The 230,521-nt window shown below is 25.7% G+C and overlaps 22 protein-coding genes across 38 annotated transcripts; 16 read left to right on the top strand and 6 right to left on the bottom strand.

The window, feature by feature from the left end:
* Positions 1 to 8,834: 8,834 nt before the first annotated feature.
* On the bottom strand, positions 8,835 to 15,652 carry LOC122503828. 4 transcript variants are annotated; one of them, XM_043614546.1, is made up of 7 exons: positions 15,516 to 15,652; positions 12,561 to 12,878; positions 11,389 to 11,938; positions 11,192 to 11,251; positions 10,975 to 11,102; positions 9,168 to 9,364; positions 8,835 to 8,942 (listed from the first exon to the last, which is right to left on the bottom strand). In XM_043614546.1, exons 2-7 carry the CDS (start codon positions 12,801 to 12,803, stop codon positions 8,861 to 8,863), a joined length of 1,260 nt encoding a protein of 419 aa, XP_043470481.1. In that variant the 5' UTR covers positions 12,804 to 12,878; positions 15,516 to 15,652; the 3' UTR covers positions 8,835 to 8,860. The 4 variants fall into 4 exon arrangements, with proteins under 4 accessions (XP_043470481.1, XP_043470482.1, XP_043470483.1 ...); XM_043614547.1 differs by having other exon boundaries at positions 11,195 to 11,251; XM_043614548.1 differs by having other exon boundaries at positions 11,449 to 11,938.
* Positions 15,629 to 40,638, top strand: LOC122503826 (MATH and LRR domain-containing protein PFE0570w-like). Its single transcript, XM_043614544.1, has 7 exons — positions 15,629 to 15,764; positions 25,984 to 26,373; positions 29,133 to 29,526; positions 33,446 to 34,092; positions 34,259 to 34,487; positions 35,942 to 36,304; positions 39,977 to 40,638. Exons 3-7 carry the CDS (start codon positions 29,143 to 29,145, stop codon positions 40,181 to 40,183), a joined length of 1,830 nt encoding a protein of 609 aa, XP_043470479.1. The 5' UTR covers positions 15,629 to 15,764; positions 25,984 to 26,373; positions 29,133 to 29,142; the 3' UTR covers positions 40,184 to 40,638.
* A 67-nt stretch (positions 40,639 to 40,705) lies between these two features.
* LOC122503732 (armadillo repeat-containing protein 3) lies at positions 40,706 to 49,195 on the bottom strand. Its single transcript, XM_043614393.1, has 14 exons — positions 49,175 to 49,195; positions 48,796 to 49,052; positions 47,930 to 48,254; positions 46,885 to 47,052; positions 46,496 to 46,699; positions 46,247 to 46,412; positions 45,040 to 45,158; positions 44,796 to 44,937; positions 44,422 to 44,665; positions 43,864 to 44,028; positions 43,484 to 43,640; positions 42,741 to 42,959; positions 42,303 to 42,627; positions 40,706 to 41,278 (listed from the first exon to the last, which is right to left on the bottom strand). The coding sequence occupies exons 1-14, from the start codon at positions 49,193 to 49,195 to the stop codon at positions 41,136 to 41,138; spliced, it is 2,655 nt and encodes an 884-aa protein (XP_043470328.1). The 3' UTR covers positions 40,706 to 41,135.
* Positions 49,196 to 52,660: 3,465 nt separating this feature from the next.
* LOC122503737 (neuroligin-4, Y-linked) lies at positions 52,661 to 187,343 on the bottom strand. Of its 6 annotated transcripts, XM_043614401.1 has the most exons (16): positions 187,300 to 187,343; positions 186,303 to 186,396; positions 185,377 to 185,465; positions 184,851 to 185,196; positions 72,384 to 72,920; positions 63,892 to 64,181; positions 60,428 to 60,557; positions 60,177 to 60,330; positions 58,903 to 59,080; positions 58,269 to 58,675; positions 57,791 to 57,981; positions 56,330 to 56,516; positions 56,077 to 56,182; positions 55,760 to 55,955; positions 55,432 to 55,547; positions 52,661 to 53,250 (listed from the first exon to the last, which is right to left on the bottom strand). In XM_043614401.1, the coding sequence occupies exons 5-16, from the start codon at positions 72,678 to 72,680 to the stop codon at positions 52,869 to 52,871; spliced, it is 2,634 nt and encodes an 877-aa protein (XP_043470336.1). In that variant the 5' UTR covers positions 72,681 to 72,920; positions 184,851 to 185,196; positions 185,377 to 185,465; positions 186,303 to 186,396; positions 187,300 to 187,343; the 3' UTR covers positions 52,661 to 52,868. The 6 variants fall into 6 exon arrangements, with proteins under 6 accessions (XP_043470336.1, XP_043470335.1, XP_043470337.1 ...); XM_043614403.1 differs by lacking the exons at positions 184,851 to 185,196; positions 185,377 to 185,465; positions 186,303 to 186,396; positions 187,300 to 187,343 and adding exons at positions 55,196 to 55,227; positions 73,074 to 73,771 and having other exon boundaries at positions 53,078 to 53,250; XM_043614400.1 differs by lacking the exons at positions 184,851 to 185,196; positions 185,377 to 185,465; positions 186,303 to 186,396; positions 187,300 to 187,343 and adding an exon at positions 109,568 to 109,709.
* Positions 78,955 to 107,070, top strand: LOC122503739 (neurogenic protein big brain). 3 transcript variants are annotated; one of them, XM_043614406.1, is made up of 4 exons: positions 78,955 to 79,692; positions 83,328 to 83,454; positions 102,566 to 102,761; positions 104,688 to 107,069. In XM_043614406.1, the coding sequence occupies exons 1-4, from the start codon at positions 79,383 to 79,385 to the stop codon at positions 105,837 to 105,839; spliced, it is 1,785 nt and encodes a 594-aa protein (XP_043470341.1). In that variant the 5' UTR covers positions 78,955 to 79,382; the 3' UTR covers positions 105,840 to 107,069. The 3 variants fall into 3 exon arrangements, with proteins under 3 accessions (XP_043470341.1, XP_043470342.1, XP_043470343.1); XM_043614407.1 differs by lacking the exon at positions 78,955 to 79,692 and adding an exon at positions 81,003 to 81,147 and having other exon boundaries at positions 104,688 to 107,070; XM_043614408.1 differs by lacking the exon at positions 78,955 to 79,692 and adding an exon at positions 81,142 to 81,278 and having other exon boundaries at positions 104,688 to 107,070.
* Positions 111,343 to 118,696, top strand: LOC122503748 (protein krasavietz). Its single transcript, XM_043614417.1, has 8 exons — positions 111,343 to 111,497; positions 112,034 to 112,105; positions 112,204 to 112,484; positions 116,543 to 116,847; positions 116,953 to 117,196; positions 117,315 to 117,534; positions 117,631 to 117,795; positions 118,161 to 118,696. Exons 1-7 carry the CDS (start codon positions 111,356 to 111,358, stop codon positions 117,780 to 117,782), a joined length of 1,416 nt encoding a protein of 471 aa, XP_043470352.1. The 5' UTR covers positions 111,343 to 111,355; the 3' UTR covers positions 117,783 to 117,795; positions 118,161 to 118,696.
* On the bottom strand, positions 118,494 to 122,142 carry LOC122503750 (major royal jelly protein 2-like). The gene is made up of 5 exons (XM_043614420.1): positions 121,680 to 122,142; positions 120,083 to 120,252; positions 119,725 to 119,940; positions 119,014 to 119,442; positions 118,494 to 118,944 (listed from the first exon to the last, which is right to left on the bottom strand). Exons 1-5 carry the CDS (start codon positions 121,870 to 121,872, stop codon positions 118,729 to 118,731), a joined length of 1,224 nt encoding a protein of 407 aa, XP_043470355.1. The 5' UTR covers positions 121,873 to 122,142; the 3' UTR covers positions 118,494 to 118,728.
* LOC122503749 (serine--tRNA ligase, mitochondrial) lies at positions 122,236 to 127,099 on the bottom strand. The gene is made up of 4 exons (XM_043614418.1): positions 126,763 to 127,099; positions 125,012 to 125,748; positions 124,722 to 124,889; positions 122,236 to 122,871 (listed from the first exon to the last, which is right to left on the bottom strand). Exons 1-4 carry the CDS (start codon positions 126,823 to 126,825, stop codon positions 122,547 to 122,549), a joined length of 1,293 nt encoding a protein of 430 aa, XP_043470353.1. The 5' UTR covers positions 126,826 to 127,099; the 3' UTR covers positions 122,236 to 122,546.
* Positions 127,424 to 144,368, top strand: LOC122503735 (adhesion G protein-coupled receptor A3). 2 transcript variants are annotated; one of them, XM_043614397.1, is made up of 15 exons: positions 127,424 to 127,592; positions 128,356 to 128,563; positions 130,561 to 130,704; positions 130,778 to 130,849; positions 130,932 to 131,003; positions 131,749 to 131,820; positions 131,927 to 132,010; positions 132,102 to 132,428; positions 133,691 to 133,827; positions 133,920 to 134,762; positions 136,392 to 136,635; positions 137,008 to 137,301; positions 137,493 to 138,285; positions 139,866 to 140,436; positions 142,230 to 144,368. In XM_043614397.1, the coding sequence occupies exons 2-15, from the start codon at positions 128,379 to 128,381 to the stop codon at positions 143,126 to 143,128; spliced, it is 4,737 nt and encodes a 1,578-aa protein (XP_043470332.1). In that variant the 5' UTR covers positions 127,424 to 127,592; positions 128,356 to 128,378; the 3' UTR covers positions 143,129 to 144,368. The 2 variants fall into 2 exon arrangements, with proteins under 2 accessions (XP_043470332.1, XP_043470330.1); XM_043614395.1 differs by having other exon boundaries at positions 127,425 to 127,592; positions 142,227 to 144,368.
* On the top strand, positions 146,224 to 149,656 carry LOC122503745 (protein anon-37Cs-like). Its single transcript, XM_043614415.1, has 8 exons — positions 146,224 to 146,591; positions 146,729 to 146,990; positions 147,105 to 147,315; positions 147,625 to 147,861; positions 148,105 to 148,233; positions 148,678 to 148,880; positions 148,959 to 149,076; positions 149,356 to 149,656. The coding sequence occupies exons 1-8, from the start codon at positions 146,375 to 146,377 to the stop codon at positions 149,467 to 149,469; spliced, it is 1,491 nt and encodes a 496-aa protein (XP_043470350.1). The 5' UTR covers positions 146,224 to 146,374; the 3' UTR covers positions 149,470 to 149,656.
* LOC122503740 (spermine oxidase-like) lies at positions 149,802 to 153,150 on the top strand. The gene is made up of 7 exons (XM_043614409.1): positions 149,802 to 150,253; positions 150,398 to 150,668; positions 151,010 to 151,457; positions 151,907 to 152,026; positions 152,104 to 152,306; positions 152,745 to 152,862; positions 152,947 to 153,150. Exons 1-7 carry the CDS (start codon positions 149,953 to 149,955, stop codon positions 153,070 to 153,072), a joined length of 1,587 nt encoding a protein of 528 aa, XP_043470344.1. The 5' UTR covers positions 149,802 to 149,952; the 3' UTR covers positions 153,073 to 153,150.
* Positions 155,088 to 162,894, top strand: LOC122503747 (possible lysine-specific histone demethylase 1-like). Its single transcript, XM_043614416.1, has 7 exons — positions 155,088 to 155,667; positions 155,882 to 156,140; positions 156,762 to 157,209; positions 161,507 to 161,626; positions 161,720 to 161,922; positions 162,499 to 162,616; positions 162,704 to 162,894. The coding sequence occupies exons 1-7, from the start codon at positions 155,460 to 155,462 to the stop codon at positions 162,827 to 162,829; spliced, it is 1,482 nt and encodes a 493-aa protein (XP_043470351.1). The 5' UTR covers positions 155,088 to 155,459; the 3' UTR covers positions 162,830 to 162,894.
* Positions 163,809 to 171,236, top strand: LOC122503742 (lysine-specific histone demethylase 1A-like). The gene is made up of 8 exons (XM_043614411.1): positions 163,809 to 164,112; positions 164,231 to 164,501; positions 165,065 to 165,275; positions 165,562 to 165,798; positions 166,020 to 166,145; positions 170,471 to 170,676; positions 170,809 to 170,926; positions 171,035 to 171,236. Exons 1-8 carry the CDS (start codon positions 163,893 to 163,895, stop codon positions 171,155 to 171,157), a joined length of 1,512 nt encoding a protein of 503 aa, XP_043470346.1. The 5' UTR covers positions 163,809 to 163,892; the 3' UTR covers positions 171,158 to 171,236.
* On the top strand, positions 171,866 to 174,362 carry LOC122503741 (peroxisomal N(1)-acetyl-spermine/spermidine oxidase-like). The gene is made up of 8 exons (XM_043614410.1): positions 171,866 to 172,158; positions 172,233 to 172,500; positions 172,613 to 172,823; positions 172,942 to 173,178; positions 173,277 to 173,402; positions 173,553 to 173,758; positions 173,915 to 174,035; positions 174,164 to 174,362. Exons 1-8 carry the CDS (start codon positions 171,939 to 171,941, stop codon positions 174,284 to 174,286), a joined length of 1,512 nt encoding a protein of 503 aa, XP_043470345.1. The 5' UTR covers positions 171,866 to 171,938; the 3' UTR covers positions 174,287 to 174,362.
* LOC122503751 (spermine oxidase-like) lies at positions 174,704 to 177,308 on the top strand. Of its 3 annotated transcripts, none has more exons than XM_043614421.1 (8): positions 174,704 to 175,074; positions 175,181 to 175,442; positions 175,508 to 175,718; positions 175,865 to 176,101; positions 176,202 to 176,336; positions 176,464 to 176,666; positions 176,812 to 176,929; positions 177,037 to 177,308. In XM_043614421.1, exons 3-8 carry the CDS (start codon positions 175,587 to 175,589, stop codon positions 177,175 to 177,177), a joined length of 966 nt encoding a protein of 321 aa, XP_043470356.1. In that variant the 5' UTR covers positions 174,704 to 175,074; positions 175,181 to 175,442; positions 175,508 to 175,586; the 3' UTR covers positions 177,178 to 177,308. The 3 variants fall into 3 exon arrangements, with proteins under 3 accessions (XP_043470356.1, XP_043470358.1, XP_043470357.1); XM_043614423.1 differs by having other exon boundaries at positions 177,033 to 177,308; XM_043614422.1 differs by having other exon boundaries at positions 175,181 to 175,718.
* LOC122503743 (spermine oxidase-like) lies at positions 177,714 to 180,461 on the top strand. The gene is made up of 8 exons (XM_043614412.1): positions 177,714 to 178,033; positions 178,140 to 178,401; positions 178,476 to 178,686; positions 179,047 to 179,283; positions 179,390 to 179,521; positions 179,617 to 179,819; positions 179,967 to 180,084; positions 180,179 to 180,461. The coding sequence occupies exons 1-8, from the start codon at positions 177,817 to 177,819 to the stop codon at positions 180,299 to 180,301; spliced, it is 1,503 nt and encodes a 500-aa protein (XP_043470347.1). The 5' UTR covers positions 177,714 to 177,816; the 3' UTR covers positions 180,302 to 180,461.
* On the top strand, positions 180,799 to 183,682 carry LOC122503744 (spermine oxidase-like). 2 transcript variants are annotated; one of them, XM_043614414.1, is made up of 8 exons: positions 180,799 to 181,585; positions 181,770 to 182,025; positions 182,112 to 182,322; positions 182,425 to 182,661; positions 182,727 to 182,840; positions 182,925 to 183,127; positions 183,297 to 183,414; positions 183,485 to 183,682. In XM_043614414.1, the coding sequence occupies exons 1-8, from the start codon at positions 181,366 to 181,368 to the stop codon at positions 183,608 to 183,610; spliced, it is 1,485 nt and encodes a 494-aa protein (XP_043470349.1). In that variant the 5' UTR covers positions 180,799 to 181,365; the 3' UTR covers positions 183,611 to 183,682. The 2 variants fall into 2 exon arrangements, with proteins under 2 accessions (XP_043470349.1, XP_043470348.1); XM_043614413.1 differs by having other exon boundaries at positions 182,727 to 182,849.
* A 316-nt stretch (positions 187,344 to 187,659) lies between the features above and the next one.
* LOC122503738 (PMS1 protein homolog 1-like) lies at positions 187,660 to 193,972 on the top strand. The gene is made up of 13 exons (XM_043614405.1): positions 187,660 to 187,904; positions 188,253 to 188,373; positions 188,492 to 188,656; positions 188,735 to 189,009; positions 189,116 to 189,235; positions 189,346 to 189,492; positions 189,734 to 189,974; positions 190,063 to 190,192; positions 190,298 to 190,703; positions 192,764 to 192,860; positions 192,989 to 193,304; positions 193,400 to 193,541; positions 193,628 to 193,972. The coding sequence occupies exons 1-13, from the start codon at positions 187,767 to 187,769 to the stop codon at positions 193,718 to 193,720; spliced, it is 2,391 nt and encodes a 796-aa protein (XP_043470340.1). The 5' UTR covers positions 187,660 to 187,766; the 3' UTR covers positions 193,721 to 193,972.
* Positions 193,942 to 202,702, top strand: LOC122503736 (AP2/ERF domain-containing protein PFD0985w-like). The gene is made up of 7 exons (XM_043614398.1): positions 193,942 to 194,081; positions 195,417 to 195,578; positions 197,039 to 197,277; positions 197,366 to 198,875; positions 199,838 to 199,942; positions 200,527 to 200,585; positions 201,394 to 202,702. The coding sequence occupies exons 1-7, from the start codon at positions 194,002 to 194,004 to the stop codon at positions 202,215 to 202,217; spliced, it is 2,979 nt and encodes a 992-aa protein (XP_043470333.1). The 5' UTR covers positions 193,942 to 194,001; the 3' UTR covers positions 202,218 to 202,702.
* A 2,313-nt stretch (positions 202,703 to 205,015) lies between these two features.
* LOC122503752 (39S ribosomal protein L42, mitochondrial) lies at positions 205,016 to 206,387 on the bottom strand. Its single transcript, XM_043614424.1, has 2 exons — positions 206,230 to 206,387; positions 205,016 to 205,473 (listed from the first exon to the last, which is right to left on the bottom strand). Exon 2 carries the CDS (start codon positions 205,471 to 205,473, stop codon positions 205,120 to 205,122), a length of 354 nt encoding a protein of 117 aa, XP_043470359.1. The 5' UTR covers positions 206,230 to 206,387; the 3' UTR covers positions 205,016 to 205,119.
* Positions 206,388 to 208,753: 2,366 nt separating this feature from the next.
* On the top strand, positions 208,754 to 217,330 carry LOC122503802 (transmembrane protein 209). Its single transcript, XM_043614501.1, has 8 exons — positions 208,754 to 209,124; positions 209,217 to 209,342; positions 209,571 to 209,872; positions 212,786 to 213,112; positions 213,500 to 213,630; positions 213,723 to 214,046; positions 216,434 to 216,655; positions 216,999 to 217,330. Exons 1-8 carry the CDS (start codon positions 209,078 to 209,080, stop codon positions 217,125 to 217,127), a joined length of 1,608 nt encoding a protein of 535 aa, XP_043470436.1. The 5' UTR covers positions 208,754 to 209,077; the 3' UTR covers positions 217,128 to 217,330.
* Positions 217,331 to 218,546: 1,216 nt separating this feature from the next.
* On the top strand, positions 218,547 to 225,816 carry LOC122503775 (RNA-binding protein spenito). 3 transcript variants are annotated; one of them, XM_043614456.1, is made up of 2 exons: positions 218,547 to 218,851; positions 223,259 to 225,816. In XM_043614456.1, exons 1-2 carry the CDS (start codon positions 218,727 to 218,729, stop codon positions 225,447 to 225,449), a joined length of 2,316 nt encoding a protein of 771 aa, XP_043470391.1. In that variant the 5' UTR covers positions 218,547 to 218,726; the 3' UTR covers positions 225,450 to 225,816. The 3 variants fall into 3 exon arrangements, with proteins under 3 accessions (XP_043470391.1, XP_043470389.1, XP_043470392.1); XM_043614454.1 differs by having other exon boundaries at positions 223,244 to 225,816; XM_043614457.1 differs by lacking the exon at positions 218,547 to 218,851 and adding an exon at positions 219,262 to 219,584 and having other exon boundaries at positions 223,244 to 225,816.
* Positions 225,817 to 230,521: the final 4,705 nt, after the last annotated feature.

Raw genomic sequence — 230,521 nt, 5'->3', positions numbered from 1 at the left:
TTCTTATAATTCAACATTTTTTCTTCTCTTTTATGGGATTTAGCTTCATTATTTTTGTGCTTTTGGAAAATACTTTACTTATTTAATAGTCTCGACTGTTTGGTAAAAAATCTAAAATTATCAAAAATTCGAAAAAATTCAAAAATCCGATTTTCTTAAAATTCAACATTTTTTCTTCTCTTTTATGGGATTTAGCTTCATTATTTTTGTGCTTTTGGAAAATACTTTACTTATTTAATAGTCTCGACTCTTTGGTAAAAAATCTAAAATTATCAAAAATTCGAAAAAATTCAAAAATCCGATTTTCTTAAAATTCAACTTTTTTTCTTCTCTTTTATGGGATTTAGCTTCGTTATTTTTGTGCTTTTGGAAAATACTTTACTTATTTAATAGTCTCGACTCTTTGGTAAAAAATCTAAAATTATCAAAAATTCGAAAAAATTCAAAAATCCGATTTTCTTAAAATTCAACATTTTTTCTTTTTTTTTATGGGATTTAGCTTCATTATTTTTGTGCTTTTGGAAAATACTTTACTTATTTAATAGTCTCGACTCTTTGGAAAAAAATAAAAAATTATTAAAAATTATCAAAAATCCGAAAAATTGAATTTCTTAAAATTCAACATTTTTTTTCTCTTTTATACTATTTAGCTTTATTATTATTTGAATTTTTATTCAAGAGAAAAAATGGAAAACTGAAAAATTTTAGAATTTTTTAAAAATTACAGGCCTTTTTCATGATTTCCCTGATTTCCAGAAGCCTTTTAAAAATTCCATACCATTTCCATGATTTTCATGATTTCCAGATTCTGTAGGAACCCTGCTTTTGTCTGACTTTCTTCTAAATTATCGAATTCAGTGATTTCTGGGGTGAATTTGGTTAAGTTGTAAAATGATTAATTTCTATTTGAATTCGTTTTTTTTGAATGTAGAAAATCTGATGTTAATTTAATTCTTTTTTCGTTATGCACGGCAAAAAATATTTAGCTGGATGAACTACAGATTTCACTTTAGTAGCGAAATTATTTAGTACTTCAATTAATACTTTCGTTATTCTAGAGAAACTTATCGCTATTTCAAGTAAAACTTTTTTCAGTGTGTAATAATTATTATTTCTTTAAAAAGTATTTAATTTAAAATGGCTTTATAAAATAAGCAATGCAAAAGATGACCCAGATACTAATTGTAATTGTTCTAGCCATAGTTTAAGTCTAGTAATGTAAATTCTATTTAAATTGAGACCATTGAGTGAAATTATTTGAATTTTAGTTAGTTAAATCTCTTTGTTAGGTTATAATAATTATTTCTTTGAAATTTTTTAAATTGTTTAAAATAAGCAGCCCCATACAACATTCCCGCGCGCTTGCGCGCGGATAGTTTGGCTAGTTTTCATTTAAATTTCAAAAAGAAATTTTTTGTAACTAACAAGAGGTTCTAAAATTTCACGCGCGCGTCTATAGTTATGCTAATATACATAATAATAATTTGCTATTCCGTGAACAGAAAGTTTCGTCTTTTGTTTTTCTATAATAATTAATGTTTTGATAGATTATCTTGGTTATGAGTATTCCCATATGTGTGATAATAACCACTTGATGCAAAGAAATTTTTTACAAATTAAAGAAAAATGATCAAGACGTGCCTCTATTCAACTGATGTTAAAAATGGTAAATAGTAATTTTTTCAAGAAATCTCTATCATTTTGTAAATTCTTATAAATTTAATGAAATTGTCAAACTTAATATTGATAAAAAGTCTAAATTCTATATATCGATCAATTTTTTTACAATATTATTCAATTAGTAAACTGAATTTTATTTGACACTTTTGTTTGACAAAAATAAATTGATTAAAGACAATTAAATTTTGAAGTTTAAATATTTTGTATGTTTTTTATGATTCAAATGGTATTTTTTGATTAAATCTTTAGAATTTTTATTTCTTTTGGTAAATTCAGTCTCTTATAAAATGATAATTCAATAAACTTAAAAAAAAATTCCGCATTTTTTTTACATTTTTTGATACTCTTGCCATTCCGGTTACGGAGAATCGGGTACTTTATTTATTTCAGAAAAAATAATACTTATAAATTCTATTAAACATTTCTTTCCTTCAATTATCAACATTTCAATGTATTCAATATATTTTTCGGATGAATACTAACAATTATTAGGGTAGGCGAACACTATTTTAAAAAAAAGTATTTTCTACACCTTTTTGTCTAAAAAGGCGATTTCTAATTAAATCTGTTTTCTGAAAAAAGTTTTTATAAAAAGTTATAATTTCTAATGTTTATTTTCCTAAAATTTCTAAAATTCCATAATTTTGATAAAAATTAGAAAATTGTTTAAAAACCATTATTAGAAACATAAGAATGAAAATTAAAATATTTGCAGAAATTATAATTTAAATCTTTTGAGTTTGAATTTTATTACATTTATATGAGCTTAAAAAATGTTTGAGGGATTTCATGAGAAAATTACATGTATAAAAATTACATTTGGAACTTGAGTTGAGTAGAGGCATGTTTTTTCACTTGGTAATTATATTTATTTTAATAACGGAAGCCATTAAAAAATCGCAAAAGGATCCAAGGCAAGAAAAGTAGTAATTTTGATTTTTCGAGGATTTTCTAAAAATCTCGGTATTTAAACTAAATTATAATTTCCACCCCTTGGAACCATTTTTTTTTTGTTTGCTAATTATTTATTTTAATGTTAGAAGTCATTAAAAAATTTTTCAAGAAGATCGAAGGCGGGGAAAGCAGTGATTTTGATTTATTTTATATTTTAGGATTTCTGAAAAATCTGTGACAAAAAATAAAAATCACTGCTTTCCCCGCCTTCGATCTTCTTGCAATTTTTTTAAATGTATAACAGATCTTTTATTAGTAACAACTAACTTGTATCGACCGTTTAATGATACACAAAAAACCTTAAAATACCTGAGAGGAGATTCCGCTTCGGACTTATAAACCGACGGATACAAACGACGGCGAAACAAGACACGATGAAACCTGGACACAACGATTTACCAACGGCGACTCTTACAAACACAAGTCCGACGACACAAACAATAAATAAATAAACTCATAAAAGAATAAAACACAAAAGATTCACTTAAACAATTGACAATTTATTGAAACCGAAACTCAAATACAAACTGACTCTAAAACCCTGAGGTTTCCAAAAGTGGAAACCCCGAGTAAAACGCAACCTAATAATTTACATGGCCCACGAGCTACTGAAGAATGAATTTCACGTTGACCGGCTTCTTCCTTCATTTTTCCGTCCTTTTCTAATTTTGATAAGGGCCCACATATGACCCTCTCACTCACTCGAATGGACAGCGACAACCTGTAAAGAAAACTCGGGAGGGACCGCAGAGATTCGGGACTTTTCGCAACCTCGCATGCGCAATTCATTTTCACAGAGATTTCCACAGAGAAAATATCCCTTGACCAAATGAAATTTAGATAATCCCAATGATAGGAACCACACAAGATTTATGTAACGAAATGCTTCGTTACAATCCCCTCTCCTAGGCCAACAATATCCCTGATGTTGTTGCCGATCCAATAACAACAATCGAAAACCAAAAATCCTCAATGGTCGCAACAGCTGTTTGTCATTGATTCCTTTTTGTAAACCTTAGGACCAAATTTGCATTGGAGTTCATGACTGGACCCAAACCAGAAAGGTTACTCACAATCATGTTCCAACTTTGTTCCCTAACCCACAAATAACCAACAACAACAACCAATTCTTTGTTGCAAAGACCAATTTAGCAAACAATAAATAAGTAAGAAACCAGACATTTAAGATGGCCTAACGCGAGAAATCATAAACCGTTTGAGATCGGATCCATAAAGTTTTTTCACACGACAATTATTTACCGAACCCAATTCGTAAACCAATAAAGACAAATACATAATACATAATATTCGACATCTTATGAATGTGCCAAAACACATAGTCTCCTACATAAAAAAGAATGTCTACTTTAACTCGTTTACTTCGGTTATAATAATGAAAAATTATTTTCGCGTTTCCCACTTATGAACGTGACAACTAAATCTTGAAACACATCTTATTTACACATATCAACACAATAACAAACAATATTACACAATAACAAACAACCTCTAACACTCAAAATAATTTTCCCAAAACAAAATTATTTTTCCTCTCTGACCCTTGATTACTGGAGGCAGATTGTAATTTGACTCTACAAATTATTCCACCTGTCTTGTGTCCTTATATGACTCAAAAGTCAATTCGACAACTGACCAAGGGGAAATCACACACTTATTGAGTTGGTAACTTCACTCAATTTTCCTCTCATCCACGATGATAATAGAGTGAGTTCCCACAACTCGAAATTACCTCCACAAATCAAATAAATATGACTTGATTATCACCCTCGCTGAGTTCTCCTCATTGGTGACTGGAACACTCCATAAAAAATCAAGCCAAAATTTTTAACCCTTACTCACAACAGTTATCCCAACACAACCACTAGTGGACACCCACTTTCAACCAAAACAAACATTCCTTGATAAGCTAAACTTTCAGGGGGGAGGTATCAATTTTCCTTTCCTTATAAATTCTTTCAGAACCGCTAATTAAAAATCACATTTTCACATAGCAAAGAACTGGAAATTGAAATACCACTCTTCACAAATCTCCTGATTTAGAATCGTCAACAAATAAAATTTCTCACAAGAGCCAAACACAAAGTACGTGAGATTCCCATGATATAAAAATTTAAATTTCAAAGGACCACATATCCTAAAAATTTCAATACCAAAAAGAAACTGACCTCCAAATACCAATTGCTTATGGGGTACCAACTGCATCTCATGCACTTTCCCCCTCTCCAGGACTAAACATGTTGATCCCAAAATCAACACCATTAGTCCAAATTATCTTCGCAGAGAACGGACCATTTTCTCAGACTTACAAGAATAATTTTTAAAAACCAGGGTCAAACCACAAAAACTCCCGAATTAAAGAGTAAGTTCTCCTCACTCACAACACAAACAACTCCTCAAATTAGGAGAGTGAGTTCTCCTCACTCGCCACACAAAATACCTCTCAAATTAAAGAGAGTGAGTTCTCCTCACTCGCCACACAAATACCTCTCAAATTAAAGAGTGAGTTCTCCTCACTCAAAACCCAAATCTCTCTCAATAGGGAGTGAGTACTCCTCACTCAAACACTATTTTTTTTCTCAAAGAGTGAGTACTCCTCACTCGTAGAAACACGAATTACCACAATTGACAACACAATAATAATTTATACAAAAGAGACAATTTCCAACATCTCTACAATTTGGACTGGGGAAAGAGATTGTCTCAACCCTCTTTTGCGCGCTTCCAAAAATCCCAAACACCATTGCCTAGAATGGCACTAGTCAGAAACTAGTTCCAGCCTCGTTACCCATGCGTTAACTCGAACCTTCAACGAAAATATTCAGCTGAATTTTAATTCAACCATTTCCGCTCTAGTGTTAAAAGTTTCCAACCTGGCCCACTATTGGCCGGTTAACCGTCCACTTGTTTAGAAAATTCCGGGCCCTATAATTTACCCGAAATTTCTCTAAACTAGGAAAGCCTTTCTTTCCACCACAGACTCACGCACTGTTGGGCAACCAAACTTACTAGAAAATTTATTAATCAAATTTCTTATTTATATTTAGGGCAAAAATAACAAGTAAATCCGGATAATGCGTTCTGGCATCAACTTGGGTAAACCTCCGACTACCCGATGAAATCATCGGAGAAATAACACCTTCTGATGCCGAACTCCACACTACGTTCGTTGTGGCCATTCCACACGAATTTGCTGAGGTGGTTATTACCGAATTCGACACAAATGTTTCACAAGCCGATACTGCTCTAATGCAAGTAGGGACTGACAATAATTTGTCATTTTGAAACCGCTGTAAAGGTCCTATAAAATCCAAATCATTTCCTGTCAAAACTTGGGAACTTTTTTTCCCTGTCAGGTTACCGACACAAGAATTAAATTCTGTGACCCCTTCCTGATCTATTTTGCAATCAAATGACCCTCGGATTTTCTTAGTTAGGCCTTTCATTGTCTCACACAACAATATACCTCGAATGTCACTCGCCCCACACATTTCAAACCAAGACCCAAAACCAATCAGCCCAAAATAAACCAAAAATTCAACAAAATGTTTATGTTACGGATATATTAATAACGCGCTTTGTCCAAATAAATAAAATAGACAAAATACAAACAACTTCACAATTTTGTACACTCAAACAAAATCAAAATCTCACAAATAAAAACTCAAATATTTTTCATAAATAAATTTTCCACAAAATAATATTCAAGAAAATTTTCCAGCTGTCAATTTTTAACCGATTTAAAAATTAACCAATACTTTTCAACCTTAATTTGACCCTTCGGCCCAAAATGCCGCGTCAAATTTCTCTTTGAAAAATATCCATCAATTTTCCCAAGAAGGAGAAAAGGTTCATTAACCGCTGAGAATTATGAAAAATGTCACATTTAGCGAACCAAAAATAGAAACTGTTTTCCACCCAAAGAAATGAAAAACGTAAATTCCCAACAAATTTATCCGCTAAAATTTCCACTAAAATCCACAAATTATAAATGAATTTTACCACAAAAAATCTTTACCAAAACTAAAAAACCTTTGTAAACCGTAAAATTCAAAATGGTCGTGACAGACGCTATCCAAAATTTTCTGGCGGCAAACTTTTCCCGCGCTCTAAAAATTATCGCGTCTCTCTGTACAACCGCGTCCTTTAATTAAAATTCCAAAATTATTCCAACAGAAAATTTAAAAGACGTTATCAAAAAGGACAAACAACACTAAAATATTCCAAATCACTCACAAAAAACAAAATCAAAATTAAATATGGCCAGAAATAATAAATAAAATTATAGTTTCCAATAGACGCAAAAGTATTGACCTATCAATACTTCCCCGCGTCACTGGCCATGTCCTGTGATGAGTACACTCATTGCCCAAAACACAATTCCCAAAAAATTGTAATAAAGCCGTTTTAATATTCAAAATTTCGATTTTTCCTTTTACCCGATCAAACACGAATTTCCCAAGAAAAATAATACTGGCTGTAAATTTCTTCCAGAATGTTCACAACAAATAAACCCAAAATTCAATTCGAAAATTGAAATTATTATAGACGCGACATTTCTCCGCACGCCTTCACTTTCGCGCCAATTCAAAAATGCCGGTATTACGTGAACCAAGCACATGTTTAACCCAAAAATTTTAATTTTGAATTTAACACTGAAAAAATTACACACAGCCAAACCTCAATATTTTTCCTATGAGCCCAAAATTCCTGCGTCCGATCCCAACCAAGAAACCACAGCCAATTATTTAGGCCAAACTATCACCAATTTCACAAATTCAAAGTCACATGGTGATGTGCCCAAAGAAAATCCTCATCGCCTCTGTCCCAAAGTCCAACGCTTAGCCTGCCCCACGTTGGGCGCCAAAATTATAACAGATCTTTTATTAGTAACAACTAACTTGTATCGACCGTTTAATGATACACAAAAAACCTTAAAATACCTGAGAGGAGATTCCGCTTCGGACTTATAAACCGACGGATACAAACGACGGCGAAACAAGACACGATGAAACCTGGACACAACGATTTACCAACGGCGACTCTTACAAACACAAATCCGACGACACAAACAATAAATAAATAAACTCATAAAAGAATAAAACACAAAAGATTCACTTAAACAATTGACAATTTATTGAAACCGAAACTCAAATACAAACTGACTCTAAAACCCTGAGGTTTCCAAAAGTGGAAACCCCGAGTAAAACGCAACCTAATAATTTACATGGCCCACGAGCTACTGAAGAATGAATTTCACGTTGACCGGCTTCTTCCTTCATTTTTCCGTCCTTTTCTAATTTTGATAAGGGCCCACATATGACCCTCTCACTCACTCGAATGGACAGCGACAACCTGTAAAGAAAACTCGGGAGGGACCGCAGAGATTCGGGACTTTTCGCAACCTCGCATGCGCAATTCATTTTCACAGAGATTTCCACAGAGAAAATATCCCTTGACCAAATGAAATTTAGATAATCCCAATGATAGGAACCACACAAGATTTATGTAACGAAATGCTTCGTTACAAATGGCTTCTGAGGCGTGGAAATGATAATATAGTTGAAATACCGAGATTTTTTTAAAAATCATAACTATTGTAAACATGCAAGAATATAAATTGAAATTATTAAATTTTTTCTGTGGAAAGCAGGTAGGTAGATTGCAACCGTGATAATTCTTTAAATCATTCACGCGCGCATCGCGCGCGTAGGACTTTGCTAGTTAAATATATTCGTAAATAAATTTAACAGAATTTTTGTTTTCTTGCAAAGAAAGAAAAAAAATGAATTGCACTCAATTTTTCATTATTTTACAACCTTATATTTTTTTTACTTATAAAAAATATAATACAATAGAAATTACAAGAATGTAACTTCTAATTTCTTTTTACAAATATAATAAAAATAACTTTTTTGCCTTATTAGAATTTAAATTCTTAAACAATTGATCTTCTCCTGAAGTAGAAAAATTATTGTTTTGGCAGTTTAAATCACTTTGTCATTATGATGAGAAGAAATAAATTGTAACGTGAAAAAAACAATAATTCGAGAATTCAATATTTTCTATATATATAGAAAACAAAAAAATAAACTATCACAATATTTTATCGACGACGAAACTTAAAAAATATGATCATTGGAAGTGCACAATGATATATAATACAAATGAATTTTTTTTTCTTCTCCTTTTTCAGAAATTAAACGTTTCATGTTAATCTTCTTTTTTGAATATCATTCGATAAAAGGGCTATTTGAATATAACTGTGACCCTCACGAAGATTTATTAATCTGAAACAAAAATTTTTTATTAGTTAAATAATTATTTTAAAATTATAATTTAATCAAATCATCTCATAATAATCTATTTAAATTTTATTGAAAATAATAATTGAATTCCTACGAGGTATTTTGAATTCGAATTCTTTCGAGAAAAATTAAAATCGAGTGGAAAATTATAATTGAATTTGGAAATTGCTTTTCTTTGAAAAAAATTTTGTTTATTTATTTTATTACCTATTACGTTCTTGTTGCTGTAATCGCACTCGATCTCCTCTTTTTAGTGGAATTATTATACTCGTGTGACACGAAACTTCTGTAACTGTCTCTGCCGAAACTGTCGCACATTTCGCGAGTCTTTGCGGTATCGATGAACCCTCGGAACTCAATAGAATCCAATATGAATAATTCGTCGATTCTCCGAAGTAAAATATCTGAAAATTTATTTTTGTTTCTTTGTAGAAAAATATTGATATTTTTTACTTTACCAAAAGTAAAGAAAGAAATAAATGAAAATTAATTTAGAAGATTAACAGGGTTGATACAGGTCAGGGAAATCAGGAAAAAGTTAGGGATTTTCATTAAAAGTACTGGGAAAAATTAAATGTTTAGAATTTATAAGAAAATTCTGAATTTTTGTCTTTTTCTTTGCCTCATAAACTATGAAAATACCATGAATTCTAAAAAAAAACCTTTAATTTTTTCTATATTTCTGACAATAAATTATTTTAAAAATTGTTGTGATGTTGATGGGTTTCAATAGAAGTTTTTGAGAACTGCCATAAATTATAAATCATTTAATGAAGAATTTTTTTCTAATTTTAATTTCAATTTTGTTGAACTTAGTTTTAAATTTTTAAAGTTTTAAAGCAATTCTTTCAAAAAATTCAACTATCTTAGTAAATATCAAAATTTTTTCCAGAAATTCAATTATTTTCAAAATTTTTTTTAAAATTCTCCTCAACATTTCAATTATCTTTATAAAGATAATTCGCCGAAATTCAATTATATTCAGGAATTTTAATAAAATTATTTTCAAAATTTAATTATTTTCATAAATAATAATATTCATCACAAGAATTCAATTATTTTCAAAATTAATAAAATTCTTCGCAGAAATTCAATTATTTTTAAAAAATCTAAAAAAAAAATTGTCGTCAACATATCAATTATCTTTATAAATGAATAGCAAAATTCTTCGACAAAATTAAATTATTTTCAGGAATTTTAATAAAATTCATTGCAAAATTCAATTATTCTCAAAAGTAATAAAATTCTATTATTTTCAAAAAATTCAATTATTTAAAAACTATTTTGACAAAATTCTACAGGAATATGTAAATATTTTCTAAAATAATTAAAATTTGCATAAATTTTTTCGAAAAAAATCAAATCTTTGAAACTTTTATAAAAAGTTCTAAAGGTTTCAAATTAAAATCTTGAAAATTTGAGTTTTTCATACTTTTAATTTAAAATTCTATGGAAATTATTTTGTTTAAAAAGCTTAATCGAAATTTTTGAAAATTATTTCAAGTTTTTATTTTCTAATGTATACCTATTTAATTGCAGAATTTCAGAATAATCAAAATTTCGTAAAATTGAATTGAAATGATGAAAATTATTTTGAAGAAGTTACAATAAGAATATTCTTATGATATAAAATAATGATTTTATCACTCGGTCATCTTAAATTGTTATAAAATGTTTTTTATAATATTCTTGAAAAGTTATTGAATTTTAAAAGCTTTGAATTTGAAATTTTGAAAATCTTAATTCCCATGGAAAAATAATAAAGATTAAATATTTATTTAAAAATGCAGTTATTGATGTTTTCGAATCATTTTACAATTAAATGAAATAAATGTAATAGAATATTTTTTTGAGTATTTAATCATTTTTAGAGGAAATCAGAATATTCTTTAGGATCAGGGAAAAAGCCAAAATTTTATATGAAAATCAGGGAAAACAAAATTAAATGTTTGTGGTAACCCTGATTAATTAACGAATTAATTTCAGATTTTGAATTAATATTTTCTTTAATTACCTGCGTTGAGATCATGTAAAGGCCGTTAGTGGTAACTTCAATGGACTTTTCATTCTCGACTAGATGAAACTTGTTGAAATTATAGCGCGATTCGTTTCTCGAACTTTTCACCCAAGGCCCGATGAAAACTGCAGTAAGATAGGAGTTTTCATATTTAAAAAAAAAATTTACAGGCAGAAAACACCAAATAGTGCAAGAACTGACGACTTATACTAACTACCTGAGTCAGTCACGAATTGCTCGGGTTGGGCTCCAACAAAAGTTGCTATCCAGGGACCTGAAAAATATTTTCCCCTCATTTAAATTGTATCCATTTTTTTTTTCGTTTTTTAAAAAAGCATTAAATTCGGAAGAGAATTAATTTCAAGAGGAAAAAGAAAGATAAATAAAAATTAAAAATCACGACAAATGTACCCAATCGCCTGCGACTGCGTTTGGGCCTCCCTTTGTTTTTGTTCTTTCTCGCCTCTTTACCTCTTCCTTCATCTCTGCGTGCTCGAGAACTTCTATATTCACTGCTCTCCGATTCAGTAAATTTATCATTTACATCTTCTTCCTCCTCCTCCGTCTCTTCTTCATCTTCATAGTAATCACTTTTATCATTTTCAAGCAAAAAATCAACATCTGTTGAATTTTTTTTCGCTATTAATAAAGATCTTCGAGTTCGTAATATTTTTTTCCCCCTCATAAACTTTGAATTTTCTTGCTCGAGACTTTGAAAATTATTATCATTTCTGGAATTTAGATTTTTTTCCATTTCTTTTTCATTTTGTTTTAGGCTCTCAACTATTGTTGTTGTTGGCCGTAATGGAATTTGATGATTGAAATCTCTTCTCGAGAACCTCTTCAAATCCCTTGTGTTCATTTGAAATCTCTCGTACGATCGTTGAAGGAAATTACAATTTTTCTCTAATTTCTCATATTTCAACATTAATATCACAAAGTTTGCATTCATGTCGTTTATCTGGAAAAGTAGCAGAAAAAAATATTAAAAATAACATAATTCAAAGAAAAGGAAGAGATAATAAAATTTTTTCATTTTCTTTTGTCTTTTCCGAACTTTTTTTGCAAAAAACTTAATTTTGAACTTGAAAACAAAAAGAAACAAAGAAAGAAAATTCCGATTAGAGTGAATGCGTAATGAAAATGTTCTGAGTCAGATAAAATATTCTTTTACACATAATTTACTGTGTAAATTGTTTCCTTTTAGATTAGCAAAAGTTCCGTCACACGGACATGACTTTGGCAAGTTCAAAAAGGAATGGAAAAGGAAAAAAAATACTAGAACGATTTCCCTTGCCTTATGGAGATAAGTCCATTAAGTATTATTTTTTTTCCGAAGAAAGAAAAATAATAGCGAGATCACCTTGTCTTTTTTATCTTCGTTATTGGTTTTATTTTGCAAAAAAAAATCAATAATTAATATCAATTTTTGGTAATTAATTTTAGAGTTTTATTTTTTTAGTATTTTGTAAATATTTTCTATTCTTAAGTAATTGACTTAATAGATAAATTTTGATAATTAATTTAATAACTTAAATTTGGTTTTTTTGATGAAAAAATTAGGAATTAGTGAACAAAAATACCTGAACTTGTAAGGCACGAATTTCTCCTTTCAAATGAGAGAACACGACTGCAAATGCAACCACTAAAATGAAAATCAGGAGATTTTTTATCCTCTGAATAAATTGTAATTTCTTTGATCCAGAGAGAATAACATTCATATCAACATTCCACTCAATGAGGTTCGTTTTATTTTCTAATAAGGGATCCTTGACGAAAACTTTGATATCATTTTTTGGAGGTTCCATTTTCAAATTTGCGTCCATCCCCTCGTTTTTGAGAATTTTTTTTAAATCTTTTACACTTTCGAGTCATGCGTTTCTAATTAATTGCCTCTTAACCTGAAATGTATTTTTAAAAAATTAATTAAATTTATTTTTATTAATAACAATTTTGTTATTATTTATTTTTCAATAATTTCAGATTCAAAATTTAAAAAATATTAATTATTAACTGTTTTACAAGAATTCAATTATTTTCAGTACAATTTTTATCTTTCTCGAAAGTATTCAATTATTTTTAAAAGTTTCAATAAAATTCTGTGTAGAATTCAATTATTGCGAAAAAATTTTTTAATAAAATTAAATAATAAAATTTTTAACTAAAATTATTAACAAACACGATTATTTTAAAAACATGAAAAAAATTCTTTACAAATTTAAATTACTTTCAAAATTTCCAATTAAAATTGTTTACAAAACTCCAATATTTTCAAAAAATTCAATGAAATTCTTCAAAATATTTATTTTTAAAAGTTTTAATAAAATTCTTTATAGGAATTAAATTATTTTAAAAAAAAATTCTAATAAAATTCTAGATTACAAATATTAACAAACACGATTCTTTTAAAAAAATGAAAAAAATTCTTTATAAAATTCAATTACTCTCATACTTTTTATTTACAATTCAATTATTTGAAAAAAAACTCTAATATTTTCAAAAAATTCAAAGAATTTCTTCAAAATATTTATTTTTAAAAATTTTGATAAAATTCTTCACAGGAATTTAATTATTTTCAATAAGAATTTTAATAAAAATCTCGAAAAAATTAAATTATTTAAAAAAATTTTTATAAAATTTCTGGAAAGAATTTAATTATTTTTAAAAATTTTTCGAAAGAATTAAATTATTTTCGAAATTTTTGAATAAAATTCTGTGTAGTATTCAATTATTTCCAAAAAAATTTGAATAAAATTTTTAATTAAAATTATTTAAAATATTTCAATATTTTCAAAATTTTTTAAAAAATTTCTCGAAAGAATTCAATTATTTTCGAAAATTTGAATAAAATTCTTTGCCAGAATTTAATTCAATTTGAATAAAAATCTCAAAAAAATTCAATTATTTTTAAAAATTATAATAAAATTCTCTGAATAAATGCAATTATTTTCATAAATTTTAATAAAATTCTTCGGAAGAATTCAATGATTTTGAATAAATTAATTTGAATTTAATAAATAAATAAATTTAATAAATTCGGAATTTATTTATTTACTTTTTAATAAGAATTGAAAATTTAATAGAAAATATATTTTTTTGCTTCTGATATGAAATAAGAAAATTCTCGATAATTAATTAATTAACATGAGTAATAACTTGGCAATTAAAATAATAGATAATTATCGGACCATATTTGATATATGTGTAAAATATCATTTATCTCGATAATGTTATCAAAATGCTTATCATATTATGAGAACCTATGGAACGTTGGGGAATGTAAACAAATCGAGCAAAGTAATTCAACCAGAAGCGTTTTTATTAAAAAATTATTAATATTATTATTATTTAGAAAAATTATTAGAAATTAAAAATATTCGATATTTTTAGCAAAACTTTTTTTAAAAAAATTAATTCAACTTTCGTTGATTATAACATTTATTTTTAATTTCTTCGAGTAAATATTACGCTATGTGACGAATGTTTTTCAACAAAATTCATTCGTTACTACATTTTCTGCAATCGTGTTTAAATTATTTCATTCATAATGCAATTCAATTCGTGTCGAAAAAGAAATTTGGCAAAATTCAGAGGCGAAATTAATTTTCAAAAAAAATATAAGGAAAATATTTAAAAATTAAATTTAATATTAAAATTGTTTTATAAAATTCTCAAATTGTTCTGCTAAAATATTTTTTCTACTTTGTAGAATTATTTATTTATTATAATAAAAATAAACAAAATAGCCTTCTTCAATTGCTTTTAATTAAATTACCGAGTCACATTCTAATTGAACGATAAATTGTATCAATTTTTCTTATCAAAACCATTAATAAATTTATTGTTTCCGGATGTGACGCGTGTTTTGCAAACAAATTTTTAAGATATTCTTCTTTCACTGGCAACTTGAAGGAACAAAACGAAAGTTGTGATAACTTTTCCGGACCAACTGAAGTGTTCTAAAAATAATTCAATTTGAATTCATTTTAAGAAACAACAGTTACACACGCGCGCGCGGTAAATAAAACTGTTTCAAAACCGGTTCAAAGAAAAGGAAAAAATTAAATTTTTCAAATTGATTTCAATTTTTTTTCTCAAAGAAAACAAATCGAGATTATTTTCTATTCTTAGTTCACGTTCACTCGGAATCCGTAACAATACTGACTTGAAATCCTCATTTTTCTATGTGTCACACTTTGGAATCTTTGCTCCAGAAAAAGCAAAAGTGCGAAAGTATCACATATCATTTTCCCGAATATTTAAAATAACTTATCTTTTGAACCATTATTCATAATAGAGAGAGAGAGAGTGAGAAAAAGAAATTTTGTAAGCGTTTGCATTCTGAGAAGGACGCAGTTCAGAATAGCGGTACCAATATGCACCGGGTTTTAAAATTATTTTATTTTGAATGTAATTATTGAAACTTGAGAAAAAAACAAATTTCATTTCTTTTTTATTTTTCCAGATTTTTATTTTTCGAGAGTGAAAAAAAAGAAGGAGGATGAAAATAAAGAAGAGAATATTTGAAAATTACTCACACGCATTTCTGATGTTTTTTCTCTCGTCTCTGTATATTAAAAAAAACGGAAATCCTCGGTCCACGATATATGGCGTGGACGCCGTGAATTCGCCTCACGAGAAACTCTTGGTAACATAAGCTTCGCCTTCAAGTCCCATCTTTTGTTTACTATGCTGAGCCTGCCTCCTCCACACACAACGCGGAGTATATTCCGACCGGTTCGTCGGGAGGCAAACGGTGTTCGACTGCCAACTCTGAAAATCCCTAGGTCAGTGGTTGCCAGTCTTACGCGACCGTAGGAGGGTACCGTACGTGTTGGAATTTCAACCTGAGATCAGATTTTCATTTCTATATAATACATAAGATCCAGAACCCCCGGGGATATCTTGTTGCCCTTTGCAAAGAATCGAGAAATTATTTTTTTTTCCGAATCCCATTTTAAAGCACGAGGGTATATAGACATTTTTTTTCTATTATACAATTCTGTCAATTTTGAACGAAGAATATTTATTTATTTACATTATTTTATTCACAAAATAATTATTTAAAGAAAAAATATTCGGTATTATTAGAAGAAATTTTGATTAGGTACTAGGAAAAAAATATCATTTATCTTTCAAATGTTATTTTTTTGTTAATCGAAAATTTGAATAAAATATTCAATGTCTTTTTAAAAGAAATTTTTATATATCAACTTCAATTTTTGAATAATTTCGGATTCAAAATTTAAAGAGATTAACTTGATAACTAATTAATTATCATTATTTATTATTTTCAAAACTTTTAATAAAATTCTTGGCAGAATTAAATTATTTTTATAAATAATAAAATCCTTTGCCGGAATTTAATTATTTTTAATATAATTTTAACACTTCGCAAATAAATTTACCGAATTCAATTATTTTTGAAAATATTAATAAAATTCTTCAAAGGAATTCAATTATTTGAAAAGATTTTAATAAAATCTTTGTAAAATATTCATATAAATTCAAAATTTGTATAAAATTCTTTGTAAGAATTCAATTATTTTTAATTTAATTTTAATTGAATTTCTTGGATGTATTTGATGAATTCAATTATTTTCGTAATTAATAAAATTCTTCCCTTTGCAAAGAATAGAGAAATTATTTTTTTTCAAATCCCATTTTAAAGTACGAGGGTATATTGAATTTTCTTTCTATTATACAAATCTGTCAATTTTGAACGGAGAATATTTATTTATTTAGATTATTTTATTCACAAAATAATTATTTAAATATAAAGAATTCTATATTATTAGACGAATTTTTGATTAAGTTCTATTTTTTTAACTTAAACGGTTTACGAAATCAAATATTTAGACAAAAAATGTTTAGTCAATTAAATTTTATTTATAAGAATTTTTTCATAACGCGGTGCAAAAAAGGGCACTTTTTTTGCACCTTTTTTGGAACAAACTGTAGGCACTCGTTACGAAATATACTATTTCAAATTTCATTTCAATTTAAAAAAAATATTTTCAATATTTTTTTGTTGGTTCTATTTTTTTTTAACTTAAACGGATCACGAATTCAAATATTTAGACAAAAAAGTGTTAGTCAATTCAATTTTATTTTTAAAAATTTATTTCGAATTTCATTGCAATTTGAAAAAATATTTTCTATGTTTTTAATATTTCTAAAGATTCGAACATTTGAATGAAGAATTTTTTTAGTTGTTTAGCCAATTCAATTTTATTTTTAAAAATAATTTATTTCAAATTTAATTACATTTTTTAAAAACATTTTCAATCGTTAATGTCCCTAAAGTTTCGAACGTTTGAATAGGCGATTTTTTTAAATTTATTTTTAATATTATTTAATTCTAATTACTTTTAAAAAATTAGGATTCATTTCAAATTTAATAACACTGCCGTTCATTTAAACGTTCGAAACAATAAATAATAAAAAATGATATAAATATTGCAATTAAATTTTTCTTTGCAGATTGCAATTATTTTCGAAAATAACAACATTTCTAGAATAAATTCACAGAATTCAATTTTTTTTTGAAAATAGTAATAAAATTCTTCCCAAAATTTTAATTATTTAGAAAGATTTAAATGAAATTCTTCGTGAAAATTCAATTATTTTTGTAAATTTTGATAAATTTCTTAATAAGAATTCAATTATTTTTATTATTAAATATTGGAAATATTATTTAAAAATTGCAATTAAATTTGTCATAAAAAACTTAGAAATAAAATTAGACTGTATCGACTACGAAATTGAAAAAAATCGATAATTTTTAAAAATTTGCAATTACATTTCAAATGATTTTTTTTATAGAAATAAAATTGAATTGAATCGAACAAAAAATTAAAAAAGTCTTTACTAAAATTTTTCGGTCATTTAATTCAATTTTATTTTGAAAAATAATTAATATCTCTTATTGAATTCCAATTATAAAAAATATTTTTAATATTTAATGTTGCTAAGTTTTGAACGTTTAAATTTAAACATTAACAATTTTTTAGTCTACTCCATTTTATTCCATTTTTTTCATAGAAATTTATATTACCGTTTCTTTATAGTAATCTTTATATCTTTGGGGTTGATTTTGCATAAAAAGATTAGAGTTAAAAAAATTAGACAAAAAATGAAAGCAATATCATTAACCAAATGAAAAAATCGACTAAAATCTTTTGAAATAGACAAATCTATAATTTTTGCTTCTTAATAAGAAACGATTGATCCATTTTCAGAATTTTATATACTGCAAAACTGACTTGTAAAACCTTGAAAGTTTAGTTTAGTTCCATTCACTCAACTCAGACACTTCATCCATGAAAAAATAATATAAATATTATTAACAAAAGTGAATTAACATCTAAAACAAGTTTTCACATTATAATAATTATAATCAAACTTTAAAGAAGAATTTTCACTTTTTAATTACCTAAAAAAATTTATTATTGAAATATTATTGGGGAAATTTATAATCATATTAGAACATTTATTATTCTATTCGAAATTGACAATATTCTTTATGAAATTTTCAATTTTTCACTCTCAATTTCAGTGTGTTTTTATCTCGTTCCAACACCTTTCACGTAACGATAAGTGTTCATTAACTTAACTGTTAAGTGAGATTGAAAATTTCACAATGTTTACAATCACATTATTTTTTCTTTTTTTCTTTTTAGTGAACAGAATAGATACATTCGTTTTCTATTTTTTCCTTGCTTCCTGAATATAAGAATTGAACTTTTCGATAAAATAAAATCATTAAAACTAGTTTTATCGTTATTTGTGAATTTTTACAAAAGCCATTAAAAAACTGAGATTTTATTTAAAAGAAACTGAAGCCATTAATACAAAAGTCGTATTTCAAACTCGTTTCCAAGGCTCTTGCAATCTTTTTATGTAAAATCGACCCGTTTCCCCAAAAAAAAAAGTCTTGGAGATTTCAGGTTCCTAATTTCTAAACGAAATTGGCAGTTCAACATCCTATACCTGATTTCTAATAATTTTCTAATAAGATAATAAAATTTTAGTGAACTTTTTTAATTTGTCGTTTTGAAAATTTGTTAATAGAACTTTCATCTTCTTTATTAGCTGAGATTTTGCGTCTATCGTATTTTGCGCATTCTCTCAATTGTAAATCTCTTAAGCACAACACTTGACTCACAGCAAAAGGTCGATTAGCAAGTGCAATTTTCAATTGAAATCTCACATTGTAATATCGGTCATTCGCATTAATTTACATTTAATAGACTCACGATCTAGATAAACATATTAAATGAAAAAAAAATTATTTAAAAAACAATCTATTTCTCTCTCAAATGAAACAAATTTCATTGTATATTTTCATTCACAATTTATTTGACCGTACAATTTAGTAATCGATTATGTGCAATAATAGCAATTGTCAAATTAAATGTGTAAAAGATACGTAATTGTTAATTTCTACTAGTGAATTGATTTCAATTTAACTTTTATTTAATTTAACTTTTTTTTTGTTTATATTTTTTTCTATCAGGGGAACAAAATATTTAATGTCTTTTTAAAAGAAATTTTTATATATCAACTTCAATTTTTGAATAATTTCGGATTCAAAATTTAAAAAGATTAACTTGATAACAAATTAATTAGCATTATATTATTATTTTCAAAACTTTTCATAAAATTATTTGCAGCATTCAATTAGTTTCATAAATAATAAAATTCTTTGGAATTAAATTTTTTTTAATATCAACATTTCTCGAATAAATTTACCGAATTCAATTATTTTTTTATTCAATTATTTGAAAATACAATAAATAAAATTCTTCACAGATTTTCAATTATTTAGAAAGATTTTAATAAAATCTTTGTAGAAAATTGAATTATATTCAAAATTTGTATAAAATACTTTGTAAGAATTCAATTATTTCCAATACAACTTTAATTGAATTTCTTTGATGAATTTGACGAATTCAATTATTTTCGTATTTTATAAAATTCTTCGGCGGAATTCAATTATTTTTAATACAATTTTAACAACATTTTCAGCACAATTTAATTATTTTTGATAATTTTAATAAAATTCTAAGCAGAATTTCAATCCAATTTATATTAAATTTGTCAAAAGAATTTATTAAAAATTATTTAAATTTTCTTTTTTTAATTTCAATAAATTTTGCAGAAATCAATTATTTTCATGAATAATAAAATTCTTCGCTATGGAATTCAATTATTTCTAATACAATTTTAACAAAAATTTCTCGAATAAACTTACAAAATTCAATTATTTAATAATAACGTTCTGAGTAGAATTCAATTATTTTTAAAAATTTTATTAAAATTGTAAGCAGAATTTCAATTATTTCAAAAAAATTTAATAACATGGTTTAAAAAAATTAAATTACTTTCAATACAATTAAAATTGAATTTCTCAAAAGAATTTATCGAATTCAATTTTTTTTTGTAAAAGTTTTAATAGAATTTTTTGCAGAAATAAATTATTTTCATAAATAAAATTCTTCGCTGAAATTAATTATTTGTAATATAATTTTAACAAGATTTCTCCAATAAATTTACAAAAATTAAATTAATTTTGAAAATTTTAATAAAACTCTTCGTAGAATTTCAATTATTTCAAAAAAATTTAAGAAAATTCTTCGAAAGAATTCAATTAATTTCAATATAATTTTAATTGAAATTTCTTGAAAGAATTAACCAAATTCAATTATTGTTAATAATTTTAGCAAAATTCATCGTAGGATTTCAGTTATTTAAAAAGATTTAATAAAATTATTCAAAACAATTCATTTACTTTATATAATTTTTCGAAAGAATTTAATTATTTTTTTGTTTTTTTTGTTTTCATACTCCTGCCCTATTGGCCTTACGCACTACGACAAGAGTCCCCGAGAAATACTTTTTTGGATTAAGCATAACCATTTTACATATGCAAATTCTATATATTAACCTAATTTTGCGTCTACAGCCGACTTTATTAGGAGTACTCGCATTCGCCTGGACCACCCGTCAATGGGTTTTCTCGACAGAGAAGAGGGAAACTGTAGAAAACCTATCCTGGGTACAACCGGTTTATCGACAGTCGAGTTCTAATGGTGTGTACCCGACAATAATCGACGGTGCACATCCAAAATTTTTTAAAACTTTATCAAAAGTTTAGTTATTTTCAAAGATTTTAATAAATTTTATTGTAGGAATAAAATTATTTCATATTAAAAGTTATAAACGTTTCAAAAATTATAACAATTTTTTTTAATGTTATCTTTTAAAATTAAAAAAAGTTAGATTTGGCAAAATAAAAAAAAATTCTAAATTTTTATTTAAAAAATATCAAAAAACTTATTGTTTGAATGAGAATTATTATTTAAACAGTGATATGAAATTTATAAAAAGTAATTTTATAATTCCACTTAGAACAGGATATTAAAATGAAAAAAGGTCCAGTTTTTCTTATAAAATAAATGACATTAACCTAATTAATAAATTCTTAATTAATTACTTAACAAAAATTAGTTTTTCTACAGTAATTTATAGGTAACAATTTTTATATTTTAGAATGTTAAATTAAATTTATAAATTAAGTTATAATTCTTATTTCAAAGAAAATTTGATTAATTAATTTTCGTGGTTATTAAATCTTCAAAACATTAAATTTAAATTTAATTAATTCAAAAAGTCAAAATATTTAATTTCAGGAAAATGGAGAAAAATATCAGAAAACAAGAAAGCAAATAAAAACAACTAAATTCAAACTGCGAACAGACATCCGGAATGTAACGATTATTGATACAGAAAATTTGAACGATTCTGGTAAGAGAAATATGTAGGAATTTCTTTTTTATTTCCCACACTGAAGTGTATTTTTAGTTTAAAAAAAAAATGTTACTCTCTATTGTAATAAAACTGCACAGACCACGAAATAATCATAACAGATAAAACGTGACGAATTAATAGCAGCAGACAAAAGAAAGTATTTTTTCTTTCAGAAAATAATTCTCATTTTGCTGATGGTCTACATATTTCTCTAACTCTGACCCATTTATTTCAATTATGATATCACTTTTAAGTATGTTCACATCAAGTTATATAAAAATTATTTAAAACTATGATCGTTAATTCATAAAAGAAAATGCGAACAACTTTTTCTGGGAAAAAATTGATGACTTGAATTTTATCAAGGTGATGTCAGCAATGAAGTTCTTCCACTTATTGTCCTCGCTTTTACTCTTAAAAAGAAAAGAAAACATTACCGACATTTATCTCATTTTTATTTGTGAGAAAAAAAATGGAAAATTTCACATAAAATTGAAAATTCTTATCTCTAACCAGAATTAAATATCAACTTTAATTATATTTTATTTCTTACTAAAATCATATCAATTCTGAATATATTGAAGAAAAGGAAAATAATTGCACGTGTATCGAAAACAAAAAAAAGCATTACATAATCAAAGGGTTCGAATGTGAATTTCTTGAATTTTTTTTCCGCATTTCGAAAGATCGAAGGTAGAGAAATCTGGCCCACCGTAAATTTGAACGTCCCTTGTTTTGTATTTCTAGGAAAAAAATATCGGTATCTCTTCTAAATCACATTTTGATTACTGTCGAAACTTTAATATTGTGCAATTAACACATAATCGTTTATCAATGAATGGAGAAAAAAACTTTTATTTTGTATAGTTTAAAATATCGTCCGTGGCAAATTTTACCACTATTAAAATCTAATTTACATATTTTATTCCTTTTATATTAGAGAAAAACGACTATTTATATGTTTTTTGCTACTGTTAGAGGGCAATAAACACAACAGGGATCAGAAACTGCTACCATTTCATCTTTTTTTAACCTTTTTTTTAATTTTGTTATTTTGACACGTTCTTTATCAAAAAATTCAGTGGAATTTAAGTTTATCTTATTTTTATAAAAGCTCACTTTCAGTTGCTCTACATTTCAATTTATTCGAATTTTGAACAATATGAATTTCGAGAAACACTCTTATACTAAATAAATAAATAAATTTCAAATTCTAATCGTACCCTAAAAAAATTTATTTGGTTCAAATAAACCAATTACTTGTTTGTTATCAAATAAATATTTGCTTGAATCAAACAAATATTTACTCAAATCAAACAATTTTTATTCAGATCAAATATAAATAATTTACATTTTCACCTATTTATTAATTTACATACTAATTTATTTTAATTAATTATTTTATTTTTTTATTCATATTAATAATCGTTGTATTCTGTTAGTAGATTGAAGTCAGATTTTTCTACTTGCTTTTATTTCCCACCTTTTTAATAATTTCTCTTTTTTTTCTTTTTTTTCTTTCTTTTGAATTTCAAAATTAAGTATTAAAAATTTATGCAATTCTAATATAATATTTCGGTGATTAATAACAAAAATAAACTAAACGAAATTTTTTTGAATTAACAATCATAATTTAATTCGACATTCTAAAACATAAAGAAAAATTAAATTTTTGAAAATTATTGAATTCAATTGAGAAATGTTTATTAAAATTGTATTCAAAATAATTGAATTCTTTTGAAAAATTTAATTTAAATTGTGTATTAAACATAATTGAATTCTTATAGAGAATATAATATTAAAATTTTTTAAATAAATGATTTCTTTTCAAGAATTTAATTGAATTCTTTCTAGAAATTATATTAAAATTGTAATGATAATAAATAACATTTCTGCGAAGAATTTGATTAAAGTTTTAAAAAATAATTTAAACTCTTTCGAGAAATTTGATAATTGAGAAATAATTGAATTGTTTCATGAAAATATTATTAAAAATTGAGTTGTAAGCAATTGAATTTCTGCAAAGAATTTTATTGTCTATGAAAAGAATTGGATTATTTCGAAAAATGTTATTGAAATTAAAATTATTGAATTTCTACAAAAGAAAGTTTTTTAAAATAATTGAATTTTTTTAGAAATTCTATTAAAATTATTGTAATGGAAATAATTGAATTCTTTTAACAAAATTTTATCAAAAATTTAGTTCCAAGCAAATGAATTTCTGCAAAGAATTTTATTGTTTATAAAAAGTATCGAATTATTTCGAAAAATTTTATTGAAATTGGAATTAAAATGATTGAATTTCTACAAAAGAAAGTTTTTTAAAGTAATTGAATTTTTTTTAGAAATTCAATTAAAATTATTATAATGGAAATAGTTCAATTCTTTTAACAAAATTTTATTAAAAATTGAGTTGCAAGCAAATGAATTTCTGCAAAGAATTTTATTGTTTACGAAAAGTATCGAATTTTTTCAAAAAATTTTATTAAAATTGAAATTAAAACTTTTAATTCAATTAAAATTATTGTAATGGAAATAATTAAATTTCTGCAAAGAATTTTACTTAAATTTTTTTAAATTTTTGACAAGAATTTAATTAAAATTTTATGTAATAATTGAAATTCTACAAAGAATTTTATTCAAATTTTCATTTATTTCGAAAGATATTATTAAACGTGAAATTAAAAAACCTGAATTCCTGGGAAGAATGTTATTAAATTTTGTAAATATAGTTAAATTATTTAGAAAATTTTTATTAAAATCGAAATATAGATAATTGGATTCTTTCATTGAATTTTATTATCATTTTTGAAAAAAATTGAATTTTTACTAAATAAAATTTTTGAAAATAATGAATATTTTATAACGAAAGGGAAATAATTGAATTCCTGTAAAGAATTTAATTATTTATGAAAATATTGGAAAAGTTTTAAAAGTGTTATTAAAATTTTATTGGAAATATTTGAATTTTTTCGAGAAATGTTATTAAAATAAAGTTGAAAATAATCGAATTCCTTTGAAAAATTTTATTGCTTATGAAAAATTGAAAGAATTCCATTCATGCGGAGAATTCTGTTTATAAAAATAATTGAATTCTTGCAAGAAATTTTATTAAAAATGAAGTTGAAAATAATTTAATTCCTGTGATGAATTTTATTGTTTATGAAAATAATTGAATTAATTCGAAAAATTTATTGAAATTGAAATTATTGAAAAGTATTTTAAAATAATTGAATTGTTTTTACCAATTCTATTAAAATTGTAATGAAAATAATTGAATTCTTCAGAGAAATTTTATTCAAATTGAAAGAAAGCAATGGACAATTAGTTATAAGGGAAGTGTTTTTCATTTCGAATCTGAATTTATTTAAAAATTGTAGTTGATAATTATTTCAAATGAAAAAAATTTGCGTAAAATTTGCTAGTTCAAAAAAAAAGATACTGTGATCTCTATAAACACTAAAAAAGAATCTAATTCTATAAATTAATTCCCCAAAAATATTTATTCCAATTTTTGTCCCCTTGTGAGAGAAATTAATTTTGTAATTTTTGTAAAATAGTAATTGGTATTTTTGATAAATTACTCTCTTCTTTTTTATATATTTATCGTAAAGAGTAGAGTACATACTGTCATTAAATTTTATGACACAGAGAAGAATTTCTACGAAATGACAATGATGCAGTTGGGGACAGATAATTCTACGTTGCTGATTTTTATCTCACTAGAGTAAAGAAGCTTTTCTAAGGTCGGCAGAACACCATGTTTCTCAGAAATTTATGATTAATATCCATTTTTTCTTTAAATTCAAATTTTCCATCCATTATTTTATTCTATTTTCTCGCAGGAATGTAAAATTTTTATCACGAACGGTAAAAGAAAAACAAAATTTCAAATTTCCTCCAAGTTAATAAATGAAAAAAAGGACCAATTAAAAAATTAAATAAGTAAAAAGTATATTTTACCTTTAATAAACTAAATTACTTTTTCTGAATATTAAATAATTAGATATTTGGAAAATTAAAACTATGCGAATAATTAGATAATGACATTAATAACTAATGACTTTACATGAATAAATTTATAAATTATATATCTGGAAAATTATTTCCAGCTACTGATGAATGTTTACATTTACAGAAAAAAAAGAATTGACACGATTTTAATGAGTGTACGATTTTTTTTTTTTTTTGCAGATCTTTGACACGAGCCAATAATTAGCAGCACGCGCCTCATCATCAATTTTTCCTGGATCATTAATATCAATCATCATATTTTTATTCTTCAACATCCAATCATGCATTCACTCTATAGTGGCGCCGTTTCTGATAAACATAACGAACGTGTGTCAGGGCTCATCCTAGTCTCAGTTTGCTTGAAACTCCCGAGAGTGTTGGTTCAACGTGTACAATATCAAAAGTGAAATTATTATTTTTCTACAAATATTTTATTTTTGAGAAGAACATCGACGCAGGAGATGAGGAACATTCGTATTCATAATTTTTTACCACATCGCTGAATGATCCTAAATAAATCGCAAGATTTTTGGATTCACGCGCGCGAAAAAGAAATAAGGAGGAAAAAAGGTTTGTTTGAGAAATAAACAAAATGTTGTACATAAGAAGAACGAAACTCAAAGAGAGATAAAAGAGAGAGAGAGAGAGAGAGAGAGATGAAAGAAAGCGAGAAAGAAGAAAATAAAAAGCGAATGTCAAAAAAAATGAGTGAGAAAGAGAGAAGAGCGATGACTGAAAGGAGTAAAGAGGAAGCTGTGGCCTCTTCGCAAACTCGAGGAAAGAGTTACCTAACAGGTTTTTAAAGGGGTCGCTCTTTATATTTGTCTTTGTCAATTTGTTTTCATTTTTAACGTTTGACGAAAATTAATTGAGAAGAGTTTCCACTTCGTTCTTTCTTATTTTCTTTTCATTTATCCTTTGTTTTCGACTGTTTTTTTTCGAAATCTTACCCTTTTGTTTATCTCTTCTTTAATCTTCTTTTTTAATTCTAGTGAAAAAGGAATTGTTTTTTTTAATTTTACTGAAAAACAAGGCCTCGAAAATTATGACATTTTCAACCTTTTTCCACAGTTTTAAAAAAATTCCACTTTTTTCGACTTATTTTCAAAAATTGCGACTCAAATATTGCAACAAACTACCACATTTTTAGCATAAAATGCAACTTATTTCAATTTTTACAGTATGAAAAATAACTACAAACAAATCTTTCAAAAATTATTTTCCAATAATGTTTCTAATTGAATTTTCGAAGTATACAAAATACAATTAAAAAGATTTTGAATAATTGAAATTTTGTCAAATTAAATTGAAAATAATTGATTTTTTAAGTGTTTTATTAAAATTTTTGAAAATCAACTTTTGAAGAATTTTAATTGCAAATTTTGAAAATAATTGAATTCTGAAAAGTTTTAATAAAAAATCTTCAAGTGTAAATTCAAAAATGAAAATTAATGAAATTTATTAGTTTCCAAAAATTATATTCAAAATATTTTTGAAAAAAGTATTTGTTAGAATTTTTTTCATTCTAATATTCTAAAATTCAATTATTTTCAGAATTTTCAATATTACATATTTCTGAAAATTAAAATACATATGAAAAATAATAACATTAAATTTTTTTAAAAATTATTTTTAATATTTTGGAGAAAACAATCATGTTCATATTTATAATTAACATTCTTCAAAGATTTCAGTATCTTTTTTATATTTTTAAAAAATTCAATTATTTTTAAAAAATTTTATAAAATTTCAATTATTTTTGAAAGATTTTATAAAATTTCAATTATTTTTAAAAGATTTTCTAAATTTCAATTGTTTGGGAATTTTTCAATTCTATAAATATAATTGAAAACTATTATCTTTCAAAAATTATTTAGATACAAATATTTTTAAAAAATTAATGTTAAGAATTTCTTTATATTATAATTTTTTGAAAATATTATACCTTTTAATAACTTTTACAGTTACAATAATTATAAAAAATTGAATTTTTGTATCTAAATAATTGAGCTATCGAAGAACTTACGGAAAATTATTAAAAATAATTGATTTAGAGATGAACTTTAGTTAAAAATTGTAGAAAATAATAAATTGAATTTTGGAAGAGTTATTGTTGTGATTTTTAGAAATTATTAAATTTCAGGTTTAAAATTGGAATTTTTTAAATTTTATTTCCCTTGGAAAAACATTTGTTTTTCATTTTCAAACATTTTTTAAAAATATTTATTTAACAAAATTATTCAAGTTTTGAAGGATTGAATCTAGAAATCAGTGAAAGGTCAGGGAAATAAAAAATTAAATTTTTGTGACAACACTGAATTAAATAAACAACTTTTTCGACTTTTTTTGTATTTTTAATAGACTAAAGCGAATTTTTTTGCGCCTTAAAATTGATCCGAGGCCTAAAAATCGAAACCTTTCTTATTTAATTCCACTAAATAATTTATTAAAAAAGATTAAGAATACAAATTTTGATTATTATTATTATTACTTAAATGCAGTAAAACAAGTAAACATTAAATGATTTCTGGATTTTTTTCAAACTTACTACTAAACTTTTTAAGTCACGATTTTGATAAGTTTCACTTCTTTATTTCTTCTTTTAATTTACTGCGTATTTCATTTTACTTTATTCTTTGTTGATAATTTTTAAAATATGCTCATAAATTTTCAAAATATTCTATTTGTACATTTCCAGTTACGTTTAATTTTAATTCTTGATTAAATTCTTTTTTTTTATTTAATTCTTGATTAAAAAAAATTATTAAAAATAAATAAGTTCCTGAAAAGGAGGAATTTCAATAATACTTTTTATTCCCAAAAAAACTTTTCCGTAACCAGTGTATGAAAATTAAATTAATTATTTTTTAAGGTAATTAAAAAACATTTTTTTTCATCTTGAAAATCTTTTTTAAATATTGAAATTGTTTTCCTCGAGAAAATAAGAAAGAACAAGAAAAGTACAAAGAATCGAATGTTTGATGAACGATGACTATCGGGAACTGATTGACAGGATAAAAAGTCATAAAAAACTGAAGATAAAAACAGTGTTTGCAAAGGCATCTGATTTTTTCAAATTTAGAATCTAAAATGTCTTTTCGAGAACTTTTAAAATCTTTTTGGATATTATTTCTTATCTATAATAATTGTGAAAAAAACTCAATTTTTCGTTTTCCTTCTCGTTGGTAAAAAATTTCTTGAGTTTCGTTCTTAATTAAAAATTTGTTCTTTTTAATTAAAATTATAAATCTTTTTTTCCACCAAGAATCGACGTGATAATTATGAAAATACCACTAAACAAAGGATATTTTTTCAATTATTAATTTCAGCTCTCAAAAAATGACTTCCGTTCTTCCCGATCAACATCAGAGAAATGTCGTTCGAATAATGAAGCAGAAATCACAAAATCAAAAGACATCAAATCATTCAGGAAGAGAGGAAACTCGATCATTTCTAAAATTTTCACGTGAAAATTTAAGTCTATCAAATTCGGATCTTGAGCAGGGTTTTAATAAAACAAAATTCCGCATTGACAAACATACAATAATCAGTGTGACGGCTTTGATTTTGGCATTGTCCTGCGTTGCCGTTGAAATTTGCCGATTAAAATGGATTGTGGACAATTCGAGGGAAATGGAAATTCTCAAACGTGATGTTGACACTTTGAAGCATAGACTTTTGGAGGAGGATCTTCTTGATGAATTGAAAGCATTCGAAGAAAAGGTACAGAAAATCGCAAATTTAGATGTTTTAAAAATTATACGAAAGATTAGATAAATTTCAAATAATTTATTTATAAATGCTAGACAAAATTGCAAATTTGCAACAAAAAAAAATTTAATTTAAAAATGATGCATAATTTAAGATAAATTTAGATAAATTTATTTACTAATATTTATTTACTTATTTATTTATAAATATTAGAGTCGTTAAAGAAATCTAAATATTCGACTTGAATAGAAATTTTCACAATAATCAACAAGTAATTAGCTATACAATTAGTCGGAAAGATTACTCTTTCAATGATTTTTTGTTAAACCATAAAAATAAGATAGCCGAAAATAGTATATTTTAAAATTAAGCGATAATAGTTTTTATTTTCAAAATTAAACCAGGTCAATTTATTGAGAACAAAAATAAACTATTTTTCTGTATTTTTATAATAATTTAATTACTCATATGACAAACTTTTCATTTTTTCTTGAAAAATTTATTTTTGGTATAAAGAAACAAAAGAAATTAACTTCTTTATCAAATAATTTGTTTGTAAATAATTTTTTTAAAAATGTTTTTGTAAACAAATTAATGACCTGCATGACTGCAATAATCCATGAGAGTAAAATCTGTAGGAAATAAATATATAAAAAGATGAAGATGATTTAAGAAATAAATGGTGGATGAAATTAATAAAAATGATTTCTAAATTATAGAAAATAATTAATTTTATTAATAATTTAATAAACAATAAACAGAAAGATTTTCTCAAGCTAGGTTCAATGACTTTTCGTTTATGAGAAGTGTGCAAATGAGCTTGAGTATGAATAAAGATATCATGCTAGTAGAGCAACTATAGGGTCGTAAGCTCGATTAGTGTTTTAACGCAGAAATCGCTGTGGGCGAGGTAATACAGCGAGTTTCAATTTACGCGGATATTATAAACTCACAGAGGTTCTCAATGTATATATCTATATATTTCTCTCGAGCCCTCGAGAAACAAACCTTATAATTATTAATTAACATTAAGTGTATGTTCCTGACAACGTTTATCTGATGATTCACCAGAAAGTGTAACATCCTCATTCACATTAGTCACCAGATTGCCTCAAAATCTAATGGCTTTTCGTAATATTCAATTCACATCCCAAATTTATTTGGTCTTCTTCATCAATTTAAATTCTAAAGCTATTTTTAATTATCTTTTTCTTGAAAATACTATTTTTCTTTTTTTTCACCTTTGTCACTACTGAACAAATATTTTTTGTGTTTGTATTTATCTCAATCTTTGTTCCATTTTAATGACCTTTCTTCCTTTTTCTTCTTCTTTTTATTATTGTTATTATTATTACTGTTATTATTTATTTCTTCCTTTTTTTTCTTCTTATTTTTATTATTAATATTATTATTGTTACTACTACTACTACAGGGTGCCATAGGTCAGAAAATTCAAGGAAAAGTCAAGGAAATCAAAGAAAAGTCAGAGATTTTTATTAAAAGTACTGACAAAAATTTAATTTTTAGAATTCATACAAAAATTCTGAATTTTGGTGTCTTTTTTGTTTGCCTCATAAACTATAAAATTATCACAAATTCTAAAATGAAACCTTCAATTTTTTCTATTTCCGACAATAAGTAATTTCTTTTTAAATAACTTAATTTTCGAAGGACTATCCGCTAAATCGGTGTCCGCTAAACCGGCGTTCCAGTGTATTAGATTTTTGAAAAATTTTAATAATTAAAATTCTTCTGAAATTAGTTAATTTTTTTAATTATTTAATTAATTACTAAAAATAATGGATTTCAAGAAGAATTTTTGTTAAAATCCCTAAAAAATTAAATGTTGGGGAAGTTACAATAAATGATTGCAGAAATTCAATTATGTTCAAAATTAATTATGTACCTAATTATAATAAACTTCGTCAAAATTTCAATTTTTTTATAAATAATAAAATTCTTCTGTCAACTTCAATTATTTTTAAAAAATTGAATAAGATTCTTTGCTAAATTTCAATTATTTTCAAAAATTTTCCTCAATTTAATGATTTTCAGTATTTTCTATTTTAATAAAATTTTCGAAAAGAATTCAATTATTTAAAAAAAAATCTAATAAAATTCTACGCAAACTTTCAATTACTTTCAAAATTTTTTTTTTAAATTCTTAGCTAAATTTCAATTATTTAAAAAAAATTTAATAAAATTCTTCGCAAACGTTTAATGACATTCTCGTAAATAATAAAAATTTCACAGAAATTCAATTATTTACACCTTTTATACAAAATTCGCAATGATTCAATTATTTTCATAAATAATAAAACTCATCCCATAATTTCAATTATTTTTAATAATTCTTAAAACTTTTAATTAAATTCGTCGAAAGAATTCCCTTATTTAAAAATTTTTTTTAATTCTTGTCAAAATTTCAGTTACGTTTATAAATAATAAAATTCTCCTCCAAAATTCAATTATTTTCAAAAATTTTAATAAAATTTTTAAAAATTTTTTAAAAGAATTAAATTACTTTTAAAAAAAATTCATTAAAATTCTACGAAAACATTTGATTATTTTCATAATTAATGAAAATTTCACAGTAATTAAATTATTTGAAAATTTTTTCGCAATATTTCAATTATTTTCATAAAAAATAACATTTTTTACAGGGATTCAATTATTATCATAAATAATTAAATTCTTTTTAGAATTTCAATTATTTTCATAAATAATGAAACTCATCGCAGAATTCCAATTATTTTAATTGTCAATTTTAATCAAATTTCTCGAAAAATGTAATTTTTCTTAAAAATTTTACTATAAATTTGTCAAAAAATTCAATTACTTAAAAATTTGTTGTTATAATTCTTTGTGAGAATTTAATTATAAGAAACATTAAATTATTTATTTTTGTATTTGAATAATTTAATTCTCGTAGAAATTTCTAATAAAAATAGATTTAAAATTGAATTTTATTTAAAATTTCAGATAATAATTCAATATTAAAAGCATTATAGCGTTAATTCTTAGAAATAATTGAATTTTCAAGTGGTTTCAAATTAAAATCTTTGAAAATCTGAATTTTTCATATTTTTAACTAACAATTCTGTAGAATAAATTTTTCTTAAAAAGTTTAATTGAATTCCTTTTTGAAATTATTTCAATTTTTTATTTTCTAATATAAATTTAATTGAAGAATTTCCTAATAATCGAAATTTCGTAAAATCGAATTGTAAACGAGTGTGATTTAAAAATGTTCAAAGAACTTTTTCAAAAATTATTAAAAATAATTGATTTAAAGAAAAATTTTAGTTGAAAATTCTAGAAAATAATAATTGAATTGAAATGATGAAAATAATTTTTAAGAAGTTACAGTACAATATTCTTATAATATAAAATAATGATTTAATCACTTGGTCATCTTTAGTTATTAGAACTTTAAGATATGGAGCACTTCGAGTCGAAGACTCGGAGTTATCCATATCTTCATGTTTTCTAATAATATTCTTGCAAGTTGTTGAATTTCAATAAGGTTTGAATGTGAAATTTTTGAAAATCTTAATTCATGTGGAAAAATAATAATGATTAAATATTTATTTGAAATAAGACTATTGATATTTTCGAATAATTTTACAATTAAAAGAATTCGTAAATAAATATAATAGAAATTTTTTTGATTATCTAATAATTTTTAGAGTGAATCAGAATATTCTTTAGGGTCAGGGAAAACATCAAAATTTCGTCTGAAAATCAGGGAAAAACAAAATTAAATTTTTTTGGCACCCTTTACTATTATTTTTATTACTATTTTATTTATTTACTCGTTTATTTATTTGTTTTTTATTTGTTTATTTATTTACTTATTTACCTATTTAGTTTCGAGACCGAGATAAACTAAAATAAAAAACTTGTTTCATTTTTATTTTCCCATCTATAGCTTTACTCAGAGGGCAGTGATGACGATGATCTCGATATGGAAAATATCGATTATGATTATAATTACGATGACGAGTCTCACGATTACACTGATTATCAAGCTCTGGGACTTGCCACTCAAGCGACAAATCTTTCTCAAGGAGCTAAAGCGTCAAATATTTCCGATCACGATCTCGATGAAATTTTAGTGGCTCTTCGTCGAATGGAAGTGAAACGAAGTCGTGATCTCGAAAGATGTTTACGGGAGAAGATCAAAAGTGTCGAACGTGATAAAGTGTCAAAAGAGAGGAAAGAGGAAAAACAAATCGAAAACGAGGAGAGCGAAAATGAAAAAGTAGACAACGATAAGAAGAAAGGCTTGAAAGAAAATGCAGAAGTAGAAGAAGAAGAAGAACCGGAAAATATTCAAACTTTCACAAAAGTCACGAAATTAAATATAACCGATATGAAAATCTCAGCGGAAATGAAACAAAAGAGATCGATTTTAGGAGCTGAGGACATTGATAATTATCAGAGTGATCCAATTTACGAGATACCGAAAGAATTGTCAATTAATAATAATAATAATAATCGAACCCGAAAGCAGAGGAATCGAAATATAGAGTCGAGTACTAATAGAAATGAAACCAAAGTCAAAAATGATTCAATGTGAGTGTAACATTTCTTTTTAATATTCAAAATTGCATGAGAGTTTTTTTTAGTAAACCTGGAAAAAAAAGTTGATCAGTATTAAAAAGAGATAATTAACGAGAATTTTTTATTTTTGTAATTTATCGGCAGTCATTTTATTGTGAGTGGCCCCAACGTTTTTCAGAGGTCAGACGATGACGACGAGGCAGAAATCATTGTCGAAAAAGTTTTTTACCAAATCAAGATCTGAAGAAATTGAGGAAGAGACGAAAGAACACAATGAGAATTCTCGGGACGATGTCGATTCATTGACTTTAAAGAAAGAAGAGGGGCTTGGAATTAAAAAGAATCGCAAGAAGCTACTTTGGGATCGTGTCAAACACGATAATGCAAAAATCAAAAAACTCAAAGAGGTGAATTCATTATTTTTATTGAGAATAAAAAAAGAAATAATTAAATCAAAAATAATAATTTTTCCATATCAGATGATTAAAAATTTGAATTCAATTATTAAATTTCAAAAAGTTTTGAATTTTAAATTAAATTATTGAATTTCAAAAGATTTTAAATTTAAGATTTTCAAAAATCTAATTCCTGTGGAAAAATAATAATAATTAAATATTTATTTTAAAAAAAGTTGTTACGAATAATTTTACAATTGGAAATAATCACAAATAAAATATTCTTGCGTATCTAATAATTTTTAGAGTGAATCGAAATATTCTTTAAAGTCAGGAAAAAAGTGAGCAGAGAAAGACAAAGTCAAATTTTTTCAGCTTCCCTTGTTTAACAAAACAGAATAAAATTCCTATACAAGTTTCGTAAAATATTTTCAACTCGAAACCCGGATTTTGTAATTAACTCAGAATCCTGGTTGCAGTATTTTATGAGCTCTTTTGCTCGTAGGTAAACTCGTAAACTCAAAGAAATAAAAATTCATTCTTTTATACAATTTTGTTCTAAAGAGAAAAAAAATGAAAATAAAACAATGGTTTCAGAAAATAAATATTTCTCCTCAGATAGAAATTCTTCCACTCTCGGATGTGAGAGGAAAGAATAGAATTTTTAATTTTACGATAGAATAATAACATTAATAATAATATTAGAGAAAAGTTATCGAATTAATAATAATAATAATAATAATAATAATAATAATAATAATAATAATAATAATAATAATAATTTAAGGTAAAAGTCGACAACTTCTCTGAATTGTTATAATTAATAATAATTTAATAATAGTGTCTAATTAATTTTAACAGCAACGTTTTCCAACAGCTACTAAATTTCCGTCTAATTAATATAATTTTATCAATCGTCAGTTAAAAAACATAAATTTGCTGAGGTTTTCTTTTCATATAGTTGTTGGCTAGATTGCAATAAATCATTTTACAAATCGATATCGATTTACTGCAAGTGGTATCGTTAACATTTTACGTAATTTCATAAAGGAAGAACGTCAAACGAGTTCAGTAATAGTGGTTTTTATTGTCCTTGTAAAAATTTCTCGATCCAACGTTCAATTACATTCCTGCATAAAACAAAAAATCGAAAATAATTTTATCAATTTTTAATTAATATCTCTCTTCATTTAAACTTTGTAATTTTTTCAAAGAATTGAAAATATTCTGCGTTAGAAGAAGTATTTTTCCAATCAAATTTTTTAAATTTACAAATTATTTTAAATGGAAAATTTTTATTCCTTTAGCCCGAATTATATAAAATACACAATAATAATAAATAATACTAATAGAAATAAATTTACTTAAATAAAAAATAAAGGCAAAATTTAATAAAAAAAGAAAAAAATAAAAATATTGAGAGTTAAAATTGTTAACTAATTATTATTATTATTATTATTTGATAGAATCTAAAAGAAGCTATTGCTTCGCGATCGCATGGTCGAGGAATATCGAAGCGTCATCTGAAGGTTCCAAGGCAGGTATTTGCGGTGCATTACGGAGGCGACAGCAGTCTCTTTTCTGATGAAGATGAACATACGGGAAACGGAAGAGCAAAACACAGTGAAGGTGTCTTCAAGGCTTGGCAAGCAAGCGATTGGGTAACGGAACTAGGAATGAACAGACATTTCTTCTTGGGCGAAAATGGAAAGCTTTTTGTTCAAGAACCAGGTTTATATCTCGTCTATGCACAAATTCATTATCTCGATGAGCACGATGAAAATGGATTTCACATGTTGGTCAATGGTAGACCAGTTCTCCAGTGTATGGTGAGTTCTTCTCAATTTTCCATTAATTTGTATTTGTGGAATTTTATTTTTTAATTTTAATTAATGAATAATATTAATTATTTATTATTATATAAAATTAAATAATAATTATTCATATTATTAATAATAGCGTAACTACACGTGCATGTAATTTTAAAGCCCCTTGTTAGTTACAAATTCTTTCTTATTGAAATAAGAAATATTGTTATTTAATAGAAATTTATTATTTTTTAGAAAATATAATTTTTCTAAATATAATTCTTATATTTCAAAACAATATTTAATAATATATATAATATATTTAATAATATAATTATAAAATTGTTCATCGAAATTCAATTATTTTTAAAAATTTTAATAAAATTCTTTGCAAAATTTCACAGGAATTAAATTATTTACAAAATTATTAATAAATTTCCTCGAAATAATTCAATTATTTTCATAAATAATAAAATTCTTCATTGCAATTTAATTATTTTTATAAACTTGAATAAAATTCGTTGCAAGAATACAATTATTAAAAAAAATTTAACAAAGTTCTTTTCAAGAATTCAATTATTTTTATAAACTTGAATAAAATTCGATAGAAGAATTAAATTATTTTCAAAAGTAATAAAATTCTTCGCAGAAATTCAATTATGTTAAAAAATTTAAAAAGAAAATTCTTATCAAAATTTCAAGTATCTTTATAAATAATAAAATTCTTCTCCGAAATTCAATTATTTTAGAAAAATTTTAATAAAATTCTTGGGAAAATTTGAATTATTTTCATAAATATAATAAAACTCATCGCAGGATTTTAATTATTTTTGATACAATATTTTAATCAAATTCCTCGAAAAATGCAATTATTCTTAAAAATTTTATTCAAATTTGTCAAAAAGAATTCAATTACTTAAAAATTTGTTGATAAAATTCTTTATGAGAATTCAATTTTAACAAACATTCAATTATTCAATAAATTATTTATTTTTTAATTTAAATAATTGAATTCTTCTAGAGTTTTCTTATAAAAAATGACTTAAAAATGAATTACCGAATAATTGATTTATTATTTATGAAAATAATTGAATTATTGCAACGAATTTTATTACATTTTTTTAAATAATTGAATTTTTTGAGTAATTTTACTACTTGTAAAAATAATTGAATTGAAAAATTTTATGCTAATTTAAATTATTACAAAACATGAAGAATGTTTCATGTTTTTCATGTTTTGTAATAATATTCTTATAAGTTGTTGAATTTCAAAAAGGTTTGAATTTGAAGAATTTTAATTCCTACAGAAAAATAATAATGATTAAATATTTATTTAAAAAATATGTTATTGATATTTTTGAATAATTTTACAATTAAAGCAATTTGTAAGTAAATGTAATAGAAAATTTTTTTGAGTATATCTAATAATTTTTAGAGTGAATCAGAATATTCTTTTGGGTCCGAGAAAAAGAGGAAATTTTGTCTGGAAACAGGGGAAAGTCAGGGAAAAATAAAATTAAATATTTGTGACAACCCTGTAAATATTTTCCAAATTGTTAGTTACAATTCGTCAAAAAATACAATATTTAAAAATAATTTTTGAAAGTGAGAAAATAAAATTCTTTGAAATAGAAAATTTTTTTGAATAAAATTTGAGAAAATTTACTATTTTTTCAAATTTTTTTTCTGGAATTCAACTACATATTTTCAAAGAATTTTAATTACTCGATTTTTTAAAAAACTCATTTTTTTCTAAATAAAATGTTTTAAATTTCATTAATTTTTTTTAAATAAATATTTAAATAACTATTGTTTTTGATTTGCCCACCAGAAATTAAAATTTCAAAATTCTTTCAATATAAATGCTTTTGAAATTGAATTATTTCTAAAAATTGGAACTACAATAAATTATTCCAATTCTTGAAATTTTTTCTAAAATTTGAACTGAATTTCTTTTTCAAATGAATTCTTATCAAAAAGTAATTCGAGAATCCAATTATTTAAAAATACAAAAATAATTGATTATTTCTAAAAGTTGCAGCTGTCATTTTTTAATTTGAAAAAGAAAATTCGTAGATTTATTAAAAAATTTTCAATAATTTGATATTTTCTTAATATTTTGGATAACATTTTTCTTACCATACTTATTTCTCTGTCCTGTGAAATATCTGTTATTTTAAAAATTTTATGGCAATTGTTTCGCTACAGTCCCAAAGGTCTCACAGTGTAAAAAAGAAAAAAAAAAAAAATTACATGACAAAAAAAAAATTTTTTTTTTAAGAGAGATATATAAAAAAAAAAAAATTTTTTTCCAGAGAAGACAAAAAATTTTTTTTTTAAAAATAAAAAAAAAATTTTGAATTAAAAAAAAAAAAAAAAAAAAAATGTGTATAAATGATACTTACTCAATTAATTTCACTAAAACACTAATCGCTCTATTTACAAATGATTTGTCAAACTTTTGCCATGAGAATTTGAGCTGTGAAACTAAAATTTCTTCCTATTTTTTAATTAATTTTATTGTCTTTCATAGTTTTTCTTTTTTCCATAACTTCTTCTATTTTTGATTAATTTTATTCTCTCTACTATAATTTTTTCTTTCGCATACCTAATTTCTTCTTTTTTTTATTGAGTTTATTCTCTCTTTCATAATTATCCACTATATTTCTTATTATGTTTCATATCGTTTGCTTACTACCTCTTTCATAATTTTCCATAATTTATACATAGATTTTTTTTTATTTTTGCTCTCAAGCATTGAACATTATCATTCATAGTCCTCGATATAATTTTATATAGACAATTGTGGTCGAATTCTTTGATTAATTAACCCCTATCTGAAGCGCGAAGTACATCAACAGATTGTTTTATAATTTCTTTAGTGTCAATTATGATTGACGTTGAAATATTTCAATCATGAGAGCGGAATCTTTGATGTAGTTTAAATAGACTAGATATTTTATATGTATGTTCAAATCCGCATTCGGAAAATATCTCCTTTCTCTTATTGAACATTTTATTAACAATTTGAATTAAATTTAAATTTCATTTTCAATTTCATTTTCTTGAATTCAAATTATCGATTTTTTCTTAAACTTGAATTTTCAATTTTTTTCTCTAATTGAAATGTTTCTTCGGAAAAAGGAACGAAAGCAACGCTAATTTCAATTGATGTCGATTAAAGAAATTGTTTATGTTGAATTATGAAGAATTCTAGTTGAAGTTTTTTTGAGATGTAATTGAATTAATGAACTTTGTATAGCGAAAGGAGAGAAAATAGCTGCGGACAATATAAAACAATTTAGCATACTGGTCACAGAATTGAGCCGTTATGTCGAGAGAGATCATTATACATCTGGCAAAAGCATTCAATTCTTTTTAAAATGTTCAATGATAAAATACGAATACCAACACTCTTTATGTATTATTCATTCTGTTACTATAAAGAGTTTTCCAGTTAATCGTTTTTAAGACATTGACCCGTTAATATTGTATATTTATCCATCTGAATCATAATCATAAATTTCTTCATAATTCATCTCTCATTTTATTCTATATCTTTTCAATTATTCAACTAATTTTTTGGAAAGAAGACTTTTTGATAATCTTCATTTTCACTTCTTTTTATTTTAAAAATGAATTTACGAAATTTTTTTGCTTTTATTCTTTATTTATATGCTGCATTTTTTTTAGGTTTACAGTCCGGGAACGGGACACAAAAGTCGTTCCTGTTTTTCGGCACAAATCACAGTTTTACAATCAGGGGATCATATAGTTTTAAAAGATGTGGCCTCGGCTAGATACACACTTTTCCAAGAGGATAAAAGTTTCTTCGGTCTCGTCAAACTTGGAGACTGGAGACAACAACAAAAGCATCAGCAACACACTGTTTCACCCTAAAAGTATTTTTTTTCTCTAAAAAATGGTGAGTTTCTGAAATTATTTCCGCGAGCTGCAATTAATTAGAAACTAAATTAGAAAAAACAATGTTCATTTCTATTTTATTTTTTGATTATTTGTAGGTAATAATAACAAATTATAAATTTGTTTAAAATTAAATTAATTTTGACTAATTTTAAAATCCGACAATTCGAATCGTTCGAAACGATTATTTATTATAATCTTGATATAATTTTTGAAAAATAAGAAAATAACGGAAGACATTTTAAAAAAAATGAATTCCTAAATTATTTATAAAAAATGAGCTTCTAAATGTAATAATTCGATTATTTGATATTAGAGTAATTATTACAAAAAAAATGTTATTAGCCAGATCTCATACAATTTACGTGATTTTTATACCGAAGCCAATGTAAATAAATTTTTAAGCTTTAATAAAGCGTTTGTAATTTTCAGATTTTTAGTATAGAATTATTTTCCACTTGAATGATTAAAGTTTTATTGTCGATTTTCCTTTAGTAATTTTAGATTTTCTTATTTCTTCAATTTATTTTTTGACGTTTTCGATAAATATTGGATTTTATACTATTACTACTATTTCTACTATACTCATTTTACGATTCTACTCGAGATTTTACGTTCACGAGGTCACAAAGGACCCACAAAAAGAAAATATAAAAGGGTTGGCGAATTCTGACCTCATTCTCACGATTTTATTCGGTTACCTTTTTCGTTTCAAGGACACATTCAACTTAAAAATATAACAGATTGTTCTCTATGAATTTAGAGAATCCTAAAGTCGAGATTTTTATGCTCCATCTATTTTTTTTAAATTCATAAACAAAAAGGTGAAATAATTTTTACTATATGCAAGAATTTTATTTCACTTTTTCGAAATTTATTGAAAATTATTAAAGTGGAAATATTTTTACTTGCAACAGTTTGTGATTTTCTATTCCTTTTCGCAATAATTCATCGCTCTTTTACTACCAATTGGTAGTAGATCGCCAGGGATTTTCATTAAATCAACAATGTAATTTGTTCGCAGAAGTTTTGTGGGAAAAATATGGTTTTTTCTATTTAATTTCAAAACTGAATTTTTTAAGAATTTCGAATTATTCTTTGATATTTTTGGATCGTTTCCCATTTCGTATGTTGTGGTCGATTCCTCTTCTTCTTCTTCTTCTTTTTCTTTCACGTCAGTTGAGATCTAAAAATTTTTAAAAATAATTTTTTTTTCTAATTTCTAAATTTTACAGGGATCACAGTTCCCTTTTTTTATTCCCTGTTGGAAAAATTTGTATTTATGTTGAAGAAAAAAAGTTGAAGAAAAAAAGAAAAAAAAATAAATAAAAATTATTTGATACAAATAAATATTTATTTCATAATAGATAAGTAATCGTTTATTTGAATCAAATAAATTCTTTTGTAATGTCAAATTTTACTATTTCCAAAGTTAATTTTTGTATAACAATTATTAAAATTTAGTTCAAACATAGTAAAATTATTTTTTAAAAATTGTGTTTTTCAGAGTAAATTTTTCTATTTCTGATGTAAATTTTTGTAATTTTTGTAAATCAATTTTTTTTGGAGGAAATTTTACCAAGTTCGAAGTAAATTTGACTAATTTTTACCACAATTTACTTCAAGTTTTGTAAAATTGAGTACTCGTAAAATTCGTAAAATTTAAAGACAAAAGTAGCGTTGTAACAAAAATTTTAATTCAAAATTCAACAAAGTTGCAGACTACAGAAAAAAGATAAAAAAAATTAATAATGAACTTCTGTTCAAAAACTAAACAAAAACATCTGATTTAAAAATGCTTTGTAATTAAAAGAAAAGTAAAAAATTTTTAAATAAATCATATACCGTCTAGTACAATAATTTTTTACTTAATTTGAAATATTTTTTTTAAACTGATAAGAATTTAATCTGGTTTTCTTAGAACCTTTTTTTTTAACTGAACCCCCTTCTCATGAATTAAAATTAAATATTTTAAATTAAATATGAATTCAAAAATTAAAATTACCTAATATTACATGAAAAAATCACTGTGATCCCTGATTTTAGAAAAGAAATTAGAAGAAAATTTGCGTAAAATAAAAAAATTATGCCTTTGGAATAGAAATTTCCACCCAAGTTTTTCCATATTCTCCGCGAATAAGAGCAGTCGGCAAACCAATTCTATCGGCTAAAACTTTAAAAAGTAGCGATCTCTCCAAATAAGATCCTAGTCGAAGTTGCCCCAAGGGAATTACACTTGTTTTAATGTCACATTTGATTTCACACAGATGTAAATTCATTAGATGATCGATACATCCGTTTGATGGTGAAGGACCCGATAACTGACGATCGACAAATTCGGCGAGTAATTTTGCCCTCGACGCTATTAAACTAATGTCCACGAGATTGGGCTCATTATTGCTATTCATTTGTTGGAGAAAAATTCAAATTATCTCATTCAATTTTTATTATTCTTAAATTTGGAAACTTAATGGCTTAGTGTCAATTCATACTGATATTAAATTATATTAGTATTAATTGATACTTATTATTCAATATTCAAACAGTACAAATTTAAAATATTTTTCTCTTGCCTTTCGTAGGATTCGGATGTTTTAATTCTAGATTTTAGTAGTTCCAAATATTCATAAAGAAAAGGATCCGTTTGTATTCTGCCAAATTTTAATTCTAACCAGGCACTTAATGTGACTGATGTTAATTTTATTCCCCTGCAGTTGCTTTCTCTTTTTAATTGTTCCGAAGCTTCTGTAAATAATATTCTTTCAGTGTAATTTATTCATAAATATATTTAGAATTATCTATAATTTTATTGCATTAGCTTTAGTTAAATTATTATTTATACAAATTATTATTTATACTTTTATACAAACAGTATTTGACAAAAATTAAGGTCCTGGAAAAAATACCGAAGTTAAATTATTATTATTATAAAAAATAAATTTTTCTATTTACGAGATTTAAGATCGTTTAACGGAGTCAGTGTTCCTACTGATATGCGAGATGTTTCAGAAGGATCCCTAAGATATTTTGTTAAAATTTTTCGTCCTTTTTCTTCTGTAAACAATTTTATAGAAGTTTGATTCAAAGTTAATAATTTATATCAAAAAGCAAACAAAAATTATTATCAATATACTTTAGGATCGTAATTTAAGTTTTAAAACACTTTTTTAATACTTAATTAAAAATTTCCAATTTCTTTTTAAAGAATTTAATAATATTATTAATTTAATTAAATTTAAGAAAGTTTTCTTAAGTTTCAAAATTGTAAATATTTACATCATTTTTAATTAAAATACCTGTTCTAGATTTCTCTTCAATTTCAACCTTTTCGTATGAATCGGATTCTATTTGTATTGGCTGACTAAAATTTACCACATAAATCGATTCTAAGGGACAAGCTTTCAAACTGAATAGATCTTCCAAAATAGGAAATCTATATTCACAAGAATTTAATTTGAAAAATATGGAAAAAACGAATTGTATTTGAAAAAAATTACCGTCATTATTAATAATAATAATAATAATTATTAAAAAATACGATAATTATTTTTTAACACAATTATTTTTTTTGTATTCGATTTTTTCTAAATTTAAATTTCCTTTCAAAATAGGTTTAAAAAAAAAAATTTCCTGCTATTTTAATAAAGTACACTGACGGACAAGTATTGCGACGAAGAACGTAAAATCCATCTTGAGTAATATCGTGCAAAGAGAGTCTTCCGGTGTAAGCAAATTTAATTGGTAAATGTCCATTCATTAGCGATTCAATACAACTGTCCCAAGTGGGAATAATTTTCGCAGCACTTCGATGTTGAAGCATACTAAAAATATTAAATCCAAATTTTACCCTTTTTTGCTCGTCTAAGTAGAAAAAGAATTAAAAAACTCTTTTGAGTTAAAAAAAAACTTTAAAGTCACTGTTCAGAAAAGAAGAAAAAAAATTTGCCTGTCTATAATAAACAAATTTTAATATTTTTAAATATTAATCATTAATTTAATTAATTAATTAATGAGAATAATATTTTTAATATTTGTAAAATTAGAAAATATTTTTCAAATTTAATATTTACATATTCTCGTCAAAAATAAGAAGGCCTTGTTTTAAAAATATTTTAAATATTTTAAAAATTAAAAATAAAGAAAACAAAAATAAAAATGTAGCCCAAGAGTAAAAATTAGATAAATAAGAAATTTGCAAAATATCCATGACCTACTATAATAAATATTCGGCCCGAATAAATAATTCAACGAGTATTGGATCAGAACACAATTGTTGAACAAGTTTTACAGCAGAATCTCTAACTGGAATTGACTGGGTCTCGAGAATCATGGGATACAAACTAATAGTTCCATTGACATTGGCGAAAATTCTTCTTCCCATTTCTTCTATACAAAATGTTGACAATGTATCGCAACATGTCATTTTTAGCCGATCGCTTTCAATTTTCAACTGTGTAAATTATTCAAAATTAGAAATTAAAAATTTAAAAATTTAAATTTTAAACCAAAATGAAATTTTAACAGAAAATAAAATTCAAAACAAAATTGAGTTTTCAAATTTAAAGAAAAACTACATTAAAAGGTGTACATAGAACTTCCATCAATTCGATACTAATTATAGTCTCTCTAATTTTCGGATACTCAGCAATTGATTTTAAAATTTGTAACACTGTTATTTGAATTTCCTCGATCACTTTTTCCGTCTGTTTAATCATCCGATAAAGAAAGTCCTGAAAAATAGCATTTTTCAATTAAATTTAAATTAAACGATTTTGTAATTACATTTTGTAATTTTGTTCATTTATTACAATAAAAATTAAACCAAACTTCACCTGTCCATTAATATTTAAAAAGTTTTGACAATTTTTGAAATCACACTGCATTAATTCATTTAATGCAAATGCGGCCGCTAATCTTGAACGCCAGTCAAAATTCTCGTTTTTTAGAAAATCTGATGAAAAATTACAAATTTATGTTTCATTGCCCGATATTTTTAAGTATAATCAAGAAAATATTTTAAATGCTCCATAAAATTAATTTTATGGGAATTCAATGGTCAGAAAATATTTTGATCCCTTTTGATTTTTTATTTTTTCTGAAAAAGTATAAACTAATAGATATTGAAATCCACACCTACGTAATTTTGTAGTAAACATATTTTTGTATCCACAAAAAAAATTGCCGAATAAAAAGTTTGATTTTTACTATTTTTGAAGCATCTTTAATAAACAAAAATTGTTTTTAAGCTCAAAATGTTAAAAATTCTAAAAAATTCTATCGTTATACAATTTTTTAAATTGAAAATTCAATTCTTTATTATTTTTATTTATTTAGACATAAAATATTGATTTTAAATTACATAGTTAGAAAAATAAACAAATGGATTTCCAAATAGAAAAATTGAATAACAATAGTGTTTCTCAGCATTTTTAGCCCAAAAACAATTTTTTTCAAAAAAAAAATGTTTCAAAAATAGAAAAAATAAATTTTTTTACTCTGTAATTTTTTGTGAAGCCAAAAAAATATTTTCTACAAAATTTGGCACGGATTTCAAAATCATTCAGTTTTTTGAAAAAATAAAAATTCACAAGGAGTCCAAATATTTTTTGACCTCTTTTATTTTATGGCCATTAAATTCCTTACAAACAATTCCCATAAAAATAATTTTACAAAATATATAAAATATTTTCTTGATATAGTTAAAACTATCAAATAATTAATTTATAATTGAATTAAGATATAAATATTAATTATATAAAATGTTTTTGTTTGTTTGGCCTAATGACTAATAATTTATAAATATTAATTGAATTGATAAATAAAAAAAAATTCATTTGTACTGCGAGATCTTGAGTTGTAAAATAAATAAAAAAAAAAAGAAAGAAAATTCTGAAAATTTAATAAATAATATGAAGAATTCAATAATTTAAATAAAATGAATGTGAGACAATTTTGAAAAGTACCATTAATTTTTCTTAGTAAAGAAACAAAAGAAAAAGTTGATTATGGATCTTAATTAGTAAATTAAGGTTCACTTACTCAATAAATTGTTAATTGGATTCTCCTCTGTTAATTCAGCAGCAGCCGGTCCATATTGTGACATTTTTCCAATTCCATAGCAAATTAAACCAGAAACATTAGGTTCAGTATTAGTGTCTCGTAAAATTTTTAATAAATAATTAACAAAGTCGTGAGAAAATAATACCTATATAATAATAATTCAAAATTTTATTCGTAATTTCCAAAAAGAAGAAATAATTTTTAATCAAAATAACTATTAAACTTGACCTTTTTTCCAGAAATTGTATCAGCAATGTTTACCATAACTCTCAATACGTCGAGGGGGATTTTTTCATCTGATTGTTGTTCGAAATATTTAAATAATTTTTTCATTCCACCTACTCTAATCAGCGTATCGACAGTTTTTGAATTATTACAGGCAAGGGATAAAATTTTCAAAACATCAGAATGAATATTTATGTACTCCACATTCTATAATGAAAGAGATGAAACAATATGATCAGCCGTTGGTGAATTTTAATAGTTACCGTAATTCATTGTCATAAACAATTGATTAATTAAAGAAATTATCTACAAGTAAATGAATTAAATTCAAATGAAATAAAAACAAAACATTTGAATTAGATTTTCTGTATTAAAAAAAAATTAATTTTTACTTCGAGAATATTCAGTACTTCCTGCAAACCACCCGATTTTCTAAATATTTCTTGTAAATTTTCATCCTTGCTCTTCGTGACTAATTTTTCAATAAATTCACAAGATAATTTGTTAATAACTAAATCGGGTATTTGTAATAATTCGTAAATTGGTTGCAAAGAGAATTCCTAAGTTTTAGAAAAATTAATTAAAAAGGTTTTTAAAAGTGAATTCAAAATTAATTATTATAATAATTAATAAATATTTGTTAATATTAACTATTATTAGTAATTTTAATTCTTATTAATTTAATTAATTTAGGGTAGGGTGGGGCATTACTATTCTTTTTTGGATTTTTGAATCTAGAAAATGTATTTAAAAAAAAATGAGTAGAACCGTTTGAAAGCTTGACTTCTAAAAATATAAATTAATTTGTTAATTGGAGGATTTTTTCTGGTTTTTTTTCTTCCAATTTCTTACCATTCTAACCTAAAAACAAGCACATACAAAAAAATACACTGTTTTGTAGTTTTCGCTGTCATCAGTGGAAGAATAGTTACGCCCCATCCGCTCATTTTTTGAAAAAACACTTGTGAAATTTTTTAACAGTAGAATATCAAAAATCCATTATGATATTCGTGTTCAGCACTAAATTTGACTTTAGAAATAATTTTTCCGATAATTTTTCCGACTGTTTAGTAATGCCCCACCCTACCCTAAAATAATTAAACAATTTTTTCTAAATGAATTAAAAATGAATTATTAAATTTATTAATTAGAATAATTATTATAGATAAAAATTAATTAGTAGAATAAGTTGTTTATTAAATAGATAAATAAAATTAATTGAAATTGTACAGTAAAAGCTGTCGGAATACAACTCGACTTTTAAAATTTTATTACAGTAAAAAATACTTAAAAAATGTTTTATAATTTAATTTTTGTAATATTTTCACAATATTCTAGAACTAGGCGAAAATAATTTTTGTTGAACATTTTTAAAGGGAAAAAATTTTTTAAAAAAATTGCATTCCGACAGATTTGACTGTAATTGAATTACTATACAGGGGAAAAAATAATTGACTTTGCTCCCAAAGGATCATTCATTAAATTATTCAAAATCTCAATAGAATTCTTCTTTACGCCAACATCCGAAGACTGCATTAATTTCAATAAATAATTATATTCTGAATTTTCCTTCAAAAATCGAGCAACCCCATAAAGATTATTAGTAAGTTCGACGAAAATTAATAATGTTGATTCTTCTAATAATGTGTCTGAATCATTAATCAAGACATTTCTTAGAAACTGCAAATTTTCATCATCCTGTAAGAAATAATTTCTCACGCAAGGAATCTTCACCATTCGTGATACAAGTTTTGCAGCACATCTAAAATAACAAAATATCGTTAATAAACTAAACTTTATAAAAGTTAAAAACAAATTCAGTTTCAATAAATTTAGATTTAATTAATAATTAATTAATTTAATTATTTTTAATAAAATGTCACAAAAGAAATCAATTTTTTTCTTAATTCATTATAAAATTTTTCAAAAGAATTCAATTATTTTCCAAATGTTTTCTAAAATTCTTCGAAATCAATTCAATTAATTCAAAGGTTTATTAATTAATTCCTTGTATGAATTCAATTATGTAAAGAAAATAATGCAATAAAATTCTAGGAAAATTTAATTATTTTCTAAAAATTTTTGTAAAATTCAATTATTTTTAAAATTTTTAATTAAAATTATTATTTAAAGAAATTTTTCAAAAAAATTTAATTAGGATTTTCAAAAATTTTAATAAAATTCTTCGCCAGAATTCAATTTTATTTATTAAGTTTTTATTAAATTTATTTATTATTCTATTTATTTAGTAAATTATTTATTATAAAGTACATAATTAGAAAAAAATACGCCTTTATAAAAACCTTCGGGAAAAAATATCTTCATGGCTGAGTAGAGGGATGATTTTTTCAATAATTTCAAGATTAAACAGAACATCTCGATTTCCTGGTGATTTTTCGGCAAAATTCAATAATGCCTCGCAAGCTGTTGCAAGAATTGATTTTTCTTGACAATCTAAAAGTAAAATCGCTGTCTCCGGCTGTGTTATTTCCAATTTTAGTGGTTCAAAATTTTCATTTCCATTTTCTTGTTTTCCTCGACTTTCTATAGAAATTCGTTTCTAAAATTTAAAAAGAAAAACAAAATTTACAAAAATCTCTAAAGAAAAGAAGCAAACAATTTTTCCTCGAACAAAACAAAACGAAAAAAAACCAAATTGACAGAAATTTAACAAAATCTTACTTCTGACGATTTCTTTGACATTTTTAAAATTGATAAAAAAAATATTTAATTTTAATTTAATTTATCTTTATTGAAATAAATCCATAATTTTGAAAATATTATGTAAAATAATATCGTCAATCACTTTTACAAGAAAAAAATTGAACTCCAAAAAATTAAACAAAAGACAAATAAGTTTTTTGTATATTTAATTGCAAGACAAATTTTTTAATTAGGTATTTTATTTTTTATAACTTGTGTTAAGAAAGTGAATTTTGTTTTAATTTAAAAACTAATTATTAAACTAGGTATTATTTATTATTAAATTTATTAATAATTAATTATTAAATTAATTTTATTATTAAATTTAAATTGAATTAAATTTTTATTAAATTATTACTATAACAAAATTTTAATTTTTCAGAAATTGAATAAACTTACAATTTTGTTTACTATTAGACTTTATTACTTAGTTTTGCGAGTTACGTGACTCAGTATGAAATGATGTGTACAGTATTATCTCTTTTACATATACATTTCTTTTTTTATAAAACCTACTTATTCACAGTGGATTATAAAAATTTAATTTAAAAAAAAGTAAGTAAATTATTTTGTAATTGATATTTCTAAAGTACTGTATATTTGTTCTTAAAACGTTAATCTCTTAAAAATGTTACATAAAAAAAACTTTGAGATCGCTATTGCTAGAAGTCGTATATTGCGTGAATATTTTTATTCTATAAATATTTAATGAACATCAGAATTTACTTTTACACACAACGATTTATAATCTCAAAGATTCAAATTTCACTAAAATTTCTTAAAATTTTCTCTCTAATAATTAAATATTGTCAATTTTATCTGTAATTGAATCTCAAATTCATGAATATTTCATTCTAGAATTGATTTAATTTAGTCGTTTATAATTAATGAAATAATTTTTTAATCATCGATTGTATAAAAGTAAATTCACACATTATTTGAGCTTCGTGAATGACAGTGCAAACTTATCTACTGGAAATATTTCATTTCCGATAATATAAAGACGTATAATATAAAATTTCCAAAATTCTCCTGAATAACCATTATTATACACAAAGTAGAATTTTTTCTTTTTCGTTTTAAAAACTTTAAAAATCTTTGTGTTATAAATAAACATATTTAATTTCTATTCTAGCAATTTTAATACTCTATTTTTCTTAAAAATGAAAATATTCCCCCTTTTTTTTTGTTAAACACTAAGAATATATTTGGCGTGATTCACAAGAGACTATTTTGTCCCTCGAATAGAGACAGTTAAAAATTTTTATTTGTGAATCATTGTCGAAAGTGGGTAACAATATTCGCAAAATTAAAAAAAAAATAATAATAGTTTGTGCTAATTAAATTATAACTAAGATACATTCCTTTTTTTCATTCAATCGACGACGAGCTTTTGAATATAAACGTAATAATTATTATTATATTTATATTTACAATACACAATAAATTCCAAAAATATATATTCATTTACACTCGGTATTTTTTTTTATTTCTTTTATACCTTAATGAATATAACAGACAATAATAATTAGTTTCATAAAACTAAATAATCTACTCTATAAATCTATAACGTTCACATTTTCGATGGACGGATAGGTTTACTTATTAAATCTATTGAAGAACGGACAAGACGGTGGTATGCATCGATTCATTTTCATACAATGAATGTTGCGACTTACTTAATTAAATGATTAAAGCCCATAATTCTAGGCTCGTAATGGCTAGTGCAATGGCTATATTATCAAAATTTATACTTTAAAAGTTATCTTACACTAAAGAACCATTTCGGAAGTTTATTGTAAATCTTTTTTTTTCATTTTTAATATACACGAACGAGTTCAATTTGAACTCAATTGTAATTAATTGTTTAACATTAAAGAAATCGAAACTAAGTAGAAAAAAATTTTTAAATTAAAAAATAACTTAAAAATTTCTAAATACTTTTTTTTCTAATTTTTAATACAGTTTTTATTTCTTATTTTCTTTTTCTTTTATAAATTTTATTCTTCAATAAATTTTATTTTCGATCGACAGCATTGAAATAAAATGTTTCAATGTTTTAAAAATTTGTGTTTAAATATTAGAATATTAAGTGAAAAATAATTATTTAAAACAAAATAAATACTTTTCTTACATTTTAAGAACTTATGTTCTTAAAATTCCAACAAATAAAGTATAATTTGAAACAAATTCAAAAACACGATTTGTGAGGTCCTAAGGTAGAAAAACATCGAAATCGAATAAAAAATCACAATTAGAAATTTCCACAAAAACAAAGCTTCCTATGAAGAAGCAATACAGTTTAAAAAATTACAACTGATTTAAAAAATCCTGATTCGTGCGTATTTTAAGAAATGAAAATTAAAAATATTTAATGTATTGAAATATTTGTAATATTGGAATATTGTGAATATTAAAATATTTGACATATTATAATTATTAAAATATTATACTATAAATTTTTCAAAGTAATTGAATTTCAAAGTAATTTGAATTATTAAAATTCTATAACCTAAATAAATTCCTGCTAAAATTTTATAAATTATGAAAATAATTGAAATCTTGACAAGAATTTAATTAAAATTTTCGAAAATAATTGAATTTTTTCCATTAATTGAATTAAAATTGTATGGAAAATACTTCAATTCTCATAATGAATTTAATCAACATTTTTCAAAATAATTGAATTTTTTCAAGGAATTTAATTAAAATTGTATTGAAAATATTTAAAAAATAAATAAACATAATAAACATTCAATAATATTGATTTTTTGAGAAGAATTTTATCAAACTTTTAAAAATAATTGAATTCTTTTTGAGAAATTACATTGAAATTGTATTGAAAATAATTGAATTCCTGCGAAGAATTTTATAAAAGTTTTTACTGTGAATATTAAAATTTTTAAATAAAAATTTTAATTTTATTACATCTAAATATTGAAATATTAAAATATTTAAAATGTTAAGGATATTGAAAATATTTAAATATTTAAAATACAGTAAACATTAAAATAGTCCAAACATTGTAAATACTAAAATATTCATAATCTGCAAATATTTTAATACTCAACATACATTAAAAATTTTAAATACTATAAATATTTAAATATTTATTTATCATATATGAAGCTTAATACTTAAAATTATTACGGACTTGGTGCAAAAATAATTTGATCATGGGCTTAACATAAATTAAAAAAATTGGATAGAAAAATTACCTAAATCTTGCTTTCGACAGAAAAAATAATTAATCTACATACTTCGAAAATCTATCAATTCGAAAAGAAATTGTAAAAAAAAAATTTAAACAACTTTTAATAACAGTCATTTCAGTTAAAATGTTAAATTTCTAAACATTTAGTTTTTTAAAAACTAAAAAAAAATTCTAAAATAAAAAAAATAAACAATTAATGTAATCAAATGAAACTAAAAAATAAAATCAAATGACAATTTCAGTCAAACTGAAAATAGACAAACACAAGTAAAATTAGTTTGAAGTAAAAAAAGAAGTACATAAAAAACAAACTAAAACGAAAATACTCGTTCAAGTGAAATTTAGAATCACAAAATGCATTATTTCAGACTAAAAAAAATTCGCCACTGGAATGAAATTAAATTTAAAAGTAAAAAAAAAAAGTTCTAAGTTTCTTTTTTCCTCTGCGGAAAAAAGTAATCAAACGGCAGTTTGAGGCACACCTTGAACAAGCAAAGTTTTGCTTTTAATTTTAGTAGCCAATGTTGTTTGACTATTGGCCTTTCCAATTTTCGATTGACCATTGGGCGAACTCGTAACAAAACCCTCGGAGCGCATATCTTTTAATGATATATTTGAATTACTTCTCAACGATGGTGTTGAGCTAAATTTTCGATTTTGAGCCAATCTCTCTTGAAGTTTACTATCAGTTTGCCTTGGAAGTCGTGGTCTTACCGGCGGTGTATCACGATATTCATAAACATTTTCTTTAGAAGCCCTCGTCGTCATATTTTCGATTCCCTCCGAAGGCTCTTCGTCTCGTACCATCAAGATGTCTCCGCTATAGTAGTGATCGCACTTTCTACAAAAATAAACAACACAGAGAAATAAAAACGAGCGCTCTTTTCTTTTTTAAATTAAAACCAATTGAATTTAATTGCCGGGCTATTAATTCTTGTTAAAGTGTAAAAAGCCTTGCACAATGGTGCGAAACTAAAATCAAAAGGGTGAATAAAACATTCAGTTTATTGAATGAATAATCGAGTTTATAATACAATAAACTTTTCATTAAAAAATTTAATAAAAAAAACTAATTTTCATTTGAGAACTTTGAATTTTTAATTATAGAGTAGGATTACTTTACAGGCCTCAAATAGTATGACTTTTTGAACTTTTTTCGATTATTTTCAAAAAATGCGACTCTTCTTTCAAATCTTGCAACAAAATGCAATTTTTAATTGAATTAAATCGAATTGAATATATAAACTTCTTAACCGTTAATTAAAAAATGCTTCTAAAAATTTTGATTATCAAAAGAAAAATTTATTTAATATAAAATGCAAATAAATTTCGATTTTTATAGTGAAATCATACGGAAATTATTTTTGAACAATTTTTAAAACATTATAATTCAATTTTTGTAAGATTTAATTAAATTAATCATTTTTTTGTATTTCATTAAAATTATTGAAAATTAATTTGGAGAATTTCAATTTTCCATAATAATTGAATTCTTAAAAAATTCTCAATAATTTTAATGAAAAATCTTCAAATAAAAATTTGAATATAAAAATTATCTTTAAAAAATTAGATAAAAATATTTTTCAAAAAAGTTAAAAATGTTAAATAAAAAATAAATATATTTTTAAAATCTAATATAATAAAATTATTATTAAAGTTTGTAAGAAAACAAACATTTTCACAATTTGGCATTAAATTAATCAAAAAATTGATTATATTTTTTAAATTGTCCAAAAGTTCTTTAAAGAATTCAATTTTTTTCCAAAATTTTTACTAAATTTCAACTATTTAGAAATATTTCTATTATTTGAAATTTTGAAAAATGCACTTCTTCAACAATTATTCCAAAATATTTTTTAAAAAACCTTAATATTTAAAAAAAAACAAGTAAGATATAATTTTATAAATTTCTCAATCATTTTCCATATTTTTAATAACATTTTTCCATAGATTTAAATATCTACAAAAATCTACATTAAAATTTTTTTTAAATTAAATTTCTTAGAATTATTAAAATTTTGAAAAAAAATCATTTTCATAATTTTAAATTAAAATTCATGAAAAAGCCAAAATATTCTTTTAAGAAATTCAATTATTTTCGAACCATTAAATTGCAATATTTTTAAAAAACCTATTCTTCGAATTTTTAAATTTGTTATTTTATTTTAATTAAAATTATTTTTAAGAAACTAATTTTAGGAATTTTTATTATAATTTGTTAAAAATCAATTACTTTCAATATTCGTCGTTACATATTTTTAATAATTCATCTCAATTACTTTTAAAACTTAACCAAAAAAAAGCTACAGTTACAATTATTATAAAAAATTGAATTTTTATATTTAAATAATTAATTTCTCGAAGAAATTTCGAAAAATTATAAAAAATAATAATTGATTTAGAGAAAAAGTTTAGTTTGAAATTCTAGAAAATAATTGAATTTTAAAGAAGTTGCAGTAGCAATTATTAGAAATAATTAAATTTCAGAAGATTTGAAATTTAAATAGTTTTAATTCTTGTGGAAAAATAAATAACTATTTAAATATTTAACTTGTGACTTTTTCATGTCACGAAAAAAATTTTTTTTTTAAATAAACGACTTTTTTCTATTTTTAATTAGATTAAAGCGACATTTCTGCTCCTTAAAGGCGATTCAAGTTCTGATTTTACTTCAGAAAGTATTTTCAGTTTGCTCGAGTATTCATTTTTTTTTAAAAATCAATCAAGTGCAAAATTAAAAAAAATATATAATGAAAAGTGTGATAATGATGATTTAGAAAAATTACCTGAGAAACTCTCTCTTGCTGCCATTGCTTGACTAAGAATAATAATGAAAATGGCAAAAATTACTTCAAAACTGTTAGTAAATGAAGCGAATGAAAACAAATTGAAATTCAGTTTTTCTTTAAATCTTGTTAACAGAAAACCAGAACCACGTGCACTACTTTATTTCCCAATTTGGTGAGTAACACCTACTTAAAAAGAGTAGTGACGACTTGGTTCTGTTTACCTTTTCCCTTACCTCTTGGAGTTTCGCCACAGCATACAACAGACCACCGATATGACAATCAACACCAAACAGGCCGTTGACATTGACCAAAATGCGATTTGCAGTGGTTGCTTCGGTTCCCACCAGTACTTAAGAAAAAAAGAACAATTTTAATTAAAAAACTGAAACTTTTTTTCTATATTTAAAAATCGTAGACATTTTTTCAAAATTCCGAACCAAAATCAAATAGAAGCATAAAATTATTTTTTGTATAAAATAAAAATCTCTTTCTCTTCCAAATTGTTTATAGGAAATAAAAATTTGATTCTTGATTTTAAGGAAGAATTATTGATATTTGTACCTCTGTTACGGGAGGATAAATTGGGGCCAATCGTCCAATTACTGTTGGTAAGTACATGGACCAAAATGCACTTTCAGTTTGTCGATAATTAAAAAGAATGGAACTATTATAGGTTGTATTGATATTCAAATAACGCAGCCAGCCTTGTTTCGCTTCGTCGAAATGAAGTCCAAGAATTTGCGAAGGCGTCGGATTTCTAAAATAACAATAAGTTACAAATATTTACAAAAAAGTGTATTTCGTTTTCGTAAGTTTTCGATTTTATCAAACGAAAAAGAATATATAAGAATTGTATTTTTAATAAATTTTCAACTTACCCATAATGTGCAAAGTTGGCGTAAGCTTTCATGAAAAAGTAACTCATATTCCGATCATTGTCTGTCCACATCTCTTTCTTTAATTTCAAAGAACTGGGAAATAATTCTGCAAACATTTTTAATTCAAATATATAAACTTATGTAAAGTTTAATTTTCTAATTATATTATTATATTATATTTGAGTATATTTATTTGGTTCAACACTACAACTGTAAAATTATAATTACAAAAAAAAGTGAAATCTTTTCTTACCAGTATCCATGAAGGGGGCACCGGTTAACAGTAAATATTCAATATCATGGGGAACACGCTGCCAGTGTTCTAATTTCAAAGCTTCAATTGTTGTATTCAAAACGTATAAATATACGGGAACATTTTGCTCCACCAGTAATTTTGCAATTTTATCATTTGGTGCAACATAAAGGAAGTCTGACAATAGCTGCAAAAGAGGAAAATTAAATTACTAATTATGCAGTTGCTAAGAAATTAAATTCGAATAGAATTAAATAATTTAACTCTACTCTAACATACAGTTGGATCAAAAAAATGAATTTCTAATAAAGTAATTTTTTAATAAAGTAGGGAGAAATTTTATGCTAGTGAATACAAAAAAACTGTCTTAATCGATTTTATAATTAAAAATTTGTATTATATATTCTTTAATTTGGTTCAGAAATATTTTTTATTTAACTAGGAAACATTTTTTTAAAGTATTTGAAAATTTTTATTTCCTTTTAAATTTCGTTTCGTGAAAAATTCCGGGAAAATACAAAAATTATTTCCTTCATTCCTTATTTAATTTTATTCAAACCACACTTTTCTTATTCTTTTTTAATTAAATTTCATTAAAATATTTTTTTTATCTATATTTTTAAAATTTTATTTCTTTTCTTTTCTATTTTATTCAAAAAATACTTTTATTTTTTTTAAATCGAATTTCATCATATTGGTCGTTTACTTTTATAAATATTAAGTTTTAGTTGCAATTTTTTTAAATAATCAATTAATTTCGTATTTAACTAATTCAATTCTCGTACAACTTTTTGATAAGAAGTGATGTCATAAGGAATTTCAGTTCAAATTTTAGAAAATATTTTAAGAATTGAAGGAATTGCAGTTCTAATTTTTAGAAATAATTCTTAGGTAGATTTCAAAAGGTTTTATACTGAAAGTATTTTGAAATTTTAATTCTTAGTGGATAAATAAATAGCAATAGGCATTGAAATATTTATTAAACAAAAAAATTTATGAAATTTAAAAAATTTTATTTAGAAAATCTGAAAAAATGAGTCTTTTACAAAATTGTAATTAAAATTTTTTGAAAATAGTTAATTTCCCGAAAAAAATTTGAAAAATAGGAAATTTTCTCAAATTTTATTAAAATAAATTTTATTTTTTCACTTTAAAAAAATATTTTAAAATAATACTGTATTTTCTGAAGAATTGTAACTAAAAATTTGGAAAATTCAAAAAAATAAAAAAAATTTACAAAAATTATGGAATTTTTGAATAATTTAATGTAGAAACTCTAAAAAAATTAGTTTTAAAAAATTGCATTTAAAATTTTTTTTTCGAGATAATTAAATTCCCGAAAAGAGTTTTAATAATTAAAACACTTAAAAGTTTTGTCAAATTTTCTTGAAATAAATATTATATTTAACTGAATGTTTAAGTAATTGTTCTCTTGTATAAAAATATATTTTAAATACTTACGTTAATATACTGGTCTCTAATGTGTGTGATATTTTTCGGGTCAGGCCAGTACGTGTACATATATTTAATCGCTTCATAAACACCCTGTGGATTTAACGTGTAATTATATTGCAGAACGAGTTCCCATATTTTTTGATCAAACATTTCTGGCGTTATGGTGAACTGATTTCTTGACAATGTAATATTTTTAGCTAAAAAAGAATAATTTAAACATAATTATTTTCAATTACATTCACTAACTTTACTTATTTACCTCTTTTTCAATTTTTGCTACTATACTTTTCATTTATAATTTTTAAAAACACATTTCAATTAACTGTAATAGTTTTATTTTTTCTATTCTTTTGCATTATTTTGAAAAATTTAATATTTTTTAAATTAAATTAAAATTAAATTAAAATTAAATTTAATAAAAAATAGTTTAATAAGAAAAAAAAGAGAGTGATTATTTTATTCTTTGAAAAATTCGAATACTCACAAACAATGTAAGAAGCTTCTTGCGTTGTGACGCCGGCCATGTAAGCGATATCGTGTCTAAATCTATGAGCTTTAATACTGTCCTCGGGAGTTTCGATAAAGAAATGCCAATCGGCTGCTCGCCAATTTTCATACCAACTGTCACCAGGCACAGTGAAATTTGTATCTAAAACGGGAGCCCAGGGAAACATTCCCACCTGGGGTTTTATATTTGCTTTTCCAAAATCGAGAAATCCACGACTATCTTTTAAACATTGAACAAGTTTCCAGCTGCTTTCAATTCCACAGCCAACATGCTGTGCGAAAACTCTCGATGTATTTTGCGCTCTATATTTGTCCATTATCACTGCCCAATCCGATAATGCTGAACCCGACTGAGCAATTACTTTTGAAACCATATACTGCGTTCTGTAAATGATAAATTTATTATTATAATCTTTATTTCATTGGCCTTTTTTAAAAACTTTTTTAAAAATTAAATTTTAATAATATCCAATAAATAATAGAAAAAAAATAAATTTTTGCCTGAAATATATGACTAAACTAAATTAAACAAATAACTATAAACTTAAATACCAAAATTGTAAACTAAGATAAATATAAACTAAAAGAAGAATAAATAAATTTGTTCTAACCGAGGTGCCGCCATAAGAATTCCAGCGCTTGCAGCGCCTGCCCCTGGACCAAAAAGTGTTATTGCCTTCGGATCACCATTAAAATTGACAATATTTTCATAAACCCATCTCAACGCCATTGCCTGATCGAAAATTCCATAATTTCCGGGACTGTTTTCATCTCCCGTACAGAGAAATCCTGAAAAATTGTATAATATAAAAAAATTATTTAATTCATAAAATTTAAACTGAAGCAAAAAAGCAGAAAAAACTAAAATCAAAAATTTTATTTCTAATTAAATAAAAAAGAAGTAGAAACAAAATTGCCTAAAGAAGCAAATAAAATAAAAAATTAATATTCCAAACATCTATAAAATGTTTGTCTTTGGTTTAAAAAAAATTCTTAGACACAGGCATCACAGTACCTTTTTTCCTCAAAAAGGTGAAAAGGGGACTTTTTTTCCTCAAAAATGGTACAAAAAGGGGACAAAAATTTATTTGTTTATAAAACTTGTGTACATAGTTAAAATTATTTATCATACAGCTTCTATAAAATTTTTTTTTCCTGATTTCTAGCCAAATTTTGACTTTTTCCCTGACCTTAAAGAATATTCTGATTCACTCTAAAAATAATTAGATACTCATTATTTTGTACCTATACTATAAGAAATATTTTTACTGTAACTTCTTTAAAATTATTTTCATTATTTCAATTCAATTATTATTTTCTAGAATAATAGAATAGAATAATAATTTTTAAAAAAATTTTGAGAATTGAATTTCTGCGAAGAATTTTATTATTTTTGAAAATTTGAAAATACATATGAAAATATGAAAATAATTGTAAACGCAAATCTTTTAAAATTCAATTAATTTTGGAATATTTAAGTAAAATTATTCATTAAATAATTTCTAAGTAATAATTTTATGATAGTTCTTCAAGAATTAAGTTATTTAAAAAGAAATTATTATCAGAAATGGAAAAAATTGAAGGTTTCGTATTAGAATTTTTGTTTTTCTAGAGAAAACTATTAATAATAATATTTTAATTATTTGAATGTTAATTAATTATTTTTCCTTATTTTTTGATTAGAAAAAGGTGAAAAAGGGTACAAATCACCAAAAAAGGGGAAAAAGGTGACAAATCGTCAAAAAAGGTGAAAAAGGTGATAAAATTGAAATAAGGGGACAAAAGGGGACCAACTGTGATGCCTGTAAGACATAATAAAAGTCAAATAATGATAATAGTCAAACGTTATTAAAAAAAGTAAGTATTTGATAAAATATTTTTGTACCTAAAACACCGAGTCGATAATTTATCGTAACGACGACAACGTCATAAAAAGCAGCCAACATGTGACCTGGAAACGAATTGCTAGCTCCATGAACAAATTCCCCGCCATGAATATAAAACATTACCGGGTACTTTCTTGCTAAACCGGAGCCAATCTGAAAATGAAAAAAAAAGCTCGTCAATCTTTTGATGTGTACATTATTTTCTTTCTCAAAAAAAGAAAAAAAATAATCAAACAAAAAGAAAGCTTACATTAGGACTATAAATGTTGAGGTACAAACAGTCTTCATCGACTGCTCGAATACCATTCGAAATTCCCGTATATTCCTCAGGTTGAGGGCACGCTGGTCCCCAATCAACGGCTTGTAAAAGTTGCCATCCTCTATTAAATCGAAAATTTGTCCATTAAATTACAAAAACCGTGAGCAATTAAGAAATAAATAACTTAAATTACTTTTTCTTCCATATATTAATAATAACTAGCATTTCGTGAAATTTGACTGCCCATTGCTAACTGCAAAACAATTCTTTTACAAAATTTAACAAAAATATATTATTCTTTAGAAAATATAATCTTTCGAAATATAATTCGTAAAAAATACGACTATACTTCAAAACTAAATTAAAACAATTTTTAAAAGTAATAGAATTAAATTAGTTCAAATATAAAATTTATTTCAATGAAATTTAACAAAACTTTTAATTGTTTCAATTTTTAAAATTATTTTTGGGAATTCAATTATCTTAAAAAAAAATTTAAAGTAAAATTTTTCAAAAACCTAATTTTTTTTTAGAATTTCATCATTAAATTTTTATTCAAAAATTCAATAATTTTTGTTAAACAAATATTTAAAAACTTGTTATTTATTTTAAATAAAAATTCAAATAATTTCAAAACCTTTTGACATTTCATTCGTTCTAAAAATTACAACTGCAATTTTTCCAAAAGTCAATTATTATTATACTTCTACGACGATTAAGTGTTAAAAAAGTTTCAATTTAAAAACCTCTTAAAATTTAATTATTTCTTAAAATTATTAAAATTCTATAACATTTCTAATATTCAATAATTTTTTTTAAAATTGTAACTAAACTTATCTTTCTAAATCAATTCTTATCAGAATTTAATAATAATTGAATTATTTAAATACAACATTTTTCTAAATTTTTAATTTAATTATTTTCCAAATTTTAAGTTACAGTTCTTCAAAAAATACAATAATATTCAAAAATAGTTTTTTAAAGTGAGAAAATAAAATTTATTTTAATGAAATATGAAAAAGTTTTGATTACGATTTTTTAAAAATCTCATTTTTTCAGAATTTCTAAATAAAAGTTTTTAAATTTCAATTTAATTTTTGTTTATTAAATAATTGAATACTCATTGTTATTTATTTGTCCACCCGGAATTAAAATTTTGAGAAAATTTCCTATTTTTTTAAATTATTTTCAGGAATTCAACTATCTAAAAAAAAATTTAATTACGGTTTTTTAGAAATCTCATTTTTCAATAGGGTCAAAATAAGTGAAACCGGCCACTTGAAAAATTTTTATCTCCAATTTTCAAGTTATCTATGATTTTTAGTAGATATATGAGTACACTTTTTCCCCCTAAAACATTTTTCAAAAAAAAAATTTTATTTTTGAAGTAATTAGGTATTGAAGTTTTAGGTCATTTTATTTTCATTTTATTATCACTTTGAAACAAATAAAGATAATTAAGTAATTTTTTTTTTAAATTAAAGCTTAAAGTCTATACTTTAAAGATGAAATAAAGCGATTGCTAAAAAATGAAAATTTATAATTGTTATTAACAATTCTTTTAAACAATTGCAAATTGAAGAATGTTCTCAATGTTTTTGAAAGATTAAATTACGATATATTGATGCGCAAAACTATAAGGATTCATTTAAAAAAAAGAAAAATGAGTAACTTCCAATATTATAGAAATTATGTAAATTTTGCTGACAAAATGCAAGCAAAAATTGACTTAAGTTCCTGGAAAAAGATAAAATTGCAAACGAATAAATAAGATCTTCTTTTGTTTTGTTAGAAACTTCACGCTTTCAAGCGGATTTTTAAGATTAAAAATCGATTTTGGCCTGCATTTTGGCAGAAAAATCTACACAATTTCTATAATATTGGAGGTTACTCATTTTTCTTTTTTTTAAATGAATCCTTATAGTTTTGCGCATCAATATATCGTAATTTAATCTTTCAAAAACATTGAGAACATTCTTCAATTTGCAATTGTTTAAAAGAATTGTTAATAACAATTATAAATTTTCATTTTTTAGCAATCGCTTTATTTCATCTTTAAAGTATAGACTTTAAGCTTTAATTTAAAAAAAAAATTACTTAATTATCTTTATTTGTTTCAAAGTAATAATAAAATGAAAATAAAATGACCTAAAACTTCAATACCTAATTACTTCAAAAATAAAATTTTTTTTTGAAAAATATTTTAGGGGGAAAAAGTGTACTCATATATCTACTAAAAATCATAGATAACTTGAAAATTGGAGATAAAAATTTTTCAAGTGGCCGGTTTCACTTATTTTGACCCAATAGTATTTTTAAAACAAATATTATTTAATCATTGTTATTTTTCCATATGATTTAAAGTTTTCAAAAATATCAAATTTAAACCTTTTTGAAATTCAACAACTTATAATAATTAATAAAGATGATTGAGTTATAAAATCATTATTTTATATTATAAAAAATATTGATAGTGTAACTTCTTTAAAATTGTTTTCATCATTTTAATTCAATTATTATATTCTAGAATTTTGAACTAAAATTCTTCTATAAAATCAATTATTTTTAATTATATTTGAAAAATTATTTTGAGAATTTCCAAATTTATTTGATTATAATTTAATATTTTAAGAAATTTCGATTATTCAGAAATTCTTCAATTAAATATATATTATAAAATAAAAACTTCAAATAATTTCAAAAGAAATTCAATTAAACTTTTTTTAAAAAAATTAATTCTTCAGAATTGTTAGTTAAAAGTATGAAAAATTCAGACTTTCAAAGATTTTAATGCGAAACCCTTTCAACATTCAATTATTTCTAAAAATTCATGCTATAATGCATTTAATATTCAATTATCTAAAATTTTAATTGAAATTAATTTTTAAACCAATTTTTATTAGAAAATTCTACGAATTTAATTATTTAAATAAAAAAATAAATAATTTATTGAATAATTCAATGTTTCTTAAAATTGAATTCTCATAAAGATTTTTATCAACAAGTTTTTAAATAATTGAATTCTTTTGACTAATTTTAGTAAAACTTTAAGAATAATTACATTTTTCGAGAAATTCGATTAAAATTGTATTAAAAATAATTGAAATTCTGCGATGAGTTTTATTATTTATGAAAATAAATGAAATCCTAAAAAGAATTTTATTGTTTATGAAAATAATTGGACCCATATAGAAAATTTGATTATTTGTATGAAAATAATTGAATTATTGTGAAGAAATTTATAAAAATTTTGTAAATATGTAAATTGAATTCCTGTGAAATTTTTATTATTTTTGAAAATAATTAATTGTTTGCGTAGAATTTTATAAAAATTTTTTTTAAATAATAGAATTTTTTGGAAAATGTTATTTTTATTTTTTCTGTAAAATCGTGAAATGTGCGCTCGACCCCTTTTGTCATGCCATCCAACAAATACATTTTTCAAAAATACGCACCGATGAGGTCTCGGGGGTTTAAATCTTCCCTCGCCAGTTGGAGGCAATGCATAGGGTATACCAAGGAAAACATTAACATCACGAGTGACTCTTTCAACAGTTTGACTCCATGGTCTATGTCTTGATTCAGGTGTGTCGTACAGATAAGTTTTGAATCCTTGAATTTGTCCATAATTCGTTTGAACAAATATATCACGATCTAAATTCTTCGAATCAGATCTTTCCTTTCCCTGAAGATCCGATCTCCAACCTGCCAAAACGCCCGGCAATGGAAATCGTGGCGTAGTGTCCTTTAAAGAGAAAAAAAATATTTACATTTTATAATTCACCATAAACATTAAATTCACATTAATAGTTTAGTTTCACCGTTCTAGTAATTTTTTTTTCAACAATTGTCAATGGAATACTTCTAGTTCACAATAAGCAAGGCTTAACGATAATTAAGTAATTATCGCATTGCATGAAGTCACTGTAGCAGTCAGTTTAAAATACTCATCATAGGAATAGAATTTTTTTGTTCATGATTACAAGGGAAATTCGTCATTATAGATTGTGGGATTTTAGTAAAGTAGGGAGAAATATTAATTTAATGCCAGAGAAAAAAAACTATCTTAATCGATTTAACAATTAAAAATTTTTACTTATTATTTATTCTTTAACTTATTTCCCCTATTTATTATTTTATTATTATTTTATTCAAAAACCACTTTTATTATTTTCTTTTAATGAAATTTCATCAAAATATTTCTTTTTATGTATTTCTTAAATTTTATTCCTTTTATTTTTTATTCTATTTTTATTTTTATTTTATTCAAAACACACTTTTATTATTCTTTTTTAATTAAATTTCATTAAAATATTTTATTTCTTATATTTTTTATTTCATTCAAAGTAAACAAAACTTTTATTAGAATTTCAATTCAAATTTCACAAAATTATTTCAAGAATTGAAAGAATTACAGTTTTAATTTTTAGAAATAATAAATAAATAAATAATTGAATTCCAAAAGGTTTTATATTAAAAGTATTTTGAAAATTTTTAATTCCTGGTGGACAAATAAATAACAATAAGTATTTAAATATTTGTTAAACAAAACTTAATGAAATTTGACAAATTTTATTTAGAAAATCTGAAAAAATTAGTTTTTTAAAAAATAGTAATTAAAATTCTTTGAAAATAGTTGAATTCCCGAAAATAATTTCCAAAAAATTGAAAAACATGGAAATTTTCTTAAATTTCATTAAAATAAATTTTACATTTCAAAGAATTATATTTTCTCACTTTAAAAAATTATTTTCAAATTTTATTGTATTTTTTGAAGAATTGTAAGTAAATATTTATAAAATAATGAAATTTTACAAAAAATGTTGTATTTAAATAATTCAATTATCGTTGAATTCTAATAAGAATTTATTTAAAAAAGAATTATAATTAAAACCTTGAAAAATAATTGAATATTACAAGCGTTATAACAGGAATTTTAAGGAATAATTAAATTTTTATCTCAAGGTTTTTAAAATTTTAAAAGGTTTTAAAATTTTTAATCTTTTGAACATTTTGATCGACGTAAAAATATAATAATATATAAATTATTATTTAAAAAAATTGACTTTTGTAAAAATTGCAGTTGTAATTTTTAGAACTAATTAAATTTCAAAAGTCTTTACATTGAAGTTATTTGAAAATTCACTTAAAATAAATATCAATAAGATTTTAAACATTTGTTTAACTAAAATTAAGGAATTTTTGAATAATTTAATTTAAGAATTCTAAAAAATTAGGTTTTTGAAAAATTGTAATTATACATTTTTTTTAAGATAATTGAATTTTAGAAAACAATATTAAAAGTTTTGTTAAATTTTATTGAAATAAATTTTATATTTGAAAGAATTTAACTTTATTACTTTTAAAAATTGTTTTGTCTTGTATTTTTGAAGCATTATAATATTTCAAAAAATTATATTTTTTGAAAAATAATAAATTTTGCGCCTAAATTTTTTTAAAAAAGAAAGTTTTTGTAACTAAGAATGGGCCTCAAAATTCCACGCGCGAGTATAGGTATTCTAGTATTAAGTAATTAAAATTTTTTAAAAATTTAAAAACTGTTGGATTCAGAGGTTAAGGTCGATATTGAAATACTACGGGATTGAGAATTAGACAATTTATTGGAGATCGATGTGAACGAGTTGGATAACAAGATTGTACTGAGCAAGAGTGGTAGAGCGTAGCTCTCGATCATGCGCGGTATAAATGCATAGACAGGGGCGTAGCTTGTGTAATTTTATTGTGTATATTTAATACTTCCCCTCAAGCAAGATCATGTCTTAAAGTCATTATTTAAAGTTTGTTCTATTTTGTTTTTCACTTCACATCACACTTTATTTTATTTATTCAAATTTTATATTGACATATATTTTTTTGTTCACGTATATAGTTTTCTTTTTTTTATAACTATTTACTTTAGGTTTTTTATTTGCGTTGAATTTAAACACTTATTGCCCTTTTATAAAGAACTCATTCCAAACTTAGACAAACACTTTTGATGTTTCGGGGCAGAAAGTCCTTTCGTAAAAACGTCTGCCATCATGTCATTCGTCGGAACGTAACTCACGGATATTTTGCCTTCCTTCAAAGCTTGTCTCACATAGTGATGGCGAATCTCGATGTGTTTGCTTCTCGAATGAAATATCGGGTTCATGGCCAATTTTTGTGCTCCTTGGTTGTCGTTGTATATCGGGATGGTGTTTTGATTTCCCATTCCAATTTCGACTAGAAATCTTAAGAGAGAGGCAGCTTCCTTCGCAGCTTCCGTCAGCCCCATGTATTCGGCTTCTGTGCTCGACTGTGCCACCGTACGCTGTTTCCTGGCTTCCCAGGTCACGGCACCTTTTGCCATTATGAAGACGAATCCGGTGTAGGATCTTCGGTCGACAGGACACCCTGCCCAATCTGAATCTACAAAGCCTTCGATTAATTTAGTACTCTTTTCATACCTTAATCCAAGTTTCGTCGAACCCCTCAGGTATCTCAAAATCCGCTTGGCAGCCATCCAGTGATCCTTGCCATTGGAGTTGTTAAATTGACTCAGGTGATTCACCGCGTAGGCTATGTCTGGTCTCGTTCCGATGGCGAGGTACATCAGGCACCCTATGAGCTCTCTGAAGGGGAAGATTTCGGTTCCTTCGGTTTCAGATTCGTCGATTTTCCTCAGCTTCAATCCTGGATCTAGTGGAGTGGATACTGGCCTTGAATTCTCCATTCCGAATCTCTTCAGCACGGTTTCGATATATCCTGATTGGGACATTTCCAAAAATCCATCACCTTGGTGGAATTCCATTCCTAAACAATTTTTAATTTTCCCCAGGTCCTTGGTTTCGAATTTTTGTCCAAAAGATTCCTTGAATTCCGATATGCAGGTGAGATCGTTTGACATTATAAAAAAGTCATCCACGTAAATTGCTACAATTAAAATGTTCTGATTAATTTTCTTGATGTAAACACAAACGTCAGCATCCAATGGTGTCAATCCTAGGATTCGTAGTTCAGCGTCGAGTCTTCTGTACCACTGTCGTCCAGCCTGCTTCAGACCGTAGATGGATTTTCTTAATAAACAAACTTGATTACCTTTGTGTATTTTCTCCAACATTATTCGGGCTGTTCCTGCAGCATCTTCTCGACTTGATCGCAATTTTTCCTTTCTGATGATCACGGGTAGCATCTCTTCCAGCAGTCTTGGCACTTCCATGTAGACGTTCTCCTCCAGGTGACCATTCAGAAACGCTGTGGTAACGTCCAATTGATGTATGACTAGGTCATGTTCAACAGCAAGAGCCATCAATATTCTCACTGATCCAAGTCTGACCACTGGGGCAAACGTTTCATTGAAATCGATTCCGGGACGTTGGGAGTAACCTTGACCTACAAGGCGAGCTTTACGTTTTTCCAGATTACCTTCAGCGTTAAATTTGTTTCTAAGCACGAGTCTGTTGCCGACGGTGGAGCAGTTGTCAGGACGATTCACTAGATCCCAGGTGCGATTCTTGATCAAAGATTCGAACTCTTCTTGAATAGCACAATTCCAGTCGTCAGCGTCACTACCACTTAAGGCATCCTTCATTGAAATTTCCTCGGCTATATTTACAAATTCAGGATAATTTTCCGATGATCCCTCGATATGGAAAGTTCTGTGTACTTTTCTCGGTCGACCTCGAAGTCCAGTTCTGACAAGGCGTGGTCTTCCAGGTAATCGTCTCTCTCCTTCGATTGGTACGTATTCCTCGATGTGTTCCTCTTGTGGAAATTCGAATCCAAGAAAATACTCGTCGTCGTCGTCGTCGGAATTATCAATATCACGAGGGTTCACGATGTCGTCTGCTCTCGACTTTGTTGCTGAATATTCAATCTCTACCCAGTTCTTTGCTTTGATGGGATCTTCATCTTCTTTTGTTTCCAGAGATTTTATCGAGATGAAATCGTCGAACTTTTGTTTTGGAAGAAATTCATTCATTAACTTAATGTCCCTTGAAATTTCGATTTTCTTTTCTTCGCTTAGCCAAACTCTGTATCCCTTCGTTTCAGTCGAGTAGCCAAGAAAAATGCATTTACGAGCTCGAGGTTGCAGTTTTCCTTTCCCAGGTGATTTGTCCAGTGCATATCCTTTGCACCCGAAGGTTTTCAAGTGAGATAAATCGAGGCGCGTTCCTGTCAACAATTCCAGGGGGATTTTTCCATTCAGGCTTCTGGAGGGACATCTGTTTCTTATATGATTAGCTGTGGATACAGCTTCCGCCCAGAATGCTGGTGGCAAATTCGAGTCGATTAGGAAGCATCTCGCCATTTCGATAAGGGTTCGATTTCGTCGTTCAGCTACCCCGTTTTGTTGTGGAGTATGAGGCACTGTATATCTTCTCGAAATTCCGCATTCGTCCAGGTAATGATCCATTTCCGCGTTTCGATATTCCCTGCCATTGTCCGATTGTAGACATTTTATTTTCTTCCCGGTTTTATTCTCGATCATGGACTTATAACTTTTGAATGCTTCTAGAAGATCACTTTTTCTTTTTAGAAACTTCACATCACAAATTCGAGTGGAATCCTCGATAAAAGTCACAAAATACTTGGCCTTGCCTATGGATTCCGTACGCATAGGCCCGCATAAATCCGTATGCATTAATTCGAGTAGGTTTGTTTCACGTGATGAACTTTTCGGAAAGGGTTTCTGTGTGAGTTTTCCTAGGGCACATGTTTCACAAAAACCGAGTTTCTCACTATCACTGATTTTGATGCCTTGATTTTTCATCACACTTTTCACGTCTCTTTCGTTAAGATGGCCTAATCTGTGATGCCACAATTTTAATTTCTGATCACTGTCACTTTCGGGTAAAACAACACTCGCGAGTTCCGAAGGTTCGTTCAGGTAATATAGTCCGTCGATTCGTTGGGCAAACAATTTTTCCGAACCATTTTTGTCACTAATCACAGCTGAATTTCTTCTAAAAGTCACTTCGTAACCATTGTCCGTAATTTTTCCCACGGATATCAGGTTGGTTCTTAGATCGGGAACTAGGAGGGTATTGTCCAAGTTAAGAGTTTTCCTTTTGTTGTTATCGTTCACTGATATCTTCACTGTACCTTTGGCCTCTACTGTTGTTGTTGCACTATTGGCCAAATTCAGTTTGTCGGTTATGCACTTTTCACTGTTGATGAATTTCTCTTCCTCATAACACATGTGAGAAGTGCATCCGCTGTCAAGACACCACTTTGTTCCGGATCTGATTCCTTCTGTTTTCAATGCGGATTCTGAGTTCGACGTTATCAGAAATCCCATCTCTTCTGCTTTGCTCGCGTTCTCGGTTTTCTTGTTTACTTTTGAGTGACAGTCGATCGCCTTGTGACCCGGTTTCCTACATTTGTGACACTTGTATGGAAAAGGTTTGGGATCTTCTTTATCGACATTCGGTTTCTTTCCTTTCCATCCTTGCTTTTTAAAGTGACCGCGGTTGGCGCTGCTCGCCAACATGGCTTCCGCTGAATTCTCTCGTTCACGATGCGAAGATTTTCTGGCGTCACTCTCTTCAATAATTTTTATTTTCAGAGATTCCGGCTTGGGTAGATCGTCGCGCGTTTCAATAGCGCAACGAAAGTTCTCGTAGCTAGGAGGAAGGCTATATAACAGCATGATGGTTAACAAGTCCTCGTTAATTTCTACCTCCATCTCCTGAAGTTTGTCAACGGCGTCAAAGAAATTTCGAATGTGCTCGCGCACGCATTCCTTTTCGGCCATTTTGTGAAGCATCAACTGTTTAAGCAATGTGGCTTTTCGAGCGGGTCCTTTGCTTTGGTATATGCTGTGCAGTTTTTCCCATACATCGTTTGCGGTGTCACACACTTTAATTTGCTTCAGCTCGGATGGGCTGATAGCTAGAATTAAATCCGAGTGTGCTTTCATGTCCGCAGCGTCCCAAGCACGTGCGGCCACCGCCGACGCTTCGTTTCCTTCTACGATTTCCGGTTTCTTTTTTGTTCCATTTACGTACTCCCAAGTGTCGTTTTTCACGAGCAGTGCTCGTACTTGGAGTTTCCATGTATCGAAATTGTCCTTCCCTAGCGCTTCGATACGTACCGAGTGCGTGGAGCTCATGATTCCGAATTTCACACAGAGTCACGCTTCCCCTCGAACGAAAAACTACCGTATTTTCCGCGAATTATTTTACTTTCGATTATGTTAATAGTACGCGTTATTCTGGGCCCATAACCTGTTGGATTCAGAGGTTAAGGTCGATATTGAAATACTACGGGATTGAGAATTAGACAATTTATTGGAGATCGATGTGAACGAGTTGGATAACAAGATTGTACTGAGCAAGAGTGGTAGAGCGTAGCTCTCGATCATGCGCGGTATAAATGCATAGACAGGGGCGTAGCTTGTGTAATTTTATTGTGTATATTTAATAAAAACTAAAAATTAGGTAATTTAATTATTAAAACTCAGAAAGTAAAGAAAGAATTATTTTGTATTGACATTAAAATACTACAATGAAAAATAAATATAAATTAAATTTTCAACAAAATTGTACAATAAAATTATAGGTAACATTAAAAAAAATTAAATTCTTTTAAAGAATTTCTTTAAATTTTTTTTAAACTAATTGATTTTTTTTTTAATAATTTTAATTGAAAATTTTGAAAGCAATTGAATTTTATTAAAATTGTATTGAAAATAATTGAATTCTTGCGAAGAATTTTACTATTTATAAAAATAATTGAAATGTTTCGAAGAATTTTATAAAAATATTCAAAAATAATGAAATTTTTTCGAGAAATTAAATTAAAGTTGTTTCGAAAATAATTGAATAAATTTCTTTATAGAATTTTATTATTTTTTGAAAATAATAGAATTCTTTCAATTTTTTTGACGAATATATTGAAAAATTGCATTGAAAGTAATTTAATTTTCACATAGAATTCTTTAAAAATGTTTTGAGAATAATTGAATTATTTTTAGAGAATTTAAAAAATGTTGTTGAAATTGAATTTTATGGAAATTTTTGAAAATAATTAAATTTTTTCGTGTAATTTTATTTCAATTGGATTAAAAATAATTTAATTCCTGCAAAGAATTTTAGTATCAATAAAAATAGTTGAATTGTTTCTAAGAATTTATTAAAATTTTAGGAAATAATTGAATTTTATGAAAATATTTAAAAATATTTGAATTCATCCGAGAAATTCAATTAAAATTGGTTTGAAAATAATTGAATTCCTGCAAAGAATTTAATATTTATAAACTTAATTGAATTCTTGAGAAGAATTTAACTATTTATAAAAATAATTGAATTTTTTCGAAATGTGTTAAACATTTTTTAAAAAAATAAATTCTTCCGAGGAATTCAATTAAAATTGTTTTGAAAATAATTGAGTTTTTGTAAATATTTTACTGTTTAAAAAAATAATTGAATTCTTTCTTGAAATTTTATTAAAATTTTTGAAAATACGTACAGTAATAATTAATTGTGTACTTAATAAGTGAATTTTTGAAATTTTGATTATGAAATTATTTAAAAAATTTATATTTGGAAATAAAAATTAATTATTTATTAATTGTTGACGAGTAGAAAAAATATTCCCAAGATAAAAAGTTTTCATATTTAAAATTTTTTAAAGTATAAAGTTAGTTAGATTTTTATTTTTTATATTTTTCTATAAAAAATAGAAAAATAATACAAAAAATAAAAATCTAAAGAACAAATTTGGAAAAAACTCTTAAATAGAAGAATAAAAATTAGTTTTCTCTGTCCGGAATTTAAAACCCGTCTCATCAGAGGCATTATCAAGCAATTATGCAAGCCCTTTGAAAATCTAGGGCAAACAAACGAAGAGGCAGTCAACAAAGAAGCACTTGTCAAAAATTCCTCCACTCTCGTTTAATTATATCACTGAATTTCTAGACAAAACTAATGCACATTTAAATTAAAATTAAAACACTACTCACTCCAGCTTTATAACGATCTTCAGGTAGACGTTGATTTCCCTGATAATAAGGATTTTGAAAATCAGGTTGAATTGGATATCGTCTGTCCTTATAAATGTAGGTTTGATAATCGGGAATATTTTTCGATGGAACATAGACGCCCTCACGATTATAATATCCACCGCTTTGGGGATCACGATAACGGGGAAATTGATATTGTTGATAAGTGTCCTGTTGTGCGTAAACAATCGTCGTCACCATGAAATAAAGAGAAAAAACAATGTGCCCCGTCAAGGCGTGTTCCTGACGAGCAGCCATCTTGCTGCCGCGGTGCGGTCACAACACCGCTGAGCTATCTCCTCGCCGCGAGTCATCCACAAGTATACTGTATACTGTATACTCACTCGCACTTATTGAAAGTCCAAGAACCACCTTCGAACGAAAGGGAAAGGCATTTTGTTGTATAAAAGTCAAACAAGTAAAAGTTACACACGCCGCTGCAACACGTAATCAGGGCCAACTTTAAAAAAGCTTGTACACGTTTCACTGCGAGTTTTGCTGCAACAAAGAAAAAAATAAATTCAACTAATATTCATTTTTCAAAAATATTCTACCGATTCTATATTTTTTATTTATAATAATTTCAAAGATTTAAAATAATTAATTTACAATTTTCCTAAAAAAAGGTAATAATTTTGAAACGAATTTTACCGTTTCGAACAAGTGGAAATAAAAAAAAATGTGCTAAAAGTTCCTTGTCCTTATCATCACATAAAACTGATATTATAAGCAATTTATGAAGCTTTCTCGAGTATAACACTTATTAAATACTCATTAGTCACTCCAGATACATCAATTTCGACGTATAAATGAGTAATGCACTTGTGAATCACATTCTTGTTACGTATAAAATGAAGAAGGCACTGTATGTTTTATTGTTATTTTATTGACAAACGTCGTTGTAAACTTTGTAAACAAAAGTCTGTGAGACTATTTTTTATAGGTTATGTTATCAGGGTTGTTTTGAAATTTTGACAGATGACAGTTCTCGACTCTTACAAAGAGGGGAAGTTTTCAAGAGGGCGCGGCGGCGGAAATGTCAAATATTTAGGTCACTGTCCTATTTGAATTGAACCAATAATAATGTCACTATTACAAGGAAATGTAACGAGAGATATGATTGGCCGTCCACGCCTATATTTAATGAATGAATGAGCGTACGTCGTAGAGTAGTATAGTAAAGAAAAATAGTACACGCACACTTTCAAAATATTATTGTTAATGAATTTCCTTGTTTGATTGAAAATCTTAAAAATACACGAGAAAAGAAGTAGGTAATTAAAAGGCACATTTTTAACAGCAAATCTCATTGATTCTTTCGATTCTTTAAAAGAAGAGAAAGAAGACTGAATATAACAGTAATTTTGATCAATATAATAATAACAATACAAAGGTGATAATAAATGCGAAGTATAATAATAATAATAATGATAATAATACAAAGTTGATAAAAATGAATACGAAATAATTAATAATAAATTGATAGTAAATCGTAAATGAAAAAAGCAGGTAATTTTTTAATTAATTATTAAGATTAAAACTATTTTATTTACTACGGGAGAAAATCAACCTCAAAACTGCATTACCGACAGGGGTAATAGACAAGCAACCCTTCATACACCGTTGTATGTTTAGAGAAACTTTGCTTTTTTTGTACATAAAAATGAAATGCAATAAAACTAAAAATAAATAACAATATATTAAAGAAATGTTACTATTTATTAAAATAATTGAAATCTTGGTATTTAATTTAATTAAAATTGTATAATTCTCATAAAGAATATTCTAATCAAAATTTTTCAAAATAATTTAATTTTTGAGAAGAATTTTATTATTTAGGAAAAAATTACATTTTTTCAAAATATTAAATTAATTTTTCTTCTTATAAAGAAATTTACTGAAATTTTTCAAAATAATAAAATTTTTGTGAGAAATGTTAATAAAATTCTTTAAAATAATTAAATTCCTACAAAGAATTTTAGTAATTATGAAAATAATTCAATTCTCATAAAGAATCTTATCAAAAATTTTTAAATTAATTAAATTTCTGAGAAGAATTCTATGAAAATAATTAAAATCTTGCTAAAAATTATATTAAAAATTTTCGAAAATAATTGTCGTTTTGCAAGGAATTTAATTAAAATTGTTTCGAAAAATATTTCAATTCTCATAAAAAATTTTTATCAAAATGTTTTACAATATAATTGAATTTTTGCGAAGAATTTTATTAAAGTTTTAAAAATAATAATTACTTTTAAAACTTTGATAAAATTTAAAGCAAAAAATCAATTATTGTGAAAAATTTTCATTAAATTGTGTTTGAAAAAATTTTCAAAAACAATTTCAATTATTTTCAAAAATTTGGTAAATTCTACGCAAAAATTCAATTATTGTGAGAAATAGTGATTAAATTGTATTAAAAAATATTTTCAAAAACAATTTCAATTATTTTCAAAAATTTGATAAAATTCTTTGCAAAAATTCAATTATTGTGAAAAATTGTGATTAAATTGTATCAGAAAATATTTTGATTTTAAAATTTCATGAAATTCTACGCAAAAATTCAATTATTGTGAAAAATAGTGATTAAATTGTATTAAAAAATATTTTCAAAAACAATTTCAATTATTTTCAAAAATTTGATAAAATTCTTTGCAAAAATTCAATTATTGTGAAAAATTGTGATTAAATTGTATCAGAAAATATTTTGATTTTAAAATTTCATGAAATTCTATACGCAAAAATTCAATTATTGTAAAAAATAGTGATTAAATTGTATTAAAAAATATTTTCAAAAACAATTTCAATTATTTTCAAAAATTTGATAAAATTCTTTGCAAAAATTCAATTATTGTGAAAAATTGTGATTAAATTGTATCAGAAAATATTTTGATTTTAAAATTTCATGAAATTCTACGCAAAAATTCAATTATTGTGAAAAATAGTGATTAAATTGTATTAAAAAATATTTTCAAAAACAATTTTAATTATTTTCAAAAATTTGGTAAAATTCTTTGCAAAAATTCAATTATTGTGAAGAATTGTTATTAAATTGTATCAGAAAATATTTTGAAATACAATTTCAATTATTTTTTAAAATTTCATGAAATTCATCGCAAAAATTCAATTATTGTGAAAAATTTTGATTAAATTGTATTTAAAAATATTTTCAAATTACAATTTCAATTATTTTTAAAAAATTGATAAAATTCTTCGCAAAAATTAAATTATTGTGAAAAATTTTGATTAAATTTTTTATGAGAATTGAAATATTTTCAATACAATAATTTCAATGTAATTCCTCGAGAAACGAGGAAAACAATAAATAATTATAACTAATTAATAAAATTGTTAATAATTGAATTTTTTTAAATTTTGAATCGAAAACTATTCGAAAATTGAAATTAAAATTTGAAAATAGAAAATTTTTTTAATTTGCAAAATAATAATAAATAAGTAATAAACTTATGAAAATGAGTAAATTGTAGTTAAACAAATTTTGTAAGAATGTAAATAACAATTAAATAAAAATATTACAAATACAAACAAAAAAAGTAAATAAAATAAAATTGTAGAAAAAGGGCAATATATAAATCAAATTAAGTATGCAAAATCGTTAATATATAAATACAAAGAAAGCAAGAAAGAATAAATACAAAAAAAATTCCCGTATTTTCATTTTTGAAAATTTAAATTAGGAACCCCCGCGTCTTTTTGATAATTTGAATTTAAATCATCAAAATAAAAGTAAAATACCTTTTTCTTTGAATGAGAAAATGAGCATACAATTTGAATAATTAAGTATATTAGCGTAAATAATAATATTAAAGAAAAAAAGAATAAAAGAAAGAAAGAAGATAATATTCAAAATTAAATGACAATGCATATACAATTTTATTGAAGCTTTTGAATCGACGAGTGAATTATTTTTTCCACATGTTGGTTCATGCATAATCAACAACAGCATCAGAAAAAGGTTTCATTATACTCGAGTCTTTATCTTAACAGCTTTACATACTCGTGTACATATACATATAACATCCTCTTAAAATCGTCACGCTTCAAACATCAGGGTCCTCTGGGGTCACTTTCTCAGAATCGGAGCCAAGTCAGTTGAATAAAAAATTACACACAGAAAAAAACGAATTTAAAAGAAAAAAAAATAAGTGAAAAATTCAAACACCCACGGAAAGTACATCAATTTATATGTATATTTAAGAAACTCAATTTTCCATATTTAGGAAGCATTTTGTATTTTCTTCTCTCTTTTTCAATGTAAGTAAAAACAATATAAAAATCAAAGAAATAGAGGAATAAAAATGTAAATAACAACAGTAACAATAAATTATACAAATTGTTCACTTTATAAAAGCCTTTAATAAATCATCTTAAATTAAGGTGAATTTAAAATAATTTATTTTCATTTCTTTTTCGGAGATAATTTTAAGTAACTATATACATAAAAAATGCAAAAGACAATCTGAGATAATTTTTAAGTAGCTAAAATGTGACAAAAAAGACAATTTACCCGCATTTATTTTTGTAATAATTTATTGAGAGAAGGAAAGAAATTTGTGTAAAAAAATAAAAAAATATAAAATTAAAAATAAAAAGACCAAATGAGAGAAACTACATGTAAATAACAAATAATAAATAAATAATAAAAGTGAATTTTAAATCAACCATAAATTATGTTTGAATTAAATATATTATTTTTATAAGTGAACCAAAAAATATGTTTGAATTAAACTTAAATTTGTTTGACTATATAGCAAAGATATTTTAAGTTTGATTTAAACAAACTTTGTTTGAATTAAATATAAATCGTTTTCTCAGTGAACAGATAATTTTTTGAGCCAAATTTTCTTCTATTTCTAAAAAAATTTTTGTTTAAAAATTCTAATTTCAATGGTTTAAAAATAGTTCAAATAATCGGTAATTCAGAATTTCCAAATTAACTTGTTTATAATTCAATTTTACAAAATTTCGATTATTCAGAAATTCTTCAATTAAATATTATAGGGTCAAACCTGCTCAACTGTGTTAACACAATTTCATTGATTTTCTAAAATGTTAAAACTTTTATGAATTAATGAATTAATGAAACTTACACTGATTACACAAAATTGTTCATTCTTTTAAAAGAAAATAATTGAGTACCTGAAAAGAATTTTATTATTTATAGAAATAATTGAATCCCTTTAAAAAAATTTACTATTTATGAAAATAATGAAATTATTGCGAAGAAATTTATAAAAAATTCGTAAATAATTGGATTCCTGTGAAAATTTTGTTATTTGTGAAAATAATTAAATTTTTGCATATAGAATTTTATCAAAAAAATTTTTTTTAATAATCGAATTCTTTTAGAGAATTTTGTTGAAATAGTATGTAGATACATATTTGAAATTCATTGAATTGAGGAAAATTTTTGAAAATAATTGAATTTCGGAGAACAATTTCATTATTTTATTACTTTTTTAAAATAATTGAATTTCTGCAATCATATTTTGTAACTTCTCAAAAATTCAATTTTTTAGGGTTTTTAACTAAAATTCTTCTATAAATCCGTTATTTTTAATGATTAATTAAATATATTTATATATTAAAAAATTTAACTAATTTCAGAAAAATTTGAATTATTTATTAAAAAAATATCAAAAATCTAAGTTCTTTAAAATTTCTTATCAAATTCATTCAAAATAATTGAAATTTTATAAAATTTCAAATTGAAACCTTTTGAAGTTCATTGATTTATAAAAATTGTAAACGCATCTCTTTTAAAATTCAATTAATTTTGAAACATTTAAATAAAATTTTTCAATAAATAATTTCTAAGTAATAATTTTATGATATAGTATTTGAAGAATTAAATTATTTAAATAAAGAAATTATTGTCAGAAATAGAAGAAATTGAAGGTTTTGTACATATTAGATTTCGTGATAATTTCACAGTTTATGAGGCAAACAAAAAAGACACCAAACTTCAGAATTTTCTTAAGAATTCTCAAAAAATTTTTTTCAGTACTTTTAGTAAAAATCCCTGACTTTTCCCTGATTTCCAATTTTCTATATAAAGAAAACTAAAAGAACTAACAAGTATAAGAAAAATATGTTAAACTGTATTTATTCTTTCAAAGTCATTAAACTCCCATCAAACTTATCAATTCGATTCGATATCTCTGCCTTTTTTCGGAAGTTATAATTTCAGAAAATTTTCATCTCGAGACAGATGCACCGAGAATATAAACGACCTATAGAGGGTGGGGGTGGATCGGTGGGGGTGCCATGCACTCCATCGAGGTCCACTTGTTTCGTGTTCGGATTTCATTCCCACTCGAGAGCGCGTTGCCGAACTGGCAACATCGACACACCTCGTTTCTTCAATTAGTATTTTTAAATAAATAAACAAACATTATTTATTTATAAATTAAAATACCACTAAATCATTAATTTATCAATAAAAAAAAAATTATTTCATTTTTTCAAGTGAAAAATTTGAATGAATTCTTTAAATTAATAGATTTCTTCTTTCATTTTTCTTGTCTTTTTTCCGTTACTTAATTTTTAAGAAACTTTTTCTATGAAAGAAATTCTTTTACAATAAAAGAAGAAAAATTGTGCAAAGTATCATAATCGAAATTAGTAAAATTTGTCAACGGAAAACGTGAGTGATCGGTAAAGAACTTTTTACGAATGATCAAAATTGGCAATTTTGGAAAAAAAATTTCTATAGTGAAGGGACAATAGTTGAATGTTATTTTTAATTAATTTTTTTTAAATTCGAATAAACGAATTATTTATTTGTAATAACAAGTTGAGAATTTTAAGTGATGTTCGTTGTTAAAAAAGACGTTGATAGTGAAGTGTGAGTAAAAGAAGAGAAAAATATTGTGAAGTGCAACATTTTTTGTTTTTGCTAAAGAAAAAGAAGAAGGAGAAGAATTTTTTTGCGAAAAAATGACGGAGCCGTTACCGAGGGATATGGATGCACACATTGTGACACTTTTAAGTAAAATTTCAGCTTTGAGGGATAATAATAATGAACTTGTGGTGCAAAGAAGACCGTCGATGTCGATTGAAGTGTGGAGTCTAGAACTTTGGAGGGCCGTTGCTGTCGAGTGTTTTGCAACTTTTCTCTTCAGTTTCGTGGTTTCCGGTGCAACAAACGCCTCAAATGTTTATGGCAGTGGATTATCTGTCCTGTCCACTGCTGTAGCCGCTGGGCTTGGCATTGCAGCCATAGCCCTTATTTTTGGGCCCATTAGTGGTGAGATTCTTTTATCCAAACATTTTTCCTCCAATCTGACTACTTTTGTTTTTTTTTAAACTTAAACTATTTTTTTCAATATTGTAATTTAGTGTTTTTATTTTTTATTTTAAATAAGATTTTTGTAATATAATCTCTAAATTTGAATTAGCAAAAATATTTAGGTACTGATTTAAATTACTGACTGACTTTTTGCTTTTGAATTAGTAATTTTTACTAATAAATTAGTACTTTAAGTATTTTAATTTTTTTTATATTTATTATATATTTAATTAATTATACATTAATTTTATATTTACTTAAAGTTTTATATTTTATTATTTTATTTTATTTAATTAAAATTAATTAGTATTGTAATTTACTAAGTATTAAATTTACTGATTCAAAAGCAAAAATTCAGAAAATAAATTAAATTAGTAAACATTTTTACTAATTCAAATTTAAAGAGTAGAAAATTAGTTCGTTAGTTAGCAAGATCACAGTTAGTCCCCTTTTTTACCTATTCCCCCAACCTTTTTTTAAAAAAAATTCTTTTTCTTCTAATTATCCCCTAAAATCATGCATTTTGACCCCTCCCCCCCTTTTTTTATAAAAAAACTTATAAAATAAAATTCATTAATTAATAGACAAAATATAAAATCTATTAACATAAATAAATAATAAATAAAATTAACTTAGATAAAAACTGTTTGTATTTGATATTAATAGGCATGAAATCATTAATTTGAATTAAATAAATTTTCTTTTCAACTGCAATAGTAGAATTTATTTACTTTTAGGGAATACTGAATAGTCCAAAATTGAGTGCAATTTCAGACAATTTTGATTTTATTGCAAAAATAGTAGAAATTATTTTACTTTCTTTGCATAGGAAAAGCGTCCCCCTCCCTCCTCACTGAGCGTAGTGTATGGTGGGAAACCGCTTCACTTTCCACTTTTGCTCGGCTATCTTTCTCCAGGAATTATTTAGTAAATTCTTCAGTAATTAAATTAAAATTAATCTAAAATATTTAATTGAAACAATGGAAGATTTCTGAATGACAATTAATGCAATGGAAAAAAAATTTTTAATTCAAATAACCGATTACTTGTCTATTATCAAACAAATATTTATTTGAGTCGAATGGAATAAATAAAGAACAAAGAATAAGAAAACAAGCATAACAATCTTGGAATTTTAAATTATCAAAATTGACTTTTAATTACCTATTATACCAAATTTCTTTTAATATGATTTTAATGTCCCTTCCTTTCTATAAATAATAAACTAGGAATTTAATTTTCCCTAAAAGAGGAAAGCATTGAAAGAAACTTGTTTAAATTTATTTCAGTAATTGAAATTGAAAAAAAAAGAGGAGAAAAACTAATTTTCTCCTTAGGGGGGCAATATACTGAGGTGCCTTGAATTTTCAATACAATTTAAAATTGTATTCTTTGAGACGAGATAGTGTTTAAGTAAGATAAGATCCTTCAAACGAGGATATATCGTATATATTTCTATTGTAGAATCGTTTGTGGTGAGCCCTCATGGTTTCTCCTCTCGATTGGCTCGTTAAGTGATCGTTACGTATTAAGTATATTTGTATGTACGTATATGACAATTTGAGCCGTTGGTTTTTTTGTTGTTGTTGTTACACTGTCTTTCACAGTATTCTCTTATTTGTCTATTTAAAACTGTTTCTCTCTTTTTCTCTTTCTCCTTTTTTCTTTCTTTCTCTCTCACTTTGACTCTATTTCTCTCTTTCTTTTTTTCTCTTTTTCTCTCCTTTCTGTCTTTCTCTCTGTACTTTTGATCCTATGAAATTTTAAATTAGTCTTCCGAGAGCTATCTAGAAATGCGTTTCAAACACTAATTGACTAAATTATTGTAGTAATTCGTAGTTATCCATTTTATTCTTTCCTTTCCCTTTTCACATGAAAAATATTTCCCGCATGTGTTTCTATTATTCATAATTATATTGTATTAACTAAATTTATAGACATGAAAAAAATTTATTTTAATCAAATATTTGATAAGGTACTTGACAACTTAAATTAAAATAAAATCTAAAATTAATTTATTTGATTCAAATAAACGATTATTTGCGTCTATTATCAAATATAAATATTTATTTAAATCTAATAATGTTTATTAATAAATCAATTAAATAGTATTTGCATTCAAATCACTAAAATTATTATTGAATTGCTATAGAAATACAATTTTTCTGTTTCAAAAAAAAAAATGATTTGAGTCAAATAAAAATTATTTGATTCGAGTAAATATTTATTTGATAATTGGCAAGTAATTCCTCATTTGAATGAAATAATTTTTTTTCAATGAAACCGCATTGAAATTTTTAAAAAGCTTATTATTGTGCAAAATGTGGATATTTGATTAAAAGAAAAAATTTTTTAATGAGTCTTTCTCTAATCAAATATCCATATTTGAAAAATAATAAACTTTATAAAAAATTTAACTCGGTAAAGATGTAGAGAACCTGTTTCTTAATAAATTAATTATTAATTACGAAATTGTAGCAATTTAAAACGTATTTCAAAAATAGCATTAATTTCCAGCAGCTAACAGGCAAATAAAAAATCAAAACTTGAAAAAATAACTTTTATTATCAAGTCAAATAAATTTTATTCGACCAAATAATTGTCTATATCCAAAACAAATATTATTTAATTTTTATAATGGAAAAAACTTTACCTGCATTGAAAAAAATATTTGATTCAAATATAATTGATTACTTGTTTAATTATAAAATAAATATTTACTTGAATCAAATAATTTTTATTTAAGCCAACTAAATGGTATGTCTTTCAAATACTGAAATTATATTGGTTCAAATACCATTTAATTAACTCAAACAAAAATTATTTGATCCAAATAAATATTTAATTAATAATAGTCAAGTTAATCAGTTATTTGAATCAAATAATTTTTTCAGTAATAAACAATATAATTTTTCCGTGATAGCATTAAATAAAAATTAAAAATTAATTAATTTCTTTTCTGAGATATATAAATAGAATCTATTCTTCTCTTTTATAGATATTTCCCTTTTTGTTAATTTATTATTTTATTTAAAAAATGAAATAATAATAAAATATTAATATACCTATTATTTTTAATTTTGATTTCATTTTTACTATTAAATTTTTTATGTTCGTTTTCGTTAATAAATAAAATATAAATAAATTTTTATTCAATTTTAATTATCCCTCCAATTATAATAATTATTTTCATACAACAAAATCCGTTATAACAATTTTCGAGATACAACAAAATCTTTCGGCGGTAATAATAATATTCGAGAATATATATAACAAATTTTGTTAATAATATTAATTTTCGAGAATCATATAACAAAATTTCGCGTAATGATTTTCGAGAATGTTGCATATACAAATTTAATGCAATTAGTTTGTTTCATAATAATGATTATGTGTTATATAGTATAATATAATAAATTACGTAATAAAAAAAACTGTATACAAGTATATTTATTAAAAAAATATTCAAGAAAATAAAAAGAAAAAAAAATACTCAATATTTATTTATTCCTCTTCTTTTTTGATTTAATAATAATTAATTAAATTTTAAAAAAGCAACAGGTTTCTTTAAAGTAAGTTTTTATTTATTATAGGGGGACATGTAAATCCTGCGGTATCCGTGTCCTTTGCTTTGGCCAACAGAATATCACCACTTCGAGCTGCCCTGTATATTGCAGCTCAATGTGGTGGCGGAATAGCAGGAGCTGCCATGATGTATGGGTAAGTAATTAAAAACAACATTTTTTCACAATCCCATTATAGAAATAGTTATCAAAATTTTTCCAAATTTAAAAAAATTATGAAAGTATTAACGATTTGTTTAGTTTTCTTTATAAAAATTATGTTAATCATAATTTTTATTTGCAATTCACGTGAATTATTGAAATTAAACGAAATTTAACTAAAAATAGTTCATTGTTGGTAATTATTATTAATTATAATTATTAATGAATTTTTTTGTTAAAACTGTTTTCTGTTTTTTGATTATTTTGTAACAAAAAGGGTTTAAATTTTTATTGAAAAATAATTAAAATAATTGATTAATAGGTATTACTACTATTCATTATTATTATTATTATTATTATTATTATTATTATTATATCTGTCTATTAAAAAAAAAGAAAAAAAATCTACTTATTTATTAGTATTATTTAATAAATAAAAATAATCGAATTATTAACATTTTTCTTTTCATTCTTATTATTGTTTATTAATTAACAATGTTTAATCAAAAATGTGATTTTAATAAAATTTATAAAAATTTAATTAATTTTATTTTTAAACCGGATTAATTATAATGATTAATTATACACGCGTTAATGCCATAAAAAATTGAATATTTATTACTTCCCGAACTCGACTGTTTGACAGTTTGAAAAAAGAACGATTCCCTTCTTCTTTTTTTTTGCAATTGATTTTTGGAATAATTAATAAAATGTTAAAAAGAAAACGAAATAAGGCACTGGTCATTTAAAAAGAGCAGCTGCGAGATATGGAATTTGAGAGTTGAGCTGAGGCATTTGGTCAAACTTTATATAAAAAAAAAAATGAAAAAAAGTCGAGTGCTTTTTTTCTTTACAAGCGCTTATTCGAACGTGCGACATAAACGCGAAAGCAGGTTTTTTGACGTTCTATACGCTGTATATTATATGTGTTCCTTATTATACTTTTCTTTCACTCTGACACTTAAAAATAAAAGTTGCTTCTCTCGAATTGTCCGAAATACCGAAAGTTGATCTGAATCTTCAGAAAAAAAAAATTAAAAAATTTCTTTGAATGGGGCCAATTTTTATTATTTAACTTTCTTTGTGAATGAGGAAAAAAAGAACCACGTTGATCAAAAATGCTAATTTTCTTTTATATACAAAAATTACGTTTTCAAAATGGAAGTCGACCAAATATTCAAGAGTATATTCAATATATAATGTGGTGTTAAATTTATATATTGAGAAAAAGAGTGTCAAGTTACCCTCGTGGGAAGATGGAATTTCTTTAATTTAGAAATAATTTTTTTAAATTTTATTCAATTCTAAATTAAAAGAAAAAAATTATGAAAGTTTTTCACTGAATTAATAACTTCCGCAGATAAAATAAATCTTTTATTCTAAATTAAATCTAATAAAATTTCTAAAAGAAAATAAAATTTAAAAAAAAGACAAAAAAAAATTTCTTTTATAAATTCAAACTATAAAAAGAAAAATAAAGCAAAATTTTGAATGGATTTAAAAAATGATTTGAGGTTTAAAATTGTAAATGTTTAATTCAAATATTGAATCTAATAAAATTTCCAGTATTTCAAGAAAAGAAACTTAAAGAAAAATTTAGAGAGAGATTTTTAATTCAAAATTGAAAAGGAAAAATTAAAAATAAAATGAATTTGTCCTACAAACCTAAATATTTGATAAAAAATAATAAAATTTACAAGAAAAAAAAACTTTTGAAAAAATAGAGACAAAAATTTGTTTAATTTAAAAATGAAAAAGAAATATAAAAAAAATAATCTGCGTGGCCTGATTTAAAGAATTTTCCCGACAAAAATATAAGTTCCTCTCCATCAAAACAATAAGAGTTTAATTTAAAATTGAATCTCATAAAACTTCTGGTATTTAAAAAACAGAAAAAAATTTAGAGCCAAAAGAATTTTTTTTATTTTAAAATTGAGAGCAAAAATTAAAAAATTTATCTTGATTCCCAATTTAATGAATTTTTCCCACAAACAAAAATATTTAGATTTCAAAATTTAACAGGTTTTCTTCGATTCAAAATTCAAATGTTTGATTTTTTAAATAAATCTCTATAAAAATAGTTTTTGATCAAAGACCATATTAAATATTGAATTAAAAAATTCTATCTTTAATAAAATTTATTTATGTGAAGAAAAGTAAACGAAAGAAAATAAATTAAGGGCCTTTTTTCACCTGAAACCCAAAAAAAAAAAGGTTTTATACTTTTCATTTTTGTGAAAAAAACTTTTGTGACGCTGAACGTCGACTCTAACTTCAGGAACCTAATTTTCGATTTTAAAATTAAAAAAATCTCGAGAAAAATATTTTTTTCTTTTAAACCACAAAAATAAAGACTGTATCCCCTAAAATTGGAACAAATCATGAAGAAATATGCCAAAAAAATGTGCCCAATCATCGCACATTATATTTTCACGCACTCAAAACATTTTTTTCCCCGTTTAAAACTGATTGCCTTAAATTACTATTTAAGGCAATCAGTTTCAAACAAGAAAAAAAATGTTCAAGACCTGTTTCATTTTCCTCGTTTCCCCAAAAAACCCATCGACATACACAAGACATATGCGCATAATTTTAAAAAGTTATTAGCAAAAATTACACTCCGCATCATTCCAAGAATTTATCTCCGAAAATTTCCGACACACCGATTAAGGATGATCTTCAAGATTTATTAAATACACGGCTCGTGTTATTTCCTGCGAGTGCACGTGCCTTTATAATTCCTTTAAGAAAAAAAAGAAAAAAAAGAAACACAGTTTTAAGATAGGTGGTTTTGAAGATGTGCCCATCAGGAGAGATAGAGAGAAAAGAAACAGGAGAGAAGATTTTTGATGCTGTAAAAGAACCTGAACTCTCAAAAAGAGTAACAAGGACGGAGTGAAATGGACTTAATATGTTAAAAGAAAAGAAGAAAAAAGAGGGAGGAGAGGGAGGATGGAAAGAAAGAGGCAGAAAGAGGCACGCGTAATTGGCAGGCGAGGGAGAGAGGCAGCCTGGAGCACCTGCCTTTCGAGTCCTGCGGCGGCCACCGCCTCGCAGCTGCCGCAGATGTTTCGTGGACCAAAAAAGATGGAGAGGAAAGGATCGTAAGACGAAGATAATAAATACCTATGCATGCGAGGTGGGACAAGTTTCACGAGGAGTAGATATCGTTCAACAAGGGCATCAAGAAGAAGAGTATAGACCAAAACTTGAACAGATGGTGAATCCTATACTCACTTGCTGTCTTTATCTCCTTTTTATTTTTTTTCCCTCTTTTTTTCTACATCCCTTCACTCTTTCTCTATATATATGCACCTTTTCGATTTTTATCAAAAGTTCACTTCGAAAATATGGTGCTGTGCGAGTTCGTTTTTACCGGATCTCTGATGCCTTATTTCACTCTCTAATCTGTATAAAATTAATTTTTAATTTCCATTTAGTCGAAAAGGTTAAATATCAAGTTTATAAATATCTAATCTACGTTATTTTAACAAAAGAATCGTATTTAATTGGCTTTTTCGAAAAAGAATTTTGTACTGTATGCGAGGTCTGGAAACATAGAGCAAGCGGAGGAGTGGGGATAATGAGAGCAAGAGAGAACAAACTAAACTTCTCTCTCACTCTCGTTGTTTCTTTCGGCGCAAGCGCGAGAGTGAGGGCAATGAGCGTGAGAGAGAAAAACTGCAATCTCTCTCTCACTCTCACTGTTCTTTCTCGGGCGCTTATCCTTCGCTTTTTCAGAGCTCGGATTGTGTGACTTTTTCGACTTTTTTGTAAAAAACTGTGATAAATCGACTTTTTCGAGTTTAAAAGTTTTTTAAAAATAAACGAAAAAAAAAGTTTATAAATTCTATTTTTCAATTAAAAATTTTAATTGAGAATGAAATTGAAACTTTTAAAATTTTTAGAAAATAAAGGAAAAAATTTTAGTCAAAAAAATGTTCTGTTACATTTATTTACAAATTTCGTTCAAATTTTTCGAAAACATCAAAAATTTCTTTTTTAAATAAATATTTAATTATAATTATTTTTACATAGGAATTAAGATTTTTTAAAACATGCAAATTCAAACCTTTTTGAAATTAAACAACTTATAAAAAATTGTTATAAAACATGAAGAAATCGATCACTCCGAGTCTTCGACTCGGAGCAATCCATATCTTCATGTTTTATAATAATTAAAGACTCGATTAAAGATGACCGAGTGATAAAATCTTAAAATCATTATTTTATATTATAAGACTTTATAAAAAAAAATTTTTAATTATTTTTTATGAAAATAATTGAATTATTGCGAAGAAATTTATAAAAAATTAGTAAATAATTGAATTCCTGTGAAATTTTTATTATTTATGAAAATAATTAAATGTTTGCGTACAATTTTATTAAATTTTTTTCAAATAATTGAATTTTAGAAATGAATTTTATTATTTATAAAGGTAATTGAAATTTTGAACAGATTTTAAAAAAAAAATTTTTAAACTAATTGAATTTTGCAGAAGAATTTTGATACTTATAAAGATAATTGAAATTTTGACAAAAATTTAAAAAAAATTTTGATAATAATTGAATTTCTGCGAAGAATTTTATTACTTTTGAAGATAATTGAATTTTGCAAAGAAGTTTATCAGAACTTTTGAAAATAATTAAATTTCCAGGATTAATTTTATTATTTACGAAGATAATTAAAATTGTGACGAGAAATTTAAACAATTTTTTTGAAAATAATTGAATTTCTGCAAAGAATTTTATTACTTTTAAAAATAATTGAATTTCTAGGATGAATTTTATTATTTATAAAGATAATTGAAATTTTTACAAGAATTTTATTTAAATTTTTTAAAATAATTGAATTTCTTTGAGAAGAATTTTATTACTTTGAAGATAATTGAATTTTGCAAAGAATTTTATCAGAACTTTTGAAAATAATTAAATTTCCAGGATTAATTTTATTATTTACGAAGATAATTAAAATTGTGACGAGAAATTTAAACAATTTTTTTTTAAATTAATTGAATTTCTACAAAGAATTCCATTACTTTTAAAATTAATTGAATTTATAGGATGAATTTTATTATATATTTATAAAGATAATTGAAATTTTGACAAGAATTTTAATAAAATTTTTTTAAAATAATTGAATTTCGGAGAAGAATTTTATTATTTATAAAAATAATTGAAATTTTTAAGAGAATTTTTAATAAAATGTTTAAAATACTTAATTAGTAGTTTGCTAAGAATTTTATTAAAATTGTATTCCGGATTGTTTGAAATTAAAGTATGTGTTATCGAGAAATGTTAAAAAAGTTCTCTAAACATGTCTAATTATTTGAGAAAAAATTATACATAAACCTCTTCGATTTTTATAAAAAGTTTTCTTTGAAACTGCGACTTTGCCTTTACCAGATCTCTGCCTCATTTCTCTCTTTAATCCGCATAAATTTAATTTTTAATTTCCATTTGACAATTCAACGAATTTCAAAACTGATTTATTGAAATTTCATTTAATATATGTACATCCAGGTTTATTATGCATTAAAAGAACGAAGGAATAACCAATTTTCGATTATTTTGCAGAAATATTTTTTTCAAACGAAGAAAAAAATATTATAATATAATAATAAATTTCACGAAATGAGCATAATAGTGAGAGAAGTAATAACTTGCTCTAAATAACACTAGAGTTTAAAAATAAATAAATTAGTTTAATTTCAATTTAGAAGAAGTCGAAGTAAATTGTCGTTTATTTTACAAAAAATCGTAGTGTAATACATTGAGAAGAGACGTAAAACTTATATTTTAATGAAAGAAGTCGAAAAATTTTGTCAAAATCACAGGCATTGAATGTAAAAGCAAGGGAAGGAGTGGGAGTAATGAGAGTGAGAGAAAAAAAGTCAAACATCTCTATCGCTCTCATGGCCCCTTTTGGCGCATGCGCTCCGATTTCCCTCAGGCGCCGAGTGGGGTCAATGAGAGCAAAAGAGAAAAACTCGAACTTCTCTCTTACTCGCACGGTCTACCCTTCTTCTCTATTTCTAGTCAGGAATCACTGTTTTTACTCCCACCAAAATTTGATATTTAAACGAATCGACATGAATTTCTCTACTACAAGTATGACAAGAAAACAAAATCAATTAATTAATTCACAAGCAGAACAATTTAGAAAAGACATAAATCATTCTCAGTGCTGAAAAGAAATGCTCAAAACACAATTCTTCTTCCCTCAAATACACCTCTAGAAATCTTGTTCTCAACAGCATTAAACGAAAATATTGACCAATTCTTTAAAGAAAAATTGTCTTCCTCCCTTATTATATATATCATCCATAATTCCAGACTAAGTAAATAAATAACAATGTGTCCGCGAATTTCAAAAGCCAACACAAGAAACATTGACAAGAGCGTAAAATTTAAGAAATAAAAGTGTGAATTGAGTGTCATCATGTCAAAAGTTAAGCGGCTTTTCTAATTTAGTGGAAAAAGGAGGAAACTAAGAAAGAGATTTAATAAAAAGATATATAGTTTGTTTTGGGAAGTAAGTCACCCATGATTTCCAAAAGGGGGAGAGAGAGAGACATTGATTTCCCCCTTAAAATATATATCCGTATGCTCGCGATTAAGTTTTTCAGGGGGAAAAATTTATACCGACTATAAATTTTTTGTTCCCTTTTTGAAAAACGTGAGGAAAGCATTGCTCGGTATATAAAGTAGTTAGTGAAGTAAAACATGTTGAATATATTTGTCAAAGGGGGTTATTTTGTTGGTAGAGTAGCAGCAGCACCACCACACGAATATTGAGGAAACAGCTGTGAGGAAGCAGGTGGGTTATAATACTGACGTCAGGGAGGACACACGCGGCTCGCGTGGCTAACCGGATGTTCATGAAGATCCGCTTCTCGCTTCACTTCTTGCCCCGAAGCTATTTTCACAAAAGGAACGTTTTATAGATCTTCCAGTCTTTATTGTTGTCTGTCTCATATTGAAAGGCACACATAAACTTGTCCTCCATTATCGACAGGATGTTGAACCAATTTCAACCTCCGTTTTTATTATCTTCATTTTACTTTTATCCTCATCATCAACCTCTTATATTTTAGACTACTCAAATTTTGTTTATTTCAATACAATTTATTAATACAATATTAATACAGTAGTGCGGTTAATGAAAAATTAAGAATCAGCTACTTTTGGAAAAATACTAACCGAATATGAAGCATATTTTTCACGGATAGTTTGATCCTTTTGGGAACATTAGATTGGAATTTATCGATGGGTTATTCTGCGGTTTCTATTATTGGCTTGGAATGGGGAGAGAAATAAAACTATCCACAGGAAGGAGAGCGAAGAACAATAGGCAATTCTCACACCCCCTGGAAAAAATTCGGGCGGTGTGCGGTTTTTACATACACATATAGTTAGTGTATATGCGTACTTGGAGTTGTATAACAGATGCAGATCTTTTTTTTTATGGGACTGGGTTCAAATGGGTGGATGCTGTCATCCCAGGAGACTCTTCTTCAAGGGGCGATGCTCCGCGGTCACCCAGTTAACTACAGCATTGTTCGATTATTATTTCGGTACATATCGCGCACTTGTTACCTCTTTATGCGATCATCTGCTATATCAATAATACGTGTCAGATGCACCACAAGTAATAAATTTTTCGGTTGTATAAAATATTACATACAAACCCTCTGTGCTCACTACAAAACCCTCTTTCACCCAGACATAAAAATCTTAAGGAGAATAAATACAAAAAAAAATGTTAAAAATATCCAAAGTAGAATATTTTTTTCACTGACTCTAATATAGACCAGAAGATTGAAATTTAAATATATGGAACACTCTTCGAATTCAAATGTTATGCAGACTCCTTCTAAAAGTGTCTTTGGAAAAATCGATAGTTCTTCTTGAATTTTTCCGAATTAAACGATAAGCAAACGAAGCTCCACGATAAGTTCCTTTCATTTTTAATAAACCGTAGCATTTTAAATTAGCTCATTTTCATAAAACTTTTCGTTCGTTTTTAATAATGCTTTAACATATAACGATAATGATGATGATGAAATAAAATAAATTTTGCGAGTGCTCTCTCTGACTTGAAATTTTCTTTGATGTTAAAAGGAGTCAGAAAAAAATATCAGGAAAGGTTTATATATATGTATAAAATCACAGAGATAAGCAATATCTTGCCGTCAAAGCTCTTGAATATGAAGTCTTAAGCCGAGCATTCAGGTTTCGCACCGTTGACCTGCTTGGATGCAAATATACATCGGTTATTTTCCCTCAACTTTGTCGGAATTCATGTCAAGTGAATGCACTCCAAAAAAAAGTAACACTTTTTTTCCTCCCCCCATAAATCCGCGAAGCTTAGATCGATTTGAAAATATCGTTTATCATACTACATTCTATATTTGGAATATATCTACTAAAAAAAGAAAATTTAAAAGTCAAAAAAATATCCATAATTTTCCGCATAGATTTCTTTTTTAGAAAAAAAATCGATATAATATACCTTTTCTGATTTTCGGAAATGAGTATAAGCAAAATCAGAAAAAAAAGTGAAGCGTCATTCTAAAAACCGTTCCAGGAAATTTGATTTTACCCTCCTACAAATATATATACGTGTCGAAGAAACTTTGTCAGAAATAAAAATGAGAATAAGCCAGGTGGGTCAGGTAGAAAAATTTTACCTGCAACGAACACCTTTTATCCAATGTTCCAGGGCTTTTTGGTACAGCTATTGGGGACAATATATATATTTCTCTCTGCTTTGCGATTTAGTCCCTTATTTAATATATTTTCCATCTATAAACGTTATTTTAGTGGCGTTTGAGAAAAAAAAAATTCAAAGTTTCTCCAGAGCTTAAAAATAAAATCTCTTTTCTCTTTATGCCGGGAGGCAGGCATACAAAAAAAAATATATATAAAACATTAAACATATGACTGTCGTTTCTATATATGTATCCGTTCTCTCTCTCCCCTAATTAGTGCCAGATTTCCTCTCTCAGCCAGAATGGGAAATTAACATTTCATAACACGATTTTAGTTCCTCTAAAAATACTTGCAGCGTTAATTATCTTCCAGCTTAATTACACGGCAAATTAGTTTATTTATATTAAAAAAAATATTCATATAACCGTTTTTGTATACATTTATTTGAAAAAAGTTTCGTTTTTCAAAAATACCACTAATTATAATAGTTTAATATTTCGGTAATTTTACATTTTTTAATTGAGAATCGTAAAACGATTCTCAATTAAAAATGTAAATTACCGAAATATTAAACTATTATTTTTGATTATATTCTAGAAAGGATGTTCCTAAAAGTTCTGAGCGAGATTTATTTACTTCTTCAAAATTTATTCTGATAAAAGTGCGTCATTTAAAAGAAAAATTATTTTTTAAACATTAAATTTATGTTTAATTAAAGAAAGGTTTAATTCACGATTTTGCTTTAATAAAAGAATCGTATTTAATTGGGTTTTTCGAAAAAAAAGTTGTACTTTATCCTAGGCCTAAAAACGGAGTAGGGATAATGAGAGAAAAAGAGAACAACTTAAACTTCTCTCTCACTCTCGTTGTTTCTTTCGGCGCATGCGCGAGAGTGAGGGCAATGAGCGTGAGAGAGAAAAACTGCAACCTTTCTCTCACTCTCACTGTTCTTTCTCGGGCGCTTATCCTTCGCTTTTTTACAGTCAAAAATCATCTAAAAGTTCTGAACGAGGTTTATTTATTTCTTCAAATTTTATTCTAATAAATAGCGTCTCGTTTTTGAAAGATAAATTATCAATTGAAATAAAAAAAAAAATATTGCTTTTCTCTTCTTAAAAGTTACGCTCGTAATTTTTGTTTTAAATATTTAAAAAGCAAATAATGATTATTAATTGAATCAATACACAAATAATCTGTTTAAAAATTAAAGTTACAAACCAAATATTTATTAATAATTAAATGTAAACTTTGTCAGTCAAATATTTTTCTAAAACATTTCCCGTACACAATTATGTCTCAACTATGTTCGCTATTGTGCACTGTACATCAAAATAAAGATTCTTTCTTCTGGTGAAAATTGAAAAACTGCAAATAACAAAAAATCTTCTGCATTTGAACGTTGAGAACTTTTACCATATTATTTTAGACAGAATTAAGTCATATCTTATTATTTTAGACAAAATTGAGCAGACCTAAGACTTTCCCCTTATCATTTTGTTATTTCAGTGACTTGCCAATTTCGCAACAATATTTTTTCGAGTATGTACTTTCAATGTAGGAAAAAAAGAGTCCCTCGTTTAAATTTTACGAAAATAAAAACCAAGAAAACTGAGGATATTTTTTTCCCCTCAAACAAGTCCCCAAAAAGAAATGATTTCCTAGACTGGAATAGGATGATTATGTCCTAACAAAAATAGGGCCAATGGCGATCCAAAAACCGATAACTATTGACCCTAAGAAGGAAGAAAAAAAATCGTATATGCAGCTGGCCAAAGATCGTCCTGATTCTCTGCATGTATATATATGCTCCGTCCACATATATGCATGTATAGAAATCCTATAAATCGTAGAATATTCCTTACCCCAAGGAAACACGTGCCAGCCACATGTTGCACAAAAGGAATCTTACTCGTCCTTTCGACCCACGAAAGTCGCCTTCACAAAAGACTTTCGGGGAGCCCATAAATGATTTCTTTTCGAACCTCTCTCTCTCTCTTTCTTTCTCCAAGGGGTCTGGCGTATACACACAGATCAGAGCAGATGTTTTACGTTAGACAGTAAAATAGAAGACATCATATAGCATAGGAACAGGCTCAACAGAATACACAATACTATCTTATCCATATATAAGAAGACGATAAAAAAAAATTTCCAATACACGATAAAAATTGTGTCTTTAAATCACATGTACATTTAAAATCGATCTCAATTTTTTTTCCTCAACTGTTGACACATTACTTTTTCAATTTTTATTATACTCTCTCTCTCCCTAACATATTCGATGGCTCTGCGTATCTAAATTAGTCGTATCGTTGCGTAAGGTCGGGGAAAGAAAGAAGAAATTTCCTCCGATATACGAAAAATCGATTAGATGACGTAATTATTCCCCTATTGCGAAAGGTAAAGAATTCTTTTTTTATCCTACTGCAAATATCTCTGTTTTTATTTTACTTTCACAAATAATAATCTACGAACAATTCAATTATTTCTCGTATTTTTAATTTTTTGACTAAAATTCTTCTTTGATTCAATTATTTTTAATAATTTTGAAAAATTTCCTTATTAAATAAACTGTAAGAGCTATTAAAAAGCGTTGCTTAAATTAGCACCAAAAAATGATGACAATCAATTTTTAAATGAAGTTTTTCCATGAAAAAAATAAGTCTAAATCAAAGCCAAATCATTTTTAAAACATTTTCAAAAAAATAATCTTTCGATGGATTATTTTAATCCCTACATGATGGTTTAAAGCGTTGCAGATTATTTTAATCCATTTTGGTATTAAAATAATACCCCACAATTTTCTGTGATTATGATTATAGGAAAAACATATTCTTCTCTCAAATAATAATCGACCCATAGTAAAAAATAAGGCAGACGAAATAGAAAAGAAGCGAAATGTAATATAATTAAAATATAGGTTAATTAATGTTTTCCTATCGCAAAAGAATGCATGTTCTCGTCTTCATAATCTTTTTTTAACTCTAATTATTTCTGTCTAGCCAGTGTTTTATAAAATTAGTTAAATTTTCATCAAACAATAATTAAATATACAATCAATTATGTAATGTCATTTCAATAAAGATCACCCCCCACACATATATACACGATATAAAGTATGATAAAAAAAACATTTTCTCATACATTACTTTTTTTCTAATTAAAAATTCTTCCTAATTATTTTATTCGCATTTCCCCTTTTTTCAAAATGAAAATTTTTCTCATTCCACAAAATGTCTATACATATTTTTTCTTCCAAATTGGAGCACAAATCTCGTGTCGCAAAGGCTTAAAAAAGAGAAGAAGAAAAAAAAATTACTAGATGAAAAGGTTAAAAAATATGTGTAGCAAAATGCTTTGAATTATATTGAGAAGGTTTATAAGAGGCGCACACTGATCGCATTAGTCATTTTAGAAGAGAAAAAAGGGGAAAAGAAATCTTTTCGCATGTGGATTTGCATTCGGCCGGGTGTTAAGGGTGAGCAAACCTCTGGGACAAAAGGAAGGCATTATTTTGAGAACTGAAAAAGTGGTGCGTGTGTGTCCAATCAGGCCACTCTCTATATACGTATATCTATGTATACATACGTGTATAATAATATGGAGAATTGAGACCGGGTGGAAAAGGTTCTTAAGAACGAACACGTGGTTACGACCATCTGTTAGTATCCTCGCATGACTATATCTAAAAAAAACCTAACTCAACCCTGCAGGGCCTTTTTCAAGAGACGCTTCTTCTTTTTCCTCGATCCTTCGATCATTCCACTACATCAATAGATATATTTTATTTCTATTCGAAAAAAAATCCCATACATCTGAAATTTTCAATCGAAGCAAATGCATTTTCTACATGAGTACCACATTCGTAATTCCTATCAGAGAAAAGCATTTCACTGATTTCACATTTCTTTGGAAATTCTTTATTAGGGGAGAGTGGGGCAAAATGGGGTAGGCGGGTCAAATGGGGTACCTCTGTTTTTCCATGATAGGTACTTTTAATTTTTTTTTCCTCGACATATATCATTAATGTTGATAAGAAACTGTTATTTATTATGAAGACACTCCAAAGAAAATTTTTTTTTGAAAGTTATACAACTTTTAAGTTTTAAGCAAAAAAAATATGAATGTTTATCGAAATTAAAGTACTTACCAAACTTTTTGGGATAATGCATTTAATTTGGCAAGTGTGGGATCTTTTTCAGTACTTATTCTAGAGTAATTTCCAATAGAATAGATTGTTTAATTGTTTACAATAACTTGTAAACATTGCATTTTGTTTTAATATGCAGTGTGGGGCAGAATGGGGTACCTAAGTGTGGGGCATGCCGGAAGCTACGCCGTTTCATTAAAACTATTTAAAAACATTATATTATGCATATTTAAAGGTTTCCTGCAGAAGAATCGATATTTTTGCTTCGAGGCATTTATACTATCGATGTTTCATTATCGATATATCGATATTTTGCAATATCCATGTTTTTTTTGTTAAATTCCAATAAATATTACTTGTTTTGTCATAGTAATAAAGAATCCTACTTTTTGTTTGTATTTATAATCTCATACAACAAGAATTTAATGAATTTTGAAAAAATACTCAATGTTTTGTATAGTTATTTGATGCCACCCCATTTTGCCCCACGGGTGGGGCAAAATGGGATTTTAGCACTTTCTTAGAAAATACGATATAAGTTCTTTCAAAAATTTTTTTCTCCGCTATTATCATAATTTCCTCAAAGCTAAGTGTACAAAGAAGAATTCTGAAGTTTAGCTGAATCGATTTATTCGTTTGGTTCTCTGTAAACAGCCAATTTCAAAAAGGTACCCCATTTTGCCCCACTCTCCCCTACATACACACAAAAGTCTTGGTTTCACTTTGTATTTTTTATGTATATTTTGATACTCGATTCTGATACCCGATTTTGACAAAGCTGTTAAAAATCATACATAAGAATAATCATAAATAAGAAAGAATTGTTCTATGATTATCACAGTTTTTCAATCAAAACGTTGCTTCGCAACACTTTTGATACATTTTTTTGTCTAAATTTGATATACTCAGAAAAACTGTGACTAAAAATAATTTCAAGTTTGAATTTACAACGGTATTGATGCTTAAAATGAAGAAAAAGCCTATACAGGATTAAATTATGGAAACTATTTGAATTTGTTCAATTAACAAGCAGAATTGTTGTACTAGAAGTTGTAATATAGCAGACCAAGATTGACACTCCAGCAATGACATTCCTATCGTAGGTTTGTCAATACAACGATGTGATTGCTTTACCAACTAATGCAACTTGTTTCACTAACAAAGCGTTGGACCTACTTTTAATTAAATCATCCTCATCTTAAGAGCACAATTCCATTGCCTTTTTTCCAATAAATAATTACACGACATCTTGTTTGTTAACTGTATACAATGCAACAGAGTTCTTTTGAGTCAAACAAAATGTTACGAGGATGTTCATCACACTTTTTTTACACCTAGTACCGAAGTTTCATTATCAAAACCAGCTCTTTTCTCATCTATAGTATTTGTTTTGTTATCAAAAGCTGATTACTTCTCATATAGTATTAAAAATTTGACATAAAAAAATTTGTGTAAACAAAGAAAATTAGTAAATACTTCTGAAAATATGTATATTCTCTAATTATTATTTCTTGACCTAAGAAATCTAAACTCCAATGTTCAAACATTTAAAACCAGAGTGTTTTGTTTTATCCAGAGGTATCGACGTATAAAAAGAGAAGAGAATAAAACCAAAAACACAGAAGGAACTTAAAGAACAAGAATTATATGGATTCATATATATATATATATATATATCGGACATCAGAGACGTTTTTATTATTGCGCGTTTCCTGCCTGATGTCTTTTTTACTTTCTTCTTCTTCTTCCTCCAGCAAGTCTGATTCTTATATACATATATATATTGTATAGAAAGGGGATTTGATGCCGGGATTCTGATGTAGTCTCTCCCACAATTCGAGAGCGGGGTAGCAATAGAATTCCTGTGTATTGTGAGACTTGGGGGCCATGCCCGGATCGACCTTAAAGCCATAACCTTATACACAGGAAATTGCTCGGTTCTGGTTCCCTTGATCCATCAAGTTCTCGGGCACTCTTCGAAAGAGATGCACATGAGTGAAAGAGAGAAAGAAAACGAATTTAAAAAAAGAAACGATCAAGAAAAGGGAATAGAAAAGATGCAGAATTAAGAAGATGAAGAAGAAAAAGAAGAAGAAGAATGAGGAGGGTGGGAGTATTTCTGAATTGCCATAAGATTGGAAGGGTCTCGAGTAACATGCAAGCGTTCCCACAATGCTATTCGGACGCGCTTGTATAGCTTGACCCCAAATTTCCCAGAGCAAAGTTTATAATGGCTCGCATATTAGTTCGACTTTGTCGATTAAGCAGCATCCTACGATTTTACACGCGTGTCACATGTGCACACTTTTCTCTCTTATGTATAAAACGGGGTTCGGACCTCGTCTGATGGACCTTAATGTTTCACTATATGCAAGAGTTGATGTGCTACTGGACGTTTTTATGTGGTAGGCGAGGGAGGAGGAAACTACATGGGGGGATGTATCGCATCAGTTTGTAAGAAGGGGGTATCAATAGCTCGTTAAACACGATCGAGGGGCGACTCTATACCTCTCGAATCGAAATTTATTTAAAATGTATCGTTCCATTCTCTATGCACCGAAGGGTCGCCCCCTCGCGTGTGAAACGCGAAAATAGAGCACAGGTTGCACAAGGCTCTCGAGTCAAGTGCATCGGGAAAGATTAAATTTTTCATTCATCATTCTTTTTATCTATAGACAGTGTTTCGAGTTTGGCATGGAGATCTATTACGATCAGGTGCCATTGGCGAATAATAGTCAGCAGACCTCAGGAGACCACGATTCTCTTGATCCATCAAGTTTTCGAGCACGACATTGGTCGACTTGTGGCAGACTCTTTGAAAATCCTGTTTGTTGTAATCTTCCGTTCGAGATCCAGATTTGGGTTCAGAGATACAGCAATGCTAATGAAAAAATACTTCTTCAAGAGACTGTTGCACCTGCCCAAATGTACTCCCGATTAGCCTTCGTGCTACCGAATTCGCGTCTGTGTACTCCCTGGAACTCTGCCTTATTTTAAAAAAAGAATACACCTCCACTTTAAGAGAAGATATGCACACTTCGTCGAAATTTGTTTGTAATTTTATTTTTTCTATATCTAAGCCAAATCAGGTGCCCCTGGCGAATAACAGTCAGATAGTACCAAACACTATTATTTTAGATTAAGTCCTAATCCAACAAAAATATTTCCGCCAATTCCAAAAAAAAGCAAATTTCCAAACTTTAGACTTTACTCACAAAAAACCAAAATCCCCCTAAAAAGTAATCATCTGACACAAAACGAGGTTAGAGTGAGATTGATTAGATGTGATCAGCATCAGATATAAATTTTTTACCTCCGCTTTTTTCTCTCCTCTAGAGGAAGAATCACCTGAGCGAGAAGACATCAAGCGTAACAATCTATCGTATATAATAGCCGATGACGTGCATGCAAAACCAAACACGCTTAATCTCACTTTAAACGCTACTTTAGGGTTCGGAACAATGCCCCCACTCAGTTTTACACACCAAGCATCTCTTCTCTATCCCTATTACTATATACTTATATTACGGTTCATGCAAATGAAGATCCTCTCTTCAAAAGCTTCTCTTTAAAATCGATCGTCATCAGAGACGGGAATTGATGAAATCAGAAATTCAGATCATGATAAACGCACTCTAATTAAATCAACAAAAATTCTTTCCACCCTCTATATATATATTTAAAAAAAGAAAGAAATCCTATAGGGATGATGATAAGCGGATTTTCTTTTTTCCGGAAAAAAGGGACCTGAATATATCCTTCACATAATTCTTCTCCCATGTGACGACCGCAGTAAACTTCCGAGCCACATTTCTCCTGTGAAAAAAAAGAGAAGAGGGATTTTTTTCGATTCTGGAGCAAAAGTATAAATAGAGAATATGTATATAGATATACACAAGGGAGAGTGAAATTTTACGATCGCGTAACATCCCTATGTGTACGTGATACTTAAGAAAAATCAACTTGCCCTTGGTGCAGATGATGCAGTCACGAGGTCAATAAACGGGGCTTTTTCGTTTCAAGTTCATACTACTGATATTATCCCACGGTCTGCTTTTTAGTGCGTTGTTTTTTTTCTCTACACCCAATGTTTTCACTAACTTTAACTTTGAGAGAATTTTGTTTCGATGGGTGTTAGCTTTACATATATACAGTACGGTATTTATTCTCAAACAAGTGCGGAGGGGAATTTAATTTCCTCCCACTTCGACCACCTGAAACCCATGGGACACAGTCGTTAAAAGACCCTCACTATGTAATCCTTTCGGAGATGTTGCGGTTGGAAGACTCTCTATAATTACATTTTAACTGATTCATTTCTCTTTGATTATTAAATAGATTCGACATTCATGGCGCAAAGTGTTCACTCGAATTAACTCATCTTTTAGCTCTCATTTTTATCTCTCTTCTTTTTTTAGCTGCAGAATTTTTTTTAAAGCTATTTCTATTTTATTTTTCCCCTGAGTTGTAAATGGTAAAAATTATGTATAAATTTTTCAATAGCAAAAATGGCTTTACGATGCAAAAAAGTTTCTAAATATTGCAACCGTAACTTCTTATAATCTTTAAAAATTTAATTATTTCCAAAGAATGTTTGCTCTAACTTTTGCAGTATTTTATTTTCTAGAATTTTTAACTGAAATTCCTTTGAAAATAAATTATTCCTTAATAATCTTCAGAAAGTTCTTATCGAGAATTCAATTATTTAAATACAAAAATTCTTTTTTTTTATAAAAATTTCAACTGTAAATTTAATTAAAAGTTTTGAATATTTGTACCATTTCTAGAAATTTAATATTTTTTCACCACTTTTGATATAAAATTCCCCGACTTCCTTAATTTCCCTGACCTGTGTCAAACTCAATTATTGTCGAAATTTACAAAAAGTTTTATTTTATTAAAATAAGTTCAAAAAAAAAATTGAAAAATTCATACTATCCGAGTCCTGCGAATAGCAAATAAAGAAAACACATAAAAAAATATACATATTCTCTAATTATTACTTGACCCAAGAAACTTTAATTGGTAACTTTGTATACAATTCCTTTACATATTTAATGAGTCAAAACGTTTAAATTGAAAACAAAACAACAACAAATATAATTGAAAATAACAGACGAAAAATTCTCTTAAAAGAATCAAACAAATGAAACGAGCAACAATACGAACAGAAACAATAAATTAGAAATCCAACATACACGATATTGATTTGTTTATTAATTGGTTTATTATTCCAATAAATGTGGATTTCGATGCCAAAAAAAAGAATGAGGTTATAAATAAACTGGAACTTTTCTCGAATCATAAAATATGAGTACTGCAAGGATTTATGAAGAGTTCACTAACTCTCTATGACCCCGTATGATTATTATGAACTGCGAGAAAATTGACGTATTTCTTTTTTTTCATCGTGGGGACTGTCGATGCACCGGCTAATATAAACATTACACCATTGGGATTGAAACTTACCCCAAGGGGTTCAGTTCATTTTTATATCCACTCTCATTTTCTCACTCTTTGAATGGAAAAATCATCGTTATATTATTGTGGTCTTGTAACTCATACATTTTTCTCTCCTCTCCTGACTATGTATACCATTCCATAAGGTCAACCATATGCGAGCGAATTTTTAAAGCAGGTCGATATAATTTTTTCTTCTTTTTTTCGGTATGAAGAGAGAAGGGAGGGGGAGCTGTGCTCTCGTCAACCCACAAAAATATACAAGGGGTGCTCGATTGGGCGGTCTCTTTAATCTTATATTATAATCTCACAATTGCTATGCTTTGCTTTTTTTTTATTCCTTTCTTGTTATAAGCACTTGTTTTATTGGCCTAACAGAAGCTTTTTGTAGAGAGTTCCTTTCTTGTTTAAAAGTTGAGCAAAAGATCTTGAAATTAAGGGGAGATAATAATCGTCGAAAATTGAAACTTTTGCGCCAACTTGGCAAAATTTTGAAATTAGCATTTCTTTGTGTATTCACTTTGAATGAGGAAACAGATTAATTTTCAAGTTTTGAAAAGTTGTTTTCAGAGTTTGAAATTGTAAATTAAGTCAATTAATAGAGTAAATCATATTTAATGATAAGACTATACAATTTGACATAAAATAAAGTGGATTATTTGTAAAGAGGAAAAAAGTGTAAAGAAAAGAAAAAAGTTTATAAGAAATGAAATGAAACTCTCTGTATCAGATAAATAGAATTCTTTTGTAAACGAAATAATTTTTTTCTCTCTTGTTTCAGAGTGACGATGCCCACTGCATCGCAATCCGGAAGATTGGCGGGTCCAGTTGAAAGACTTCTAGTCGAATTATCTCTTTCGGTTTTAATTGTTCTGGCCCATTTTACGGCCGACTCGAGAAGAAATCTGCCCGCATTTTTGACAACAAAACCTGCTGCTGTCTTAGCCGCGGCCTATGCATCTGCAACTCTTGTTCATGTAAGTAAAGAATTCCCATAAACATTTAATTTCTATTTCGAATTTAGAAGAAAGAATTCGAAATTTTCGATAAAATGAATAATAATAGATAACAAAGAGAAAAAAAAGGATTTAATGAAAAGCCTGAAACGAATTTATAATCACCCGCATCAATAGAAAAAGGGCGAAAAAGAAATTGTTGATTATGAATGAAAATTTAATAATAATAACAAAAATAAATGTATACAACACGGGATGCCACGACAGTGAATCAAAGGATTTTATTCTCTTTCGATTTTAGTATGCAATCCTACAAGTGTGAGTATGTGTAAGGAATACACAAACACAAAATTAATTCATGCGTGTTTGAAAAGAGCACCTGCCACTGAACAGGACTCGGCCCTTTGGCCCCACCTGCTTTGGCCGAAAGCGTACAATGGCCTCCGAAAAAGTAAAAAAAGAAATCTAATAAAAAGAAACTAACCAGAAGACCCAACAAAATACCTTCTTTATTGCACTGCATTGGAATTTTCAAATTTAAAATTGCCTCCCTACCGAAAACTAACAACTCGATAAAATATCCGATAAAATAGTTATCCACAGTTATCCATGACCATAAATACGAAATTCATAAGAATTTCAGATAATCTATTATTTCAAGTTTTCTCGCGTGTGTTGAAATTATAATCTACAAAAATTTTTTGGCAACCCTCTGAAACTTGTCACACTATTTGCTTTACTGAGTAGAGAAATTTATTGAGCGAGAATTTGCAGAATATAGAAGAAAATATTGCGTACAAATTTAGTCTAAGTATTTTGGCACTTTGACAACAAAGAGACTGAAAATTTTGTAGCTTCTCGCTAGCCGGAAACTGTCCTCAACTTTGCCAGAAATAGAATACATTCTCTGGTTATAACAACTTCTCAGCTTTCACGAGTAAAGCTGTTGTCATCCTTTGTGTTTCCTTTTCTAAACATTCGCCCATTTGTACTGCACTCTATTTCTTACTGTTCTCTCCTCGATCAAGCTGATCATGTCAGCTAAAAACTACTGATATTTATTTGGTAATTTATTCTTATGCTGAATAGAACATTTAGTTGTACACATTGTTGCATGAACTCTCTTCTAAATATGCTATTCGGCATATTTTTTAAAGGGACACTACAGAACCGAATCTGTACCTGCAGGTACGGTTAACCAGCACAATCCGAATTTGTACCTGCAGATTTGGGTAAACTGCATAAATCGAATTTTACCTGCAACTTTAAATACTAGCAGAAATACCAACAGTTGACATTTAGCAGTGTAGAGTTATATGTAAAAAGAACTCGTGAATTTTTAGAAGCAAACATGTATATTTATTAAGTACGAATTTAGTTTCGACAATTGTCGACAACAGACTACTTAACCCATCAAAAAGGGCCTAAGTGCGCTGTACTTCTACCTGAATTACTTGAACAAGTTCGAGCCTGAAAATCAGCCAAGAAACGAATCTTCCAGAAGACATTAAGTTTTATAACATAGTATAATTTTGGAGGTAATCCCTTTCTGCTTTTGACAAAAAGAAGGGAAAGTTTCAGACTTAATCCCTCACCATTACTTTATTGCACTCTCGCACTCAACATATTAAATACAATTGTTGAGTTTTCACTACTTCTACAAGAAGCAAAATGTTCATCAGTATAATTATTATATGACACATGTTGTATAGCTCTTATATCACGATGCAGGGGAAAAAATAATTCAACGAATTATGAATGGCTATCAACTAATCCAGAAGGTTCTGTAAAATTCACCAAATCCTTTTTTTCTTTGCAGTTATTTTACACAGTTATTTTAAGGATATCAAATTGAGACAAAAAACTGTGTTATTGAGCCTGACAGAATGAATAAATAAATAATTATCACCCAACCGATCACTAATCTATGAATTATTATCATTGCAGAATCCAAATTTGAATCCGGCACGAGCACTGGGACCGGCATTTGTCATGAACAAATGGGATGCACATTGGGTGTATTGGGTTGGACCAATAGCCGGTGGTGCAATAGCAGTTCTCCTCCACGAATACGTACTGAATCCAAGAAGATCACGAGACTCGCGTGAGATGGACGACGGTGATAATTCATCGATTCGATCGGACGAGGACACCTACGACGACTTGGATAAACAAACAGGACCAAAATTCCCCGGATCTTATGCGACCTATCGACCCGTTGCTGGTGCATCGTCCTCAATCTACAGTCCTCCACCGTCAGCCCTCGAACGTGTCGAGTCCATTTACGGTGGCACCAAGTCCCTCTACTGCAAATCCCCACCTCTGACCAGGGCTAATTTGAACCGGTCTCAAAGCGTCTACGCTAAATCTACATCAGGAACCAGGGACGGACTCATGTTCCCAAAACCAGGACCACTTGTTCCAGCACAAAGTCTCTATCCCATAAGAATTGGAACACACACATCGCAGAATTTCATCAATCGCGACACAACAACAGCAACAACAACAATAACAACTCCTCATCATCATCAAAATTCCCAAAGTTCACAAACAAATACTCAGAGTCAATCGCAAAATCACAACAGTACCAATCAGAATATGCAAAATCAATTACAACAGTGTACACAAAGTATCTATGGTGTCAGAGGAATTTCCACAAGTCTAAGTAATAGGGACAATGGTGTTTATGGTGTTTCAACAGGAACGAATATTTATGGACGAGCGCCAGCTCCACCACCTGAGAGGCAGAGTTCGCAGCAGAGTACACCGAGTCAATCGTCAACACCGCAAAATCCAAATCAGAATCATCAGAATCAAGCGATTGGACCTCTTAATACTAGTGACAATGGCAGTAGTTCGAGACGACCGGAAAGTATGTATGGTCATACCGCGAGACGTAGTGATGATTCGGCTTATGGTAGCTATCAGAGTTCAAACAGGGGAAACTATGGTAAAGCACCAGGACCACCTCCCCTACTTAATGGACCACCATGTCCTCCTCAGTACAGGGATGGAAGACCAAGTCCTGCTGGACCTATTCAACAAAATCAGAATCAGCACAGCAATTTCCAGAGGAATTCACCTAATCCACAGTACTGATGTCATCAGAGTCATCGCAAAAAATCGCGATCTAATCGAGCCAACAGGGCCGAATTGTTTTTCTAAATGGACTTGTTTTTTTCGAAATCCGTTCTCCTCTTTTGTATCATAAGACTGGATTTTAGGAGAGAAAAAAATTGTCGAGATGTTCAGATCGATACAAGTCAGACGTTTTTTCTCGGGATTTACTTTTAAAAAAAGGATGAGAAAGCATTTAACATTATTTATAATGCGTCATAAGTAAACAAATTTTTCTTTGAGCTATTTTCAAAAAAAAGGGAGAAAAATAAAAGGTAACTTTTACTACTTTGAAAAGTAAACAATATACTGTGATTCCTTCGCATTTCTGTTGGTAATTCCAACTGGTAGCGGAGTAAATTTTATTAACCAAGTTTTATTTAAAATTAATAGTTTATTCGAACAGCAATTCGAAAAGTGGAATTTGCTCCGAAAGAATAGTAAAATTGGCTAAAAATACACAAAAAATTCAGACACAGTTAAAGTTTCAATTTGTACAAATACACGGAAAAAGTAAATGGTAAATTTTGCTATTATATAAAAAAAACCTAAATTATTTGAAAATTTTTGCGCATTTCTATGACAACTTTTACTATTTCCGGAGTAAATACTATTATGTCATCAGTAAATTTTAGCAAAAAATAAAATTTACTTTGAACATAGCAAAATTTGCTTTAAAATTAGTAAAAATTGCTAGAAATACGCAAAAAATTTTAGTACTAAAAATTTCAATTTTTGAAAACACAAAGAAAATTATAGGCAACCTTTATTATTTATCAAAGTAAAAATTAAACTACCTGAAATTTTTTTAATGAAATTCTTTCTGGTAATTTTTACTTTTTTCTGAGTAAATTTTATCACGTAGCAAAATTTGTTCCGGAATCATAGTTAAAAATTGTAAGAAATACACAAAGATTTCAGACATTTTAACTTTTAATTTGTAAATTACAGGAAAAAATTTAAAAAAGTAATTTCTACTATTTTCATTGTAAAATCAAATGTTTCCACAATTTCTAATCATGTCTAAAAATTTTTACTATTCCAAAAAAAAAGTTTACTATCTCTAAAGTAAATTTCAGTGAAAATTAGTAAAATTTACTCCGGGATTAATAAAAATTACCAAAAATTCCACATTTTAGATTTTTTACTATTCAAATAATAAAAATTACTCTGAATTTGTCGTCATTCTAAAAAAAAGCACTCTTTTACAAATATACTCAAATAATTATATTAAAATAATTTTAAACTCATTTTAAAAATATTATTAATTCAATAATTATTTAACATAGAAATATCACAATAATAAAAATCAAGAAAATAAATTTCTTACATTCGCATAGAATTCTTAATTTCAGGGTTTAATTTTTCGACAAAGATATTAATTATCTCGTAAAGATTTGGAGAATTACGAAAAAGTTTTATTTTACAAAAAAAAATTAAAATTTATTTATTAAATTAAATAATTTATTTAATTAAAACCAATTAATCTAAATTTTGAGAGATGTTTTCTTTATTCACGGCATTTTTTCTCCTTCAAAAATATATTTTTGTATTTATTATATTAAAATTAGACAAAAAATAATAAAAGTCTGACTGTGTGATAAGAATATTCTTGAAAACTTAAAAACGTCTCAAAATTGGGATCACTAAAAACTTATAATATAGTGAATTTTTATTCACATGATAAATTTTGTTGAAAATTTTTTTTTCAATTTCTTGGCAAAATTTATCAAAAATTATCAAAAGCTGCGCATTTATTCGCTTTTCTTGAAAATTACATTTTTTAAGAACTTCATTACTATTTTTTTTATTAATACAAAAAAGCGAACTTTTACATTTTAATTTCGATAAAATGGAAAAAAATGCTAATAAAATAGTAAGGAAGTTTTTAAAAAAATGCTTTTTTGATTTTGTGATCTTTAAAATAAGACTACGACTAATTTTTGTAACTTAAAGACAAAAGTTTTCTTTTTGAAATATTTTGTACCTTCGTTCAATGGTTGTACACCAAAACACTGCCATAATCGACAATGAAAATTAACTCTTTTTGTTAATTGATTTTTTTTCCCGATATTAATTGCAAAAAAAAAATTTTTTTTATTGTCGATGTTAGTGCATTATTTAGAGATTATGATTGCTCTCAATTAAAATGAGAACTATCGATAATTTAATATATGGCTGTATAGTAAAATGATAAAATTAGATAATTGTTTATAAGCTTACTTATAATTATTTTTATCTTAATTTTATTCTTAGTTTTTGTAATTAAATTTTATACAATTATTTTTATTTAAGTCTATTAATCATTGTTTGTTAGATTTTTGACTAGAGTCATCATTTTTTTTTTTTAGTAGAGAGGTCTCAATAAAAATAGTATTTTTTTGTAAAAGGAAAATGTGAAAAATTTTTCCTTTAGTTTTAGCGAGTAGTATTAAAGAATACTCATGTTAAAATAAAATTTGAGACTTTTTCTATTATTATATATAAACATAATAATCTAACGACTCTATAACGATTTTTGTACATATTAATTTTATTTATTATTTTTTATCTAGGCTTAGAAACATTATTGTTACTTAGATGTACTTGAAAATGATCCAAATATGGACAATAAATATAATATTAATTTAAATGAGTTTTTGTGTTTGATAATTTATTCTTATTTATAGAAATAATTATAGTAAAATTTATATTTCATAAATGAACTTTCAAAATGAACGAATATTTTTTTAATGTAAAAATATATTCAACTCAAGTAAAATAAAAACAAAAATATAAATTAACTGAATTTAATAATAATATAATTATTTATAGTTTTTATATTTATATAAAATTATTATAGTTAATATATAATTAACTTTAAATAAATAAATAAACTTTAAAAATAATATTTTAATGTTATTTTTTCACTATAATTACTATAACTATTATTATTATATCACTAATAATAACAATAATATTAACATTAATAATAATAAAATAATAATAATATAATATTAGTTTTTTATTAATATTCACAAATAAAATTTGAAAAAGAAAGATTAATTTTGCTTATTTGAACGTTTATAATTTAGAATTTAGAAAATTAGAACTTTAGAGAGATTAAAATTGTTATTTATCTAGGGTTAGAAAATTTATAAATGATCTTTAATTTTTAAAGAAATGATCGTATTTATCAAGAACAACAAATAATAAGAATAATAAATTTCTCTTTCCGACTTGCTCTTTTGTAGAAATGATAAGCTACTATCAGGGGCGAAGTAGGTAATGAATCGATTTAACATTTAAAAGTACTCCAACCTATTTAGAACAACCGTAAATATAAATATACACATAATAAAAATTCATACCTTGAAAATTTTTCCAGAAAATACTTCTTTTTTATGTGTTTTATTTCACAATTTTTTGTTTTGAATCGTATCGATTACGCTTATTGTTTTAGAGGTTATGTTGCAACCACAAACACCACAAAAATATCTAATATTTATCAATTGATTTAAATATAACATTTAAAAAATAGAAACTATTGAGAAAATTAAAATTCTCAAGCTAATAAAGAACACGAAATAATCATATAATATCATAATAATCAAAATCAACATTTAAATAAAGGTCAATAACCTTAACAGTAAAATAGTCGAATAGTATCCACTTTTTTTAATAAAAAAAACATCGCAATATAATACCAATTTTATGGAAAATAGACTTACTTCTTTTTTGAAATTCCAAAATACAAGAAGACACATTTGTCAATTACCGTAATATTTTCAATAATACGAAAAATACTTATAGAAACTTATCAAAAATTCACTAAACTTTTGAAAACATTTTTATCACTTGACATTCATCAACTTTGAAGTTGCCTGAAAGTACACATTTTCGATTAATCGATTCTAATGGAGAATGGCGCCAAAATTTAAATGGTTTTTAATTTGAATTCTTCAGAAAAATGTATATTTATTTTCTAAGTTTTATTTTTATTCATTTCGGACGTTTTGTTACTAGTTAAATTTGACATTATTCATTAGGTTTGTTCTCGCTAGCTACACCGCTACACTCGAGTGTAACAAGAGTGTAAAACGGAGCATGCGCACTTAAACAAAGTACAAAATCTAGCGAGAACGCAAAAGTGTAGAGAAAGTGCACGAAAAAATGAAAAAAAAATTAACGCTATCTGAATTGTAAACTGCATACAATCTGTAATATAGTTAGGTTTTATAAATAAATATATGGGTCATTTTATTTAAAACAAACCACCTTATAAACAATTGCCATTGTGAAGCAATTTTTTAAATAATTATTTCTCACATTTATTAAAGCCAAAATTTATTTACTATTAGTGATTTTAAGAGAAAAATTTATCAGTTTTATGATGTTAAATTTTTTTTTTAAATAATAGGATTTATTCCTATTATTCCCTGTAAACTTTATAAAGGGCAATTCATGGAAATTTGAGATATTAATTAAATTTTATAAGAATTTCGAAGGTTAAATGTATGTACCGAGCAGAATTTAATTTTTTCAAATTTTTACACAGTTTAAACTCTGACATCTTTGTAAAATTTAATTAATTTCTTAATTTCAAGCGATTTGCTCATTAGAATTTTTAAGCTTCATTTTCACATAAGTTTCACGAAAAACGGAAGCGACATGTTTTGAAATATTCTAAAGGTTATCTTTCAAACTTAAGTTTTTTCATAAATTCTATTATTTTTTATAAAATATGTTTACCATCATAAAATTAAGAATTTTTTTTTTAAATTCTACGTATAAATAAAGTTTGGTTTTAATAAATGGGAAAATAATTATTTACAAATTGCTTTACAATGTTAATTGTTTATAATGTGGTACTTTATATAAATATTAACAAAATAAGAATTGCTTACTAATAATTTTACAAATTAAAAGTCACTAAGAAATATATTATAATTTTATTTTCATAAAATAATTAATGCATTTTAAATAAAATGTCCATTTACCGCCATTTTAATCAGAACACTCAATTACACTCGCTCGCAATCGGGTGTAATAAAATAGGGAAAAGTGCACGGGCTTCTAGGGAGTTAGGTGTACACTATTGCGTCACTTCTGGTAACGAGAACGCCGTAGTGTACACTTTTGTACAAAGTGTAGAAAGTGTAGCTAGCGAGAACAAACCTATTGTGTCTACATCTTTTTATAAATTGCACTAATCTAAATAGCGATTCAAATTTGACGCCAAAGCGTAAAAATGATATTAATTGGTTTTTGATGACTTCCTTCAGTGTAGCCAACATTTAAATTTTGTGAAACGTGTACTTTTGTTAATAAATAAATAATTAATTCCCTTCTATGTACAGAGGGAAATTTTTGTTGAAAAATTATCGCAATGCTTAGTGTGGTATTTAAAAGTATCGATAGTATTAAATAAAGTGATATTTATTATTTTTGATTTAAAAGAAATATTAAAAGCATTTGGTAATTCTGAGTACCTACAGCGCATGCGTAGGGGAACATGAATGGTTGTCGTCTTCCTCTTCCATTTTTATTTCTTCATTTCGGTGACCCCAAGTTCCTATTGCCCTCAGTCCTCCTTTAAATACTTCGCATCACTTACAAACGTTAGGGAGGGAGTGGTTATATTATCATACTTGTATTTAAGTGAGTTTTTTCTCAAACATTATCCTTTATCATAAAGTTTTTTGTTTAATATTATGAATTTCCTGTAAATATCTAAATCAAGTTTCAGCCATCGTGCCTGGCTTTAAGGTCGACCTTAACCTCAGCGTACAAGTCCGCTCTAATTATATTTCTCGTTGTGTATAGTTATATGGAAAAGAAAATTTTATTCTTTTAAATTGAGAAAAAATTGTTTTTTTGTTCATATTAATCTCTTAACTTTAACCAGTGTTTTGTTTATCAAATAAATTTTATACAATTTACTCAAATTCACGCATGTTTCATTTCATTACAAGTTTCACTTTAAAGCGTGCTTTTTTTTCTTTAAAAATTGTTATGTGTTCATTTAAAAACTTACTATTTTGACATTTACATCTGTCAAAAAAAGAAAATAGAGATAAAAATTTGATATTGTATTCAAAATTAGATAAATGTGAATGTGTACTAAATTTACAAACTGACATTTTGTGGTGAAAAAAAATTTTTTTTTAATTTATATTCATTATTTGTAATTTCAGAAGGGTGTTGTATGAGTCAGAAAATAGAAAAGCCAGTACTATCAGGTCAGCGTATAAAGACCAGAAAAAGAGGTATGTAAGCTAAAAAGAAATGAGAGAGAGAGGGAGGTATTTGAAATAAAGCGTCCTTGTCGCCAAGCAGAAATTTAACGCGTCATCATTTTTGACAGATGAAAAGGAAAAGTATGATCCAACTGGATTTCGAGATGCAATTTTACTTGGTCTCGAGAAGGCTGGTAACGACTTAGAAGCAATTTCAAAATATTTGGACACGGCTGGATCCAAATTGGACTATCGTCGATACGGAGAGGCTTTATTTGATATTTTAATAGCGGGTGGTCTCTTGGTACCTGGTGGCTCTATTGCTCAAGATGGTGATAAACCGGTTAAAACGACAGCATGTGTCTTCGAACAAGCAGAGGACATGGAATCAATGCGGAATTTCGAACAGGTTTCAATTTACTTTCAATTATTTTCTTCATTTCTAATTAGAATTTCAATGTATTTCTATTTTTCACATTTTTCACCCTATAGGAAATAAATGTTTAATTTGAGAATTTTTAAGAAAGTTTTTAAACTAAATTTTTCTTTTCATTTATTATTTAATTACTGGGTTGCCACACGTCAGGAAAATCAGGGAAAAGTCAGAGATTTTTATTAAAAGTACTGACAAAAATTAAATTTCTGGAATTCATAAGAAAATTCTGAATTTTGGTGTCTTTTTTGTTTGCCTCATAAACTATGAAATTTGCCAGGAATTCTAATATAAAACCTTCAATTTTTTTCTATTTCTGACAATCATTTCCGTTAAATAACTTAATTCTTGAAAAACTATCAGCAAATTATTACTTATAAATTATTTAATGAATAATTTTACTTAAATGTTTCAAAATTATTTGATTTTTAAGAGTTGCCATTACAATTTTCATAAATAGATGAACTTCAAAAGTTTATTAAATTCAGGCATTACAGTTGGTCCCCTTTTGTCCCCTTATTTCAATTTTATCATCTTTTTCCCCTTTTTTGGTAATTTGTCCCCTTTTTCTAATAAAAAATAAAGTTTTTCTTTTTTTGAAATCTTTTTCAAAGTGTAATCATAAAATTTAGACTCAGTGTTATAGAATTCAGTGCGTTTTATTTTGGATTTAGATTATTAACACCACAACATAATATAAATATGTTTTTTTATGTTAATGATTTAAATAATATAGATAACGTAAAGAATTTTATAAATTATAAGGTGGTTCATTCAACGGAATGCAAATCTCTAGAAAAATAATTAATTAACATTCAAATATTATTATTAATCATTTTTTCTAGAAAAACAAAAATTCTAAAACAAAACCTTCAATTTTTTCCATTTCTAACAATAAGTTCTTTTTAAATAACTTAATTCGTGAAGAACTATCATAAAATTATTACTTTGAAATTATTTAATGAATAATTTTATTTATACATTTCAAAATTAATTGCATTTTAAAAGAGTTGCGTTTACAATTTTCATAAACAGATGAACTTCAAATTTAATTTAACATTTTATAAAATTTCAATTTTGAATGAATTTTATTAGAAATTCTAAATAACTTAAATTTTTGCAAAAATTTTCAAAATTATATATTAAAAATAATGAATTTATCGAGGAATTTTAGTTAAAAATACTTAAAAAAAATTAAATTTCGGAGAAGTTTCAAATGATTGAAAATTCAATTATTTTCAAAAGTAGATTAGATTAGATTTATTCCTCATTGTACACTTTTTAGTTTTTTCAATTTATTCCCCGCATAACTAGTATATTTTTAAAAGTAATAAAATTCTTCGCAGAAATTCAAAAATTTCAAGAAATTCTCGTCAAGATTTCAATTTTCTTTATAAATAATAAAATTCTTTTTCAAAATTCAATTATTTCAAAAATTTTAATAAAATTCTTAACAAAATTTCAATTATTTGCAAAAAAATTTCTAAATTAAATGATTTTCAATATACTATTTTAATAAAATTTTCCAAAAGAATTCAATTATTTAAAAAAATTATATTGAAATTCTACGCAAACGTTTAATTATTTTCATAAATATAATAAAAAAATTTTGAAAAAGTTTCAAATTGAAATCTTTGAAAATCTAAATTTTTCATATTTTTAACAAACAATTTTGTAGAATTAGTTTTTTCAAAAAGTTTAATTGAAATTATATCCAAGTTTTTATTTTCAAACAAATATTTAATTGAAGAATTTCTGAATAATCGATGAAATTTCGTAAAATTGAATTGTAAACAAATACATTTAAAAATTCTCAGAATTTTTTAAAAAATTATTGTAAATAATTGATTTAAAGAAGAATTTTAGTTAAAAAATCTAGAAAATAATAATTAAATTGAAATTATGAAAATAATTTTGAAGAAGTTACACTAAATATATTTCTTGTAGTACAAAATAATGATCTTATCACTCGGTCTATGGAAAAATAATAATGATTAAATATTTTTTTAAAAAAGAAGTTATATTGCTGTTTTCGAATAATTTTACAATTAAGGAGAGCAAGTTGTAGAAACAAATAAATTATTGTTCCCTTTTTGTTCCCTTTTTGAGTAAAAAAATTCCCCTTTTCACCTTTTTTGAGGAAAGAAAGTACTGTGATGCCTGGAAATTTCAATCTTCAGTGAATTTATTTAGAAATTTTAAAGAACTTAGATTTTTGAAGAATTTTAGTTAAAAACACTAAAAAAAAATTGAATTTTGGAGAAGTAACAAATGATTGCATAAATTCAATTATTTTCAAAAGTAATAAAATTCTTCGCAGAAATTCAATTCCTAAGTTCAAAAATTTATTTAAAATTTTAATTATCTTTATAAATAATAAAATTCTTCTCCGAAATTCAATTATTTTCAAAAATTATAATCAAATTCTTTGCAAAAGTTTTTCTAAATTCAATCATTTTCAATATCTACTATGCATATTAATAAAATTTTCTAAAAGAATTTCATTTATTTTCATAAATAATAAAACTCATCATAGAATTTCAATTATTTTTAAAAAATTTTAATTAAATTGCTAGAAAAATGTAATCATTCTTAAAAAATTTATAAAAATTCTTCGCAAGAATTAAATTATTTAAAAAAATGTTGATAAAATTCTTTATAAGAATTCAATTTTAAGAAATATTCAATTATTTAATAAATTATTTATTTTTGTATTTAAATAATTGAATTCTCGTAAAAATTTCAATAATTTTCAAACGTAATAAAATTCTTCTCTAAAATTCAATTATTTTCAAAGATTTTAAGAAAATTCTTAACAAAATTTCAATTATTTTAAAAAAAATTGTAATAATATTCTTAGCAAAATTCCATTTATTTTCAAAAAACATTTTCCTCAATTCAATGATTTCCAATACCTACTATTTTCATAAAATTTTCCAAAAGAATTTAAACATTTTTTTTTTAATTCTAGGTACGCAAACATTTAATTATTTTAATAAATAATAAAAATTTCACAGAAATCCAATTTTTTACAAATTTCTTCGCAATAATTCAATAATTTTCATAAATAATAAAACTTGTCGCAAAATTTCAATTATTTTTAATACAATTTTAATTGAATTCCTCGAAAAATTCTTAAAAATTTTATTAAAATTCGTCGAAAGAATTCAATTATTTAAAAATTTGTTAATAGAATTCTTTATGAGAATTAAATTTTAAAAAATATTCAATTATTCAATAAATTATTTATTTTTGTATTTAAATAATTGAATTCTCGTAGAATTTTCTAATAAAAAAATGACTTAAAAATGAATTTCAGTTAAAATTTTAGATAATGATTGAATATTAAAAGCATTATAGCATGAATTTTTAGAAACAATTGAATTTTGAAAAGGTTTCAAATTAAAATCTCTTAAAATCTGAATTTTTCATACTTTTAACTAACAATTCTGTAGAAATTATTTTTTTTTAAATAACTTAATTGAATTTTTGTTAAAGCTATTTAAAGTTTTTATTTTCTAATATTTTAAAAATTATTAAAAATAATTGATTTTAAGAAGAATGTTAGTTAGAAATTGTAGAAAATAATAATTGAATTGAAATGATGAAAATAATTTTGAAGAATTTACAGGAACAATGTTCTTTTAATATAAAATAATTATTTTATCACTCGGTCATATTTAAGTATTAGAAAACATGAAGAAATTGTCATAAATTGTTGAATTTCAAAATGATTTAAATTTGAATGTTTTGAAAATCTTAATTCCTATGGAAAAATGAAAATGATTAAATATTTATTGAAAAAAGAAGTTATTGATGTTTTCGAATAATTTTAAAATTAAAGAAATTCGTAAATAAATGTAATACAACATTTTTTTGAGTCTGAGAAAAAGTCCGAATTTTGTCTGAAAATCAGGGAAAAGTCAGAGAAACCAAAATAAAAATTTTTCGACCACTCTGATAGTTAATAAGAAAAGTTAAAAATTATTTTAATCATTTAAATTGTATTCTTAATAAAAATAAAAATTGTTTAGGTATTTATTAAGCTCATGCGGCGATATAAATATCTGGAGAAAATGTTCGACGAGGAAATGAAGAAAGTTCTGGTATTCATGAAAGGATTTACTCCGAAGGAAAGAATCAAGCTGGCTCGAATGACGGCATTATGGATCTCAAATGGTTCTGTTCCACCAACTGTGCTCTCTGTTCTGATTAACGAACATCTTGTTAAAGATAATCTAGCCCTAGACTTCTTACTTGAGGTATTTGTTACGTGGAAACAGGAAAAAGGACTTCCAAGTCTGATGACTGCTCTAAAACGTGGCGGAATCGAAGGAAGGTGGGTTACATTGTTTTTTTAACAATAAGAAAAATTTTAAGTATATTAAGCACAAATTTATGGGATTTAATTGTCAAATTTAATAATCGTATTTTAATTTGCCAGGTTAATGGAATTTGTACCACCAAATAAGAGAACTGAGGAATACTTTAGATCTGTATTCGAGACAGTTGACTTAGCAGACATAGTGAAATTGCATAAAGCTCAAGCCAGTCAGGAAGCGAAACGCGATCTTCAACAGCTTCTTCTTGAGAATTTGGCCGATAAGCGTGCTATCAAGGATATTGTGGTCGATCTTAAAGAAATGGCCCAAAAGTGTCATATCTCAGAGCACGAAGTTATTGGCTTGGTAGGAATTCTTTAAAATCTTTTCTAGAGTTATCGAATTTCTATAAATTTTAATAAAAACCAAAAAAAAAAGTGTTGAATTAAAAATTCAATGCACTAACACATGAAAAAATTTTCAGATTTGGGGTGGAGTTATGGCTCAGGCAGAATGGAACAAGAAAGAAGAACTTGTCGCTGAACAAGCTTTAAAACATTTGAAGCTCTATACTCAATTATTCGGTGCTTTTACAACCACTGCCAGATCTGAACTTGCACTTATTTTGAAAGTTCAAGAATTCTGTTACGAGAATATGAATTTCATGAAAGTCTTCCAGAAAATCGTTTTACTATTCTATAAAAGTGCGTATAATATAATGTTTAAATATTTAATACTTAATAAAAAAAAATTGGTCGGTTGAAAAACATTTTTATAATATTAAATTTTTTTTCTTGCAGCTGAAGTAATTAGCGAGGAAGTGATACTGAAGTGGTACAAGGAGGGACACTCTGTAAAGGGCAAAATGCTGTTTTTAGATCAAATGAAAAAATTTATCGAGTGGTTACAAAACGCAGAAGAGGAATCTGAATCTGGAGAAGACGACGACTAAAACTAATATAGCAGTCAGTATTCATTCAAAATTACCCTTTAAATGGCAGTTCATTCGTGACAATTTTTTTCTAACTAAACATTATTTAACAAGGCTGTTATGATTTAAATCAAAGACAGAATTCCATTTTAATCAAATTTTTACTTAAAAGTAGGTTTTTTAATCGTCTTTAACTAAATTTGATTTAAATTTAAAAAATCATGATTTTTAACAGCTCTGTTAATTAATTCATTACTTATTATTAACTCAATTAAATTTTTAAAAAATTAAATTAATTTAATCAGTTGAATTTGTTATATTCAAATTGTTGCCGATGAAGTGCCTTAAATTAAAAAAAAGTAAACAAATAAAATAAAATCGCTATTTTTTCATATCTAGACACATTCAAACAACATTGCCAGAACTCAATACGTCAGTATTCTGTCCAGAGAAATCTCGAGCAGAACTGTTAACTTACAGACAGTGATATAATTAAGGAAGGGGACACTTAAATAGGAAAACAGTGACACTCCAATTTTATAATGAATTGGTTTTTTTTTGGAAACATTCAGTCCAATAATCGCGGGAACGAAATAAAGTCTAAACTGAATATTTCATATAGAAGACAATGGAATAAAAATGAAAAAAAAAATAATGAAAAATTAAATTCTTATATTAAGAGATAAATTGTCAATTTTTGCAATATCTCTAAATCATATATTGCTTTGTGAAAACATATTTTGTGTTATACATTTTTATATATCTCCACTATCAAATGTACACAAGAGTTATAAATCGGAAAAAAGAACTCAAAATAGAAAATCATGATCGAATTTTATCCCCATGTACGTACAATTTTTTGGAATCCAATATTACTTTGTATAATAACTGTATTAGTTTATAAAAAAAAATATACTGTCAGGTGGTGTTTGATATTTCCTGTTCTTTTTATTCATTCTTTCCTCTCTTATAAACGATAGTTGTTACATTTTGTATTCGAAATAAGTGACTTGACGGATCTCGACAAAATTCGATAATTAATTTCATTGAAATTCATTTTATCAAGATAAAACTTTTGAAAACGATTTGTTGCTATTAACAATTTTTCATCTTCACCCCATCTATTAATAATTTTCATTCCACTTGTAAATTGTAGTGTTTTATCGTCTTGAGCAGCTGTGTCCTATGAGAAAAGTTGTTAATTAAAAAAACTATCTAAAACTGTTTTATTTTTAATTTAAAAATCAATTACCAAATTTTGGGGAATTAATTTTTTGTGACTATTCCAGCATCCAATAGCAATTTCGGTAGTTTGTCCAAAGAATAGAACACCTTTTGAACTAAAAGCCATGGTGGTTATTTCACTTGGAAAGATATTTTCGAATTTTTCGAATCTCAAATTTCTTGTATAATAGGAATTAAGAACCTCCGAAGTTTGAGCGATATATAAATTTCTCGAAGAGAGTTTTGAGAGTGCAAGATATTGCGATCGACGATTATAAGTTGGAGGCGATAGTGCCATTCCAAATAGAGCATCAGGCAAATGAAAAGTATCTCCTGCGATAGTGTGATTGCTAAACTTTGGTTCTGCTTCAAATTCTTTACCTTCTATTCGCCACATTGTTCTTTGATAATTATTATAAACGACTAATGCACCAACTTCAACTTCAGCCATAAAAACCTGCATTTAAAATTAACAAAAAATTATTATCCTTTCAATTATTTAATTTCATTTTCTTGACTATTTCAAAAAATTGTTTTAATCGATAATATAATAATTAGTTAATTTCTTTACTAAATAAATTAAATTATTAAATATTATTATCTATCATTAATATTATTTAATAAATTAAACTAGAAAATTTTTTTTCTAATCTAAAATAAAATTTTTAGTCGATTATTTTTCTTGTGATAAATAAATAATTTCTAAGTATAAATGCGGAAATTATTTCTTTTCACTTGCATTTGATTTCCAAGGTTCACACAACATTCCCATTGTTTGCACAATTGGAGTAATTAGAAGTCCTACCCCTTGACTGTTAGCAGCAAAATTATCCGGAATCATGACTTTTTTTACAAGATGATCATCTGCTAAATTAAATATTAACAATTGTGCAGGACAAACTTGTTTTGCTCCAAATTTTCCATTATCCAGGATCCATAAACGATTGCATTTAATCTCAAAAAGAAATGTATACATTTATTAAATTTTTCTAACATCAAAAATAAACGATAGTGAATGAAAAATTACTTTTTAATATTATTATCAGTCAAACTAAAAAAATTGCCAATAAGTTTCAATAAATTATTTAGATACTAACTGCAACTCTAAAAACGCTGGTAATTCCTGAACAATTTTGATTATTTTCATACCAAGACCAATCGGGATAAGGTTTTAATAAAGGACCAGCTTCACTTTTTTGATTTGAAATCGTATTCACACTTGCTGGTACTGTATCAGTTCCAATGACAGTAACAAACATTCGTCCATCTAAAAAGTTTATTTAATTTAAGGACAGCATTTTTTTCCTTTACTAAATTAATAATTTTTTTCTTTTCAACTAATAATTTCCTTTAAATTACGAAAAATATTAACTAAGAAATAAATAAATGTATTGCCAATATTCAGGCTTCGCACTCGTTAATTAATTTTAAAAAAAGGTAATTAATTCATTAATCAATTAAAAGTAGCTATAAGACTGGAAAAAGCAGATGACGAAAAATTACATTTATCAAGTAAAAAAAAACTCGTTTTAGTCAATTCGATGTAGGTACAAAAAAGTATTTAGTTACTTTTTTGTAAATAAAATTAATTATTTATAGGAATATAATAAAAATTCGATATTATGTATTTTTCCTGATTTCGAAAAATAATATTAACTTCTTTACTTTAACAGATTCAAAACTTTTGTAAAATTCAATTATTTTCTCAATTTTCAGTTACAATTCTTAAAAAATAAGACTATTTTTAAAAATAAAAATTAAATTGTTTTAGAATATAAAATTTATAATTCGATGAAATTTGACAAAATTTTTAATTGCTCTAATTTATGCAAATTATTCTTGTGAATTTAATTATCTTTAAAAAATGTTAATATTAATCTTTCAAAAATTTAATTTTCTTCTAAATTTCTATATTAAATTATTCAAAAATTCAACAGGTTTATCACAGATCAGGGAAAAATTACGGGAAGTAAAATAGCATAGGAAAATCAGGGAAAAGTAAACAAATTTTATCAAAAAGTACTGGGAAAATATTCAATTTCTAGAATTCATAAGAAATTTCTGAATTTCGTTGTTCATCAGCCTTTGAAAATATTGAAAAGTTTTAACTTTAAATTTTTTCTATTTATAACAATAATTAAACTTTATAGAATTGAAATTGAATTTATTTTAAATTATTTAATTCTTGGAGAACTATTATAAAATTATTATTTATAAATTATTTTTAGCGAATAATATTAAATAAAAATTTCCAAAGCAATTGAATTTTATAAGAGTTTTTCATTTACAATTCTATAAATATTTGAATTTTAGAAGGTTTAAAATATTCAAGTTTTAGAAAATTTTAGAAAAATTTTCAAATAATTGAAATTTTAGAAATATTTTAGGTGAAATTTTTGTTCTTTGAATAATTGATTTCTGAAAAATCATTAAAAATAATTGATATAAAGCAGAATTTTAGTTAAACACATTTTTTAGTTAAAAAGCTAAAGCGGGTTTAAAGAAATTTCAAATTCTCAAAAAAAGTACCTTTTTAGTGGCACAAAACTAAAAAAAATTTATAAATAGTATACAAATCGTAAAAATGGTCGTAAATAGTAAGTTTTAGCAAATGAGTGCGAAGCCCGCAATATTTGACATAATTACATTACAAAAATTACATATTTTCAAACAAAAAAGTGATTAATTAACTACCTGACGCTTGGTCAACATCAATAATAATTGACTTATTCCGATAGCCGGAATTAATTGCCCTTTCCCTCTGTTCCGAATTTTTCCAAAGATAATCAACATATTTCCATTCATAGAGAATATCCATTTTCGATGCACAATTTTCCGATATTAAAATAAAAAAAAATAGCAAACAACAAATTTTGCTAAAAAACATTTTTGAATTTGAGAAAAAAAATTCCTAAATAAAAGTGAATTCGTTACAATGTCATAAAAAGAACTGAAGGAGAAAAAACTTTGTTTAACACTTTAATGAGACTGTTATTTCAAGTGTCTGTTACTAACATTTATAAAAAAAACTCTTATCTTAGACGTACAGCAATTATAATATAAATTATATTGTAAATATTTTGTGTCAGAAATGCGGGTATATGTATATAAGTAAGGAACCAGGAAAAAACATTTTTTTATCTCTAAATACGCATATTTAATTATTACGTTTAAAGTCAATGTCAGGTAATTTAATCTAATTGCAAAAATTAAGAAAAAAAAGTTTAAAAAATTAAAAAATTTGTAGTTGTAATTAAAAAAAATCCTAATTTTTATTTGCGAAAATATCAATTCAAAACAAAAGTACAATTTCAAAGTTTAAAAACTAAGTTTACTTAAGTAATTACAAACGAATGTAACTAACAATTAAAAATTTTTTTCTTAATTTAAAATATTAAACACTGAGTTGAACAATTTTCTTAATTTACTTTTCTCTATTTACAAAATTTATTTTTCGTAATCTTTGGACAATAAATTTACTGACTCTATTTTTATCATTAATAATTTCATTTCTAGAAGGAGAAAATTTTTTCTAAAAAAATGACTAATGATAAATTATATTTAATCAAATTTCTGTTTGTGTTTATTAAGCTTCATATTTGGAATCGGTTGCTTATAAATAACAGTTTTTCCCTTCATAAATGGTTGCAATTTTTCTGGAATTGCAATGGTTCCATTTCTCAATTGATTGGTTTCACAAAGTGCTATAAGCATTCGTGGTAATGCACAAGCTGTTCCATTCAATGTGTGAACATAATGTAATTTTCCATCTTTAGTTTTATATTTAATATTCAATCGTCGCGATTGAAAATCTGTACAATTACTGCAACTTGACAATTCGCCGAATAATTGTCGTGCTGCCATCCATCCTTCTATATCAATTTTTCTGTAATAAATTACAACAAATATTACTCAAGTAGTAATAATAATTATAATACCAATAATAATAATTCAGGGTTGCCACGAGGAAAAAACAGGAAATTTTATCAAAACTACTGAAAAAATATTAAATTTCTAGAATTGATAAGAACATTCCGAATTTTTGTGAACAGCAACTTTTGAAAAAATTAAAAAGATTTCATTCTTCTTGAATTTCTTTCTGTTTGCCTTATAAACTTCAAAAACACCACAAATTTTAATACAAATCTTAATTACTTTTTTTATTTATGACAATAATTGAACTTTACCGAATATGAAATAAATTTATTTTAAATTTACTTAAAAATTCAAATCAGACCGATGGTATAGCTCGGTTGGCGGAATCTCGTGGCTTGCGATCACGGAGGTTTAAGCACATTTGAGTGCGGTTAGTGCTTGGATGGGTGACCCTCTGTGAATCGCTACAGTCTCGGTTTTTTCGCTGATCGAAATGTATCAAACGGGAGGTTTGACGCCCGAGGCTATGTTTGTGCATTTGTGATGGCTATCCAAATGTACATTCATGACTCGACGTCAATAAACCGGTGTTTTGTACTCGGGAAGTGGGTTTTCTGCAGTTTTCCTCTCCCCTGGCCAAATGCCCAGGCGAATGCGAGTACTCCTAACATAAGTCGGCTGCAGCCGCAAAAGTAGGGACCCCAAAGAGTTTGTGAGTTAGAAAGGTTTAGTAGTGATGTTGAGGAGATTGTAAAGGCCCGAAAGGGCATACAATGAAATCATACTTTTTTTTACTTAAAAATTCAAAAAATAATTGAATTTTATTAGAGTTGTGTTTACAATTTTTATAAATAATTGAATTTGAATTTTAAAAGGTTTCAAATACAATTTTTATAAATAATTCAATATCAAAAGTTCTAAAATTCAAATTCTGTAAATAATTAATTTCAAAAGTTTTCAAATTCAATTTTCAGGTATTAATATGTAATTGAATTTCAAAAGGTCTTAAATTAAATTTCTATACATATTTAAATTTCGAATTCAATTTTTATAAATAATTGAATTTCAAAAGGTCTTAAATTCAATTTCTATAAATAATTACATTTCAAAAGATTTCAAATTAAACTAAAAAAATTTCAAAATTTAGCTTATTTTTAATTTTAAAAATTCAGAAGTTAGTTTTTAAAAAATATTAATGAAATACTCTTGAAATTAATTGAATTTTTAAATAAATTTATATTTAATCGAAAATTTTTTCGAATAATCAAAATTTCATAAAATTGAATTTTAAACAAGTAGATTTCAGAATTTTTTTTCTTTGAAGAATTAAATTCTCAGAGAACTTTGTGAAAAATGGTTATAAATAATAATTGATTTAAAGAAGAATCTTAAGCTAAAAATCCTAGAGAATAATTGAATTAAAATCATGAAAATAATTTTGGAACAGTTAAAGTAGCAATTTTTATAAATTATTAAATTTATAAAGGTTTTAAATTTGAAATTTTTGAAAACCTAAATTTCTATGAAAAAATAATAAAATAAAAAAAAACTATTGATGTTTCGGATAATTTTAAAGTTAAAGATATTCAAAAATTAAAATGCATTAAAAAGCATTTTTGTTGTATTTAATTATTTTTAGAGTGAATTAAAATATTCTTTAGCGTAAGGGAAAAATTCAAAAGTTTTTCTGGAAATCAGGTAAAAACAAAATCAAATTTTTATGGCAACCCTGTAACTATAAATAAAAAGGAGAGTAGATGATATTTTGGTAATAAACTGATTACAATAACAAGAGAAAATTAAAAGAGAAACAAACCTAAAATGATTAAATTAGTAAAAAGTTTCTAAACGAAATTTTACCTATATGCGGGAGCGCCTAATTCATGAGGTGGCATGTCAAGGACTTTATAGTGTAAACCTAAATCCGAAAATAAATCTTCTTGAATAGCACGTAAGTTATCAAAGATTTCCTCAGAATTATTTTGCTCCGAACAAATGAACATTTCTACTTTCGTAAAGTAATGAACTCTGAAAACAAAATTTTTGCAAGATAAGATAAAAATCGAGATAAAAATTTAAAGAAATTATAGCTGAATATAAAAAAATCTTCAGCCATAACAAAAAAAGAAATTTCTACAAAAATTATAAACCTGTAAATTCCTCTTTCTTGCGCCAAACTAGAACTTTCAGCCCTGTAACATCGACTAACTGCCGCCAATTTCAACGGTAATTTATCAACATCCAACGTTGTGTTCATCATTTTAAATGCTAACGACATTTCCGCTGTACCAGAAAGACTGTAATCATCTCCATAACAAGGATCCAATTCATAAACAAGAGTTCTATTACCATCCACAATTAATCCACATCTCTCAATAACTTTCGTTGGTAAAATATCAGGCACTGTCACTAAATTAAATCCATGTTTTCTCAGTTTAACCAACGAATAATTCACCAAAGCATCCTCCAATTCTGCCAAATCGCCTAGAAATACATAACTTTTCTGCCCGGAAACTGGCCCTAAACCATCGGTTTTTAAAAGTTTCATTTTCACGGCAAAATTTTCAAATTCCATTGGAGTAAAATTAAATGTGGGTGCCTCTCCCGACACTTTTAATATATTCGGCTCTTTATCAAGTTTCAAAACATCAGGATGTGTACAATTTGGAATACGACTTAATTCGTGCGTCAGTAAATGTTCCGAGCCAGGTTTATCTTTTAATTCGAGCACTCTATCAATGTCTCCTTTACTTCTTCTTTTTTTTATATTTTCAAAAATTGCATCTCGATTAGCTGGATTGCATAGAAAATCCACATTGTGATCTGGTTCCGGAATGCAAGTTCTGTTATCAATTAATCCATCGGTTTGTAATATTTTTCTCTGAACCTGCAGTTTAGAAAATTTCTATAATTATTCGAGAATTCTTTAGCATTAAAACTAATGTTCTGCTTTTTTATTTTAATTGTTACTCTTTTGTTATGCTTGTTTTTTTTCGTTACTTTTAACTATATCTTTCTCTTTATTAAGAGAAAAACACAACATTTTTAACTATAATAAGAAAATGATTTAAATCTTCCATAAAATTATTTTTATAGTAATTTTTAGAGAGGAAATCAATGGTCAGAAAATCCCTTTTTGGATTTTTATTTTTCTTAAAAATTGATAGATTCTAAAATCCATCAGTAATCTTGTAGAGAATGTTTTTGTATTCACAAAAAAAATTGCCGAATGAAAAAAAAGATTTTTATTATTTTTGAAGTATTTTTTTCAAAAAATAACATTGTTTTTAGGTTGAAAATACTAAAAAAAAACCCCATTGTTATTCAATTTTTTTGATATGAAAATTCACTTGTTTATTTTTCTAACTAATTTTTTCAAATCATAATTTTCTAAAATAAAAAGTATAACATATTGGAATAGTAAATAAAAAATTTTTTACACGAATACGTATAAAATACAAAAAAAATTAGGATAAAATTATGATTTGAAATTAATTTGAAAAATAAACAAGTAAATTTCTATATAAAAAAAATTGAATATTAATGGTTTTTTAGCATTTTCAACCTAAGAACACTGTCTTAAAAAAATGCTTCTAAAATAATAAAAATCATTTTTTTTCATTCGGCAATTTTTTTGTGAATACAAAAACACATTTTCTACAAAATTACGAATGGATTTTACAATCTATCAATTTTTAAGAAAAATAAAAATCTAAAAAGGGTCAGAATATTTTCTGATCGATTTTATTTTTTACCATTGATTTTCTCTCTAAAAATTACTATAAAAATAATTTTATGGAAAATTTAAATCATTTTCTTGATTATAGTTAAAAATATATACTCGAAGTCTCCCCTTAATTTGTAATACTGATGAAAGAATTTAAAGGAATAAAATACTTACTTCTTGATGAGTACAATATCTTCTAAATTTAACAAAATTTAAAATTCCTTTGCTGAATTTCATTGTAAAGTTAAATTTCACTTAAAACTAACTCTATTTTCACTGTAAATATAAATATTCTCCCTCAAATGAAAGCATGGAAAATTAATTCATTTCCATGAACAATAACAATTAATTTACTGTAAAACTACAATTTTTAACTTTTAACCCACATAACAAGTGGTCTCTATATTTATTGTTTATCTATTTAAATAGTTTAACAATTTAACAATTAAAATAATTAACATTCAGAAATTTCAATAAATTGGTAGGTTATGTTTGTTTTGAAAAGTATGCTCGGAAGTCAGCAGAACATAAGCATTTAAATTTTCATTGGAGGACAAGTTCGAGCGGGAATTTGAAAAATTATTTCGAAAAACTCTTTTTGTTATAAATAATTCACAATATCAACTAAATATTTAGTAAATAAATAAAAAAAATGATGAAATCTATCATTCAGATTGATATTCTAGAGTAAATTGAATAAAAACAGTAAGTAAAAATGGTATTCAATTGAAAAGTGTGAAGTCGTCTTTATATCGAAAAGCAATCGATTAAAGGGTTGAGAAGAGTGAGAAATAAAATGAAAGATAACAAGAAGAAGAGAGAGGATGAAAACCGAAAGAGAGAAAGAGAGAATATGGAAGTAGAGAAAGATAGACGTAAAATGTAAATGCTGGTGGTGTCGGAATTAGTAATGCCATAGTAGTGTAATTTTCCCTTTTTTAAAGCATTTTTACATTATTTTTCATCAAAAAAATGTGAAAATAAACGTTCTACTAAACTTGGCCGTAAGTAAATTGTATCATTTCATCTGAAATTTGTCATTTTAAATGATTTTTGACAGTTGAAATATTCAACTCCCAGAAATATATAGGATTCCCGCAAGCATCAATAATACTGTAAATTTATCTTTGTTTATTTTTCACTAATACATATTTATAGATTTTTCACTTCCAATCATGTTTCCTCATTCATAAATAATTCACTGAATAAAATTAATCTTTAATTACCATTACCATTTGCTTAAAATCTGTTTTGTCGAGATTTATTATACATATATAATATGTAGATGATATATATGTATATATTGAAATCTAATTTAAATGTAAAGTAACGGAATTAAAATAATCGTTTTAAAGCAATTTTTAATTCCTTTTTATTAATTACACGCCTATTTAGTTACTTTTAATCTCAAAATTTGCTTTCTTTTGTTTTTGTTAATTGTAAATACTTTTATTGTTGCCTAAATTGTTATAATAGTATTTTGTGTATGAGCAATAATAGAAAGTAATAAATTTATTTTCGTTAATAATAAAAAAAAGTCTGGAAAATAATGCAATAATTAATGGTTGGATAATATTAAATTAAACTGTCAAATTTAATAATCATGATAAAAACTTCTTTTAGTCGTTTACTTTTTAAAACAGTTATTAAATTTTTCGCTTATTTAGATTAGATTAGATTTTTTTTCATTGTACGATTTTTTCAAAATAATTCGTTTAATGTAACTGATTGTGCATTTATCCCTATTAATGAGAATTTATTTTTAAGGTAAGGGGCCACAGCTATCAATCATGATTACTGCCATTGTAATCCTAATACTGATGCAAGGTTTTGTTTCAAGTCAACCATGTCCTCATCGTTGTGAATGCAAACGTATAGGACCACAAGCAGAATTGTTGAAAGTAATTTGCAACGATCACATACAACAAATCAAAGAAATTGCCCTCGACACCATCGGTGTTGAAATTTTTCAAATGTAAGTTTTCGTTTTAATAATTCGTCCATTTTTTAAATTATTAAATCGCAGCCTTCAAAATATTCAGAATAATTGAGAATTAATTCATAAATATTGGAAATAATTATGAATTAATTCGTAAATCTTAAAAATAATTAAGAATTAATTCATAAATAACTTATAATAATAGAGACATTCTGTCCTCACTTAAATGAAAAAAATTCCAATTATTCCAATTCCAATTATTCCTGATGGAGAAATAAATAACAATAAGTAGATATTCCAATATTTCTTAAACACAAATTAATGAAATTTGACACATTTTATTTAGAAATACTGAGAATATGAGATTTTAAAAAAATCGTAATTAAAATTTTTTGATAATAATTCAGTTCAAATAATTTTTAAAAATTGAAAAAATAAGAAATTTTATCCAATTTTATTAAAATAAATTCTATGTTTCAAAGAATTTTATTCCCTCACTTTAAACAAGTTGTTCATTTCATGACCATTTAGCTTCCTCAATGTATAAAAATTGCGGTTTTGCAAACTTTTGAAAAACTATGTACAAAAAGGTTCGTCCAGAAGATTTGTTAAAAATAAAATTATATAAATCATTTATAATTTATAAGTTGTTATATAAATATTTGGTGAAATTTACACTTTCATTTGCCAATTGCTTCTTTTTTCTGATTGAATACTCATTTCAAAATATTAATATTAATATTAAATAAATTATAAAAAAAATACAAAATTTGAATTTTTTTTTTAAAAGAAAAATATTTATTAATTTGATAAATTTTGATAAAATATATACTTTGTATACATCAATCGATTCGTTTTCTTGTCAGGAATGTAATTTTGAGAATAATTAATGAAAATATTAACAAATAAAAAAATTATTTCAAAAAATACAAAAAAAAATTTTTTTTTGAATTTTAAAAAAATTGTATAAAAAAAATTTTTGTAGATATTTTCGAAAATCCTTGTGTCAGATTTTAGGTATTAATGACTGCAATAATCCTGCAAAATTTCAGGACAATCCATCAAAATTTGTCTGAGATAATTTGTACACAATTTTTGTGACACACACACACACATACATCTGGACATTTGCTCATAATTGAATATACATATATGTTTTAGATGAAAATGAGTCCATATAACCTTCTTTTGAAAAATTGAAAATCGTCACCAATGCAAAGCTTCCTCATGAGGAAGCAAAAATGATTTTTTTGTATCTTTTAAAGAATTGTAACTAAAAATTTGGAAAACAATTATATTTGACAAACATTTTTGTATTTAAATAATTCAATTGTCGTAGTTGAATTTTAATAACAATTGATTTGAAAAAGAATTTCAGTTAAAATTTTGAAAAATATTGAATATTAGAAGCGTTATAACAGGAATTTTAAGAAATAATTAAATTTTAACAGGTTTTTAAATTGAAATTTGTTTAACATTTCGATCGCCGTAAAAGTATGAAAATATTTAAATATTGATTTAAAAAAATTATTAATACATTATTTTCCTTTAAAAATTATTAAAGATTTAAATAATTTTATTCAAAAATTCTAATAAATAATTGACTTTTGGAAAAATTGCAGTTGTAATTTTTAGAAATAATTAAATTTCAAAAGGTTTTACACTAAAATTATTAAAAATTTTAATTATTATGAATAACAATAAGTTTCTAAACATTTGTTTGACAAAAATGATTAAAGTTTTGAATAATTTAATGTAGAAATTCTAAGAAAGTTGTATTTTTGAAAATTTGTAATTAAAATTTTTTTGAAGTTGATTGAAATCCCGCAAATAATTTTAAAAATTGAAACAATTAAAAGTTTTGTCAAATTTCATTGAATTTTATATTTGAAAGAATTTATTTTTATTTAAAAAAAGTTAATTACTTATATACTATTTGTAATAAATAGCATTATCAGTGACTTGTAAACAAAAATTAACAATTAGAATAGAATAAAACATGAACTATTAATTAAATCTACAATTTTTTTCAGTGATTTAAATAAAAATGATATTTACATTATTGAACCGAATATATTTATTAATTTGACGTACTTAAAACGATTGAGCATTTCCTACAATAAAATTACAACTTTGGCGGAAGGATCATTCAACGGTCTGGAAAACTTAGAAAGACTGTAAGAATTATTTAATATGATTTAAGTTTTTAACAATTGAATATAATTAATATTAATTTAACATTATTTTTAGTGATTTGAATCATAATCAAATTTCAACAATAGACACGTATGCCTTTAAGCAACTGATAAATCTCAAACGACTGTAAGTAACACAATGAAAATGAAAAATAATTTTTAAAAACACAATTTTTTTGCTGACACTCATTTTTTCTGCTTTTTGCTAGTGATTTGTCTTTCAATCGAATAAGCAAGTTGGGTCCAACATTATTTCATAGTATGGTGGTATTAGATCGCTTGTAAGTGTATTTTTTATTTGAAATATTATTTGTAAACAAAAAATTAGAGGCAGTAATTTATTATTCATTAAATTATTTGCAAATAGCACTTTATTTAATTGAAATATTTATCTTTAATTTTTGCACTTTTCTTGTAATTTAAAATTTTCTCTAAAATGAATGAAAATTGTCATAAATAAAAAAAAAATATCGCATTGAAAAGTAAAATTTATTTAATTCAAATAATTAATTGTTTATTATCAAATAAATATTTATTTCAATCAAGTAATTTTTATTTAAATAAAATAAATTGTATTTGAACCAATAATTTTATTCAGTATTTGAAGCAAATATGAATTGAACTATTTAATTGATTCAAATAAAAATTATTTAATTCAAGTAAATATTTATTTGATAATAAACAATTAATCGTTTATTTGAATTAAATAAATTTCTTCTTCAGTGTACATTTAATAATTTTTTAAAAACATTTGTGAAAAATTATTAAATAAATATATAAATACGATTATAACTTGAATATTTTCTAATAAACGAAGAAGGAAAAAAATTACAATTATCAATTATTATTTACCATAATTTAAGGAAGTGACATTGAATTTTTGCGATAAAAGTAAATGTTTATGTTAAAAAGACATATTTTCCTTCTTCGATTGCGAACTATTGATATAAATGTTATTTAATATTTTACAATTTAAATTTTATTTTTTTCCACGAGAAATATAAATTAATAAAAATAAAATTACAGAAAACTGAATGATAATTACTTGACAACACTAAAGGAGGGGACTTTTCACAGACTTAAATCTTTAAAACAATTGTAAGTTAATAAATAAAATCGAAAATTAAGTCAATTATTTATAGAAATTAATTACAATTTTTTTTCAATTTAATCTAATCGTTTATATCATATTTGCAATTTTCAGAGACGTGTCTAATAATCCATGGAACTGTAATTGTGATCTTTATTGGTTTAGCAGTTGGATTAATAATAGCACCTTAAAATTGAAGTAATTAAAGTTTCATTTTCCATTCAATATGATTATGATTAATTATAATTGTAATAAAAAATTGTAATAATTGTAAAAACAATTTTTTCAGTTCTCCAAAATGTGCCACACCGTTGAATCTAAAGGATCAAGCAATCAGAAAATTGAAACTAACCGATGGGATAAATTGCGAGTGGAGTATTCCTGCCTTGGAGGTATTGCCGCATCAAAATCAAATTGTTTTTGCCGGCGATTCGTTAACATTAAGATGTCGTGCGCCCACCATTACTGACACTGAACGCACTAAAATATTGTGGTTTTGGAATCCAAATATCACTACAAATACTCAAAACTCGACTGTGCAATTGAATCCAAATGATAATTTGTCGAATGTGAAAATAGAGAATCGACGATTGACAGAAAGTGGTCTTGTTGACAGGTAATTATGTAACTTTTATGTTTGTTTCTGATTTTGGGAAATTTTGAAAATACTGAAAACTTTTAATTATCCTTGAATTTTTTTCACCTTAAAGACTTAAAAAAATTATGAATTGTTACAGTTTGCAATTTAAAAAAAAAATTTAATTTTTGGATTTAAATAATTTGAAATTAGTTGAATTCTTAAATATATATTTAATTGAAAAAATGTAAGTAAACTTTCTTTTTTTTCTTTGAATAATTAAATTCTCAGAGAACTTTCTCAAAAACTATTGAAAATAATTGATTTAGAGAAGAATCTTATTTAAAAATTGTAGAAAATAATTGAATTAAAATCTTCTAAAAAATTTGAATTGAAAATTCTGACGAAATTTATTTTTAAAAAATTTTGATTTAAATTTTATTGAATTTTTGAATATTTAATTGACAAATTTTTAAATAATCGAAATTTCATACCATTGATTTGAAAACAAATAACTGAATTTTAGATGAATTTTAAGTAAATTTTCTTTCTTTAAAATTGGTATTTAAATTCTCAAAAATCTTTTTGAAATTTATTTAAAATAATTTATTTAGAAATGAATTTTGTTTCAAAGTTTTAAAAAATAATTGATTTTTGGAAAAGTTCTTTTATAAAAATAATTAAATTTCAAAAACATTTGAATTACAATTTTTGAAAATTTGAATTTTAAGTAACTTTAATTAAAAATTTTACAGAACTTGGTGTTTTGAAAATTTTGAGTTCAAATTTTTTTGAAATAAGTTGAATTTAAACTACTTTTGAATAATTGAAATTTCGTAACATAGAATTAAAAACTATTGAATTTTAGATGAATTTCAACTAATCTTTTAACTAATCAACAATTCTCGGAAAGTTCTTCGAGAATTTAATTACTTAAAAGAAAGAAAGAAAGTTCAGCTATTGAATTTATAAGAAGTTACTGAGGCAATTTTCAGAAATAATTAAATTTCAGAAGGTTTCAAATGAAAAGTATTTAAAAATTTCAATTGATAAATATTTAATAATAATATTTAAATACTTATTTTACAAAAATTATTAAACATTCGAATGTTAAAGTCGATCCGAGGCCTGTTAATATTTAAACTATTATTATTACTTTTATCTGTTTTTGGTTTTTTCTTCTAATAGAAAGCAAATATTGAAATCCTTTTAAAATTATTTGAAATCCTTTTTTTTATTTCCATTTAGCGAAAAAATTCCATTTGGTGAAAAAAAAAATTAAAAATACTCTTCCATTTTAGCTCCCTGATTATAAATCCCGTGAGAGAAGAACACACTGGACAGTGGAATTGTTTACTAGCCTCAGTGTACGGGAACAAATCAAAAACTATAAATGTCATAGTAATATCAAATTCAACACGATATTGTCCACAAATAGGTAATTATTCAATTATTTTTTGTACTCAACTCGATCAATAAAAGTAACTTTTTTCCAATTTTAATTCCAAAAATATTCAATCTAATTTACAGTTACTAGAAATAATAAAGGGACCTACATGTGGCCGAGAACAGTATTAGGCTGGAAAGTTGAATTGCCATGCGAAGGCAGTGTTTTATCCAGCCTCTTACAAAATCCACTTTTGGCAACTTATCATTGCAATACAACTGGAAATTGGGAGAATCTAAATACCGAACAATGTCCTTATGTATCGCCAACAACGAAAATTCTCGAGCAATTCTCAAAAGTTAATCTTTCACTCACAAAAACAAGTCTAATGGAAACTGTGAAAAAATTTAAAAACTACACCGGTGACAGTGTCACACTGACAGATCCAGTTGAAATTAAATTTATAACCCAAACGATAGAAAATTATCTGAGTTTTTTAATTGAAGAAAAAGAATTGGGAACAATGCTTATCGATATTATAAATGTTGTATTAAATTTACCAAAACGCTTATTGAAAATGGCCGAAATTTCTTACAAGTCATGTACAAAATTAATAAAATCAGTGGAGAAAATAACTGAACTCACGCCGGCAATTCAGTCGCATAAAAATAATATGGCACTCGAGGAGATACGAATAAAACCGGAAAGTTTTGTTGGACTAATGTGCAGTTGGTACAAGAGTATCAATCCCGATGAGAAACGTGAACTTTATTGCACGATTAATAATAAAACGGCAATGATTAGTATGAAGGAGCAAACAATTGAGGCATCTGTGCAATTACCAGCTTCTTTGTTTAGCCATTTTGAAGATAAGGAAGCGGCCTATCAACTAATGATCTCCATGTATAGTAATAGTAGACTTTTTCCAAAAATAATCGACGAAGATAATATGGATATTTCATCTTGTATTATTGGCAGCAAAATACGTACGTATAAATCCAATTATTTAAAAAAATACAATATTTCTTTTTTTTCTGCAGTTTTTCGAAGTATTTAGTTTACGTTCGTTAGGAAGCGGAATTAAGAAAAAGAACTGAGAAATGTTCTAATTATTTATTGACATTTATCCATTTTCACTGAAATTTAACATTTAAAAATAAATATTTTAGGTAATCTAGAAACAAAAATCTGATTTTATTTGAATTAGGTAAAATGAAAAGTACAGAGATCACAGTGATTCTTTCATTTAATATTAGGTAAAAAAAGGAATTTATTTTTTAAAACAGAGCTTGATTTTTCAAATTAAGGGAGAAAGTATTTTATTATACGTTTCACTTCAAAGAATTTTTACTTTTTTAAATCAAGCTTTTTTGTTCAACTTTTTCAGTTAATTATTAGGCTTTTTAAAATTTGTTTCCATAGTCTGCAGCTATTTTTATGTTTACAACATAAACATATATTTAATTAAGGCAAATTAAACGAAAACATTCGGACAAAAAACATTCGTTTAATTTGCCTTAATTTATAAAGGATCTCGGACGTTAAAGATTATAAACTAATTATAAACATATTTATAATATATTAATATAATATATATAATATATACATATTTATTAATATTTTATTATATTTTAACATATTTTTTTAAATTTAAATTTACGTTTTATTAAAATTAAAATGAGTTAAAATTTAGATAATTTAAAATCCTTTCTAAATTTCAATGAGTAAATTTATTTTCACCAATAAAATTTATGATTTATTTAAAACTGAATTAAAATTTGAATAAAATTGAAATTTTGATCGATTGAAATTCGAATCGAATAAAATTTGATTACATTGAAATTGTATAAATTGGAAATCTTAAAGAATTGAAATTGTAAAAACTGAAATTCGTAAATAATTGAAATTTTTTTAATTTGCAATTTGAAAAAGAATTGAAATTGTAAAAATTGAAATTTGTATAACTTGGAATTCGAAAACGAATTTAAATTATATAAATTGCAATTCGTAAAGTATTTGAATTATACAAATTGCAATTCGTAAAGAATTGAAATTTGTTTAAATTATAATTTTGGGCAGAATTGAAAATTGGATAAATTATAATTTGGATGTAATTTAAATTTGAATAATTTAAAATAAAGATATATTGAATTTTAGATTAATGAAAGGGGAAATTAACTAGAATTAAGATGAATTTAAATATTGATCGATTATAATGTTAGTAAAAAATAATTCAAGTAATTTTAATTAAGATTCATTGAAATTTTGATCATTTATAAAAACAAAAGAGGCGAAAATCTATAATTCTGTAATTCTTAAATTAATATAAACTCATGAATATTAAAAAAAATCTTCTTAAACTAAAGAAATTTTGTTTAATCATTTCTGAGCTTTTTTTATTCTTTTTATCCTTTTTACATTGTAAGTCCAATCATTTTTGAAATGCATTTATTTATTATTTTAAAATAAGTGAAAAAGAATGAATAAGTGATAACCTGTGAAAGAATTGAAAAAAGAAAAGAAAAATTGTCAAAAAATACTTTCAACAAAAATAAAATATGCTTGCTCTAATTATTTAAAAGTCGAAAATGAATATTTTTTCTTTTTCATTTTAGTGGGAAGAACAGTGAACAATTTAACAGACCCAGTTTACGTGATGTTGAAAACACCTCTACATCATTACAATAGTAAATTAATTCCTGTTATTTGGGATTCAACGACAAATGGAACTGGAAAATGGTCCAGCGATGGTTGTGAATTATTAAACTTAATAAATAATTTGATTGTTTTTCATTGCAACAGACTTGGATATTATGGTCTTTTGCAGGATGTTAGCTACCTCGACAAAGAAGGTGGAAGGTACTGTATTTATAATTAATTTTTCACTATTCGAACCAATTTTTTAAGAATTATTTCCAATTATTAATAATAATTATATAATAGAATAGAATACTTTGGAAAAAAATTTATTTGATCCGAATAACCGAGATTACTTTTTTATTGTCAAACAAATATTTACTTGAATCAAATAATTTTAAATCGAACAAATTTTTAAATCGAATGAATATTGTATTTGAACCAATAATTCCAGTATTTGAACATATTTGAAGTAAATATTAATGATATTGATAGTGGACAAGTAATCGGTTATTTGAATCAATTCTTATCAGTGAAGAATAAATAGGTAATAAATAGAATAAATAAAAAGTGGTATAAATTTTTGATTTTCAGTTTAACTGGTGCCATGTTTAAATATTCGAATCCTGCGGTTTATGTTGGAAGTTTTATTACAATAATCTGTCTCGTTATAATAACCGTAACGTACGTCTGTTGTTATCCATCGATAGCAATGCCAAAAAAAGCGAAGCACTGTGTTATCAACACTTGGATAGCGTTGACATTGCTCTGTATTTTATACATTGCTGGAATTCAACAAACGGAAAATATAGAAATTTGCCAAGGTGTTGGATTAGTTTTACATTATTTGTCTCTTTCGAGTTTACTTTGGATGGCTGCCACTGCAAGGTATTGGAATACTCTTTGATTCTTTTTTGTTTTCTGTTATTTTCATTTCCTTTTTTTCTTTACTTTAATTTTTGATTATTAATTATTAAATAATAAGATTTATTATTAATTTAACAGCAGTAAAAGAAATTAGAATTATTCGAACCAATTTATTATACTTTGCTTAACATTTTTTTTCTTTAAAATTGTAGCAATATGTATAAACGTATCTCGAAGTCCGACATGGAAAATCTGCCAGACGATGAAATTCCCGAGCCGCCTATTCGCAAACCATTGCTGGGACTTTATCTCGTCGGTTGGGGTATTTCGTTAATAATTTGCGGCCTATCTGGAGCAATTAATCTCCGAGAATACGCTTCCTATTCGCATTGTTTTCTATCATCAAGACCGTCTCTCGCAGCCATTTTCATGCCAGCAGCTATTCTCTTCGTTTATTTGGTAATTCTTCATCTGCTAATTAGATGTACAATTAGAAATACTGATCTCAATGGTCAACTCTCGGAGGGGACGCAAGCGACTGAAAATATGGATTTAGAATTATTGGAACCAAATGCAAATCCAATTATTGATCGAGCAAGTTTACACAGTAGTCAGACAGTCTCGTCGGAAGTGGAGGATTCCGAACATTCACAAATAACACAACTCAAGGGTCAAATTATCATAATGTTTCTTTATCTAATTACTTGGACTTTTGCTGCTCTGACATCGGCAAATTTATTTGCTTCACACATTTCATACGAGGAGACACTTTTTGCAGTTTTGTACGCAATTTCAGCGAGTTCATTGGGAATTTTTATTCTCTTCTTTTACGGTATTGCCAGAAATGATGTAAGATCCCAATGGTCAGTAATGAGATGTTGGCTGAAGAAACGAAAGCACAGATGTTGCAGACCTCGTGGTGTTTCTGATGCTGTGTCGCCAGTTCCAACTCAGCCGCTCGCTACAAGTATTCCTGCACCATTCTCCAATACACAAGCTACCCAGGTATAAAAAATTCAAAATAATTTGAATAATCAAAGCTGATATAAATTAGGGAAATCAGGGAAAAAATATCAAATTTTCGTGACAATCCTGATAATTGTTCTTTTTCAATGTTTTTAATTTTAAAATTAATACACTGAAATTCATTGAATTCTTGCAAAGTATTATTTATCAAAAATTTTGAAAATAATTCTATTCTTTAGAGAAATTTAATTAAAATTGTATTGCAGATAATTGAATTCCAGCAAAGAATTTTATTATTTATGAAAAGAATCGAATTCTTCCAAAGAATGTTATTAAAATTGTACTGAAAATAATTTAATTCTTGGCAAGAATTTTATTAATAATTTTTATTGAAAATTTTGAAAGTAATTGAATTTTATGAAGAATTTCTTTAAATTTCGTAAAAATAATGTAATTTTTTTTAGATAATTTTCATAGAAAGCTTTGAAAAATAATTGAAATTTACAAAGAATTTTATAAAAAACTTTTGTATAAACTTTTTTTTATTTTATAAAAAATTTTATTACAATTTATAAAAATAATTCAACTGTTTCGAAGAATTTTTGAAAATAATTCAAAGTTTTGAAAGAATTTTATTACAAATTTTGAAAATAATTGAATTCAATCGAAAAATGTTATTAAAACGTATAAAAATAATTAATTTTTCTTAAGAATTTTATAAAAACTGTTGAAAATAATTGTCATATTTTTAAACATAATTGCTAAAATTCTGGAAAATAATTAAATTCTGTCAAGAAATTCAATTAAAATTGTATTGAAAATAATGAATTCTTTCGAACAGTTTCATTAAAATTTTTAAACATAATTGAATCTTGTCCAGAAGGTTTATTAAAATTATATTGAAAACAATTGAATTCCTGTCAAGAATTTTGTTATTTAAAAAAATAATTGAATTTTTGAGAAAAATTTGATTAAAATTTTTTTAAAAAAACTGAATTTCTGCGAAGCTTTTGTTATTTATAAAGATAATTGAATTTTTGACAAGAATTTTACATAAATTTTTGAAAATAATTGAATTTCTAGGAAGAATTTTTTTAATTATAAAGATAATTGAATTCCAGCCAAGAATATTATTAAAAATTTTTTAAATAATCGAATTTCTGCCGAGAATTTTGTTATTTATAAAAATAATCAAATTCCTACGAAGAATTTTTTTATTTTTTAAAATAATTGAATTTTTGGGAAGAATTTTACTAAAATTTTTGAAAATAATTGAATTTAATCGAATAATTCTATTTAAAACGTTTAGAAATAATTAATGTTAAAAGAATTTTATCAAAATTGTTGAAAATAATCGAATTCAATTAATATTTTTAAAAATAATTGTATTTTTTCTAGAAATGTTATTAAAATTGTTTTTTAAATAATTGAATTCCTTCGAGGAGGAATAATTGATGCTTATATTTTAAAATATAAAATTTTTAATTTGTAAAATAATAATAAATAAAATATCGCGTTTCGCGCACTGGAGCGCGTATCATTTGCTAGTAATAATAATAATTTTTACATTTTACCATAGGTAATTGAAATTTTAACCAAATCGATTTCTGAAATTCCAGGTGACGTCTGATACGAATTCATTGAGTTCATCGAGAAATACAAATAAATCACAAACCAGTTACAATATGTCGAAACTTGTTGACGCAACGGCGGTAAATCCACCGGAAATGGCTAATGTGAAATTAATAATGATGCATCGACAGCAATACAGATCAAATAATTCAGTAACAACTTACAATACAGAATGTCAACCGGCTTGTGTGGAAATGTTTTATAATCCACATCAAAGTGGTGTGGCGAGAAAATTTTTTAAAAGACAACGCAAACATACGAAAAATAATAATTTAGGACCAAGAAAACAAGGCGATGGGGGAGTAACAAGCGACGGCGGCAGTTGTATTTCTCTTCGAAGAACAATGAAATTAGACAACGATATTGGCAGAAGTATTCTCAGCGGTGGAACTAAAGTTAATAATACAAATATTCACGTTGAAATGAATCCAATCAATGATTTAAAAAATGTCAATATTCTATCGGACAGTGGACAAAGTAGTATTGTAACGACGAAGAAAATTAACAGGGATTCTGCTCAGCGTGACAGTTTGGATTATCGAATGTCACCATCGAGAGGTTTGTCTTTCTTATATTTAATTAGTTTAATTCAATTTTTTCCCTTTTGCTAAAAATACTATTATTCAAGCAAACATTTTGATATCTCCACAAAGTTAAAATTAAACCTATTTTTAGATAAATTTTTTGAATATAAATTCTAATTTTTTCTCTCGGTTGTTTTTTATAATCAAACACAAAGATCACCACAAAGAATCATAATTATTAATAAAAGTAATAAAATTAATTTACCTACAAAAGAAGATAGAGGATTACATTTCAAATGGACGATTATTTCAAAAGAACGTCTTTGCCGAAACAAGTACAATCAGACACTAATCAAATAAAAGCAATTTAGAATTAATAGAAGTACCGAATCGACTTTGATGATGTCAATGACTCAACGGTAAACAAAAAACGTAGAAAGAGTTCTATCAAGTTGTAATTAAAACTGACAAAAAAAATTTAATTTCATTAATTTAGTTTTTTTGCGAATTAAAATGAATCATTTCGGATATTCAGGCCTCGGATCGATTTTAAGGCGCGAAAAAAGTCAAAACAGTAGTTTATTTTATTCTGAATTTTTCAAAGAAATTACTATTATCAAAATTTTAATTTCATTTCTTCTGAAAATTAAATATTTCTAAAAATTACAACTGTAACCCTACTAAAATATAATTATTTTCTACAATTTTTAATTAAAATTCTTTTCTAAATCAATTATTTTTAATAATTTTCCGACAGTTTTTCGATAATTCAATTATCTAAATACAAAAAACCAAATTTTTATAATAATTGTAACTGTAAATCTTTAAGGTTCTTTTTAAAAATGATTAAAGTGATTTATTTTTTAATATTCAATTATATATAAATGAAAAATTTCCAAATAATTATTGAAATTTAGTAACATTTTTTAAAAGTAATTCATATTTTTGAAAGAATTTTTAGAAAATATTTTACAAAATCAAGAATTTGAAGAATTACAAAAATGAAAATTCATGATTTGTCCAATATTTCAATAATAAATCTAAAAAAAGTAAATTTTAAAAAATTTATTGACTTTTTTAGAAGATAGATAATTAAAATTTTTTAAAATTATGACAAACTTTTGGAAATAATTGAATTTTTTAAAAGAATTTTTCATCAATTTAAAAAGTTAATCAATTTTTTAAAGAATTTTAGACAAAAAATTTTGAAAATTGTTTGTTTTCTCAAAACTTCTATTAATAATTCTAAAAAGTTAGATTTTTAAAAACATGTTACAGTAATTAACTTTTGTGAATATTCGAACTTTTGGAAATCTATAACTAAATTATTTTCAAAATTTGCAATTAAAATTTTTCAAAAGTCTTAATGAATTAGGTACTTAAAAAAATCAATTCAACAGTTGAATTAATATTTTACAAAATTTCAATTATTTAAAAACTTTTTGATTTTGTATTTCAAAAATTTAATTATCATTCAAAAATTATTCATTATCGAATGATTTGACTATAATTATTTTTTACACAGTGAAAATCGAAATAAGTTGCATTTTATACAAAAAAAGGGTATTTTGTTACAATATTATTTGGAAAAAAGTCGCATTTTTCAAAAATAAGTAAAAAAGCAGTCTTTTTTGAAAATTGTCGAGAAAAGTCCAAAAACTTATTCTGTTCGAGGTCTGGATATTAAATGTTTTTCTGTACAATTTAATTTTTTTTATAAAATCTGATCAATTCAATAAAAAATTTTCTTATATCTTTATTTAACTCATATCTTGATTGTTCTATTAATAAAACTCTTTCTAATTTAATTTAATAAATTTTCAGCAGACTTCCAACACTTGCATCAAGAACATCAGAGCACTGTCTCCACAAGTCCCTACGAGTCAGACACAGGATCAAAAACCGAGGAGAAAAAGCAATTACGCAACGCCTCACAACAATGCAGTTTAGAATGCAGCTCGGACATGGATTCAATAGTACAAATGACAAGTGAAAAGAGTGAGCAAAATTTTTCCGAAATCGACGACATGCTAGAGAGACCAATTAAACGAAAAACCCGTTGTTCGAGTTTCATCGAGCCAATTAATATAAACGATGAAAAATTCAGATCCGATCTCAAAAAATCAAGTTACTCATGCAGCATGTATACATTACCCACTGACTGTACAAATTCATCGAAAAGTCGAAGCCATCGTAATTCAACGCGCGATGCAATGTCATTAGCAAGCTCAAAAAATTGTGAATACTCAAAATCATCCTACGTCGATTCATTTTCATCGAATTCACATCTTCAGGAGAAAATGACAACGGACGATTCACGTGAATCATTAGACTCGCCATTCATACAGGAAACATATAAATCAATTAGTGACAATGATTTGGTACGACGAGGACCAATAAGCGATTTATTAAATAGTCAAAATTGTCCATCAAATTCGTGCGCCGATCCACGGCAATTGGAGGAAATGCAATTGACGAATTTCGAGAGAAAAGACGATCATCATTCAAGGAAAATTGGCAAACATTTTTATTCCCTCAGCGATCTTGAACAAACAAGAGGTCCAATTGGCATTGTTCAACGATATCAAGATATTAATGCCAGTATAGGGATTGATTATCAAAAAGAAAATTATTCTGACGACGATGTGGCAACTTTAGATGACGATTGTCTTACGCCAGATTCATTGTTTGATCTGTCAAATGTGAAAAAGGAGACGAGCGTTTAAAAGTGACCATAACGAGATAAAACTTGATTGTTTTTACAACAATCTACTCCTAGTCGAATTCATAAGTATCCAATTTTTTATTTTTTAAAAAAAATCTTATTAATTAAATTTCTCCGAGTGATCACATTTAAAATTTTCCAATATTTCCCATCAATTGAAACTAATTGAAATTGACTACTTATTTTAAAATAAAAACTTTTACAATTTGAATCTCTTAAGAAACCATAGAGTTAGAATTATAAAAATTTTTCCATCCTGCAAATTGAAATGTAGTCCTTTTCATTTTTGTTCTCCACTCAAAACAATTTTAATAATAAACATTTATCTAACGAAAAAATATCAATTAAAAACAAAAATAGATAAACTAACTAAAAAAGTGATATTAAATAAGAATTTGAAGATTTAAATTTAAAGTTCCTAAATAACATTTTTAACTTGATCACTCATTTCTTCAATTAATCCATTTTTTATCTGACAAGATTTGAATCTTTACTTAACAAATTAAAAAGCAAAAAATACGAAAATTGTATAAAAGAATTTATTTTAGAATTACAAAATTATTTTACGATTCGAGAAAAATTGTTTTTAGTTTTAAAAAAATGTTATCACTTCCTTATAATAGGAATTTATTGATGTTATTTATTTATATTGTAAATTTTTTAAAAATATATTATCGAAAATTTATAAATTTATAAAATTGCTTGAAATGGCAACTTGTCTAATGTAAAAATGGATTCATTGAACTCTCGCAACTAACGAACAAAAGATAATGAATTATTGAATCTAGAATATATATATATAGAATTTTAGAATATTTCGATGATTAACTATAAAATTGAATATCAATTAATTATCTGGATCAATCAATAATTAAATTGAATATCAGTAAATTATCTAAATGATCTATTAAATTGAGTACGAGTAAATTAATCAAATTTTGGCCAAATATTTAAAAAATTTGTTAAAAAAAAAACAATTTTTGTTTTACTTTCTCAAAAAGAACACAAAGAAGAAAAAACAAATATCAAGTACCTTCCGTAAATGTGCCAAAATTATAATTCTACTTTACTCTGATTGCAAGATTATAAATGTACAAGATAACGAATCGAGATATAGAAAAACTTAAAAATTAGAGCCATTAATAATAATGTAATAAATTAAAATTTTCCAAAAATAGAATATATGAAATAAAAAATTATTATCTTTAAAATAAATATTGTAAATTTGAGATATTTCGTATGGAAATTTTTTAATTAAAAAAGTATTATATTTATAATAAATAAGTGAATAAATTTCTATTATATTGAAAATGACAGATTTTATATACGTAAATATAATATTTATTAAACAATTATAAATGGCTCTATTTTTTGGGTTCTATTCTTAATCTATTTGTAACACAAGAGAGCTTTTCATAATTATTTACATATTTTTAATAATACGTGTATATATTATATATTATACATATAATTAAGTGTATTACGCTGAATTGTTGTACAGTACTTTTGTAAATTCTCATTTTATTATTCGTTTTACTGCAAGTCGCTTTTCTTCATATTTTCTTGCTTTTATATATATAGTTGAGAAAAAAAATTTCCTAAGGCTTTTTCTTTGTTGATAAGCTTTTGCTTATGTGAGTCAATGTTGGCGATTGGAAAGATTTTATATAAATTTATTTTTTTACACTTTGTTTATGTCTATTCTAAGAGAAATATGTATTTTTTTTTAAAAAAGCAAGTTTAAAAATCAGAAATAAAATTAACTTCTCTTCAGTATCTAAAAAATTATTAATTTTTTAAAATTTGTTTAAATATTTTTAATGTTAAGAATATAATTTATTAAACAATGTTATGATAGAAAGTTATAAAAAATTCTGATTTCAATTATAAAGAAAAATCTTTGTAAATTCCAAAATAAAATAAATTATCGCAGATGAAATATACAGGCCTCGGAAAGAATACGTTTATTTAGACTTTTTCCGATTATTTTTAAAACAGGCGCCTTTTTTGACTAATTTTGTAAAAATCCGACTTTTTTCCAAATATTGTAACAAAATACCAATTTTTTGGTATAAAATGCAGTTTATTTCGATTTTTACAGTGTAAAAAATAACTATAGTTAAATCATTCGAAATTTCAAATAATTTTTGATAGCTATGAAGAGTTTACAGTTAGAATTATTACGAAAAGTTAATTTTTTGTATTTAAATTTGTATTTAATTGTAGGTATTTGTATAAATATAAATTGTATCAGAGGCCTGAATACTTTAAAGAAAATCAAAATCGCATATATATGTATCCTTAGGCAATATTTTTATTTCATATGCATACTTTTTTTTTAAATTTATTATTATATGCATTAAAGAGAAAGCAATGAAAATATATCTGGATGACGATTTAAGCAAAGATTTTATTTAATTTCTGTTTAAAATTTTAGAGAACAAAATTTTTTTCTAAGAAACAAAATTTTTATTCATCAATAAAATAATTTATCCCACATAACTACATATTGTACATAAATTAACAGGTATATGAAAGAGTGAGAAAAAACAGCAAACCATAATATTATTTTAGGAATTTTTTAAAGACTGATTTTTTAAAAAAATAATTTTATACAAAACACAAATTTTTTATCTCCGCATTTACAATGTAAAAAAAAAGACGACTGCAGCATTTTTATTCAATTTTCAACGAAACTTTGATAACTTAGATTGTTATCCTTGCTGTAAATAATTTTTACTTTTGAAATAAATGTTTGAGTTAATCGCAAAGAATGTTTTATTATTTATAAAAAAAAAATTCCCTGTTCTATAGAAAATTTCTTTTAATAATAAAAAAAAATCTTTTACTCTCTTTTTCTTAAATTCTCTTCAAACTAAACTAAATTTTTATCGAATTAAAAATCTAATTATTCAGTTAGAAACATATAATTTTTTTAAGATAATTATTTTTTCAGTAGGTTGATAATAATGTTGATTTCTGTTGTTTTTAAAGAATGGTTTTAGTTACATAATATTTTAACTTCATTTATCTTTTTCAATGAACCCTTGTTAGAATATAAGAGTTGACCTTGCCATTTAATGATGCCATTAAAAAATAGTAGATTATCAAATGATGTTCAAATGTTACGGAATTTAAATTGTCACAGTGTAGATTTACACTCTCGTTTGAATATATTTTAATCTTGTCGATAATTTCATTTTTCAACCTTTTTTCTAGAGATAAACAATAGACATAGAAACAAGAAATGTTGATAAAAAAAATCCTCCCTATTTTCTTACTATTATTATCGACAATTATTTTAGCAGTCAATAGCAACAAAGAAGAATCAAGTGTAATTATTGTTGGTGCTGGAGCATCCGGAATTGCCGCTGCATCAAAACTTTTTCAAAATGGTTTCAAAAATGTCAAAATTCTCGAAGCGGAAAATAGAATTGGAGGACGAGTTTTTACAACTAAATTCGGTGAGTTATATTTTTTGTTACTCCAAAGCAACAGTCGGTTCGATTTTAATTTTTATAAATTTAAATAGTCCCGTATATTACTAAATAAATAAATAAAATTGTTACTGACAATTAAAATTGACTTTTTTCAATTATAGGTGATAATCTCATTGATCTTGGAGGACAGTGGATTCATGGAGAAGAAGGAAATATAGCATTCGAATTAGCTTGGCCACTCGGAGTCGTTGAGAGAGGAGGATTATTAAGCGGATTGAATTACTTAATAATTGATTCCTCTGGAAATTTAGTTAATCAAACAATAACTGAGGATATTATAGGTTTATTTTTCAAATTAAAAGATGAATTATCGATCTATTCGGAGAAAAACAATGGATCTATTGGTGAATTCTTCGTCGCAGAGTAGATATTTGTTTCAATTTTTATTAGGAAATTATTAAATTTTCAAGTAGTATTATTATTAATATTACCTGTAATATTCTTTCATCTGATAATAATTTTAATTTGCTTTTTCAGATTAAACAAATACTTTAAAGATCATCCCGAATTGAAAGACAAAACCGAGGGAATTTCACTTTTATTTGACATGATGCAAATGGGAAATGATGCTGGCGATTCATGGTGGGAAGTTTCAACGACAAGTATTTCCGAATTTAAAGACAGTCCTGGAGATTATATGGTAAATTGGAAAGAACGTGGATATGGGACAATCCTAGATATTTTAATGGTAAATAATTTTCTGCACAATCAAAACAAAAACACTATTTTTACTTTATTAGTATCATCGTGATCAGTATATAATAATAATCGAGATATTCTGTCCTCACGTGGAGTTAGGGCTTTTTAATTACAAATTGTTTTACAATTCAAATTGTCATGTCAAAAGTTTGACAATTAATATGTACATATGTAAATAGAGTGATTAGTGTTTTAGTGAAATAAATTCAACTAGAATTTTTATAATAACAGGATTTTCACAGGAAAGTAAAGTAAAGGAAATTTTAACCAAATAATACTTATCATTTATCATTTTTAGAAACGTTTTCCAAATTCGGAAGAAGAATTGCCTGTTATGAACAACACAATTTTAAATGCAGAAGTTGTTTCAATTGACTACTCGGATTCAAATGGAAAAGTTAAAGTAAAAACTGTCAATGGAGACACACATTCTGCTGATCATGTCATCTTCACATGTTCCTTGGGTGTTTTAAAAGATAGACACAATTCCCTCTTTCAACCTCCTTTGTCAGAAGAAAAGCAGAAGACAATTAAGGTTTCTCTTTTTTTTCCAATTAACAATCAAGAAGAGATGAAAAGAAATTATCTAAATTTCCAACAAATCTGAAGAAAAAACTTTTGTTTTGAAAGATAAACAACCTTCAAGAATTGAAAATAGTCTACAATTGTTCAGGATGTTTATCAAAAAATTCATAAACAAAAATAAAAGTACACCTGCAAATATTTTTATCCCAATGAAAGTATTTTAAAGAAAATAATATCTTGTTTCTAAAAACAGGGACTTGGATTTGGTAGTGAAGCAAAAATTCTGTTATCTTTTGAAAATCCGGTGTGGATCAATGACACTACTTATGGAGGATTTACTATCTTGTGGAATAAAGAGGATATCGAAAAACTTGAAAAAGATGTAAGTTTGCATAATTATATCATTACAATAAATAAATTTAATTATAATAAATTTATTATTTTAAGGCGCAAAAAGTCGCTTTTGTCCATTAAAAATACAAAAAAAAGTCATTTATTTTATTCAGTGTTGTGACCAAGATTTCATTTTTTACTCCCTAGACTTTTCACTGATTCTTTAATTCAATTGTTCACAACTTGAATAATTTTGTTAAATAAATATTTAAATACTTGTTATTTATATTTCCACAAGAACATTTTTATAATTTTAAATTCAAACCTTCAGAAATTTAATTATTTCTAAAAATTACAACTGTAATCTTTCAAAATCTTTTTATTTGCTACAATTTTTAACTAAACTTTTTCTCTAAATTAATTGTTAAAAATAATTTTTCAAAAATTCTTCGAGAAATTTGTCTACTTATTAAATGGAAATTTGAATTTACAGCCAGAAAGAAATTGGATGTTGGGACTAGTTGGATTCTTTTTCGTCGAACATAAACCACGATTATTGTACGCATGGATATCGGGAAATTATTCCCGGGAAATGGAAAAACTTTCAGAGCAAAAAGTATTCAATCAAACAGTTGAGCTACTCCATAGATTCGTTGGGAAGCATCGCGAAGTTCCAACTCCAACTGGAATGATTCGGTTGGTACTAAATTATAAATTGATCTATTCCGTGAAGAATTTTTTTACATAAAGTCTTTTTATTTTTTTTTTCATTAGATCCATGTGGAATAGTAACAAAAACTTTCTAGGAACCTACAGTTTTAGAAGTTTAAAATCAGATGCTGATAATTCCTGGTCTTCGATTTTGGCAAAACCAATTGACGATACTAAACCGGTAATAATTTCTATATAATTATATTTGCTAATACACTCGAGAGTCACAAAAATCATTTCGACAACTATAAAATATTTTTTTTTACATTTAAATTAATTAAATAAATTCAATTCATAAATATAATGAGAAAATAATACATCTGAATCAAAGATTCAATAAATAATAAGTTTGATTCAATAAAAATTACGTTCAATTCAATTATAAAATATGTTTAATTCAAACATATTTTTTGGTTGGTTATTTAGTTTTAGATTTAAAAAAATTTTAATAAATTTACAGGTAATTTTATTCGCCGGAGAGGCAACGAACTCCGAACACTTTAGCACTGTTCATGGGGCAATTGAAACTGGCCATAGAGAAGCTGATAGAATTATTAAACATTATTCAAATTAGTCAAAAAATTAGAAAAATATTTTAAAATTTACTAGAAAAATTTCCACACAATTTCTTATCATATTTTATTATTTATTTGTTTCCCTTTTTGATGATGATATTAATAATGTTGTTTATTCTATTAAATTACAAAAAATCCGGATTTTGTTACTTTTTCTCCCTGAAATTAAATAAATATTTAAACACGTGTCTTGTAAAAATTTAATTATAGGATTAAAACATAAATAATTTAACAATGCGAAATGTAGAAAAATTAAAATATATTATAAATTCAACAAATTACCTACTTACAATCTAGTTATTCATTTCAAATACGCAAGGTAACGAGAAAAAATTTTTAAATTAAATGTTTAAAGTCAATTCACAAAGTAGTAGTGTAAACAATAAAATTTTTTACAGTATTTGTCTTGTTAAAAAAATTTTTGTTCATTACAATTAGGTATTATATTATTATTTTTCTATTTAACGAAGAACACATTCGAAATGAATAAAGAATTGGACGATTTTCAACAAGTGCAACATTCAGAACAACGAGAATATTCGACAAAAGAGTTGATAGAAAAATTTAAGGCTAAAGAACACGAAAGAAGAAAAGAAGAAGAGAAAAGAGAAGAGTTAATTAGAAAAAATTTCCAAACACAATCAAATCCAAGTGTAATTATTTTAGGAGCAGGTTCCGCAGGAATCGCCGCAGCATCAAGACTTTTCGAAAATGGTTTTAAAAACGTAAAAATTCTCGAAGCTGAAAACAGAATTGGAGGACGAGTTTTTACCACTAAATTCGGTAAAATCAAAACTATTCTATCACTATAACTATAATTTTTCCTAGTTTTACTTTTTTCTAAATATGTTTGATTTTTTGAATTTTTTTCCTTCAAAAATTATTTTTTGTTATTTTGTTATTTTAATTATTTTTTTTCTCGATTAGACGATTATCTGGTGGACATTGGAGGACAATGGGTGAATGGAGAAGTGGGAAACGTCGCCTTCGATCTGGCTTGGCCTCTTGGTTTATTGGAAAAAGGAAAAGCAGATTGGTCATCGGATTCTAATGAAGAATTAATCGATTCATCCGGGCATATTTTAGATAAATCAGAGAAAGCTGATCTTCTTCAATTTCATAAGGATGTTGAAAAGAAATTGGAAGAATATATTGACGACAACGAAAATGCTTCCATTGGCGTAAAATATAAATACGAGTATTTATCACCTGAGTTCAACAACATTAATAACAATAACAATATCATATGAACGAAATTTATTTATTTCTTATTCAAATTAAATTTTTATTACAATAATTTTGCGTCATAAAAAAATTAATTATAGTTTCTTAATATTGAATTTAAGATTTTAATTTTTATTACAATCAGTAATTTCAGAAAATATTTTTAACAAAGAATTTTGTTCAGTTGAACGTTACAAACTTGTAGATTATCTCTTTTCGAAATTCACGATTCTATTATTTTTATTATTTAATTATTAAATACTAACATTATTTTTACATTTAATAAAATTATTCACTCATTTTAATTTGTTATAGACTTGAGAAATTTGTAAAATCGCATCCAAAGTGGAGGGAAAATAAAAAGGGATTGACAAATGCGTACAATCGAATGACAACGTTAGTTAATTCCGCGGAGAATTGGGAGGACATTACAACAGCGGATTTCAGAGATTTTGAAAGTATACCTGGAGCTTGTTTAATTAATTGGAAAGAACGAGGATATGGCATGATTTTTGATATAATGATGAAACGATATCCAAAAATAGAGGAAGAACTACCAATTATGTGTAACACTAAATTAAATTCAGAAGTTTCTCTAATTGATTACTCTAATCAAAATGGAAAAGTAATTATAAAAACAACAAATGGAGATGAATATTCAGCAGATTATGTAATTGTCACATTTTCCATTGGCGTTTTAAAAGAAATTCATAAATCCCTCTTTAAACCCCATTTGCCGGAAGAAAAGCAAAAAGCCATTGAGGTTTGTTGACAAGAAGAAGAAAAATTCATTAAAAAAATTTCTCTTCGCTTATAGACGGAACTAATTTTTATTTTTACAAAGCAAAACCTGAAATGTCTCAAACTTCTGCGAATTTCTGCAATTGTGACTTTTTACTATTTCCGGAGTAAATTTTACTGCGTTCGAAATGCAATTTATTAATTCCTAAAGTTTACTAATTCAGAAATAGTAGAATTTGCTTCAAAAATAGTAAAAATTGTAATTCAGAAATGCGCTGAAATTCCTAAAATTTTACGTTTCACTATGAAAGTAGTAAAAACTGTTTTATTCGTTTTTTTCTTTCTATTTGAAAATCGAGTAAAGAAATTAAAAATTCTTCTTTTGCATTTCGTTAATTTTAACAAAAATTGTTTTTTAGACAATGAATTGCGGAAGTTTGTTATAATTTATAAAAACAAAAATTATTTCAGGGAATTAATTATGGAAACTTGGCGAAGATTTTTCTCGTTTTTGATGAACCTTGGTGGACAACAAGCAACGAATATACCTTGCTTTGGAAGGACAAAGATTTTGAAATATTTCAGAAAGATGTGAGTATGTATTTTCATGAAAATTGTAATATCGAATAAATAAAATAAAATACATAGGTTTAAAACTTCTTTTATAGAAAGAAAAGAGTTGGCTACAAGGATTAATTGGATTCTTGCCAGTTGAGCATAAACCAAAATTACTCTGCGGTTGGGTGACTGGAAAGCATTCTCGAGATTTGGAAGAACTAACGGACGAGCAAGTATTAAGTCACTGTATTGAAGTCCTTCACATATTCTTTGGTAAAATTTACAACGTCACTAAACCAACTGGAATGATTCGGTAAAACGTATTTTTTATTTTTTCACTATTTGCCCAAGTTAGATTTAATTATTTAATTCTACTTTTTTTTATTAGTTTTCTTTTCATTTATTTGTCTTTTTATTAATTTCTTTTGTATTTATTAGTCGTCATATATCCTTTAACTGATACCTATTTTTAACAATGTTGAAGTTTTTTAATTTAAAAATTTAATTCCTCCAAAATAATTTTAAATACATGCAAAGTTTCGTTATGAGGAAGCAAAACTAAAAAAAATTTCTGAAAGCTCATATTATAATAAAAACAAGTAAAAAAATTGAATTTCTAAAAAATAAGTTGAATTTAAATACAATTTATTTATTATTTATTTGAAGAGTTAAATAATTTTTCGGAAAATACTTAAACAGGAACATCAAGAAATTTTTATTTTTAAAAGGGAAAATTCTATATATTTTTTAGATCAATGTGGGACAGTAATAAACATTTCAGAGGAACCAACAGTTATAGAAGTCCAAAAACCGATCCTGAAGTTTCGAGTTATAAAAAAATGTCCGAACCCATTGGAGCAGAAAAACCAGTAAGCGTGGAAAATTTTGAAATATCACTTCATCTGTTATTACACACAATTTTTGCATTCGTTTAAATAAAATTAAATTTACAGGTTATTTTATTTGCCGGTGAAGCTACACATCCTCGATACTTTAGTGCCGTTCACGGAGCAATTGAATCTGGTTATAGAGAAGCTGACAGAATTATTAAACTCCATGAAAATCTTGTGACGAATTAGAAAACTTTTTAAAAATATCGTATAATAGTTTTACAATAAAAGAACTATATTAACAATATTTTATTTTCAATAATTAATAAAAAGAAATATGTTTTTTTTAAATTTTTATTTCCTTACTACTTGATTTAATTTTTACTTATTTTCTAAAAATTAAAAAAATATTTTAGAAAAAATTCTTCAAAAATCAACAATTTTTAAATTTGTCTAATCTTCTATATTAATAATCGTTGTATTCCGGTAATCTGTTCGCAGTTTGAAATTAGTTATCTTAACAAAAAATTTGAAGAGAATAATTGAATTCCTTGGAAGAATTTCTTTATTTATGAAAATAATTGAATTCTCGCGAGGAATTTTATTAAAATTTTTAAAAATCCTAATTAAATACTTATGAAGAATTTCTTTGAAATTTTTTAAAATAATGGATAATTTTAATTAAAAATTTTGAAAGCAATAGAATTTTATGAAGAAGAATTTGATTAAAATTGTATTGAAGGTAATAGAATTCCTGAGAAAAATTTTATTATTTATATACAAATAATTGAATTCTTGCGAAAAATTTTACTATTTATAAAAATAATTGAATTGTTCCGAATAATTTATTAAAATTTTAGGAAATAAATGAATTTTATGTAAATATTTAAGAATAATTAAATTCTTTTGAAGAATTCTAAATTGTTTTAAAAAAAATTGAGTTTCTGCAAAGAATTTTACTATATTTATCAAAATAATTGAATTATTGCTGAAAATTGTACTTATTTATAAAAATAATTGAAATGTTTGGAAGAATTTATTAAAATTTTAAGAAATAATTGAATTGTTCTGAAGAATTTTGTAGAAATATTTGAAAATAATTCAATTCATTCGAGAAATTCAATTACAGTTGTTTCGAAACAAATTGAATTATTTTTAGAGAATTTTAAATTCTTGGTGAACTTGAATTTATGGAAATAATTTGAAAATATTTGAATTTTTCTGAGGAATTTAATTAAAATTGTTTTGAAAATAATTGAATTCCTGCAAATGATTTTACTTTTTATAAAAATAATTGAATTCTTGCGAAACATTTTACTATTAATAAAAATAATTGAATTGTTTCGAAGGATATATTAAATATTTTAGAAAATAATTTAATTTATTCAAAATGAGTTAAATTTTTTTTAATTGAATTTTTCTGAGGAATTCAATTAAAATTGTTTTGAAAATAATTGAATTCCTGCAAAGAGTTTTGCTAATTATAAAAATAATTGGATTTTTGAAAAGGATTTATTTATTTATTTATTTTAGAAAATAATTGAATTTTTTTGAAACATTTTATAACGAATTAAGAAAAAAATGAAATTCTTTCGTGAAATTTTATTGAAAATAGGGTAAGTGCGTCAATTGCTGCGTGTTCGTGAAATGTGTAATAATTATTTATCACTTAAGAAAATATTAATGTTTAAAAAAACTCATACTTTTTATCACAATAGAATGCTACATCATTCTTTAAAATTATATTTTGTAGTTATCCATTTATGCGGGAAAGTTGTAATAAAAATCCAAACCGGAAATAATTTTGATATAAACATAATCTAAAAAAAAACATTATCATCAGCTATTTATTTTGAAAATATTTGTTCAATATATGTTGAGTAAATACATATTTAGTAATTATACTAGAATCGGTAATTAATTTAACTTTTTTTCTTAGTAAAACAAAATTAAGTATTATGGGAAATTTTTGAAAAATCCTTATATAGTGAATTAATTCATTTTTCAATAAGAAAAAAATTGTTACCACATATACTGATAAAATGCAAAAAAAAATTGAAATCATACTTGGAAATTATAAATGATTTAAAATTTTAACAAAAAATTATAATTTGTTTACGTTCTAAAAGTTCTTATACAGTACCTACAATAACAAATATCATTCTTCCAAGATAATAAGCTATCATTAATGAGATTCATACTAACTTAAAAGAAAATTAACTAATATAATAATACCTAAGAAGAAATAGGGTTGGAGGACAAAATAAAATTATTCTCTTGCCTCAAGTATCCAAATTTTTCTCTACAATCAAATAAAAATGGAATTACTCACACTTTGTTAATTTTACTCTAAATAAATTAAAATAGAAAAACGTGAAAAAATTTTTCCTGCTCATTATACATTCCAAGAAAAATATAACGAGTCATTATTTTTATTGTAAATAAATGTTGTAAAATTATTACAATATATTATAATCAATTCAAAAATTATAGATAATCTATTCAAGTGAAATCCGTAATGAGAGGGGACAAAAAATTAATAAGATGCGTTTAGTTCAAGATAAATCGCAAAGTAGAAAAAGACACGTGTACAAATTTTTTAAAGGAAAACAAATAAAAATCAATTAATATTTGAAATGAATAAAGAACAAGAATACAAATTGCGAAAAGAGAAAAAGAAAAACGAAAATTTCGAAACAAAATCTAAACCAAGTGTAATTATACTGGGAGCAGGTGCATCCGGAATTGCCGCTGCATCAAGACTTTTCGAAAACGGTTTTGAAAATGTAAAAATTCTCGAAGCTGAAAACAGAATCGGAGGACGAGTATTTACCACTAAATTCGGTAAAACAAAAATTCGACTTTTTCTAAAAAAAGTTTTTTTCTGTTTCTATATAATATTTTATTTTTCCACACAATTCAAATGTAATTCTTAATATTTCATAAGACAAAAAGAAATTACTTAAAAAATAACATTTTTGCAAAAATTATTATTTTTTTAGTAATTTCTTTTTTGAAACACAGAAAAATTTAATGTAAATAATTTTTTTTCAATTAGGCGAATATTTAGTCGACATTGGAGGACAATGGGTGAATGGAGAAGTGGGAAATCTCGTCTTCGAACTAGCTTGGCCTCTTGGATTATTGCAAAAAGAAAAAACAGAATCCACTGAAGAAATATTAAATTCATCGGGAGATGCAGTAGAAAAATCAGAAATAAATTCTCTCACTCAATTTCATAAAAATCTTGAGAATAATTTAGAAAAATTTGCTACTAACAATGAGAACGAATCTCTTGGTGTACTTTATAAAAATGAGTATTTATTACCCAAATTTAATAAGAATTTACTATGTAAATAAAAATTTATTTGTTACAAAGAAATTTTTCTTTTTAAATTAAAGAATTATTTCTTTCATCTTATATCAATGAGAAAATAGCTTTGATTTAAAAAAAAATTTCTTGGATTCAAAGAAAATTTGTTTAATTTAAAGAAAAATTGTTTAAATCAAAGAAATTTTCTTTGAATAAGAAACCCTCTTTCTGTTTGAAAGAGAAATTTATTTTGAATGAAAAAAATGAGTCTAAGAAACCAATTTCTTTAAATTAACAACAACTGTTTTCTGGGTTCGTTAAAAAAAATGGTAATAATTTTTACACAAAAAATTACTATGAAAATGGTAAAATTTGCTATTAAAAATCGTTACTTGCAGAGTAAATTTTAAAATACCCGAAGTAAATTTTAATAAATAGTAAAAGTAAAGTAAAATGTACTTTCACGTTAGTAAAAATTATTACGGAAACAGTACAAGTTTCCAGAAATTCCAAACAGTTTGGGTTTTACATATTGCAAATAGTTAAAGTTACTTCTGTGAAAATAAAATAAAAAACTATTGGTTATAATTGCAATTTTATATTTAATTTTCTCAATTTTTGACAGACTTGATAAATACATAGAAGCGCAGCCAAAGTGGAAGGAGAATAAAAAAGGATTGATAAATTCATACAAAATGTTGACAACATTAATGTATTCCTCCGAGAGTTGGGATGATGTTTCAACAGTGGATTTTAGAGAATTTGACAATATTCCTGGAGATTATTTCATTAATTGGAAAGAGCGTGGATATAGTGCTATTCTCGATGTAATTATGAAACGATATCCAAAACCAGAGGAAGAATTGCCAGTTATAAGGAACACTAAGTTAAATTCAGAAGTTTCTCTAATTGATTACTCTAATAGAAATGGAAAAGTAATTGTAAAAACAACAAATGGAGATGAATATTCAGCAGATTATGTGATTGTCACATTTTCCATTGGAGTTTTAAAAGAAGTACATAAATCCCTCTTTAAACCCCCTTTGCCGGAAGAAAAGCAAAAAGCCATTGAGGTTTGTTGACAAAAAGAAAAAAATTCATTAAAAAAATCTCTCTTCGCTTATAAACGGAACTAATTTTTATTTTTACAAAGCAAAACCGAAAATGTCTCAAACTTCTGCGAATTTCTGAAATTGTGAGTTTTACTATTTCCGGAGTAAATTTTACTGAGTTCGACATGCAATTTATTAATTACTAGCAAATGTTACGCGCGCGGAACAATTTTAATTGAATTCCTCGGATGAATTCAAATATTTTTAAATATTTTCATAAATTTCAATTATTTCCTAAAATTTTAATAAATTCTTCGAAGCAATTCAACTATTTTTATAAAAAAATAAAATTCTTTGCAGGAATTAAATAATTTATTTTCAAAAATTTCCATAAAATTCAATTTCAACAAGAATTTAAAATTCCCTAAAAATAATTCAATTATTCTCAAAATATTTTCAATGCAAGTTTTAAATATATTTGTCACAAAAATTGAAAGAATTCAATTCTTTTGAAAAAATAATAAAATTCTTGTGATGAATTCAATTATTTTGAATACACTTAATTTTAATAAAATTCTTTAAAGAAATTCAATTATTTTCGAAACAACTTTAATTGAATTTCTCGAAAAAATTTCATTATTTTTAAATATTTCTATAAAATTCTTCATAACAATTTAATTATTTCTTAAAATTTTAATAAATTCTTCGAAACATTTCAATTATTTTTATAAATAGTAAAATTCTTCGCAAGAATTCAATTATTTTTAATACAATTTTAATCAAATTCTTCTTCATAAAATTAAATTACTTTCAAAATTTTCAATTAAAATTATTAAAGAAACTCCATTAGTTTAAAAAAAATTTAAAGAAATTCTTTAAAAGAATTTAATTTTAAAATTGAAAATATTTGAAAAGAAAAATTATAAAAAAGTTAAGAAACAAAAAAGCAAACAACAACTAACTTCAAACTGCGAACAGATTATTGAAACATATATGTACTTTATTACTATTAATTACTGAAACTAGCATAAGATACGCGCGCAAGCGCGCGTGCATGTTCTAAATGCATTGTTGAATAATACACTTTTTTAATTATTTATATTTTTAACAATAAATGAACTTTACAGATTTAAAATTGAATTTTTTTTGAATAATTTAATTTTTGAAAAGCTATAAGGAACCGCAGAACTGCGATACACCATCTGGTGACAAAATATTTAACTAACGCAACGGGGTCGAATTTGACATTTTATATGGAATAATAGCAAAAAAGGACGCGCGCGAGCGCGCGTGCATTTTTATTTCAACGTTTTATTTAAAATAATTAAAATTTTATTTTTTTAAATGAATTTTAATTATTATGACATCATAATGTTTCAAATACATTTAAATAGTAATTTATTCAATTAAATGTAAACTCTTAATTATTTATTAACTGAATTGACGAAAATCAAAGTCAATTTTTGTTAAGGCATTAATAAGGAAGAATTACAAATTTTAGTTTGATTTTTTAATTTATTTTTATGCAAATGCGAGAAAAAAAAAACTGAAACAGTAAAACTTTGATTTTTAATCGTTTTTGCATTAAAAGATAACATAAAAATAAATTAAAAAATCTAACAAAAATATGTAATTCTTCCTTATTAATGCCCTATCAAAAATTGACTTTGATTTTGATTTTCGTCAATTTAATTAATAAATAATTAAGTGTTTACATTTACCCCGAGAATTCGAAAACTCGAATTCTTATTCAGAAAAATAAAAAAAACTTTTTACCAAGTTGAATGAAAATCTATTAAAATTTGTTTAAGTTATTCAAGTTTTTACATTACTAATTTCGTAATGGTTGATTGTTTTTTATAAGATACATTATCAGTCAACTGGTTGATTTACTATACGTCTACGAATAATTTGTTTTCAGTTTTTCCATCCCTTAAGACAGTAGTACACTGTAAAAAATTTCGGAAATTTTTCCAAACTTTTGCATGGGAATTTTCCTAAAACGTGTTTAGAAAAAATTTTTTCCCAAAAAAATGGTAATTTTTCTGAGTGTTTGGAAATTTTTCGATACGAATTGAAATTTTTCTAAATTCTGTTGGGAAAGGGATTTTTCTAAACGTTTTAAGGAATATTTACAAATTTTTAGGAATTTTCCTAAATCTTTAAAGGAATTTTTCCAAATTGTGGGAAATTTTTATACTTTTTATGTGAATTTGCTTCCTCAATTTTTTTGGGAAAATTTCCAAAATTTTTTTTACAGTGTATGCTTGAAATAACTTGTTTCTTAAACCTCGCTTAACTACAGAGGTGTTTACATTTGCCCCGAATTTTAGGAAAATTTCAACATCTCGGGGTAAATGTAAACATTCAGTTTTAGGCGATTCAGGTGCATCAATATTTTTTTGTACCTCATAAAATTTTTCTAGGGAAGTAAAGTAACAAGTTCATGCAAAAGAAATCCGTCCGTTTTACCTTTTAACAAAAAAAAACTAACGTTTTTTGTGAAAAATAGATATTCCGTTTACATTATTACCCCAAATGACCCTATTCCTTTAAAGAATTTTATTAATATTTGAAAATAATTAAATTTACGTAAATAATTTTATTGATTTTCAAAGTTTATTGAATTCCTGGAAAGAATTTTATTAATATTTGAAAATAATTGAATTCCTGTGAAGAATTTTATTAATTTTAGAAAATAATTGTATTTTTGTGAGGAATTTTATTAATTGTTGAAAATAATTGAATTCTTTCCAGGAAATTTATTATATTTGTGAAAATGTAATTGAATTCTTGAATAAAAAAAATTAGTAAAATCTTCACAGAAATTCAATTAATTGTAAAAATAAAAAAATGAATAAATAAATAATTATAGAAATTTTTTCGAAATATTTCAATTATTTTCTAAAATTAGTAAAATTATTCGTAAGAATTAAATTATTTGCTCAAAATTCAATTATTTTTCTAAAATCTGTAAAATTATTCTAAAATATTTGCAAGAATTCAATGATTTTGAATACATTAATTTTAAAATTATAAAAATATTGAAAAAGAAAAATGAATTGTTTTATGTTTTCATACAATTTTTCGAAATAATCAAATTTTTTTCTAAAATTTTAAAGTAATTTTTTTTTGCAAAAGTTCGCAATATTTTTTAATAAAATTTTAATATAATTTCATGAATGAATTCAATTTTTTTAAAAACTTTTATAATATTTCTCGAAAGAAATAGAATTATTTTTTACAATTTCAATAAATCCTTCAAAACAATTCAATTTTTTAAAATTTTTAATAAAATTCATTCAAATAACTCAATTACTTTCGAAAATTAATAAAATTCTTCTCAGGAATTCAGTTATTTTCAAAATACAGTTTTAGTAAACTTGTGAATGATCAAATATTTAATTATAATTATTACCTGACACAATAATTTTAAAAAGTTGAAAAAAATTGTTTCTTTAATTCATTTATTTTGAAAATTTTCATTTAAAATTATTTTAGAAAAATTACATTTTTTTTATAAAAGATTTTATAGAGATTCTCCAAAAAAATGTAATTATTTAGAAAAATTCTAATAAAATTATATAAAAGAATTTAATTTTCAATGAATAATTTTAATAAAAGTTTAATTGTAAATTGATTATACTCAATAAATAAAGGAATTTTTTGTTAGAATTCAATTACTTTAATTGTTTTCCAATTATTTTAATGAAATTCCTTGAAAGAAATTGTTAATAAATTTTAATCACTTTAAAAAATTCCAATTAAAATTATTAAAGAAATTCAATTATTCAAAAAAAAAAAAAAAAAAAAAAAAAAATTGAAAATAATTCTTCAAAGAAATTTAATTAGGGTTTTAAACATTTTTTTAATTTTAATTTAATAATTCTTTGCGAGAATTTAATTACTGAATAATAAAATTTTTTGAAGGAATTGAATTATTCTGAAATTTTTTGCAAGAATTCAATGATTTTCAATACATTAATTTTAATGGAAATAATAAAAAATATTGAAAAAGAAAATAATTAAAAAAGTTGGGAAACAAAAAAGTAACTAACAACCAACTTCATACTGCGAACAGAACGAATGAAAAACCACAGAGATTAATATAGTTAATTTTCTAATTCAAAAACATTAAAATTTGCTCCAAAATAGTAAACATCGAATTTCAGAAACGCGCTGAAATTCCTAACTAGTTTTACTATAAAAGTAGTAAAAGTTATTATTTTCATCTTTCTCCGGTGCAATATTTCAAAATCGAAAAGAAATTAATTTTTTTTGCTGTATTTCGTGAATTTTATCAAAAACTATTTTATAGTCAATGAATTACGGAAATGTGGCTAAAATTCTCCTTATTTTTGATGAACCATGGTGGTCACTAAACAGTCAATATTTCTTGCTTTGGAAGGAGAAAGATTTAGAAATACTCGATAAAGATGTGAGTGGGTTTTTGTTGAAATAAAAAAGAAGAATCTCTCATATTACATTTTGTGGAAAAATAAACTATTTTAAAAAAAATTTGTTTCCTCAGAATGAAAGGAGTTGGTTGCAGGGATTATTTGCATTTTTTCCAGTTGAAAATAAACCAAAACTACTTTCCGGCTGGGTAAGTGGAAAACATTCGCGAGATGTTGAAAAGCTAACGGATGAACAAGTCAAAAATCACTGCAATGAAGTTCTAGAAAAATTTTTTGGCAAAATTTACAACGTCACTAAACCAACTGGAATGATGCGGTAAGATCTATTTTTTAGTTTCTTTCACAATTTTTAGATATCTTTACGAAAAAGTTTAAAAAATTTTTTTAAATTTTTAGAATCAACAATAGGTACATATTTTAAGAATCTTTTTTCAGAAATTTACATTGATAACATTGCCAAAAAATAGCAGAAATACGAAGGATATTAAACATTTTACTAATGATATTAAGAAAGAATTTTCTATTAAACACATAATTTAATATTTAGATAATAAATTTTTTAATATTTCTTAAATTTAAAAAATGTTTTTATCTAGATTAAAGTCAAGGTGAAGATAAAATTAAAGCATAAAGGTCAAGTACAGAAAAAACAGAGAATTTATTTTACAAAAATGAAATTTTTTTATTAGTAAGAATTTCTAAATTGCAAATTCTTTTGTACCTATTTATCAAAAAGAGAAAAAGATATTTTTTAGCAAATAAAATTTACAATAAAAATATAAATCATGCTTAATAAACTCTCTAATATTTATATAGTATTACTGATATAGAGTTTAAACATAAAATCCGATTCTTCAAAAGAAAATAGAATACCTAAAAAAATATTTTCTAGATCCATGTGGCACAGCAATAAACACTTTCGAGGAACCAATAGCTACCGAAGTCCAAATATTGATCATAAAATTCCCATTCGTATAAAATTGTCTGAACCGATTGGAGGAAAAAAACCGGTAATTATGCAAAAAATTCATTTTTTCCACTATTCCATCCAATTTTTATGTTTTTTGCATTTTACCAAAATAAAATTAAATTTACAGGTTATTTTATTTGCTGGTGAAGCAACGAATCCTCAACGCTTTAGTGCAGTGCACGGGGCAATTGAAACTGGTTATAGAGAAGCTGATAGAATTATTAAACTGCACCGAAAGATTGAGATGAATTAAAACCTTTTTAAATATCTCAAAGTACAACTTTATTCAAAAAAATAATTAAGAAATTTGTAATAATTATTATTGAAAAATAATAGAATTATTTTTTATTAAATTAAATTATTTCTGATCATTAAGATCATAATGAAATAAATAAATTTAATTTGTAAAAACTTGTTAATAATTTTTTGATCATTTGTTCTAATATACTATTAATTTAATTAGATTTAATAAAAAATTTAATTAAATAAACAAATTTCACTAAGTGTATGCAATATCCACTAAAAAGAAAAAAGTATATTCAAAAATAGAAAAATTCAATCAAAAAATTAACATTAATTATTATTTGGCAAAAAGAAGAATTCTTTTTTTAATCTATACTCAACTGCTCTAAGTATAGGAAATTTTTAAAACTTGTCAAAAAATTAAAATTACATCCTGAGAAACAAACATACAAATCTTTATGATTGAGGGAAAAATATTAATTTCAAAACTGCATCAGAACATTTTTTTTTAATTTGACCCAACACAAAATACTTTGATCTTCTGCTTCGTATATAAAATTTTACTTGTATATATATTATGTTTATAAATAAATATATATAGGTATACACACTTACAACAAAATGATCTAATAATTATCAAATTTTCATAATTTACAGCCTACAGTAGATTATTATAAAAATTTTCTACGATCATCTCGTCAGCCTTGAACTTCTTTTTACAATTTTTTTTATAAAATTATTAGAAAAAAGAAAAAAGAACTTTAAAAACACAATTATACTTAAAAAAAATATACAATGTGAATATCATCTCTAAATTAAGCAATTAAATATCTACTTTAAATAATTACTTATTAATTTCACTACAATTAAGTGTTATGACTTGTTGAATTGTGTAGAATACGTAATTGTTTTTATCGAGAGTAATAAATTCTACGAAACATAAAAAAGAGTATGTACATTTATCGCAAATGACATTTTAATAACAGATGCGTCCAGATTAATCGGTCACTGTAATTTAAACCGTCAAGATCGAAACATCATTTTGGAAAATTTCTTAAAAAATATAACTAAAAATGCTATTCAAAAAGAGATTTCTAACTTTTGCATTGCTATTTATATATTCTATTATTTTAACAGTAAATTGCGATGATGATCAACCAAGTGTAGTTATTGTTGGTGCTGGAGTATCCGGAATTGCTGCAGCATCCAAACTTATGCAAAATGGCTTTAAAAATGTCAAAATTCTAGAGGCACAAGACAGAATTGGAGGCCGAATATTCACCACAGATTTCGGTAAGCAAAAAAAAGAATTTAAATATTTTATTGTAATATTAATGCATTTATTAAATTTCAATATTTTCTCTTAAAAATATAGTATTAATAATTTCTAATTAAACTTTCATACCCTAAGGTGATAAACAAGTTGAACTGGGCGCCCAATGGGTTCATGGTGTAGAAGGAAATGTTGCTTTCGAGTTGGCATCGCCACATGGAGTTTTAGACAAAGGAGGAGAAGATAGAGTAGTGAATATGCATGAGAAAATAATGGATTCTGAAGGCAATGTTGTGCAACAAAATGTCATTACAGATGTTAATGAATTTGTTGCAAAAATGGAGCTAAGTTTGGGAGAGCATGCTGCAGAAAATATAACTTCTCCTTTAGGCGATTACTTTAAGAATGAGTATTTATCATTGAATTTACTTTTCTTCAATACTCACACTGCAAAAATAAGTGTCTTATTTGATATCTTAAAATAAGATATAAGATGGAAAAATGGTATCTTACATCTTAAAATAAGATGTTTTCTAAAGTATCTTACTGATTTTTAAGATGTTTTATACGTCTTAGATATTTCTTCTATCTTAAAAAAGTAAGATACTTCTGTAAGTTTTTTAAAGTATCTTAAATTAAGATGTTTCTGTCTCAATAAGATGTTTAGCAATAAGATACTTGTGAATTGAAAGATGCGAAAAAAATTTAAGTTACTAAAAACTAAGATGCATAAAATGTCTTACATATAAGCCCATAGTTAACCTCAAAACTTTTTGCCCCAAAAATACACAGAAAATGTGTACGAAGATACTTTTAACATCTTAAATTAAGATATTTTAAATGACTAAAAAGTGACTACCATAACATCTTAGAAATGACTACCAAAACATCTTAAATAAGATACTTCTTTTTGCAGTGCAAATACTCTAAATTCCTATATTTCCAAAAAGTAATTTTCCCTAATTCTTTCAGAATTAATCAATTTCTTGAAGTACAACCACAATGGAAGGAAAATAAAAAAGGATTTACACATCTTAATAACATGGTAATGATGGCTTTATATTCTGCGAATTCATTGGATGATGTTTCAACAGTATCTATCAGAGATTTTCACAATTGTCCTGGTGAATTTTTCGTTAATTGGAAAACGAATGGATACAAAACTATTCTCGATATATTAATGGTACAGTATTCTTTTTAATGTTCACCAAACTTTCAAAATTTTATCTAATGATTCCAATTTAGTAGATGCACTAGTTGTGTATCAGCAGCAAAAAAAAAGGTTCTAAATGGTTCAAATGTGCTATTTTTCACTATGTTTGGAGGGATTCCTTCACACTTAGTAAGAAGAACAAAAATAAAGAAAAGCATATGTAAGCCTTGACTACTGGTGCATCTACCCTATAATTAGCGCAAAATAGTAAATTGAAATTTTAGTTTTCGGCACAAAATAACGCATACTTTTGCAGAAACGTTTTCCGAAACCAGAAGAAGAATTGCCAGTGATGGCAAATACAGTATTAAATGCTGAAGTAGAATCAATTGATTACTCAGATCCAAATGGAAAAGTTACAGTAAAAACTACAAATGGAGACACACATACTGCAGATCATGTAATTGTCACATGTTCCGTGGGTGTGTTAAAAGACAAACATAAGTCAATGTTCAAGCCCGCTTTGCCAGAAGATAAACAAAAAGCAATCGAGGTTTGTTAATAAAAAATAATATTTCTTCAAAGATTGACAACCCAAAAGATTAAAATGAGAAACAATTATTATATTGCCTAACTAGGGGAGAAACGAACTCTCTATTTGTCGATCATAAAGAATCAAATCTAGAAAAGTTGCTTCTCCTCTAGTTACCTATTATATTTTTTACAAGAACAAATTACTTTTTTTATTGCATTATTCGTTGCAAATTATTTTAGGGAACCGGTTTCGGAAATGTAGCAAAAGTTTACCTTTCTTATGATGCACCCTGGTGGAAAGAAGATATGAATGATGGTTACGGTTTTCTTTGGTTGGACAAAGATTTAGAAGAACTCGAAAAGGATGTAAGTAATCACTGAAAAATTTAAAAGATGCTGTTGTCCTTGTAGAGAAAGAGATGTTTTCCTTCAAGCTAAACAGCATTTTTTAATATTGAAAGAAACGCTCGCAATGCAGACAGCAGCGCAATTAAAATTTTTTTAGAAAAGGTTCAGAATTTTCAAAAAAAATTACTCTTCAATCAAATAAAAAAAAATCTGTCCGCGCAAGCGCCATTATTTCCCGTTCCCCCTATATACGTGATTTGTAAATATATATCAAATGTATAATTAAAAACATGTAAATCCGGATACAGTGAATGTGATAGTTTAATTGTTATAAGAAAAACTTTAAATTTACTGAAGATTTAAAAATGAACAATTAGATAAATTTTCTCCATGATTTTTTTAAAAGAACGTCCAAGCGCCTAAACTTTCGGTAGGACCTTCCGTCAAGACGCGCCTCTTACATAATTTATTAAATATATTAACAAATATTGTTATTATATGTTATTTTGAGCTTAAACAAGAAATTCACTTAGATTTTGAAAAAATCGCCATTTTTAATGCTATACAAATATTTGAATAACTTATAAAATAGTAAACGTTTTCTAAAGCTTCTCTTCTTAATTTAAAGGTCATTTTCAACAGTATGAGAATTACTTCAGGTATTAACGTGTATTCTTTGCTTAGAAATTGTAAGCAAAGCAAAGGTAGGATACCCAAATTAGAACAAAATAATAATAAATAGCACAGCATTTCAAAAAAATTTTTGAACTAAGAAAATAAAAACAATCCTCCAAAATTTACCCATAGTTTTAACAAGCAAAAATAAATCACCTCCACTAAGATGAGACAAAAAGTCAAAAATTCGAAAAAAGTTTTTAAAAAAATTAAGTTTTTCAAAAGTTATCGTCGCGGACAGACAGACAAACCTACATACAGACAGACGTAATCGCCGGACCATGTTTTTTGGATTCAGGGCACCTCAAAACGCAAAAATTTCATAAAATTAGCAAATAGTATATTAAGCAACAAGGTACGTAAAGGCAGCCTTTAAGTCCCGTGTTACTTACGATATTTTTTATTCCAAAGGCACAAAAGTGGCGATTTAAGATAGCAGACGACAGGGAGTAAAAGTCATTCACTTGTTCGACTTGTATGAAAATGGCGGCCTTTTTTTCCATGAGCAAAAATAACGCATGGGACTAGCTGTTTTTTTTGCCCATGGGAAAAAAAGGTCGCCATTTTCATTCAAGTGGACAAATGAATGGCTTTTAGTTCCTGTTGGCTGCTATCTAAAAGCGCCTATTTTGTGCCTGAGGTATAAAAAGTCAATTTTTCACCAAATCTAATACCTTCTCATGTGATGAGAATGTAAAAAACCATTTCCAACAAGATAGGACCAAAAATAAAAATGTAAAAAAGGGTCAGACCAGCCAAACTGTATATTAAAGAAATTTCATTGATTTTCTAAAATGTTAAAACTTTTATGAATATATTTTAGTTATAACATTTTAGAAAATCAATAAAAAATTTTTAACCCAGTTCAGCTAGCCTGACCCAAAAACTTAAAAAAAAAAAATTAATTTTCTATGAAAAAATGTAGAGGAAAGTTGTTTGTATTTTTCTAATCTAGAGTATAATATAAAGTTAAAAATATTGAAATTTGAAAAAATTGAATTTTTAAAATTTTGAAAGTACTGTAGTTTGTGTAGTTTTCGACGAAAATGGCTGGCTAACGAACTCGATCTGTATTTTAACAGTAACTTTGTACTTGCAAAGTTGCAAGTTGATACAATAAGTTTTTCAAAAGTTATCGTGGCGACACCATTGTGTCTACAGACAGACACGAAGACAGACATACCGACAGACACTTTTTCTAGACCATGTTTTTCGGACTCAGGGAACCCCAAAAAGTCGAGATTTCATGAAATTAGCGAAAGTCAATTTTCGACCAAAACTAATACTTTCTCATGTGATGAGAATGTAAAAAAAATTAGTTTTTTGCAAATAAGTCGAAAAGTTTTAAGTTTAGTGAAAAGTTGTCAACAGCAAAGTTGTAGCTGATGGTAAGACGAGAAAAAAAGTCTCGGGTAGTAAGCTCCCACAGGCAATAGTTTTGGAGATAATTGAGTCGGAATATAGATTTTTTGTTAAAAAAAATTCGACAAGTGCGAGTTGTACTCGCACTGCAATGGCGGGTTCCGCACACAAATATTAAAACAATACTTGCAATATTGATCGGTAATTGGTAGAATTAAAATAAACAATTATAAAAATATATTAAAATCATTTGATAAAAAAAAATAACTAAAAAAAATTAAAGTATTGTATATATCTAATATTGTAAACAATAATAAGCAGAGGAACAAAATTTTCAAAATTTATTATAGTTCCTCTGCTTATTATTGTTTACAATATTAGATATACAATACTTTAATTTTTTTTAGTTTTTTTTTTTTATCAAATGATTTTAATATATTTTTATAATTGTTTATTTTAATTCTACCAATTACCGATCAATGTTGCAAGTATTGTTTTAATATTTGTGTGCGGAACCCGCCATTGCAGTGCGAGTACAACTCGCACTTGTCCAATTTTTTTTTATTTTTAGTTAAGAAATTAAAGTCAGAAAACAATCTCTCATTTATTCTCTTAAAATTTCACTCTCTTCCTTAAAATATTTAATGCCACGTGTTTAAACTAAAAAAAATTTAAAAAAATTTTTTTTTTTGAAAAAAAAAATTAAAAAAAAATTTTTTTTGATTTTTTTTCAAAAAGTTTCTTGAATAAATTTTTTGGCGTTTTTCCTTGACAACGCTATGGCCATCATTACATATCAAGTTCTCTATATTTTTCCTGTAATATTCGAGTAAAAATACACCAGCATGCAAAATTTCAGCTCTCCATGTCGAATAGTTTAGAAGTTAAGGGGGGGGGGGGAATGGTCACTTTTTATGCATTTTTGGCCAAAAATCTTGTTATTTCCTTGACAACGCTATGACCATCACGTCCAATCACATTCGCTATATTTTTCCTGTAATCTACGAGTGAAAATACATATCTGGACCAAATTTGAGCTCTTTAGGTCAAATAGTTTAGCCGCTAGGGGGGGGACACGATTTGGCTACGGACAACAGAGTCTCACCAATAGGGTTCCGCCAATACACCGTAAACTCCGAAATTTGACTTTCTCTGAAAAAATGTTGTAAAGAAAAGTTGTTTGTATTTTTCTAATCTAAAGTAATATAAAGTTAAAAATACATAATGAAATTTGAAAAAATTGAATTTTCAAAATTTTAAAACTACTGTAGTTTGCATAGTTTTCGACGAAAATGGCTGGCTAACGAACTCGATCTGTATTTTAAGGCGTACTTGCGTTTGCGAAGGCAAAAAATAGGCCCCACTTTAATATTTTTTTTCACAGTCATTTTATTTAAAATATTAAAAACGATTTTTGCACCTTAAAGTACATTATAAAAACTAAAAAAAGAAAAAATTGTTTCGTTTTTTAACCGTTATTTACGATTCGTAGAGTGCCCCAAAAATTGTCGATCTCAAATTTGTAAGAGTTTGCGGTGCCCCGCATGGAGCCTCTCCTGACTGTCTAAAATCAAAAAAACAAAATTTATTCTTTAGTATACATTAATACCTAGTGGACTAACCTGATGAAATTAAAAAAAAGTAAAAAAAACGAAAATGCGGTACTTTTAAAGTCAATTTTTAAAGAATGATGATTTTGATCTTTTGAATTTTTGACTTTAAAAGTACCGCATTTTCGTTTTTTTTACTTTTTTTTAATTTCATCAGGTTAGTCCACTAGGTATTAATGTATACTAAAGAATAAATTTTGTTTTTTTGATTTTAGACAGTCAGGAGAGGCTCTATGCGGGGCACCGCAAACTCTTACAAATTTGAGATCGACAATTTTTGGGGCACTCTACGAATCGTAAATAACGGTTAAAAAACGAAACAATTTTTTCTTTTTTTAGTTTTTATAATGTACTTTAAGGTGCAAAAATCGTTTTTAATATTTTAAATAAAATGACTGTGAAAAAAAAATATTTATGTGGGGCCCATTTTTTGCCTTCGCAAACGCAAGTACGCCTTAACACTAACTTTGTGCATGCAAAGTTGCAAGTTGATACAATAAGTTTTTCAAAAGTTATCGTGGCGACACCATTGTGTCTACAGACAGACACGAAGACAGACACTTTTTCTAGACCATGTTTTTCGGATTCAGGGGACCCCAAAACGTCGAGATTTCATGAAATTAGCGAAAGTCAATTATTTTCGACCAAAACTTATACTTTCTCATGTAGAATGTAAAAATAAAAATGCTTTTATAGGATGACAAGAAGTGGATTAAGGGATTAGCAGGAATTTTTGCAGTAGAGCATAAACCAAATTTACTCGAAGGCTGGGTATCCGGAGAAAAGAACACTGAAGACATGGAAAAACTATCGGATGATCAAGTCAAAAGTCAGGTTGTTGAAATTATAAAAAGATTTTTCGGAAAGACCAACACCGTCACTGATCCCACTGGAATGAAGAGGTGATTTTAAATTTGAAACACTAGTTTTAATTATAGTAATTAAAAATAAAAAAAAAATTACTCAAAAGCTAGCAAAGATGCAATCACCAGAAGAGAATATCTAAGCACTAAAAAAAATATTAAACATTTTAGAACTAAATGGCGCACCAATAAGCATGTCATGGGAGCTTACAGCTACAGAAGCTCAAAAAGTGACCAAGATGTTGTTAATCCAACAAAATTAGCAGAACCCGTTGGAGGAGAAAAACCAGTAAGTGTTAATGAATTTGATAATTTTCAGTTCTCAAATCTTGACTTTAACATAATTTTCTTTTTAAGCGATTACTTTACAGTACCCTAAATTTAATGTAATTTTTAGGTCATTTTATTCGCCGGCGAAGCAACGAGTCCCCATCACTATGCTTCAGTTCATGGTGCAATTGAAACCGGTTGGAGGGAAGCTGACAGAATTATGGAAGAACATCCGGATGTTAAAAGTTAGCTTTTTAACAATCTTGATGTTTATCTTTTAGAAAAAATTATAATTTCAAATAAATCAAATTAAAAATTGTTGTATTACAGCGAAAGGTTTTGTCTTTGTCCCTAAAAAAATATCACAAAATAAATTTTAATCTGAATTGTATATTTATCAATTTAAAAAGACATTTATCAGTGTTTTGGATTTTCCTTACAGTACATGAAGAATTTGAAAGAATTAATTTAATAAGTCGTCGGGATATTATATTTCAATATACAAGAAATAAATTTGATCAAGCTAATTTTAATCAACTACTTTTTTAAATTAGTTTAATTTTTACTAAAAAATAGAAAAAACTTATCAGATTACGTTGAAGATTACAAAAACGCCATTGAACCAATTTTCATTCCTATCGCATGCTACTTTGATCTTTTATTCCACTTATATTTATATAAAAATCATCGGATAATTATTAGTTTTATAATGTGTTGTCTTCAGTAAATTATAATAAAAAATTTTCACGATAGTACCATTGACCTTGAAATTATTTTTATAAATTCGTATCAAATTATTTGAAGTAACAGAAAAATATTTTGAACACAAGCATTGTGATTAATTGCATTACACTGAATACATAATTGTTTTGATAGAGATGAATAAATTTTCCTTCGAAACATAAAAAAATAGATTATCGCAAGTGACACTTTAATAACAGAAGATGCGTTCAGATTAATCCGTTAATATAAATTGAGCCATCAAGCTTGGAAGATCATTTTGGAAAATTGTAGTACAATAATAAGCAGAAATGCTGCTTAAGAAGAATTTCTTTACTATTGCTTTACTATTCTTGTATTCAATTATTTTGTCAGTAAATTGCGATGATGATCAACCAAGTGTAATTATTGTGGGGGCAGGAGCATCGGGAATTGCAGCAGCATCCAAACTTATGCAAAATGGTTTTAAAAATGTGAAAATCCTCGAGGCAGAAGATAGAATTGGAGGCCGAATATTCACTAAAGATTTTGGTAAAAAAATAAAAATATATTTTCTTGTATAAATATTTAGTGCTAATAAAGATTATTAAATTTTATTCCCTAAGGTGATAAAAAAGTTGAATTAGGAGCCCAATGGGTCCACGGGGTAGAAGGAAATGTTGTTTATGAATTGGCAGCGCCACATGGAGTATTAGATAAAGGAGACGGAGAAGCAGTAAATATGCATGAGAAAATGATGAATTCTGAGGGCAACGTAGTAAATGAAAATGACGTCAAAGATGTTAATGAATTTACTGTAAAAGTAGAAGATGAATTAGTAGAGCATGCGAAGACGAATAAAAATTCTCCTTTAGGCGATTATTACGAGAATAAGTATTTATCATATTGAATTTACTTTTTATTAGTTCTCAATCAATAGAGAGAGTACCAAGTAGTTTAAATATACTGATGCCAGTTATTAACAGGAAGAATGTCCTTCTTTCAGAATTGATAAATATGTGGAAGCACATCCAGTATGGAAGGATAACAAAAAAGGATTCACACACATTCATGATATGATTATGATGTCTATATATGCTGCAAATTCTTGGGATGAAGTATCAACAGCAGCTGTCAATGATTTTCACAACTGCCCTGGTGAATTTTTCGTCAATTGGAAAACGAATGGATATAAAACTATTCTCGATATATTAATGGTAGTATACTTTTTAATATTCATTGAATTTTAAAAATTGTCTAATGATTCGAACAACAAGCACAAAACAGTAAATTGAAATTTTAGTTTTCGGCACAAAGTAACACATATTTTTGCAGAAACGTTTTCCGAAACCAGAAGAAGAATTACCAGTGATGGCAAATACAGTATTAAATGCTGAAGTAGAATCAATTGATTACTCAGATCCAAATGGAAAAGTTACAGTAAAAACTACAAATGGAGACACACATACTGCAGATCATGTAATTGTCACATGTTCCGTGGGTGTGTTAAAAGACAAACATAAGTCAATGTTCAAGCCCGCTTTGCCAGAAGATAAACAAAAAGCAATCGAGGTTTGTTTATTTAAAAAAATACTATTGTTTTATGAAACACTAGTTTCTTTATTCAATTGAAACGAGAAACAAAAATGACTTGTGACAAATTATTTTAGGGAACTGGTTACGGAAATGCAGCAAAGGTTTATCTCTCTTATGATGTGCCATGGTGGAAAGAAGATATGGAGTATGGATTTGGTTTACTTTGGTTGGACAAAGATTTAGAAATGCTCGAAAAGGATGTGGGTATTATCGTTAATGAATCTCATAAAACTACAAAAAATTATATCTATTCACCCAGTACAACATATTGTAAAATTATTGTCTTAATATTTCCACGCAAGGTTAAAAATATTGAAAAAGTTCTATATTAAAACAAAACGTTTTTCCAGGTTGAGAAGAAGTGGATTATGGGTATGGTTGGAGTTTATGCAGTTGAGCACAAGCCAAATTTACTCCAAGTTTGGGTATCCGGAGAAAAAAATACTATGGATATGGAAAAGCTCACGGATGATCAAGTCAAAACTCAGGTTGTTGACATTTTGAAAAGATTTTTCGGAAAAACGCACACCGTCACAGAACCCACAGGAATGATGAGGTAATTTTAAATTTGAGCAATGAAATTCAATTCCCATCATCAATTTAAAATGTAATAATTTTAAATTTATTAAGTTTCACATCAATTTTAAACTAATGAATGTTCAATCTCCAAAAGAGAAAACTTAAAAGCTAAGAAACACATTTTACATTCTAGGTCAAAATGGCATAGCAATAAACATTTTATGGGAACATACAGCTTCAGAGATGTAAAGAGTGACCAAGACGTTGTTAATCCAACAAAATTAGCAGAACCCGTAGTTGGCAATGGAAAACCAGTAAGTGTTGAACATTACAATTCTTAAACAGTCAATTCTTGCCTCTTAATCTTTTTACATTACCATCAAATTAGAAGGTATTATTTCAATAAAGATTTGCATATTTCTACATTGTTTGAAAATTACAGGTCGTTATGTTTGCCGGGGAGGCAACAAGTCCCCATCATTTTGGTTCTGTCCATGGAGCAATTGAAACCGGTTGGAGAGAAGCTGATAGAATTATGAAAGAACATCCGAATGTTAAAAATTAGATTTTCAACTATCTCAACATTTTATCATTTGGAAAAATTATTTTCACATTGAATAAATAAAAAAATTACAATATCACATTGTAAACAGTTCTTTTTGACCTTCAAATATTATTATTTAATAAACTTTAATCCAATTATGCTTTTCGTTACGAATAAAATAAAAAACGCAATTATTGCAGTATTTTCATTCGTTATCTATAAAGCAAATTTTTAAACACAAATAGCAAATCCTTCACATTCATATTTTTTTGACAATTATAATAATTAGTGAGTAAATAAATTTAATCGTTGTAAAAGTGATGTGAATTTTTAAATTTCATAATCAGGAATAATGCTAAAAACTTTTTTTTTAAAAACAATTCTCTTTCAACTCCATTGAGTACATTATGCAATAAATTTACACTAATCAAGATTTTCTTGTTGAATAATAATTCAAAATTAAACTGTCAAACTTGACCTCAATGTATCATCAAAAAAATTAGGCCAATTTTATCTGTTAGAATGATAAAAACAGTAAAAAGAGGAAGAGCAATTCGAGATTCCTATTTAGTTCAAGATTATCTGACCAATGATAATGTTCGAAAAGAAGTTATTTTGCATTTTGTCAGTGATATCACTATCTACAATTTTAAAAGTAAATGGAGATGATTCACCGAGCATAATTATTGTAGGTGCAGGGCCTTCTGGAATCTCAGCTGCATCAAAACTTTTTCAAAATAGATTTAAAAATATTAAAATTCTTGAAGCCGAAAATAGAATTGGTGGCAGAGTTTATACAACACAATTTAGTAAGAACATATTCTTAAAATTCTATTTCATTCATTGTTGTTCTTGTAAAACTAGTTATCATTAAATTTTGTAACTTATTCTGTACATTTTGATTGATATAACTAGAAAATTACCTAATTGACATGGGTGCTCAATGGGTGCATGGCGAAAAAGGAAACGTTGTGTTCGAAATGGTCTGGCCACTTGGAATATTAGAAAAAAGTAACATAACAAGTCGTCGGAGTGGTATATTCGATTCTTCAGGAAATAAATTAGATCAAGCTGTTATTAATGACTATCATGATTTTCACAATGAACTGTATGACAATTTAACAGCTTACGCTCAAGATCACAAAAACGAATCCATAGGCGTTTACTTTACAAGCGAGTAATTATCAATCGAAAAAATATTTTTTAAAGTAATGCAGATTTTGAAAAGCACTTTCTTTTTAGATCCAACAAATATTTTGACACTCATCCACAATTTAAAGGAAATTAGAAGGGATTGTTGCATTTACTAGACATTACGACAATGACTGGTGACGCTGCAGATACTTGGTGGGATGTTTCAACGACAACTGCATCAGAATATCATGACAATGCGGGTGATCATTTCGTCAATTGGAAAGAACGTGGCTATGGCACTATATTGGATATACTAATAGTAATTTAATTTTTATAATAATGATATTGGTTACTTAAAATGAAAAACTTTCGCAACAAAGAAACAAAGATCTTTAAACAGAACAAAGTTTCTTCATCAAAAAATTTAAAAAGGGGGAATAACTTATTTTAAATTTGCTTTTATAGAAACGTTTTCCAAATTCCGAAGAAGAATTACCTGTTTTAAATAATACACTCTTGAATGCAGAAGTTACATTAATTGACTACACGAATCAAAATGAAAAAGTTACAGTGAAAACTGCAAACGGAGACACCTACTCTGCGGATCATGTCATCTTCACATGTTCCTTGGGAGTTTTAAAAGATAAACACCATTCAATTTTCAAGCCTGCTCTCTCAGATGAAAAACAAAAGACTATTGAAGTACGTTCTTTGTTAACAAAAAATAGAAATCATCAAGTATTTACTTTATTTCCTAAACAAATAAACATTACAAAATTTTTATACATTCTCATCTTTTTAGTCACTTGGATTTGGAGTTGTCGGAAAGATTTTCCTCTATTTCGAAGAACCCTGGTGGCCTAACGAAACATCACATGGATTCACGTGGAATGATATTCTTTGGAAAGAAGACGATTTACAGGAAATAAAAAATAATGTAAGCCAAATTTATTAAACCACGAATTTCGTTAAATAAAAATCCAAACTATAAAGAAATATAATTATTGAAAACAATCTTACTGTGTTTTTATATGAATTTCTAAGATTATAATTCAATCTTCTAGCCAGAAAAGAAATGGCTCCTCGGTTTAGTTGGTTTTGGATTAGTGGAGCATAAAGCAAAATTACTCGAAGGATGGATAGCCGGAAATTATACTCGAGAAATGGAAGAACATTCAGATGAAAAAATTTTGAAAGATTGTATTGAAGTTTTACAAAGATTTTTTGGAAAATCATATAACGTTACTACACCCAATGCAATAATTCGGTAACATAATTTTTTATAATATTAAAAGAATAACACAGTGATGGATAAAATTTGTTCTCTTAAAGAAAATTACATTTTTGAAAGAAACGAATCGATTGAAATACATTGAGTACAATTGAAGAGAGAAATATTTACCAATTTTCAGTACTAAATGGGGCAGTAATAGTAATTTTCAAGGTACCTACAGCTACAGAAGTATGAAGTCTAACACCGAAAATGTTTGGGCGAAAACATTAGCAGAACCGATTGATGAAAAGAAGCCGGTAATAATTTGAAAAAAAATTAACAAACGGAAGGTTTAATCTTTACAAATTAATTATAAAAAGAAATTAATATTTACTGACTATAAAATTTTAATATTTTTAGATAGTTCTATTTGCTGGAGAAGCTACAAATCCTCATCTTTTTGGCACAGTTCAAGGAGCAATTGAGACTGGTTGGAGAGAAGCTGAAAGAATTATTAAACATTATCCGAAAGCAACAAATTAGAAGCAAATCGAATTTCTTATAATCTTTAAAAGAAAATATTTACCAAGAAATTATAATATCCAACAATGAATGTCAATCAAAATAATACTAACAATGTTTGTCATTTTTTCTTTTTTTTAATATTTACTAAATATATTCCCTTTAAATCTGGTACAGTGCTAAGACGTTTATTAATTATTAAACATTTGTTTTTGTCCTTCAAAAATTATCATTTAATAATCTTGAATCTAATTATGCATTCGTTGCAAATAAAATAAAAAAATGCAGTTATCGCAATATTTTAATTCGTTATCTAAAAGAAAATATAAGACAAATCCTTCACTTTCATACATTTTTTTTGACAATTGTGATATAGTAAGTAAATTTAATCATTGTAAAAGTGATGCGAATTTTTAAATTTCGTAATCAGGAACAATGCAAAAAAAACTTCTCTTTTTCTTAACAAAATGGCCTTTCAACTCCCTTCAGTTCACTATGTAATAAATTTACACTAATAACCAATAAGTTCTTGTTGAATATAATCAAAAAATAAACTATCAAACCTGACCTCAAAGTACTATCAAAACAGTTAGATCCATTACCACTGTCAGAGTGATAAAAGCAGAAAAGAGAGAAACTGTATTTTACAATTTTTATTCAGTCCAAGATTATCTGAGAAGTAATGATGATTTACAAGAAATTATTTAGTATTTTGTCAGTGATATCACTATCTACAATTTTAAAAGTAAATGGAGATGATTCACCGAGCATAATTATTGTAGGTGCAGGGCCTTCTGGAATCTCAGCTGCATCAAAACTTTTCCAAAATGGATTTAAAAATATTAAAATTCTTGAAGCCGAAAATAGAATTGGTGGCAGAGTTTATACAACACAATTTAGTAAGAACATATTCTTAAAATTCTATTTCATTCATTATTGTTCTTGTAAAACTAGTTATCATTAAATTTTGTAACTTATTCTGTACATTTTGATTGCTATAACTAGAAAATTACCTAATTGACATGGGTGCTCAATGGGTGCACGGAGAAAAAGGAAACGTTGTATTCGAAATGGTCTGGCCACTTGGAATATTAGAAAGAAGTAACATAACAAGTCGTCGAGACGTTATATTCGATTCTGCAGGAAATAAATTAGATCAAGCTGTTATTAATGATTTTTATGATTTTCACCATGAATTAACGGAAAATTTATCAGATTATGCTGAAGAACACAAAAACGCTTCTGTAGGCGAATACTTTACCAATGAGTAATTATCAATTGAAAAATAACTATTTTTATATAGATTTTGTTACAGATTTAGATTTTTTGCGCTTTTTTTAGATTCAACAAATATTTTGACTCTCATCCACAATTTAAAGAAAATGAAAAGGGAATGTTCCATTTACTAGACATGATGACAATGGCTGGTGACGCTGCAGATACTTGGTGGGATGTTTCAATAACAAGTTCATTAGAATATCATGATAATGCTGGTGATTATTTGGTCAATTGGAAAGAGCGTGGTTATGGCACTATTTTGGACATACTGATAGTAATTTATTTAATTCTTACACAATACATTTTATCTGTTACTTAACATGATAAATTTCGCAATATAAAGGAACAAAGTTATGTAATAGAACCAAGAAGACTAGCCTTCTTGAATAGAACCTAAGACAATATACCTAGATTCGGTAATGGTCCTGGTGGCATGTGGACTAACTAAAAAATTCTATTAGTAAAAAAAGAACGTAGGTATGTCTATCCTTTTCTCATTAATGAAATTTTTCAGTTAGTCCACATGCCAGCAGGACCCTTGCCGAATCTAGGTAAATTATTTTAGATAGTAAAAAGTTTCGTTATCGAAAAATTTAAAAAAGGGGAATAACTTATTTTAAATTTGCTTTTATAGAAACGTTTTCCAAATTCCGAAGAGGAATTGCCTGTTTTAAATAATACAGTCTTGAATGCAGAAGTTACATTAATTGACTACACGAATCAAAGTGAAAAAGTTACAGTGAAAACTGCAAACGGAGACACCTACTCTGCGGATCATGTCATCTTCACATGTTCCTTGGGAGTTTTAAAAGATAAACACCATTCAATTTTCAAGCCTGCTCTCTCAGATGAAAAACAAAAGACTATTGAAGTACGTTCTTTGTTAACGAAAAATAGAAATCATCAAATATTTTACTTATTCTTTCTAAACAAATAGATATTTCCAAATTTCTTTTGTAATAATACTAATTTTTTAGGCACTTGGATTTGGAATTGTTGGGAAGATTTTCCTCTATTTCGAAGAACCATGGTGGTCTAACAATACTTCAGAATTTACATGGCTTGATTTTCTTTGGAAAGATGACGATTTAGAGCAAATAAAAAATAATGTGAGCTTCTATTAAAGAAGAAATAAAATTGAAAGAATTCTAACTGTAATATTGAGAAAATAATACATCTCTAAAATTGTAATATACTTTTCTAGCCGGAAAAGAAATGGCTCCTCGGTTTAGTTGGTTTTGGATTAGTGGAACACAAAGCAAAATTACTCGAAGGATGGCTGTCCGGAAATTATACTCGAGAAATGGAGAAACTTTCGGATGAACAAATTTTAAAAGATTGTATTGAAGTTTTACAAAGATTTGCTGGAAAAACACACAATGTTACTTCACCCAGTGCAGTAATTCGGTAACATAATTTTCTCTTACTGTTAAATAAGTCTTAACATAGAAGATAAAATATTTTCCTTTTAGACAAAATTACATTTATGAAAGAATCGAATTGATTGAAATACATTGAGTACAATTGAAGGGAATGAAATTTATCAATTTTCAGTACTAAATGGGGCAGTAACAGTCATTTTCAAGGTACCTACAGCTACAGAAGTATGAAATCTAACACCGAAAATGTTTGGGCGAAAACATTAGCAGAACCGATTGATGAAAAGAAATTGGTAAGGATTTAAAAATGGTTTGCAAACGGATATTGTAATCCTTACGAATTAATTGTTAAATGAATTTTTATTTACTAGAATTCTAATGTTTTAGAAAGTTCTGTTTGCTGGAGAAGCTACAAATCCTCATCGCTTTAGCACAGTTCAGGGAGCAATTGAAACTGGTTGGAGAGAAGCTGATAGAATTATTAAACATTATCCAAAAGCAAGAAAGTAGAAGCAAATTTTCAAATTTCTTATCTTATTTTAAAGAAACATTTAATTAAAAAATTGTGCAATCCAACATGAATGTAGATCAAAATAATGTTAAGAATACTTCGATTTTCTTTTTCTCTTTTCTAAATTATTCACTAAATATATTTCGTTTAAATCTGAAATAGTGCTACATCATTTGCTAGTCAGTAAACATTCTTTCTAACTAATTTTAATGATTAAATGACATCACACACTTTCAAATTTAGAGAGTTAATATCCCAGTAAAAAAAACTAATTCAAACGGATTGAAATGAATTAAGATTTTTGGTAGAAAGCGGGATTCATTCAAGCTTTTTGTATATTCGATTGAATTCGATTGAATTTGCCTGAATTTGTGCAAACGAATTCGCATTCGAAAGAAATGACCAAGGCATGCATTGAATTCGTGCTGGCGAATTAAAAAAAATTAAAGGCCCCAAAACTTGTCCATTGAATTAGTTAGAATAGAAGGTTTGGAATTTCAATACAGTTTGACGAATTCAGGAAAATTGCAACATAGCTCCAATTCGTATTTGTCACAAAGCGGGATTCACTGAAGCTCTTTGTGAATTCTTTTTAATTTATTTCAATTAGTTTTTGTTTACTGGAATAATTTGTCTAACAGAAAAACAAACTATTAAAATCATAACTTATATACCTGGCAAATAAGCTTCAACATATTACAAATGATAATTTCCTTCATATTCAATTAACTTTGCATAATTATATCAATTCGACGAAAAAATAAATCAAGATTCTAAAAAACGATTTACACGAGTAAATGCGACTTTCAATAAACAACAGTGCAAAAAAAATTAATTTCAAAACCAATAAAGATTTTTTTAATAATTATCCATATAAAATATCTATGTTCTAATTATGCATAACTGTGACTAATGAAATATTGTGAGTAAGAAAATTAATTTATCAAACCTCATGTTTAAGTAATTCAGATCAAGGTATACTAAACCAATAATTCAGCAACTCTCGAGGACAAAGATGCGGATAATACAATTAACAAAAGTCTAACAAAATAATTAATAAAAAATGGTATTCAAAATGAAATTTTTAAGTAAATCACTCCTAATCTTATTGACCACAATTTTGAAAGTTAATACAGACGTAGTGCCATCAAGTGTAATTATCGTTGGCGCAGGATCATCAGGTTTAGCCACTGCATCCAGACTTTTTCAAAATGGTTTCAACAATATAAAAATTCTCGAAGCGGAAAATAGAATTGGTGGAAGAGTATATACAACGAAATTCAGTAAGAAGAAATTTACTATATAATTATGATGTTAATTAATTTATCTATTTCGTATAATATTAAAGCGTATGATATTTTCTTTGTAATACATTATTATTGCTTTACGAATAATTATTTTATTTTTAAATGTAATAAATGAAATGAATATAAAATTTAAATAAATTATTTAAACGATTTTAATTAGATGATTATTTTGTTGACCTCGGAGCTCAATGGGTTCACGGAGAAAATATTGTATTCGATATGGCATGGTCACTTGGACTATTAGAGAGAAGTACTGTAAGAAATTATTCCAATAGTATGTTTGATTCTTCAGGGAAGCAAGTTGATCAAACAGTGATTAATGATTTCTATGATTTTTATTATAAAACTGAGAAAAAATTATCACATTGTGCTACGAAATACACAAATGTGACAGTTGGGAAATTTTTCACTGACGAGTAATTATTATAAATAAATATTAATTTCCCGTTTTAATTAAGATCATGTGGGAGAAAATGTAGTTTTGTAAATTATTAATTTACAGATTTAATAAATACTTTGATATCCATCCAAATTTTAAAGAAAATGAAAAAGGATTATTTCAATTGCTCGATATGATGCAAAGCGTTTGGCAATCATCAGATTCATGGTTGGATATTTCATCGACAAGTATTTCGGAATATCATAGTAGTACCGGAGATTTTTTAATGAATTGGAAAGAAAATGGATATGGCACTGTTCTTGAATTACTTACAGTAAAAAATTGCTATTTTAAAATAGTTTCTTATGATGCATAAAGATTTATTAAATATATTTTACATCCAATAATAATTTTCACCTTCTTCACTAATTTTTAGAAGCAGTATCCAAATCCAAAAGAAGAGCTACCAATTATCAATAACACAATATTAAACACTGAAGTTACATTAATAGATTATTCCAAATCAGATGAAAAAATTATGGTTCAAACATCAAACGGAGAAATATTCTCTGCTGATCATGTTATTGTTACATGTTCCTTAGGAGTTTTAAAAGACAGACATCATTCAATGTTTAAACCATCTTTACCGAAAAGAAAACAAAAAACCATTGAGGTTTGACACAAAAAAATTCTCAATAAATAGTTACTGATTCATAAGTAAATAATTTTTAATTTCAGGCACTTGAATTTGGAAATGTTGGAAAGATTTTTCTCTCCTTTGAAGAATACTGGTGGACTAAGGAAACGGTATTTTTGGATTTTCTCTGGAAAGACGAAGATTTCGAAATGATTGTAAATGAAGTGTGTTTTACTGAAAATATTTTCTCTAACTATTCATGAATACAAACAATTTAAAAACTCCTTCTATAATAACAGCCCGAGAAAAATTGGCTTCTTGGTTTAATTGGCTTCGAAACAGTAGAACATAAACCAAAATTACTCGAGGGATGGGTATCTGGAAAATATAGTCGAGAAATGGAAAAACTAACAGAAGAACAAGTTAAAAATCACTGCATCGAAGTTATAGAAAGATTCCTTGGAAAAACATATAATGTCACTAAGCCAACAGAAATAATCCGGTAAAAAAATAATTGGATCCTAAATTTATTAATTTAATTTACTAAGTGTTTAAGAAATAAAATTGTTAAATTTTAAATGCTTAGTTAAATATGTAGATATATATTTCTCAAAAAGATGACTGAATTTAATCATGAATGTAGAGTTAAAGATGCGATTTTTACGTTTCAGAACCACGTGGAATAGTAATAATCACTTTAAGGGAACCTACAGTTTTAGGAATATGAAGTCAGATGCTAAAAGTGTTTGGGCTGAAACATTAGCAGAACCCATTGATAAAACAAAACTAGTAAGTACTACTACTATTATTACTAATTTTACAATTTTTATAGCCACAAAAAAATTCTTATTTTCTACAGATGATTTTATTTGCCGGAGAAGCAACAAATAAACATCACTTTGGCACTGTGCACGGAGCAATTGAAAGTGGCTATAGGGAAGCTGATAGACTTATTAAATTTTATTCTGAATTAACCACGAATTAAAAAAAATGAACTTAAATTAAAAAAACTACTTCAGAGATGAAAAAATAAATAAACAAACAAAAAACATTAAATACAAATTATAATTTATAAAAGAACAAATAAAACTTGAAACAACATAGTGACATAATATAAAGAAATAAATTTTAAATAAAAATAATCTTTTCCCGCAGTACCGACTTTTAACCTCACGTTAGGAGGCGCCGAGAATGCATGTGCGAAAATATATATTCCTATTTTGGGGGAGGGGCGCAATTTAAAATTCTTGCACAGAACATCGGGATGGCTATAAGACCGGTACTGGTATCACTGTAATTTAATTCAGTTATTGAGACATAAATACACACACTTAAAAGATTTATACCAATTTTCCTACCTACAATTCAATTTAAAACAAAAGAAAAATTTAAGTCAATCATACGCAAAAAGCTACTCCTACCGACTCCTTATCTATTTAATTCAAACCTAATTTTTAATTACAAACACTCCACGATCCTCTCTCATACCGCCAAGGTGCAAAAAGCCTACACTAGGGATAAAGGGGCACGTTAGGCTCACCCATACGTCCCGGGACGCATCCGTCACCTCAGCTCAAAAATCACTCAAAAAAAGAAAAAAAAAATTCCTGAAAAAAATATCTATAAATGCCAATTGCCAAGTCTCCAAAGTTCTGAACGTTCAAATGAACGAAATATTTTTTCCTGTTAAAAACACTTTCATAAATTACAGATTAATTTTTATTAATATTAATGAATGATAAAGTGATAAATTTATATTTTACATTTTGAAACTATAGTGATGCAAAATTATAGTAGCAAAAATTTAATTTGTAAAAGAAATTAATAAATTTCGTTCATTTGAACATTCAGAACTTTTCAATAATTATTATCAATGGTGTCACTATGTTGTTTTTGTTCCTTCCCTGTTTTTTTAGAAATTTACTGTCGACTTTTAACAATGGGATATATTTATTAAAAAAGTTCAATAAACAATTTCAAAATTCAAAACTTTAAAATTGATCAAAAAATTATTTTTTTATTTATAAATTAATTTCAACTGCATTTAAATAAACAAAATAGTCTCAAGAATTAGTAAAAAAAATTGATTTTTAATTCTCAAAATTAATTTACTATTATACTAATTTTAATTGACGAAAATCAATTCAAAAAGCGCGTTAAACAGGGAAGGTTAAATATTGAAAATGGAATTTCGTAATATTAAGTCGATTGTTTGATCGACTCACTTGTTTAGTGGCATCACAGTTTGTGATTGTCCACTTTGTGATTCCCACGGTGGATGATGAGCCCACGTTGTGGCGACGGGATCCTACGACATCACCCCTTCTGGGCCTCCCCTGAAGATCCCTGGCTCTTGATTGCACTTCTGCGCCAGGTCAAGGGCCACACGGAACCGTGAATTAAAATTTTAACAAAAATAAATAAAAAATAAACTAAATACACTATTTTAAAAAAATTAAAAAATAGATTAAGTAAACTACAAAAAAAAAAATAAAAAAACACGGCAGTGCGCAGGGACCACTTTTCTTCTCCACATCTCTCCTCTCCTTTGTATTTTCGAATTGTCATACTCTGAAGAAGAACAAGTGATTAGAAAATTAAAGAAACTTAACCCTCTACCTAACTTAGTTGACCGTTATCAAAAAATGAATAAAATTTTTTTTTAGAAAAAAACCAGACCCCGCAAAGTCTGATGAAAACTTTGAAAATTACATTTTAAATTTAATTTTACGAATAAAAAAAAATACTCACTATTTCGAATTATATAAGCGTCGTAGTGGAAGATACAGTGACTGCATATTTTTTCTTTGAGTAGAAAAAACTTCCCCTTTGTAGTCCAGCTAAAAGAAAATAAGATAAATTAATTCCTTAAAAATAAAATTGGTATTTAAAATTCTAAATCTTGTGAAATCATTTAAAAATACGGACTATACGGACAAACATTCAAAATTACGGACCAATTCTGACAAAAATATAACCAGTCTGAGAAAAATAAGAGAACATTTTATTTAAAACTATAAATTAAATTTTTCCATGTACATAAAGAAAAAAAAAATTTTATGTAAACATAGAATCAAAACGTCTTGTTTCTTTAAGGCTACATAAAAAAAAAAATTTACTCAAAATTTGAAGAATATTTTATCAAAATCGATTTTTTTAAGAGAAATACAATAAAGAATTCTGAAATTAATTTAGATTTTTTTCGGGAAGCAATTTCATTGTTTTTCTTTTTTAATTTTTTCATCATGTTCCAAAAATTGAAAAGAATTTCTTTAAAAATATTATAATGGAAGGAAAAACTATATTTCAAACATGAGCTTTATTATTTAGGGATTTTTTGTGATTTTCACCCCCCCCCCCCCTCACCCCCTGTCTCGCAATTTCATGCAACTTTCACATGTGAAAAATTCCCTTATAAAAATAATTAATAGATTAATAAATAAATAAATAATTGAAATCCTATAAAAAAATTTTTATTATTTATGAAAAAGATTGAATTATTGCTGAGTTAATTTGTAAAAAATTTGTAAATAATTGAATTCCTGTAAAATTTTTATTATTTATGAAAATAACTAAATATTTGCTTACAGAAGCTAGCTTCTTAAATTTTTTTTAAATAATTGAATTCTTTTGGAAAATTTTATTAAAATAGTAGATATTGAAAATAATTTACTGACTTTATGGGATTTACGGACGTATAGTTCGGACCTCCACCGAAGATCTTTATTGACATTTGACAGCGCCAACAAACTCCTCGATTCACCAAAGTCACTAAAATTAAAAGGAAAATTAAAAGAATTAATTAAATAAGGACAAAATATGCATATTTTTATCAGAAATATAAAAATATTCAAGTCGACGCCATCATGGAAAAATGTAAATGTTGATAAATATATCAACACTTTTAGGCTATGTGAAATATATGTGCAATTGATAAAAATTATAAATCAAGAGAATTACTACTGCATGTCAAAGATTTAAACAATCGTTTAACAATAATATTACAATAAAAACTGAAAAAACCGTTAAAAATTCATCATCTTTGATATTGTGCTTTCTTCATAAGACAACTCAGACAACTCACATTTCACCATTATTAAACACGTACATATTAAACTTTTGTAAAATACATTAGTTCTTAGCATAAAAATACTTTAAAACAAAAAACTGTTTTTTACAATGAAAATATTCATCAAATTTAGAAAGAATATTATGTAAACATTATGCGAGACAACAATAACTTTTGACAGGAAATAAATATGGCGCCAAACTATAGTTTTAAAGCGCCCCCTACACTGTTCGTACTAAACTACGAACTTATTTACCGACTGTGAGCCGCATTCCTTTCCTATTGGTTGTTCGGTTAACAAATGCGCAATATGCCAAAAATTTTTAGGTTAGGTACGCTTGATACATTATTATACCTATTTTTTACAATTTCTATTTTTATTTCTCGAAATATTAATTGATTATGCAAATCAAATCGCAATTATGTGAGAATATTGTCAGATAAAGTTATTTTATACACCCGATTCCATAAATATAACTCTGACAAAATTGCCATTTGTTCGACAATTGAATAGCTGTTTTTAACAAAAATATTAATATTTCTCATAGTTTTCTAACAAACTTTTACATAAAATTAATTATTCATACTAAATAAAACTTAATTACCTTAAAACATTTACAATTAACTTTACGATTATCATGCTTTTAACAGATTTGAAGTTTTCCAAATAAGCGTCACTCTTTCTGCTTTTAGTCGGCCATTAAATACCCCCTCCACTGTATTTTCAGAACTTCTTTACCGACCTCAAGTCGCATTCTTATTGGTCAATAAAAAAAAGCGGGTAATATTAAATCATTTTGAAATTCTAGAGATATAAAAAAGTAAAAAAATTTAATTAGCTAATCACATTACTAGATTGACAAAAAAGTCGAATTAAATGTAAATTAAAGGAAAAAATAGTAAATGAATTTTTTTATAATTTGAAAATTAGCGCGAAAAGTGGACATTTTTAAAGCACGCGCAGGCGTCACAGTTGATTGTTTATTTATCTATTTTCGTTCTGCTTTTATTGTGTTTTTAATCAGTTTTATTAACTTATTGTTAAATATACATAAAGTGTTAAATAATTAAAATGTCAATCAAAGCATTAGATCAAAGTACAGCGAAATTTTTAAAGACAAGTCAAGTTATCACATCAGTTTCTTTTGCTGTTAAAGAACTCGTGGAAAATTCACTTGATGCCGGTGCAAAAAATATTGAAATTAACCTTGTAAGTATTTAACGTTTTTAAAACTTTTTTAATAAACATATAAATTTGGTAAGACAATTTCAATAAATTATGTGAATGAACAAAATGCAATTTTTTTTCTTTCAAGAAATATAAAAGTTCTTTGAAAGAGAATATAAAGTTTAAAATTAACCTCATATTTTTCTATGAAAGTAATTCGTAAAGTATTTTTTTTAATTGTTATTAATTAAAAAAAAAGAATATATTGTCACAACATATTTGTATTTCAGTTCAAATTATATAAATAATTAATAAATTACTGTTATTTTGAGTTTTATATAATAATACTTCTATTTTTCTAAATATAATAATAAATGAATTTTATTTTAGTCAGACTATGGGTTAGCAAATATTGAAGTAAAAGACGATGGCTCTGGAATTTCGAAAGTGGATGCTCCATTCATGGCACTCTCGTCATATACTTCAAAAATAAAAAATTTCGAAGATTTGGGTTAGTAATTTATTTAAAAAGTATTATTTTTACCACCTATCTATATTATTGTTTTAAACAAAAATTATTTTTGAAAAAAATTTAAAATCCTCTATTATTAAATTAAAAAATTTTGTAGATAAACTTTACACTTATGGATTTCGAGGAGAAGCTCTGCAAGCTCTCAGTGAAATTTCAGAGCTTACAGTTATTACAAAATCGCAAAATGAAGAAATTGCGACATTATATAATATTAATTCAAAGGGGAACATCGTGAAATCAGAGCCATGTCATAGAACAATAGGTAAGAAAAATGGACTAAAATTTTTAATGTAAAATAACTTTTCTTTTAGTTCTTCTAATTAATTTTGTTATTATATAGGTACAACTGTTCAAGCAAAGGGATTATTTAAAAATTTCCCTGTAAGGAGGCAAACTTTACTAAATTCAAGAAGAGCAAATCAGGACTTGAAATATTTAGAAGATCTTTTAAAAAGTTTTGCAATTATTCATCCGAATCTGAGAATTACTTATCGACTGAATAAACAAATTGTATTTATGAAACCAAGTGCAAGTAATTTAACTGAATCAATTAGAAATGTTTTGGGAAAAGATGTAACATCAAATTTGGAATTTATCGAAGGAATTTTTCCCGAGGTTTGATAAAAAATTGTCTAAATTATTGTTTAAAAATTTAAGTAGAGAAAAAATTGAAACACATTTTTGACCTTTTTTTATTCGATTTTCTGGTTTTTTTTAATAGGTCAAAGTTAAATTAATGCTACCAAAAAAAGATCTCATGGATTCAACTCTAATTTGCCAAACAAGATCTCAATTCATTTTCGTCAACAATAGAATTCTCGTGCATAAGGCATTACAAAAGGTAAAAATATTTTTTAAATTTATAAATATAAAAGAACTTCAAAGTGACAAAGATAATTTATAAATTTGAATGCCAATTTTTCTGACTCTAACACAATTCTTTATTTTAAGCTACTGAATAAGAAGATTCAAGAATACTATTTAAAGAAAGGAATCACTGTTACAAATTCTCTATTTCTTCTAAATATTGACGTTGATCCGGCAAATCTGGACATTAATCTAGAACCGAATAAGTCGAAGGGATTTTTGAAAAACGAGGTAATTTGTTTACGAATTCTATCACGTGAACTTTAGAATAAAAAATACTTTTAAACAATTAAAAAAGGTTTTAAAAAATAATAATTTGATATTTAAAAATGAGACAAAATCTAATATTTCGATTATTGGAAAATAAACATTCAAATGACCAAAAATAATTAATTATTTCAGTAAAAATAAATATTATTAGTAAAAATGTAAATTTAAAAAGTTATTAAAAAAATTATTTTCAAATTTTCAGAGTAAAATTCTCGAATTAATCCAAACAGTTGTCATGAATTTCTACCAACTTGATATATCTCAGGAAGATGAGAATAACCAAGTGAAAAAAACATCATTAAATGGCAATTCTCCTTTAGATGAGAGAAATGGAAGAGATTCAAGTGTCGCAGACAAAGAAAACGAATGGCCTGCATGTAAAAAAAGGAAAGTGGACTTTAACAGAAAATTGTCAAACGGTGATTTGTCAAACAATGGAAAAAGTAAGAAAATATTTAAAATCAAATTCGAAAGAATATTTTCACAAGAATATTTTAATTTCTCTTATATACGTCGATTCTTTATTTTTAGTTAATGAATCTGAGGATACAATTTCGCCAATGATTTTAAATATAAGAGAACCAGTTTTAAGCGAATCGGACTCAAATAGCGACAGTGAGAAAAATAATCTCAAAGGAAGACGAAGTGTCGTGTCTAAAAGGTATTTGCAAACTTCGCTTACAATGTAACTAAAAATTACATTTTTATAATAGTAAAAAATAAAATAATAAAAATTTAAATTCATAATAAATAATTTTAATTACAGTAACAAAGAATCAGTTGGAAATAAGAGAGACTACAACGGAACTGGAACTAAGGAAATCGAAATGCCACCTTCAGATGTGGAAACTTTGTCTCAGTTGCCAGTTGTCGATCTGGGAGAGGAATTTTCACAAATAAGTAAATCAACATTTCAATCTAGTGATTTGAATCCTGAGCCAATGGATGTTATGGATTCATTATTATTGGAATTGGATTTAGATGAATTTTTGGACGTCACTATAGAAACAGAAAAATCAAAAACTGTCTTGAAACAAAGTACCTTATCACTAGACACTTCTCAAACTGGTGAAGTATCATTGAAATTGGATAAGGATAATTATCTTAATGATAGTAATTCAAATCAATCATCGACAAATTCTTGGAGTCGAGGAAACATTACTGGATTAGTGGTACTTTTACTATATACAAAACTAAAAACTTTTCTTAGAAAAATTTTACATTTTCAAATAAGTTTTCAAATCTTACCAATTTTAACACTTCGAGAACACTCCCAATTTTTCACAAAGATTTTGGATATTAAAATTGGGACATTGGTCTCGGATATTACGACATTTTTTAATTTTTTCAACTATTTTTAAAAAATGCGAATCTTTTTGATTTATTTTCAGAAAATGGGACTTTTTCGACTTTTATTCCAAAAAATGCAACAAAATACCATATTTCTAGTATAAAATGCAACTTATTTTGATTTTTACAGTGTAAAAAATAACTATAGACAAATCTTTTAAAAATTATTTTTGAATAATTTTTCTAATTAAATTTTCTAAATATAGGTACAATTAAAAAGATTTTTAATAATAGAAATTTCGTAAAATATAATTGAAAATAATTTATGTTTTTCAAGTATTTTCTTCTTTTGAAGAAGAAAGAACTTTTTTGAGAAAGAAAGAAACTTTTGAAGAATTTTAATTGCAAATTTTGAAAATAATTGAATTCTCAGAAATTTTAATGAAAAATATTCAAGTGTAAATTTAAAAATGAAAATTAATCTATATTGACTTCAAAAAATTGTATAAAAATATTTTTGAAAAAAGTAATTCTTAGAGTCTTTTCTCTCTAATTTTTTTGAAATTCAATTATTTTCAATTACATATTTCTGAAAATTCAAATACATAGAAAAAATAATGATATTAAAATTTTTTAAATTAATTTTTTAATATTTTGGAGGAAAATAATCATATTCAAAATTTTTTAAAATTAAAATATTAATTAGTCTTTTTTGAAATTATACAATAATTCTTTTATGAAATTCAATTATTTTCGAAAAATTACAATTGCAATATTTTTAAAAAAATAATTCAAAGAATTGTTTTATCATAATTTCTTAAGATTCAATTCTCTTCCAACAAAGTAAATTAAAATTTTTTTTAATTTACTTTTTTAGACTTATTAAAATTGCGGAGAAATTATGTTCATATGTATAATTAAAATTCTTCAAAAATTTGATTATCTTTTTTATATTTTTCAGTTAAATTATTTTTAAATGATTTTATAAAATTTTAATTTTTCAAAGATTTTACCAAATTTCAGTTATTTGGAAATTTTTTAATTGTACATAGGTAATTAAAAAACTATTATCGTTTAAAAATTATTTTTAAATGTTCTTAAAAAATTAATTTTAAGAATTTCTTTATTATAATTTTTTGAAAATAATGCAGCTTAATAATTTAAGAAAAAACATGGACTGATACAATTACAATTACTATAAAAAATTTAATTTTTGTAGGATTTAAATAATTGAATTCTCGAAGGAATTTCCGAAAATTATTAAAGTAATTAATTTAGAGATGAATTATAGTTAAAAATTGTAGAAAATAATTAAATTTTGGAAGGATTATAGTAGTAATTTCCAAAAAAATATTAAATTTCAGAAGGTTTTCAAATTAAATTTTTTTATTTTTATATCCTAAGGAAAAACAAATAAATATTTAAATATTTAGTTAACAAAATTATTTAAATTTTAAATAATTGAATTTAGAAATTAGTGAAAGTTCAGGGAAATACAAAATAAAATTTTTGTGGCAACACTGAATTAAATAAACGACTTTTTATTTTACTTTTTTTGTATTTTTAATCAACTAAAGAGAGTTTTTTTTGCGCCTTAAAGCCGATCCGAGGTCTGCATTTGAAAACGAATTGTTTAATCATCTTGCGAAAATTATCAAAATTTTTTGAAACGTAGACAAATTAATTAGTATAAAAGCAGAAGTACTAAAGGAATTAATAACATTTAAAACATTAATTAAGAAAACACCCTTTTTAAAGAAAAATTGTGTTCTACAGAAAAATTTGGAATCAGACTGATCCTATTGTGTTCTATTGTGTTTCTATTGTGTTCGAAGGGTTAATATACAGAAATTTACATTTTTAAACAATTAAATAAATTGTAATATATAATAACTATATTTATATATAAGCAAGAAAAAATTAAATAAAATATCATTTTTAGTCAGGCACTAACGTCAAAGTTGTTGGATTAACCGAAAAGGAAAAATCAAGCAGTTTAACTGGTTTCAATGTATTTTTTTCGCAAGTAAGATCTCAAGGTAATTAAAAAAATCAACATGATTGTTGTCAATTGTAAAAATTGTATTTTATTATTATTATTTTTTTTATACTATATTTTTTATTTGTCTTTTTAACCAAATCAACAATGATTTTTTCCAATTTACAGTAGTGGAAGAAAATCCAGAAATGTCTATCCCTCAAATTGCTCAGCATTTGACGAATCGTTGGAAGGAAATGAGTGACGATGAGAAAGCGAAATATTATGAGATTGCTATAGAGAGAATGCAGAATGAAGAACAATTATCAAAGAGAGAGAAAAAAGAAAAACAGGAAAAGGAAAAAAACAAAAAGAGACTTTTAAAAATGTTAAACATTATGAAAGCAAATAGTAAAGATATGAATAAAACGAATGAAACAATGAGATCAAGAACCACAAAGCAAATGGAAACAAGTATACAAAAGCTCTCTGACAAATTTTATAGGTAAATATTGTTTAGGAATAAATTTGAATTAAAATAAATGAAGAAGTTTAATTTTCATAATAATAATTTCAAAAAAATATTAATACCTATTTCAGGCCAAAAAAATCAGAACAGAATATTGTAATCGGAAGAATAAAACCTTCTCTATGGATTGTAAAAGTAACCAGTCAATTTTATTTACTCGACGTAGAAATTATGTTCAAAAAATTAAATTTCATCGAACATAGTTCGGCAGACGTGAGTAATATCTCGAGTAATATAAATGACATAAATCCTTTACTATTTCGATTATTGTTATTTTATCTTTAATATTTCTTTTGTAGACAAATGCCAAAACTCTGGAAAAACTTTTAAAACGATGGACATTGGAAAATGATGATATGTCTATTTTACATCTTATCGATCAAAATAGTTAGATTTAAAAATAATTTTAAAGTTTATAATATTTGAATGTTGAAGTTTTAATTTTCTATTATCATATTATTATTAATTATTATAAACTGTAAACTTAAATTATTAGTTTTAAATTTAGCGCCTCAGCGGCCTCGCAGCGAATTCATGTTTTGAGGTTATGTTTGCCTCTGTTTGGGTTTGAGGGGTTTGAGTCAGTTTGAGTTGACCGTTTGTTTATTCGAATGTTTGGAATAAAAAATATCTATTTATTTTAATTTAAGCATAATAATTATTACTTAAAACAATGTTTGCTACGCCAAAAGCGAAAAAAGAACTTTTTCTGGCCTCTTCATTGTGCGATGGAGTAGAGGATAATAATATAAAGTAAGTATATTGATGAATATATAAAATTTCGTTAAGCTGCTCCGTTTTAGTCTCCGGTAAAGTATTATTATTTTCTATAATAAAACATTTTTGAATTTCTTTAAAATTGTTTAAATAATTGTAAATTAATTATAACTATTAATTGTCAGTGCATGAATTAAGTAAAATTTAATTTCGTCTGAAAATATTAAATTTATCGAATTTTTCCATTTTAGGTTATATTAATGCACGTTACGAAAAAATATCGTAAATATATTTTCAGGGTGGTCACAAGTTTCAGTTTATCAATTTCCCTGACAATTTACTGACATTAAAATTATTTTTACAGAAAAACATGAATGTTTACGAAAAATGAGTAAAATTTATGAATTTTAATAAATTCTAAAAATTACAATTATAACCCTTCCAGAATTCAATTATTTAAAAACAAAAACTCAATTTTTTATAATAATTGTAACTTTCCATACTTTTTTCTTAAGTTATTTTTAAATAATTTTTGAAAGATAATAGTTTTTCAATTTTGAAAAATTTCCAAACAATTAAAATTTGGTAAAATCTTTTAAAAATAATTTAATTGTTGAAAAATATAAATAAAAATGATTAAATTTTTGAAGAATTTTAATTATAAACAGGACCATGATTTCTCAAAAATTTTAATAAGTCTAAAAAGTAAATTTTCATAAATAGAATTTCTAAAAAGAATTTTTGTATAATTTAAAAAAAACTAATTTTAATCTAAACATTTTGAACATGATTGTTTTCTCCAAAATGTCAAAAATAATTCTAAAATGTTATTATTTTTGTATGTATTTGAATTTTTGGAAATATGTAATCAAAAATACTGAAAATATTGAATTTTGAAAAATTGAAAACTAATTTCCATTCATTTTCATTTTTAAATTTACCTTTAAAGATTTTTCGTCCAAATTTTTTATGTTTCAATTATTTTCAAAATTTGCAATTAAAATTTTTCAAAAATTGATTTTTAAAAATTGTAAATAAATACTTGAAATAAATTAATTATTTTCAATTAAATTTTACAAAATTTCAACTATTCAAAAAGATTTTTATTATAGATATATATTTGAAAAATTTAATTAAATGTTAAAATTTTATTTAATATTTGTTTTAATCATTAAGAATTTTAACTTTTGTTCTAATCATAAATAAGAATTTCAACATGAATTTCAAATAGAACTAATTTTAATTGAAATAAGAAAAAGAATTCGAATAAAAATAGGAATTATTCAAATTGAAATAAAAAAAATGTGAAACATGTTTATTTATGAAGTTTTTGTGATATTTCAGAGTACTAATGAGATTTTAATTTAAAAGACAGGTGACGACACTCCTGGACAGTAATGAAGCAGATCCAAATACTCTCGTACCAATTTTTGGAATCACACCATTTCATTTGGCAATTGGAAACCCTTCGGAATCGTTTGCAGAGGAAGTAACGAAATTATTTCTTCGTCATGGGGGAAACCCAAATATAAGGTAGAATAACTCGAAAAGAAAATTTCTAAATTCTCAAAAATTCATTCTTGAAATGCTATATTGAAGAACAATATTTTACAGGGTTGTCACAGGTCAGAAAAATCAGGGGAATTCAGGGAATTTTTTCAAAAGTCCTGCAAAAATATCAAATTTCTAGAATTTATAAGAAAATTCTGGATTTGTGTCCAGCAGTCTTTGAAAAAATTGAAAAGATTAAATTCTTCTTGAATTTTTGTATTGGCTTATAAACTTTGAGATCACCATGAAATTTAATACAAATCTCAAGTAATAATTGTACTTAAAAATTTCAAAAATATTTTTATTTTAGTAGAGTTGCGTTTAATATTTTTATAAATTAATTTCAAAAGATTTTAAATAATTGAAGTTGTAAAAAATTTGAATTAGAATTTGATAATTTTACTTTATTATTTGATAATTGTAATCAAATATCCTAAAAAACAATTTAATTTTACTCGAGTTGCATTTACAATTTATTTTTGTAAATTAATTTCAAAAGGTTTCAAATTGAACTTGTAGAAAAATTTTAATTGGAATTTAATAATTTTACTCAATTATTTGATCATTTTACTTAAAAATTCCAAAAATAATTTAATTTTACTAAAGTTACGTTTACAATATTTTTATAAATAATTTAATATTAAAAGATTTTAAATTGAAGTTGCAGAAAAATTGAATTAGAATTTAACAATTTTACGCAATTTAATAATTTTACTTTAAAAAATTCCAAAAATAATTTAAGTTTACTATGAGTTGTGTTTAACAATTTTTATAAATTAATTTCAAATTGTTTCGAATTAAAGTTTTAGAAAATGTGAATTTTAGAAAACTTGAATTAAAAATCATAAAAAACTATGTTTTTTGAAAAATTTTAGTTCAAAATTTTTTAAATTAGTTAAAGTTTTGAATACATATTTCTATAATATTTAGATATTTTATATGATATTTTATAGATTCTACAATCTATAAAAATTGGTACTGTAACTTTTTCAAAATTATTTTCATTATTTCAATTCAATTATTTTCTATAAATTTCAATTATTCAAAAATTATAGAAAATAATTGAATTGAAATAATGAAAATAATTTTGAAAAAGTTACAGTACCAATTTTTATAAATTATCGAATTTCAGAGAATTTGAAATTCCTAAAAATCCTATTTTCTATGAAAACATAATAATAATAATAATTAAACATTTATCTGAATAAAAATTTTGAATGTTTTCGAATAATTTTGCAATTCAAGATATTCGTAAATAAATGTAATAGAACATTTTTTTGAGTATATAATAATTTTTAGAGTGAATCAAAATATTCTTTAGGGCCAGGAAAGAATTCAAAATTTTGTCTGTAAATCAGGGAAAAAAATCAAATTTTTGTGGCAACCCTGTGAATTATTTTATAATAGGTAAAATAATTTAAGAAAAACTAATTTTGTTTCAGATCTATTGAGGGTTTGACCCCTGTTCACATAGCCGCTGCTTGGGGTCGTTGTAATATTCTCGAATTACTTTTATTGAATGGCGGAGATCCATTATATCTCGATAATGAAGGTTACAGTCCATTTCATTTTGCTTTCGATGGAGCACACTACAATGCTGTTAGTGTTCTTCGTAAATATTGTGAAGATGTCGTTAATGACGAAGAAGAGGAGGAAGAAATCAAATACGACATAGCGCTTGGTAATTATTTTTCCATCTACCAATAATTTAATTGATATAATTTTAATTTGATTCATTTTAACAATTTTTCTTTTTTCTCCCCCTACAGAAAAGGTTTTAATCAACAACAAGAATTTAATAGCCGAATATGTAGTAACAGATGAACAAACAACTAGCACTTTGAATATTTCACCAGAAAATGTTCTTGAACTTAATATTAAGTCATCAAACGGTTCCAGTTCTTCCGACTATCAATTATTATTACATGAAGATTACATAACACGCAGAAGAAATCGAAAAACCCTACAAGAACAAAAAGAAAATAAACTTTTCAATAAAACCGAAGTTTATAAATACAAAAAAGAAGAGCAAACAGACAGTCAATTAATTTCTAATCTTTCGACAACAATTTCTAACGATATCACCCGAACCGAAAATCCACATAATTCAGACTCCTCCATATTCGACCGAAGAATACATTTAATTCCAAAAACAAAAAATGCTCTAGCTCAAATGTCAAATCAATTGACGAATAAGCGAAACGAAATTGCCGAGAATCTAATTAGAGGAAGATTAAAAAGAAAATTAAAAGAGGAAACAAATATTTCATCACCAACACTTGATAAACAACGAACAAGAACTCCCTTAATCGAAAAAAATATTAACAATCTAGAAAATTCCATAATCAGCAAGAGTCCAAACTGCAATATTCTTACTCGATTCAAACCTGACAAAACCATCCAAAAGTCACTATTTCTTGAGAAGACAAATTATTTAAACGACTCTATAATTACTAAATCACCAAATTGTGCAATTGTCTCAAGTGCAAATAAGGAGAAAAGAATATCAAAAATACCAATATTCGGACAAAAATCAACACCAACGAATGGAAGGAATTCTTTGAAAAAAATAATATCACGAACACCTTGTGGATTAATTAGTGAAACCTACAAATTACACTGTCAAAGAATGGCACAAACATCAAAATCATTACCGAGAAATTTTCAAAATAAAATTTTAGGTGAACAAGAATCGTCTTTCTTCAAAAGACCACAATCAATGGATAGGAAAATTAATTCTTGTCACAAGAAGAAGGATACTGAAGAATCGAGTGGAATTTACAGTGATACGAGTAAAATAATGAAATTAAAGAATGTAGCAATGAAATTAGAAGATTATATTACTGACGATTTTGATTCATTGACGAGTAATAATAATAATAATAATAATTGTAATGTCACTGAAAATACAAAAATTGATGATAATTTTGAAGAAAATGCAACGAACTCTATGAATAATACCGATGAAAATGATTTTAATACATCTCTAGAAAATATGACTTCTAATCAAAGTGATTCTAGTACACGAATAAAGGCAAAAAGTAGAAATTTTACTGAAGAAATATCTAACATTGAATACGAATTAGAAGGAAATGATTCTCAAAGTGATAGTACAGTTAATAGTCAAGTGCAATGTAAATCTTATCAATCCGAACAATCTTTTTTATCTTCTAATCAACAAGAAAATGAAGATAACATTAGGAATAGTGAAAATTCTTTCAAGGAAAGCAAAAACAGTTTCATTACTGATGATCTCACAGGAAGAAGTCCTTTGAACAGGTAAAATTTTTACTCGAGTTTCTTAATAAATATATTTAACGAACTAAAAATATTATATAATAATAATCGAGATATTTTGTTCTCACGTGAAGTTAGGGCTTTTTGTTTTCAAATTGTTTTATAGCTTATTTTTCTATTTAATTAAATAATTGAATTCTCTTACAACTTTTTGATAAGAATTGTACTAAATAAGAATTTTAGTTTAAATTTTAGAAAATATTTCAAGAATTGGAAGAATTGCAGTTATAATTTTAATTAAATTCCAAAAAGTTTTACATTGAAAGTATTTTGAAATTATATTTCATGCTAGACAAATAAATAACATTAATTATTAAAATATTTATTCAACAAAAATTAATAAAATTTGAAAAACTTTATTTAGAAATTCTAAAAAAATGAGATTTTTCAAAAAACGTAATTACAATTTTTTGAAAATAGTTGAATTCAAAAAATTATTTCAAAAAAATTGAAAAAGTAGATAATTTTCTCAAATTTCATTAAAATAAATTCTATATTTTAAAGAATTTTATTTTTTCACTTTAAAAAATTATTTTTAAATACATTATTGTATGAAGAATTATTATTTGAAGAATATTATTTAACTAAAAATTTAGAAAATAATTAAATTTTACAAAAATTTTTGTAGTTAAATAATTCAATTATCGTTGAATTCTAATAAGAATTGATTTTTTAAAAATTTCAGTTAAAATTTTGAAAAATAATTGAAAATTAGAAACGTTATAACATAAATTTCAAAAGGTTTTACATTGAAATTATTTTTATTTTTATTTTAAATTTTAATTTAAAAAAAAAATAAATAACAATAAAGTTTTTAAACATTTGTTTAACAAAAATTATTGAAATAGTATTCATTTTATTCTTTATTATATTTATATTTCTAATTTAATTATTATTAATTATAATCATGTGAAATTAATTTAAATTCTTTTTTAATTTTCTAGACAAATTACTGAATCTTTTGTAAGCATCGAAGAAGAATATAAATACAAAGATTTAGAAGAAGGAGTTGTCCTAATGGAACGAAGACTTTGTATAACACCATCTTGGTAAGAACATTTTCTTAAAAAATATTTTTCTAAAACTCTATGTTTAATTACAAATACAGGGATCACAGTAATGTGATTTTGATTTTAATTTTATTCTGTTTTTTCATAATTGAATTAAAAGTTTTAAAATTTATTTCTTTCTTTCTCAAATTTAAATTTTATTATAATATAATTGCGTCATTTTTGAAGAAAAACGATTTATAAACTCCGAAAATAATTTAAATTTTTTATTTTTATTTAAGTAAATAATTTTTGAAAATATTTCGTTCATTTAAATATTCAGAAATCATGACTGATAAAATGAAAAAAAATTATGTACATATCAGGTTTTACTCAATTGTTTCTAAAACATAAATAAGTAAAAATAATTAATTAATTTTTAGAAATTAAACTTTTGATTAAATATATATTTGAAAAATGTACAGAATGTGTAAAATAGGTGAAAATTAACGAAATAGGGGGCAAAATTTAAAAAAAGGTGAGATGGTGATAGTCTGTGATCCCTGTAAATATAAATAATTTAATAATATTAAAAGTTGATAATAATATACAAATTATTTTAAATTGTATAAATTTTTTTTCAGTGTAATGATAAATAAGGAAGAATTAACATCATATTACACCTGTTCTACTGCTGAATCCGGTGAGATATCGAAATTTATATTATAGTCGATTAAAAAAAATGAATAAAACTTAATTTATTTACAAATTACATAAATAAATTTATTATAAAAGTTTATAATTAAATTATTCTTAGTTGTTCTACTGGCTTTATTCTTTACTATTTTAAAATTATTTCACTATTCATTGCAGCAAGTCTCGATCTTGTTTAATTATTTATCACCTTTCTACTAATTCCGTATTAAATAAAATATTTATCAAGAACTTCATACTTTGTTCACAATACGAAAATTTGAGATTATTTTTCGAAAAGAATTCCTTAAATAATAAATTCGAATCTATTTACAATTTATAATAAAATTAACTAAATTTTTTTACTTATTTTATAAACTATCAAATAGATTTTTAATTTTTTTTATTCCTTAACAATTGGTCTTGATTTCCATTATATTAAAATGAAAAATTATAATTACAAACAAATTCGAATATCAGAAAATTATTTAAAGTTTATTTTTCTATCTTTATTTTCTTTCTAAAAGTTTTTAGTAACTTTTCTAAAGTTGGAAATGTTCAAATGAACGAAATTTTTGTTTCTTAAAATTTTGAAAAATTTCTTCTACAAAAAAGAGTAATAATTATTTATTTCAATCTTACAAGAAATTAAACAAGTAAAGTTAAGCATTTACATTAATTTTGTTAGCGTACAAAATACTTTTTTTTAAATAAAAATATACAAATTAAAAAGAAGTAAAAAAAATATCGTCGTTCATTTGAACGTTCGAAACTATTTCAAAATTTTCAATAAATAAAAAATAAAATTTAATTTTCAGTTTCAAGTCTTCCACAGGAAATGTTGCTTATCGATAAGAAAACACTTCGCGAGAGACTTACAAAATTAGGAGAAAATCCAGGTCCAATAACAAATTCCACGCATAGAGTCTACTTAAAACGTTTAATGAAACTCGAAATGAATCAACAGAATTTTAAAAATGAGCCATTCCACAATGAAAATTCATCTGAAACATTCGAATCACATTCTATTCGTTCAAGTTTAATTTCTCTAAATTGGCGAATTGATTTACAACTGTATAAAGATAGGGAACGTGAAATATTCCAAGAGTTCGCGAGACCCGATCCCACTCGTAAATGGCGTGAGGGCCTAACAAAAACATGTTTCAATTATCTACTCCTCGATTCGAGAATAACAAGAGATCTTCCAAATCGAAAAGCAAATCTTTCCCTTCAAGAACAATGGGAGATATTTTTATCGGCAATTTTTTATGTCGGCAAGGGAAAACAAACGAGACCCTATGCACATTTATATGACGCGTTTCATGTCTGGGTTTCAAGTAAAGTTGAAACAACAAATAAGAAGATAAAAAAAATTCTTGACATTTGGAATGAAAAGCAAGGTGTCGTTGTTTTGCATATATTTCACAATACAATTCCAGTTGAGGCTTACACGAGAGAAGCGGCAATGATCGATGCATTGAGCGTTGATAAATTAGCGAATTGCAAAGGCGGAGAATATTATGGTAAAATAGCAACTTGGAATAATAAAGAAAAATGTGATTTGGGAAAATATTTGCTCTACAAAGCTATGAAGATATTAATGATGGAAGGTGAACGACATCTTTATCCAGAACATTTATAGAAATGTAAAATAAAACAATTAACTTTTCGTACATTTCCATGAAAAAAAACTGACGTATTTTTTTATACATCGAGTATAAAACAAATGATCTCAAATTGTAAGACAATATTCATCAAAATGGAGTTGAATATTTCTGATAATTTTTTTATTCCATGTAGAAAATTTATTTTTTCGCAAAATTTTGTATTATTAGAAATTGTGTAAACTTGTATTATTACTTTTAGGAGACGTATTAATTCAAAAAAGTGCAATTCATAAAATAATGAAAATGTAGAAAAAAAACATTGTGATTTTGTGTAAAGAAAGAAATATATTTTATGAACTTTTAATGAAATGAAAAATTTAATGCAGGATTACCACAGGTCAGGAAAGTCAGGGAATTCAGGGAAAAATCAGGGAAGGTAGAATAGGTTGGGAAAATTAGGGATTTTTATAAAAAGTACTGGAAACAATTAAATTTGTAGAATTAATAAGAAAATTCTAAATTTTTGTGTCGGTTTTGTTTGCCTCATAAACTATGAAATTACCACGAATTCTAATACAAAATTCAATTCTAAAATAGTTGCGTTCACACTTTTAATGAATAGATAAACTTCAAAAGGTTTCAATTTGAACTTTTATAAAATTTCAATTTTCAATTAATTTAATTGGAAATTTTAAAGAACGTAGATTTTTGAAAAATTTTAATTATTAAAATTCTTCTGAAATTAGTTCAATTTTTTAAAATATATTTAATTAATTATTAAAAATAATGGATTTATAGAAAAATTTTAGTTAATAACACTAAAAAATTGAATTTTTGAGAAATTACAAATGATTGCAGAAATTCAATTTTAAGAAACTTTCAATTCGGCAATAAATTATTTATTTTTGTATTTAAATAAATGAATTCTCGTAGAATTTTCTAATAAAAATTGATTTAAAAATGAATTAAAATTTTAGATAATAATTGAATATTAAGAGCATTATAGCGTGAATTTTTAGAAATAATTTAATTTTCAAAAGGTTTCAAATTAAAATCTTAGAAAATTTGCATTTTTCATACTTTTAACTAACAATTTTGTAGAATGAATTTTTTTTCTGATAAAGTCTAATGGAATTTTTTTTTAAATTATTTTTAGTTTTTATTTTCTAATATACTTATATTTAATTGAAGAATTTCCGAATAATCGAAATTTCGTAAAATTGAATTATAAGCCAATGGATTTGAAAATTCACAAAGAACTTTTTCAAAAATTATTAATAATGATGGATTTATAGAAAAATTTTAGTTAAAAACACTAAAAAAATTGAATTATTGAGAAGTTACAAATTATTGCAGAAATTCAATTATTTTCAAAAATGTTCTCAATTCAATGATTTTCAATATCTATACCTACTATTTTAATAAAATTTTCCAAAAAAATTCAATTATTTACAAAAAATTCTGAAAAAAATTTAAGTATAACATTTCATCTTTTTCATAAATAATAAAAATTTTATTGGAATTCAAATATTTACAAATGTTTTATAAATTTCTTCGTAATAATTAAATTATTTTCATAAATAATAAAATTCTTTTTAGGACTTCAATTATTTAAAAATTTGTTGATGAACTTCTTTATGAGAATTCAATTTAATTATTAAATTTAACTAGCAAAGTCCTACGCGCGCGATGCGCGCGTTAATGATTTAAAGAATTATCACGGTAGCAATTTACCTGCCTGTCTTACCACAGAAAAAGTACATACGGGAAAATGTTCATGATTAATAAAATGAAAAATATATTTCAGAACTATGGATACGGAAAAATTTTTTAAAATCCTACAAAACCGTAGGTTGAAAATGTACGGAAAAAATTTTTCAGGGAAAGTTCTCGAACTGTACCTGAACACCTGAACAGTGAGAAAAGAACATGAGAAAAAGTTGAGGTCTAATCCTGCATTACACTAAAGAAATTCTTGAACTTTTCAGGAATCTACTGTGTAGAGCAGGAGAAATTCTCGAAGTTCACGGCAGATTTTTGAAAAATTCAGGGACATCTTTAGGTACAGTTCGGGAACTTTGACTGAAAAAATGTTTTCCGTGTGCTAAGAGTTTTCAATAAAAATTATAATGAATTTAATGGAAACTTTCTGAACTTTAGATAGAATAATTGTTGAACTACTCAACAATCGCAAAATTTTAAATTGTCTCTCAGTTTTCTCTTTTTACTAATTAATATTGGTATATATTGTAATTTTTTGTAACTTCTCTAAAAAATTTTCCGTATTCACCATTTCAGAATAAATTCTCGATTTTTGTGAGACAACATTTTTCTGTGTTCCTTTTACAAATTGAAACATATCGATTATAATATCGATATGTTTAAAAAATTTTTAAAGAATTTTATTTAAATTTTTTTTAAATAATCAGGGGAAGTTAGTCACCATAATTATAATTTTATTTTTTTAAATTTCTTCGCAATATATTCAATTATTTTCATAAATAGTAAAACTCATTGCAGAATTTCAATTATTTTTAAGACAATTTTAATCAAATTCCTGGAAAAATGTAATTATTCTTAAAAATTTTATTAAAATTCGTCGAAAGAATTCAATTATTTCTAGAAACAGTAAAAATTTTTGCTCAAGAATTTAATTATTTCTATAAGTTGCAAAATTCTTTAGATTTACTAAATTCTTTTGAATACTATTTTTAAAAAGAATCCTTTACTAGAATTCAGCTATTTTCATAAATTTCTATAAAATTCTAAAAAACAACTCAATTATTTTCAAATGTAATAAAATTCTTCGCAGAAATTCAATTATATTTAAAAATTTGTTTAAATTCTTATGCATTTATTTTACATTAGTTTGATTCTACATTAGTCCTAAATAATATAATAGAAAAAACTTTTTTTTTAAAAGAAATTATGATAATTTTATATATATTTCCTTTCAAGTGGCGTTTTCTTTGCTTTCTTGTTTCTGGCTCTTGGGAACCATCTGTGTTTTGTCGTTTGTGTTAATGCAGCAAGTTCATCTGCTAATTGTTGTCTTGGTTTACGATCATATGCTTGACTTATTTCTTGTTTACCAATTTGTAGCATTGACTTTGGCACTATTTCCTTGGGCAATGGTTTTGTATATTTATAGGGAAATGGTTGCTCCGGATGCCAGCAGACAATTGTTTCTTTATTTAAATATATTATAGCTTCTTTAGGTAGAGTACTATAATTTCTGCTTCGTAAATTCGAAAATATCAAAGATCGCATCATATTAATGCCCCGATTCATCTAAAAGAGAAAAGTATTTTTATTTATCGCTAGAAAAATAATAGTTATTTATGATACAAGTGCGTAAAATCGTTGATTATACGAGTGTGACGTTTGCAGCTCGAGCCGAAGGCGAGTGCTGCAAGTCACACAAGTATAATCTGATTTACGCACGAGTGTCATACAAAATTTTTTGCAACACTAAAACAACTAAACTTGCAGCAATATTGCCAATATTACTGAAAGTTTAGGTGTAGTGGGGAACTGTTAAATGAAGTTTTCTAGAAGCTAAAATAAAAATGTGATTGTAAATTGTTGTTTAAAAGCTTTAATTCATGGTTTCTCATCAAACAGTCACAAGAATGCGTAAAGTAATCATTTTACGCACTGAAAATCACTTTACACACTGGAATTCATTTTACACACTGCTAGCGGTGTGTAAAGTAACACTTTACACACCGCTATAAAATGAAGTACTTTACACACAGTTTTCTGTGTGTAAAATTCAATTTTACAGGTTAGTGTTGCAAAAAAGTAATTTATTAAAATACAGAATAAACAAAAGAAAAGGAATTAAAAGAAGTTAATGAATCAGTTTATAACCAAACGGTTTTAATTATTTGTAAAATAACTAATAATTTTTAATTTAGTAAAATTAATTGTTAATTTAGTAAAACAATTTAGATTCAGTGGATTCAGTGTATTTGAATCATAAAACACAAAATCACATTTATTTAATAAAAATGTATATTTATAAATAAGCATATTATTACTTACCTTAAGAATATTGATTATAAATATTTACAGGCGGTTGTTAAAATGCTTCAACTATTTATTTTTCTTTTTTTAACACTGTTTTTAAAACATTTCTATTTTTTTGCACGATTGTTATCACGGGGGTGACACTGGTGCAGTTTCCCATTAGAATAAACTAACCTGAGAGTTGACCGTCGCCACTGGTGGCGCTGGCTGGTTAGTTGGCCGATAATGAGTGAAAATGCATTAGAAAAAAAGAAAAATTTATTTTACAATCAATAATATTAATTTAATGGTATTTATTTGTATATAATATTAATCCAGTATCTTTTTAGCATTTTTTATAATATTAAAAACTTAGAAAAAGCGTTTAATATTTTATTTATAAAGAAAATTGTGCAACAATTCATGGCGGGAAATTTAAATTAAATACTACATAATATTATAATAAATAAATTATCAAACAAATTTTTATTTATACTGTAAAATATTATTAAATAATAGTCAGTAGCAATAATTAAAATAATAAAAAATAATTATAATTTTATTAATTTAAATTTCCCGCCATGAATTGTTGTACAATTTTCATTATAAATAAAATATTAAACGCTTTTTCTAAGTTTTTAATATTATAAAAAATGCTAAAAAGATACTGGATTAATATTATGTACAAATAAATACCATTAAATTAATATTATTAATTGTAAAATAAATTTTTCTTTTTTTCTAATGCATTTTTACTCAATATCGGCCAACTAACCAGCCAGCGCCACGGTGGTCACCAGTCAACAGTATGGTTAGTTTCAACTCGAGAGTGTCACCCCCGTGATTGTTATCAAGTACATGCGGTACGTAATCACAATTTGAGGTTAGAAAATTCTTATCGCGTTCTTACGTAAAAATACGGATATTACGGTTGAATAGGAATAGAACATGTGAATTTACATTTATTTTTTCGAATTTTCTTTTGTTTGAAAAAGAAAATTTGAAATTTGCAATAAAATAAAATGAACGTTTAAACGATTTCGAATTTCGATTGAGTATTAAAAATAACTAACGGCAAGAGATTATTAGAAATATTCAACTCCATTTTAATAATTAGTTTTTAATTATAATTTAAAATTATGATTAATTAATAAATATTAAAAACTTACCGATTGTTGATCTCTCTCACTTCGATTTTTATTTTAACTCTTCGGAAAAAGTAAATGAAATCAGTCGGGAATAAAAGTAATCAATTCTTCCTCTCCAATAAAGGACGCATGTTCTCAAATCTACACCTCTACACAAACAAGAAAAATATTTCTAGTATTAAAAAATGAATTTTTTTACTATTTGCTTAATTATAGAATAATTATTTGAAATTATATTTATATTTTACAAGGGACGTATAACTTTTACGTAAATTATTAACTTATACGAAAAAAACCAAAACATCGTTGGAGCGAATTCACCGGAATTCGCCGATAAGAGCGACTGAATCGAAATTAGTTCCATAAATATTGGAATTATTTTATTTCCACAAAATGTTTTACTTCGAATACAATTGAATTGGAAAACTATTACAAAAGTGTTAATTATAATAAATTACTTCTTTTTTGCAAAAATTTTACATCCGCAAATGCAGCCGTTGGCGGCAAACTTTACATAACCTCAAAAATGCGCCATTTCAGATACAAAAGTGGAAATTTTTTATCACACTTGTAAAAATTAATACATATTTATGATTCTTTGGCACGTACTGACAATTTGTACCGGAATATTAAGAAAAAAATCAACAAAATCTTACCATCCTTATCATTTTTACCGAATCTTTGGGAACTTGAACAAACACGACGTGAACTGGACGAGAATTCCAAAAGGAAGTGAAGTCAGACATGAATGAGCTCTCCTGATTGGTTGACGAATTGCAAGCAGCGTTGGCGCCAAATCTCATTCACAACGAATCGTGTTGTTCAATTTCAATATTTTATGGAATATTTCCTTTAATTTCCAATGTTATTATCGAATTATAATACAATTTTGCTTAATCAATAACCATAATGCGAATATTTTGAACAAATAATAAAAAATTGAACTAATTTTGTCAAGAGTTGAGGAAGTGAAAAGAATACTGAATTTTAAAGCATTGTTTGCGTGAATAGCCCTGATTTGAACTACCAATCAGCTTGCAGGATTTTTACATCCTAATATTTAATTCGTAGAAAGCTTCCGAATCTTTCCACTAATCAAATAGTAAATTCTATTTTTACTGTTCCTGAAAATTAATTAGAAACAGTGAAAATGGAATCTTTAAGGCGCTTGCACACTTCCAAATTTTTAGACGAGCAGCGAATTTTCACGACCTTGAAATGCACATTACTAAATATGATTGGCTCTGACAAAAGTACATTTTCTCGCAGCTTTTTGTAGAGCCAATCATATTTAGTAATGTGAGTTTCAAGGCCATGAAAATTCGCTGCTCGCCCAAAATTTTGGAAGTGTGCAAGCGCCTTTAGTACAGCCAATCAAATTACGTTATCCGACCGTGAAAATTCATCAAGCCGATTGCTTGACCAATCCACCGGAGGTATAGAGGCACCTTAAATTTCAATATTATAAAAACGGTGAATTAATTATATTTACTAAATATTTACTTGCAAAATTTACATAAGTATCGAAATATAATTTTTTGAAAAATTTACAATAGTTACAAATAATAAATATCGAGATGTGTGAGGAAAATTCATACTTAACGAACAACACGTTGCCGAGTGGAAACCTAACCTTACAAACTTTATAGTGTACAAATGTAATTTTCACGTGTTTCACTTGCTTTTCATTTAAATTTTATATTTCTTGTACAAAATTTTAAAGAAATCCCTTTAAAATGAGTAATTTTCTTTCTCCAATGAAATGCATTTCTCCTAATGCAAGGTATGATTTAATAGAATAATTTTTGTCTATACATTTTTTCCCTCTTAATTTTTGCTTTACTTAAAATAGTGACTGAATTATTTTGATTTTAGGATTTTAACAGCAAAACCACAAGTGGAACAAACTTTGAGTCTTAAACATTCTCAAACAAAAGCAAAAAGTAGTATAACATGGTTTTTTGTCAACTCAACTCTACTTGCAATTGTTGTCTTTGACATGTATGTATTTAATTTTTGCATTACTTATTCAATTTCTTTGTGTTTTTAAAAATATGATGATAAACGATAGTGCAGAAATCAATGAAATTAGAGTTGAGATCGTTTTGATTGAAACTCGAATTGATTTATGAGACGCTACGTCATAGTTACTCTGATTTTCATTCATAATTTTTGTTTTTGGTGTAGAATTTTATTGAAATTGAATATTAATTGGAGTATTCTTTTTAGATTGTATGGAGGAATGGCGTATAAACCATTTTGTTGGATAGAATGGTTCTTGGCTTCGATTTTTGCTTTAAATGCCCTTTACCATATTTTTTCCTACACGGCCACCACTTTGAGTATTCAACCAGTTGTTCTGAATCCACCGCAAAGAAAATTATTAGGCGTTGCTGACGATGATCCATTGTTTAAAACTGAAACTCTAAAAGTACAAAAATCCTTGGAACCAAGTTCACCACTAAATTTGTCCTGCATGAATTTAAGCAGGAACTCTAACAGTTTAGGATCTCCGATACTTAACGAGAGCAGTGAGTTGAAAAAATTCAAAGTACAAAAGTCAGAGAAAGAAGAATTGATCAGGGAAAAGTCAGGAATTTTTTATTAAAGTACTATAAAAAATTGAATTTTTGAGAAATTACAAATTTTAATCATTGCAGATATTCAATTATTTTCAAAAGTAATAAAATTCTTTGCAGAAATTCAATTATGTTCACAGATTAAAAAGAATTCTCGTCAAATTTTCAATTATCTTTAAAAATAATAAAATTCTTCGCAGAAATTCAATTATTTTCAAAGATTTTAATAAAATTCGTGTCAAAATTTCTATTATTTTCAAAAAATTTCCTCATTTCAATGATTTTTAATATCTACTATTTTAATAAAATTTTTCCAACGAATTCAATTATTTAAAAAAAGTGTTGATAAAATTCTAAGCAAACTTTACATTATTTTCATAAATAATAAAAATTTCACAGAAATTTAACTATTTACCAGTTTTTTTTAATTATTTCGTCGCAATGATTCAACTATTTCATAAATAATAAAATTTTTTACGGAGTTTCAATTATTTTCCTAAATAATAAAATTCTTCACAGGATTTCAATTATTTTTAATACAATTTTAATCGAATTCCTCGAAAAATGTAATTATTCTTGAAAATTTTATTAAAATTCGTCGAAAAAATTCAATTATGTTTATAAAATTCTTTATGAGAATTCCATTTTCAGAAACATTAATTTATTTAATAAATTATTTATTTTTGTAGTGTAACTGTACCAATTGTCAATGGTTTTAGGCAACATGTGACTTTGACATTTTTTTTCTCGGAAGTAAATGCACTTTAAAATTTGATTTTTGTATATTTGGACGAAGGATCTAATAATGTTTAATATTCATATTTATTTTTTTAATATAAACTAGATTGTTAAGCAAAAAATATATTTAAAAGTCAATCGAGCAAAAGCACCATTTGTCGATGGTCTTGTGCTAATTTCTCGAGGGTCTGTTCCAATTGTCGAGGGTATGACATTTTTAAACATATAACCCAATATAACCTAACAATTACCCTATACAGATATTTGAAAATCGAGTAGATATTTATTTTTTCGATAAAAATATTATAGAACATTACCAGAAAACAAATATATTCTATAATTAAATAATTTATAATATCGATATAAAACCTTTTTTATAGTAGATGATACAGGACAGAAAATTATTTAACTGTTTTTTAAACTTTTATAAATAAGTTAATTAAATTAAATCAATTTTGTTATTCAGACATTAATTGAAAAAATAAATTAATTTAAGTCACATTAAATTTGTAAACGAATAAAATAATTTTTTATTGTGAACTGTAAATATAATGGTTAATTATAATTAAACTGTAATACAAAATTTCTTAGTTTTAAATAATGCATTTTTTTATTAATTTTTTTCGGTCTTCCTCGTTTTTTTGGTTGATTATTTTCTGTTGGTTGTAAATTTTTGGAGCATTTTGTTTTCTTTTTCCCTGTTCCTGTAAATGTTTGGCATTTATGTTTGACGTTTAGTAAATAAACACTTAAACATCGATAAATGGTGCATCAGCGACAAAAGTGACTAAACCAATTTTCGAGTCATTACCTCGAAAAATGGAACTGTCAAAAAAAGGAACCAAATACCGATGATTTACTTTTAAAAAATATTAAATATTTTTTTTAACAAAAAAACATGTATACAAAATTAATTTAGTTCTTGTACAAAATTATAATAATAATTTTGTACACAAAAAGTCGTTATAAATACGTTTAGTTTTCATTTCTAAAAATCTGTTTCAATCAACCTGAAGTATTAAGAAAATGGAGATCCGAGTAAATTTCACAGCAGTGAATTATTAATTAAGTAATTATTTTAGTAGAATCGCTACGAAATTTAAATATCTAAATGTACAGTTGAAAATACAAAGTTTATTTAGAAATTTTTTTTGTTCTTAAATATTATATATTATACTATCGTTTCTAAAAAAGAAAATTATGATCATCGACAATTGGTGCACCCTAGGCAATTGGTGCAGTTACCCTATTTAAATAATTGAATTCTCGTAGAATTTTCTAATAAAAATTGATTTAAAAAATAAATAAAAATTTTAGATAATAATTGAATATTAAAAGCATTATAGCATGAATTTTTAAAAATAATTGAATTTCGAAAATGTTTCAAAAATTAAAATCTTTGAAAATTTGATATTTGGATTTCAGCGAAAAATTTCATTATTTGTGAAGAGTAATTGAATTCTTGCAATTCAATTATTGAAAATAATTACATTTTTCGAGGAATTTATTTAAAATTGTATTAAAAATAATTGAAATCCTATGAAGAATTTTATTATTTATTAAAATAATTGCATTCTTACAACGAATTGTACTATATTTTTTTAAATAATTGAATTCATGTGAAAAATTTTATTACTTTTAAAAATAATTGAATTCTTGCGAAGGATTTTATTAAAATTTTTGTAAATAATATTTTCTTTTTGTAAAATTTTATGGAAATTTAAATTATTATAAAACATGAAGATAACGATCACTCCGAGTCGAAGACTCAGAGTGATTGATATCTTCATGTTTTATAATAATATCTTTATAAGTTGTTGAATTTCATAAAGTTTGAATTTGAAATTTTTTGAAAATCTTAATTCCTATGGAGTAAAAATAATGATTAAATATTTATTTAAAAAAAAATTTATTGATGTTTTCGAATGATTTTACTATTAAAAAAATTCGTGAATAAATGTAATAGAACATTTTTTTTGAGTATCTAATAATTTTAAGAGCGAATCAGAATATACTTTAGGTTCGGGGAAAAAGTAAAAATTTTTGTCTGGAAATGAGGTAAAAACAAAATTAATTTTTTGTGGCAACCCTGTATTGACATGTTCTTTTTTCTCCCTTTTTTTTTAGAAGACTATTCGAGTGCGAATCCTTTCTGTAAATATGGTAATTCGCCAACGCCTAGGAAATTATTGAGTGCAAATAGTTCTCTCAATAAATCACTCAATACGTCGATGAATTCAAGTTTTGCCGGCGAGGACTTTATACAAGATCAGGTGGAATTGCAAAATTATTTGAAAGAAGTTGTCAATAGGGAGAGAAAATCAACTCATTCGACAAACGTCGATCAACCGTCAAATCTTTTGAGTTCATTTTGGTCTCATCCTGCAACACGAAGCCCCAGGGAAGTTTCGCCAATGTTAAGAAGATGTGCCTATCAACTCGCACCCACAATTGGTAAAAATATATTATACCAATAAAGAAACAAACAATTTTAATTAACAATAAATTTAAAACTAAAAATTAAACTTACAGTTGAACCAGTCGAACTGCAACTCTATTTTAAAATTTTTTTTTGCATTCAAAAATGTCAAACAAGAATTATTTCCAGTAGAATGAGATTTTAGGCCTTAATTTAATATTGTAAAAATATAAAAAGAATTAAATTATAAAACAATTCTTTAAGGATTGTTTACTGTAATAAAATTTTAAAAATCGAGTTGCATTATTACAGGTTCAAATCATATTGATTCAAATAATTTTATTTTAGATTTGATTAATTTAATACTGTAAAGATTGATCGATTTTACTTGAAATACAAAAATTTGCAATTTCGTTTTACAGATAAATCAAAATCAACAAGTCCTGGTGCAGAGGAGGGAAATATGACACGATCGTTTGGTTCACCAGATATATGGAGAAAATATAGAATAGATGCTATTAAAGTAAATCAATGGACCGCAAATCTTCGTGTGGTATGAAAATAAGCAAATTAAAAATAATGCAAAAAGAGATATTTTTATCTAACATATTCATTATTTGAATGAATTTTTTTCTCTTTTTTTAGTGGATCAGTAAAACGGTAGTGGAACGAGTTGCAATCGAAATTGACAACGTATGCTCCGGTCTTGTTCGTCAAGGTCTCAGTGATTCTCAACCAGGTCACATTGGATTAGATAAACTCAGAAAATTGGCGCAATCATCTCTTGCTTCCGCAATTCCAACGCTTCCGACTTTGGTACCATTTTTGGAACTCTGCAACAATCAAGATTATTTAGTAAATAGAATCAAAATTCTTGCTAAGGGAGGATCAATGAGCGAATTTAAATGGAATGGTGGAGGTTCGTACAATGGAAAAGAATGGGACTCGAGTTTACCAACAGATACAGCAGTAAGTGAAAATAATAGGAATCAATTTTGGAAATTAGTTCTGAAATACGAAATTTTATACAATTTTTAAAATTTTAGCATTTTTTAATTCTTTATCTTGCAATTTTTTTTTGTTTTCTGTTTTTTTGAGTATTAAATTCAGGGTTCAGAAAACCAGGGAGAGGTCAGAAAAGTTTATCAAAAGTACTGGAAAAATATCAAAATTATGGTTTTTGACATCTAATACCCTTAAAAAATATTAAAACAAAATTAATTATTTGATTTTTTTGTTCGCTTTAAAACTTTTAAATCATCACGAATTTGAAAAAAAATCTTTGAATCTTTAAATTGTGAAACTATTTTTTTTTTACTATATCTGACAATAACAATTAAACTTATGTTAATATGCAATTGAACTAATGTATTTTAAATAATTTTATTAGGAAAATTTTTTTTAAAATTATTATTAATAAATAATCTAGGGAATAATTTTATTTAAACATTCAAAAAATTATTGAATTCTGGAGGAGATACAGTTACAATTTTTTTCGAGAAAAATAATTTAACAATTAAAGATTTCCATCAATATTTCAAAAAAATATTAGTGTTTCGAATAATTTAATAATTATAATACCTAATGCAATTTATTTATTTATCCTAAATAATTTAATTCTTGAAAAAATTTTTCAAAATTTCATTAATAAGTGATTTAGCAAAAAATTTTAATTAAAATTTCTGATAAATAATTAAATTGCAGAGAAATTGCAGTTGGAATTTTTATATAAATAATTGAATGTCAGAAAATTTTTAATTTAAATTCCTTTTGAAAAATAATTTAATAAATTAATTTGATCAAATTAAAATTTCAATTAATTTTTTAAAAAAATCATTTTTCGTATAATTTTATAATTATTATAAGCAATTGATCAATTTATTTATTTTAAATAATTCAAATCGATGAAAATTTAAAAAAATTATCAGTAATTAATGATATAAGCGAATAATTTTACTTTAAAATTCTAAAAAGACCTGAATTTTTGAAAAATTGCAGTTGCAATTTTTAGCAATAATTGAATTTCAGAAAATTTTAGATTGCAAGTTTTGAAAATTTTAATTGAATAATTATAATAATGCAATTTATTTATTTATTCTAAATAATTTAATTTTCGAAAAACTTTTTTAAAATTATTATCAATAAATGATTTAGAGAATAATTTTACTTAAAAATTCGAAAAGAAACTGAATCTTGGAGGAGTTGCAGTTGCAATTTTTATAAATAATATTAAATTTCAAAAAACTTGAAATTTCCGAAAATTTGAATTTAAATTAAAAAAAATAATTAAATATTTATGTAAAAAAGGCAATATTAATATTTCGAATAATTTTATTATTGAAAATATTCACATATGTGACCGGGTCTGAGAAAAGGGACCTACTTACCAAAATCAACTTTTCGAGAAAAACGCGTTTAAAGTTTTCTATCCAAATAAATTAGATTTCTTGAAACATTTTACATTTAAATTAACATGATGAGTGTTCTTTATGTATTTTTTTATGCTGAATCCAATTTTCATGGTTAAATAATTGTTTAAACAACCCTGTAATTGTTATAAACAATTTATTTTGCAAAAGTCAAATTATGGAATTTTCAAAATTAATTTAAAAGACTTCCGAATGTCCTAGAGGTCTGAAATTTTTTATGCAAGTTCAGAACTGGTACAATAATGAATAATTCTGAACTCTACAATAATCCATAGTTATTTTTTGACTTGCACAACCAGGTTGCCGATGACGGGGTATACTTGGGGATCATCTTCGAGGAATTAAGTCCAATTTTATGTAAATGGTTTAGGCATTCAATATAAGATTTAGGGGAAATATTCTTGACCACTTAGACAACTAAGAGTAATTTTTGTCTTAAAATTACTTATATTTTCATAAAAAAACTTTTAAAAAAAAATTTTTTTTTTAAATTTGTTTAAACAATTGCAAAAAAATTTTTTTAACAATCTGGACTGATTGCATTGTATTTCTAGGACCTTAAACTATAAGAAACCATCATAAAAAAAATCGATTTTTTGGTAAGTAGGTCCCTTTTCTCAGACCCGGTCACATATAAATGTATTGTCAGCATTTTCTTGTGTATTTTCATTTTTAATTTAATTTAATTTAATTTAATTTAATTTTAAAAGTAACATTTTATTAGCGTTACACAATGATGATTAATTTAGCAAGAGATCAAAATTTTTGAATTCTAATCGTTCTGATTAGAATTTTCTTTGTTCTGTGATTTGCTACGTCATAGTTACTCTGAGTGTATCTAATTACTTTCAATCAAACAAATTTCAGACTTGTGATTTCTATCAAATAATCAATAATCCTCATTTTCCGATATAATTTCTTTTAAAGATTATAATGCATCTGGTTTCAACCTATATGGACACACAATTAGAAGCTCCTTTGGATCAACCAGACGCTCGTTCATTTACCTCGAGATACACGGCAAAAAGTGGAATTGAATTGCCTCGAACAAAAGGACCGATAATCGTTTGTCAATCTGTAATTCCTCCAAATTATTGTCTATCGCTTACTGGCGATTCATTAGCTGCTGATTACGAAGAAATTCCAAGGGTATAACATTTTTTTCTTTCTTTAATATTTCCTAATTAATTAATTAATTAAGCCTTTGAATGCCGATGGCGAAAATTTGTCCATAAAATCTTTGCCACTTGCACTTAAGGAATTAATCAATTAATTGATCAAAAAAAATAAGTTGGAAAATTTATTATTTATTTAATCTCTATAATTTTTATATAGTAGTTACTTTTATATAGTATTTCTATAATATAGTAATAATTAGTAATAATTCTATTATATAGTAGTTATTTTTATATAGTATTTCTATAATAATTTATTTAATCTTTTTAGATTAAAATATTATAAATTAATTTGATTATTGTAAACCATTTTTCAGGGGAGGAATAATATGTTTCACACTCTTTTACTCTTTCTCTATATTGTGAAGACCCAAGATCATGGAATGTTAGGACGTGTTAACCTCGGAATGTCTGGTGTAAACGTTCTTTGGGTCATTGATGATTGATACACTTAACAATGACGTACAACGTATGAGCGAGAATTGATAATATTCATCGTTGTGATAATGTAAATTACATTGAAATAATTGAATTTTTCAGGTACTAAATATTTTTTTAAAGATTAGTTTCGTAAAGTATATTAAGTATTTATTTCTTTTTTTTAATCTATTTTTGCTACTGGAGAGAATAAAGTAAACGATTTACATTATTTTTAACTCTAATTTTTTTTAAATAAAAAAATAACTAAAAGTTAACCAAAAATCTTTTTTAATTATCCACAAATAATTAATTTTATCATAAAAATCATTTTCTGTCAGCGAATTTAAACTTCAAAATAATTAAATTTTATTTCAAATGCAATTATTATTACAATAGTAAATAATACGCGCACTAGCTCCTAGAACATGATATTCAATTTATTATTAATTATGCAAATTACAAAATTTTTCATTTTCAAATATGAATTTTTGAATAATTTCAGATTCAAACTTTAAAAAAATTCTATTATTAACTAATTTACTATTTAACTATTCTTGTTTACAAATTTCAAAAATTTTAATAAAATTGTTCGCAAGAATTCTATTATTTTTATAAATAATAACAGTCTTCGTAAGAATTAAATTATTTTTATAAATAGTTGCATTTTTTGCCAAAATTCAATTCTCTTTCAACAAAATTTTAATAAAATTTCACGAACGAATAAAATTATTATCTAAAATTTTAATAAATTCTTCAAAACAATTCAATTATTTTAAAAAAAATTTCACGAAAGAAATCAATTTTTTTCTTAATTCGTTATAATATCTTTGCAAAAATTCAATTATTTTCAAAAAAAATTACACAAAAGAATTCAATTTTTAAAAAATTTTTTCGAAAAAATTCAATTATTTTCTTAAATTTTAATAAATCCTTGGAAACAATTCAATTGTATTTATAAATAGTAAAATTCTTTGCAAAAATTCAATTATTTTTAATATAATTTTAATAAAATTTCATGAAAGAATTCAATTTTTTTTTAATTTTTAATAATATTTTTCGAAAAAATTCAATCATTTTTAAAAAAAATTCCAGGAAAAAGTAAAATTTTTTCTAAATTCGTTTCAAAATTTTTCAAAAGAATTCAATTACTTCTCAAAATTTAATAAAATCCAATAATTAAATGTTTAATTTCAAATTATTAACAAACACAATTATTTTAAAAACTTGAAAGAAATTGTTCATAAAATACAATTATTTACAAAATTTTTAATTAAAATTATTAAAGAAACTCCATTATTTAAAGAAAATAAAGTTTGAGGTATAAAATTCAAATATTGGCGGTTAATGTAGAACTTGTCCAAGAATGGACCAATAGAAGACGCATTGCCCGCAACAACCGGAAGTGATGTGATTAAAGCCTAACAATAAAACCGGAAGAAGAAGAAGTGTCAAAGTCGTCGAAGCAAAGCTACCTACGCCATTTTACTGGTGAAAGAAAGGTCTAAATTAAAAAGGGCGTTTTTATTTGTGGGTGTTTGTTTCTCATTATTTGATTATTAAATAAAAAGTGTGTTTTTATAAAGCCGCTGTTCGACGTTCGATTACAATATAATTAGTCAGCGTTGATGATTGGGATTCCACGGGACGACCGGCATAAGATCACGGTTAAAATACGCAATACCATGAAAAGAAGTACAAGTCGTGATTCACCGCCGACTCGCGTCAAACGGAGCAGATCTTCAATCGGACGGTATGCTGGAATACGTACAGAATTTTCTATTGTTTCTTGATCATAATGACTAGGTGATAAAAAATAAAGAAAAAGAAAATTAATTCAGTGTAACAAAAAGTTTCAAAAGAAAAAAAACTGGCTTTCATTATCTTTACGTTATCGCATACAAATATATACAATGGCGTTGCTTTAAGTTCTTCTCTTGTGTATATCAAAATTTGGATAAATTTTCTTCGAATTAGTGTTTTTGATTTTTTGCATTAAATGTTTATTTTTCATTTGTGATATGCTGATTCTCCTAATATAAATTTAGTGAATGCATGTTAAGTTTTGCCTAAAAGTGTATTATATCAAATGTGCATAAGTATAAAAAAATTTTTGCAGTTCATAAATATTCCAAATTTACAATTCAAATAATATGCAAAATACATCAACTCTTTTTGTGAATTTATAAAAGTTTCTAATATCGTAAAGTTTTGTTTTTCATTTTTGGTTATTTGAATTCTAAGTATGATAAAAGTTGTGCGTGATAAAAGATTATGTGAGAGCTTAGTTTGATGCAGTGTTTTTATTGCTTATGTGATAAACAGTGAGTACTTGTATACTAATTAAAAAATATTGTGCAAGGTTTCAAAGTCCTTTTGTGGTGATTCAATTAAACTTGTTCTGGTGCATGAAGAAAATTAAATTGCCCTATTCCAGATTTAGTTTCAGCAGCGGATGTTCTTCCGAAAAAAAAGAATGAAAGAAGGAAAAGTATTACAATTTTAATTTAGGTCCACTGTAAAGAATTCAATTTCAAATATTACACTATAGAGAAATTAATATCATTTGTCGTGTGAATTTTATTCTAAAGTTTCTAAAATAAATTTTGTTCAAAATTTTAATAAATTACCATCACAATATTTAGAGAAATTTAAATAGAAAGAAGAATGAAATAGAAATTACACTACAAATGATTTAAGAAAATTTTGTACTAAATGTTTGTGAATTTATTTTGAAGTTTTTACAGTGATCCGTTTGATTACAAATTCTTTATGTGTAGTTTCTGTAAATTATATTATTAGGCCTCGGATAGTTTGACTTTTTTACTTATTTTCAAAACAATGCGATTTTTTCGACTTTTCTTCCAAATATTGCAACAAAATAGCACTTTTTGGTATAAACTGCAAATTTGGATTTTTATAGTGTCAAACATAACTATAGTCAAATCTTTCAAAATTTTGAATAATTATTGGAAAATAATTGAATTTTTTTTAAATAGTTAAAAAGTTTTAAATAATTGAAATTTTGTAAAATTTTATTGAAAATAAATGATTTTTAAAGTATTTTATAAAAATTTTGAAGAATGTTAATTTATTGCAAATTTTAAAAAGTAATTCAATTCTCAAATAGTAATCAGGATTGACACGCAACCTGGAAATCCTGGAAAAGCCAGGGAATTTCGATCGGAATTCTGGAAAATTTATTTAATATAAATTTATATTATATCAAAAAGTTATTGTGATTATTCTTGAAATCTAATTTTTCTTAAATATTTCAAATTTAATTCAATTTTAAATGAGTTGAGTTTACAATTTTTCATCGCAATAATTCAATTTTCCAAAAGAATTCCATTATTAAAAAAAATTTGAATAAAATTCTACGCAAACATTCAATTATTTTCATAAATAATAAAACTTTCACAGGAATTCTATTATTTACAAAAATTCTTTATAAATTTCTTCGCAATAATTCAATTATTTTCATAAATAATAAAACTCATAGCAGAATTTCCATTATTTTTAATATAATTTTAATGAAATCTCTCGAAAAATGTAATTATTCTTAAAAATTTTATTAAAATTCATCAAAGAAATTCATTTAGGTATTTTAAAAAGCCTTCCTATAATTTATTTATTAGAATTGAAGTATTATTGTCAATAAATTTTTAATTAAATTTCTTGAAAGAATTAACTTATTTTCAAAAATTTTAATGAAATTCTTTTTAACAATTCAATTTTTTTCAAAATAAGTTTAATAAAATTCTTCGTAGAAATTTAATTAATTTCAATAATTTATCAAAATTCAATTATTTTCAATATCTACTATTTCATTAAAATTTAACAAAAGAATTCAATTAGGTATTTAAAAAGAAATATTATTAAAAAAAATTCGTCTCAAAAATTCAATTATTTCAATTATCTTTACAAATAATAAACTTTTTCTCCAAAATTCAATTATTTTTAAAAACTTTAATAAAATTCTGGACAAAATTTCCATTATTTTCAAAAACTTTTCTCAATTCAATCAAATTTTTTTTTAGAGATTCAATTATTCTTAAGGGCATTTGAACCATTATGACGTCACAATGTGTGCAAAGCATGAGTTTTAAAATTGTGACGTCATAATGGTTCAAATGCCCTTAATACAATTTTTATCTAATTTTTCAAAAAATGAAATTTTTTATTAAATTTTTTTTAAAAAAGTAATTTTTCGACTTTTTTCATTATAACTTTTTAAAATTCAAAAATTCAATTATTTTCAATAATTTAGAAAATTAAAATATCTGTAAAAAATAATTAAATTAATGTTTTTCTTTTAAATTTAATTTATTATTGAATTATTATTAAAATTTTGTAGAAAACAATCATTTTCAAAATTTTGTATTAAAATTCATTAAAAAATTGATTAGATTTCAAAATTTTCTGAAAATTCTTTTAAGAATCATAATTATTTTTAAAGAATTACATTAGAATATTTTTACAAAACTAAATCATAGAATTTTTTTATCATAAATTTTTTAAATTCAATGATTATAGAAAAAAGTAAATTAAAATTTTTAGAAATCTGCTTTTTTATAAAAAATTTGGAGAAATCATTTATTTTTATGTTTATAATTATTACTTTTCAAAAATTTAGTAACTTATATTTTCCAAACTATATTTACACAATTTCTATTATTTAAAAATTTTTCAATTAAATATGAATGAAAAATTTATTTATCTTTTAAAAATATTGTTGAAAAACTAATTTTAAAAATGTTTCTATTGGAGTTTTTTTTTAAATCAATTATTTTAAAAAATTCTTCATGATAACTTTTTTTAACAATAGTTCCAGTTACAATTATAAAAAAATTAAATTTTCTTAATTTAAATAATTCAATTCTCGAAAAACTTTCGAAAAATGATTGCAAATAAAATTACAGTTGTAATTTTTTAAGAAATAATTCAATTTCATAATCATTGAAATTGGAAATTTGAAAATTTTAATTCTGTTGAGAAAATAAATAAGTATTTAAATATTTTTTAACAAAATTATTTAAGTTTTAAATAGTTTAAAAATTAAATTGAATTTAATTAAAAAATTAAATATAAAGAAGAATTTAACTAAATAAAAAGTGATTTAGAATTCAGTGAAAAATCAAGAGAAATAAATATTTCTGACAACGACTTTTTCATCTTTTCTTGCATTTTTAATCAACTGAAGAATTTTTTCTGCTCTTTAAATTCGATCCGAGGCCTGTATTATTCTTTATTAATCAGTCTTCTATTCTGCTTTATAAAAATTCTATTACTGAATATGCTTTAATTGAATTGAAGCAAGAAAAAAATATTTTATCTTATTTTTAAACTTTCCCTGAATTTTTTTTATGAATAAACATTATATCTACAAGTAAAGACGCTTAGAAATTATTTTTACAAATTTAAATATTTTATGAATCGAATTCAACGCAAGGGGATATTTAATTTTTTTTATTGCAAGCCTGGGGATGAACATTTATTTTCCTAAAGTTTTGAACGTTCAAGGGAAGGAATTTTTTGAGGTATTTTTAAAAATTAGATACAAAAAAGAAAAATCAATCAACATTTACTTATTAACCCTCGGAGAACACACCTCTTTTTTAGACTATTTTTCAAAGCTCAACCAATTTTAAACTGCTCATCTAATCAAGCTAAAGAATTTTTTTAATTATAGTTTAAACTCTGTAGAATAAGTCTGTATACTTGAAAGTCCTTATTAAAAATATTAAAAAAAGATAAAAAGCTTTTCGTAAAAAAGCGTGGGGTCAAAAAGACCCCATGTGTTCTCCGAAGGTTAATAAAAAATTCATTTATACAGAATATAGAAAATTAAAGAAGTAAAATTCTCATTTGAACGTTTGAAACTTTAGGAACGGGAAAATGGGGAAGATTTTCCCCTTTCTGTTATTTGTATACTAATGTTTATAAATGAAAAAAAGGAGTAAATTCAAAATACAAAGAAATAATTTATCAACAAACAAATAAAGAGAAAGTCACTTTCTTTAACGGGAAAGAGTAAATTTTTCTCGGAATCGTTACAAAAATAAGTAAATTTTGTATGTGTGTCTTTATTGTTGTTGATAAATTATTGAATTTCTATTTGATGAATTAATGTTCTATCTTGCAGATATGATGATTCCAGTGACGAGAGAATATCACCGGACAGAATGAGACGTCGTAGCCGTGGTGCGAGGAGTCCCTCGCCATCGGGACGAGCAACATCTCATGCACGTTACATTGAATCAGGATCACATCGTGAGGACTATCAGCGTACACCACGTGAAATCCCACCCGAAAGACATTACTACAAGGTTCTGTGTGTGAGTTCAATACATCCAAAGGCTAGTGACGAAATGATTAAGGACACACTTTATCGTGAATATAAGAAATTTGGCGAATTCTCCATAAGAATAGCGCACGAATTGGACGAGCGTGTTGCTTATGTGTGTTTTCGTAGTCATGAGGACGCGAGGGACGCGAAATATGCAAAACCACGTGTTATTATTTACGATAAACTTGCAATTGTTGACGCTGCTTATGAGCGTCCCGAGGCGGCGTATCGTCGTCCCCGTTCAATGACACCGCCCGATTATGATCGTTATTACGCGCGATCACCGGCGCCGACCGATAGACATCGTCCCATTGAGAGATACGATCGCGTCTATGGACCACCGGTTGGAATCCCACCACATCGTGAAATGAGACGCGAAACCTTACCACCACCACATCACGATTTCATCCGACCGCCAATGCATCACGGCCCACCGCACGTTCATCCCGGTGGACCTCCACATCACTATGGACCACCACGTCACATGATGGTGCGACATCCGGTGCACGGTTTCGAACGCGTCGAGAATAAGAAGGACAAATTTCCAAATTATCTCCACCATGTGTCGCCCGAGGACGATCCTTTGGCAACGAGAACGCTCTTCGCCGGTAATTTGGAGATAAACATCACCGAGGAGGAACTTCGCCGTATATTTAATAAGTACGGAATTGTCGATGATATTGATATTAAACGCCCGCCACCAGGCACTGGGAATGCGTACGCTTTCGTTAGATTCCAAACACTGGATATGGCCCACAGATGTAAGGTGGAACTCTCAGGTCAGTACATTGGTAAATTTCAGTGCAAAATCGGCTATGGAAAGGCGACCCCAACGACTAGGATTTGGGTCGGTGGGCTTGGACCCTGGACGTCGGTGCCACAGCTCGAGAGGGAGTTCGATCGCTTCGGCGCTATTAAGAAAATCGACTACATCAAGGGTGATAATAACGCTTACATTCTCTATGATTCGATCGACGCGGCACAAGCAGCGGTGAAGGAAATGCGAGGCTTCCCTCTAGGAGGTCCGGATCGGAGACTGCGAGTCGACTTTGCCGATGTCACGCCAGGTTACGGTTTCAAACCCCGAATGTATCCGGAGGAAGGCGGCGGCGAATTCAGATCAAGACCCGCCGACTATGAATCGCCTTACGATCCATATCCCACCGAGGGCGAATTCGGCTACAGTGGTGGACGTGGCTTCCGAGGAGGGAGAGGATCAGGTCCTTGGCACGAGAGACGCGGTGGTGGTCGCGGTGGCTATCGAGGCAGCTACCCAGAAGGCTATGTTCGCGACGACGCCGAGTGGAACAGCAACAATCGACGTGGCGCTGCCGGTGAGACCGAGTACGAGGGTCGTGGTGTTCGAAGATCCGTTTCCCGTGAACCCGGCGTCGATCGTTCACGATCCCGATCCCCAAGACGGCGACCAATTGATTCCGACTCCGACACCGAATTGGCACGCTCCGGAATGCTCTCCTCATCAAGAACACTCTCGGACGTTGCCAGAAAGTCAATCGCCGTCTGGCAGGGTGCGCTAATTCTGAAAAATTCCCTCTTCCCGGCTAAATTCCATCTGACTGACGGCGACACGGAGATAATCGAGTCATTGATGAAGGACGAGGAAGGAAAGCACATGCTGAGAATTACGCAGAGATTACGCTTGGATCAACCGAAATTGGACGATGTGTCGAAGAGAATTCAAACCTCGAGTTCGCACGCCATCTTCCTGGGACTCGCCGGTTCAAGTTCGGCTGTTACTAATGACGACGCCAATGTACAAACGCGACCATTGCGCAATTTAGTTTCGTATTTAAAGCAAAAAGAGGCGGCCGGTGTGATATCGCTATTGAATAAAGACACCGAGGGTACAGGTGTTCTTTACGCTTTCCCACCATGCGCTTTCTCAACCGAACTTCTTAAACGTACGTGTCCCAGTTTAAGCGAGGAGGGACTTAAAGAGGATCATTTGGTAATAGTCGTCGTAAAGGGAGGTAGCGCCTAAAACTTTTTTTATTTACAGAGATACTTTATAAAATTAAAGTAAAAAAGAATGCGATTTTCAAATTATATATGTGTACCAAAGTCCTGTTTTTTTTTCTCAAAAACAAACAGAAGTGACATTTTATCTTTTTTTCAAGGATTTTGGTACGAATAATTTTGCCCTCAGTATTATTTACTTCCGTTAATTTTTGTGAAATAATCGAAAAATTGTGTACATTTGAGATTAGAAGGGAATTTAGAAATTATTTTTCAATTTTTTTGCATTCGGTCATTTTTTCAAGTGCAAAAATTATTTATTTTTCTTGAGGGCTTTTAAACTTTACCTTTTTTTCCCCATAAAATTGTTCGATAAATAGAAAATATTTAAAGGTTCTCGAGTTTATTAAATTTATTCTTCAATTTTTTTGTCAAGTTTGTTTCAAAGTGAAATTTGAAATATTTTTTTAATTTTATAAATTAAGTTGAATGTTTGCAAATTCGAATATTTTGAATTAATATAATTAAAGATTGTAAATTAATATCGATTAATTAATATTTTAGTAAATTAATATCGAATATTATAAATTAATATTATTAAATTATAATTTATTGTTAATTTTTATTTTATTTTTCTTCGAAAAATGTACTTTTCTCTGAAAAAGAGAAAAGTAGTGGATATTTTCATTCAACTTTTTCGAATTTAAAATTTAAGGGGAGGGTACAATGATATTTTTAACTATATGTCGAGAAAATATTTTAAATATTCTACAAAATTATTTTTAAGGTAGTTTTTTGTGAGCTTTTTCAGCCTTTGTTTTTAGACTGGAAATATTAAAAAATACCATTTTTATTCAATTGTTTTATTTGAAAATTCATTTGCTTATTTTTCTAACTATAATTTCAGATCATAATTTTCTAATATTTTTTATTTTTTTTATATACAAAAATAACATTATTATCTGAAATTCATTAGAAAAATAAACAAACGAATCTTCATTTAAAAAAATTAATAATAATGACGTATATTTTAGCATCTTCAACATAAAAGCAGATTTTTTTTTAAAAAAATGCTTCGAAAATTAAAAATACCAATTTTTTCATTTGGCAATTTTCTTGTTGATTCAAAAATATGTTTTCTACAAAATTACTCATGGATTTCAAAATCTACTAATTTTTAAGAAAAATAAGGGTAAAAATATCTTCTGACCGATGTTATGTTGTGATCATTGAATTCCTCACAAAAAATTACCTTAAAAATAAGTTTGTGGAATATTTAAATTATTTTCTTAATGTAGTTAAAAGTATTGGTTCCCCTTAAAACGATTTGAAACGATAAACTGTCTTTAATTTAAAATTATAGATTAATTGAAAAAATACTTATTCAAATAAAAACATTAATAATTCCAATAGTATTAAAAATTCTAATAGTAGTAGAAATTTTAATAGTAAATAATAATTGTAGTAGTAATAATAATTTTAATAGCAATAATAATAGTAATAATTAATAATCATTTTTTTTACAAAAGAATAAATTTAATAAACAAATTCAAATGACCTCTAAATATTTTTCTATTTTTTCAGTTTAAAAACAAGTTATACGAATTCTGTTTTAAAAATAAAATTTTTAATTCCACTATGAATTTAGTATTAAGATTAATATTCAGAAAAAGAGAGGGAGAGAAGAAAAGAAAAAATGTCTGGAGAGTTTTTGAGTTTTCAAGTAAACATTAATTTACACTATACAGTAAAAGATTTTCGCATTATTTTGATATTTTGTTTTATCAAGGGCACACAATTAGACAAATTGCTTTTGTCTCAAAAGTTAGATGAAGGAAATGCGATTTTAAATGCAAAAAAAACCCTAATGTACAGTTCATTATTATTCGACTTCTCTATTATGATCTTCCATTTGTAATTCTTCGACAATTTATTATTAATTGAAAGTCGCATTATGTAATTTTAAAGTTTGATTTAGCATTTCATATAATATGAACTACGATTAACAAATACCCTTTTTTTTATGTTTTAAGAATAGATATTACAACTTGAACGAATTTAGATAGTCTGCGACGTTCGGCATTCTGGAAATCAATGAGAGAGAAAAAAATTGTCACAAAATATGAATATTTCTCAGAGAAAAAGAAAAAACAATGTACGACGATTATATTTAATTTTTAATTTAGAAATTAAGTCTCTCGTGACTATTAAAATTAAGTGCCAAGTGTCTTTTATTTTCTTGTGAGGTAAACCAACAGTGAAAAAAAGGACAGTGAAAAGAAATTTTTTTTTAATTTAAAAAAAGAAAAATTAGAACAATATTTCGGTAGTCTAAAAAGTAAATTTTTCCTCTTTTATACATATATTATTTAAAAAAAGAAAAGGAAAAGAAATTTATAACAATTGAAAATTTATTTTTGTGAATGCGACGTCTCAGTTTTGTTAATAAGTGCGGACACTTTTTTTTTTTTTTAAAGGTCAGTGTTTGGTGGTCATTAATCGAAAATGTGTATAGTGATGATGTAAAAAAAAAGATTAAAAGAAAGATGAAAACGAAAAAAAAGTGATGTGTTCTCGCCTTCGAGGATGCTGGGGTTAAAAAACTGATTTCCGGAACGTTTAATAGATATATATAAAGATAATCGCTCCGGAGATTGGAAGAGAATTTGAGAGAAAAATGAAAAATGATTAGAAAAAGAAAAAAAAATTCCCCTTTGCAACCTCGGTGGCGATCAAAAGGTGCAGTGGCTAAGTGTAGAGGTATGGTGTTTAAACGAAATAGATGCCGTTATGCAGACAAACTCGACCAATGGTTTAATTTCATATCTCCGATGATGTCTACCTTCAAATTCTTTGAGTTTCCACAATCACAGTGTTTTGTTCCCGTGTCTGTGTTTTTTTTTTTTAATATCAGTTTTACATTTAAAGAAAAAAAAGTTTGCCTCAAGTTTCTCAAATTTTTCCTTAACAGTAATTTTTTTTTGTGATTACAATTCATTTTGAGTAAAATTCGTGAAGTATTTCTATTAGGAGGATGAAATCAATTATTAATTATTTATTTAATACAAAATAATTTTGATCGTAAAAATTTTAATCTATTTAGAAATTTTTCATATTTCGATTTACAAATTTTGTAATGTTAATTTTTGATATCTATCTACATATTATATAAATTTAAGATACTTGTAATAATTATAAAATTATTTGGTTAGTTAGTATCGAAAAAATTCTTAACTGCAAATAGTGATGATGACTGTTTTAAAAAAAAGGAAAACTTTGAAAAAAAACTTTGGGCTATGGAATAGAGAATTAAAAACATAGTTCAACGAAATTTATTTTTTTTTAAAATGGGTGAAGTTTTGGTTTCCAAGTTCAGTGAATTAAACTGAAAAAAGAAAAACACTTGAAAAAAAGGAAAATTGATGCAAAAAGTTTTTAAATCCACGAATTTAAATATTATTTAACAAAAGTCATTTAGAGTTGAGAGTAAAAGAAAAATAGTTAGTGGTGCTGTGAATGGTTTGTTCTTTTTTTCTGCCTATAGAGGGGAAATTATTGAGAAGTTTCTTTTTTCATTATGTGTCTGTGATAGTTTCAAAGTTATTTTCTTAGACATTTACAAAAAAAAAAAAAAAATAGAAGGAAAAAAACATTAAAAGTCTAATAGCTTTGTGATAGAAAAGAAAAATGTAGAAATGTGATTAGTGATCATGTGCCTTGTGATTTTTCATTGGCAAGATAAAAAAAAAGATTATTAAAATCAAGTGTTTCGATTAGGTTTCATTTGTTTCTGGATATGGACAAAAAAATTCATGAAGCAGAACTTCTTTGTTGCTTGCCTGGACTCTTAGTCAATTTCTTTTGTTTTTTGGACAATAATCCTTCTGGTTCACATTCAAGAAATTCGTCAAAATAATAATTCCCATCGAGCCAATATTTAAGAAGGAAGGTAAGTTCTAATTTTTGAATTTTTTTTCAGATGCAGCGAGAAATTGAAAAAATATTTTTCTAAAGTTCATTCATGAAGAACATTCATGTATCTGCAAAGAAACTAAATAAACGAACAAGTATTTTATTCCGTTTCTTATTGTAGGGGATCCTTCTATACATTTTAGAAAAATTAGTCCCATTTGAAACGAAATTTTTTTTTTTTTTTTTTTATGAGAATTAATTATAATTTTATTTTTATTTCGAAAATACTTTTTACGTTTAAAAATACCAAATATAGAAATAAAATTTAATTAATGAACAATTATGAATAAAAATAAAATTTATTGAATGCAAATAATTGTCTGAATCATTTTATTTTAGGTGTTATTTAATTTTTAAACTATTTTTTACTTACATTAATTTAGAGTAACTCGAAAATTAATTTTAAAAAAGTAGCTTTAAGACTGGAAAAAGTAGGGAAAAATTAAATTTGACGACTCAATTTTTCCATTATTTTTAAATTAAATTATATTCAAAAATAGAATAATTTTTTTCAAATAAGTATTTAAATACCTATTTCTTTTTCCACAGGCATTAAAATATTTCAACTGATTTAAATCTAAAGCATTTTTAAAATTGAACTATTTTTAAATAAAATTATTATATTATAGTTCATAACTTTAATTATTTTATTTAAAAATAAACATTTAAATACTATTAGAGTTTTACAATAAATTTAAATTTTTAAACATTTCAAAATAAACATTTTTTTTTAAATTTAATTTTAAATCAATTCTTTGCAGAAAGTTCTACAACAATTCAATTATTTAATTATACAAAGAAAAATAATTTATTGAATAATTGAATAGGTATTTCTTAAAATTCGTTTATTATACATAGAGCACTTTATCGGAATTTTTTTAAATAATTGAATTCTTTCGAAGAATTTTAATAACATTTTTAAGAATAATTGCATTTTTCGAAGAATGTATTACAACTAATTAAAATTAAAATAAATTAAATTAATTAAACAATTGAATTCGAAAAATTGTTTAAATTAAATAAATTTCTACGAAGAATTTTATAAAATTTTTTGAAAATAATTGAATTGTTTACGAAGAATTTCTTTAAAATTTTTGAAAATATTTAAATTCTTTCAAGAAATTT

Source organism: Leptopilina heterotoma, unplaced genomic scaffold, assembly GCF_015476425.1.
Source record: "Leptopilina heterotoma isolate Lh14 unplaced genomic scaffold, ASM1547642v1 Lhet_27, whole genome shotgun sequence".
Classification (NCBI taxonomy): domain Eukaryota; kingdom Metazoa; phylum Arthropoda; class Insecta; order Hymenoptera; family Figitidae; genus Leptopilina; species Leptopilina heterotoma.
This window is presented reverse-complemented; position numbering and strand designations above follow the sequence as displayed.

What these genes read in the sequence shown, in the direction of transcription:
- LOC122503828 (XM_043614546.1), bottom strand. Translation starts at nt 12,803, where the DNA reads ATGGACGCAAATTTGAAAATGGAACCTCCAAAAAATGATATCAAAGTT. An exon ending in TTTACATGATCTCAACGCAG is followed by an intron (nt 9,365 to 10,974) that starts GTAATTAAAGAA and finishes ATAAATTTTCAG; the next exon opens with ATATTTTACTTCGGAGAATC. An exon ending in CAGCAACAAGAACGTAATAG is followed by an intron (nt 8,943 to 9,167) that starts GTAATAAAATAA and finishes TTTTTGTTTCAG; the next exon opens with ATTAATAAATCTTCGTGAGG.
- LOC122503826 (XM_043614544.1), top strand. Translation starts at nt 29,143, where the DNA reads ATGACTTCCGTTCTTCCCGATCAACATCAGAGAAATGTCGTTCGAATA. An exon ending in AAATCAAAAAACTCAAAGAG is followed by an intron (nt 34,488 to 35,941) that starts GTGAATTCATTA and finishes ATTATTTGATAG; the next exon opens with AATCTAAAAGAAGCTATTGC. An exon ending in GACCAGTTCTCCAGTGTATG is followed by an intron (nt 36,305 to 39,976) that starts GTGAGTTCTTCT and finishes CATTTTTTTTAG; the next exon opens with GTTTACAGTCCGGGAACGGG.
- LOC122503732 (XM_043614393.1), bottom strand. Translation starts at nt 49,195, where the DNA reads ATGTCAAAGAAATCGTCAGAA. An exon ending in CGAATTGATGGAAGTTCTAT is followed by an intron (nt 44,666 to 44,795) that starts GTACACCTTTTA and finishes ATTTTGAATAAT; the next exon opens with TTACACAGTTGAAAATTGAA. An exon ending in CTTCGTCGCAATACTTGTCC is followed by an intron (nt 43,641 to 43,863) that starts GTCAGTGTACTT and finishes TTGTGAATATAG; the next exon opens with ATTTCCTATTTTGGAAGATC.
- LOC122503737 (XM_043614401.1), bottom strand. Translation starts at nt 72,680, where the DNA reads ATGGCTGCTCGTCAGGAACACGCCTTGACGGGGCACATTGTTTTTTCT. An exon ending in TTATCGACTCGGTGTTTTAG is followed by an intron (nt 59,081 to 60,176) that starts GTACAAAAATAT and finishes ACAATTTTTCAG; the next exon opens with GATTTCTCTGTACGGGAGAT. An exon ending in GCCAACTTTGCACATTATGG is followed by an intron (nt 55,956 to 56,076) that starts GTAAGTTGAAAA and finishes TTGTTATTTTAG; the next exon opens with AAATCCGACGCCTTCGCAAA.
- LOC122503739 (XM_043614406.1), top strand. Translation starts at nt 79,383, where the DNA reads ATGACGGAGCCGTTACCGAGGGATATGGATGCACACATTGTGACACTT. An exon ending in GGAGCTGCCATGATGTATGG is followed by an intron (nt 83,455 to 102,565) that starts GTAAGTAATTAA and finishes CTCTTGTTTCAG; the next exon opens with AGTGACGATGCCCACTGCAT. An exon ending in CATCTGCAACTCTTGTTCAT is followed by an intron (nt 102,762 to 104,687) that starts GTAAGTAAAGAA and finishes TTATCATTGCAG; the next exon opens with AATCCAAATTTGAATCCGGC.
- LOC122503748 (XM_043614417.1), top strand. Translation starts at nt 111,356, where the DNA reads ATGGTTGTCGTCTTCCTCTTCCATTTTTATTTCTTCATTTCGGTGACC. An exon ending in ATTATCATACTTGTATTTAA is followed by an intron (nt 111,498 to 112,033) that starts GTGAGTTTTTTC and finishes TTGTAATTTCAG; the next exon opens with AAGGGTGTTGTATGAGTCAG. An exon ending in AGCACGAAGTTATTGGCTTG is followed by an intron (nt 117,197 to 117,314) that starts GTAGGAATTCTT and finishes AAAAATTTTCAG; the next exon opens with ATTTGGGGTGGAGTTATGGC.
- LOC122503750 (XM_043614420.1), bottom strand. Translation starts at nt 121,872, where the DNA reads ATGTTTTTTAGCAAAATTTGTTGTTTGCTATTTTTTTTTATTTTAATA. An exon ending in CCAGCGTTTTTAGAGTTGCA is followed by an intron (nt 119,941 to 120,082) that starts GTTAGTATCTAA and finishes TTTCTTTTTGAG; the next exon opens with ATTAAATGCAATCGTTTATG. An exon ending in GTGAACCTTGGAAATCAAAT is followed by an intron (nt 119,443 to 119,724) that starts GCAAGTGAAAAG and finishes TTTTAAATGCAG; the next exon opens with GTTTTTATGGCTGAAGTTGA.
- LOC122503749 (XM_043614418.1), bottom strand. Translation starts at nt 126,825, where the DNA reads ATGAAATTCAGCAAAGGAATTTTAAATTTTGTTAAATTTAGAAGATAT. An exon ending in CAAGAAAGAGGAATTTACAG is followed by an intron (nt 124,890 to 125,011) that starts GTTTATAATTTT and finishes TTTTGTTTTCAG; the next exon opens with AGTTCATTACTTTACGAAAG. An exon ending in TTAGGCGCTCCCGCATATAG is followed by an intron (nt 122,872 to 124,721) that starts GTAAAATTTCGT and finishes AATTTATTACAG; the next exon opens with AAAAATTGATATAGAAGGAT.
- LOC122503735 (XM_043614395.1), top strand. Translation starts at nt 128,379, where the DNA reads ATGATTACTGCCATTGTAATCCTAATACTGATGCAAGGTTTTGTTTCA. An exon ending in GGTGTTGAAATTTTTCAAAT is followed by an intron (nt 128,564 to 130,560) that starts GTAAGTTTTCGT and finishes AATTTTTTTCAG; the next exon opens with TGATTTAAATAAAAATGATA. An exon ending in TCGAATGTCACCATCGAGAG is followed by an intron (nt 140,437 to 142,226) that starts GTTTGTCTTTCT and finishes ATAAATTTTCAG; the next exon opens with CAGACTTCCAACACTTGCAT.
- LOC122503745 (XM_043614415.1), top strand. Translation starts at nt 146,375, where the DNA reads ATGTTGATAAAAAAAATCCTCCCTATTTTCTTACTATTATTATCGACA. An exon ending in AGTTTTTACAACTAAATTCG is followed by an intron (nt 146,592 to 146,728) that starts GTGAGTTATATT and finishes TTTCAATTATAG; the next exon opens with GTGATAATCTCATTGATCTT. An exon ending in ACTCCAACTGGAATGATTCG is followed by an intron (nt 148,881 to 148,958) that starts GTTGGTACTAAA and finishes TTTTTTCATTAG; the next exon opens with ATCCATGTGGAATAGTAACA.
- LOC122503740 (XM_043614409.1), top strand. Translation starts at nt 149,953, where the DNA reads ATGAATAAAGAATTGGACGATTTTCAACAAGTGCAACATTCAGAACAA. An exon ending in GGCGTAAAATATAAATACGA is followed by an intron (nt 150,669 to 151,009) that starts GTATTTATCACC and finishes AATTTGTTATAG; the next exon opens with ACTTGAGAAATTTGTAAAAT. An exon ending in AAACCAACTGGAATGATTCG is followed by an intron (nt 152,307 to 152,744) that starts GTAAAACGTATT and finishes TATATTTTTTAG; the next exon opens with ATCAATGTGGGACAGTAATA.
- LOC122503747 (XM_043614416.1), top strand. Translation starts at nt 155,460, where the DNA reads ATGAATAAAGAACAAGAATACAAATTGCGAAAAGAGAAAAAGAAAAAC. An exon ending in AAACCAACTGGAATGATGCG is followed by an intron (nt 161,923 to 162,498) that starts GTAAGATCTATT and finishes AATATTTTCTAG; the next exon opens with ATCCATGTGGCACAGCAATA. An exon ending in CGATTGGAGGAAAAAAACCG is followed by an intron (nt 162,617 to 162,703) that starts GTAATTATGCAA and finishes TTAAATTTACAG; the next exon opens with GTTATTTTATTTGCTGGTGA.
- LOC122503742 (XM_043614411.1), top strand. Translation starts at nt 163,893, where the DNA reads ATGCTATTCAAAAAGAGATTTCTAACTTTTGCATTGCTATTTATATAT. An exon ending in TAGAAGAACTCGAAAAGGAT is followed by an intron (nt 166,146 to 170,470) that starts GTAAGTAATCAC and finishes ATGCTTTTATAG; the next exon opens with GATGACAAGAAGTGGATTAA. An exon ending in GATCCCACTGGAATGAAGAG is followed by an intron (nt 170,677 to 170,808) that starts GTGATTTTAAAT and finishes TAAACATTTTAG; the next exon opens with AACTAAATGGCGCACCAATA.
- LOC122503741 (XM_043614410.1), top strand. Translation starts at nt 171,939, where the DNA reads ATGCTGCTTAAGAAGAATTTCTTTACTATTGCTTTACTATTCTTGTAT. An exon ending in GGCGATTATTACGAGAATAA is followed by an intron (nt 172,501 to 172,612) that starts GTATTTATCATA and finishes TCCTTCTTTCAG; the next exon opens with AATTGATAAATATGTGGAAG. An exon ending in ATAAACAAAAAGCAATCGAG is followed by an intron (nt 173,179 to 173,276) that starts GTTTGTTTATTT and finishes AAATTATTTTAG; the next exon opens with GGAACTGGTTACGGAAATGC.
- LOC122503751 (XM_043614421.1), top strand. Translation starts at nt 175,587, where the DNA reads ATGACTGGTGACGCTGCAGATACTTGGTGGGATGTTTCAACGACAACT. An exon ending in CTATATTGGATATACTAATA is followed by an intron (nt 175,719 to 175,864) that starts GTAATTTAATTT and finishes TTGCTTTTATAG; the next exon opens with AAACGTTTTCCAAATTCCGA. An exon ending in CGATTGATGAAAAGAAGCCG is followed by an intron (nt 176,930 to 177,036) that starts GTAATAATTTGA and finishes ATTTTTAGATAG; the next exon opens with TTCTATTTGCTGGAGAAGCT.
- LOC122503743 (XM_043614412.1), top strand. Translation starts at nt 177,817, where the DNA reads ATGATGATTTACAAGAAATTATTTAGTATTTTGTCAGTGATATCACTA. An exon ending in AGTTTATACAACACAATTTA is followed by an intron (nt 178,034 to 178,139) that starts GTAAGAACATAT and finishes TGCTATAACTAG; the next exon opens with AAAATTACCTAATTGACATG. An exon ending in TCACCCAGTGCAGTAATTCG is followed by an intron (nt 179,820 to 179,966) that starts GTAACATAATTT and finishes ATCAATTTTCAG; the next exon opens with TACTAAATGGGGCAGTAACA.
- LOC122503744 (XM_043614413.1), top strand. Translation starts at nt 181,366, where the DNA reads ATGGTATTCAAAATGAAATTTTTAAGTAAATCACTCCTAATCTTATTG. An exon ending in AGTATATACAACGAAATTCA is followed by an intron (nt 181,586 to 181,769) that starts GTAAGAAGAAAT and finishes GATTTTAATTAG; the next exon opens with ATGATTATTTTGTTGACCTC. An exon ending in CTGTTCTTGAATTACTTACA is followed by an intron (nt 182,323 to 182,424) that starts GTAAAAAATTGC and finishes ACTAATTTTTAG; the next exon opens with AAGCAGTATCCAAATCCAAA.
- LOC122503738 (XM_043614405.1), top strand. Translation starts at nt 187,767, where the DNA reads ATGTCAATCAAAGCATTAGATCAAAGTACAGCGAAATTTTTAAAGACA. An exon ending in AAAATATTGAAATTAACCTT is followed by an intron (nt 187,905 to 188,252) that starts GTAAGTATTTAA and finishes ATTTTATTTTAG; the next exon opens with TCAGACTATGGGTTAGCAAA. An exon ending in TCGAACATAGTTCGGCAGAC is followed by an intron (nt 193,542 to 193,627) that starts GTGAGTAATATC and finishes TTTCTTTTGTAG; the next exon opens with ACAAATGCCAAAACTCTGGA.
- LOC122503736 (XM_043614398.1), top strand. Translation starts at nt 194,002, where the DNA reads ATGTTTGCTACGCCAAAAGCGAAAAAAGAACTTTTTCTGGCCTCTTCA. An exon ending in CAAATACGACATAGCGCTTG is followed by an intron (nt 197,278 to 197,365) that starts GTAATTATTTTT and finishes CTCCCCCTACAG; the next exon opens with AAAAGGTTTTAATCAACAAC. An exon ending in CTGTTCTACTGCTGAATCCG is followed by an intron (nt 200,586 to 201,393) that starts GTGAGATATCGA and finishes TTTAATTTTCAG; the next exon opens with TTTCAAGTCTTCCACAGGAA.
- LOC122503752 (XM_043614424.1), bottom strand. Translation starts at nt 205,473, where the DNA reads ATGAATCGGGGCATTAATATGATGCGATCTTTGATATTTTCGAATTTA.
- LOC122503802 (XM_043614501.1), top strand. Translation starts at nt 209,078, where the DNA reads ATGAGTAATTTTCTTTCTCCAATGAAATGCATTTCTCCTAATGCAAG. An exon ending in GTTTACCAACAGATACAGCA is followed by an intron (nt 214,047 to 216,433) that starts GTAAGTGAAAAT and finishes TTTCTTTTAAAG; the next exon opens with ATTATAATGCATCTGGTTTC. An exon ending in ATTACGAAGAAATTCCAAGG is followed by an intron (nt 216,656 to 216,998) that starts GTATAACATTTT and finishes ACCATTTTTCAG; the next exon opens with GGGAGGAATAATATGTTTCA.
- LOC122503775 (XM_043614454.1), top strand. Translation starts at nt 218,727, where the DNA reads ATGATTGGGATTCCACGGGACGACCGGCATAAGATCACGGTTAAAATA. An exon ending in AGCAGATCTTCAATCGGACG is followed by an intron (nt 218,852 to 223,243) that starts GTATGCTGGAAT and finishes TCTATCTTGCAG; the next exon opens with ATATGATGATTCCAGTGACG.